This window comes from Hyla sarda, chromosome 4 (genome assembly GCF_029499605.1).
Source record: "Hyla sarda isolate aHylSar1 chromosome 4, aHylSar1.hap1, whole genome shotgun sequence".
NCBI classification, from domain to species: Eukaryota; Metazoa; Chordata; class Amphibia; order Anura; family Hylidae; genus Hyla; species Hyla sarda.
In genome coordinates, this window is record NC_079192.1 from 244,511,475 (window position 1) to 244,799,832 (window position 288,358).

The window sequence follows — 288,358 nt, forward strand, 5'->3', positions numbered from 1 at the left end:
CAGCACCATTACACTATCGTGTTACAATGTCTCAAAATTCACCATCTGAGACAAGGTATGGACTATTCGGACTTGATAGCCATTTCAACTGAAGCCAAGGAAGAACTTCTACGGTGGATTTCTCACCTAGAGTCTTGGTATGGCAAGACCATTTTTCATTACACTCCGGACATTATCATAGAGTCGGATGCCAGCCTATTAGGCTGGGGAGCTCGATGTGGGACACTTTCCACAGGAGGAAAATGGTCAGAGAACAAAGCCAACCTTCATATCAATTGTCTGGAACTATTAGCAGGTTCCTTTGCCCTGAAGAGCTTCGCAAAATACAGATCTCACTGCTGTATTTTTCTTCGAATGGACAATATCTCAGCGGTCTAGTACATCAACCGCTTGGGAGGTACAGCTTCCAAAACTTTATCAGAAATTGCGAAAGATTTCTGGCATTTCTGCTTGGAAAAGAATATTATTTTGAAAGCAGAATACTTACCTGGTTTAGCCAATTCCATCGCAGATTGGAATTCTCGCTTCCTTACAGACTCCAGCGACTGGAGACTGAATTCCTCATTTTTCTCTTCCATCAATTCCATATGGGGACCTCTTTATATGGACCTTTTCGCTTCCTGCTTGAACAACCAACTACCTCTATTCTTCAGCTGGAGACTGGACTCGGAAGCTTTAGGAATAGACGCCTTTCTTCAACTATGGCCACAAAAAATCCTCTACGCTTTCCCTCCATTTGCAATAATTCCGAGAGTATTATCTCAGGTGACAACTCAACGGTCGACCATGGTATTGCTTACCCCATGGTGGCCATCCCAGACTTGGTTTCCCCAAGCACTCAGATTATCCATGGATATTCCAAAGATCCTACCTGTATACCCTCAGCCCTTGATCCTATCCGGCTCTCTATCACTCATCACCTGGATGATCACAGGCAATCCCCTCTTGATTGCGAACTTTCACAATCAACTAAGGACATCCTCTCAGATTCATGGGCTCCAGGTACCCATAAAGCTTACAGATCAGCCTGGAGACTTTGGGTTCATTGGTGCTCTCAACGATCTTTGGATCCCGTTCGAGCATCTATCTCCCATATCCTAAATTTTCTTCTTTTGATTCAGGCAAAGCTTACAGAACTATTAATTTGTATCGCTCTGCCATTTCTGCAGAACACAAACTCATCAACTCTCTTCCAATTGGTAAGCACCCTCTTATATGTAGATTATTGAAAGGAATTCGATTCAAAAGACCTCCTTGTCCTAAATATGAATCTACCTGGGACATTTCTCTCATTCTCAATCTTTTTTCTTCTTGGGAAGGTAATGATCTTCTTCCCTTAAAATTACTTTCGATCAAACTTACGGTTCTTCTTTGCCTCATCTCTATAAAGAGAGTTTCAGACGTCAAGGCTCTAGATATCTCAAACAGATCCTTTTCTCCCCACGGGATTCATTTTTCAATTTCTCGTCGTACAAAAACCAATATCCACTCGGTCTTCTATCCCTCCTTCATTAGCCATCCCAAACTTTGTGTGGTTAGATGTCTAAAATCTTATAAACATAAAACATCTTCTCTTCGTAACCATTCTTTCTCACAATTACTCATCTCTAATTATAAACCCCATCTTCCAGTTACGTCAGCTACCTTAGCGAGATGGGTCAGGATAGGCATGAATATGGCTGGAAACGATACCACCAAAACCATTCAAAAAGGAGGATCTCTCTTTGATCTTCTTAAAGCAGCCAACTGGTCATCCGAACATACATTTAAAACATTTTACTTCAAACCAGACTATTCTATAATGTCTCCATGTCTATTCTATAATGTATAATTTATTACTTATGTTTTTTATAGCTTTAAACTTGCAAATATTGGGAGCCTCCTGTTGGACATAAAATTGAAGATTTTCCTAGTTTTAATGACGGAAAATATAGATTTTATTAACGACAGGAGGCAAGCAATATCCCTCCCTTATTACGATTTATCAAATTTATATTTTTCAGCATACTGATGATCTTCATCCCACATCCATGAACTACTCTTCAAAGGAATTCCTTCTCCTAACTGTTCTTGATGATTCCATGTTCCAATTCAAGATCCTCGTTTTCATCTAAGGGACTTCAGTTTATAGACTGTTCATTTTTCTTCCTGAAATTCTGGACTTTGGTTTATTTTATTTTGTTTATTACTTTGTCGCATCTCAGAAAGAGGGAGGGGCTTAACCTGTTTGGCTATTTATCACCTGTACTAAGAGTATGATTAGTGCACCTGTGACTACCTGTCATGTTTCGTTACACCTAAATTTTCTTCTCTACAAACTTTTAGTAACTGTTTCGCTACTATGTGAGTTCAGTAAAGAAAGATAATGCAAATATTGCTCGCCTCCTGTCGTTAATAAAATCTATATTTTCCGTCATTAAAACTAGGAAAATCTTCAATTTACAAGCAACTCAGAACTACATAGATACACCCCAAGGTGGCTTAACAGTATTGTTGTGGCTTTTAGGGCTCTTAGACAGCGCAATACATTTTTGGACTATAGGTAAAGTACAGGTTTGAGCAGAACTAGTTCAGGCAGAACCAGGCCTTTTTGGCAGGGTTTGACGAATTAGCAGGACCAAACTAATTATGATACTTGTGCTCTAAATAGCAGAAAACAGTTCCTATACTGCCTTGCAGGAAATGAATAGGAGGATGAAACACATCCCCACTTGGTTGTTACTCTATTAGGAAAGTATCTTAGAACTTCTTTGTACTGCGTATGGTGAAAGTATACACTTCCCTGAGTGCTATATTACCGTTATACTGGATAGCTGCTAGTGATATTGATATGGGGAATTGTGTACATCTGATTCAATTATTTCATAGTTATCTTAGAACCACTTCAGTCTCCATACCATTAATAAACTGGAAAAGACTTTAGAAACAATATTCTTTGAATCAATGTGCAAAGTGATATCAAGTGTAGATTTTATTAAGGAAGGTTATGTACAGAATGGTCTTTGTCTGAATAGGGCCGCCTAATTTTATCAACACTTCCTGCAAATTAGCAATGCTATAGTGTTCTTTTTTAGATGACATTGATTTAGGGAAATAATTAGGTTTCTTCTTTCAACTATATTTTAGGAAGGCTCAATAATAATTTGCTAACAGCTTGAGAGATGCTCAAATCTTATGGTGAAATAGAATATTTTGTTATGAAAAACAGAAAAGAAATCATTCAAACTATGTCAATTTTTCTATTTGACTGGCGACAGAAGTATGCATGAAGCATGTTATTGTCATTCACTTTTATATTAATATTATCACATGGGTCAGGAGGTTCCGACCAACAAAAGAAGGTAATAGCTTTTACTGTGGCTTTAGTATCAAATAGCCAGAAAGGTCTTTTTACCAAAATAAAAACACACACAAAAAAATAAAATAAAATAAAGAAATATATATATATATATATAAAAAAAAAATAAAAAAAATATATATATATATATATATATATATATATATAGCAGGTTTCTTGCACATGATACTAAAAAGCCCTTTTCTTCTACCACTCAAGTAATTTGCTTCTTTGGTGTTTTGAGCCATGTTTTGAATTACAAAATGTAATTTTCACTAGGAAAATGGTAAAAACTTGTCATTATTTATTAATCTTTAAAATTCCCAATAAACAGTATGCAACTAATATGGTTGGGCTGATTTTTTTCTCAGTAATATTAAGTCATTTCAGTACAATTAAAGCAGACATAGCTATATGGATTCCTGCTATAGCAGTTGCCCCTCAATCTTGGTAACTGAGGAGGCTTAAAATCTCCTCTGCCACATACTAAGACATTACTATTATAAATGGTATAAATTTGGTGGGGGTTCCTTACAGATTTTCTATGGACCTAGAAACTCCAAATTATATCTCTGGGCAGAGGAAACAAAGTGTTTCAGTTCAGTGACCACTCTGTTAGGTATGTTTGCACAGGCATAAAACACACTCTTTTGGACATGGGAAGCACCAAGTGTCCAAAATAGCTCAGCTTCTTTGCCCAAAACCTTGTTCCTATTGACTTCAGTGGGAGTGGGAAAAAAACATTGAAAAGAAGTGACATGTCAATGGGAGCTTCAGAGCTTGGCCCCTGGTACTAATGACTAATCCCCATGTGCTTGCATTTTTATGCCCTGTTGCCCTTGGCAATATTAGGGCATCCTCTGAGACAGTCAGGCATGCTCAGTTCAACTACAAATTGCCCCTTTGTCTCAGTCTAGAGGGTTGTGGGAAAGTGTAAAAGTGCAGGTCACAGTTCAGAGAGGAAACCAGGAAGTGGTCAGATCCATGGGGGGGGGGGGGGGGGGGGTAGGGAGACAGAGGTCCCCTACAGTGTGCCTCAGATGTGCCTGCTCGGAGCAGCAATCTGCCGCTATGAGCAGAACACTGTGATGTGCGAGTTGCTGCTTGCATGCGCAGTATACTTTCACACATTGTGGCTGCTCTTGGCTTAGCTCAGGGAGCAGGGGGAGCGGCCGAGATGTGTGCTAGTAAGCCATGCATGCACGCGGCAACATGCACATCGCAGCAGTGTGTCTGGCCACAGCAGGCTTCAGTGGTCCCCCAGCAGGCTTCAGTTATGCCATGCCTGCTGGGAAACATCCACTTTCTCCTGCTTGGAGATTGCACTATGTGAGCAAGAATAAAGGTATGATACACAGCTTTTTCAAGCTCTCCATTTTTTAAGGGTGGGAGGGGTATTAGGAGTAGTTAGGGAACATAGCCTGAGTTAGTATAGAAAAGTTTGTTTGGTGACAGGTACTTTTTTAACCTCTTAAGGACCCAGGACGTACGGGGACGTCATCGCACCCTGGGCTTTAAGGACCCAGGACGTCCCCGTACGTCCTGGCGTTTTCCGATCCCTGCCGTGCGCCGGGCAGAGATCGGAACGGCATGTCTGCTGATATCCTTCAGCAGGCATGCCGTGCAAATGCCGAGGGGGGGGGGGTCCCGGGACCCCCGCATGTCGGCGATCGCCGGAGATCGCTTGCGAAATCACGCAAGCGATCTTCGGCGATTCGGGTCATTCGGGTCACTTGTGACCCGATGACCTGGAAATAAATGGTGATCGGCGGTGTACAATTACACCGCCAATCACCTGCAGTTGCTGGGGAGCGGTGACAATACTGTCACCGCCCCAGCAACGCTGCTATTGGCCGGCGATCGTCCGGCCAATAGCAGAGCAGCAGAGGAGGGGTTAACGGTCCCTTCCCGCTGCTGGACCCGCGGGTGCAGCAGCAGGAAGATCCCCCCTCAGAGCTCCGGAGCCCCTCAGAAGCTGTAGAATAGGGAAAGCTGAGTGCAGGGACAGGTAGAAGCAAATAAGTAACACAGTGTAATAAAAGTTAAAAAAAAAGTTAAAAAAAGTTTTAAAAAAAGTAACCCCCCCCCCGACCCCCTAATAGGTCCCCAAGGGTCCTATTAGGGTCTGATCCCGGACCCCGGGTCCTATTAGGGGTTCAGGGAGCTGCGTGTGCCACCCCCTTTTTTATTTTGGCCGCAGCTTTTTTTTATTTTTTATTTAAAAAAATCCCCCCCCCTGACCCCCTAATAGGTCCCCCAGGGTCCTATTAGGGTCTGATCCCTTACCCCGGGTCCTATTAGGGGTTCAGGGAGCTGCGTGCGCCACCCCATTTTTTTTTTTGGCCACAGCTTTTTTTTTATATTACTGTTATTACACTTTTTACACCAAGCACCACACAGTTCATACTTCCCTGCCCCACCCCCGCACACCCCCCCACCACTGACCCCCCCCTCCCGCCAACGTAGAAAAAAGGCGATGGACTGCTGGGCATTTTCGGTAGCGGAGGCTTACGCTTTTTTAGCCTCCGACTCCGAATCTGCCAGTGAGGACGTTGAAGATCCAACTTTATTGTGTTCTTCATCGCCCTCCTCATCATCAAGTAGTGATGATGAGTCCCCTGTACGGCTGCGGAGACGCCGCCAGGCGAGGCCACGCACCCCCCATGAGAGTGACCCAGTGGACGACACTAGTACGAGTGGCAATGCCGCTCGTAATAGGAGTCCGGCCCCCCAGACAAGTGCAGCGGAGCCCCCTTCTGCTGACCCTGTCTGGAGCCCCCAGAGGATTATCAGCCACGGATTCCTGAGTATGTTGGCGACTCAGGAATCTGGATTGACACGGCTGGCTTCACTGATATGGACTTTTTAAAGTTTTTTTTCAGTGACAGCCTGGTCAATCTAATGGTGGAGCAAACGAACTTGTACGCCCAGCAGTTCATTGCCCACCACCCCGATTCCTTTTTGGCCAGGTCCAATGAATGGCGCGCCATTGATGCAGCGGAAATGAGGACATTTTGGGGCCTCACGCTGCATATGGGCCTGGACAAAAAACCAAGTGTCCGTCATTACTGGAGCGGGGACTTCCTATACCAGACCCCGCTTTACAGTATGGCGATGACACGGAAGCGGTACGAGGCGATTCGGAAATGCCTGCATTACGCAGATAATGAGGCATGTCCGCCCCGAGGTGATCCCACCCATGACCGGCTTTACAAAGTGAGGCCGGTCATCGATCACTTTGGGGCCAAATTTTTGGAGGCCTACGTACCGCTCAGGGACCTCTCGGTAGATGAGTCTCTCATCAGTTTTAAGGGGAGACTCATCTTCCGCCAGTATATTCCCTCAAAGCGGGCGCGGTATGGCGTGGGCTTATCTGGGCAACATAATGCGTATGGCTTCAGGGAGTATCACACTTCCATGGAGCCCAAAATTTTCCCTTTTCATTAGAATTTTCCATAATTTGACCAATACACCAAGTACAGAGTACATTCCAAAATATAACCCCCATAAATCACTAAATTGCCCCAAAAAAACTGAAAAAAAAAAAACCTGATAAGACCTCTGGGGGTATTTTTCAAAAATGGGTCATAGGTCACTGAGTCACTATCATCGGGGACTTTTTATGTTGCCTCAAATGCGCAGCGCTCTCTCTCCACCTGAGCGGGGTGCGCATTTGAGGCAACAGGTTAGGGATGGCCACACACATCCCATTCCCAGAATGATGACTCAGAGCATAGGGTTTGGGGCGGGCATATTTTTTTTAGTTTTGGCTATGCTCTGGGTCATCATTCTGGGAACATATCCTGTTTTATTATTTTATGATTTATAGTTTTCTGGCCCACTGTACCCCATATTACGGGCCTCTGTACCCCACCTGTCTACCCTAGTTACAGCCCGTTGTCCCCCATAGTGTTCCCCTATTTTAGGGCTCAGTGCTCCCCCCCCTATTAATGCTCCTTGAGGGGGGATCCCACATCCTGGCTGCTATAATAAGCTCAAGGCCCCTGACTGACTTCCCACTCCAAGACCTGGTGTGCACCCGCTTAGCAAAAATCATAAAAAATTAAGGTATGTCCTTATTCCAAAGAAATGTATTTACAAATTTTGGGGTGTTTTTTCTGCTATTAACCCTTGTAAAAATGTAAAATTTGGGGGAAAACCCACATTTTAGTGAAATTTTTATTTTTTTAGTTTACATATGCAAAAGTCGTGAAACCCCTGTGGGGTATTAAGGCTTACTTTACCCCTTGTTACGTTCCTCAAGGGGTCTAGTTTCCAAAATGTGATGCCATGTGGTTTTTTTTTTGCTGTCCTGGCACCATAGGGGATTCCCAAATGCGACATGTCCCCCCCATTTCAGCAAAGTTTGCAAATGTGACTCCTTCTCTTCTGAGCATTGTGGCACTCCTGCAGTGCACTTGACATCCACTTATGGGGTACCTCCATACTCAGAAGAGATGGGGTTACAAATTTTGGGGGGTATTTACTGCTATTAACCCTTGCAAAAATGTGAAATTTGGGGGGAAACACACATTTTAGTGAAAAAAAAATAAAAAAAATTTACATATGGAAAAGTCGTGAAACCCCTGTGGGGTATAAAGGCTCACTTAATTCCTTGTTACATTCCTCGAGGGGTCTAGTTTCCAAAATGGTATGCCGTGGGGGGTTATTTTGCTGTTCTGGCACCATAGGGGCTTCCTAAATGCAATATGCCCCCGAAAAACCATTTCAGAAAAACGTACTCTCCAAAATCCCCTTGTCGCTCCTTCGCTTCTGAGCCCTCTACTGCGCCCGCCGAACACTTTACATAGACATATGAGGTATGTGCTTACTCGAGAGAAATTGGGCTACAAATACAAGTATAAATTTTCTCCTTTTACCCCTTGTAAAAATTCAAAAATTGGGTCTACAAGAACATGCGAGTGTAAAAAATGAAGATTGTGAATTTTCTCCTTCACTTTCCTGCTATTCCTGTGAAACACCTAAAGGGTTAAAATGCTGACTGAATGTCATTTTGAATACTTTGGGGGGTGTAGTTTTTATAATGGGGTCATTTGTGGGGCATTTCTAAGATGAAGACCCTTCAAATCCACTTCAAACCTGAATTGGTCCCTGAAAAATTGTGATTTTGGAAATTTTGTGAAAAATTGGAAAATTGCTGCTGAACTTTGAAGCCCTCTGGTGTCTTCCAAAAGTAAAAACTCGTCAATTTTATTATGCAAATATAAAGTAGACATATTGTATATGTGAATAAAAAAAATACTATTTGGAATATCCATTTGCCTTACAAGCAGAGAGCTTCAAAGTTAGAAAAATGCAAAATTTTCAAATTTTTCATCAAATTTTGGGATTTTTCACCAAGAAAGGATGCAAGTTACCAAAAATTTTTACCATTAAGTTAAAGTAGAATATGTAACGAAAAAACAATCTCGGAATCAGATTGATAACTAAAAGCATTCCAGAGTTATTAATGTTTAAAGTGACAGTGGTCAGATGTGCAAAAAATGGCCGGGTCCTGAGGTGTAAAATGGCTGGGTCCTTAAGGGGTTAAAGCGATAATTAGGTGCCAAACTTTTGCCGCACTTAGGCCACATCTCTGATCAAGACCATATACCCCTTTTACCAACACAACTCCTCTTTGCATTAAAACTTATTACAATTGGGGTGCAAGTCAACTTAGACAGTTTATTGATGCAAATGGCAATAGTAAATTTGGGCTATTCTGTTTGGCCAGTTCTTTACATTTCCAGTCTTGAGATCACTTGTTTGTCAAACATACAAGCCATAAGATATAGCAGAATCAATTAGAATCTTCAGTCTGAATGCACATATTTCTAGGTGTGATTCCTAGATTAAAGTTCCCCATTCGAGAGCCCTACATGTTATTTGTTGCTCCATTTCCTGGTATGTTTAAAATCCCATTGCTTAGTCTACTGTACTCTTGATGAAGCTTTAATCGTCTGACATATGGTGCTACATTATGGCCAGTTTCAATTAAAAAGAATCTCTAGTACCCTGCTGGGTCGCCTATAGCCTGGATACAAGATGAGATATGTTTAGGCATGGAAGAATACAGGTTCCTTTAGGCATCCTGCAGCGCATTTGCCCACAGATTTTGCATCTTGGCCTGTGGATCCTGTACAAATGGACTGGCAAACGGGCAGATTAAGTATGTGTTGCAATCTGGCAGAGTCTTTCAGGAAAAACTTGCTGTGAGTGGGTAATCATTATCTTGCTGAAAAAAATGCCAGCTGGGAGCCCTGCAATGAGAGGTAATATCTGTGGGCAAAGGATGTCCATGTCCTGTCCATCACTGAGCTGTTAGTTTCCCTTGTATCATTAATACGGGGGACTGACTGTCCTATGTGATGGCTCCTCAGATCAGCACACCAACAATTAGGGCAATATTTTGCTCCACAGCAAAGGCAGAATTAAACCGCTTACCATGAAGCCTCCATACTTAAGGGTATTGTCACATGTCCTGTATTTTGGTGCATATTTACTGCATATTTTCCTACCCATTGAAGTCAATGGGTAGAAAAATAAGCTGCATCAAATACACAGCAAAATACGCCAAGTGTCACACTACCCTAAATCTGACTGTCTTCAGATCTCAAACAAAATCTGGATTTTTTGCTTAAGACAATGCAGTTCCAGCCCGTAGCAGTCCAAGTTTCTTATTCATTACACCACTGCAAACAAAGGCCATGGTGTCTGGCGGTTTATGGCAGGACACATTATGGGTGCCATGACACAAAATTTCCTTCTTCTAAGGGACTAATAATGGTCTGAGCAGAGAAAGGGTTTAATAAAGGTGCCGCATGTTTCTTGAAGGCAGAAAAGAAAACTGTGTGAGCTGCTTGTGCTAGATGGTTGGTTAAATGATCCTCTCTACTGGTGGTCTATCTAGGTTGTCCAAGCTTGTTTTCTATGAGTGTATGACCTCATGTACCCACTGCTCCCAACACTTCCTATCAGCTTGGTCTGAACTTGCTTCTCTCTGTCCAATAAGGCTTCCCCCTTAAAAGGGCTCTCCACCATAAGGTGATTTTAGTACGTACCTGGCAGACAGTAATGGACATGCTTAGGAAGGATCTGCGCTTGTCTTGGGCTAAATGGCTATGCTGTGAGATTACCATAACACTGTGGCTAGCTTTCTGTGAACTTGTATTTCCTGTTTTCTGTTTTCTTGTTTGCCTACAAATCCCATGATACCATTTTCCTCCTTCACACATATCAGCTACCCCACCCATTGAATCTAAATGAGCTGCAGACATGTGGTCTTCAATCAGGATGCCTACAGCTGTTGCATTAGTTGCAGATTGATCCCTCCACCCATTGAAGCAGACAGGCTCCCTGTCATCAGCTGACTAGTGAGTCTGGTCTCGACCGCATTGCTAGCTGGGAAAAATTCAGAGACAGCAGTCATTTGTATGCTGTTAAAAATAAATATTGGGGTGAAAATCACATAAGAATTGCGAGAAAACCGTCACACACAGGTAAAAACACTATATTATGAACTACACTAACTTTACAGCCCCTGTAGCATAGTCAAATAAAAAAAATTCCCGGAATACCCTATTAAAGTCTGTGAACTAAGCAAAATGTCATCGAGTGCCAAGAGGTACACTACCTAAAAGTAGCCTCTAATATCCTTTTTTATAGGGCAGCAGAAGAAACACTTTTACGCCCTCGTGTGGCAAGATCCATTGTCTAAAGCAGAATATTTTTCTACCTGGGTGCATTATTTTTTTTTGTTATTTTTTTTTGTTCTATATCCAAAAACAATAACATCAAGGTTTCTCATAAGCAGTTATCATATTGATTTTATAGCCCAAATGAACGATTTGGGAGACTCAGTGTGTGATATTAATGGAAGTTCAGTCTATTGGCATCCCTAAGTATGTGAGATATCTGGGAAATTAGATAATAAATCATTAACTTAATTAAAGTTAAAAAAAAAAAACAATGAATATAGTTTAATACTAAAATAAGGTAGAAAATGGGCACCTGGGTATAATTGGATACAGTAATCCTGCGCCCTAAGTTTTGGTTGTGTGTTTACTATGGTTGTAAACTGCTATTGCGTGCTTTCACATGTAAGACATGATTTCTTATTGCTCTCTAAGGGAATAGCCATAGAAAGGTGACACATCAGGTTACATTTACAATTTAGAACAGCCCAGTCCTGATAGCACACCAGGTCTGTCTGACTCATCAAGGACTTCAAACAAGGCAGTGTAAAGACAAGCACAAGTCAATGTCACAAGTTCAATGTTACAATCTGTTTCTGATCTTCAGCAAAACAGCCTGAAATCCTAACATTTCCATTATTTCCACCACCATGCTTTACAGTTGATATAAGTCTGAAAGCTGTGATAGCCTGGGGATTCAGGACACTTGTCCTGGATCCCCAGGCTAACAGTGCTTTAAGCTGTATGTGTGGCTCACGTGCCTACAGCTGAAAGCCTCCTCTCAGTTTGAGTTGCATCTGCAGCCTACACTGAGAGGAGACGTGACCTCTGCCCTGCTGCGCAGAGAAGGTGTCAATGACATCACTTATCGGTGCCTGCACTTTGGAGGAAGAATGTGCCTGGCAGTAGTGCAGTGGAGATCACTGCGTGCTACAGGTGACTATCTGTTTTTGTTTTTTACTTTTTTTTCTTTCAACGTGGCGCAAAGGGGGGGGGGGGGCTGGTCTATCTACCGACTTGGCTAACTATATAGTAGCAGTAACGGCAGGCGATGGGCCTGTTGCCCAGCCAGGCCCTCGCACCACTTCCAATGGACCGGTCAGTCAGTCCGTCCTTGCCTGTATGCCCTCATCATCATTGAAGTCAATCACTTGCTGAGGCTAGTCATTGGCTGCAGTGTTCACACAAACATGTGACTTTATCAAGTCGAACTAGGAGAGGTAGTATTTGCGAATACTAAGATACCATTTAAAATGGTTAGAAGCTTATCTAATGACAAATGGCATTAATGATTACAAATTATTTAGCTGTAATTTAGTTACATGTACCTGGTATGCTATATGGCATAATAACATGCATGTATGCATAATGTCATGGGTTTGCGGTGCAGTTTTGTTGCATTTTTTAAATGTGAAAATACATTATTTATAGTAATATTAATTGCATCTCAAAACAAGGCAATTCATTTTAAAAAGTGCATGTAAACCCGGCCTAAGTAATGTTGCAACTAAATAATATAGGCAAAGATCTTTTTGTTCTGTTGTGCAGCAGTGATCCATATTTTCTTTTTTATGTTTACTTTTACAATTCTGTAGCTTGTTTTTTCTGTGCACATTTTGAATAATAAACAAGATGTTCATAGAATACAGGTGAAACTGCTAGTCATTCACATTTACTATTCTAAAAAACAGAGCAATAATGCAATATACTGTTCTTGTGATGCTTATAATGATATGTAAGATTCTTTATACCTTTTTATTGTGACCTGAGTGTACATAAGAAGCCTCTAGCCGTGTGAAGCTTACTTGTTTTCTAACAAACTTGCCGCCACTGATGGGGCTCAATAAAGACCTTGACTGGGATCATTCTTTACTTCCTTAAACAACAGCTGCGCTTTAGTCCAAAGACTTGTGACTCCAAGCTTTCACCAAGATGACTTTGATCCAGCTGAAGAATACTGACAATATAATTAACGTAATGTGAGTAATGTAGCTGCTCCTGCCAAACATTGTTAAACAGTATTGGAGACCATCATGCGGAACACTGAAGAGCTGAATCACTGAAGCCAAAGTGATAAAAGGTCAATGTAACAAATAAGATGTTTTTATCAGGAAGCTTATGAGGAGGCACATTGCTACTGGACAAGTGAATGGAATTATTGACAAGATCAATATTTTACAAGATCTTTTTCTAGTCAAGTTAGTTATTAGGTAAAATGGAAGACATTTCTGACACTCTAAATTTATATGTGCTCGGGGCTCCACACGTGCTTGAGTCTGCAACATTGCATAGATACCTGTAAGAAAGCCTTAAACTTAGCAAAGCGGTCAGAGGTGGGCCATGAACTGCGTCCGAGGGCATGCCTATAGAGGGCATATCCTATAATAATAAAATAACGGAGGGTTGGGAGGGTTCAGCAAAAACGTCACGTATGCCTCGCCTGTATGGAGCAGGGGTATTATATGCTAACGCCCCTCTCATGATTCCTATATGCCCCACCTACAGATGCAGGGGGCATGAAATACTCACACCCCTTGCACAAATACAGCCCTAATAGGCTTAAAACTTGTGCTTAGGGCTCCCCATGTGCTTGAGTCCGCAACTTTGCATACATACCTGTAAGAAAACCTTAAACTTTGCAAAGTGGTTAGAGGTGTGCCATGAACCGCATCTGAGGGTACGCCTATAGAAGGATGAATAACAAAAATTGATAACTAACATAAATGAACACTCAATGACAAGCATCACATACACTATACTAGACTCTACCTTGTGTCACAGAAAGAGTTGCATTTGCTAACTATCAACCACTCGAGGCTGTGCCTGAACCTGACAAGCTGTGGTAGTTTCTCCCACTCTGAGAGAATGACCTGATACTGAAAGCAGGAACAGGCTGACATCCTAACTGATACACTGCCTTTGACAGCACTACAAAAGGGGACACCAACAGATGCTTGTCAGGCATACCATAGTGCTACCCAAGTCCCTGTTATTTAAGAGGCAAAATAAACTGTCAGATAAATGCAATGCAAGAAGCTGACTACATGACAGACTTTTGGTGACAATGACCTTGCAGGCCATATTACCTGTGACCAAAACAAGACTCATGTATGTACCTTACCTGAAGACTTAGACTGCATCGTCAGTCATACCTAAACTACTGACATTGTGACCCAACTGAACTAGGGAGTGATAATCCACTGCAGGTGACAGGTTGCTGCATAATCAACAAGCCTGCAAGCGTGACAGGTCTTAGCGAAACCAATGTGCCTGTAGACGTGACAGGTCTTAGCGAATCAACGTGCCTATAGATGTGACTTGTCTTAGCGAACCAATGTGCCTATAAACAACACAGGTCTTAGCAAACCCTCGTACCTGTAGACATGACAGGTCTTTGTGGAACCATAGTGCCTGTAGATGTGACAGGTTTCTGTGCAACCATCGTGCCTGTAGACATGACAGGTCTTGGCATAACCATCGTGCCTGTAAAGGAGGCAGACATAAACTGGAATACCACCACATATCTCTCACAAAGCTATTGCTCCAAGATGTGACAGAACAATAACACTGCAGAGCACCCCCCTGACAAACGTGGCAGGCATGACAGGAAAACAACATGTTTGCTTGAATATTTGTCAACAAAACAATGCAAACACCCTGCAGGCATAGCATGTGTGTGCTTTAAAATGATATGTGCCTTAATATGATTGTGCTTGGTTGTATACATAGACTGTCATGAACATATACACGGTATAATTGCTATGACCGTATACATGAAGAAAGCTATGAAAGCGAGAAACATGTGTGCAACCATAACTAAAAGAATCCCCCCTTACAGATGTGACAAGCAATATAGCTGCTATGCAATTATGCACCGTATGAAAGCCGTGACGTGTATAATAATTGTATGTATGGTAAAGCTATTTTTTTTATACATACACTAAATACTGAACATATTTGCAGATTAATTCAATGATGTACCAACACTGCTACCTCTTGAAACTGAACACACCCTATGTTGTCCTAACTGCTATATGATATGTACAAAGTATATGCACTAACATGCTTGGGGACCAAGCATGAATAAATACTACTAACGTATGCATGCTAACAATGGTAAAACTATTGCATATACAGTTAAGGCGCTGTGAACGTATGTACAGTATGAAAGGGTGTAAAGCTATGTATGTAAGATATGAATGCTATACGCGTGTGCAGTATAACAGCAATATAAAGTAAAATGCTACAAAGTACAGTAAAATCAATGTACAGCAAATGTTATGAATGAATGGTAACTACAAGCGTAGGTACAATATAAATGATACATGCGCATGTACAATACAAATGATACAAGCGCATGCACAATATAAATGATACAAGCGCATGTACAATATAAACTGTGCAAGCGTATGTACAGTATAACTGCTACTAGAATATGTACAGCACAAATGCTACGAGTGTATGTACAGTATAAATGCTACAAACGTATATGGTATAAATGCTACAAGTGTATAGTATCAAAGCTACGAGCGTATGTATAGTATAAATGCTACGTGTATATATACAGTATAACTGCTACGAGTGTACAGTATAAAGCTGAGGGTATGTACAATATAAATGCTATGATTGTACAGTATAAAGATATGAGCATATGTACGTTACAAATGCTACAAGCGTATGTACAGTATAAATGCTACGAGTGTACAGTATAAAAGCTGCGAGCGTATGTACAGTATAAATGCTACGAGTGTACAGTATAAAAGCTATGAGCGTATGTATAGTATAAATGCTACGAGCGTATTACAGTACCTTGCTACGATCGTATGTACAATATGAATGCTACGAGCATATGTACAGTAAATGCCATGAGTGCCTGAACAGCTCACAATGGCCATACAGCAAGTTTTTCTTTATGAATCTCTACACGTAAGCACAGAAATAGAGGTATGCACAGAACCAAAATATACAGCATAGGGCAATCCATATATGCACAAACAAAAGGAATACACAAACTGGTATAAGATGTGCACAAAAGAAGGGAATACCCCATAAAGCTACACACAGACTTAATAAGCAAAACGAACACTAAACATGTCTGCACAAAAATGCTCTGGATGTGCGTATGCAACACCTCTATACCCACTGTAGTATGCGACCGACCAGGAACACCTATCGCATAGCCTCACAACAGTAACTAAAACCCCTGCCGGTACAAACATACTAGTGCACTGTGTCAAGCTGAAGCACTTGTGACTTTTTTTTAAACATGCAGTATAAATGCTATGAAATGAGGTACAGTACAAATGCTAAGAGCGTATGTACAATCCAAATGTTATCAGCGTATGTGTCGTATAAAAACTATGCACGTATATGCAGAATAATACTATGCGCATACGTACAGTATAAACACTATGAGTGTATGTGTAGTATAAACGCTATGGATGTACATGCAGAATAAAAGCTAACAGCAATGTGCAATGTAAACGCTTATGGAAGTAAATGCAGAACTAATGCTAAGCGTACGTACAGAATAAATGCTATGAGTGTATGTACAGTATGAACGCTACCAACGTAGAAGCAGAATAAATGCTACGAATGTATGGGCAGAACAAAAGCTACGAGCATGTGTGCAGTAAATGCTATGAGCGTATTTACAGTATAAATGCTATGAACGTATGTGCAGTATAAAAGCTATGAGCGTATATGCAGTATAAATGCTATGAGCGTATGAGCAGTATAATGCTATAATCGTATGTGTGGTATAAATGCTATGAGCAGTATAACACCATGAGCGTATGTGTGGTACAAATACTATGAGCGTATATGTGGTACAAATGCTATAAACGTATATGCATTATGAATGCTATAAACATATATGCATTATAAATGCTATAAGCGTTTGTGCAGTATGAATGCTATAAGCATATGTGCAGAAATACTACGAGCGCTAACACTATGAGTGCATGTGTGGTATTTACACTATGAGCGCATGTGCGGTATTTACACTATGAGCGCATGTGCGGTATTAACACTATGAGCGCATGTGCGGTATTAACACTATGAGCACATGTGCGGTATAAACACTATGAGCGCTTGTGCAGTATAAATGATATGAGCGTATACATGGTACAACTGCTACAAACGTATATGCAGTTTCAATGCTATGAACATATGCTCTTTCTTTTATATGTACTATGCACGTGTACATGATAACTCTACTAACATATGCAAGAAAATAAAAGCTATGAACGTATGCATCAATATTATGAAGGAGTGTATAAAATGAATGCTACGAACATAAGCACAGTACAAGCCATGACTGTATGCATGGTGCAAACAGTACTAAAGAGTGAATAAAGCTATAAAAGTGACTCAATTACGGACAGGCAGGACCATACTACTAAGAAAAGAGGTTCTGCAGCAGCATAAGTATGCATTACAGGAACACTATACCCAGGTTAATAAGTGCCCCCATGGGTAAAGTTGAGTGGCCTATGCATTTCTATAAATGAATCTATATCCGTGTCATCAACCTTCCATTAAAAAGTTTGCTCACTATTCCTGGCACACACCTCAGGATATGTATAAAGATCTTGATTGTGTGCCTTAATATACACATTATCAACATGAGCTAATAGTAGTGAAAGGGGCAACTGATAAGAGAACGTCCCCAACTCCTTTAATGTAGCATATGTTCATTTGCTGCAATTACCACAGTTCTGCCTAGTCAATACACCTACAGCACCTTCCACCAATTCAAGCCGGAGCACTATGTCTCCAGCGGAAGCCCCTGTGACCCGGAGTGAGAAACGGCCAGATCACGTGATACCCACCGGAAATGACAGAAGCCACAATGACCGCCGTGGCCCGGGGCGAAGCACCTTCACCAGCTCACCAACTCACAGAGCAAGGGCAATAGGGGTACATACACCAAACACAACCTATCTTCCACCATGACCATTGCATTCTGGCTCCTGAACCCGTCAGTGCTGCGGGCAGATCCAGCCTGCAGCAGCGCATCCCCCAACCTCATCATACGGGTGGTGGGCGGCCAAGCATCCCCCATGAAGCAGCCAGCAGGCTACAAGGGATGCCGAACCTGCGCCACATAACCTGGACTTACGAAACAGTGAGGCTCCGGTAGCTTCAGCGGCTGCCAGAGATCCGAAAGTGGCGGGAGATTCAAATGCCGGCTATTGCCAACAAAAACGTCACGTACGCCTTGCCTGTATGGAGCAGGGGCCTTGTATGCTAACGCCCTTCCCATGATTCCTATATGCCCTACCTACAGATGCAGGGGCATGAAATACTCACGCTCCTCGCACAAAGCCTACTGTATATGGTGGTATGCTTGTCTCTAATATATGCATTTCTATCCTTCATTGTGTATCAAATAAAATTAATATTGTAGAAAATGGTGTCACCCCATACCAACCTCCCCCCCCCAAAGTAAGTTTTTAGCCTGTTGTGACAGACGCCACTGGTGTAGAGCATTGTGAAAAATTCCAGTATAATAATCAAATATACCAATTGTTACAGAATGGGAAAGCGCTGAAGAAGTTTTCACCATTTAAAACTACAGCTCCCAGAATTACTTAAAGTGGTACTCCACTGGAAAACATTTTCTTTTAAATCAACTGGTAACAGAAGAAAGTTAAACAGATTTGGAAATGACTTCTATTTAAAAATCTTAATCCTTCCAGTATTTATCAGCTGCTGTATGTTCCACAGGAAGTTCTTTTCTTTTTGAATTTCCTTTTTAGTCTGACCACAGTGCTTTCAGCTGACACCTCTGTCCATGTCAGGCAGAGCAGGAGAGGTTTTCTTTGGGGATTTGCTCCTACTATGGACAGCTCCTAAAATGGACAGAGGTGTCAGCAGAGAGCACTGTGGTCAGACAGAAAGGAAATTCAAAAAGAAAAGAACTTCCTGTGGAGCATCCAGCAGCTGATAAGTACTGAAAGGTTAAAGATTTTTATATAGACGTAATTTACAAATCTGTTTTAACTTTCTGGCACCAGTTGAGTAAAAAAAATATGTTTTCCAGCAGAGTACCCCTTTAAGCAGTGGTAAGGTTATGCTGGGAGTTGTAGTTTCACTCATAGCTGTAGAACTTGCAAGTGACTACAGCTCTGATAGGACATAATGAGGAGAATACACAATAATATCAGTGACTACTTAAGGTGACGTCTTCTCTATAGACTTCCCTTATCTAATTCAGATGGAACAAACCACCATGATTTCATCCAGCTAAATCTTCTCTCTGCAGAATGTGACGCCCAGACGGCTCCTCACTATGTCAGCGGATTCTGATCCTCTATATGAAAACAATTATTATTGGAAACCTGCCAGACACTGCATTCTCTAAATATACTACCATACACTGCACTCTTTCAATATAAACCTTCCACACACCCTACCCTCTGAATATAAATCTGCCACATACTGTACATTCTAAATATAATACCGTCACACACCGTACCCTCTGAATATAATACTGCCACACACTGTACCCACTTAATATAATACTACCACACACTGTACCCTCTGAATATAATACTACCACACACTGTACCCACTTAATATAATACTACCACACACTGTACCCTCTGAATATAAATCTGCCACATACTGTACCTTCTAAATATAATACTGTTACGCACCATATCCCCTGGATACAATACTACCACACACTGTACATTCTGAATATAATACTGCCACACACTTTACCCACTGAATATAATACTATGACACATTGTACACTCTGAATATAATACTACCACACACTGTACATTCTGAATATAATACTACCACAGACTGTACCCACTGAATATAATACTATGACACATTGTACCCTCTTAATATAATACTACCACACACTATACATTCTGAATATAATACTACCACACACTATATATTCTGAATATAATACTACCACACACTGTACATTCTGAATATAAACCTGCCACACACCATACCCTCTAAATACAATACAACTATACACTGCGCTCTCTGAATATATACCCACCACACACTGTACCCTCTGGATATACTACAACACTCTGCGCTCTCTGAATGTAACCTTGCCATACAGTGAACCCTCTAAATACAATACCACAACAGCAATAGCACCCCTCATTGTCCATTAGTTGATGCTAAGGGGGGGGGGATTGGTGGTGCTGGGGGGGGGATAATGCTGGTGGATGATGATGGTGCTACTGGCCCCCCCTGGCAGTAGCACTCCCATCATTCATTGGCAAGATCATCCCATCTACCAGCAGGATCTGCTGATGGAAGGGCTACTGCTGGGGTGGGGGTGGGGTGTTGCTGGTAGAGGATGAGGGTGCTGGGGGGGGGGAGCATTAGGTAGGCAGCAGTTCCCCCACATTTGGTAGCAGTTTGCCCATATTAGGTAGCATAGTTTCCCCACATTATGTAGCAGTTTCCCCACATAAGGTAGCAGGTTCCCCACATTAGGTAGCAGGCCCCCCACATTAGGTAGCAGGTCCCCCACATAAGTTCGCTCCATGCACCAGGGGGTGCTGCAGGAGAGTTCTCAGGGGTTTCCAGGGGCAGGATCCCCGTGATCTTATCCCCTTTGGATTGGGAATAAGATGTCTATGGAAGGAGTTAGCAAAGATCCAGGCATATTGTGGCATACAAGGAGAGCAAATGGGGATGTGCATCAATTTATACCCAAACTAAGAATAAAAGAGCTCACCATAGTGAGATGTGATTCTTTCACATCCTTCTTGCCTCCATGCATTCAACTCCAGGGCTGATATCATGATCTCTAGGCTGTTCACACATTTTTTAGAAGGGTTTTTCCCATAAAGGTGAACAGGTTTAAACTGATGCATAATGTTAAATGAAACATATTTCAAATGTACAAACATTTCTAAAAAAGTACTATTTAAGTCATATTTACTTACTGATCCCCTGTTCACTGGCCTTATTTTAATAACCTGTTGTTCTGTTATGTCCACTTTATTGTCACACATGCTTGGTTAAACTGGTCGAAGTTTTGGAAGTTGGTCTAAATTTTGCATGGTAGAAAACTGGCATGCAAGCCTTGATAAATTCTCTCCATTGTACTCCATTACATTATGTATGTGGTATGCATCTGATTTTAACAACTTTGCATAGTGGAAAAAACTCTTTAAATCCAACCCTACATTGCCGAGGTTATGCAGTTGGACCTGGCAGCACTCTCAGCTTTTCATTAATTGCGCCCTTATCATCTAGATTCTCAGGCGTGGCGGGATCTTGGCATCTGTTGTTTCTTCATTGATATCTCTGAGACTTTAGTCTGTTGATTTTGTTGTATTTAGTGCTTGTTATTTCTAAAGGTTCTACATAAAATGAGTTTGAATGCTGATGTATTTGTACCTCAGCCTAAAGTTCATTTCTATGCTTATGTTACATACCACTTGTATTGCTTTATATTGGAAATCACATCCAGTTGCTGAGCTCTTCCGCTAATAGTAAGATTTGTCTATAAAGATGTATAACATACATAAGTTTAGTCTACAAGTTTTTAATGTATGTGACTGAAATGGTCAGGTGCCCTTATTTTAAGGGGCAGGCCCGTCGCTACAGGACAGGCAAACCAAGCAGTTGCTTGGGGCCCCGAGCTGGCCCGGGGCCCCGAGCAGAGATGGTGCTTGCTGTCCTCTTGCCCCTATCCCGGTTCGGCAGCTCGCCCCGAGCTGCTTTAGTCTCGGCCTCCCGCTCCTATTTTTGTGCCCGCCCCAGCTTACCTGTAGACAACAGCCTGTAGTTGCCAGGAAGTGAACTCAGAAGGATGTCCCCGCCCCCAGTGCCGAACAGCTACGCGGTGACGCTCACGTCACGATCCCAGAATTCAAGGGCTGGTGTTACTACGTACTGATGCTGGCCCTAGAGCGTGATGTGCGCGGTGCACGTAACAACAGTGCAAGCAAGGTTCTGCCTTGATTCAGCCCCTCCCGGGGGGGGGGGGGGGGGTCTAATGATAATCTAGGGGTACTACAACCTGCCTACTGGGTTTGGGGGGAGGGGGTTAATCTGGGGGTACTACCTTCCTACTGGGGGGGGGTTAAATTGGAGGTACTACCTGTCTACTGGGGGGGATAATCTGGGGCCCCCAGATTAACCCCCCCAGTAGGCAGGTAGTACCCCAAAATTACCCCCTCCCCCAGTAGGTAGACAGTACCCCCGGATTAACTCCCTCCCAGGGTATTGGGGGTACTACCTGCATACTGGGAGGAGGATGGGGTTAATCTAGGGGTACTACCTTCCTACTGGGGGGAGGGGGTTGATCGGGGGGTACTACCTGCATACTGGGATGGGGAAGGGGGTTAATTGGGGTACTACATGCCTACTGGGGGAGGGGGTTAATCTGGGGGTAATACTTGCCTACTGGGGGAGGGGGGTTTATCTGGGGGCACTACCTGCCTACTGGGGGGAGGGGGTTAATGCTGATGCTGGCCCTAGAGTGTGATGTGCGCGGTGCACGTAACAACAGTGCAAGCAAGGTTCTGCCTTGATTCAGCCCCTCCCAGGGGGGTGGGGTCTAATGATAATCTAGGGGTACTACAACCTGCCTACTGGGTTTGGAGGGAGGGGGTTAATCTGGGGGTACTACCTTCCTACTGGGGGGGGGGGTTAAATTGGAGGTACTACCTGTCTACTGGGGGGATAATCTGGGTCCCCCAGATAACCCCCCCCCCCAGTAGGAAGGTAGTACCCCCAAATTAACCCCCTCCCCCCAGTAGGTAGACAGTACCCCCAGATTAACTCCCTCCCAGGGTATTGGGGGTACTACCTGCATACTGGGGGGAGGATGGGGTTAATCTAGGGTTACTACCTTCCTACTGGGGGGAGGGGGTTGATCTGGGGCTACTACATGCCTACTGGAGGGGAGGGGGTTAATCTGGGGGTACTACCTGCATACTGGGGGGGTTAATTGGGGGTACTACATGCATATTGGGGGGAGGGTGTTAATCTGGGGGTACTCCCTGCATACTGGGGGGAGGGGGTTTATCTGGGGGTACTACCTGCTTACTGGGGAGGGTCTAATATGGGACTACTACCTGCCTACTGCGGGGAGGGAGAGGGTAATCTGGGGCTACTACCTGCCTACTGGGGGGGGGGAAGGGGGTAATCTGGGGGTATTACCTGCCTACTGGGGTCTAATCTGGGGGCACTACCTGTCTACTGGGAGGGGGGGTTAATATGGGGGGAGAATGTGACATGGGGGAAGATGAGACAGGGGTAGGGATGGGAAGGGGAGAATGTGACATGGGTGGTGGATATAAAATGGGGGAATAGATGTAAAATGGGGGGGAGATTGGACATGAAATGGGAGGATTTCACTATTTGTTTATAATATGGAAATTGCAATATTTAGGTGCATAATTGCAATCTCACAGTTTTTCCATATCGTGCAGCCCTACTAGCTATGTACCTGGCTACCTAACTACCTACATCAGTGTTTCTCAACCAGGGTGCAAAACTATGACTTCCCGCATGCGGGACCCAGAGGTCATCTGGGTGCTGTAGTTTTGCAACAGCTGGAGGCACCATGGTTGGGGAATGGTGATCTACCTACATACCTGGCTACCTGCCCTTTTGCTGAGTGGGACACCAAGGGGGGCATTATTACAGGCCTATAGATGAGGAGATTGTGTAGTGTTAACGAAAGCACTGGAAGAATGCAGTCTAAGATGTTTGTTCTGCAGGTGAAGAGAGATTAAGTTTTGTCTGGAAGAAGACATCATGGCAGTCTGAGTCGGACGGGGAAGAAAAGGAAAGAGGACGACGCTGATCAGAAAAGACATGAACTGTGAGTTCCTTCATGTAGCTCTAATCACTTATATAGGGTATATATCCTGTGTACAGCTTGTATCTACCTCTATATATATAGTTTTGTATATAATCACTTATATGGCTTATATCCTGTGTACAGCTGGTATCTACCTCCTTTTTTATTCATATAAAGTGTGGGTGAACTTAAACTGTATGGCTATGCTGTGGTTCCTGTAGGCTTTGCGTGCGTAAGGTGTGGAGGGGGGCCCTCCATGTCTATTTTGCTTGGGGCCCCCAAATTCCTTCAAAGGCCCTAAGGGGTGACCACAAACAGGAGAGGTAGAATCTTTACTATACTTTTCCATTTCCTATATTATTCATCATTTGGCTTAGAAAATTGCATTAAAAACGACACCAAAACCACCTGTGTGAAAGCATCTTACATTAGTTTAGTTTGTTAAAATGAAATAGCACATGGCTGCCGACCTTGTGCATAATGCATATCTTCTAGTGCTTTCAGAAATAGTTAACCTTCCATATTTGTCTCACTTCTCTTACTGATCACAAGTAGGGAATGTATGACAGTTTTTAAAGCTTTTTATTATTTAAAGTAAGACGTGGATACAAAAGGAATAGGCCACATAAAGGAAGGATGTATTCTTCTCTATCCTGCTGGATCCACTTTTGGCTTTGGCTAAAAAAAAAATTAAAAACTGCCACAAAAATCTTTGTGTAAAACCCTCTCTTACAGCAGTGCAAAATGTCTATGGTTAACTTTTGTGTCTGAAAAGACAGAGATTTAATGAAAATATAAAAGATATAAAATCGGCAGTTGCTGTCTCATGTAGACTGAGGTGTGTGCACTAATATCCCGAAACAAATGCAAAATTCGCCATATGGCTTTTTTGGGGGGAAAAAACGCTGCGACCAGATGTTAGCTGGTAGTCCGGGAAATATAAAATACAGGGTGGGCCATTTATATGGATACACCTTAATAAAATGGGAATGGTTGGTGATATTAACTTCCTGTTTGTGGCACATTAGTATATGTGAGGGGGGAAACTTTTCAAGATGGGTGGTGACCATGGTGGCCATTTTGAAGTCGGCCATTTTGAATCCAACTTTAGTTTTTTCAATAGGAAGAGGGTCATGTGACACATCAAACTTATTGGGAATTGCAAAAGAAAAACAATGATGTGCTTGGTTTTAACGTAACTTTATTCTTTCATGAGTTATTTACAAGTTACTGACCACTTATAAAATGTGTTCAATGTGCTGCCCATTGTGTTGGATTGTCAATGGAACCCTCTTCTCCCACTCTTCACACACTGATAGCAACACTGCAGGAGAAATGCTAGCACAGGCTTCCAGTATCCGTAGTTTCAGGTGCTGCACATCTCGTATCTTCACAGCACAGACAATTGCCTTTAGATGACCCCAAAGATAAAAGTCTAAGGGGTCAGATTGGGAGACCTTGGGGGCCATTCAACTGGCCCACGATGACCAATCCACTTTCCAGGAAACTGTTCATCTAGGAATGCACGGACCTGACACCCATAATGTGGTGGTGCACCATCTTGTCAGGTGTCAGGTCCGAGCATTCCTAGATGAGCAGTTTCCTGGAAAGTGGATTGGTCGTCGTGGGTCAGTTGAAAGCCCCCCAAGGTCTCCCGATCTGACCCCTTAGACTTTTATCTTTGGGGTCATCTGAAGGCAATTGTCCATGCTGTGAAGATACGAGATGTGCAGCACCTGAAACTACGGATACTGGAAGCCTATGCTAGCATTTCTCCTGCGGTGTTGCTATCAGTGTGTGAAGAGTGGGAGAAGAGGGTTGCATTGACAATCCAAAACAATGGGCAGCACATTTAACACATTTTATAAGTGGTCAGAAACTTGTAAATAACTCATGAAAGAATAAAGTTACGTTAAAATCAAGCACATCATTGTTTTTCTTGTGAAATTCCCAATAAGTTTGATGTGTCACATGACCCTCTTCCTATGGAAAAAAAAGTTGGATTCAAAATGGCCAACTTCAAAATGTCCGCCATGGTCACCACCCATCTTAATAAGTTTCCCCCCTCCCATATCCTATTGTGCCACAAACAGGAAGTTAATATCACCAACCATTCCCATTTTATTAAGGTGTATCCATATAAATGGCCCACCCTGTTCTTAACCCAACTGGCATTTTTTTTTCTTTGATGTTTTAACAATGTGAGTTGTAGTAATGCAGCAGGGCTGGGATAGATTTGCTGTAAGGGCATGCGGGGAGTTGTAGTCCTGTGGTGCGGGCAGGAAATGTGCGGGTGGGTTACAATAAATGAACTAACTTACTTCCGTGTATCCTGTGGACTACGACGATGACCAGTGTTTTCTTTTGTTTGTTTTTTGTTTAATGTTAATAAAATGGTTAACGAGGGCTGTTTTTTTTTATTATTTTTTATTTACTTTACAGGCTTAGTAGTGGAAGCGGTCTTATAGGCAGAATCCATTACTAAGCCAGGGCTTAGCGTTATCACCAAAACCAGCTAGCGCTAACCCCCAATTATTACCCCAGTACCCACCGTCACAGTGGTACCGGGAAGAGCCGGTACCAACAAGCACGGAGCATCAAATATGGCACTCCTGGGCCTAGGTGGTAACACGCTGGCGTTATTTAGGCTGGGGAGGGCCAGTTACAATAGTCCTTGCCCACCCTGGTAATGTCAGGCTGTTGTTGCAACCCTATGCGTTTTAGTTTTTCTTAAATAATGACTTAATAACATAAAAACGTATAGGGTTCCCTGTATTTTTATTCTCAGCCAGATACCAACTAAACAGCAACAGCCTAACGTTACCAGGGTGGGCGAGGACCATTGTTACCAGCCCTCTCCAGCCTAAAAAATGCCAGCCTGTTAGTGCCTAGGCCCAGGAGCGCCATTTTGAAGCTCCAGGCCTGTTGGTACCATCTCTTCCCAACACCCGTGGCAGTGGGTACCGGGTAATAATTATGGGTGTACTAGCTGTTTTTGGGGCTAAGTAATGGACTACGGCTTAGTAATGGACTCCGTCTATAAGACAGCTTCCACTACTGAGCCTGTAAAGTAAACCAATAAAAAAAATTTATTCCAAAAAACTCTCCCCCACAAGCCCTCATTACAAAATGTTGTTAATATTAAACAAACAAAAAAAGCCGCTGGTCATCGTAGTCCACCAAAACTGAAGTAGCCCACAGGATAGACGGATCTGAAATGAAAAAAATAAAAATAAAAAAATAAAAATGGGTTAGTACATTTAGGGGGAAAAAAAAGTGGTAAAAAATGTAATAAACACATATACTGTAAATTATTTTTTTTTTTTGCTCATGTGTGCTAAGAAAATCGTTATCCAAAGTGATTTAATTCGTTTTTGCTTATGTGAGCCAAATTTATAATAAATGTCACACAAAACAAAACAAAAAAAAAGTGCATACAGAATTCGCTTTCCAAAGCAAACAATAATAAATGTCCCCTTATGACTTTTTTCAGGGAATCTTGTTGTTTAACATATGTGTTTTTTCCTCCGATTCTTCAAATGATGAATGAATCACTAGACTTATAATAATTAATACTCCAAATACAAAAACACCAAGACTAAGGGGGAGATTTATTAAAGCATGTGCAGAAGAAAAGTTGACCAGTTGCCCATAGCAACCAATCAGAGCGCTTTTTTTATTTTTCAGAGGCCTTTAAAAAAATTTAAGAATCGATCTGATTGGTTGCTATGGGCAACTGGTCCACTTTTCCTCTGTACAGGTTTTGTGATGGAAAGCAGTGAATGCCATGTTTCTCCCCAGGGGTCTCATAATGGTGGCGTGGTCTGCCGCTATGGTTGTTACTCTCCAGAGTAGAACCTAGCAGGTACAATAGCTTTGTGCCACTATTTTACTAAGCAGTAAATGTGAATTAGACATATTGCCAGCAGGTAGGTTTCATCTGAGAACTTTAATAACATGAAAACATCACATGTATTCCACAATATTGTAACCATTGCACATTGAAGTAATATTGTACATTGCCTTAAAAATAAACATTTATTATAAAAATATAAAACTTTAACTGTCATACTTTAAATCAACAAATCCAGTTACATCCGACACCAAATAATCTGTACAACATTAAACAATTCCAAAGGAAGAAGCATTTAGTTTAGTTACTGTGTAAAGGTATTAAACAAATGTGCTGCTCCAGTGTTCACAATTACTAATATTCTACAATCATGAAATCTTGATATGATATACAACTATAAACTCTTCATCTTACATGGTGCAATCTTTTTTTTCGGTTGTGGGTGCTTTTGAGAAATGTTTATGTAGTAACAGGGCGAATCCTTGTCCATGCTGGACTCCAGCAGCTATTTTGGTAGCTGTAATATTTAGTATCAGCAGGATGCCCTTGTTTAAATAGAAGGGAACTGTATGGCTGAAATCCAGTGATTTGTGACATAATACAAAAGCAAAAAAACATATAATTAACCTTATATTTATTGTATATGTATCATTTACATCAGTTTACCACTCCCCTCAACCTGCAAGTGTAATTTGTGCAATACACTTCCAAATCACAACAAGACTTTAAAAGAGACCTACCACAAGAAATGTATAGAGCCATTTAGTGTACATTTAAAAGGAGAATTTTAAATATACTGAGATATGACAACTTGAAGTTTCATACCCAGATCATTTTATGGTTTCTGTCAGGTGCAGTGTTGACATGGAGACCTTGTGTGGGTTAAGAATTACTATCTACATCAATACCTACAGCCTACCTGGCTTAAAGGAGTACTCCGCCCCTAGACATCTTATCCCCTATCCTTTGGATAGGGGATAAGATGTCTGATCGCGGGGGTCCCACAGCTGGGAACCCCTGTGATCTCTCCTGCAGCACCCCCTGTCATCTGGTGCACATAGCAAGCTTCGTTCCCTGCCTGATGACAGGTGGGTGCTGCAGGCCCCTGTATCGCCAGTCATCAGGCAGGGAGCAAAGGTCGCTCTGTGCACCAGATGACAGGTGGGTGCTGCAGGAGAGATTGTGGGGATTCCCAGCGGCAGGCCACCACGATCAGACATCTTATCCCCTATCCTTTGTATAAGGAATAAGATGTCTAGGGGCAGAGTACCCCTTTAAATAGTTGCCAATACACATGTCATGGCCAACATAATTCTGTGATTCATCCATGCCTATTTTTCTCTTGACTGTTGGCAAATATGACATGTATGAAGGTGTGAACTAAAAAGAGACATGTAGGCACCAGTGTCTCTAAGGGTTGTAGTACACAGCCCGATGCCTACCCGATAGGAGCACTAGTCTTCTCAGTATCGGACAGGCAGTGCGATTACTAGATCATCTGTGTGGTCCTTTGCTGCAATCAGCCATTGATCCCACATCTCCTAATAGGCTAGGATTCCACTGAGGTATTTGTCTTGCGTTTTTTTAGTCTTAAAAACACCAGAAAAACTACCAGGAAAACTGCCACTGATTTTCCCTGCGTTATGGTGTTTTTTCTAGCATTTTTTCAGGCATTTTTGCCTTTGAGTGGAAATTGCATTTTTGTCCCTTTTGGCATTTTTCTTCAAAATTTGGTGGGTACCAAAAAAAAAAAAAAAAAAAAATAAAGGATGTAGTAGGGATGGAAAAAATTGTATTAAACGACATTTTTAATACATTTTTAAACAGGGATCAATTTATGTGGACGGGCAGGGAACTAAAAATGTAGCTGACAATAATAAAAAAGTAGAAAGGGGCCAATTAAATGTAAAAATAATATATTTTTTATAATTAATTTTGTACATTTTTTATTGGTAATGTATTTGAATAATGTGTTTAATAAAGTGTGTGTGTTTCACTTATTTCTTAATTTTTTTAGTTTTTAGGTATTACTACTACTCCCAGCATGGTACAGACTGTTCCATGATGGGAGTAGTAGTACCTGTACTAATAGACAGATCGCCCCGGGTGTCACTCCTGACACCCAATGCAATCGTCCAATCTATTGCAGAGATGCGGAGCGGATCTATACAGCGCTTGCATCTCTGCTCTGAACTCCGGACGGCCAGTTATGTGAATAGAATTGTGTGTGAGTGAGGTGAATTCTATTCATATCACTGGCCGGCCGGAGTATAGTGCAGAGATGCGAGCGCTGTATAGAGCTGCTCCGCATCTCTGCAATAGATAGGACGATCACATAAGGTGTCAGGAGTGACGCCTGCTGTGATCTGTCCTTAACTGCAGGTACTACTACTCCCAACAGGGAGCTCACTCTGCTCCATGCTGGGAGCTGTAGTACCTGCATTAATAGATGGCAGTGAGTGTCACTTCTGGCACCTGTTGCGATCTGTATATTAATGCAGGTACTACAGCTCCCAGCAGGGAGCAGAGTGTTGGGAGTAGTAGTACCTGCAGTTAAGGACAGATCACAGCAGGTGTCACTCCTGACACCCTATGCAATCGTCCTATCTATTACAGAGATGCAAAATCGTGGACAAATTTTGTCCGCATTTTTCACATTAATGTGCTCTATGTAAGTCTATGGGAAAGTGGTTGTCTGTGTACACAATATGTTTTTTTACAGCAGCATAAATAAGAGACATGGCTGTAAAAAAGGCGTCCGTATTTTACACATATAGGGGGAGATTAATCCAAACCTGTGTAGAGGAAGAGTGGTGCAGTTGCACATAGCAACCAATCAGATTGTTTCTTTCATTTTTCAGAGGCTCTTTAGAAATGAAAGAAGTGAACTGATTGCATGCTATGGGTAACTGCACCACTCTTCCTCTACACAGGTTTTGATAAATCTTCCCCATTGTGTGCCCAGACAACCACTTTCCCAAAGACTTACCTTGAGCACACGAATGTTATAAATGTAAAATGTTTGTCTGCAATTTTGTGGATGCATTTTTACAAACGAAACATGCCTGAAAAAACACTGTATGAACATAGGCTTAGGATTCTAAGTGAAAGCAATCGTATCTCAACAGATTTTAAAAGCTGGTTTTCCTAGTTTTATACATTATACACTTCGCATGTCTTCTAGCAGATCTCTTTTAGTATACGCTTGCCCTACTTTGGTTTCTTCCTAATTGCCAGAGAATTTTAACTCTACTCTCCATTGACATTTTTATTTATTGACTACCAAAAGTTTGGCATTAAACAGGAATTTTACTATGGCATTACACACATTGAGTCATGACTACTGTCCCTGACATATAATCTTGGTCCAGTATGGGTTTTCATAACATCATAGGACAAAATGAATCATCTTCTGGTGTGCCACTGAGATCACTTCCAAATGGTATCCTGTTCCACCACCTATTCAGTTGATATGCCTTTTGCTTCTTTCTTTGCCTTCCAAGTTTCCACTATGGCATTTTCATGTATTTCCTCTGTTCTCTTGAAGTGTTGCATTTTCCAGATACTTGCTTAAAACTATAGCAATCTGATTCAGTCTTCTTCCGCTATATGTGTTTATTATCCACAACTTTCTTCAGTGATTGTGGATATCGACCCACATATTAAGGTAGCAGTTTTTGCTTAGATAAAAGTGCTAGACATACACAAAAAAACAAAAAAATAAAAAAAAAACTCACAATGACAAGAACAGCCATAGAGCATATTGTCCTCTTTGACTCGATGGGCCATTTTCTATGTATTGTGTTGAATATATGGTAATTAAAGATAAAACAAAGAAAAACATGTAAAAAATGTTGCTTATCTTGTACCATCCTCCGGACATCAGTCTGTAGTTGTCATTATTAATAAAGTTCTGCTTCTAGTGCAATAAAACAAAACTGAGCTCAGCGCCACTAGCGCTGACAAACACATTGAAGAAGAACATGAACAAATATTTTGTTTCTAGTTGAAAATCTATCCTAAGAGATTCAGTTATAAGTCACTTAAAAAAATGGAAGGATCACGTATCAAGGTTAAAATCTGTGTTTTCTTCTGTGGGTAATAGAGAAGGGTAGGGAGCAGAACATTTTATGTTGACGTATGTAGTGTTGATAAGCACATAATGCTCCCCAATGAATGTTGAAAAGATGGAAGAAATTCTTGAGACCAGTTCAGAAAATGTTGGACGTAGCTCTGGTTTTGGATGCCAACATTTCAACATAACATCAAACCTGTTTCAGAAAAGAAAACCATATTGTTTATAGGATCTGAAGACATTCTTACTCAGCTATCTGCTATTTTCTGTGTCTGGAAAGATCATGAAATCAACATATACTTCAACATTTATTATGTCTTACACAGAGTTGTCCATTCATTACATTACCACAGAGCATTAAAGAATTGGTTCCCAACCAGATAACCTGGTTAAATTATTATTGGATTTCTCCAAGATAAGCATTGTAGCTGACATATCTACCAGTGTCATACCACAAGTGTTTATCTTCTTACTACACAGAGGACCTCAAATATAGACGGCAAAAAAGGAATATTCCCAGAATATAAATTTTTAAAACATCCTCGCTCGGGAAACATATGACAGATTGCCACTCAAGTACAATTTACATTGTATCCAGCAATTTATGGTCTATATATATTTATGACCATAAAACACAGATATGGATAGTCAATAAATATAGTCCTAGTAATAAAAATACTAACAAACAATATGCAATATTTTTGACTAGAGATGACTGAATCTACTTAGACTTGTTTTGTATTTGTATAATCAAATATTATATCAACCTTTCCTGTTATTATACTATACCCGTTTAATAATCAAATGTTATATCAACATATACTCTTCTGTGGAATATATCACCAACAGGTAACATAAAAATCAATCTATTTACTTATATATGTCACCAGAAATAATATACACAAATTAATCCAAAAATTACTTTATAAATCCAAAATTACACAAAAATTCACAAAAGATAATAACTACAAAAAACAAGGACAAAAAAATCCCCTATCCCATAAAAAGCATAAACCCCAGAATAGACATGCAAGGAACCCCAAAGCCAAATAATAAGATATACTATTGGGTAATAGACCGATTATCTGGTTATAGATTCTGGTTATATATATTGGTCTATTACCCAATAGCATATCTTATTATTTGGCTTTGGGGTTCCTTGCATGTCTATTCTGGGGTTTATGCTTTTTATGGGATAGGGGATTTTTTGTCCTTGTCTTTTTGTAATAATTTTTTGTGTGTAATCTTTTGTGAATTTTTGTGTAATTTTGGATTACTAAAGTTATTTTTGGATTAATTTGTTTATATTATTTCTGGTGACACATGTAGGTGTCACGATTCGGCTGGCAGGAGGTGGATCCTCTGTGCCAGAGAGGGATAGGCGTGGACCGTGCTAGTGGACCGGTTCTAAGTTGCTACTGGTATTCACCAGAGCCCGCCGCAAAGCGGGATGGTCTTGCAGCGGCGGTAGCAACCAGGTCGTATCCACTAGCAACGGCTCAACCTCTCTGACTGCTGAAGATAGGCGCGGTACAAGGGAGTAGACAAGAGCAAGGTCGGACGTAGCAGAAGGTCAGGGCAGGCAGCAAGGATCGTAGTCAGGGGCAACGGCAGGAGGTCTGGAACACAGGCTAGGAACACACAAGGAAACGCTTTCACTGGCACAATGGCAACAAGATCCGGCGAGGGAGTGCACAGGTGAACACACTAATTAAGCCAACTGCGCCAATCAGTGGCGCAGTGGCCCTTTAAATCGCAGAGACCCGGCGCGCGCGCCCTAAGGAGCGGGGCCGCGCGCGCCGGGACAGGACCGACGGAGAGCGAGTCAGGTACGGGAGCCGGGGTGCGCATCGCGAGCGGGCGCCACCGGCATCGCGAATCGCATCCCGGCTGGGAGAGGTATCGCAGCACACCCGGTCAGCAGATCTGACCGGGGCGCTGCAATTGCGAGGATGTTGCGAGCGCTCCGGGGAGGAGCGGGGACCCGGAGCGCTCGGCGTAACAGTAGGCAAATAGTTTTGTATTTGTTTCCCAAGTCAGAAGTGCCCAGATTGCCCTGCAATTGCCTATTCGAAGTATGAACAGGAGCAGGGATTCCTGTCAAAGGCAGGAGTCCCCGCTCCTGTACAGTACAGAATGCATGGCCTAGCAAATGTGTTGAGTGGAAGCTGCAATCTATACAGCATTACTACTTCGTGGCCTCTAAGGCCCGGTTCATACTACAGATTTTCCAGAATTCCTTTTTAAAAGTCTGCTCAGAAATGGGATTCCTCAGCACAGTGTACACAACAGAATTTCCATGGCTGAGCTCTTTAATGTGGAAATTTGCTGAAGAATGATCTTGTTCATTCTTTTGTTGGAAACTGCGCAGAATCAATTGCTGTCCATGGTGAGTCAGTTGATGCCTGCCAATTGTGTAGTATGAACATAGCCTTAGTGTGAACATAGCCTTAGAAGAGCAGGGACGAAACAAATCCTACATGAATCAAAAATGTTAGCATAATCGAATTAATTAATTCATGCATCTCTATTTTTGACACAGAAGGTGTAGTATTTTTCATTATAAAATAGTTATACAGTAGTAATATTCATATAAGTATATACGAATTAAGGCTAATTCATTAGCCTGCATTTGTGGGAGGGGCAGGGATTCCCTATAAGAACCCGCGGCGTTACCTGTTCCTGACGCCGCGGGTTCGTCACGTCCCACCCAACCCTCCCTCAATATCATTCTCACTCCATGACTATCATTACACATCAGGGTATGCCCTCTATTTTTCCGGTGTACTCCTACGCGGAAATATATCGCACAACTGTAACTGCCTAGTTAGGTTACAGGATTTAGCAAGAATAGGAGTTTAGTTAGAGGTCAGTTAGGTAGGCTCGCTATACGAATGAGCACCGACCACAAACAACATATAAACATTGAACTTAAATACATTAAATACAACAATACAGCACAAGACGATTCTGAAACTTACAGTGCATCAGGGCAGTATTCAGGCTGTAGAAGTCTCCTTCCTTGTAGTAAATATATAGTTATATCGAAAGAGTTTACATCCGCATAGGGTGGCGCCCCCCTGGTCATTAATTCCCACAGCAGTATGCCAAATGACCACTACAAAAAGTGTAAAAAATAACATTAGTTCTACAAAAAGAATGATTTTGATGTTGTCTTTCTGGAATATGATGGTAACATAAGACTTGACAAGTCCCATATTTATTATTTGATGACCAGATGTTTAATGACAATCTCTTCCTGGGTTAAAAAGTCAGCATTATGTCATTTGTAACAACAGTATAAATACCTCTGTTCTACAGGATTATTTACCACAAACTTACAAATAAAATGTATTCATGAGGTCATTAAAACACTAAGGGCTTCTTCACCTGGCTGAGCAGCTGCACATACATATATCAGCATATACACATGTGAGTAATGGACGTGAACTCCTGTCATAATAGGAGGATATAGAATCCGGCTTCCCAGGATGAATAATTATATTGTTTTTCATGCTATTCAGTGAAACACTATGACATATCATTGCTTAAATAAATTAAGTGATTAAATAAATTTGAGCAGTTTAAACAGGTACGCCACCGTGCAGGAGATCATGAGGAGTGACGGACTCCCTGCCATCAGACACTTACTTCTATTTAAACCGGAGTACCCCTTTAATGTGACCAGTGGATTTCTGAAGTTGCATCTTGGCTGTATTCACAATGGAGCTGAGCTTCAGTACCTGGTCCACTTACTTGTAAAGAGGAGCTACTGTGTGTGGATGAACAATGAATTGACCACAGAGCTCACTGAAGTGCTTATATTGCTTATATTGAACACCCTTATATTGCTGGCCGTAGGGTTTGATGCCAGTGCAATAATACATTGATAACTTTTCCTAATTATTTGTCATCAATGTTTTTTCCACAGAAAACTCCTTCAATGCTTACTGTGCTATGTTAAGACAATAGAGTACCTGGGCCATGATGCATTTGTTAGGGCCCTTTTTAGATGGGTCAATGGGAGACAGAGAACATATTTCACATCAGCGTTCATTTGCTGAACCTCGACAAGGCCCAATCAATTGTGCGGTTAGGCTGCACAAATGATCACTACAGCCCATTATATACATCACTGCAGCCCATTATATACATCACTGCAGCCCATTATATACATATGGCTACACAAAAGATGTGATCAACAGATGAACGAGCAAAGAAACATTTGTTCATTCATCAGCTGATCAATGATACTTTTGCACAAGATTTTTAACTCTAAATCACTCTAAATCACATAAAAAGCTGCAATGTTACATGGGTGACTCAAAGCAACTGAGTAAATGAGCACTGCCATTTGCAAATATTTTTTTATATAATGTAGATAATATGATTATATGTATTTTTGTAGTATACATTGGTTAAAAAGTGTGTACATTTTTGGGTGAAATAATGCTGTCCCTGCATCTACTGGCTGTGTGTCTATGTGAGGAGACCAAATACTGAAAGTGATGACGGACAAGCTGGGCTCTGTACACTGAGGACAAGCAGGGCTCTGTACACTGAGGACAAGCAGGGCTCTGTACATTGAGGACAAGCAGGGCTCTGTACATTGAGGACAAGCAGGGATCTGTGCACTAAGGACAAGCGGGCTCTGTACACGGAGGACAAGCAGGGCTCTGTACACTGAGGGCAAGCAAGGCTCTGTACATTGAGGACAAGCAGGGCTCTATGCCGTGAAGACAAGCGGGGCTCGGTGCACTGAGGACAAGCAGGGTTCTGTGCACTGAGGACAAGCAGGGCTCTGTGCAGTGAGGATAAGCAGGGCTCTGTACACTGAGGACAAGCCGGGCTCTGTACACTGAGGACAAGCAGGGCTCTGTACACTGAGGACAAGCAGTGCTCTGTACACTGAGGACAAGCAGGACTCTGTCCACTGTGGACAAGCAGGGCTCTATACACTGAGGACAAGCAGGGATCTGTACATTGAGGACAAGCACGGCTCTGTACACTGAGGGGAAGCAGGGCTCTGTACACTGAAGACAAGCAGGCCTCTGTACACTGAGGGCAAGCAGGGCTCTGTACACTGAGGACAAGCAGAGCTCTGTACTAGGAGGACAAGCAGGGCTCTGTACACTGAGGACAAGCAGGGCTCTGTACACTGAGGAGAAGCAGAGCTCTGTACTAGGAGGACAAGCAGGGCTCTGTACACTGAGGACAAGCAAAGCTCTGTACACTGAGGACAAGCAGGGCTCTGTACACTGAGGAAAAGCAGGGCTCTGTACACTGAGGACAAGCAGGGCTCTGTACACTGAGGACAAGCAGAGCTCTGTGCACTGAGGACCAGCAGGGCTCTGTACACTGAGGACAAGCAGGGCTCTGTACACTGAGGACAAGCAGGGCTCTGTACATTGAGGACAAGCAGGGCTCTGTACATTGAGGACAAGCAGGGATCTGTGCACTAAGGACAAGCGGGGCTCTGTACACGGAGGACAAGCAGGGCTCTGTACATTGAGGACAAGCAGGGCTCTATGCCGTGAAGACAAGCGGGGCTCGGTGCACTGAGGACAAGCAGGGTTCTGTGTACTGAGGACAAGCAGGGCTCTGTACACTGAGGACAAGCAGGGCTCTGTACACTGAGGACAAGCAGTGCTCTGTACACTGAGGACAAGCAGGACTCTGTCCACTGTGGACAAGCAGGGCTCTATACACTGAGGACAAGCAGGGATCTGTACATTGAGGACAAGCATGGCTCTGTACACTGAGGAGAAGCAGGGTTCTGTACACTGAGGACAAGCAGGGCTCTGTACACTGAGGACAAGCAGGGCTCTGTACACTGAGGAGAAGCAGAGCTCTGTACTAGGAGGACAAGCAGGGCTCTGTACACTGAGGACAAGCAAAGCTCTGTACTAGGAGGACAAGCCGGGCTCTGTACACTGAGGACAAGCAGGGCTCTGCACACTGAGGACAAGCAGAGCTCTGTACACTGAGGACAAGCAGAGCTCTGTGCACTGAGGACCAGCAGGGCTCTGTACACTGAGGACAAGCAGGGTTCTGTGCACTGAGAACAAGCAGGGCTCTGTAAACTGAGGACAAGCAGGGCTCTGTACACTGAGGGCAAGCAAGGCTCTGTACATTGAGGACAAGCAGGGCTCGGTGCAGTGAGGACAAGGGGGGCTCTGTGCACTGAGGCCAAGCAGGGCTCTGTGCACTGAGGACAAGCAGGGCTCTGTACACTGAGGACAAGCAGGGCTCTGTGCACTGAGGACAAGCAGGGCTCTGTGAAATGAGGACAAGCAGGGCTCTGTGCACTGAGGACAAGCAGGGCTCTGTGCACTGAGGACAAGCAGGGCTCTGTGCAGTGAGGATAAGCAGGGCTCTGTACACTGAGGACAAGCAGGGTCTGAACACTGAGGACAAGCAGGGCTCTGTGCACTGAGAACAAGCAGGGCTCTGTACACTGAGGACAAGCAGGGCTCTGTACACTGAGGACAAGCAGGGCTCTGTACACTGCGGACAAGCAGGGCTCTGTACACTGAGGAGAAGCAAGGCTCTGTGCAGTGCGGCTCTGACATGCTCTCGACTCACACAGCAGGGTGATTGACAAGCCAGAAGCCTGCACAGAGCCCTGCTTGTCCTTAATGTACAGAGCCCTGCTTGTCCTGCCCTCACTTCCTGTATTTGGTCTCCTTACACACAGGCAATAGCTGCTGGACAAGACAGCATTTTTTTACTCAAAAACAGACACATTTTTTAACCGATGTATATTACAAATATACCCTTTACCTTTTCTTGACACAAAAGCTGAATTAAAATGATCAAAAACATAATTGAAACAGTAATGAATTAAAAAAATAATAATTACCACATCAGATTTTGTAGTAAATTTTTGGGTCTGCAGGCTTTCCAGGGCCATCCATTTCACTGGTAGTTTGGCTCCAGTTTTGTTGTGAACACTGTAGTATTCTTTATCATAAACATCCCTGGCAAGACCGAAGTCTGCTACCTTGACCGTGAACGTCTCATCCAGCCTACAGGAAAACATTAAATGAAGAACTGAACAATCCTGTTCTACTTCAAAATTTGTCAAATTTGTCAATTGAGGCATCTGGCATATATAAAGTCAGTTTGTAGGGGTTTTCCGGGCAAATATATTATTGCTGGATATGCCTCCCAGTACAGTAAAACAATAAGAGCTGAAAATACTTACAAGCTCCACTTCAATAGGTTTAATATGGTGTTTTCTGGTTTTGTAATGCTCAAAAGTTAGAGTTTAATTCCTCAATGTTTTTAAGCCTAAAAAAGTGGCACATTTTAACACAAGCCTAATTTTGTGCAGAAATTTTCGAATTTTTTAGAAAGTGGGATGGCTTTAGCCTCCCGTGGCTTGACAAATTTACTATAATTCACTCCAGAAGACTGGCCTAAATTATAAAAGAAATCTACTTCAGCTCCTAAGACCATGTTTACATGACAAAATTTACTACCGGATTCCACTTGGAAATTCAATCTGTTTCCAATGGAATTTTGTTGCGACGTGCACACAGCAGAATTTTAAACATCTTTAGGGTACGTTCACACATATAGGATCCTGCGCAGATTTGATGCGCAGGATTTGTAACTGCCGATTAGAAGCAGTGCTCAGTCGTCTAGTTTACAATGAAATCTGCTGCAGAAAATGTATAAACTTACTCTTAAATAGGAAACATCTGCTGCTATATTCTCGTTTCTGGCAGAAATAATTATTTCTGCAAAATGCGCTCGGAGATGCAATGCCCTCTATTTAGACCGCACATTTCTGAGGGATCCTAGTGTTGGTATAATGAGAAAAACTGTGTCCCTGTAGCCAAATGTGGCTCATGCACTGATTGGCTGAGGCACGCACACCCTCTGCACACTGGAAGGTACACACGGGGATACAGTTTTCGCTCCTTTGTGTCCTCCTCCCCGAGTGGGGATGGAGAAAACTTGTGTCCCGCTGTCATGTAATAAAGAAAACTGTGTGTGTGCACGAGTCACATTTGGCTACAGGAATAAATTTGGTGCACCTTACTCCAGAACAGATTAGCTGAAGGTTGAAGTGCAATATGCAACAAGTAAATTTGTCCCCATACAGTCCAATACTCCAACATTATTAAGATATTTGTTTGCAATATGGGAACATTAAATAATTAAGCTGCATCTGCCAAAAAGTTACTGAAGGCTTGCTCTGATACATCAGTCTGGAGTCCAAGCTGTTAGGCTCATAAAGCAGTGCCTAGATCAGTGTTTCCCTACCTAACAATGAGCCTCCTGCAGTTGCAAAACTATCATGCTGGGAGTTGTAGTTTTGCAGCAGCTGGAAGCACACTGGTTAGAAAACACTGGCCTAGATTGTATACACTTGTATCTGCTGCCTCTGAAAGTAAATATGTATTCTTATTCACTGACAACAAGCATAAAACACTGAAGATGGTAGGAAGCTATAATATATTAAAAAGTTGTTTTAAATGGTGATTAAACTTTATTTACACACTAAGAAACCATTTTATTAATGTATTAAAAACCGTTTTACTGTATTTAGTAACAAAATATCAAAACAATACCCTGAGCCCTCCACAAATAAACAGATTGTTCATAATTAGAATGTTTTGCTTAACTTAACTTAAAATGCTATTATTGCTTCAGATCAGACAGGATGAAACCTTAAAGGAGAACTACGGGATTGAAAAATGTATCCCCTATCCTAAGGATAGGGGATAAGTTTCAGATCGCGTGGGGTCTGACCGCTGGGGCCCCCCGCGATCTCCCGTACGGGGCCCCGGCTCTCTGGTTAGAGAGGGCGTGTTGACCACAGCACAAATCAGTGGCCGACACGCCCCCTTCATACACTGCTATGGGAGAGCCGGAAATTGCCAAAGGCAGCGCTTTGGCTCTCCCATAGCAGTGTATGGAGGGCACGTGTCAGCCACCGCCTCGTGCGGTGGTCGACACGCGCTCTCTATGCAGAGAGCCGCGGCCCCGTACGGGAGATCGTGGGGGGCCCCTTAGGATAGGGGATGAAATTTTCAATCCCGTAGTTCTCCTTTAATATGTGTATTATCTTCTAGCATCACTGTGTTTAGGGTAACAAAAATTAAAAATATTTATCACAGGAAATGGATTTATAATTTAGTATGAAGCAGGGAACATCATAAACATAAGTTTTTATGATAAAAGCACATGGTGAGCACATCTGATGGGAAAACGATATTTCTCTTTCCGGTGATAAATTTAAGAATTGCTTTCGTGTGGAATGTCTTAAAAAAAAATTATGCTACACGCATGGTTATGGAGGATAAGGGCACCTATATATCTGAAACCTATGACTCCAAGATGGTTTAAAATTTTGTAGGTTTTGTTCACAAATGAAGGTCAACAAAGATGATCAAAATTGATGATTTTTTTTCTTATACGTACGACCAGCTTAAAGGGGTACTCCGGTCCTAAGACATCTTATCCCCTATCCCCGATCACGGGTGGCCCGCCGCTGGGGACCCCTGCAATCTCTCATGCAGCACCCACTTGTGTGAGTGGCACGCAGCACTGGAGGCTCCGAGTCTGAAGCCTCACGACCATGGGGCCAGAGTATCGTGATGTCACGATTCTGCCCCATGTGACATCACGCCCCGCCCCCTCAATGCAAGCCTGTGGGAGGGGGCATGATGGCTGTCAGTGATTGGGACCATGCCCTCAGTACTAAAAGTATACAGGCTAAATGGGACATTTTTAAGAGCAACCTAAATAAATCTTGTGAACGACATATACCCAATGGAAACAAACGTGTCGGAAATAGGAGAAGACCAATGTGGTTAACAAAAACAGTTAGGAATGCGCTAAAGGATAAGAGGAAAGCATTTGGACTACTAAAACAAAGTAGTGGGGAGTCCTTAAAAATTATAAAGAGAATAATACATTCTGCAAATAAGAAATAAAATTAGCAAAAATTGAAACAGAGAGAAGGATTGTCATAGAGAGTAAAAAGAACCCCAAAATATTATTTACCTACATAAATAATTAAAAAAAAAAAAAAAAAAATGAGAATGTTGGCACCCTGAAAAATAATCTGGGCATAATGGTAGAGGAAGATGAGGAAAAGGCCAATCTACTAAATGCCTTCTTCTTTACTGTATTCAAACAGGAAAATGCAATGACAGATGACATGAGTATGGATAATGTAAATTCTACTAATAATCTCACCTGTTTAACTCAACAAGAAGTGCAGTGCCACCTAAACAACATTAAAACGCACAAATCACCAGGCCTGGATGGAATCCATGCCATAGTTTTTAAGTAGTTTATTAAGTACTGTGTTAGACAGACCCTTATAGTTTATTAAGCGCCATGTTAGACAGACCTTATTCATTTTAATTAAAGATTCTATTATGACAGGGATCCTGGGAACTATAGGCCTGTAAGTTAAACATCTGTTGTGGGTAAGATTTTTGAGGGTTTTCTGCGAGATGCTATTCAGGGGTATCTAAATGAAAATTACATAATAATAAAGTAACAACATGGGTTTATGCAGGATCGGTCCTATCAGACTAATCTGATTAGCTTTTATGAGGAGGTCAGTTATAGATTGGACCAAGGTGAAGCTGTGGATGTTGTATATCTGGACTTTTCTTAGGCATTTGATACTGTGCCGCATAAAAGGTTAGTACATAAAATAAGGAAACTAGGACTAGGGGAGGATATATGCAGATGGGTTAGAAATAGGCTTAGTGATAGGAAACAGAGGGTGGTGATCAATGGAACTTACTCTATGTATATAAACACCCCTGAGGAAGTTGCTGACGGGCAACGGAACGCGTGGGGTCTCTAGGGGGGCACCTGCCGTACTACTCCTCCATCTATTGTCCTCCACTGCTAGTCCCCTTTGCTATATATGAAGGATACTCAGGTTGTATACAAATTATCAGTGTTGTGGGGACAGGACTGTATTGATTTAACATTCTTGTTACATGATAGGCTCGGTCGTGGGAGGAACCCGAGAGGTCGTGGGAACCCGAGGATAACATCCTCGACAAAGACCTCATTCACAAGTTCTCGGGTTTCAAAAAGAGGGGGAGACCCAAGGGGGGGGGGGGGTACTGTTACGCCGAGCGCTCCGGTTCCCCGCTCCACCCCAGAGCGCTCGCAGCGTTTACCTGCTCGCAGCGCCCCGGTCAGACCCGCTGACCGGGAGCGCTGCGCTAGTGTCTCTAGCGGGGATGCGACCCGCGATGCGGGACGCGCCCGCTCGCGGTTCGCATCCCAGCCTGCTTACCCGACCTGTTCCCCGTTTGTCCAGTCCCGGCGCGCGCGGCCCCTCTCCCTAGGGTGCACGCGCGCCGGCTCTCTGCGATTTAACCCCTTAAGGACGCAGGACGTAAATGTACGTCCTGGTGAGGTGGTACTTAACGCACCAGGACGTACATTTACGTCCTAAGCATAACCGCGGGCATCGGAGCGATGCCCGTGTCATGCGCGGCTGATCCCGGCTGCTGATCGCAGCCAGGGACCCGCCGGCAATGGCCGACGCCCGCGATCTCGCGGGCGTCCGCCATTAACCCCTCAGGTGCCGGGATCAATACAGATCCCGGCATCTGCGGGAGTTCGCGATTAAAATGAACGATCGGATCGCCCGCAGCGCTGCTGCGGGGATCCGATCATTCATAACGCCGCACGGAGGTCCCCTCACCTTCCTCCATGCGGCTCCCGGCGTCTCCTGCTCTGGTCTGTGATCGAGCAGACCAGAGCAGGAGATGACCGATGATACTGATCTGTTCTATGTCCTATACATAGAACAGATCAGTATTAGCAATCATGGTATTGCTATGAATAGTCCCCTATGGGGACTATTCAAGTGTAAAAAAAAATGTAAAAAAATGTAAAAGTAAAAGTAAAAAAAAAGTGAAAAATCCCCTCCCCCAATAAAAAAGTAAAACGTCCGTTTTTTCCTATTTTACCCCCAAAAAGCGTAAAAAACATTTTTTATAGACATATTTGGTATCGCCGCGTGCGTAAATGTCCGAACTATTAAAATAAAATGTTAATGATCCCGTACGGTGAACGGCGTGAACGAAAAAAATTTTTTTAAGTCCAAAATTCCTACTTTTTTAATACATTTTATTTAAAAAAAAATTATAAAAAATGTATTAAAAGTTTTTTATATGCAAATGTGGTATCAAAAAAAAGTACAGATCATGGCGCAAAAAATGAGCCCCCATACCGCCGCTTATATGGAAAAATAAAAAAGTTATAGGTCATCAAAATAAAGGGATTATAAACGTACTAATTTGGTTAAAAAGTTTGTGATTTTTTTTAAGCGCAACAATAATATAAAAATATATAATAATGGGTATCATTTTAATCGTATTGACCCTCAGAATAAAGAACACACGTCATTTTTACCATAAATTGTACGGCGTGAAAACGAAACCTTCCAAAATTAGCAAAATTGCGTTTTTCGTTTTAATTTCCCCACAAAAATAGTGTTTTTTGGTTGCGCCATACATTTTATGATATAATGAGTGATGTCATTACAAAGGACAACTGGTCGCGCAAAAAACAAGCCCTCATACTAGTCTGTGGATGAAAATATAAAAGAGTTATGATTTTTAGAAGGCGAGGAGGAAAAAATGAAAACGTAAAAATTAAATTGTCTGAGTCCTTAAGGCCAAAATGGGCTGAGTCCTTAAGGGGTTAAAGGGCCAGTGCGCCGCTGATTGGCGCCTGGCCCAAATTAGTAACTTCACCTGTGCACTGGTCTATATTACCTCACTTCCCCTTCCCTGTATTGCCGGATCTTGTTGCCATTTTGCCAGTGAAAGCTTTCCTTGTATGTCCCAAGCCAGTGTTCCAGACCTCCTGCCGTTGCCCCTGACTACGATCCTTGCTGCCTGCCCTGACCTTCTGCTACGTCCGACCTTTCTCTTGCCTAATCCCTTGTACCGCACCTATCTCAGCCGTCAGTCGGGGTTGAGTCGCTATCGGGTGGAACGACCTGGGGGTTACCTGCCGCAGCAAGTCCATCCCGCTTTGCGGCAGGCACTGGTGAATACCAGTAACCCCTTAGACTCCGTTCCCCTGGTACGGCCCACGTCATCACCCCACTGACACAGAGGATCCACCACCAGTATCCTCACAGTACCCGGATCCTGACAGGCGTTAGATGGCAGAAAAATAATTTTGCTCAGAAAAGAAAAAGAACATAGAAAGCTATATAAAATGGGTATCGCCATAATCGTACTGACCCACAAAATAGATATAACATCACTTTTACCGCACAGTGTACACCATAAAAAAATAAAATAAAAAACGCCAGAAATTTTCATGTTTTTCACAATATTTTTAAGTTTTTCACAAAAAATGCTTCATGTGTCAACAAAAATGCACCAGTTATATAAAGTACAATATGTCACGAAAAAACAATCTCAGAATCGCTCCGCTCAGAAAAAGCGTTCTAAAGTTAATACCATTTAAAGATATACATTTTAGAGAAAAAGAGCCTGGTCATAGAGGTAAAAAATGGGTCGGTCCTTAAGGGTTTAAGGTCTATCCATAGATTTTCAATTATGTTGAGGTCAGGAGATTGTGAAGGCCATGGCAAAACCTTCAGTTTACGCCTCTTGATGTAATCCCCCGTGGATTTCGAGGTGTGTTTAGGATCATTATCCATTTGTAGAAGCCATCCTCTCTTTAACTTCAGCTTTTTCACAGATGGCATCCAGTTAGCATCCAAAATTTGCTGAAATTTTATTGAATCAATTTTTCCTTCTACTCGTGAGATGTTCCCTGTGCCACTGGCTGCAATACAACCCCAAAGCATGATTGATCCACCCACAAGCTTAACAGTTGGACAGAGTTTTTTTCATTAAATTCTGTTCCCCTTCTTCTCCAAACGTACCTTTGCTCATTCCGGCCAAAAATTTCAATTTTAACCTCATCGGTCCACAAAACTTGTTTCCAAAATGCATAAGGCTTGTCTATATGTTAATTTGCAAAGTTCAAACACTGATTTTTGTGGTGAGGACGTAGAAGAGGTTTTATTCTGATGACTCTTTCATGAAGACCATATTTGTACAAGTATCTCTTTATAGTGTAATAGTGTATCACAACTCCAGTGTCTGCCCGATCTTTCTGGAGGGATTGTGCAGTCAAATGTGGGTTTTGCATTGTTTTTCTCACAATCCTGCGAGCTGTTCTGTCTGATATTTTTCTTGGTCTTCCAGATCTTGCTTTAACTTCCACTGTTCCTGATGACTTAATGTCTTAATTACATTCCGAACAGAGGATATTGACATCTGAAAATGTTTTGCTATCTTCTTATAGCTTTCTCGAGCTTTGTGAGCGTCAACTATTTTCAGTTTCAGATTTCTAGACAATTGCTTAGAAGAACCCATGGTGCTGATTGTTGGGGCAAGGGCAGATGAGTCTGGGCATTTAAAACCTGTGAGATTGACATCACCTGGTCTTCCCAGGGTGCCCAAACTTTTGCAGATGCCATTTTTTGTTTTCTGTTATTTTGAAAGTGTAGATGATGGAAATAAAATTTAACTTTTGTTGACATATTATAAGAATGTCTAATCTGTAATTTGATGCCTTTTGGAGATTTTTTCCATCTTTCCTTGGCTTCTTTATGCACATTAATACAAATTTTACCTGGAGTGCCCAAACTTTTGATCCCCACTGTCCATCAGCACTGTGGTCCTTCAAAGCCCATGCTGACACTGGCACCTCCTTCATCAGCTGACAGCCAGGGAAATCACCATCCCTTCTGCCCCATGCCAGGGCAAGAGAGCATACCACAGTCTAGCATCTTATAATGAGTATTCATGTTGCTTAGTGCATGTAACACACCAAAAAACATAGTATTTACATCACATATTTATTACATCACACAGCATATGTTGTACGTATATCTGTCTCACAAATTGCAGTCAGGTGCCCCACGGGTGCTGTTCTCCTACACCATGGTCTCTTCAGACAGGTCTCAGAGAGATTAAATTGAAGTCTGTACAATGTGTCTGTTCTTGCATCACACATGGACTCTTTGACGCTCCTTATTTTTTTATTTATGCTATTTAGTTCTTCTTACTCTATGCTCAGGGAGGAGACCTCTGGTCCACAAGTGGCTTCAGCCACATGCTGACTCACTTCCTGCTACAACTAAGCCATCTATTGGCAATGGTTAATACTGCAGTACAATCTTTTTGCATAGGCTTACATTCAAAGTGGAGCATAGTACAATACAGTATATACAGCACTCTTGTTTTTCTGAAAAATTTATAGAACAGAATTACATAGGACTGCATATTAAACTGCTATATAATAATTAGCACAATACTTTTAAAAAATTGTCCGTCAACTAGTGTAGAAACTATATTGCTGTTATATTGAATGTCTAGTTAGAAACATATTCTTTCAGCCCACTGTAAAAGCAATGTAACATTTCTAATGTATTGTACTCTACAATATAGATTATGTTACACTGCTGGAGCATAGACTTCTCCCATTTGCCCTCTGACCTATTCACTTTTCCTTTAATTTACAGCTCTATGGCGTTAAAATCATTATGTCATAGTAAATTTAAATACTTTTTAAGTACAATGACCTGCCTTTAATTAAATGTGGATTTTATTGCTACAAGTTGAAATGAGAAATGACTCAAACATGGCATCAATCATCTGAGAATTACAAATACAGCGATAAAGTAGGGGCCGGCTGGAACTGTGCAGGAAACATTTGTACAAGGACAGACAGGCAATGCAGAATTACCATATCTATACTAGGCATTCTATCTATCTATTTATCTATATCATATCTATCTATCTAGCCTATCTGTCTTTTTCTGTCTGTCTTCATCTTTCATGCCCCAGGACTTGTGAGACATGGGGTGTGAACGCAACTGTGTCAGTAATATTTTATAATGTTATCCTGACTGCCAATTCACCACATTTGATGATTCATAAGGAAGTACATAGCTTTAGCTCTCCTTATGCCAGAAAGGTAAAACTAACACTTTAAACTGCACTATAATTATCTTTAACGCCATATCAACTTCCCAAATTTCCTTTGTAATTTATTTCGCTTGACTGGATATCCTTTTTTTAGGAGACATACACATTTCCTGGAATAAATATTGTCCCATTGGGATTGAAATTGACACACAAAGCTATGTCAGTGGCCTTTGCTATGTCTGTATTAATAAGAATGCATTTTTTTGCCCTTTTTTGTTTTTTTTGTTTTTAAAGCTTAAAATGCATTTGTCATGTCATTTCCCTGACAGCAGAAGTAAAATATACATCTTTCCTATTACAATTGAATTATCTGATTACTATTCCTAATGGTGAGCGCTGTATTGTCTGAAGAGGATTTTTTTGGGTTAGTTTCTTAAAAACTCTCTGCTCTGCATCACCAGATCTTCCCACCACTCCAAAAAGGATCCAGTATCAATGGCTAGCAGTTCCCAGTCCTTGGAGAAAGACACTTCGGTGTATAAACAAAGCTTGTGGAGCGCAACACACAAAGGTGGGCACCTACTACCAAACTCTCACCCTTTACACATTTGGCTATAAAGTCAAAAGCATTAGGCAGTACATTCCTCTGTTTTTATTTCTATATCTGCATTCAGATAATAAGAAGCATTTAATAAAATAATGCTATCATTTTTATGATGTAGACAGTAGGGAACCAAACACTTTAAATTAACCAAAAGGTATATCAAAATGTATACATGTATTTGTACATATTTATACAAATGTGACCGAAAACGACTTTCCTCAAGGGCTCAAAATAGAATAATATTATATAGATAGGGTAGGGGATTTATTATTCACTAAAAGAGCAACTAAAACAACAACCTACAGGTGTGGAAGACCACACAACAAAATGGTGAATATACCCCAGTTAGAAGTAACTTATGACAAGTATGATCATGTATAAAAATTATTTTATTGAAATATATAGTTTAAAAAATACATATATGTATATCTGAAATCACAGAATCAATTCATAAAAGGTAGTATAAAAATAAAGAATATATATATATATATATATATATATATATATATATATATATATATATAAAAGAATAAAATATAAGGTGGATACTGGGGTGAGAAAGCCTGTATGCCAATAGAATAGGTGAAGAGATAAAAAAGTTCCTTGTTTTTTTTTGGGTTGCATGTTCAGGTCCTTGCCCACTTCATTTGCACAGTAATTTTTTTGCACTTGTTGTAACTCACTTGAGTGTTGTGCTTTACTTATTTTTTTCTGCCTTGGTTATTAATTAATAATTTTATCACATATATTTGTTTGTCCTCACTGGCCATTGCGTGGTATTTAATTCCACAAGTATTGCACATTTTGTTTGCGCATATCCTGCACGACGCCCTTCCCCCCCTTTCTTTCCCTCACCTTGTGCATGCAACCCCTGTAGATATAAATTTATTTATAATCATCAATTTACTTATTTATAACCATTAATTGCAGCTCACTATTAGCATCGTGACTTCCCAAGGAACTTCTTTATCTCTTCACCTATTCTATTGGCATACAGGCTTTCTCACCCCAGTATCCACCTTATATTTTATTCTTTTATATATATATATATATATATATATATATATATATATATTCTTCATTTTTATACTACCTTTTATGAATTGATTCTGTGATTTCAGATATACATATATGTATTTTTTAAACTATATATTTCAATAAAATCATTTTTATACATGATCATACTTGTCATAAGTTACTTCTAACTGGGGTATATTCACCATTTTGTTGTGTGGTCTTCCACACCTGTAGGTTGTCATATTTATACAAACTTAAAAGCATATACAAAATGCTTGCAGCTAGGATATATGAACAAATGTACTATTTTAGTTTCAATGGGGCAATAAATATAAACTTTATGGACAAAAAACGGTTTTGCCCATAACAACCAATCACAGTTCAGCATTAATATCTTAATGAGAAGAAAATGCAACCTGAGCTGTGATTGGTTGTTATGAGCAAAACCAGACAGTTTTTGTCTGTAGAGTTTTTATTCATAACCCCTAGTTGCTTCCAATAAACTAGAGGATTCTATGTAAGATTGTCCCTAAAAACGTAATAACCTGGGTCGCTCATACTTCAAGGATATAGTAATACCATACACTCTAATGTTCATCTGCTTGAGTGTCAAGAGAAGTCTTATTGTTCCCAGAATCCGCCCGAAATCTTATGGTGCCAAGGCCGTCTCTCAATCAGCTTAATGCTGTATATCTCACTTATCCCATCTAAGTCTTTGAGGCTTTTTAGGTTCCTTTAAGCTAGCCTATGGGAATTATTAGCAGCTGTTATCTTTACTAGGTATGAACCATGTTATGTACAACACTTTAATTGCTAACAGTCAGAAGTGCTATAGAAATATTGTACCGTATTCTATGTCTGTCACACAGCACAGTGATAGGAGTCTGAGGTGTCTCACTAGCAATGTGTATTGCTTATCATATCTTGCAGTCACCGACTGTCAGAAATGAGTGAAACTACAGTACAAAATGCCACAACTAAACTACAGCATTAACATTCATTCTATCTAGAAAAAGAAGTTTAGATTTTAAGTGTTTTTATAAAAAGAAAAGAACTTGCACTGCTTTCACTGTAGGTAGTGACTGTGCATTGGTTCAGTCCACAGTTAGCTAAGAAACAGTTGGGGCCGTTCATTGGATCGGTCCATTATTGGATTGGTCAAATATTGTATTGCGTTTCTTTATCTGTACTAGTCACTTCCACGGTTGTCTTTACAATGTAAGGACCTATAAATATGGGTGGGATTTGTGCAGTGGGATTGCCAGTTCTAGTCTAAAGTATGTAGAAATCCCTTAGTTTTACAGAATAATATGCACACAGCAACAAACAGTGGTAAGGGCACTAATAGGATGAAGTCTTCCTCCACCTATGGACAAGTGAGGACTAGTGTTGCTCGCGAATATTCGCAATGCAAATTTTATTCGCGAATATCGCATATTCGCGAATTAGCAAATATTCGCGAATATAGCACTATATATTCGCAATTACGATTTTTTTTTTTTACAGTAGACATCACAGTGATCATCCCTCTCTGCTTCCAGCTTGTGTGGTATAAAGAAGGCTCTAATACTACTGTGTGAGACTGGCGTACGAATTTTCGCATATGTGAACATTTGCATATGCTAATTTTCTTTATGCAAATTTTAGCATATGCATATCCATTCCGTGTATGCTAATTTTTGCATATGAAAATAAAACGCGAATATTACGAATATGCGAATTTAGCGAATATATGACGAATATTCGTCCATATATTTGCGAAATATCGCAAATTCGAATATGGCCTATGCCGCTCAACACTAGTGAGGACAACGCCCTTAAATACCAGACATCAACATTGATTTACAATGTATAAAAAAAACATGTTTTTCTTCCCAACTGCCACTTATTAAACATGTAAAAAAAACTTGGACAACAAATGTCTTCAGTCACTGAGGAAAGTATTTGCTAAATATAAGCCTTATTATTTTACTTACATACAATTCCTTGCTGCAAGGTCTCTGTGTACAAATTTTTTGCTTGCTAAATATTCCATCCCTTTTGCAACTTGTAGACCAAATCCTATGAGATCTTTCACTGTTGGGTTCTAAATGAAAACAGGGAATATATTAATATATGCATGAACATAGGATAAACTATAAATATTTATATGTAACACTTGTTCCGTTTCTTCTCAATGAAATATTCAATATGTTTAGCCTTTTCTGTTTGTTCACTTTTATCCATGAGCTGTGTTGGGCATTGTAGCTCTCCTCTATTCTCTAATGTTATTATTCTAAATGCTCTCCTTAGTCAATATCCCTGTGTATGACTTTGTTAACATTATATTTTATAATACTATACTCGACACGCAATAAACTGAATACAGACTGCTATAACTAGCAGCCTGTAGTCTGTTTACAGATGTCTTAAAAAGCCAAATATATGCATGGACAGTACACAGATATTTCTAGTGATATTTTTTATACCTATTCCTGTAACCATGACAAGGGGACATCTAGAGGAAAGAAGGTTTCACCATCATCACAGACAGAGATTCTTTACTGTAAGAGCAGTGAGACTATGGAACTCTCTGCCACATGATGTTGTGATGTCTGAATCAATAAACACGTTCAAGGGGTGTGTGGATGCTTTTCTGGAAAAATATAATATAGCACGTTATGGGTACTAGATTCATGGGGGATAGAACGTTGATTCAGGGATTTAATTTGATCGCCATACTGGGGTCCGGAAGGAATTATTCCTCTATCATGGGGCATTTGGCACCAGCCTCATGCGTGGCTTCCACTGGATCAACACAGTAGGGTTCTAGGTTGGACTTGATGGACTCTTGTCTTTTTTCAACCTTACAAACTATGTAACTATGTAAGAACATTAGATTTTCCCTGGGTATTGCGGCATACACAAAGAACTATACAGTATTAGAAAATTGTTTACACTGTTGACTCTTTAAACCAACTCCATATAATGTATAGTTGTCCATATTGTAAGCTCTGACCCTATATCCTTGTTTATTTATCATTTCAAGAGAAATAGGTTTAGACAGTGTCTGCAGGGCTGGCAAGGTACGGCCTGATGCATCATTTTGTGAATGTGCCCATGCATCGTGCTTCATTGCTTTAGTGCATGTGGTATATCAGGTCATCCAGCATGATACAACATTGTTGATATTAAACCATAATAGTTAGAAAATAGAAATTCAAGTCATATACATGATGTTAATGTAATTTTTTTTCTCTTTTTTAATTTTTTTGCAGTAAAAAAAATATATCTAGGAGGAGCTACCCATTTATAAAGACTTCCATCTCTATCTGTGTCTCTGTGTGATAAATTCTTTATGTACTTACATGGGATTCATTTCGGATAAAGTTCCTGAGATCTCCATGCTTCATGAATGGCAGAACTACCAGGGGAGAACCCTCTGTTGGCAGGCAGATGCCCAGCAAGGACAAAACATTTGGATCACTGAAATCTTTCATGATTATGCCTTCTTTGAGAAATTGGGAAACTTCTTCAATGTCTGTAATACCTTAAAGATTTAATGAAGACACAAGGCACATAGGTGACATAAATGAATAGTGGTAGTATGAAGAGAAGTATGAAATATGTTATGTCATATGATCACATTGTTTTATTACTGGATTTCTTGAGCTATATCCAATTCAGGGATTTTCAGAGTACAAATGTACAAGTCATTAAAGAAATGTTTAAAACTGATAAAGGAAGAGCGTAGAAGTTACCCCTAGCAACCAATGAGGATGTTACTTTTATTGGCCTAAATAATGAGGTCTAAAATCTGATTGTATGCAATTGGTAAATTGCCTATTTCCCTTCGCAACAATTTTTCAGATTTTGGTGATCTGTTCTGGGGATAGGCCTTTAGTTTAGTAGTCTTTGAAACTTCTTTAAGGTGAGTAATAAACCTAATAGTAGATTTACTGGAAACATTTATTTACATATGTTGGGCAACCTAAAAAAATGTATTGGGCAGAAATCATAAATTATTGTGTAAACAGGGAAAAACTATTGTGTAATTCTCATCCTCCCACTATGTTATAATTGCTTTCAGGTACAAGCTACTTTTCTATGCCAGATGTTTAGTTTATATACACTTAAAAAGGGAATAAATAGGTGTTATATTGTTGATCAGTTGAGTGGTCTCCAAGCCAATCCTCAAGGCCGATCAACAGTTACCCCATTAAAATAAAACAGGGGGAAATGTCTAATCTTGAACTGTTGGTTGGCCTAGCGGACTGGGTTGGGGACCTCTTGTTCAGTTCCTCCATTGCTCTGTGCTACTTTTACATTTTCAGGTTTTGGTGGTAAAACACAACTGAGGGTCATGATTCCACTTGTAGTGATTTTGTGCAGATTTTATTAATCCATATTGTAAAAATTACCACTGTGCTTGTCATACATAATAGATGTATATTTTATGATTAGTTGCAAAGGTTCAGGCTAGTGCTGTTTATCAGGTTGTGTGTGGAAGTAGCTATACATTAAACCAGGCACAAGGATAGCGCCTGCAGACTGGGATGCATAGTGGTGGGGTTTTTCTGGTCTCAGTATTTCACCTTTTGACAACATATTTGTGAATAACATATTCTTTCATTATGTGTCTATAGTTTTTTTTTATCTGCTGGGTTTCAATGCATACATTTTTTTTCATTTTAGATTCTATTTAATTCAACAATCAAGTTCCTATAATAGACTTTATCAGTGTATAATCAAGGCAAAAACCACAGTGGATCAGCATATATAATAGTAATTGACACTTTTTCCACAGATATTTTTCAATGCTGATAGTACATACAGACTTAACAGGCATATATATTTTTGTCACACTTACGGTTTAGAGATTTCACTGCGCAATGCAATTTCTTCCCACCAGTATCTAAAAGGGTACCGTGATACACACATCCAAAGTGTCCTAAAACGCAACCAACATCTAGGTATTACATTCCCCAACAAGGCCAGTATTAGTTTTTAATATCTTCACATTATACAAATAACTGTGTACAAATTCTATACATATAAATACGTGTATTGAATAATACTTTGAATAAATTCTTACCTCTTCCTATTACTTTATTGAAGTGCACTATAAGACGGTCCACCCCAATAACCATGTGCTCTATTTCTTTCACAAGATCTGCACTTAGGGCACTTAAATCAATATGGACATATGTCTGTAACAACGGGCTGGCAATGTCTGAATCTCCACTTGACAATATTGGGGATAAGTCTCTATGAGGATACTGAGCTGTTCGGCATGAGCCACCATGAGAAGAATTTGGAAACTGATCTAAAATATAGAAAGAGAAAGAAAAACTGATTGTAGCCCCTTACAAGCTTGATACTTGATATCTTTTTCTTAAGCTATAAAAAATGGTTAAAAAAATGTAAATAGGGTTATAAAAAGGTATAAAATGCCCTTTTCTATTTAACTCATAACATTATTCTTAGAGCTATAATAAGTTAATATAATTTACATATTACATTTAATAGAAACTACAGGTGATAGATTAAATGATGTGTGTTCAGCTTTAAGATCAAGGTTCAGTAACTATGAAACCAAGGAAATGCCAGGAGGTGATTCATATCCTGCAGTCTTAAGAATGAGAATAGCAATCTTCATCTTATCAGGAATGCAGAGAAGCAGATAGAGAAATATAGAAGAGGAAAGAAGAAATATATTGTTTATCCGATGGTCAGATTAAAATCAAATAGAAAACAGAATGTGGAACTCAGGAGTCCTTTTGCTGCACTGCAAGTGAGACCAGTGCAAACCTCATTCGACTTCAGGGGAATAAACTGACTTATACAACTTTACTACAAACTGAGAGAAATGAGGACTTCAAACCCAGCAATTTACCTTTGCAATAAGATTGTGATTTTTTTCCATTAAAGGGGTTCTATCTATCTATCTATCCATTTATCTCCTATATATCTATCTATCTATCTATCTATCTCCTATCTATCCATTTATCTCCTATCTATCTTTCTCCTATCTATCTATCTCCTATCTATCCATTTATCTCCTATCTATCTATCTCCCTATCTATCTATCTATCTATCTATCTATCTATCTATCTATCTATCTATCTAATCTATATATCATCTATCTATCTATCTAATCTATATATCATCTATCTATCTATCTATCTAATCTATATATCATCTATCTATCTATCTAATCTATATATCATCTATCTATAAATCTATCTATATATATCCAAGGAGAGCAGCACAACCTCAGGAGTATTCTGTAATAGGTGCACGATATGCAGGTGCCTGGGTTTGGGCTCCACTTGTAGTAGTAATCCAGAAAGTAGCAGCACACAAAAAATGGGATAAAAAAAGGTGTATTTTATTCCATTATTCCAGTGCAAAAATCAGGAGAGCAACATTTCTGCAGCCTCTCACCTCCATTATCAAGCCCCTTGGGGCTTGATAATGGCGGCGAGAGGCCGCAGAAACGTTGCTCTCCTGATTTTTGCACTGGAATAATGGAATAAAATACACCTTTTTTATCACATTTTTTGTGTGCTGCTACTTTCTGGATTACTATCTATCTATCTATCTATCTATCTATCTATCTATCTATCTATCTGTCTGTCTGTCTATCAAACATGCCAAGAAATCTGCAGCACACAAGTCCAATAGGTGAAAAAATGAAAAAGTGCTTTATTCCATTTCCAGTGTTACAAGAATCAGGCTATGTTTCAGCAGCCCCATGCCACCTTTTTTTGGCATGAATGATGACGCTTGAAAATGGCGACATGGGGCTGTTGAAACATAGCCCGATCCTTCTAACACTGGAAATCGAATAAAGCACTTTTTCATTTTTTCATTTATTGGACTTGTGTGCTGCGGATTTCTTGGCATTTTGTATTGAATCTGAGCCCTTCACCAAGACTCATCTGTCTGAAAGCACCACTGCTTTTCCTGAAAGGATTTATGTCGCTGTGCTGTTCTTCTGGTGGGTATCTATTTACCTATCCATCCTTGTTATACATGTCTGTCTTTATAGATGTTACAACCTCTGGAAAAAATAGTCAAGATCAAAAAAATCCTGCTCTGGCATTTCTGGTGACAAAATATTTTTGAGATAAGGACCTCACTAATAATACAATAAACACTTGTTCCCACTTTCAACTGACAGAACAACTTTGCATCTTGGAAGACCAATTTTTAAAATTTCCACCGTAAACTTTCAAATTCAGATTCAAACTTTTTTCTGCCAATGACATAGAGTTGATATTTCTTTTCTCTATCTCTCCTAGATTTACAGTGGGAAACGATAACTTCATCATCAAAAAAACTATTTTCTATTGCTGGAAAAAGAAAAAATGTTGGAACAACACCGGGCAAAAATCCCAGCATTTTCTCTTTGGTCAACGCAGATTGGTGATCCATTCTTGAATATTACTTTTCTCCAGTCGTCCACTCAGCCCCCTGTAACATTGTTTTTTCTGTTTAGGTGGAGTCTGCTGACACCTCTGTCCATGTCAGAAACTGTCTAGAGCAGGAACAAATCCCAGGTTGTGGTGCTAGCAATCTGTCAGCATTGTTCCATTTCCTAATGTTAAATAAGTAAGCAGGCCTGTGTACATAGCAAAAATTTTTACAGTGGTCACTCATAACACAATATTCATTGGTTCCAGAATGACCATTGTATGTTGAATATATTTTATCTGCAGACCAAAACTCTATGAAAAACGAATAAGTAGTTCTGAAGTCCCAAAATGTCATTCCAAAAGAGAAAATGATCATAATAAAAGAATAACCAGCTTACCCTGACTCAGGTAAAGAGCATGTACTATGCTGTAGGGAGGTGCTACTGGACAGCCAATCATGCATGCATGCACTTCAGTAGTACAGGGGTTTTACCAGTTAAATGCCAACTGATTGGTAGATAAAACTACTAAAAATTACAGCAGCATCCCATCGGGTAATAACGTTCTGGCATTTAGTAAAGTTCTAACAGTGTGTTGTTCACCCTGTAGAGTTGTGTAAAAGACACAACTAGTTATAATCGCATCCCAACTATCGAAAGGTGGTACTGCCTTCCCAGTGTTGGCTCAGCAAAAATCACAATGAAAAAGATATGTGCTAGTATCGAAACACGCCTGTAAACCATGCCATCCACCACATTGAGAAAGATACGTGCAATTATCGTCACGCATCTGTGTTTGGCTGAATAAATGTTTTTCTTATACTTTCATCCAAAATTTCTTTGGGATTTTATACAGTGGGTAGCACCCTATACAACCAGCCTTTACATCTGATTGGTAGAATCATCAAGCCATTCACGAGTGCACCCTATACAACCAGCCTTTACATCTAATTGGTAGAATCATCAAGCCATTCACGAGTCGGAGATCCAGACTGCAACATTGTATGTTGGCTATGGTCATTGTATGTTGAAAATATTAGAACCTGCGGCCATTGTACCTTGAGAAACCACTGTACATTTTTCTGTATTTACTTTTGCGAAACAAAAATCTGAAAAAAAATGCTAAAAAATATTCTCCATTCAGGTCTCCCACTTCCAAATACACAAACAGAAAAAATTGGGAAGCTTTTCCTTAAAACTTTACTCTTATTATTCCTATTAAAAGACTTGATACTAAACTACAAAAAACTATAAAATTGATATTCCACTTTTTGACCGCCACCAGTGTATCTTGTATAGGCCTCTTTCACACTACCGTTGTCACGCGGTAGTGTGACAGCCATTGGGGCCGCCGGGCAGAATAGCAGGAGAAAAAAATACTGCTTGCACCGTCTTTTTTCTCCTGCTACTCAGCCGCGCCCGATGGACGCCATTGACTATAATTGGGTCCATTGGACCTGCTGTTGCCCGTTGTGCCCCATCAAAATGACGGCCGTCAAACTAAAAAAAAACACTTAACGGCTGTTCTCGACGGGGGCACAAAGAAAGTCTCTAATAGATGTACTTTCTGCCACAAATATGAAAGTCTCTTAGGAGTTATTAACATCCCCATGCACTGTATCAAAAAACGCAGTTCTTACTATTAACTCTGTCCTTACTGCATGTAAATCCAAAACAGCTGACATATTCCTTATTAGCAGTTACAAAGGATCACATTTTCTGTATCCATATACAGAAGGAGACGGCATACACAATCCTTATTGAGTACCCAGAATGGGGAAATTTATTAATATGTGTCTGTGTGCAGCCACTCCACAGTCTGTTTTTTTTTTTAGCTGTGTTTTCGGCTTGCGTGTGTCAAATTTATCAAAATGGTGCACAGGCTTTGATAAATTTTGCACACATGAAAAGTCACCTCAGAACTTGCTGTAGGATGTAACTTTTCTTTCTCTCTTTTCTCTAAGACATGGCAGAGGTGGTATGAATTAGCATTTTTTTTTTTTACATTTGTGCATTATTTTTGGGCCTTTATTAAAAAGATGCAGTTAATAAATCTCATCCACTGCATAGTCAAGAATGAAGCACTGCATCTCACAGTCACTTTTGTCAAAATTGCCTAACTTCTGCCAAGTTGCACCAAATTTCAGCCAATAAAATTTCAGGAAGGCAATGATAAATCTCCCCCAATGACTTCGCTCCTTTACTCTTGGTACAAATGTGTCTACTTGCGGTTTTTGCAACTGTTCATGTGAATATAACCACTTGCGATTTTTGTAACCAAGGTGCTTACTGGACTCACAGCCTGGAAAGTCTCATGTAATCTGGAGACTCTGACCAATGTCCTATTTGTTTTTTTTTTTATATTATTGTCCATACACTTACCGCCTGATTAATCATAAGCTGACCACAGTAATCAGGTCTGTGGTGTCTTGACAAGTTCCATAGATGTAACACAAAATAATTGTTTATTATGCCTGCCAGACACTTCCAACAGCATACTCTGTCCGAGCCTATGCTGTCCCTTGTAGGTTTATGGCCCCCGAAGTCATTAGTATATAATTACAGGAAATCATGACAAGAAACACAACAAGTATGTAGAACAAGTGTTCTCAGATAACTAATAAAGGATCCCTACCTTCTGGAAATGTAGACCGGTAGTCCACAGATTCACTGGATACCATTTCAGTTGTAGGACTTACACTCCTTGCACTCACAAGTCTATCTAAATGAGGTGTATGTACCCTGCCATCAAATAGGACTCGCTCACTGCCTATATCTGTAAAGAAATATAGTTAGAATGTGGGATGTAGGCCCTCGCAATAAACAGAAGACTCCAAAGTAACTGAAGAACAAACTCTTTTCTTACCTTTGCGCTGTTTTTTCTTTCTTACACATATGAAAATCCCTAGTACAATCGATAGCAGCAAGAGACAGGACACAATCCCAGTAACAATTCCTGTGTAATTGTGGTTTGGTTGGATTTTTACCTTCCCAATGACAATGGAGGAGGCTTCCTGCAGGAGCTACAATTAGAAAAGTATATCAAAAGTAATTAAAAAGTAATTCAAAAGTAATTCAGCATATACTTATCTCTCTGCCAAAAAAAAATCTTCAAGGGCAGGGTCAGGACAAGATGCCTGATTGTGGGGGTCCTGCCGCTGGGGACCCCGCAATCTTCCATGCAGCATCCCGCTTTCACCAGCTTCCAGAGCGAACATCGCTCCCGGTCTGATGAATCATGGTCACAGGACCAGAGTATTGCTCCAGAGGCTGATGACAGCGGGTTGCTGTATGAAAGATTGCGGGGTTCCATGCAGCGGGACCCCCGCGATCAGGCATCTTATTCCCTATCCTTTGTATAGGGGATAAGATGTCTTAGGGCCGGAGTACCCCTTTAACGGCTGCTATTGTAAGTTGTAAATGTTCACTACACTGAATGCCTAGTGAGGGGGGTCTAAACAGTCAGAAGTGCACCTGCCTAGAGCAGCTTCTTCAGATAATTACGACGACGCTCTACACGCGCTACAAGTGATAGAAGATTGTAATTCACAGCAGGCGTGCAGATCAATTATTCATGATTTACCATAAAAGACATTTGGAAATTTCAATCAACGGCAGCCAAACAACTGCTATACAAATACTGTAGAGCAAAATGATTATAAGGTGAGAACACGCTGACCTTCAGTAATAATATATACACAAATGTAGGAAGACAAACTCCATGGACAAATCGGAACAGGTCATACCTCTATTTTCAGCTCACTGTTGCTTCTGATCAAGTCACTAGAAACAGCACAAGAGACAAAATCTGATTTGGATTGAATAATTTCGCAGCTCTTGTTACCCACTTTCAGCACTTCTCCTCTTACTGCGTCAGAATCAATATTATCTCCCTGAAACAGAATGATAAGCACCATTATAGAAAACAATAATTCATTGAGTTCGCCTTCAAAGTTCTCTTGACTATATTTTGGCATGGGTCAAAGCTTTACTAAATATTTTATGTGATGATTGGGAAGATGGTAGATTTGGTAGGATTGAGCCGTAAAACAGAGGAGCAACTACTGACGCAGCTGTACTGAACCAGGCACTGTGCAGGAAATTAAACTTTATTTGTACTTTTAATACATCAGTAGTCAGGAACATAAGGTTAAAGGTCTACCATTGATATGTCATTGTTTCTCCATGCTCTTGTCTACTATATGGGTACCTCATGCTCTGATATGTTTGAATTTCTTTATGGGAATTGGAAATTTGTTCTGCTTCCTTGTTCTATTGTTTATATTGTTGGCAAAAGTTCAATAAAAACTTCAGGTGGAAAAAGAACTTCAATTTATGTTGCCAAACACTTCGATGGCAAAATCTTTAAAGGGTACCTCTCATCAAATAAACTTTTGATATATTTTAGATTAATGAATGTTGAATAACTTTCCAATAGCATGTTAATGAAAAATATGCTTCTTTCTATTGTATTTTTCCCAATCAGTCCTGTCAGCAAGCATTTCTGACTCATGCTGGAGTCCTAAACACTAAGAGCTGCCAGCCTGCTTTGTTCACAGCCAAACAGGCTGTGAACAAAGCAGGCTGGCAGCTCTGAGTGTTCTCCTTTGTGAACAAAGCAGACTGGCAGCTCGTATTGTTTAGGACTCCAGCATGAGTCTGAAATGCTTGCTGCCAGGACTGGTAGGGAGACCCCTAGTGGTCATTTCTTCAAAGTGGAAAATTAAATAGAAAGAAGCATATTTTTTAATAACATGCAATTGTGAAGTTATTCTGCATACATTAATCTATAATATATCAAAAGTTTTTTTGATGATAGGTACCCTTTAATGATCAGGAGTTTAGCTATAAGGGGTGCAGAGGTAACAGCTGCACCCAGGCCCTGGTGTCATAAGGGGTCTCAAAAATGTTTTTCTTCTAGTGTTTTAAATAGTGTATGATAGCCAGAAGTAACTTTTTCGGTCAAATGTGCTACAGTGGAATAGGACCAGATTGGCTAGCTTTTACCGCTCACTTGTGTCAAAAAAAACTTGGCCACAGTCAAGGAAGGCTTTCTTTACACCTACCATGCAAATGCAACCATAAGAGATAGACTATTCAATAGCTCAACCTCACACTGGCATCCTCACTTAGGACACAGTTGATAACAAAAATCCCAAAATGTCCATGCAAATAGGAACAACAATGCTGTCACCATGCTGAAATATAGGCAATGTGTTCCAAAATCACAACATAGTGAATGGTACCAACTGCACTCTGGAAGTAAACAGTCAACATGGACAAGCACCTATAGTCTACTGAAATACTATAAAGTTGTTGGCTTTAATATCCAATAGTACAGTGCTTAAGAGTTACAAAAATATAGACATAAAGGACATAAAAATGTGCAAAAACAGTTAGGGCCACTTCAAAATTCAGCTTGGAAATTTAGGGTCACACATTACTGACAATGGATTGCAAGCTATGGAGACTGGAATTTAACTGGACAAAGATTCCGCAGTGTGCATGGACCCTTACTATCATGACATTATTTTTACTCCACGGCCCATACACAGAAAGATGTTAATTACAAAAAGCAGGTCTGGGGAGTATTTATTTTAACAAAGTTTTGGAGACAATTTGGAGATGGAGAAGGAAATGGATGTTTGTAAATAAGATAACTTTTATCATCCGACTGTCATCCTATCAGTGTAGGGTAATTGGAAGCATGCTCCCCAATGAGGGCAATAAAACCCCAAAAATTTGTTTAACTGCAAAAACCCAAGACATCACAAATACCCTGTTTTTTTTAATTTCTGGGTCACTTTTGAATGGAAACAACCCACCAGACCTACCTTATTGGAGACACTCTTGACCCAGCATCTACTCATCACAATTTATCTGTTGTCAAAACTCCTCACATCCTAGGGCTACATTCACATGCTGGAATGTACGCATGGAGAATCTTTGTGCGGACACTCCGGACACTGTGGGGTGCCGGCATATTCCGGTGCCAGGACTGGAATGCGCTGTCTATGGCATTTTCAGCTGGAAACATCTGGCACGGAAATTTCACCGTGTGTGCAGCAGAATCCTGTTGAATTCAATGGGACTCTGCTGCAGCGCAATCTCGGTGATCTGGCATGGAAATTCCGCCATGTGAACCTGGCCTTATGCTGGCCCATTTTTCCTTCTGTACATTTAAATGCTTCTAAACATCAACTGACTGTTTAACTTCTAGCCTAATATATCCCACCCCTTGATGGGTGCCATTGTAACAAGATAACTAATGTTACCCATTTCACCTGTAAGTGGATTTAATGTTATGGCTGATTGGTGACACAGATAAACAATTTAGTTGACATTTATACTGTAAATAAATAATAATACTAATAAACTGTAAAGTTTACCTTAATTTCTAGGATATTTCCCATTGAAATCACCAAAGGTTTATCTAATGATTTAAATATAGGATTATGTACAAAAATAAATTCAAAGGTAGTAGATATGGCTCCATCGAAAACGAAATGAGCTTGGGTTACAATTGGTGGCTTCAGGCTTAGTCCTTTCAAGGATGGGGTTGAAGAGCAGGTTAGCTCAGATGATGATCTATGGACACAGGTCTAGAAAAAAAGGAAAAAAGTAAAAAAAAATACAAGGCTTGCACAATATTCAAAGAACTCATTGAGACAACCCCTTTTTCTGTCGTAATTATTACAATAAAGAATGGTAGCACAACTAAAGACACCCCTTCATTTGATAATACATAGAACGATGTCTGGGGTTCACAAGCAAGTGGTTTTCTTAACCATGTTTTAATGGTAATTTCCAAGGAAACCTGTAACAAAAACATTCCCATTTAGTCTTCCAAAAAGCACATTGTACATTGTTGCTGCCAGTGACAACTCATTCTTGTACGGCACCTAATACTATTGCTGACGTCTTCCCTTACCACAAAGAAACCATAAATCACAATAAGTATCTAAACTGGAAAGATACTTCCAGATGAGACGCTTTTATAACTTCGTTGTGATGACTTTATTAGTGTCAAAGTTTACTTCACGTTGATTACAGACTTCGCAGCAGCTTATTCACAGGGAACCCCTCGCAGTGTCTGACATCATACGGTTAATGCATAACTAATCACTCAACCACACACAGGGTGACAACAATTAATTGCCAACCAGTGGGATCCTCATCTTGTGCACATCTAAACAGTAGAACATTTCAGCCTTATTGTCTTTTAGGGATTATTTCTATTATATAGTTACATCGTACAGTTAAAAAGAAGACACATGTCCCTCAAGTTCAAGCAAGAAGGGGAATAGATGGCTCAAGGGAAGGGGAATGGGTTTTGCTGTGACCAGTTCCTCAGGTAGACTGTTCCACATATTCATAGGAGGAGATTTTTTCAAAACCTGCGCAAAGGAAAAGTTGCCCATAGCAACCAATCAGATTGCTTCTTTTATTTTTAAAAGGGCCAGTGCCAAATCAAAGAAGCAATCTGACTGGTTGCTATGGGCAACTGGGCAAGTTTTCCTCTGCACAAGTTTTGATAAATCTCCCCCATAGTTCTTGGTAAATAGGGCTTGTTGTCTCTGGAGACTAAACCTTTTTTTTTCACCAGGCGGAGGGAGTGCCCCCTTGTTTTTTTTAACTGAAACACCTTTTCCCCTAATGGTTTGTATGGCCCATTTATATACTGAACCCCAAGTTGTTGGGTCCCTGAAGCTTTTGCCTGATCTGTCAGCCCTGATTGATTGATCTTTCCCTGTTTAGGTATAGGGAGAGGTCTATCAATCAAGGCTGGTGGGGCAGAAACCACCGGGTGCCACCCCAATGTCATGTGTTGGCCAGCATGAAAGTGATAAAAGGTTAATGTTAATGAACAGATGTTAATATCCTTTCATACTCCTTCCATCTTACCACAAACAATGTCATTTAAGGTTTGAATATATGCATGTTATTCTCTTTTGCTGTCCACAGTAAATTGGTCATTTACTTACTGCCCGGAAAATACACTACTTTTTTTTGCTTCACATCGACCTGTGACATAACAACTCTTCCTGCACAAGTGACATTCCATATACTAAACTATGAACCCCAAATACTAGCTCTGGTATATTTTCAAGGCAGTAAGTATATTAGTATTTTTTTGTGAAGAGAGAAGGAAAACAATTGAAGGGGTACTCCACTGCCCCAGCGTTTGGAACTAAATGTTTTGAATGCTGGGGCAGTGGAGTACCCCTTTTAAACCACAACTGTGTTTAAATAGCATTGTTCTTATAAGTAATGAATCTTTTTTTTTTTTTTTTTTTACTCAAAGCAAGAACAAGAAGTAAATGGCATATAAAAAATTGAAAAAAGTGACGCGAGGCCGGCAGTATTTGGTGTGGATCCCTTGGGATGCAAATGGTTAGGCAGCAGACAGTAGATGAGGTCAAATGATAAGCTAGGTTTATGGTAACTGAATCAGGAAATAATATACCTACACAAAGTAGTGGAACAAAATATTACTGTGCATAGGGAAAAATCTGGCAATCAGTTACAGGTGGGGAGCCTGCATGATCAATACACTGGACTCCTAGTTTATAGTGCTTAACACTGCCATAAATTACCTGTAGGTCTCAAACAAAAATTCACATACTGTATATGACATACCACCCGTGTGTTCTTGCTATGTCATGCTGCTTTCAGAGAGACTATAACTGTGCTGACAGGTTTTCTTTATGTTCTTTCTAGCTGAGTACCCGGCGTTGCCCGGTTTTTCCTTCCCTGTTGTGGAGGAAAATCGACAGAGGAAGCTTTTGACTTCATATCCCATCCTCATATATTGTTGTCATATCCCAACCCCATATCCCCACCTCCTATCCCATCCTCCTATCTCAACCTCCTATCTCGACCTCCTTTCCCATCCTCCTATCCCGTCCTCATATCCCGTCCTCCTATCCTGTCCTCCTATCCCCTCCTCCTATCCCGTCCTCCTATCTCAACCTCCTATCCCGACCTCCTATCTCGTCCTCCTATCCCGTCCTCCTATCTCGACCTCCTATACCGACCTCCTATCCTGTCCTCCTTTCCTGTCCTCCTATCTTGACCTCCTATCTCGACCTCCTTTCCCATCCTCCTATCCCGTCCTCATATCCCGTCCTCCTATCCTGTCCTCCTATCCCCTCCTCCTATCCCGTCCTCCTATCTCGACCTCCTATCCCGACCTCCTATCCCGTCCTCCTATCCCGTCCTCCTATCTCGACCTCCTGTCCCGACCTCCTATCCTGTCCTCCTTTCCTGTCCTCCTATCTTGACCTCCTATCTCGACCTCCTATCCCATCCTCAAATTCCGTCATCATATCCCGTCCTCCTATCTCGACCTCCTATCTCGACCTCCTATCTCGACCTCCTATCTCGACCTCCTATCCCGACCTCCTATCCCATCCTCCTTTCCCTTCCTCATATCTTGACCTCCTATCTCGACCTCTTATCCCGACCTTCTATCCCGTCCTCATATCTTGTCCTCCTATCTCGTCCTCCTATCTCGACCTCCTATCTCGACCTCCTATCCTGACCCGTAATATGTGTACCAGGTATTGAAATATCTCCAGCCATACGGAAGTTATGTGGGAACATACATTTCCCATTGATTTGCATGAGACTTTAAACAAAAACCCCGACCCTCACAAATGGGGGTAGTTAAGGGTTAAATTAACTATCCTATATTTTAAGTTGAAATATAAGTAACATGTGACCAAATATTATCGAAATATCTCAAGCCGTTTGGAAGTTATGCAGTAACATGTATTTCCCATAGACTTGTATGGGACTTTAAACAAAAACCCCGACCCTGGCAAATGGGGGTGGGTAAGGGTTAAATTACCTATCCTATGTTTGTTGTTGACATAAAAGTAACATGTGTGCCAAGTTTAATGTTCATATCTTTAGCTGTTTGGATGTGATGCTGGAACATACACACATACACACACACATACATATACACATACATACACACATACATACACACACACATACATACACACACACAAAAATTGGTCGGCATTTATCATTGTGAAGCATTTTTCTACACCTTTTTTGTGTGTGCTGGAAATGTGTAGGAGCACCACATTTATTAAACGGTCACAGGGCATTTGATAAAATTTGTGCAGGTCACATTTTCTGAAATTTCTCTCTTCACATACACCAAAAAGCTCAGCTAAGTCTGGGCTGGTGTAGTTTTAGAGACTTTTCAGTGGCTTTGCGCCTTTTTTGCGCCTTTTCACAAAAAGGCGCAGTTCATAAAAACCTTCTATATCATGTGTATTGCCAAAATCAGTGGATTACAACTCAAAATCACCAGAAATGTGTAAACCAAAAGGTGCAAAAAAGGCGCAAATACACACTGCTTGCGCCTTTTGTAGACACAAAAAACAGTCTAAAGACAATGATAAATGTCAGCCATTGAGTTTTATATACATAGATTATAAGCAAGTATACAGTCGGAAAGAGTTAATATGAAATTAGTTGACTTTCCACTTGAGTTACCAGAATGAGTCAGATGTATAATACAACATAATATAAAACTGTGGCTCACACATTGTAAACTGCCAATAAAAGGTGCAGTAGCTGCCATCAAGCGGGGAAGGTTTCAAAGAAAGATTTAGTCATATATATGAACTCTACCCACAGGACATCCATAAAGGAAGTGCAGCATGGGAGGTGTATTCTTTGGAAATAACCTGACACCTTGAGGCTTACAGCCAACTTAAGGTGTCTGTTAAAACATCAAAAGTTTCGACATGTGTGGTGAATTACATTATTGAAATGTGCACCCTTTCTTCTAATTGTACCTTGTACTTTAACTGTCTCAAGTTTTAATAAAAACAGAGGAAAAAAGAAATTCAATCCATATGTATCAAAAAAAGAACAAACTAAGAATAAAAAAATTAATCTAGCTGAAATAGAAACACATTAAAGAGATGCTCCGCCCCTAGACATCTTATTCCCTATCCAAAGGATAGGGAATAAGATGTCTGATTTCGGGGGTCCCGCCGCTGGGGACCCCCGCGATCTCGGCTGCGGCACCCCAGACATCCGGTGCATGGAGCGAATTTTGCTCCGTGCTGGATGACTGGTGATGCGGGCCGGAGGCTCGTGACGTCATGGTCACGCCCCGCTCGTGCCATCACAGTCACGCCCCCTCAATGCCAGTCTATGGGAGGGGGAGGGGCGTCCATTATGCTCCCTCCCTAGACTTGCATTGAGGGGGTGTGGCCGTGAAGTCATGAGAGGGCGTGGCCGTGACGTCACAAGCCTCCAGCGCTGCACCCAACGCTCTAAACGAATGCCGGGTGCAGCAGTGATAGGGGATAAAATGTCTAGGGGCGGAGTACCCCTTTAAGACTGCAAGTCTGCAACTTTCTTTCTTGTAGGCAGGAATTCTTGCAGACAGTCTCTGTTCATACATACGTCCTATTAGAACACATGGACATCGTGGAGGAGGCAAAGAGGGACTCTTATTTTACATGGTAGTCCATGCACTTTAATGTATCCTAAATAGATTGTGCTTTGTGATAGTTGCCATTAGCATCCTGCAGTGGTAGCAGCTGACTGCAGGTGTTTATACCTGTTTGGTTAAGTGTTACACTTTCGAAAGATTGCTTTTTACAGTATATATGTTAAACTGAACTTTGAAAGAAAATAAATGTCATTGCTAAACCAGGTTGTAATGTCCCAGTACAGGACATGGTCCTGTACTACCCTTAGGCCCTGTCAGGTTGAGACCCTCAGTAACCTGGGTGCTCCCCTGCATGGTCTCCCCCTGTTGTTTCAAGAATGTTGTGTATATCACTTTAATACCTAGACAGTATCCTAATGTACAGGTAGTACAAAGGACCTGTGGGAGGTCTCAAGGACCTGTGTAAGTCTGTCACATGTTATGTTATGCAGTCACATGATTTGTTGTCACATGTTCTCCCAGAGAGCACCAGCTTAACCTATGACCTGCAGCTTGACCAATGGGCTTTAGTCCAGTCCCGTACTATATAAAGGGGCGGCCATTATAACTCTCACTCTCTTCTCTTAGCTCTTAGCTTATGTTACCTTACTGAGCACAGCAAACACCAGAGATCTCAGTGTAAGTGATCAGCATCTGGAAGACCCCAAAAGCTACAGTCATTCCAGTAAATCTCAAGTTTATGTCTGTTGTAACCGAAACTAGTCAAGTCCTGCATATAGTCAAGTCAAGTCCAATCTCGAGTCAAAGTAATTACAAGTATATTGGTCCAGCAAGCTGCGAGGTCCTTCTGGGTCCTGGTCACCTCTCTGGGAATCTGGCCTTAGCTGTGAAGATAATTCCATCTGTCTTATACTCAGTAAAGCCTCCGTTTGACCATAACTGGTTGTGGACTTTCATTTCACTACTAGCAACTGGGACAGCGGAGGAACCAGGCGTGTGGTGTTCCAGAACCCTAAAACCAGACTGGCGTCACGGACACTAGGGTTTAACAACAATCTGATTGTTATACAAGGGGTTAATACAATCTGATCCCACCACTCACACCACTACACCCGTGGTCCCGCCATACACCCGTGGGTCACCACAAGGTTTACTAAAACCATATTGTAACTTCATCATATTTATTGATAACTGTTAAATAATAATAACTCAAATGAATTTCCTGCTTCTAAGACAAATGATATCCGCCTCATGAAATATGATGACGTTAGACAGAATGGAACTTAATCAATCACCACTATCAACTATTTTACACAATTCAAATATTTAAAATAGTGGCTGGCTGACCGATATTCCTGCTGCTTCCTAATTCATATTCTGCTAGTGGCTATAGTGAATTACAAGCCCCTCTTCTAATATTCATTACATGTGAAATTATTTAAAAGGCAAACAGCTCTATGAGGAATTTTATTTATGTTTGTAGCCAAAGACATTATAAAAAATGTATAAAGCTAATTAATAGATGGAGTTTTCTAGATATACGTATGGCTTTGTCCCTTGTCATCCTCCAAGGTATTTTCTTTGTAGGACTTTGAGTTCAGTACTTAAATGGGCACTGTCAGATACAAAAACTTTTCATATGTTGTAAAGCATGCAAAACCAATAGGTTTTGCAATTGCTTTCATATTTTATTTTTCAGTATTTCATACTGAAAAAGGCAGTCAAACAACTGCCCCCCTGCCTGCTTGGAAACATACTAGTCCTGCTGTGTCCATGCATCATCACCTACGTCATGGACACACTTCCTTGATTGACAGCTGTGAGTGCAGGGCTGGAGAAAAAATCCTCCCACTGTCAGCTTGTGTCCCGCTACCGTCAGTGAGGACAAGCTGGGAGTTGTAGTTTTGCTAGTGCTAGGGGAGATTTAAACGGACAGCATATTCAGGGAGGGGGCGGAGACCTGTTGTGAGGCCACGCCCCCTCCCTTTGAGAGGAATTCCCGACTAGTGAGCTATATTAAAAGTGTAATAAAAAAAAAATAAAGGTGCTAGACACATAAAAATTTCATGTACATGATCAGGATTAGGTACTGAGTGATATATTAAAAAAAATATTTTTTGTTTGATCTGATGGGTATACTTTAACAGTGTTTAAACGGCTTTGCTGCTGTTTTCCAAAAAAGCCAATGCCCTTTAGGCTGGCTCTTTATGTTGGATCATCTAGGCTGGGAATTATGTTTGTACTAAGGAAAATCAAATCCCATTATATAGGCTAGGTTTCCGCACAGATTTTTTCTGGCTTTTTTTTTTTTTTGGGGGGGGGGGGGGGGGGACTGCAACTGCAGTTTTTTCAGCCAAAGTCAGAAGTGGATCCATTAGGAAGAAGTATAAGTCATTCCTTAATATTTTTCATTTGTTTTGAATGCACTTCTGGCTTTCGCTCAAAAACCCCAGGAAAAAACCTGCGTGGAAACCTAGCCTTACTGACTTAAATGGTACTTTCCTTGTTAAGCTGTCAGCTTGAACTGGGCATACACAACAGACAAGTGTCTAATCACTGGATGACCATCTAATGTGTATAGGAGTAAGGGACAGGAGCATTATATTTCAACTGCTAGATCCTTTTTTTTTATTGGAAGAAAGTTTTCTAGAAGTGAATTTCTCCTCTTTCCCCATTTAGAACACATGTACACTTGACTGAGCCAAGTGGACATGTGTGTGGGGGAATATGGAGGTTGGGAAAGATTGTGTGTGGGGAATCAAGATAAATAGCTGTCAGTTGAATGAACATTAGGCCAATAGTTATCTCATGTGTATGTTTAGGTTTAAACAACTAAAGAACACGTCTGGCATCAAATAAAGACAATTAAATACACCAATAAAGTGTATGTACTAATAAGCAATATTAACCAAATATATTGTCTTGTAGAAATGATATGTGTAGAAGTCAAACATGAGTCACTGTTCATAAATATCTCACAGTAATACACGCAATAAATTCCAAAAGAAATTCAAGCTCACCACACCTGCTCAACCATTGGTAATCCCCTCCTCGGAGCACAACCAGCTTGAGCAAGCCAGATCCAGAATCCAAAAGATGATGTCGGCTCATGTGAAAAAAGTCCAAAATTATTGTTTATTGTACAAAAACAACAAAACAAACAAAAAAGCCCGCAACCCAAAGTGGGTCACTAACGCGTTTTGAACTTGGCATCCTTAATCATAGACACTTAATCAAGACTATGATAAAGACCATTAAGTTTGAAACACATTAGTCCCCCACTCTGAGTTGCTGTGCTTGTATTATTTTTTGTATGCTTCAATAAATTATAATTTTGGACTGTTTCCACATGTGTCAGCATCATCTTTTGGATCTCATAGTAATGTTTAGATTTTTTTTTTTGTTTGCTAATAATATCTATCTAAATTAACTGGGAAGAAATGAAACACAGACAATTACATCAGTGATTATTTATATTGGGCATTTTATTGCAAATGTTTCAGTTATATTACCTATTTACCCTAATAAATGCATTTAGAGATGCATCTCCAGATGTGCAAAATTAAATGGTTTGTCCAGCAAAAAAAAATTTTTTATCCCCAATTTCTGAGGTCGCCCACCCCCTGTGAACTCCAGAATGGGCCTCTGTTTTCAGAGTGAGCATGTGCTGTAGACTGTGGGCGCTCCATTTATTTGTATGGGAAGATCAAAGTTACCTGAGTACAGCAATCTGGCCCCAATCTGGAGGTTGCAGAAGATTCCAGCAGTCAAATAGTCTAACCCTAGCAAACAGATACCGTACTTATCCCATATTTTTCTAAGACATTTCCTCTGGACAACCCCTTTAAGGTCCATTAATATAATTATTTCTAAACAATAGATAGGAAAACACAGAATTAACTTTGGGCTATGATAACACAGGCAACTTTCATTTGTACATTTGTAAAAAAGTGTGTCTGCAAAATTGCATCCGCCTTTTTTTAATATTAAAGGGGTACTTCCCAAGAAAACATTTTTGTTAATCCAACTGGTGCCAGAAAGTTAAACAGATTTGTAAATTACTTCTATTAAAAAATCTTAACCCTTCCAGTACTTATCAGCTGCTGTATTTTCCAGAGGAAGTTCTTTTCTTTTTGAATTTCCTTTCTGTCTGACCAATTTTAGGAACTGTCCAGAACAGGATAGGTTTCCTATGGGGATGTGCTCCTACTCTGGGCAGTTCCTAAAATGGACAGAGGTGTCAGCAGAGAGCACTGTGGTCAGACAGAAAGGAAATTCAAAAAGAAAAGAACTTCCTTCGGGAAATAGAGCAGCTGATAAATACTGGAAGGGTTAAGATTTTAAAATAGAAGTAATTTGCAAATCTGTTTATTAAAAAATAAAAGTTTTCCAGGGGAGTACCCCTTTAACCCCTTTAGCCTTCATGACTGAGTCAATTTTTTCAAATCTGACATGTGTCTCTTTAATTTTAAGTGGTAATAACTTTGAACAGCTTTTACCTGGCAAAGTGATTCAGAGAATGCTTTTTCGAGACATATTGTACTTTATATTAGCGGTAAAATTTTTTGGATACATGAAGCGATTTTTGTGAAAAACTCTAAAATATTGTGAAAAATTGGAAAAATTTTCATTTCTCTATCTTTGAAACTCTCTACTTCTAAGAGAAATAGTAATGCCAAATAAATGTAGTTATTAATTCACATCCAAAACATGTCTACTTTATGCTGGCATCATTTGTTAAACATTCTTTAACTTTTTTACGACATTAGAAGGCTTATATTATTATGAGCATTTTTTTTTAATTTTCTACAAAAGTTCAAAATCACATTTTTTGGGGGGAACAATAAAATTTTTAATATATATGTGTGTATATATATATATATATATATATATATATATATACACACATATATATATGTATATATACATGTATATATACACGTGTGTATAGATATGTATACAGTGACCCCTCGACCTACGATGCCATCGCATGTTGAAGGCAACATCAACATACAATGCTTTTTTATGTCGGGGCCATCACATAAATGGCTATCCGGCAGCGCTGACTGCTTCAGCTGCCGCCGGATAGCCATTTACGGAGCCCCGTGAGCTCCGGTGATGGTCACTCACCTGTCCTCGGGGCTCCGGAGCGTCCTCTTCGGGATCCTCTGCATCGTTGGCGCTCTCCATCGACATCATCACGGCGACGGAGAGCGCGGTTGCTGGGGAAGCAGAGGCCTTGCCTGAGCGTCAGGGACACCTCGGGGACGCGGCGACAGCAATGGACGGCGACATCCCGGGCAGCGGTGACGAGCGGTGACAGTCCGGAGCGGCGGGGACAGGTGAGTACAACTTTCTCTAACAGTGGTCTACAACCTGCGGACCTCCAGATGTTGCAAAACTACAAAACCCAGCATGCTGGGTGTTGTAGTTTTGCAACATCTGGAGGTCCGCAGGTTATAGACCACTGTCCTATACTTTACATTGCACGGATCCCTCAACATACGATGGTTTCAACAAACGATGGTCCGTTTGGAACGGATTACCATTGTATGTTGAAGGACCACTGTATATATATATATATATATATATATATATATATATTTATTTATCTATTTATTTATTTAATTTTTTTTTTTTTTTTTACTTCTGTACAACAGCTGCCCCGAGTGTCTAGTGCACAAAACATGCAGTAACAGGTTTAGGACACTAGTGGGAGCTGTTGTACAACAAAACAGCTCTTTTACAAAAAAATAAAATAAAAGTGAAAGAGAAACTAAAGCATGCCAGCGGGCACAGCGTTGGCAGCTCGGGACGGGTAAGAGACACTGGGGGAAGGGGGACAGGTAAATGGATACTGGGGTCTCCTGGCAGAGCAGTGTGTGTGTCCCGATCCCCGCGATCGGGACACACACACTGCACTGCTCAGGATTTTTCTGTGCGAAACGCTGCCATCAGCTAGTCAGATTTGATTAGCTGATAGGAGTGATCGCTGTGAGGGGGGGAAGGGAAGAAACCCCCTAGGTCCTGAGGCAAGATGGCTGGCAATCAGTGATAGCCACCATCTTACCAGGCACTGCAAGATGCTGCGAGTAGCGGCCAGTATCTACATGATGTACATGTACGTCATAGGTCGTAGGTTCCTGGTCATGACTTTCATGTATGTCATGGGTCAGGAAGGGGTTAATGTGCCCTATATAAGTCTATAAGAAAGTGGTTGTCTGTTTACACAATATGTAAAAAATGTGGCCATATTTTTTTTATACAAATTGTGTGCACAGGCAACCACTTTCTTATAGACTTACATAGGGCACATTAATGGGGACACATTTTATTATAAATGAAATATGCCTAAATAAACACTGTATGATCCTATCTGTACTTAGCATTACTGTAATGATGACAAAAGACAATGTCATTGGATAGTTCTAAGGCACGTTTGTTTTTTCCCAGCACAGAGGTTAGAGAGAGTAAGATTATAAATATATATGTATATTTTGCAAATAGTGTTAGTATAAAGGGTTATTTGTCATCGCTGAATTTTCTGAAATAATTGTGGTCTTAATGTATGCAGAAACCGTAAGATCAATATTTCTAAAGAACTTCCAAATCAGACTATTGTTCAAAGAAAGATCATTTTCTTCTAGTTAGTGGGCTTCAAGCCCTTTGCTGACACCAAGAAAAGGGTCACATGTTCCTTGAACTGTGACTGCCTCAAATATTCTGTCATCCTTCTTTTTTATTGTATTATTGGTGAATTCATTGCTCCTAGTTATCAGCTTGAAGAGTAGTGATGCCCTTTAAATTAATAATGGTGGTATATGTAAGGCTCTTTGAGGCTGTTCTATAGAAGTGGATCATGAGTGTAGACCACCCATTTTACCCGGCAGGTCAGTGGAGAAGAAGCTCTTATGGAATGATACAATCTAATAACGCTCTTTAGAAGTGATGCAATATGACTGATTGGTCGGGGCAGGAAAATCTCATTTGCGATGACCTTGCTGTTATGTGATTTGACATGACATTTTAAGCTCCAAATTGGTTTTAGCAATTGAAGAATACGGTGGTTTTAGTTTTCAAGAAATATTGGATTGCAGAACAATGAGGAAATGCTGTAATTTAATCTACTGGCTACTCAATTAGAACTCAGCCCACAAAGCAGCACCTTTGGTTATGATTCAATTAAGTGTCTTTTAATGGGAAAAACTGAATTCCCCCTCTACTGTGTGCATTTGTTATAGGAGAAAACTGAATATTATCTGTTTGTCAATTCCCAAAGACCTCAAAAAGGTCTGGAGAATTACGTTCCCATGAATCTCTGGAATTGTAACATTGCCAAGCTACACAAAAGGTGCAACCAGGCCAAGTGCTGTTCATTTTGTCTTCCATAGGTAATAAATAATGCTATTCATTTGTGTGAGACTGTTTCCTCTAGTAGGACAGGAAGAAAGAGAATAGTAGTACAAGGGACTAAGATAGTACAAGGGACTAAGATAGAATTCTCGTTGTAGTACTGAGCTGTCTTATTCAGAGAAGGCCTCTGTATGTGGAATAGGGATGTATGTTTAGGCTCCCATAGTGTTACAGACTGACCATCAACAATGTAACATCTAATTATACTGTAGAATAAATTGTTTTACTGCTCTAGTCTTCAGTTAACAGGAACTTCATAAATAGGGTTACCAACCATCTGGAATTTCATTTTTATTTATATTTTAAAGAGGATCTGTCAGCTCGATGGACATGCCAGTTTTTGTATATAATTGTATTCCCCATTAAATCATTTTGGAGCATCTTTTGTTAGAACTCTGTGTTGTGCTGTTCCTCTGTTATTCCTCCAAGAAATGTATGAATTCTTTGACAACTAGCGCTGCGGAATCTGTAGGCGCCATATAAATAAATAAAAAACTAGGCGTTATTGGGGTGTGTGTCCCTAGATTGTGACACAGTCCAATCAAAGCTGACATACTATTCAGGGACACAGCCCTTTGACAAGGAAAACAATAACTGCTAGTTGTCATTGATTTATACATTAACCCCTTAAGGACTCAGCATATTTTCACCTTAAGGACTCAAAACAATCTTCGTTTTTGCACTTTCGCTTTTTCCTCCTCACCTTCTAAAAATCACAATGCATAAAATTTTGCACTGACAGACCCATATAAGGGCTTGAGTTTTGCGTCATCAATTGTACTTTGTAATGACCTTACATATTTTGTAAGATAATCTGCGGCAAAAAAAATTATTTGTGGGGTGAAATAAGAAAAAGAAAAAACGCCATTTTGCAACTTTTTAGGGCTTCCGTCCGTTTGAAAAAAAAAGTGCACTTTTCGCTAAAAATGAGACATTATCTTTATTCTGTGGGTCCATACAGTTACAGGGATACCCACTTTATGCAGGTTTTATTTATTTCACTACTTAAAAAAAAAAATAACTACATGAACCCTAATGAGTATGTTTAAAATTGGCATGTTCTGACCCCTATAACTTTTTTTATTTTTCCGCGTACGGGGCTATGTGATGGCTAATTTTTTGTGCCATGGTCTGAAATTTTTTGCGGTACCATTTTTTTTAATGGGACTTTTTGATCCCTTTTAATTAATATTTTTATGCTACATGAAGTGACCAAAAATTCACAATTTGGGATTTTGGTATTTTCTTTACGTGTATACCATTGACCGTACAGCTTAGCTAAGCTTATATTTTAATAGTTTGGACAATTACGCATGCGGCGATATCACATATGATTTTTTTTTATTACATTATTCTATTAAAAAAATAGGAAAAGCAGGGTAATTAATACTTTTATAGGGGGGGGAGGGGGCTTATTCACACGCATTCTCTTTTTTTTTTTTTTTTACCACTATTTACTTTTGTCTTTAGCCCCCATAGGGAGCTATACCATGCAATCTTAAGGTTGCATACACTGATCACTGCTATGCCATAGCATATCATTGATCAGTGTTGTCAGCGCTTTGCTGCTCCAACCTGTTGGTAGGCATGGAGCAGTAGATTGCCAAATCGGACGACCAGGAGGCAGGTGAGGACCCTCCAGTCGTCCAGCAAGCTAATCAGGACATCACGATTCTGTCGCAATAGTCCTGATAAGCTCCACTGAGCTGCCGGGATAGTTTTACTTTCACTTTAGATGCCATGGTTCCCATTTCCAGTTTTTGTGGAGTAAGCCATGATTCGATTTCTTGATGAATGACTTGTAGCAGTTCCTCCCCTGTGTGACTCCGTTCTCCAAGGCAAACCATGTGAAGACCACATGACACTGCCGTGCCCTGCACACATGGTATGCTGGAGGGGCACTGAGACTTGTCCGTGCAGTGGAGGCTGAGGACACAGTGGAAGATGAGGAGGCGGAGTTACATACTGTCACAGGACCAATGGCCTGAGAGCATGGAGGCGGAAACGACGTGACCTGTCCAAAGTTGCTGTTGTGGATGTGCAGGAACCACATGCACCCAGTGGGCCGTAAAGGACATGTATTGTCCCTGACCATAGATACAGCTCCACATGTCGGCGCTGCCGTGCACTTTGGTACACACTGTCAGGCTCAAGAACTGGCCCACCTTCTGTTCCACAAAATTGTGCAGGGCTGGTACTGACTTCTTCGTAAAGAAATGACGGCTTGGGACGCTCCACCTCGGCTCGACACAAGCCATCAGTTCTCTGAAAGGTGCAAAGTCCCCCACTTGAAAAGGGAGGGACTGCTGCACCAGCAACTTGGACAGGAGCACATTCAGCTATTGTGTCGTTGGATGAGTGGGTGCATACTGTTGTCTCTTGGACATGGCTTCGCTGATGGATTGCTGACTGACTGCTTCGAAGTAGGAGGAGCAGGTGCGACAGAAGATGGGTATAACACACAGCTCCCTTTGGCTGAGGTGGTGGAGCTTTGGCTGGCTGAAACAGGGAGTGATGTGCCACTGGGTGATGCAGCAGGCTGGACCACCACATGGGAGACACGGTTCTCCCAGGCTGCTTTATGGTGATGCTGCATATGTTGACACAGGGCCGTGGTGCTAACATAGGGACCCTGGCCACGCTTCACCTTATGCCGACATATCTTGCATGTGGCCAGGTTAACATCCTCCGGATGCTTGATGAAAACTGACACACCGCTGAGTAGGTGATTTTCCACCAGCAGTCCACACTGATTGACTGCTAGTGCCGCCGACTCCAGGAACCCCTGTTCCACTACCTCCCGGGAAGGTAGGCTGCAGGTGGTTTACCTTGGGCACATCTGGCTCCAGACTTTCCACTTCTGCCACCATGCTGACTGCCAACCATGCTACCACCTAGCTGGCTCAGCTGTAGATGTAGATGTACTTATGTGGTATGCATTTATGAGGGAAGGACAATGAGCTCCATTATGCTTAAAACAGTATTTGTCTACAACACCAGCAGGTGTGTACCTTTGGCTAGCCCCTTTCACAGTATCTAGGCCCTTAAGACTTTAACAAGAACAAAATGTTACACCACTTAGATGTATGCACAGGTTACACTTAATAAAGGACAATATACTTTTAGGCTCTGTTCACCCTAACTGGATGGCTACTATTAGCTTTTCAGTTATTGTACACACCAGTGCTGCAGAACACGGTCGCTGTGTACTACACCCAAAATTGCATTTTCTCTCTCAATCTCACTCCCTTCCCTATCAGTGCTTCTAGGCTGAATTCGGGCTTGAGGTGAATCGCTGTTATAAAAAAGCTTTTCTGTGCAACAATCTGCTCTCTGTCCCTCTCTGCAATAGAACGCTGATGTGTCTGGGAGGTGAATCTTTGCTTTAAAAATGCTTTCCTGTGCAACACATACTGCTCTCTGCATCTCCGCAAGATGGCTGCCGATTATATATGGCTGTGACTTCACAGGGGTAACTGGCTCCTGATAGACTGAATGCTGCATGTGATTCAGGGTCATCCCGCCGACCCTTGTTCCCGCCTTCTTAGGATTCCTTGCCACATGTCCTCACATGTGGATCTGCCATTTTAGATGCCCTGGAGCCTGGACTGCACTAAATGGAGTTTAATGAAGCGATTCACGCGATTGAATCGCAGCGATAATCGCATTTGTTGCAAATCGATTTTTTCCTGAAATTCGTAAGGAATTCGGATTCGTCAGATTCGATTCGCTTATCCCTAATAGTCACTGGAGTCATATAATTTCTGTAAAAATAACTGTTTTTCATTGCAATAAAGTTGTGCCATGCAAATAAAAAAACTTCATATTAAGTTATTTTATCATGGAAAAAAGATAGCCCAAAAGGGTAGGACAGTGAGACAATGTTCAACAGAAACTCTATAAGTTGCTATAAGAACACAAAAAGCCTTGCACTATCTTACTGGGATGAGGTGCAAATCCTTGGCTGACTCTGAGCTTTTTCCATGTTCTGTTTAGTCTTGCATCAGGCTGCTTTCTTTTTTCCATATCACATTATTTTTAGGCCAATTACGTTTCTATCATATTTCTGGTAAGCAAGTGTGCTTTTCCTGTCGCTAAAGAAAGGGATAATGTTTTCCTTGAATGTAGGAACTACGACTGAAAATTCTTCATGTGATTTAAAGGGGGTTGTCTGGCAAAAAAATTACAAAATAAAAAAACATGTAGAGGCTGCCCAAAGGAAAAAAAAAAACCTAAATATTACTATACTTATTAAAGGACAACTGCAGCGAAAAACCCTTTTCCCCTATCCACAGGATAGGGGATAAGTGTCTGATCGCGGGGGGTATGACAGCTGGGGCCCCCGTGATCTCCCGAACGGGGCCCAGGCATTGCTGCGCTGTGCGCGGGCTAATGCGCATATCGTCAAGCTCACTGAGCTCCACAGGCAAGCCCCCTCTCCATACAGCTCTATGGGAGAGGAACGGAGGCACAGCAGCTGATAAATACTGGAAGATTTGAGATTTTTTAAATAGAAGTAATTTCTAATCTGTATTATTGTCTGGCACCCATTGATGTGAATTTTCTCCAGAGTGCCCCTTTAGCATTTGATTATCATAAGTAAGCTTAGCCACATCAGAAATCACAAATGATTGGGCTTCTGGAATAAACACTTTTATTTTACTATTCAAACCTGTTTATAACAAAGATACATAAGATGTAAAATAATAACCTGAGCTTGTCAGTTCTTGTTCACACCAAACAATGTACTGTATGTCTAAATCTACAGCATATTACTTTATACAGCAATCTCCAAGTGTACCACAACACATTAACAAGATATTGATGTACTGTCTACAAGCTAAGCACCTATATGTTCTACTAAGAATTTTGGATTTACAGTAATACAAAAAGAGATTCCAAATATATGCTTGATATGCATCTACAGATATTGAATGAACAAACAATGCTTACCATATTGTACTGTATGTGCAGGTTGGATAGCTGGATCACCATTTGGGAAGAAGCTGCTACATTCAGGTTCATTCCATGTGCGATTATTGTGCTTCCTCCACTGTGGATGAATTTAAATGTCATGTCAAAAATACAAGAACACTGGTACTAGACATCTTATACCCTATACAGTGGCTGGACCCCAAGATCTCCTGCCCGTCACCCCAGTAATCTGCACGCACAGAGCAATCTCCGCTCCATGTCAGATTACTGTCAACCATAGCCTCCATATATCTATATTTGAGGTCCAGAGATACACAAACACTGTATCTCCGTCTCTCCTATAGACATGAATGGAGGAGGCGTGTTGACCACGGCCACACTGAAGCTTAGCACAGCCGGCAGGGTGGTGGTCAGGAGATTGCGGGGGTCCCAGAGGTCGGGTCTCGGCTGATCAAACATCTTATCCCCTATCCTGTGGATAGGGGGTAAAATGTCTAGTACCGGAGTTCCCCTTTAACAATGCATAAATCAAGAATACATAGATAGAGTCAACAGCAATACTATGATGAGAAAACCAGCAGTTAACATTTCCATGCAAATAGTTTCAATACCATTCCAGAGAGGGGTATGTGGCTACCAAAATATGTGTTGCATTCAACATCTAATTTATTACTTCTATCTAAAACAAAAGCTTCACTGAAGTATGACAGGCATCCTTATCATGCACAGTGATATGCCTTAATCTTCATTGTTTCCAGACATCCTAGGCACATAGCTACACAACAGACTCATCTCATTTCTATCAAAATACCACAGAACTAATAAGGAAGGAATCTGCTAATACCAAAAGTCTCAAACGTCTGGAATGGTGTACCTATTACCTCCCTCGAAATTCCTGCCAATCTGCAAACCTGCCGCCCACCCTTCATATCTAGAGATATTGATTATGTCTAGATGTAATGACAGCTGCAATATATCCACTCAGGTTAATCTACTGCACAGTGAATTATATAAGAAAGATCTCCTGTCAATACAATTATTCCAAACTATGGATGATAAAATGGTGAACTGTAGACAGTATATCCTAGAAATGTTCACTGTTCACAGCTCTGGTAGGATGCAAGAAGTGAATGGGTAAACATTTACGATATGTATCCATTTTACTTTACTTCCCCACAAAAATAGTAGAGCAGGATATTTAAAAATTGTCTAGTTTTAACTTAGACTAGGTAATCTAGAATTGCGCCAGATTTTTAACAGTGTATCAGACTGTTTCAATATCTGCCGCATCTTACCACTGTCTACTCTTAGTCTGTGCCACCTTCTAGGTTGTACTATTCCATTGCAAATAGGTTTTCTACAGCTCTTTGATGTACCGTATATACTCGAGTATAAGCCGACCAAAATATAAGCCGAGGCCCCTAATTTCCCCCCCAAAAACCCAGGAAAAGTTATTGACTCGACTATAAGCCTTGGGTGGGAAATACATCATCCCCCCATGTTATCATCCTCCCTGTCATCATCCAGACCCCCGTCATTAACTGGCCGTGGGGAGGGTTAGTCGTTAGTCATTCTGGGCTGTCCATTTTCACCAGAAGGCCCTCTTCTCCACTCCGGGCCGGCCCCAGACTAGAGACATTGCCTTGATGACGATGCACAGGGACGTTCATGCGCAGGGTCTGCTGCACACGGACGTCCCTGTGCATCATCGTCAAGGCAACATCACTAGGCTGGGGCCGGCCCGGAGCGGAGAAGAGGTCCTCCCGGTGAAAATGGACAGCCCGGAACGAATAACCCTCCCCACTGGACGGTCCCTGCAGCATAGATGGCCCAGACCAGCTCACTCTTCCTTCCACCCAGGGGAGGTGAGTAGAAAACTAAAGGGGGGGTCTAGATGATGACGAAGGCCGCAGTGGTCTTCAACCTGCGGACCTCCAGATGTTTCAAAACTACAACTCCCAGCATGCCCGGACAGCCGATGGCTGTCCGGGCATGCTGGGAGTTGTAGTTTTGCAACATCTAGAGGTCCGCAGGTTGAAGACCACTGAGAAGGCAGGCAGGTGGAGAGTTCACTCGAGTATAAGCCGAGGGGGGCGTTTTCAGCACGAAAAATCGCGCTGAAAAACTCGGCTTATACTCGAGTATATATGGTATGTCTTTTTTTTAAACAGCCGCAGAACAAGAATTTTTTTTTATATCTTAACATAAGATAAGCAATATATGTTGCAGAATTATGAACACAGAAAGTCTGACATGTTTCCAGCTCTCAGAAAACATTACCTGAGAAAAGACTTGGTCGGGTATATCTTAGAAATGGTCGGATCATCTCTATATGTAAATACCGTCTTTGTCTCACGACGAGCATTGTCAATTTTCAGCATAACATGATAGGAGTTACTTTTTTTTCTTGGGGTATAGCACTCAATGGCGGTATTGGATACACTGGAAGATATGTGAGAAAATACATTACAATAACCTTAGTAATAACAAATAGGAAAGGTGAAAATAAAACGATCAAAAGTGAATGCTAAAAAATAGATGATGGAGAAATGCAGTTAAAAGTATAACTGTCATTTCAGAAAACTGATAGGTCATAGACACATGCCAAAAGTTTTCATTCGTTGAGGACCTCCACCAATCACCAGAATGAAAGGGAAGAAGCGCTTGTTTCAGCTGATGCTGTATACAGGCTCAGTAAACTTTCTATAATGCCAATACACAGCAGTGCGGAGACAGCAGGGAGAAACATCATTCAAATTCCCCATTCATTCTAGCTATCAGTAGGGGAAATGTTATTAAGGTTATAAAATGCATTACATATAACATTACAGCCAGTAACATAACTACAGGAGTGCATGCGTGACATAGACAACTGGCTATGGTGCCTATGGAATCCAAAGTACTCTTTTCCACATAAGAGAACATATATAGAATTCAGCAGTGCAGAGCTATCATTTCTTATAATGGTGGATCCAACGTGAAGCTGGGACACACTGCATTAATACAGTGTGAACACAGCCCATCTTGCCTACATAGGATTTAATGTGATGTAAAGCTAGTGCAGGCAAGAGTTCTTAAAGGGGTACTCCGGTGGCCAATGTGTTTTTTCAGTTTCTATTTACCCTTGCAGGTGAGTTTTCTTCTTATTTCTGGTCTCGTGCTTGCTCTTTGTTTGTCTTTCTTTTCCTTTCTTTGCACAAGTGTGTCCATGTAGTGTAGCATCTATTTCCGTTTTGCCTTTGCTTCAGAAACTACAGTTCCCAGCATGCCTTGTAGCCTGTCTCCTCTTTCAGTGCCCTGTCCAGCTTGTTTTGCGTTGCCTCCCAGCCCTGTTTGTGGGCATTTTTTTTCTCTCTCCCCTTTAACACTCCCTTTCCCCGCCCTGCTTATTATTATAGTCCTCCCACCCTCACTGTCAGCTTCTCACCCCACAGTCCCCACATTAGGGAATGAATGCATTTCCTGCCACAGCGTGCTGTCCCCACAATGTAACACGCGGGCGCTGCTCTGCTTCCTGCCACCCCCCACCCCGCCGGCTCCTTACATGGCAGTGCGCTAAGCCTATCACCGGCCGAGGCGGGACATCGCTGTGGCCGGTGATTCGCTGACGGCTCTGTGACAGCATGAGGATCGCAGCAGAGGACAGCAAAGCCGTTACCTGTAGCAACGGGGGAACGTAGGAAGGTAAGTCAAAGTTTATTTTGTTTATTTTTGCAGCCCCGGGCACAGGAATATGTCACATTCATTATTACAGATCAGAAGCCCTGTGCCCGCACTCACAATTCATTCATTCCCCGATGTGGGAAGAATGTACGGCGCTCCTATGGCTCACAGTTAACCCTTACAGAGACATTGCTTGGGAGGGGTGGGGATATTATCAGGAAGCTGAGCAGCGCCCGCGGGTCACATATGACTAGTTTCCTGACGTGGGGACAGTGCTGCGGCTGGCAATTCATTCCCTGATGTGGGGATTGCCATGGGGGGAATCATGATAGTGCTGCGGCTGACATGTTACTAATTCCCCCGCCATGGGGATCGTGTGCTTGAGGGTGGAATCATGATAGCCGATTCCCCCCTAGGACGCATGGTCCCCATGGCGGGGAAGGGGTTACATGTGAGTCACAGCGCTGATACAGGGTATTCAAGCCGGGCGCAGGGCAGGCTGACAGCGGGAGGAGACATCCATCCTACCTCAACAATTCAATGAATATTCATTATAGGGGTGTGGAAAAGGGGCGAAACCATTGTAGAAGAAAAAAAACAGCAACGCCTGCAGCTCTGACGTCTTGTCCACAACAGTGAACAAACATGGCCGCAGGTGTGGACGACAGTCAAAAGCAACCAGAAAAACTACTGAACTTCCTTCATAAAAAAGAGGTCAGTAAAAAACAGATATGCTGTGGACAGATGTATTACATGTGAATTACAAAAGTGCTAAACTCACTACAAGCACGCTAGATAACCATAAAACTGTGGTACCGGAGTACCCCTTTAAGCTGGTCATTCATGATAGATATCAGTTTGTCATGCTAATGTCCGATAATCTAATGTGTATAGGGCCTTCTAACTGGGAAATACAAAAGTAGACAGGGGAGCTCCCTCGTGCAGAACCTCAAAACAAATTGCCAAAATATATTAGGCTATTGATCAGGAAACTAACTCACCTTGGGGGTTGTGCAAACAAAAAGCACAACACTCTCAGAAGGCAAAATCAAAAAACCATCGGCTGCAGCGGCTTCCCATGCTAGTGGGTGTATTGGGTAGCAAACAGAAGACCGAGAAAGGAAGCTATAATCGCAATGCCGAACCATCGACAACGGGTAACTTCAAGGTAGCGTGAAATAATTTTATTACATGCAACACGTTTCAAGGCTGTTCCAGCTTTTTCATCAGGCATGATACAAACAAATAAAGGAACCTCTAAATATACAGACAATGACCCTAAGAACATACCTCCTACCGGAATTGACATCCCGCTAAATTCTAAAGTGCATTAGTTCAAATGAATATCATATGTATATGTCATAATATATCTTAAATATACATATAAAAAGACTTACTCTGTTTTCTCTAACATCTCATTCAAACCTTCAGGAGACAATGTCCATGATTTACTAAGAGTGGAGTGTAGTTTTCTTTTTGGGTTTAAATTCTCAAAAAAAAAAAAAAAAATTCCCACGGTATTTACTAATGTTTCCCTACATTTTGCTTTTTTTTTTTACACATGCTCTGATCTTTCAGGTTTTCTCAATTCAAATCCACTTTCTTCACAAGTCAAATTATCCCAATGCCCAGGCACCACTAAGTCTCCCATTAAGCGAAAATCGCTGGTAACCAAAGCATGGAAGGTCTCTATAAAACTGCCCTTATAGGTTGTCTGTTTTGTCTGTGTTGTCGGTGGATATCACTTAATAGTTCCTCTACAATTACATCTTTTTCCACAGGTGAGACCTTTCATTTAAAAGAAGCCAACAACTGTTCTTCCTCGTACGTGATCTATTTACATGTTAGTGCAATATTCCATATGTTGGACATGCTATTCAAACATTGTGTGCAAGGATGAACAAGCATCGACATAATATATTTATTTTATGTTACATAGTTTATCCAGGCATAACTCCTTAGTTCATGTTGGAAATAGTGATGGTATCTCTGTGCAAAATATTGAGTCTATTCCTGAGCATCGTTTTCAGAAGCTGGTAAACAGATAATAAAAGCCGGTAAATTCTGCATGTAATAAAAATATTTCACGCTACCTTAAAGTTACACGTGGTCGATGGTTCGGCAGCGCGATTGAAGCTTCCTTTCTTGGTCTTCTGTTTGCTATTCTAACTGGGAAAGGATTGGACATGTTGGATTTCAACTCGAACGATCCTCTGGGGATGCAGGAGAATGCCACTGCCAAAGTGGTCTAACAGTGGCTTATTCCTATCTCTCCATTGAAATAAATAGGTTCACCCAGCCTAGAGTACATGTATATAGGGGAGCACGGAGAGATAGATTCAGCTGAATGACTTATGCTTCTCCTTTCTGCTTGATCCACTTCTGACTTTGGCCCAAAAACAGATTAAAAACTGCCAAAAAAAGCTGAGCGTGGCTAATTTTAATAATATTTACCTCCTGATGGTACAGATGTCATCACCAATATACACCTTTCTGTCTGTTCCGCTGTTCAAGTAATGTCCTTTCAAGGTAAGTAGCGTTCCTCCTGACTGTGGTCCATAGCTTGGTGTAATGCTTTCTATCAAAGGATTCTAATAAAAACAAATAATAAAAGAAAATATATGTGACATCACCTAAAAAATAAATGCCACGTAAGCCTTCAAATTCAATATAAGTCATGCTTACCACAAAAGAGAAAGTGTTAAAATTGGCAGCCTTCCTTCCATTTGACACACTGCTGCTTATATTAAATCCGGCAGTAACTTCTTGGCCTAATTTGCAGACCAGCCTGAAAAATACAATACAATACTGGGTTCAATACACAGAGTTTATCGGTAGCATCAGAAAATATACCGTGGTAGAGCGAGACCAGAAACCATAAAGGAGAAAAAGTGCATAAAAATCCCACCGTCTACACTGTTATTATGATAATATGTTTATTATCTGGTCGCTCCCTGTATTTTCTTAGCTTATTCAAATTCTTTATATTGTGTATGGGTTACCATAGTTTGGTACTGAATACTGTGAGACAAGGAATATTTCATCTAATAGATTGCTCTTTCCAATGACACATACATACATTTTATCAGTCGCATGAGAACAGATAAAACCTTGCCTGTCCAGTAAATGGCTATTGTGGAATTCCTACATATATCACTGTATATATATAATTGTGTGAATAGCACAGAAGGGTGAAGCATATAACCGGCAAAAGTCAACTTAAAGTAGATGTGTTGCCTCAAATTGTTTTTATTACTGGTTAGAGCCGGGTACAGAATAATTTCCTTTCTAATAGGTTTCTATTTGCTGATTATTATTTCTTATTATTTTGTGCTATTATTTAGTTATATGCATTACAGTAAGTTCCATGGACATAGACTCAATGAACATTTTCAGACCCAATTCTTTGTATGGGACAAGTTTGTAAGCATGCTCTGTGACCTCTGTGACTTGTACAAAAGTAACTCTAGAGGGGAGGGAGGCTGAGCTCCTATTGTCTTCTCTATCTACTGGTGTCAACTTTTACTGTAATACTGTACAACTCACTTTCCAGCAATCTCCTCCTTATCACAGACATAACAGGAAGTCTCAGTTTAGTATTAGGGTTAATGGTCAGAATTACAAGTTTTCTGGATTATTTCTGAATATAGACCGTAAAATGGGAAATTAGAAAAAACATCACAATAAATTCTTAAGAAATGAATAATAATTATAATAAGTAATATAATTATTAATAAATTGATTTAAACAATAGGTCATTATCTCATGACACATTCTATTTAAAGACTTTAGTAAAAGGATGTAAATTCACAATGATAAGGGGATGACCACTTTAATCTTGTATATAACAAAAGCAATTGAAATATGCACACTACAAATATACTAACAAATATATTTTGTACTATAATATATTACTGTACATAATATACATGTATATTATTCTACAACATCAATTTGGAACATATGTTATATGTGATTTTTTTAAATCATACAAAAAAGTCTTACTTGTTTTGTTTGCTGTTTTTTCCATCTATTTTGCAAACACTCTTTCCAATAAGGACTGAAGCTTGCTTAAACCCAAAATTATCCTTTTTGAAAACCAGGTCCCATCCACATATAGTTAAGGGGGTGCCACCATCTATTGGAGCAGCTACTGGAAAGATCTAGAAAATGAACATGACCATATATAAGCCATAAAAATATGTGAGGGTAAGAACATAGGTGCATAGGACTATCCTCATATGTATTATTGAGATATGTACTATGAACACATTGTAATATATGGAGTGGGAATAAAATACTGATGCATCTGTAGATTTATTCGTATTGGATCTGTATAGTATCAGGATTTCATATGTATTGTAGACATTTTGGTATTGTAGACCCATTGGTATTAGGGTATGCAGAATAACTTTACGATTGCATGTTATTAAAAAATATGCTTCTTTCTATTTAATTTTCCACTTTGAAGAAATGACCACTAGGGGTCTCCCTACCAGTCCTGGCAGCAAGCATTTCAGACTCATGCTGGAGTCCTAAACACTACGAGCTGCCAGTCTGCTTTATTCACAAAGGAGAACACTCAGAGCTGCCAGCCTGCTTTGTTCACAGCCTGTTTGGCTGTGAACAAAGCAGGCTGGCAGCTCTGAGTGTTTAGGACTCCAGCATGAGTCAGAAATGCTTGCTGACAGGACTGATTGGGAAAAATACAATAGAAAGAAGCATATTTTTCATTAACATGCTATTGGAAAGTTATTCAACATTCATTAATCTAAAATATATCAAAAGTTTATTTGATGAGAGGTACCCTTTAAGAGTGTAACCATACAGAAAGAAGTAATACTAATGATATACTGATGTAGTACAGATGATCTTAGATATGTATTACAGGTGTTTACCAATATGGGTATGTATTAAAGGCCTAAGGTCAGTTTTACATGCCAGTATATTAGTCTGTATTCTGCTTTTGCAGTATTTATAAGCAAGAATTAGGAATGTAACAATTACCCACTTGCTTTGCTTTACAATCACTAATGTAAAATACTGACCAAAATACTGAGAAGTGCATATATAGATTTTATAGAAAAAAAATCATATTTCAGTGCAGCAAACATATTACATGTATTTGCATTTATGATACGTTACTATTGATGTCTGCAACCTGAAAGGACATAAGGGAACAATGAATAGCATGGAAGGAAGTCCTAAATGTGTTCTTCTTAATCAAGTATATATATAGGAAAAAAAACATATTCTGATTTCTGTGCACACACTCTGCATGGTCATTCTTCCTCTGGACTTTGTTTACCTCCTATTCTTTCAGTAATAGAAATAGTGAAATACGCCAAGCTGTGCTGTGACAATTATTAGAGGAAGGGCTTTTTCTATATTGTAAATTGTGTTAAAATTACAACAATGGTGGGAAAAATACAAACATGTGTAGATGATTTTACAAAAGCTGTGCCAATAAAAGGCATTATAGGGTATTTACATGGCATTTATATTGTTCTGTTACAAGTGACTTCTAAACAAAGTATAAAAAAATTACTGAAATGTATAATGTCAAGACAAGTTGTTCCAAAATTATTAGAAACAACTTAAACCACCCATTATAAGTAAAATATTAACCCTTGTACCTGTATCTTGTACTAATCCTAACTTATGACCTGCATTATATCCTAGAGCTCCGTGTTCTGCTGGTTACTTACTGAAAACTACAAACTTGCACTGCAACATTTTGAAAGAGTTAATTTTTCTTTCTTGTGTGTAGGCGCTTAACAGACAGAATTCTGTATTGTTGGGGATGAGAATGGGCTGAAACATACTTCCATATGAGTACTAGAAAGTAAAGCCATGCAAACATTACAGCAGCTCACTGTAAGTGCTAATATATATGTAAAATGGCAATATTTTATGTAAAATTAAGTGCTAAGGTATATGTAAAATGTCAATATTTTATATTGCAGTTCTACAATTAACTAAAAATTAGGCTGTGTTACAGAGTATTTGATGAAATACACTATAGATATGCCCAGAGGCGTAACTTAGACATAGCTTCTGGGCCCTGATGCAGCATCTGCAACAAAGCCCCATGTGCCATTTATAATACTGGTTTCTTAAGGGGCAGATGTGCCTTGGGGCCCCCTTAGGCACCATGTCCTTGGTGGATCTGCTACCTCTGCACCCCCTATAATTACACCTTTGGATATGCCTATCCAGGGCTACCACAGCACTAAGCCTACAAATTCTGGGCATGTAGGATCCAGCTATTCCCTGCTTAAAGCCAACCCTTTTATTTTTATTTTTTTTATAAATATATGGGGAGATTTAGCAAAACCTGTGCAAAGGAAAAGTTGCCCAGTTGCCCATAGCAACCAATCAGATCGCTTCTTTCAAGAAGCGATCTGATTGGTTGCTATGGGCAACTGGTCAACTTTTCCTTTGCACATGTTTTGATAAATCTCCCCCATAAAATCTAAATATTTATATAAATATATAATATATGAAGTATTTTCTAAAGGAGTTGATGTTACATCGATCACAACAGTCCCTTTACATTCTCCGGTTATATAATATAGGTATTGAATATGTTAGATGTATTTGGTTGGCTGCATCAAGACAGCAGATGTCCTCTTTCCCATTTGCCAGGTCCCATTTACATACCTGGTTGACTCTAGTTATACATATTTTACTTTGCTTTTTATGAACTCAATAGTGGTTTATAACATTACTTTCTCTATTTATAAAAAAGGTCAGAGGTTTCTCTCTTTTTGCCATTTTACCTGTCATATTTATTAGAACTGTGTACCCGCCATCTGATCTCACACATATCCCCCACTGACAACACCTTGTGGACATCTGTATGTAGCTTTGTATTTAAAGCGGATCTGTCAGCCTAATATGCTGCTGCCCAATGTAAGGACATGATATTACATCTACAGGGCACATGTATCCACCTTTTCCAGCCCACCGGAGCACCTGAAAGCTGAACTAATTTATGCAGGAGAAGTCATCAACTGCCGAGCCGAGAAGTTCGTGACGAATCGAATTTACTGTGAGTTCGCTCATCTCTAATTAAAAGTTAAGTTTTAAATACACTCCCTCTTCTTTTTGGTACCACTTTATTTGAAAAAAATTAAATAGTTTTCCACCAGAGTACACCTTTAAGTCTGGCCAAATTACTTACTATATAGTGTTCCAATTGCCTAGAAATTATGTATACAGTCGTAGGTTACTGTCATCCTGGAATTTTCCTGGAAACCAGAGCACTTTGACAGAATTAATTTAATAGCCGATCTGTTAGATTTGGTTTCAGCCAAGGTTCCTATAGTTTTAGTCATCTCTGAATACAGAGGACTCATAGTTATAAGTTTGATGTATTCATGAGGAGATGACCTCTCCTGTATTGGATATGGTATTTTTCAGCAGATTTCTGTTCTACAGGCATCATTTCTAGTTTGCAGTTCTCCCAGAGCTGGTGGGCGGAGCTCCTCCCCCCTTCATAGACTTGTATTGCTTGTCTTACAAACACAAGGCAAAGATGAGCTGATTTTCAGAGTTGATTTTAACAACAACAAATGGGGGGGGGGAGTTGGATAACAGGAGAAAGACGCATTTTTATCTAATAAGATATATTACAAACTTTTTTATATTTGCTTGTTCTACTGATTTATGCAAAGTTTTTTCAAATGACAGTGCCAATATAACTAAAGAGTACTTAAATGATAATGCTTCAGATTTTTGGCCTATTTTTCAGCCATGACCCAAAATGATGTGTGTGAACACAGCCAAAGACTGCATAACTAGCACTTCACTGATATATCCATATTGTTTGAAGAGTTTCAGATTTCATGTCAATTTGTAGCTTTAGTCCACTGCGAAAATCCGAACACACTCTAAAGGGCGGCCTGTAGTCTATTGTTGGGCACACTATTATCAGATTTCTCACTTTCCAATAACATAACATATGCCGGTAAATTTCTCACCTTGGAAAAGTCAAAAGAAGGCATGTAAGTATGGCATATTTATCAGTGTATTGTAAATAAGAAACTGGAGTTAAAGGGTTAACTGTGGTTCCATATTTATCCAGCATCTAAAATTACCTACAAATTAATTTCTCTTGATGTGGATATAGAAGAATAGCATGGGCTGTCTACATAGTCTGGCATTTGAAAGAGGGTTCAGTTTACAATATGGCAGGGACTACAAAATAAAATCTAGGTCACAAGACAAGTCCAGTTATAAACTATAGGGAAAAGCGGGGCTCTTGTGCAGCAGTCAGAAGTTTACTAACAACTTTATGCCCACAGTAACTTATTGGAGTCCCACTGTAACTTTCCTAACCTGTGAGCCACTGAAGTGGCTCCAATCTAAGCATACTTGTCATAGTGTAGGGGCATATTTAAACGCATAATAGCAACCTCCTAAACACCAACGCATGGGAATAATGGGCGCTTCCACAATCCAGTAAAGTTGATGAAAAATCTATTTAAAACATACAACACATTTTTGGGCTGTTCTGGCCTCTTCCTCAGATATGATGCAAATATATCTTTATATGTATGGCCTGCTTTAGAAAGAAATGTGTCAAAAATTAAACATATATGACAGTAGTAGCAAACATAGAGGTAGAGCATAGAGGTAGAGCAGTAGCAAACATAGAGGTGACCCCACAGAAAAGAAAATAGACCCTATCATGGTGCCGGTCTTTGCCCCCCATACCCTTTCCCTAACTCTTAGGCTGGGTTTACACAAGCAAGATATAGACATATTTTCAGTTCTGGCCTGACAGCAGGTCTCATCAGACCCCCAGCCAGACAGGGGCTTGTGGCTATAAAAAGCATCCATATTATTCGAGAGTCAATCCGGCCATAATCTCTACTTGTTAACAATATAGTAACCCTGGAGAGCAAAGAGGGTGAGACCAACCATGAGTATTCTCCCTCTCACTAGGGCCCAATAGCAATGCCATAATTGGTCTCGCTAATATGTACACTCTTGGGGGCAGAGCTTGTGCTTGCTTTTGGGCAGTCTACAGGATGTTTTTATTATGGACCCTGCAATATTCACTACCAATTAGATGAGTTGTTAAGATTCAGAAAAACACGTCTGCATCCCAGTTTCACTCACTTCAATGGTGCTTAGCTGCAGTCATGAACAAACCGTTCTAAAAATCATTATAGATGACATAATAATATAGTGAAGTGTAAGTGACTCACAATGTAAGTTATGCAATATTTATCAAAACCTGTGCAAAGGTAAAGTTGACCAGTTGCCCATAGCAAACAATCAGAAAGCTTCTTTTATTTTTAAAAAGGCCTCTGAAAAAAGAAAGACGCAATGTGACTGGTTGCTATGGGCAACTGGTCAACTTTTCCTCTGCACAGGTTTTAATAAATCTCCAAGTTTCCCAGCACTTTCATTCATGAAAGGACTTAATCTTAGAAACAAATAAGAGAAGTAAAATCTTTCCATCGTCTCTGTGTGACAGATGTGTTTATAGAAGCAGTCCGGCTAATGACTTGGCATTTCAGATGATTTGTCTAGTTGCATTATTCATTCTCACCATATTTAAAAATGGATCTAATTGAAGACATTAAAATGAATAAAAATGATAGAAAACTGTAAATAAGCTGAAGGACTAAAACATGGTGATAAGTTGTGGAAAATCTAGCTCAATAAACTCCATCTATTTCCAATGTAAAAATGCTTTGAAATATATCACACAAATATTTGATTATTTAAAAAGCAGCTTAATTTGTGTATACTTTATGAGAATATTCGATGCTAATAGACTATGACTATCTAGAAACTAAGCATCATGTCTGGAGGAAACCAGGCACTGCTTATCACCTGCTCAATACTATTCATACAGTTACCGTATATACTCGAGTATAAGCCGACCCGAATATAAGCCGAGGCCCCTAATTTCACCCCAAAAATACAGGAAAAGTTATTGACTCGACTATAAGCCTAGGGTTTGAAATACATCATCCCCCCTGTCAATATCCAGACCCCCGTCATTAACACCCTCATCATCATCACCGTCATCATCCCCCCTTCATCATTTCCGTCTGTCATCATCCCCCCCTTCATCATCCCCCTGTCATCATCCCCCCCTTCATCATCACCGCCTGTCATCATCCCCCTGTCATCATCCCACACCCCCCTTCAACATCCCCGCCTGTCATCATCCCTCTGTCATCATCCCACACCCCCCCTTCAACATCCCCGCCTGTCATCATCCCTCTGTCATCATCCCACACCCCCCCTTCAATATCCCTGCCTGTCATCATCCCTCTGTCATCATCCCACACCCCCCCTTCATCATCACCGCCTGTCAATGTCTTAACAGTGGTCTTTAACCTGCGGACCTCCAGATGTTTCAAAACTACAACTCCCAGCATGCCCGGACAGCCATCGGCATGCTTGGAGTTGTAGTTTTGAAACATCTGGAGGTCCGCAGGTTGAAGACCACTGCGGCCTTCCTCATCATCCAGACCCCCCCCTCCCCCCACCCCCTTTAGTTTTGTACTCACCTCCCCTCGGCGGGTAGGAAGGGTGAGCTGGTCCGGGCCATCTGTGCTGCAGGGACTGTCCGGTGGGGAGGGATAGTCGTTCCGGGCTGTCCATCTTCACCGGGGGGGGGCCCTCTTCTCCGCACTTCGGCCCCGGAATAGTGACGTTGCCTTGACGATGACGCACAGGGATGTACATGCGCAATGTCCCTGTGCGTCGTCCTCAAGGCAACGTCACTATTACGGGGCCGAAGCGCGAAGAAGAGGGCCCCCCCGGTGAAGATGGACAGCCCGGAACGACTATCCCTCCCCACCGGACAGTCCCTGCAGCACAGATGGCCCGGACCAGCTTACCCTTCCTACCTGCCGGGGGGAGTACAAAACTAAAGGGGGAGGGGGGGGGGGGTCTGGATGATGACGAAGGGCGCAGTGGTCTTCAACCTGCGGACCTCCAGATGTTTCAAAACTACAACTCCCAGCATGCCCGGACAGCCGATGGCTGTCCGGGCATGCTGGGAGTTGTAGTTTTGAAACATCTGGAGGGCCGCAGGTTGAAGACTATAAGCTGAGGGGGGTGTTTTCAGCAAGAAAAATCGTGCTGAAAAACTCGGCTTATACTCGAGTATATACAGTAAGCATGGTGGTCGCAGCATAATGCTGTGGGGGTATTTTTCAGCGGCAGAAAAAAATGAGACTGGTCAGGGTTGGGAGAAAGCTAAATAGAGAAAAGTACATAAATATTCTTAATGAAAATGTGATCCAGATTGCTCTGAACTTCAGACTGGGTGGAAGTTTCACTTCCCAGCAAGACAATTGACCCTAAGCACACAGCCAAGTCAACAAAGCAATGGCTTATGGATAACGCTGTGATTGTCCTTAAGTGGCCCAGCCAGAGCCCTGACTTTAAACCAATCAAACATTTCTAGAGACATCTGAAAATGGCTGTTCAATGATGGTCCATGTCCACCCTGACAGAGCTACAGAGGATCTCTAGAGAAGAATAGCAGAAAATCCCCAAATCTAGGTGTGTAAACATTGTGGCATCATCCCCAAGAAGACTGGAGACTGTAATCACTGCCAAAGCTGCTTCAACTAAGTACTGAGCTGATACTGTAGGAGTATCGTCAAGCAAAATGAATCCCCATTCTGGCGTATGTAACTTTAGTATGTTCATCATATTTTTCACCTTGCTCACAACTGGAGAGCAGATTTCTTGAGTCCATTCTTCACTTGAACAATCCTGTTTTGTGGAACAGTGGTCTTTACACCAGCCGCACTTCATATATGCAGGTGTTGAGATGCAATTGCTGCAGGACCTGTGCTGTTCACACCCAAGACCTGTCAATGGAACCTTTATTATCTGCAAAACATATACGTATATAGAATTAAAGCAAATGTATAAATAACTTGTGCAACAAAAATCGTTTGCAATTAGTCTTCTTGTCTACAGTTCTGATTTAGCTGTAAAATAGAATAAATAACCAAATCAGAGTGACAAGCAAGTTGCAGTCGCATGTGACTTGCCGTGAGGTCCATGTTGACAAAGTCACACACCACTTTGTGACCTGCAACATAAAATCCATCAAATTATAATTTTGGATGACTGTTGTGTAACAGTTGTTTATGTAACAACATGACCATATTGACAATCATAAGGGTATGTTCACACTCAGAAAAAATATGGCAGATTTTTATCCATAAACTGCAAACAATAAAGTTGTAAGCAGCTGAAAATATAATATGACTGTATTTTTTCTCTGTGGAAACATGCTCTACGTAATATCGCAATGCAACATTGCAATCTTCAGGTTGTTTATGGATGCAACTGATGAAAACTCCAGTAAATACTTATGGGGTTTGAATGTGTCTAACATACCTATGCTCCAAAATCTACAGCAGTTATCAACAACTAATATGATTGCAGTAAATGTATTTCTGTAAAAATTATTTTTCCCTTAATGTGCGCCATGTTACAGTAAAGAATGGCACCAATGTATGTTATCTCAGATAATATTAAATGTTAAAATAAAGAGTTGTATGTGCAAGCCTGTTATGTCTTCATTGAATTCCTGAGTTGTACAGAGCCCTAATACAGCACCTATAGAAGTCTGTGAGGCTCTACTGCACCTAGATATGCCTCAAATTTAATATAGAGGTATACAGTGTTTTATTTCATTAAAATGGGAAAGTTCCTCATCTGTACAACTGTTTTAAGGCCCTCTTAAGGCCAGACATCGATTTTAAGGGATGCTAACTCCAGCAGGTGGCAGTATAGAGCAGGTTCTTTCCTTTTGGAAATGAGCTACTTTGCATATTCTTTTCCCATGGAGCATTGCACAGCTTGTAATATTTTATAGGCCAGACTGGTGGTCGCCTCAAGGAAACAAACTACTCATCTAGTCATTAGAACAAACAAGATAACATTGCTCCATCAATGGTTTCTCCATAATAGACTTTTCCTCCCTTTCCTCACTAACGAGAATATTCTGCAGAGGGTTAATTCTTTACCACCATCTACAAGTAGTGAGGTCAGGGTATGGTTTAGATATTGACGCTGGGGTTGTTCTTTCTACTGTTTGCCAGTGAAAGGGCCACATTGATTTATACCATTAGTCATTTCAGGGTTATGTTGAGCTCGAGTGACTATGGCCCTATCTGCCACTATGGCTAATGTCCCCTACTGACTATATTCATTGATGCTTCTTTTAATATAATTTAGTTAGGTAAACTCATTCTTTCATTTAGTGCTCAGTAAAAGTTAAATAAATATCTTTCCTTTTCCAGTAGTTGGTGTCCTGGTAAGATAGGAAACAAAGAGCACTGCTTTTAGACTGGGATGAGGATGACATAAGCCTATTTGTTTGGGTTCTGACTTAGTGCCATTGTACAAAAATAAGTGACCTAAAGAATGAAATGATATTAACTATATGAATGCAATATAAGAAAGAACATATCTCTTGAATAAAACATATTGCCCAGACATGTACAGATCAATCACAATGTATTTTATTATTTCCATTACTATGTTTAGCAATGTAAATGATTGATATTAAACTTCTATGTTTTATTTTACTATGTATTGTACAATGATATAAAGCAGCCTCAAGAACCCAGGTTGACTTACCTTCATTCCTGTGCTCACTAAGATATATCCATTATTCTTTGATGTCCCATTGATAACTATTATTGGAGAAACAGGACGGGTATCAAGTGGAATATCAACATGGGGTTGAGCATGAGTAGAACGGGAAACAATAACCTGAAAAACAGAAAAGGGAAACCGGCATAAAATGGTCCTGAAGGCAGGTGCTGTACATTATATGTAGGAAATCGTTTTTGGAGACAACACATTAATGGTCTTATCCCACCTACCCCAAGATCAAATGGTACCCCATATCCACAGGATAGGAGATAAGCTGGGACCCTCACCAGTCCTGACAATGGAATTCAAATGTCACCTTAATGAATGAAACTGCAATGAGCAAGCGTGACCAGCACCCATTTCGGTTCCAAACTTTGCTGAGATGAGCACTTGGTAAAGATCAGCAGCCATACTCCGCTGCCTCTCCATTTGTTCAGAGAACAATTAAAGGGGTACTTCCCTGGAAAACATTTTGTTTTAAATCAACTAGTGCCAGAAAGTTAAACAGATTTGTAAGTTACTTCTATTTAAAAATTGTAATCCTTTCAGTACTTATCTGCTGCTGTATGCTCCACAGGAAGTTCTTTTCTTTTAGAATTTCCTTTCTGTCAGGCCATAGTGCTCTGTGCTGACACCTCTGTCCATTTTAGGAACTGTCCGGAGCAGGCTAGGTTTGCTATGGGGATTAGCTCCTACTCTACACAGTTCCTAAAATGGACAGAGGTGTCAACAGAGAGCATTGTGTTCAGACAGAAAGGAAATTCAAAAAGAAAAGTACTTCCTCTGGAACATACAGCAGCTGATAAGTACTGGAAGGGTGAAGATTTTTAAATTTACAAATCTGTTTAACTTTCTGGCACCAGTTGATTAAAAAGAAAAATGTTTTCCAGTGGAGCATCCCTTTTAAAGGGGTACTCTGCCCCTAGCATCTTATCCCCTATCCAACGTTCTCTGTAGTACAGCAGCTGATAAGTACTGGAAGGATTAAAATTATTATATGGAAGTAATTTACAAATCTTTGTAACTTTCTGGTACCAGTTGATTTAAAAACATTTGCTTTCCACTGGAGTACCCCTTTAAAGAACACTGCCATTACACAAAGTGCTTGACTATTGAAATTGTATGAGCTACCAAGGTAAAGGGACTTGTTGGTGCCCTCCCAGCATCCAGCACTGAAAGGCATGACCTGTCATCCTCTAACACTGAGGCTTCCGGTGTAAAGGATAGCATATAAGTCTACTTTTCAAAATGTTGTATCCGTGCATGTGGGGATCATGGTGTCTATTACTGTCTCTGTAGTTTTAGGAATAGAGAAATATATATTAAACTTTATTAAGATCAATTCTAATCTGCAATTCCTAAACAGAAGGCAAAGAACTGGTCCATAGTTGTTAGACAAGCTTTATTGTTTCCACAAATTGTTTCATTGTGTACAGAAGAGCTGTCATTATGTCTAGAATTCTGTGATGCTTCTTATTAGAGATGAGCAAATTTTAGAAAAAGTCTATTTGGCCGATTCGACGAATTTTCCGAATAAATTCGGTTCGGTCAGAACTCATTTGCAGCAAATCTTTATTAAAAAACGGCTATTTCTGGCCTACAGAGAGCCTCAATAGGGTGTAGAACACTTTGCCTTGCTGTAACACGCATAGGGTGTGTGCTGGGTTAGTGAAATAAAACTGTTACTCAGTATGACATGCAGATTAGAGGAATCGCTATTAGAATAACTGTCGCAGAGCGGCACAATGAAAGATCCTGGAGGTGGCATCAGTATGAGGAGACCACATAGTGCCTGAATGACACAGCGCGGAGGTGGCGGCAGCATAAGGAGACCATATAGTGGCTGAATGACACAGCCTGGAGTTGGTGGCAGCATGAGGAGACCATATAGTGGCTGAATGACAAAGCCTGGAGTTGGTGGCAGCATGAGGAGAGCATATAGTGGCTAAATGACACAGCCTGGAGTTGGCGGCAGCATGAGGAGACCATAGGAAACCATATAATGGCTGAATGACACAGCCTGTAGTTGGCGGCAACATGATGAAACCATATAATGGCTGAATGACACAGCCTGGAGTATGGTGCATTGTAACCGGTGAGGGTAAAAATTTCCCCTGTAAGGCCCTACTCTCGCATTATTAATGCCCTTCTTGGCAAGTGTTACTGTTACTGTTCCTGTGTGGGGTTGCCCTTTTTAAGACGAGTAACACTTTCCTCAAAAAGGTGGAAGGGAACAACGTATTGTCCATTGTAGCAGGTGGGGGGAAAAAATTCCCCTTTAGGCCCTACTCTCGCTTTATTAATTCCCTTCTTGGCAAGTGTTGCTTGCCCTAAAAAGGCGTCCCTACACAGGAAGCTCTCCCTATTTCCACCGAAATACCCTGTGAAATGGAATTTTGTAGGTGAAAATAGGGAGAGGTTCCTGTGTGGGGCCGCTTTTTTTAGGGCGAGTAACACTTGCCAAGAAGGGAATTAATAATGCAAGAGTAGGGCCTTACAGGGGAAGTTTTTACCCCCACTGGTTACAATGGACCACACGTTGTTCCCTTCCACCTTTTAGAAGTCTTTGCATCACATCAATACTTGGTGGTGTAGGTGGCACATGGGGTTTTTGCACACCTTTACTTTTGTTTGATTTAAAAAAAATTTTGGGTACATATATTTTATCCTAAGAAAAGTAAAGTTTTAGCTAATGTATATCCTCAATACTTACTTGTGAGGACTGTCTGTAACTGGGGAGCCGCACCTTAAATATGTTTTGCACTATCCATATTTGTGAAGTGTTGGTGTGGCACCATGGTCAATCTACTCTGATGCATCGGGCATTGGTGGGTGGAAATCCTGGCTGATCCATGCCTGATTCATCTTCCCAAAGGTCAGTCTCTCCACATTTTTTCAAGGACAGAAGAGTTCTCCTTGGGGTTACTATGACCCCCGCCGCACTAAACACCCGCTCTGATGGCACACTACTGGCCATGCAGGACAGCTTTCCCAGGGCAAACTCTGCTAATTGAAGCCACAAATCAAGTTTGGCTGCCAAGAAGTCCAGCGAATCTTAAGGTGTGTTGCCATGGTCATGTCAAGGTATGCCACCACCTGCTGGTTCAGGTCCTGCTCCAGGTCTACCTGCTGATGAGTTGCTTCACTATGCGGGTGAAGAAAGCTACTCATCAGCGACTGTAGACTCGGGCTGCTGCTGATGGAGCTGGTACTGCTCCTGCCAACTTAACCAACCCCTCCCCAGCAGCCATGGCAGTAGAAGGTGAGCGCAGAGGGCCTCCTGAGTTTGACCTGCGAGAGGATGGACAATGGCACAGATAGACATCGTCCAACTGACTACGTAGGATGTCTCTGTAGTAGGTCAGTTTTTCCTCCCTCTCAGTGGGTGTAAAAAAGGCCCCCATTTTGTGCCGGTAGTGAAGGTCCAATAAGGTGGAGAGCCAGAAGTCATCCTGCTGCCGAATGGTGACAATTTGGTGGTCACTATGCAAGCAAATTTGTGCAAGTGACTTGGAGGGACTCCCTGCCTCCATCTCCACTGCATACTGCCACGATGTGTCTGGGTCCTCTGTCTCGCCTTACTCATAACCCTCTAGCTCATGTAGCTGCTCCTCCTCTCCTGTCAGATAACTAGAAAAACCGCCCATCTCGCAAAACCTAAAATGTGCTCCACTGTGCCCCTCCTCCTCCACCACTAGTTCATCCCCCACAGGTGGTACACCCCTTAGATGTGCGTATGTGGTATGCACTTATGAGAGGAGGACAATGCGCTCCGGTACGCTTAAAACAGTATTTGTCTACAACACCAGCAGGTGTGTACTTTTGCTTGGCCTTTCACAGTATCTAGGCCCTTAAGACTTTAACAGGAACAAAATGGTCCACCACTTAGATGTATGCACAGGTTACACTTAATAGAGGACAATATGCTTATAGTGCTCTGCTAACCCTAACTGGCTGGCTACTATTAGCTTTTCAGTTGTTGTACACACCAGTGCTGCACCACACAGTCACTGTGTACTACACGCAAAATTGCACTTTCTCTCTCAATCTCACTCTCTTCCCTATCAGTGCTTCTAGGCTGGATTTGGGCTTGAGGTGAATCGCTGCTGTAAAAAAGCTTTTCCGTGCAACACATTGCTCTCTGTCCCTCTCTACAATAAAACGCTGATGTGACTGGGAGGTGAATCGCTGCTGCAAAAAATGCTTTTCTGTGCAACACACTCTGCTGTCTGTCCCTCTCTTTCTGTAATAGAACGCTGATGTGACTGGTTGCAAGATGGCTGTGGATTATATAGGGCTGTGACATCACAGGGGTGGCTGGCTGCTGCATGTGATTCAGGGTCATCCCGCCAACCCTTGTTCCCGCCTTCCCAGGTCCTCACATGTGGATCTGCCATTTTGGATGCCCTGGAGCCTGGACCACACTAAATGGAGTTTAATAAAGCGATTCGTGCTTGAATCATGGTGATATTCGCATTCGTTACAAATCGAATTTTTCCTGAAATTCGTTACGAATTCGGATTCATCAGATTCGATTAGCTCATCCCTACTCCTCATGCTTCATGCTCTGATTCTCGCAGATAATGAACAAAACCCCTACTTTCTAATAAGTGACCCAATCCTCAGGCTGACAAGTTCATTATGGAATAAATACTGACATGCCTTTCACATTTCTGCCGAAATATCTAATTACCTTGCTGACATTCTTTAACAGTGGAGAAGTGATATTAACTGGCAACGCAACTCAGTTTTACGCTTTCCAGAAAAATAGCCATTGTAAAATACCTGATTCACTTTGCACCCAACAGCTGTACTCCTACCACTCTTTCCCAGCCACAGCCTGGAACCTAACAATGTGAGTGGCTCAAACAGCTGCAACTTTTCAGAAAAAAAAACTAGTATGGAAAGCTTTTCACCAAGTCCCAGCATAGGAAGGAAGTGAAATTGTTTCTCTTTTCCTCTTTCTACTTGGCAGCTGCCTCAAGAACTATATTACCCGTCTGCTTTGTCATATTCACACTGTCTAATAAAAAGCTGCAAGTGAGCAGGAGACAAGCCCTAACACTTGTTTAGCCAAAACATCAAGTCAATACGCTTCTATTAACAACTTCAGCTTTTCACTAGAAACATCTGTCGTAGTTTAGAAATAATGAATTTTTTGTCATCTGTACCTTGGTAAAATCACTCTACACAGTATTTCATTTGTAGCCAAATGTGCTCCCCTCAAAGCTACTTTAACCAGTATATTATCTTATGTATTAAATAAGTTCATTAATAAAAAGTCATAAACCTATACAAAATAATCGATTTGCTCTTTTTCTGATAACTATTTACTTTTTATTATAAAAATTTTCCCTTGGCAGATTTTTTATTTATTTATTTAACATTAATAATATTCATTAATTTAATTATTAATTAATTTATTTATTTAACAATATTCTTTCTAGAAATGGCAGAAATCTCCAAAAAGAAGAAATGAGAGGATGGCACTCACCAAACCTTGAAGAATTCAAACTTTATTTGCTCTATTTAAAAATGAAGCAGGTTCAGAAAAGGTGCAGACAGGAGTCATTCAATTGACAGCTGTTTCGAGTCAAGCGTGAAACATTCGTCGTCACTTTAATGGTTCCTGTCTGCACCATTGCCCACCCTGCTCCAGTTTAAGTTCAGTACACTGAACAATAAACTAAAATCTTGAATTGTAATTTCTTACTCTGAATGGTATTATTTAGAGAAGCCATTATAGCTGCAAATGTCCAAAATCATTGTTTTCTCAACAATAACATTTTTGGTAAAGGACCTAATAAATAACTACACCTATAATAATATAGGTTTCCCTAAACCAAAGGGAAACATCATTCAATCTATTACTTTGGCTAATACAATGTGTGAAAGTGCACAGGCTAATACTATGTGCAAAGATGGTCGCTCTGTGCAAAATCCATTAGGGACAAGTTACATGTTGGACCAATGTCTACAAGAACTAAGCTGTGGCATGACTTGCATATTTTAACGGTCCTTCTGTAGGTGGCAAAAACATTTCTAATAGGTTGGTAGAAACATTACAACCATAAAAGATTTGCATCAGATTGAAAGTAGGAAGCTGCTCAACATTACGTTACTTGTGTATCTTTTGCTTATGAATTTCTTTGAAGTAAATAGTTGTGACTTCATATTTTTGTTAGCAAATAGTAAAGCTTTAAAAAGCATCGACAACATTGGAATGTGATGACTAATGTAAGTTCTCTAAGTGTGAATTGGAAGACTGATGCTTAGATAAACTCTTATCTACATTTTGACTGATGTTGCCCGTCAACGATGTCTCACAGAAAAGCTACTGATCCTCTAGTGGAATGAAAGAGATGTAATCTCTGTACAGCGGAAAATCATTGTACTGTTCCACATGTAGTTTATGTCAAATTGCTACTTTTTTGAGAACATAGTATATTTAGTAAAGCAACTACAACTCCTTCTAGTCTGATCCCAAAGAAGAGTTACTTTAGCATAAATTGTTTAACAATAAACACTATGATGTATAACACTGGCTGCATCACAGTTTGTTGCATTTAGGAATATAAGGCTCCTGTGACCAGTACTGGAAAGTGAATCAATGGAAGAAGATGGTCCAGTCTGATGAAATCTATTTTACAACATAGGCCTGACCAGGGGACCAAGAGATGGCACCAGGATGTACTATGGGAAAAACACAAGCTGTGTGAGGCAGTGTGATGGTCTGATCAATGTCCTGCTGAGAAAACATGGGTCCTGACATGCAGACGTGTACAACCTAGCGAAAGATCATTGCAGACCAAGTGCACTCCTTTATGCCAATAGCATATTCTACTGACAGTGGTCACTTGCGGCATAATATTGTGCTCTGCCACAATGCAAAAAAATGTACAGGAAAGGATTGGGGAACATGACAAAATATTACAGTTGTTGACTTTTCCTCCAACACTGATCCATGAAGGTTCCATCTCACAACCCCATTGATGTAAAATATGGCCAACCAGCCATCTCCAGTCTATTTGAAGTCGGCGTAGATGGTCTAGTGTTGGAAGCAGCCAGTCATGTTAGACAATTTGCATAACTCACATTAACATTATTCTGGTACTGAAGTCTTGAAGCCATAAATCAAAGAACTTTGGTGGTTTTGTAAAGTCTATGGCCCACATTTATCAAACTGTGTGAGAGAAAAAATCGAGGAATTTTCCTACAGCAACCAATCACAGCTCAGCTAACGAGCTCTGGTAAAGTGAAAGCTGAACTGTGATTGGTTGTTGTGGGGAAATCACTCAATTTATTCTCTCACACAGTATGATAAATCTGGGCCTATGCCTCTATGGTTTAGAGACCCAAACAATATTAGGATTTTATGTTATAGTTGATCAGTGTATATAAAAAACTAAGCATGTTTCAAATGGTATAATTATGAAATCAGTTTACCTGTATGAAACGTCCCTCCGATGTGCCTAGATTGGCAATGGTAAGATCCCCTTGTATGAAAACAGAAATGGATGTCAGTAACACGTTGTTAAACTGGCCCATTAATAAATCAAGGCGCTGGATTGGCAAGGTAACTTCAAACCTATTCTCTTCAATTGGTGATGAACACTGGGAGACATTCTTCAAATAAGCCTAAAAAACAAATGTACAAATAAAAGAATAAAGGTTACAGTTAGCTCATCTTGGCCTTGTTTGTGAACAGGGCCGACTTTAGCCGTGACCCCTCCATACAGAGAGGAATGCCAACATTTCATCATTATAAAAAGTGTCCTTCTAGTGCCACACCTGCACATGTTGTTTGTATATGCAATTGACCACATTAAAACACACAATTAAACCAAAGTTAAAGAAATCAGTACACTTCACTTCATGTTTTAACTATTTGGTATATATGTTTGAATACTATCAGGCATTCTGCCATATACCACAGTACACCATAGCCATAGGCTTTAATAAACCAAACATAGTATACTTGGGGCTACTTTGGTATGTTTGGTCCCCATACATATTATTAAAAAGTCATGGGACTGGCTTCCTATGTGTATTGAGACCTCCTGACTCTCCACTGACAGATGATTTAGGGTGAGAGAAGAGTTGGACATGTGAGATTTCAATTGCCTGACACTTTTGTAATCAAACAAAAAAGTGGCTGCCGAAGGAATTTGGTAGCAGCTTACCCCTCCTTTTACCATTGAGAACACACAAATGTTTGGCCAGTCAAGTCAAAAATTCATGTGTATGGGATAGGAGAGATAGCTGTCAGCTGAACAAAAGTTTGTCTGACAGTTATTGATCGTTTCTGGGCACCTGAATACCAGAATGATTTTTATTTGCTTTTTATCTTCATATACAATGTATAATGCTAGGCTTCTCTTTTTTAAAATGAAGACTTGGGGTTCTGGGGGGAAATGTTCTTTTCACTTTTTCAACTATGTGACTATACATTTAAGGCTATGTTCACATATTGTATTTCAGGTTGTACATGTAGCTGTAAAAAAAAAAGACTGTTTTTTTTTTTTTTTTTTTTTAAAGCAAAGTTGTGAAAATTATTGTTGTTTTTTTCAAATGTTTACAACTATTTTATGGCAGTTTTACAGTCAGATTTTGTTATGTCGGCTGTTATTTCTTTTTTACGGCTGCAAATAATGAACATGCTCCTTACTTTAACAGCTGTCTGGAATCACGGTTGCTTTATATGCATTGTGTGCACTGATCACCACCTTTCTATAGACTTTAATATGATAAATTTTTAGCAAAAATACTTCATTTTTTATTTTCGATATTACAGCTATATTTTTGTAACAAATAGGGCTCATTTTACAATGTGTGAACATAGCCTAAATCTTAGAATTGATATAATTGCTATAGAGTAGGGTGACTCAGTATCTCCCCTTTTATCAGATCATTAGAGCTCCTGTATTTAGCATTGCTAAAAATAAGTAAAGCTCGGTAACAGCGCTTCTGTGATACATTTGATTCTATTTTCAGGTGTTTAATATAATTTTATGTTTGCACCTCAAATAAACTCCTCTAATGTCTTCCCTTATTCATCATAAGTTTCATCCTCATGTAGTCTAGACAGTTCATTTAAATTCTGTAGCAGTGTATTGTACTTCAGAATTCTTCTCCCTCTTAACTGCACTGAAAATTCAATAGGAATCTATTAATTGGTAATGCGGTTAATATTGATGATTGCCTTTCATTTCAGACAGATGATACTGGCCATGTATAGAAGTCCCCATGAGAACACACATCAATGAAACAGTCTGAAGCTTGTACTTTGCTATTTTTTTTTTGGGAAGTACATTGCTGATTTCTAGGCTATTCTATTATTTTCCATAAGACAGGAAATATTGGGATAAATATTTATATGTATCATACATTATGTTTTATTAGTTTTATATGTAAGAATGTTAGTTTTATGGCTCAGTCTATACACTAGATGACACACTATCTCTTGAACCCTAGATCGGCAGAACAATAAAGTTTTTCCATTCCATTCCCCTTTGAAGTTCCATTTTCATAAAAGGGACCTTTCTAAATGAAGTTGGCTAAGTGATCAAGTTATACCCACAGGTTCAGTAATACATTTCTTCTTCAGCATGTTGGGAGCTTCAGATATGTAGTGGCTCTACATTCTGCCTCACAGATGGGGCATATGAGCCTGAGACCCCCACTATAAAATACATGTCTAAATAAGAAAACCCCTTTATGTTTCTTTTAGATAATTACATGTCATCTGAAAAGTCAGTTTACTATTCAGATGTGACCCCCAAAAATGGAATTATTCATTAGGCAGCATTTATTTCATTTGGAAATGGGTTCATTGGTTTGCACATTACTGCAAAGAATCACTAAAGGCGATCCAGCCCTTCATGTGCCTCGGTATGGGATAGATCTGCCTAATATATTGAAATGTTCAGTTTTGTAGATACTAATTTGATTAGCAAAATGAAGCTTTATTGACTTGACAAATATAATATGTATATGAGTTTGTCCTATAACCAGGAAGTGACATGTGAGATATAGTTTTGTTTAAAACAACAAACATTTGCTATGACCTAACACAATGTTCAATGTGAGCTCAGCCTAACTGGGCATCCCCCGAACACTGCACGGGTGCCTAATGGTAAATACATCCCTGTTAATATCCCTAATGGATAATCTTGCTTATACCAGACCCAGTTCATATTTTCTTATTGTCCAAAGGGTCAAATGATCATGAATTTTTTAATTCAACAATCAAACAATTTTCTTGTCTATGGATTCCTGGGAATAAAGGCTATAGATAGCCCCCACCTTAAGAACTATTTACATGTGGTGATTACAGGCCACTTATTGCCTCGTGCAAAAGACCACACATAAGCAAACAAATAAGCACACACTCCGACCACTGGGATCGTGCAGCCCTAAAAGTCAATGTAAGCCAGCTGCACATCTCCCTATGTGTGGCCAACAATGACATAAGTAAAGGGCCCCACAAACTATTCAGTGGTTGTTTTCATAGCCCAACCTGCACAATAAATGAGTCATGTTAAAGGCTACTTTATTGAGCATCGACTAGATCGGCCTCTTTTTGGGAAGCTACTTGCCATAAAATTCTGGATTCCACAGAAAGTATAAACATGGGGACCGATGCAGGTCTGTGCAGGTCCATCAAAGCGCCAATTGATATGGGCTGTGCCTGTGGCATATGGAATTTCTCCAGGCTGAAATTCCATTGTTTGCATGGACGCTAACAGTAAATGGAAGCTTGGTTTTAATTGGTATTACGAGCAAGTAAGTACTGAATGACAGCAAATCTACGTTGGTAGGTGGTAGGATAGTACTTCATGACTAAATGTAAAGTCAACTGTAATGTTTAGTAAAAGAGAAATAATGGTCTGAGATCCTAGTGCTACAGTATATGAAACACTTTGACTGGCCATTCTAATAGCCATGTTGCTATCATTGTACCCAATTTCCAAAGCCAGCACCATAAAACAAGTTTAACAAAGAAAAACAATTCTGAATGTCAATAGCTCTGGCATAAGCATTTTTGGCTGTGATGGTCAGGTGTCCACATACTTGTACTATGTATAATGTATATTCTTGCTCTTCAGCTGTAGCTATTAGAATGCAGCATGCTCAGAAATTTATGAAAAACCATTAAAAATAAACTGACATGTATGAGAGGGAAAAATCATATACTGGCTGCTATAATAAAAACACGAATAACAATCCAAAAGACACCCTGGGTGAACCTGGCTCAGACCCATTACAGGCTGTATGTAGGAAGGGCTGTTGTCATAGCCATTACATCACATAACCACTCGGTAACACATTGCAGGTAATTGATTGGCGGATTAGTGGAGCACACATAATGAATTAAAAGGTAATTCTGCCGCAGTTTAAAATAATAAATGCTGAATCAGTCGCTAATCTAATAAACGTCTGCACCATTCATCTTACTGAAGGTGGAATAGATCACATTACCATTCTAATGCTCTGACAGCACTGTCTATCTCTTTCCTTATTCACTTATTGCAAGGCATTTGGTTTACTTTTGCATTAATCTGCATTGCCCTAGAGCAGCCTAGCGTCCCTGCCTCACTTTCCTGGAGTTTTTGCTTGATGCACTGATACATCAACAATAAAATGTCAGTGTATACTGAAATACTCTATTAACATTTCTAATATAAATGTGGTTATTAATTGAAAAAAAATCATTTAAGTGTTTTATTTGTTGTATATCAATTTTTTGCCTATTATCCTCAATCTCTTCAGCAGAATGACCAAAATATTTTTTGTATGAAAAATATACATAAACAGTTGGTCTTCCCATTATAACATTGGTGATGATTCTATCTATCCATCTATTTATCTCATATCTATCTATGTCTCTATCTATCTCATATCTATCTATCTATCTATTTTTCTATCTTTCTCATATCTATCTATCTAGCAAAAAATAACGGAAGAGTAGCATAACCAAAAATAGAAAATAGTAGGTGCAAGCAGCTAGTTGGCCCTGGTTAAAGGCCCAAATCCAGTTAGAGTAACAAGAGATGGCCGCAGCACTCAAAAAATTGTGAAAACATTTAAGTTGCATTATTCCATATCACAAATACAAGCGATGCTCTTGTATTTGTAATATAGAATAAAGCCACTTATAGTTTTTCAAAATTTTTTGAGTGCTGCGGCCATCTCTTGTTACTCTATCAATCTATCCATCCAAGTGGAGATTGTAGAAAAGTGGGCAGCACAGCTGTTTCTTTATTGTATCTATCCATCCATCTATTTGTCTCATATCTATCTATTTAGAGATGGGTGAGTGTTTGACCTCGTGGCATGTTCCCCTGATTACTTTTAATGTCCACACACCTGTACACTAATTGTCACTTACACATGTTGCGATATATGTCAGATTGTATATACTGTACAGCACTGATTACACTGCCTTGTTAAAAATATGCATTTTCTTTATGTATCATTATGTTCCTTTTTCACGCAATTGTCACAGTATCCATTGTATTGCATGTTTTTTCTTTATTGAGCACAATCACCTTTTGATATTGTACCCCATATAAATATGGGAGGAGTGTGTCACTTGCTTATGCTTGAAAAAGACCGTGGTGACGGTCGAAACGTTGTATCTTACCCTGAGGTAATAAACCTATTTTGATCACTATTGGAGTGCTGCGGGACACTTTATTCTACTATCTATTTAACAAATTTTTTTTTTGTATTTTTTTTTTTTTTTTACAGTACACATAACAGTGATCATCCCTCTCTGCTTCCAGCTTGTGTGGTGTAAAGAAGGCTCTAATACTACTGTGTGAAACTGGTGTGCGAATTTGCGCATATGCGAAAATTAGCATATGCAAATTTTCGCATATGCGAATTTTAGTTTGAACTGATTTTTGTATATGCTAATTTTCGCATATGCGAATTTTTGCATATGCGAAAATAAAATGCAAATATTCGCGGATATATGACGAAAATTCGTCCATATATTCGCGAATATTCGCGAATTCGAATATGGCCTATGCCGCTCAACACTAACTACCAGTCATTCCTTGCCTGTGCAAGTTCTTGTAACTGACCTAGCAACCTCTGTACTCATATTGTTTATTCTGGTTTTGTGTCTTTTGGCTCGGCTTTTGATTACCCTTTGACACTGTTATTTTACTTTGCTTCCTCTTGGCTTGGACTCGGCTTGTTGACTGCGTATTTGTGTGTGCGCACGCATGTTTATTTATTAGTTTTTGTGCCTCCAGCTGTTCCTGACCTTTGTCAGTTTTTTGTAGTTCATTGTTTTGACTACTGACTTCCATCACTTATATAGGAAGGGACTGGCAGCGTGGTTGTGGACCTGCTTCCTAGGGCAGGTAGGCAAGTGGGCAGGGACAGAGGGAGTGGGCAAGTTCAGGGCTGCACTCTATCCCTGCCCAACATGACAGCTCAATCCTGTTTTTGTGGCTTTTCTGATGAGGCCTGGTCTTGCTGCCCATCACATCCTGCAGTATATGAAAGGTTAGGGCTGGGGATCAGGCAGCTTTTTAAATAACACTTTTTTAACCCAGCCTGGCCACTTTTAAAAAGATGAACTACATGCTGGAATACCCCTTCAACAGCTAAAATACCTCTGTAATGTTTGTAGTGCAAACACAGGAACCCAGTGCTACAATTATGTTTACTAATAATTTACAAACAGTTATTTTATAAACAGGATGGTTATTGTGTATTATCTAGCAATCTATAACAGTGGTGAAGACACCCATGATAAGGGGGCATCCCCCTAGTGTAAGAGGATTATTAAGTCTAAGTCTAGTCTATAACACTGTTTTATGAACACTATAGATTTAGCTTGAGTTGACTAAATACAAATGACAGCCCCTGATACATGTAAATGAATTGGATGTCAAATATTATTTCCATCATTTTATTGATAAAATATGGAGTATGTGTTATTAGGTAGGGGGTCAACATCTGCTTTCTAATCTTGTCTACAACAATGAAACATTACTGTGTGCAATGAAATCCAGACCCTTCTTTTTTTCCACTTTCTGCTTTATTTTGACTACGTTTTATATTACTGTTGTCAGATCACTGTGATCGGTGTGAAGTCTTTTTTATTATGCAGCTGTGTTATTACTTTTAATTTAGTCAAAATTACTAGACCAAATGATGTGTGTGATTTAGCCGATAAGGTTCCCAAGGAAGCATTTGTCTTAGTTTAGTTTATTTTAGTTTATTGGAAAAGCTTAGAGGAAGATAAATCTATATGAGCTATTGTGTTTTTTTTTCATATAGAACATTGCAATTGTATGCTTCAATTAGACTGCACAACAAAGCTAATGCTATTCATATATCATCTTTTTATTAAAGAATAAACATAAAGTGGTTTATACTTGGTTGTTACCGATTTTTCAATAGCTGATTTTTTTTCTCCTTTTTAGAAATAAAAACATCCAATATGCAGCTAATGTGACAGGATTCTTTTTCTTATAATGAATGGTCCCTATTATCAGATAATTTAGTGAAGAAAATGACATTTTGGGTGTGTTCCCAGACACTGCTTGGAATTCTAAATGTTCTATCCTTCCGATGCTTATTGTGAAATTTACATCTTTTGGGGTTTACATAATCTTTTTTGTGTATTCTAATCTGTAACATTCTCAGTTCCATAGATAACCAGAATAGAAGCAAACTGATTTGTAAGATTCACTTGTAGCACCCCCTTTTTCCACAATTCTAATTCGGGTCTTGGTACTCTGTTGGCCACAGGACTTTGATGTGAGAAGTTCTACAAGGCTCCATTACATAACAAGAAGGTTTTAAAATAGAAGGATGGGTTCGCACATAATATTTGGTCAGTTTATTTAATTTACCCGCATCACATGAGAAACCTTGGCGTGGTGTGCGGGCTCAGGTATGTCCTTCATATAAGGATATACTGGCTAATGTCTCATTTTTACATCAGTTTTGAGGATTAGCTAATATCATTGTATATATTTACCCCAGGATTGAAACCCCACTCTGGTCCATAGGTGGGGGTCCTCTACCCCATTGTATGAGTGCACAATTGCACTTGGGGTTGAGCACCTGTTATCACCTTGAGACTACATTGTTTTGTTTTTTCAGTTTATTTAACCCTTATTTTAACTTCTTCCCAAACCATGACGTATACTTATGACAGGGGACAAGTGAGGGATTATGGAGTCAAGCCTGCGCTATATCTTGTGGGCGACAGCTGCTATTTGCAGCCGACACACGCTGTAATGACTAACATCGGAGATGTAAATGTTGTTCATTTAACTGTTTAACTGTTCCCGAAACTGTGCACTCTGGCCAGGAAAGAGTTGAACATCATTGTAATTAAGTAATTGAACCCAATAACAGGTCTACCGGTCTGCAAGGTGTAGAATTTTTAACTCTTTTGTTTCCAGAGCACATAGAGGAAACAGTGGCAATCACAGCATCTAAACTGTCTGGACATACGTCATGGGTAGTTTAGTGGACTTTTCGACACCTAAACTTATGTCTGTTGGTTGTCTTAGCAGCTTAAGGCTTCATCTAGGCTCAGAGTCTGCCATGACTGATCTGCTAATACAGTCTACTTCAGGCAGGCTGTTCCAGCCGAGTGCCAATAGCATAGATCAATTCAATGCATAAGCATTGCATTGATCTATGTAAGCAAATGATTGCTTATAAATGTCCACCAGGGGCATTTAAACGTTAAAATGTCAATGTGAAAAATGTAAACAAAACAAAAAAAAAATTTTACGGACCCATACTTAATTATCCATACTATTATTATCACATTCCTGATCATGCATAGTCAAGAGCATAAACACAAACAATTACTAAACAACACAATTGCTGATTTTTAGTTGCATGACGTCAGAGTACGTGGAATAAAAAGTGACCAAAAAAACCATCTTTGCAAAAGTGATCAAGATTAAAAATGTGCCTGTTACGTTATGCGCTCGAGCAGCACACGCTTGCCGTGAGCGCATGGTCCCCTTACCTGCTGCTGCCGACGGGGCTGGGACTTGCATCGAGGGACGTGCCTGCATGCAAGCCCCATTCCGTCACTCACCGGGTGTTTTTCCTGCCCCCGTCTCTGCCTCTCTGCTCCGGCTCATGTGTCCTCGTCCCCTAGGGCGCGCGTGCCGGAGCTTTAAGATTTAAAGGGCCAGTGAGCTCATTAGTGTAATTCACCTGTGGCTCATTGATGAATTCCTCCACCCTCCTCACTTCCCTGCCGGATCTTTGTTGCCTTGTGCCGGAGAGAAAGCATGCCTGAGAGTTGCCTTGTCTTGTATCTGATCCTTTGCTCTGTGACCTGACCTTGCTCTTCTGCCGCCTGCCTACTGACCTCCTGCTACGTCCTGAGTATGCTACTGTGCCGCTTGCCTTGACCTTCTACTATCCTGACTATGAGCTGCCTTATGCCTCCTGTGCCTTGCATCTCCTCAGCTGTGCCAGGGGTAGCGACCTGGGTGCCGCCTGCCGCAGCAAGTCCATCTTGCTTTGTGGCAGGCTCTGGTGAAAACCAGCGGCACCTTAGACTCTGTTCCTTGCTACGGTCCGAGTCATCTGGCACACAGATCCAACGTGAGTGTTAAAGTGCCCTCACACAGCTCAGTAGGACACATATAGCATGTCAGTTTGACCATATGATGAACTCATTACTGCCCTACAAAACTGCACAATTGTCTTTTTTTTTACATTTTGTCTTACAAATAGTGCAAATGAAATTCCAACGGTTGGAAAATGGATAAAGCTCAGTTAGGGCAGTATTTTTAGCATAGATACCATCACAATTTTTCTCTGTCAGTTCAAAATGAGCTCTAAAATGAAGACCAAATACCAGACAAAATACTATCCAAATTTTTTTTTAATGGTAAAATGGCATTTCTGCCCACAGCAACTAACAACACTAACCCCCATTATTGGGTGTTCTGGGCAATGAGATACACTTATTGATACATTCTGAAAATGCCTGTATTTTGTACTTACTTTTCTATATGCAACATATGAATGATGCTCTTACCCTCCATGATTACATTACTGTAAAGAGGCTTTATGTGCACTGTACATATGCATTGTAGTTTGCTAAGTAATCTATTTTAAAGCTTCTGTATATGTGTGTATTGAGTAGGTGACATATGGGAAACACAATTTCTAAGGGATCCATGTTAGCTGCAGCCATGGATCAAGTGATTCCTTGACATGCATTACTTTTTGCTTATCACATTTTTTTTTGCCTTACATGTGATTGATAATAATTGTGATCTCCTTTTCCTTCCTTTTGTATGTCCATGATACATAGCATGCATCATGTCACGTTACATGTCAGCTGTAGGGCTGTCTGTCATCTTGTGAAAATTGCTGGCTGTCTAAAACAATCACTAAAACTCCAATGCCAAAACGTATCTGTTTTCATTCATAATAAGTTCAAGTGTCATTAATGTTTCTTTTAAGTTATTTTATACAATTATTCCAGAAGTGTAAAGCAGTTATACATAGCCAATCATTGGGGTTTTATTAGATAAACATGATTCATGTATGTTTCTCATCTTTAAGATCATAATGTCAGAAATTATGTCATTATATAATATGATAAATTTCCAAATGTCTTGACTTAAGGCATAAGACGTATGTTCCATGTGTATGTCACAGAGTGTATTATAGTATAATGGTCTTAAAGCTAACAGGCTTGACAGTATTTTGATTTACTCATCGTTTTCAGCTTGAAAACACATGGAACGCATTTACTTTCACTGATGTAATTTCAGTGCAGGATACTATGGGACATAACCTTACTATGACCTTGTGTATCTGTGATCATTCTAGCCACATCTTGGTTAACATACCAAAGCCAATAAAGGCTATTTCCAATATTAACAAAGGCATTTATGATGTAATGACAAATCTTATAAGGGTTGAGTTATGAGAGTCAAGTTTTCTTCAATTACTATTCCTGATCATATGGTGTTTAAAGGGCAGCTAGCAGTTTTACGTATACTTATAGAACTCTGCTACTCGCCCTTTAACACCTATTTAAATAGCGCACAAGTTTTTTGCAGATCTCATCCATAGACCATTAAACATGACTTCTGTCATAATATTGTAACCAATTCTGGTTTACTTAAATACACTAGGAATTTACAGGCAACAATATAAACAACAGGCACAATGTGGGTTAGAAAGATCATGCATAAAACAAGTATATTATGTGCTCATACTGTACTACCGGCTATATGAAGGGCCTCTCAGACTGAATGGTTGAGGCTAGGGTACAACACTAGATCTCATTTCCCTATAATCTTATTATATTTATTTTACAACATGAAAGAAGTGAAGTGGTTAATACAAAGGGACTAGAGATGAGCGAATAAAAGCTGACAAACCCAAATGAACTTCATGAAATATTCGATTCACAAAGAATGCGAATATAGCCGAGATTCTATTGCGCAAATTGCTTCATTAAACTCCATTTACTGCAGTCCAGGCTCCAGGGCATCTAAAACAGCGGATCCACATGTCAGTACATGGTGCAAGGAACGCTGGGAAGGCAAAGCGGGAAGGGAAGTAGGCGGGATGACACTGAATCACATGCAGGATGCAACCTATCAGCAGCCAGTCACCCCTGTGATGTCACAGCTCTATATATTCGGCAGCCATTTTGCGGCTCGTCATATCATTCATTACACTGCATACAGATAGGAAGGACATCGCTGTGTGTGTGTTACACAGAAAAGCTTATTCCAGCAGCGTTTCACCTCTTAGTCACATCAGCGTTCTGGTGGACAGAGAGCAGTGATTTTTTTTCACTGAAAAGGATTTTTACTGCAGCCATAAACCTCCCAGTTACTTTCTTCAGCATTGTATTACAGAGAGGGGCAAAGAGCTGTGTGTTGCCTCCTACATTTCAACAAGCTGCCTCAACTTCATAAAACTTAGCAGAAGAGGCGGGAAGAATTTTTCAGCACAATTCTGTGTCTTTGTTCCACAACAAATCATCTGCTGGTTATACTAGTCTGTAGACGGTATAATACCCAACAATCTATTCCTAATAGTCTTTGACAGAGTAAAATTTTGTGTTTAGTAAACAGTTTTTTTGTGATGCAGCACTGTTGTGTTCTGCTGGTGTTGTGCAAAAATACTTTTTTTAAGCATACTGTACCGCATTTTTCTGCCCTCATAAGTGCATAACTGCATACCACATACGGACATCTAAGTAGCGTACTATTTTGTACCTGTTTATCTGTCAAGGGTCTACATACTGTGAAAGGACAGCCAAAAGTAATCACCAGCTGGTGTATTATTCCAATACGTTTATTAAGCATACTGTAGCGCATTTTTCTGCCCTCATAAGTGCATACCACATTCCTTCATCTATGTAGTGTAATATTTTGTACCTGTTAATCTGTCAAGGGCCTACATACTGTGAAAGGACAGCCAACCCAACAGCCATGATTGATCAGTTCACTCGGTCATCCACTTCATCCCAAGTGACATCCGACAGTCGGTGGGTTCCTCAGACTCAACCCTCACTTGGCATGGCTCTCATGCTGCTGCTGTCACCTCCAGGCTCTGTCATTGTGCTGCTATATGGTCTCCTCATGCTGATGCTGCCACCTCCAGGCTTTCTCAATGTGCTGCTCTATGGTCTCCTCAAGCTAATGCTATCTCCTCCACGCTTTGTCATTTTGCCACCATATGGTCTCCTCATGCTGATGCTACCACCTCCAAGCTCTGTCATTGTGCTGCCATATGGTCTCCTCATGCTGATGCTGCCACCTCCAAACTCTCTAATTGTGCTGCTCTATGGTCTCCTCATGCTGATGCTGCCACCTCCAGGCTCTCACATTGTGCTGCTCTATGGTCTCCTCATGCTGATGCTACCACCTCCATGCTCTGTCATTGTGCCACCATATGGTCTCCTCATGTTGATGCTGCCACCTCCAGGCTCTCTAATTGTGCTGCTCTATGGTGTCCTCATGCTGATGCTACCACCTCCAGGCTCTCTCATTGTGCTGTCATGGATACTGCAAAACATAATTAAGGTGCTGGTCCCCAGTTTCAGAAATTCCTCTGCATTAGTTTCACTTTCAGGGCTCCTGATGCTTCTGCTGCCACCTCCAGGCTGTCTAATTCAGCCATTATATGGTATCCTCATGCTTCAGCCACCTCCAGGCTGTGCCATTCAGCCACTATATGGGAGTTGTAGTTTTGCAACATCTGGAGGTCCGCAGGTTGAAGACCACTGAGAAGGGATTGACAGGTGGAGACCCGAGTATAAGCCGAGGGGGGCGTTTTCAGCACGAAAAATCGTGCTGAAAAACTCGGCTTATACTCGAATATATACGGTAAGTGCTTTAAGAACCCTGCTATATGTAAACATGTATAAACTTTTTGCAAAACCCCTGACTACTAAGTACATTTATATTTAAAATGCACAGTGACCAGCAATATAATGTGGACATTGAGGATTTACTGTTTTTGTGAACAAGACTGCACATGTATTATGGCAGCTGATAGATCTCTTTTACTTAAGTCTGTAAATGACCATTAAATCCCCTATTTAAAAATATATTGCTGCAGAACAGTAAAATCCTTGACATGAAGTAGATATAGTAAGGTAAAAAAATTCCTCATTTTGCATGGATTGTCATTAATATGATGAATTAACTCATACTAATCCAGACCCGATGTGCACATCATAATGAAGAAACAAGAGATTTAGATAACAAATAGCAGGGTTTTCACTTACTGTATAACTGCTGCCACATTGTAACTGTGGAACATTTAACATTAAAATGTTATGTTTTGGGGATAAGATGTCTAGGGTGGGAGTACCCCTTTAAATGGGCACTCTCATTGAAACAAATTTTTGCTATTGCACTCCTAAAGGTAAATAAAAAATCTTTCTAAAGTTTTCTATGTTTTATTTGTGTTTAAAAATCTGCAACTAGGTGACTCCCTACTTGTCCAGAGCACATTTCCCCCATCTCTTGAACAGACTTTGGACTCCTGCTGGCCTGGCAGAAGTGCAAAATCTGGAAATGCAGTTTGGAGGGCTGAGGAGGGTGTATACAGCCTTAGCCAATCATAGCTCTGAACTGCTCTGGGCCGTGTGTAGCAGAGTGAGGGAGGAAATTCTCCTCTGTATGGCTTCAGATGATGTCACGCCTGCTGGGTAACGCCCCTCCCAGTCTGTGAATCTGACTAAGACTGAGCAAAAAATACAGAGCAATATCAAGGTAGAACACTAAAAAATAATAAAATAAAAGGCAGGGTGTAGTTTATCATGATGGGGACAGTGAACTGAGAGGATTTTAAATTTAACAAGATCATGGCAGGTACTCTTTAAATGTTTAAACTACCAATACCTTGTCTAGATAATATAGCAAACGCAACAGTGTCTGCAGAAAACAGTTTTATGGACTAAAATGTGAAAACTGAACTTCGGGCAAAATTTGAAATCTGTTTTAGAGACACTTATTCAGGACATTAAAGGGGTTATCCAGTATTAGAAAACGCTGCTTCTTTTTTTGCAAATACAGCACCAGTCCTGTCCACAGGTTATGGATTGCAACTCCATTGAAGTGAATGGGACGCTACAGTACTACCCCCATTCAGTTGACAGAAGTAGTGCTGTTTTTGAAAAAAAAGCACCATTTTTCTAAAACTGATTAACCCCTTAAGGACCAAGCCCATTTTGGCCTTAAGGACCGGGTTAATTTTATTTTAGCGTTATAGTTTTTTACTCCTTGCCTTATAAAATCCATAACTCTTTTATATATTCATCCACAGACCCATATGAGGGCTTGTTTTTTGCGTGACCAATTGATACCCATGTTTACATACTTTCCTATCATTGTACTGCTTTTATCTGAAACTTTTTTTTTTAACAAAACAGTATGTTTAAAATTGCCCTATTTTGACCACCTATAAATTTTGCCCGAAGTTCAGTTTTCACATTTTAGTCCATAAAACTGTTTTCTGCAGACACTGTTGCGTTTGCTATATTATCTAGACAAGGTATTGGTAGTTTAAACATTTAAAGAGTACCTGCCATGATCTTGTTAAATTTAAAATCCTCCCAGTTCACTGTCCCCATCATGATAAACTACACCCTGCCTTTTATTTTATTATTTTTTAGTGTTCTACCTTGATATTGCTCTGTATTTTTTGCTCAGTCTTAGTCAGATTCACAGCAGCTGTATGAGGCCTTTTTTATTTTTTTGCGCCATGACCTGTGTATATGTGACTATTTGATCGCTTTTCATTAATGTTTTTTGTGATCATTAAAGGGTACCTCTCATCAAATAAACTTTTGATATATTTTAGATTAATAAATGTTGAATAACTTTCCGATAGCATGTTAATGAAAAAGATGCTTCTTTCTATTGTATTTTTCCCGATCAGTCCTGTCAGCAAGCATTTCTGACTCATTCTGGAGTCCTAAACACTCAGAGCTGCCAGCCTGCTTTGTTCACAGCCAAACAGGCTGTGAACAAAGCAGGCTTGCAGCTCTGAGTGTTCTCCTTTGTGAACAAAGCAGACTGGCAGCTCGTAGTGTTTAGGACTCCAGCATGAGTCTGAAATGCTTGCTGCCAGGACTGGTAGGGAGACCCCTAGTGGTCATTTCTTCAAAGTGGAAATTTAAATAGAAAGAAGCATATTTTTTAATAACATGCAATTGTAAAGTTATTCTGCATACATTAATCTATAATATATCAAAAGTTTTTTTGATGAGAGGTACCCTTTAACATTATATTTTGATAGATTGGACATTTACGCATGCGGCGATGCCAAATATGTTTAATAATTATATACTTTTACACTTTTGTGAAAATTTTATTGGGGGAAGGTTTTTTTTCCCCTTTTTTTACTTTTATTATTAGATTGCTAATACTGTTCAGTGCTATGCATAGGTATAGCTGCTAGAAGGCAGATCAGAGCAGAAGACCCCGGGAGAGCGGCGAAGGCAGGTGAGGGGACCTCCGTCCGACATCTTGGCTGATCTGATCCCTGCAGCCATGCCGTGGGCGATCAGATCAGCCATTACAATCACCGCACTGCCGCAGATGTCATGATCTGTATCGATTATGACATCTGAGGGGTTAATGGCAGACATTATAGCATCTGGGACCTGCCGTGCATGGCGCTAGCATCGCTTCGGTGCTTGGGTCATGTACAGAACATAAATGTACGTCCTGGTGCGCAAAGTACCAGCACATCAGGACGTACATTTATATCCATGGTCGTTAAGGGATTAAAGAAGCACTCCCAGGATTTTTATTTTTTTTACTCATACAGTGCAACATAAACTATCATTAGAGAATAATGTTAAGGTTCCTGTGTATACCTTCTTCTTACCTGTTTTAGCTCATGTGGCAGCCATGGGTTTTGCTCTATACTGGTTTGCAATACCATCACTAAAATTAATTTCTAATGCTGCCTACATTTCCTATGAATCCTTTGTCTTTGCAGAGAGAGCAGGTGTGAAATTGCATCACTGGTCATCAATTAGGCAGCAGGTGCTGGAGTTCCTCCAGATGAACTCATTAGACTCAGAAGTGAGTTGGGGTCAGTTCACATGATGTGCAATTTTGATGCATTTTTTTTTAAATACAAAATGCTATTTTTATAGAAATATTACCTGAGGCGAATGTAATGTGACATTTAATCACACATTAAATTTTTACTGTATCTTTTACACTTTTTTACTGTATTTTGGCTGTTTTTCTGCAATATTGCTGCCATATTGCTACACATTTTACCGTGATATGTACAATTGCAGGAAAATAGTACAGTTCTCATCACGATTTTGGGAAAGTCATGGCAAAAACAAAAAAAAAAAATTACAAAAAAGCAATGTGTAAACACACATGTTGATGTCATAGAAATAGCAGCAGCAGTATACATATAGCACTAGGAGGGGTCTGTGATCAGCTCTGGTAAGTTATGATTTTATCCTGTAGTTCACAAGAGGTCAGCTGACCCAGGACTGACCACCTCCTCTGACACATTATGCCATGTAACTTTCTGTGAGGCAGACTGGTGATCACATGATGCAGCTACAGTAATTAAACGAATGGATGCAGCTGTGCAGGAGAAAAACAAACAGCGCTGTATGACTAGTGATGGTGAGTGTGCATAATATGGACACCCCCCCCCCCACCAAAAAAAAAGAAAGAAAACAAATCTGCAGTGCTTCTTTAAGTGAAAACAGACTAGCAAGGGTGTGTTAACATTTCTGAATTTGAGACATTTCTGTGACTGAAAATTTGTTCTAAACATCTGAATGGGATTATTTCTATTTTACAAACCTAACATAACCCTTAAGGACTCCGGGTTTTTCCGTTTTTGCATTTTCATTTTTTCCTCATCACCTTCTAAAAATCATAACGCTTTAAATTTTGCACATAAAATTCCATATGAGGGCTTATTGTTTGCACCACCAATTCTACTTTGCAGTGACATTAGTCATTTTACCAAAAAATCCACAGTGAAATGGCAAAAAAATTCATTATGCGACAAAATTGAAGAAGAAATGTCATTTTGTAACTTTTGGGGGCTTCCGTTTTTAGGCAGTGCATTTTTCGGTAAAAATGACACCTTATCTTTATTCTGTAGGTCCATACGGTTACCCTACTTATATATATATATATATATATATATATATATATATATATATATATACGGATATTGTCGTACTTCGGAAAAAAAATCATAACTACATGCAGGAAAATGTATACGTTAAAAATTCTCATCTTCTAACCCCTATAACCTTCTTATTTTTCCGCGTACTGGCCGTTATGAGGACTAATTTTTTGCGCCGTGTTCTGAAGTTTTTATCGGTACCATTTTTGTATTGATCGGACATTTTGATCGCTTTTTATTCATTTTTTGATGATATAAAAAGTGACCAAAAATATGCTATTTTGGACTTTGGAATTTTTTTGCGTGTACGCCATTGACCATGCGGTTTAATTAATGATATCTTTTTTATAGTTCGGACATTTCCGCACGCGGCGATACCACATATGTTTATTTTTATTTTTATTTACACAGTTTGTTTTTTTTATGGGAAAAGGGGGGGTGATTCAAACTTTTATTAGGGAAGGAGTTAAATGACCTTTGTTAACTTTTTTTCCACTTTTCTTTGCAGTGTTATAGCTCCCATAGGGACCTATAACACTGCACACACTAATCTTTTACTCTGATCCCTGCAAAGCCATAGCTTTGCATGGATCAGCGAGATAGGGGCTCGATTGCTCAGGCCTGTAGCTCAGGCTTGGAGCAATCAAACGTCAATCGGACATGACGGAGCAGGGTAAGGGGGTCTCCGCTCACATCCTAGCTGATCGGGACATCGCGATTTTATCGTGATGTACTGATCAGCCCTACTGAGCTGCCTGGAAGCATTTACTTTCACTTTTAGACGCGGCGGTCAACTTTGATCGGCGCGTCTAAAGGGTTAATAGTGCGCGGCACAACGATCGGTGCTGCACGCTATAAGCACAGGGTCCCGGCTATCATTAGCAGCCGGGACCGACCCCGTGTGATGCGGTGTGACCCTGTTTTAAACACCGGGACCGGGTGTGGGCGTACAGGTACGCCCTACATCCTGAAGGAGTTAAGTGATAGGATAGTCACAGATACGTCTAAAACAAGTCTACGCATAGACATGTATAGGCAGAACCTGCCAAATTCTGAGAGACTGGACGAAAGTATAATGTAAATACAAAGAACGAGCAGAGGCCGCACTCACCATTTAGGTCTTTATAGCAGTCCAGCAATAGTAGCGGTGGCTACAGGCGGGGGAGCAAGGTGGAGAGCGGGATGACCCGGAACAGCTTGTTCCGGGTCATCCCGCTCACCACCTTGCTCCCCCGCCTGTAGCCTCCGCTACTATTGCCAGACTGCAATAAAGACCTGAATGGTGAGTACAGCCTCTGCTCGTTCTTTGTATTTGCATTGTGCTATCTGTTTGGCTACGCACCTCCGCTACAGGCTGTCTGTGGGTCTCGTCCCATGTGTTGCTTCACGCTACAACAGTTGCTTAGTTCCGTATGTGCCAGCGCTTTGTCCTCTTCTTGCTGTTTGCTTGAAAATCTAATGTGTATGGTGTTTCCCACCTCTTCCCCAACAGATTATTAGAAGATAGGTATCGGGCATATTGAATTTCAACTGTTGGATTTCCTTTCGTTCTGAGAGCGATATGCTGCCAGCAGAGAAGTACAGAATACAACAAAAAATGGTGCTGGTTCAGAGCATATGAAATAGTGTATGAATGTGCACCCTTATGTGTTAGCTGTCATCAGACTAAGCTGTGGACTCTTGGCAGGTAATGGTTGACCACTGGATATATTATCTGTTAATCCACTTAAAGAGAACAGTTTGTTTAAGGATGAATTATTTTTAAGCCTTCAAAGAGTTTTAGTCATCAGGTTAGTCATTACAGTTATTATTTAGCCACCGGACTGTTGTAAGAGAAGGAACTGAAACCTGATTATTAAATGTGTTACTGAAGGGGAGACACAAAGTTGGCACAATAACCACATTATTACCTTTAATAAAATTATTTGCCAGTTCTCATGTGCAGCCAGAAAACTACAAAGAGGCTAAACTGATGTGACATATGACACGCTTGAAAAAGGGAAAGGCAATTTAAGGGGTTAATCCGAGATGTGCACTGGTGTCATTGTGTGCCTCTCAGACATGTCCTATCAACATGTAAAGAGTCTCCGAGAGGGCAGCAGCTGCTGACCAGGCACAGTGTGATACCATAGGGTTTTTTAATTGTGTTTTATTCTGTTGTGCTCCATAAATGAGTTTTATCTGGTACATACTGTATAACAATGATTTTCTGCTGGGCGGATATATCTCTATGAATTATAATGACACCATTGGTGTGGCTGCTGACCTCAGGACCTGAATGATATCATAAGCGCTTCTATCAAAGCGCAGGATGCCCTTAGTGGTGACCTCTCTACTAGTCCTTATCAGAGATCTAGAGCTCTGCTATTTTATGTATTGTTCTTCAACTTTTCTATTGTACGTACATTTTACAGTTTAACAAACAGCATCATGGTGACTGCAGTGATTCACCAAAACTCTTTTCAATACAAAGCCCGGGTCCTACACTTGTAATAAACACTAGTTCAAAGTTGGACGATGATCTAATGTGTATGGGATGGCCCATCAGTTCCTTTATATCAGTGGAAAGAGGAATTGGCTATGCAGCAAGCCTCCCCTACTGGACATGTGTGCCCTGAGATGTAATGCCGTACATTGTATCATTTGCATTGTTTAGCCACACTTATTTCTGTTAAGTTATATCATAGCAAAAGAGAGCTATTTGCATTTTCTTAATAACTCGGGTCAGCTACTCCAGTTCCAAAGAGTCCTGGGTCCTGACAGTCTCTACCAGGAAGTACAGACTGGCAGGGGAAGCAATGGAAAGGGAGTGGCAGGGGAACCTGAATCAGTGAGGTGACACTTTTTTTTACTATATGCTGTACCATCAGTCTAAGCTGATACTTTTTAATGTTAACAGCTGGACAACCCCTTTAAATATTCTGAGAAAAATTTTAACCAGCCCAACTTTTAGACGAGTAAGGACCTTTTCTTTTGCTGATGTTGCTAACATCACTAAAACATTTATTATCCAATTTAAGGCCCTGTCCTATAACAGTTTAAAGTCCCAACAAAACTTTCCTGTTGCTTGGATGTCCAGGTTCTTTCACAAGGAATGCATTGATAACAACAAACAGAGTAGTCACTGTGAACACTTCTCCCCGTCACTCCCTGTTCTTCACTGTAACACTTTATCTCATCTTAAACACACAAAGAAGATCAGAGGGAAGAAGAAGAGTATTTCATTTTAAATGGACTATAAACTGGCAATATTTTGGGTTTATTCGGCTTCAGTGGGACTGACATTGTAATATTGGATTGATCCTATCTTTTGGGAGGCAAGATCACTAGTAACATCATTCAGAATGCAATAGCGAACCTAATAACTAACAGGGGAGTCTCATTTCTCAAACAAAATGTAAAGTTTAAAAGTTCAAATTAAACATAAATAAGCGGTATCCTTAACACAATATCTGCGCTGACCCACACGCCGCCATAGTTTATTTTGTAATATGATGAATATGGATCATTTACATGTTATAAATATTTACCCTCAGGCTCATTCAGTTCACATTATGGGAAGAGGTTACAGTCAAAACAAAATAAAGAAAGGGTATGGCAAAAAAGAAAATACCAAAATATAACAGGCTAGCTTGATCATATAATAAAACTTGCACCAAAATGAGTAAATACATTTAGACTCATGAATTAATTTCTGATTATACACAAATGAAGGTTATATGAAAAATAGGTAGCGATGAGATTTGTTCTTATTATGTAAAGGTATTCTGCAGTATTGGTTCTGCTAATGTTTTAATACGAATCAGGTCTTCTAAATCATATAAAAAATGTAATAAATCCCATATGAGCATTTAAAAATTACTCCACAAATAAAATAAGTTATTGTTATTGACAATTAATTCATCTTGTAAATTGCTCTACGACTTAGACAAACTAACCATACAAATAAGCAATAATAGAGCAATGGTATTTCAGTTTCTGTTCACAAATGTCGCAATAGTAATGCATGATAAGCCCCATAATGTGGTTTATGTGTCTTTTATGATTATACATTGCTTTGATAATGTAAAGAAAAACCAGCATTATTACCTTTAATATGCTAAATGTTTTCTACACAGTTCAAGTACATGCCATTGAGATACATTATATAATAAAGTACAATAGGGGAGAATATAATACTTACTTTTTGGGTGCATGCTTGGTAGTTGTCTCTTCCATAGAAATGCTCCAGACACTGGCTGTTTTTTTCTGCACCATTGTCAAAAAAGTCATTAATCATGTTTATAGACATTGCACACAGAGCAGATCTGTTTGATGCTTCAGCAGAGTCGGTATTACTCTGAGCAAATACAGCATATAGGATATCTTCCGTTTCATTGAAACCCAACTCTTTTGCCAAGGTCTTACCCGCCTTACTTACATACGCAGCCTGTAAAATATTGAAATACTCTCGGTCTGCCAATCTCTTTCTGCGTTTTTCTGTATAAATACAAACTATAGGCATCTCAATATATGACCGCAGCTCTGGATCTGAAGAACAGAATCTAACAATTCTAGTGTGGTAGGCTGGAGACATCAGGGACTCTCTTTGTACTGTCAAAAAGTAAATAAAATTTCCACTTTCAAATGTATGGATGTATCGGATGGGATATAAATCTCTGAACTGAGGGAGTACATCCAAATAGGAATGATCCGTGAAGAACTCAAAGCCATCTTGTGTTTCTTTCTGTCTCCTGACTGACAAGGAATGAAAATTGGATTGTGACTTAGATAAAGTATTTCCTACATAAAATTTGACAAATCTGTCCTTTACTGTAACTAGAATTTTGCTTCCCAGCTCACTGACAACACAGTCTGGACAGGCACCTGTGAAGTTTGTAACTGGAGTAGAGTATAGGCAATGGACATCACTTGTTATGTCCCAAGGCTTCTCAGGGTCCAGCATGTGTCGTTGACATGTTCCTTGGTTTACACTTCCACAACTGATAAGCTGATCATCATAGAAGTCTTCGAAAAGCAGAGCCATGTTGACATTGTCTTTAAAGGTGCCATTTGATGAAGGTATCTCATTCAGGCATCCTTCACATGGTGACGCACAGTTTCCATGAAGTAGTACAGGACCAGTTTTGTACTCAGATACCTTAGTGAGGTTTTCATTGAGAACATAAATCTTATTTACAGCTCCCACATATACAAAGCCTTTGTGCTGGAGAAAATTTTGTACTGGCGTGTCAGCGGTGAAGGACAGAAAGTTGTATTTTAGATCCAGATTCATCTCTGACATCTGAGCCGCATCCTCACATTGTTCCAGGCTGGTTTGCACTAATCCAAAGATGAATATTAGTACTGAGGTAGCATGGACATTTCTTAGCATCTTGGAGCAAAGTACCTGCAGAAAGAAGAACAATGGTTAAATAAAATGTCAACAGAAAACAACAAAAACCATGAGCAAATGTCTAGATGGCTCAAAGAGGACAAATCATTATATGAACATAGGTATTCCTAAGTTTTAACGCAGTAATAAACTTGGCATTAACTCAATCTTAAACAATAATAGCCTGTGTCTTATGTGGTTTGGGATCTAATTTTATCCCCTCATTATTAGGTTTACAGAGCTCCCACTTTTCTTTTATCCTGAATTACTATAGTGTGGTTTGATGTGGCTCAGACTGATGACCAATGTGACATTTCATACTCTATTAGGAGCTGAGCTGTGGCTTCACACAAGCGTGAGTGCCGCAAACATAGTTTGAGTCATACATCATGTTGTTCTAGTGATACTACATTAAAGTCCTTGAGTAAAAATTAATCACACTATGGAAGAGGAAAGTCAGATGTTGTTTGCAAGGACAATTGTGAAGAAAAACACATATTCATAGCTCCATAATCCACCCCCACTCTTCCAATGAAAAAAACCTACAGACAGTATATTGTTTGGGAGAGAAAACTTGAGTTCAAGTTGGGTCATACAGTAACTACAAGTCTTTTAACAAAGGTTTTTTTTTTTAGAATAGGTGATAACATTAATATAATACGTTTTTTAAACTTTGCACTTTACATTTGATGATTTTTACATCTATATATCTTATATAGGTGTATTTAGGGCCAGGCTCACAGTGTTGAAATCTGTATAGGGTATATGAGCTCAGAAAAAAAGGGGCTAACAGTGCCACTCTTTGTCCATGGGCTGTGTCTGGTATTGCAGATATCTTTACCCCTTTAAATGGCTATTGCTATTACAAAAAAGATGCTAGAATACAGCATCATTTTCTGGTCAGTTGGGGTGCTCCATTGAGGACACCCATGATTCTAATAAATGCCTGGCAAATAACATTGAACTAATATTAAGACAGTAGAAAAAAGATGAGACGGCACTTCTGAAAGTCATGTCATGCAAAATTCATAGGGAATATCCCAAGCGGGGAGTAGTCACATCCGGAGAACAGGGGTGCAAGATGTATAAGAAAGGAAGACATCTGTATAGAATTCGCGGAGAACAATTTCACATCTGCACTCACCTGTATAAAACTTCACTTTATTTCAACATCTTCATAAAACAGAAGCCGGCCTGGTGGGATCGGGAAATTGAGCGCAACAGCCGAAGCTGTGCGGGCGGGCGGCAAACAGCTGGTTTCGCGGCAAAAACCGCTTCCTCTGGCCAGAGGAAGCGGTTTTTGCTGCGAAACCAGCTGTTTGCCACCCACCCGCACAGCTTCGGCTGTTGCGCCCCATTTCCCGATCCTACCAGGTCGGCAAATTCTAACATTGAACTAATGTTGCACTAGTAGAATGCCTATGCCTGACTAGAGAAGTCCTGACAGAACAGCAATTTCCTCACCAATCCCTCTAAGAATCCCTCAGAAGTTGATTTATAGCAGCCTGTCATCTATATGTGATTTACAGACAATAGGCTGCCATGGGCTGAGAAATGTGCCCAGTCCAGGATATGACTACTGTAATATATTTATTGCCACATTAGTAGTTCCAATAATACCACTATATAATGACAATGCTATTTAAACAATTCCCTAATATATTAGCTCAGGTTTTCTATGGTTGCTTTTTTCCCATGCCAGCTTGATGCAGTTTTTTCTATGCAATTTTGAAGCCCAAACTAAAAATGGATATTAAAACAAACAATAAATAAATAATAAATTATAGAATTTTTTATAAAATAAGGTTTCTGATATACTCTGTCCTCATCTGGGAGACGTTGCATAAACTACATGTTTACATGAACATTCTTTTTGGAAACTAGTGTGGTTAAAGGGGTACTCCGGTGCTTACACATCTTATCCCCTATCCAAAGGGGGACCCCCGGGATCTTGCACGCGGCACCCCGTTTGTAATGCAAGCCTACGGGAGGGGGCGTGACAGCTATCACGCCTCCTCCCGTAGGCTTGCATTAAGGGGCGGAGCGTGACGTCACACGGGGGCGGAGGCGTGACGTCACACGCCACTGGCCGTGTGGTCGACGGTAATCAGACCCGGAGCGAACACGCTCCGGGGACTGATTATAAACGGGGTGCCGTGTGCAAGATCACGGGGGTCCCCAGCCGTGGGACCCCGGCGATCAGGCATCTTATCCCCTATCCTTTGGATAGGGGATAAGATGTGTAAGCACCGGAGTACCCCTTTAAAGTCAAAAGAGCTTTCACTTTTGCAGTGGTATCGGATTTATCAGGAGCAACAATTTACAATCGTCACAAGACTTAAGTTTTTTGCAGAATCCCAGATTACACTTTAAAACTTGCTTTGATCTTAGCTCTTTAGCTAGCAATGAAGAACATGTACCTTTTTCATAAATTTGTGGAAAGGACACTATTAGATGGCTTATTTAGGTAAAGGTAATGCGCCAAAGTTTAGTGCAACATTTTGGCTCATGGTATTGTAGGCCATACTCTTTTCCCACCCATTTCATACTCCTTGCCAAGTTAGGTAAATGTTTCATTCTTATGTTCTACATGTGCATTTTGTTAGCATGTAGCACAAGGTGAGCATAAAGTAAGAGGCATATACGAAAGCATAGTAGGAATAGCGCCCTTGGTGTAACCTTATCAGCGGTGTGACATAAAGCTAACAGTAATGTGATAAATGATATCAGTGTTTACTACAAGTGACTAATGTCACACACTGGTCACCATTCATTGTTGGCAATGGTGCCTGGGAATTCAGGTGTAAATTGTATGCCGACTCTCACCAGATATCTATATTTCTATAACCTTAGATCTAAAAACATCAGCTAAACTTCTAATAAAAAAACCTTAATCTTATCATTCTGCACAGGCCATGGTGTTTTCATGCTAGTCTTATTTATTAGCACTGAAAGGTAAGAAGTGATGTTTTCTGCCCCTTTGACAAACAGGTCCTGGGGCTACAAAGCCTGTGGTTCTGATGTAGCTAAACACATTGTAACCTGAAGAACACAGTGTCACTTTCCTCCCAGGGCCATCCAACATCAGTCCACAGAATAGAGAAGAAGATCTGTCTCTTTGATGATCTGCACCAATTTCTCATCATTTTTATCCTCCTGAACTTTCCCAGGACAGGCTAAAAAACTGGATTCCTTGTGAAACTGATCTAGTGTGAACAGGTGTTTCATAGTCCCAGTAAAGGCCGATATTCCCTCCCATTACCTTTCAAGCCTGCTCATAGTTTATAAGGGGGAGAAAGATGAAGAGCAAAAAGGTTACAGGTCACATATACATCAGGGGTAGTGAATAGCTGTCATCCAGGGTGGAAAAGAGCGCTAGTACATCCCAGTACATCTTATATTACAGTTTACAATATATTTACACTTTAATTAGGGCTTTGGCTTAAATATTACATTTTACATTGCGGTTACTGTGTAATACGGTGTTAAAGGGGTTATCCAGGATAAAACTTTTTTTTATATATATCGACTGGCTCCAGAAAGTTTAACAGATTTGTAAATCACTTCTATTAAAATATCTTAATCCTTTCAGTACTTATGAGCTGATGAAGTTGAGTTGTTCTTTTCTGTCTAAGTGCTCTCTGATGACACCTTTCTCGGGAACCGCCCAGTTTAGAAGCAAATCCCCATAGCAAACCTCTTCTACTCTGTGCAGTTCTTGAGACAAGCAAAGATGTCAGCAGAGAGCACTGTTGCCAGACAGAAAAGAACAACTCAACTTCAGCAGCTTATAATTATTGAAGGGATTAAGATTTATTAATAGAAGTAATTTACAAATCTATTTAACTTTCTGGAGCCAGTTGATTGATATATATATATATATATATATATATATAAATAAAATAGAGGAACAAAGGAGTGGGCATGGTGAAATCTAAAATCCTTATTTCTGCCAACATCTGCCATTAAGGACAGTCATTAGACCATTATACTCATAAAAAAGTTTCCTGCCTAATTCAAGGGAAGAATACAATGTTTTGCCACAGAGTGCAATATGGGTCTGTACTGTGGACCTGTTGTGCGGTCCATGCAGTCTTGAAGATGACTATGCCTTGCATATGCTATGTGCTTGAGAGTTATTGTTAGATTGTTAGCTATAAAGTGTATAGAAAACTAAAAGGGGTTATCCAGGAAAAAACTTTTCTTTTTTATATATCAACTGCCTCCAGAAAGTTAAACAGATTTGTAAATTACTTCTGTTAAAAAATCTTAATCCTTTTAGTACTTATGAGCTGCTGAGGTTGAGTTGTTATTTTCTGTCTAAGTGCTCTCTGATGACGTGTCTCGGGAACCGCCCAGTTTAGAAGCAAATCCTCATAGTAAATCTCTTCTACTCTGTGCAGTTCCCAAGACAAGCAGAGATGTCAGCAGAGAGCACCGTTGCCAGACAGAAAACAACAACTCAACTTCAGCAGCTGATAATTATTGAAAGGATTAAGATTTTTTAATAGAAGTCATTTACAAATCTGTTTAACTTTCTGGAGCCAGTTTAAAAAAAAATGTTTTTTCCTGGAATACCCCTTTAAGTGTGTGGTTTAATCATTGCTCAGTAAAGCTGGTAGCTTCTTACAAGATCTGTTTGAATATTATACAAATGTATTTAACAACTAAGCTGGCAAATATTACTGCCAGTGTATTAAATACCTTTCCCTCAGCTTCAAAGCAATTTCTCTACCCGTGCTGTATGCCAAGCTTTTTGCTTTTATTGGTTTTACACTAACCAGTTCCAATGTCAGTTGTGCTCCATATTTGCTATCCAAAGTTCCTGTAACTGGATGTCCTTGTTTACTTAGCAGACTACTGTGTAGATAGAAGTTAGCTTGTGGGGAACTTAGAGATTAAAGGGGATTTGACAATAAAGGATTTTTTTCGCTTTCAATGCTTCTGTATTTCTCGCCACATGTTACAGATACGGTTTTGTTATTATTGGAATGCATTTCTTTTGCTGTATGGTCGGAATCCCCTTTCTTTACTCTTGTAAGTTAGGAGATCCTGGTGTCATAACAGCCATCATTTTTCTTTTTGACAAATCAGTTACGTAATAGTGATAAATAGAATATACCATTCCGTAATAAATAAATAGTTATTAATACATATTATGAAATGATATCACACTATATAATTGCCATGGTAAGAAGATGGTTTTACAGCTTCATGTAAACATAATTTATTGGGTTGACTGTCTTCTATAACATTAACCCATTAAAACCAACACATAAGGCATAAAAGGCATTATTTCTTAAAACTGCAAGGGTTAATTGACTGTAATATTATAGTTCCTAATATTGTTCTGTCCAACCAGTTCCTCTGATTCTGACTTAAAGGGGTACTAATTTTTTTTTTTTAATCAACTGGTATCAGAAAGTTAAACAGATTTGTAAATTACTTCTATTTAAAAATCTTATTCCTTCCAGTACTTTTCATCTGCTGTGTTCAAGAGAGGAAGTTCTTTTCTTTTTTTATTTCTTTTCTTTCTGACCACAGTGCTCTCTGCTGACACCTCTGTCCATTTCAGGAACTGTCCTGTCCAGAGCAGAATGGGTTTGCTATGGGGATTTGCTTCTGCTCTGGACATGGACAGAGGTGTCAGCAGAGAGCACTGTGGTCAGATGCAAAAGAAGTTCAAAAAGAAAAGAACTTCCTCTGCAGCATACAGCAGCAGATAAGTACTGAAAGGATTACAATTTTTAAATAGAAGTAATTTACAAAACTTTCTTGCACCAGTTGATTTAAAGTAAATAGTTTTTCACCGGAGTACCCCTTTAAATCTCCTGGTTCCTTGTCTCCTGGACTCTTCTTGCTTTGCTTTTGATACTATGTCTTTATTGAAGAACTACTCTTGGTACTGACTCCTGGCTATTCCTGAATACTCTCTTTGTCTTGTCTTTCGAAGAAAACACCTAGCACTTGAAGTACTTTTTCTGATTTCGACTTCTGGCTCCTGACCTGCTCCACCACTCCTGACTCTTAGATATCATGTCTGGATCCTGAACTGCTCTCTTAGTGATGAACCATGGCACCACTTCTGACCATGTTTTTATGCTGTGGCCACATTCTTGTGCTATGACAATGATTCTTTGCTGTGACGGCGCTGCCGCAATGTTGTTGGTGTGAATTCTCCTGGTTCCAGCTTCTGCTTTGTTCCTGATATTTATACTTTCTTGCCTTTCTCATCCTGGTCCATGCTCCATGTCTGATTTCTTTGGTGCTGATCCTTGCTCCATGTCTGATTTCTTTGGTGCTGATCCTTGCTCCATGTCTGATTTCTTTGGTGCTGATCCTTGCTCCATGTCTGATTTCTTTGGTGCTGATCCTTGCTCCATGTCTGATTTCTTTGGTGCTGATCCTTGCTCCATGTCTGATTTCTTTGGTGCTGATCCTTGCTCCATGTCTGATTTCTCTGGTGCTGATCCTTGCTCCATGTCTGATTTCTTTGGTGCTGCTCCTTGCTCCATGTCTGGATTTCTCCCTAAATGGCATCAGATTGCTGACTAGTGACTTTTCTGGGAATGGTGACCTGGGAATTACCCTGCAGAAAAGTCTATACTCTCTTTTTGAAGGTGTTAAAGGGGTTGTCCAGTGAAAACTATCTTATCTCAGGATAGGGGATAAGTAGCTGATCACAGGGGTTCCCCACTGGGATCCCTGCAATCTCCTGAATGGGGCCCCAGCTCTCAGTGAGAATGAATGCTATAAATAGCACGCACTCCATTCATTTGAATGGGAGCGCCAGAGATGCATGAGGGCTGTACTTGGGCATCTCTGGCACTCCCATATAAATTAATAGAGCATGTGCCTTCTACAGCATGTGCTCTCACTGAGATAGGAGATAAAATAGTTTTAACTGGACAGGGCATGTGGATTCCCTTTGATTTCACACAACTACCTGTAGTCTAAAGATCCACTTGTCAAAAAACTATTTCAGAGGTAGTAAAACTTAAAGGACCTATAAGCTGTTTCATGTTAATCTAAACTATGTGTAGCATGAAACAGGCATATGTGCCCTCACTACAATGCATTATGGCTTACTCTAAAATACTGCAGCATTTTACAGAAATCCTAGTTTAAAAAAGGTGAAAGAGGTGGCTTCCAACCCCACTAGGCTGTACAGGTCTCTCCCTATGTGTGTAGAAGGGCCCAGAATTTCAGAATATATTGCATTGAGGGTGCCGATGCCAATTGTGCTAATTGTGGTTCGGGCAGCATTACACAGGTGACAGATTTTTCCCTTTTCTCTATCATTCCATGCAGGTATAATGGACTTTTTCCTTGACAGAAGAGCCATATTTTTCAGCATATTAAAATAACTGCTTCTTATGATATATCATCTGTAAGACCTTGGTACTAGTCCAGTTGTCAGAAAAGTCTTCATATATATTGACAAATGGCCAAATTTACCCCCAGTGGTCTAAAGCACCTACCATAGCATATGACATCAGTCTTGTATTACTATTGCTTCATGGCTCTATTTGGCATACTTGTTACCTGGCTGCTGTTTTTTTCAATTACTGAAGAAAATAAATATAAATCATCTTTCCTACTTGTTAAGGAGCGTGAATAAAAGCTTGGCAGATCATTAACATCTCCAATAATCAGCAAAGAGGCAATGTAATCCATCACTGTAATGCGCTCATTGAAATTCCTTTACTCTCCATTGTGTTGTATGCATCAGTCAGTCTTCTCAATTGATCTAAAGTAAAGCTAGGATGAAATGTTTTATGAGCTTACAAAACACCAAGCTCATTTATATTCTAATGAATATCACATTTTACCTACTTTTAACAGCTTGGAAATTGAAACAACTTTTCCTGGGTTAATTGAACTTTGCATGTATTATCAGGCGGAGAGCGTCAACAAATAGGTAACATATTAATAATGGCTCACAACTGCTTTACATCAGCAGATCCATCTGGCACAGCCTCGCTGCAAGCCATGGCTCATTTATACAAGTTTTTACAGGTGCCTCTCATATATTGCCTTTAGAAAATGCAGGTGTTACTGTAAACACAATATGGTATATTAATAATAAAACATTTGTATACCGAGGGTGCTCTTACACTGAACAGTTTGGCTGTGCAGGTTTGTAGTCAAAACCAGGTGTGGATCATAAACAATTAGACAATATAAAGAACAGATGCTACTTCTATTTTTGATTTATTCCAGTCCTGGTATGGAAAGAATTAAACAAAAATAAGAATAGTAGAAGCAGCACCTGTTCTTTATTATATCTAATTCATTATAATCCACACTTACTGCAACAAAACTGCACTGTATATGAGCACCCTAATAACTGCATTTGCTAATAAATTATGTGTAATTAGAATTATAAGGCCTCTTGCACACAGCTCTGTGACCAGGCTTCTTTGGGAGCTGTTGTACAGGTAGAAGCACTGCTTCAAGAAGAAAAAAGCTCTGTACAGCTGAAGAAGTGGGCCGCCATTTTTTGGTTTAATTAGACACAAAAATCAGAAGCCATGTAGACGTACAGTACAGGTCTCATGCACTACTATGACTACAAATAGAGCTAAAATACAGCCGGGTAAATAAGCCTTAGTGCTGATAGATCACTTGAAAAGAAATGTGATTTGAGTCCTAAATATATCTTATGGCCCAATCTCATATGTGAGCACTTGTTTACAGAACCTATTTCAAGCCCCAAGCTAAATAGTGATTGTTTTTCACTGTAGTATCTTTTCTTTTCTAGAGACACTTTCCCGTCACACTGAATGGCAAGAGCAATCTATAGGTACCATATAAGCAGCTCAGATGGAGTCAGCAGGCCAAAAAGCATTTTAGAAGTGAATGACTCTCTCTACCAACCAACTCAGAATGCCTTTAAAGGAACTTGTCAGCTATGTTATATTACCCTTGGTAAGGACATTACATAGGGACAGACACACTCTTTCCAGTGGTCTGTCCCTTATGCTGATTAATGGTGCAGATTTGGAAAACCTACACCTGGTAGCTGACAGTATGCAGCCTGAAAAGAGGCACCAGTGCTGCTACCCTGCCCACTCACCAAGACAGGTTCCCCCTATGTTCATTGTATTCAGAAGAAAATTAATTTATGTACAATCCCTTTACTGATCTTTAAAGCAGCACTCCTCGGAATATTTAGTAAATTGTTACATTGGTCATTCCCTTTCCAGAGGCTTAATTTTCAAGAAAGGAGCCCCGTCGGTTAGGCTGTTACACCACGTGACTGCATATTGGACTGTAACAGGGAATTAATGCTGCAGTTATTTACCATATACAGATTACTTTTGGGAAAAGACTAAAAACTCCCTAGAGTGCCGCTTTAAAGGAACTCTGCCAGCTGTATCAGAGCTGCAGACACTGTTGAATAGCTGTTAGGGTATCAAAGCAAACTGCTCTTTTCCTGGAGCGCATGGTGGTAGCTAGGGATGAGTGAATCGAATCTGACAAATCCAAATTCGTTACGAATTTCAGGAAAAATTTGATTCGTAATAAATGCGAATATCGCCGCAATTCGATCGTGCAAATCCCTTCATTAGCCACTTAAGGACCTAGGGCATATGGATACGCCTTGAGGTCCTGGTACTTAAGGACCCAGGGCGTATCCATACGCCCGTGGGAATTTCGGTCCCCACCGCGCGCCGGGCGGGGACCGGGCCGGGGTGACTGCTCATATCAATCAGCAGGCACCCCGCGCAAATGCCCAGGGGGGTCATCAGACCCCCCCGTCGGCGATCGGCGCAAATCGCAAGTGAATTCACACTTGCGATTTGCGCCGATTCCGGGTCATACGGGTCTATGGTGACCTGGAATATAAGGGGGATCGCGGTTGTCTAAGACACCCACGATCCCCCTGTAGGCATAGGAGTGAGGTGGCAGGGGTGCCACCCCTCCTATCCCTGCTATTGGTCTGCTATTGATCGTCAGAGGCGACGACCAATAGCAGACCGGGGACGGGGGGGTTAACTTTCGTTTTCCCCATCCTGCCCACCCACAATAGGCGGGGCAGAACGGGGAACCGAAGGGGACCAGGCACCGACGTCCACTTACCGATCTTAGGCTGCGGCGATGGTGATCGGCGGGCGGCGTGACGTGCGTCAGAAGAGGACGGCTCCCGGGATCCTACAGAAGCCGGTAAGTTGATCTGGAGGGCTACAGTCTGAGACTGTGGTCTCTAAACTGTAGCCCTCCAGATGTTGCAAAACTAAAACTCCCAGCATGCCCAGACAGCTGTTTGGGCATGCTGGAATATGTAGTTTTGCAACAGCTGGAGGGCTGCAGTATGAGACCACTATACAGTGGTCTCTAAACTATATCCCTCCAGATCTTGCAAAACTACAACTCCTAGCATGCCCACATAGCTGTTTGTTGTCTGGGCATGCTGGGAGTTGTAGTTTTGCAACATCTGGAAGTCCACAGTTTGGAGATCACTGTGCACTGGTCTAAAAACTGTAGCTCTCCAGATGTTGCAAAACTGCAATTCTCAGCATGCCCAGAAAGCAAACAGCTGTCTCGGCATGCTGGGAGTTGTAGTTGGGTACCTTCAGTTGTTGCATAACTACATCTCCCAGCATGCCCTTCGGTGATTAGTACATGCTGGGAGTTGTAGTTTTGCAACAGCTGGAGGCACACTGGTTGGAAAATACTGAGTTAGGTAACAGAACCTAACTGAAGGTTTTCCAACCCGTGTGCCTCCAGCTGTTGCAAAAGTACAACTCCCAGCATGCACGGTCTGTCAGCACATGCTGGGAGTTGTAGTTTTGAAACAGCTGGAGGTTTGCCCCCCCCCCCCCCCCATGTGAATGTACAGGGTACATTCACGCGGACAGGTTTACAGTAAATTTATTGCTTCAAGTTTGGGCTGTGGCAAATATTTCGCCGCAGCGCATACTCCTAGCGGGAAATTCACCGTAAAGCGCCAGTGCAAATGTACCTTAAAAACCCTACACTACACTAACACATAATAAAGGGTAAAACACTTCATATACACCCCCTTACACTGTCCCCCCCCCCCCAATAAAAATTAAAGACGTCTTGTATGGCAGTGTTTCCAAAACGGAGCCTCCAGCTGTGGCAAAACAACAACTTCCAGCATTTCTGGACAGCCACTGACTGTCCAGGCATGCTGGGAGTTTAGCAACAGCTGGAGGTACCCTGTTTGGGAATCACTGGTGTAGAATACCCCTATGTCCACCCCTATGCAATCCCTAATTTAGTCCTCAAATGCGCATGGCGCTCTCTCACTTCGGAGCCCCGCAGTATTTCAAGGAAACAGTTTAGGGCCACATATGTGGTATCGTCGTACTCAGGAGAAATTGCACTACAAATTTTGGGGGTCTTTTTTTCCTTTTACCGCTTGTGAAATGGAAAAGTTGGGGGCTACACCAGCTTGTTAGTGTAAAAAAATAAAAAATTTTACATTTACATACTTTTTATTTCCACAAGCGGTAAAAGGAAAAAACGACCCCCAAAATTTGTAACAAAATTTCTCCTGAGTACGGAAATACCCCAGATGTGGGCGTAAAATGCTCTGGGGACGCACAACAAGGCTCAGGAATGAGAGCGCACCATGTACATTTGAGGCCTAAATTGGTGATTTACACATATGAGGTATTTCCCTATTCAAGAGAAATTGGGTTACAAATTTTGGGGGCTTTTTCTCCTATTACCACTTGTAAAAATTCTAAAACTGGGTCTACAAGAACATGGGAGTGTACACACTTACTGAATGTCATTTTGAATACTTTGAGGGGTGCAGTTTTTATAATGGGGTCATTTGTGGGGTATTTCTAATATGAAGACCCTTCAAATCCACTTCAAAACTGAACTGGTCCCTGAAAAATTCCGATTTTGAAAATTTTGTGAAAAATTTGAAAATTCGGCTGAACTTTGAAGCCCTCTGATGTCTTCCAAAAGTAAAAACATGTAAACTTTATGATGCAAACATAAAGTAGACATATTGTATATGTGAATCAATGTATAATTTATTTGGAATATCCATTTTCCTTATAAGCAGAGAGCTTCAAAGTTAAAAAAATTCAACATTTTCAATTTTTTCATCAAATTTTGGAATTTTTCACCAAGAAATGATGCAAGTATCAACAAAATTTTACCACTAACATAAAGTAGAATATGTCACGAAAAAACAATCTCGGAATCAAAATGAAAGGTAAAAGCATCCCAGAGTTATTAATGCTTGAAGTGACAGTGGTCAGATGTTCAAAAAATGGCCGGGTCCTTAAGGTATATTTGGGCTGGGTCCTTAAGGGGTTAAACTCCATTTAGTGCGGTCCAGGCACAAGGGTATCTAAAATGGCGGATCCACATGTGAGGACATGGGGCAAGGGACGTTGGGAAGGTGGGAACAAAGGTCGGCAAGATGACCCTGAATCATATGCAGCATGCAGCCTATCAGCAGCTAGCCACCCCTGTGATGTCACAGCCCTATATAATCGGCAGCCATCTTGTGGTCAGTCACATCAGTGTTCTATTACAGAGAGAGAGGGACAGACAGCAGTGTGTGTTGCACAGTGAAGCATTTTTTCCAACGCGATTCACCTCCCAGTCACATCAGCGTTCTATTACAGAGAGAGAGGGACAGACAGCAGTGTGTGTTGCACAGTGAAGCATTTTTTCCAGCAGCGATTCACCTCCCAGTCACATCAGCGTTCTATTGCAGAGAGGGACAGAGAGCAATGTGTTGCACAGAAAAGCTTTTTTAAAGCAGTGATTCACCTCAAGTCCAAATCCAGCCTAGAAGCACTGATAGTGAAGGGAGTGAGATTGAGAGAGAAGGTTACATTTTGGGTGTAGTACACAGCATCTGTGTGCTGCAGCACTAGTGTGTACACCAACTGAAAAGCTAATAGTAGCCAGCCAGTTAGGGTGAGTGGAGCACTAAAAGCATATTATCCTCTTTTAAGTGTAACCTGTGCATACATCTAAGTGGTGTACCATTTTGTTCCTGTTAAAGTCTTAAAGGTCTAGATACTGTGAAAGGCCAGCCAAAAGTATACACCTGCTGGTGTTGTATACATCTTCTGTTTTAGGCGTACTGGAGCACATTGTCCTTCCCACATAAGTGCATACCACATACGTACATTTAAGTGGTGTACCATTTTGTTCCTGTTAAAGTCTTAAGGGCCTAGATACTGTGAAAGGCCAGGCAAAAGTACACACCTGCTGGTGTTGTAGACAAATAGTGTATTAAGTATACTGGAGCGCATTGTCCTCCCCTCATAAGTGCATACCACATACGTACATCTAAGTGGTTATTATTTTGTTCCTGTTAAAGTCAAGGGCCTAGATACTGTGAAAGGCCAGCCAAAAGTACACACCTGCTGGTGTTATGGACAAATACTGTTTTAAGCATACTGGAGCACATTGTCCTCCCCTCATAAGTGCATACCACATACGTACATCTAAGTGGCATACCATTTTGTTCCTGTTGAAGTCTTAAGGGCCTACATACTGTGAAAGCCAGCCAAAAGTACACACCTGCTGGGGTTGTAGACTAATACTGTTTTAAGCGTAATGGAGCATATTGTACTCCCCTCATATACGCACTGAGAATGTCAGGCAGAGAAGTGCCAGGACGTGCACAGAGGAGTGGCAGAGGGCAAAATTCATCAGGCAGAGGTCACAGAAGACTAGGGGGCGAGTGGCAGTGGGAGTCACAGCGAGAGGTCTGATTTCCCTGTATCAGCTAGCGGTCGGGTCTCGACCAGCAACCCATCTGCAGTCATCGACTGGTTAACACGGTCATCCACTTCATCACAAGTGACATCTGACACCCCCAATCAACAGTCGGTGGGTTCCTCAGACACAACCCTCAGTTGGCATGGCCCGTGAGCAGTCCCTGTCCTCCCATTGTGTCTGTCCTATGTTGTTCCCTCCCCCACAGAAGTATCTTATGCTGTGGGTTCATCTCCACAGTTGAGGACAGTCAGCAGCTACTGCCCAGCCAAGAAGTGGAGGAGACATCTGCCGCTTCCTCTGCTAGGCGAGCAAGTAAGGATGAGGAGAGTGGCGTAGGAGGTGGTGTTGCGAGCGTTCGGGCTACTTAAGCAGACACTGTTGAGGAACCTGAGGAGGACATCGGTGACGTCTGGAGCCGAACGTGCCAGAGGTAGACCACCTGCTTCGTGGCAGCCTACCTTCCCGAAGGTAGTGGAACTGGGGTTCCTGGAGTCGGCGGCATTAGCAGTCAATCAGTGTGGACTAGACTTGTGCACTAGAAAAATTTTCGTTTAATTTCGTTTCGTTTTTTCGTTTTGGAAAAAAATTTCAGTTCGGCAATATTTTCGGTTTAGATTTTTCGGATACATTCGGTATTCGGGTATTCGGGTTGTTTTTTTCCGGATACATTCGGTATTCGGGTACATTTGGTAAATCTTTTTAGTCTTTTTTTGGACTTTAGCGATCCTAATAAATTATGGAGATATCTTTTTTATTAAAATTTCGCAGGGTATCACAAAAAAATCATAATAAAAAAGATACAGTGGTGATGGAAAAAATTGTATCTAACGAACTGTATCTTTTTTATTATGAAATGTTTATTAATTTTTAAACAGGGATCAATTTATGTGAGCGGGTAAAGCACTAAAAATGTAGCCGACAATAATGAAAATGTAGTGTGTGCGTGTTTTTCACTTTTTTTTAAAACATTTTTTAGGTAGTACTACTACTCCCAGCATGGACCACACTCTTCCATGATGGGAGTAGTAGTTACCTGTACTAATTGACAGATCGCAGGGGTCCCTTGCGATCCTCTTGTATAATGTATAGATGCAGCGGCAGCTCTTCTATGGTCCCCTGCACTCACGTATATATACACATATTCATATTTCCCGCAGAGCTGTGATTGGCCAGATGGTTCCAGCCAATCACAGCTCTCTGTGAGAAATAGGAATATGTGTATATATACGGCTGTGCAGGGGACCATAGAAGAGCAGCCACCGCATTCATACATTATACTGGAGGATCGCAGCGGCTGTCAGGAGTGATACCCGCAGTGATCTTCCCTTTACTACAAGTACTACTACTCCCAACATGGAGTACACTCTGCTCCATGCTGGGAGCTGTAGTACCTGTATTAATAGACAGATCGCAGTGGGTGTGAGAAGTTACACTCGCTGCCATATGTCTATTAATGCAGGTACTACAGCTCCCAACATGGAGCAGAGTGTGCTCCATGTTGGGAGTATTAGTACCTGCAGTAAGGGACAGATCCCAGGGATGTCACTCCTCCTGACACCCCCTGCGATCCTCCTGATGTGAATGTCGGGATCAGCTGTTCTCAGGGCTACAGAGCCGGGAGAACAGCTGACGCTGAGCCGTAGGTATACATGGTATATCTACTGCCCAGCAAGAACTTACAGTGAGCCTGCAATGTGTATACAGTATACACATTGCTGGCTCACTTAACCCCTTGCTGAGCTGTGCGCTATGCGCAAGCCCAGCAAGGGAAGAGTTAACTTACACTGCTGGACAGTGTAGGTTAACCCTTTGGGCGGTATACACTATATACAGCTATCTATAGATAGCTGTATACAGTGTATACACAAGACAAAGTCCAGCTTACTTCCCTCGAGTCCCGGGCCGGGTTCGTGTAGCTCCGCACCCTAGTGATGACGTCATTAGGGGGGCGGAGCTACAGAAGGGAACAAGGCTAGTTAATCTGAAGCTCTGTTCACATTGTACGTTTTGTATAATGTGAACAGACCCTTCTGGCAGTGTCTACCCAGACAGGGAGACTCCAGCTGTTGCTAAACTACAACTCTCAGCATGCCCAGACAGCCAAAGGCTGTCTGGGCATGCTGGGAGTTGTAGTTTTGCACCAATTGGTGGCTCCCTGTTTGGGTAGACATTGCATCATGGGTGCTCTCCCCAGCGGACAGCGCCAAAAATGTCATAACCAATTTTTTGTGTTTTTTTTTCTTCTCTTTTCAGATCCGTGTATGCAGAGGATTACTGCGGATTCGATGGATTACGACGGATTATTTATTTTTTCCTTTAATAAAATGGTTAACGAGGGCTGTGGGGGAGTGTTTTTTTAAATAAAATAATTTTTCCAATGTGTTGTGTTTTTTTTTTTTTTTATTGAATTTTTAGGGTTAGTAGCGGAAGCTGTCTTATTGACGGAATCCATTACTAGGCCAGGGCTTAGTGCTAGCCCCAAAAACAGCTAGCGCTAACCCCCAATTATTACCCCGGTACCCACCGCCACAGGGGTGCCGGGAAGAGCCGGTACCAACAGGCCCGGAGCATCAAAAATGGCGCTCCTGGACCTAGGCGGTAACAGGCTGGCGTTATTTAGGCTGGGGAGGGCCAGTAACAATGGTCCTCGCCCACCCTGGTAACGTCAGGCTGTTGCTGTTTGGTTGGTATTGTGCTGAGAATGAAAATACGGGGAACCCTATGCGTTTTTTTTTTTTTATTTAAATAAAAAAAAAATAAAAAAAAACGCATAGGGTTCCCCGTATTTTCATTCTCAGCACAATACCAACCAAACAGCAACAGCCTGACGTTACCAGGGTGGGCGAGGACCATTGTTACTGGCCCTACCCAGCCTAAATAACGCCAGCCTGTTACCGCCTAGGCCCAGGAGCGCCATTTTGACGCTCCGGGCCTGTTGGTACCGGCTCTTCCCGGCACCCCTGTGGCGGTGGGTATCGGGGTAATAATTGGGGGTTAGCGCTAGCTGTTTTTGGGGCTAGCACTAAGCCCTGGCCTAGTAATGGATTCCGTCAATAAGACAGCTTCCACTACTAACCCTGAAAATTCAATAAAAAAAAAAAAAAACACAACACATTGGAAAAATTATTTTATTTAAAAAAACACTCCCCCACAGCCCTCGTTAACCATTTTATTAAAGGAAAAAATAAATAATCCGCCGTAATCCATCGAATCCGCAGTAATCCTCTGCATACACGGATCTGAAACGAGAAGAAAAAAACACAAAAAATTGGTTATGACATTTTTGGCGCTGTCCGCTGGGGAGAGCACCCATGATGCAATGTCTACCGAAACAGGGAGCCACCAATTGGTGCAAAACTACAACTCCCAGCATGCCCAGACAGCCATTGGCTGTCTGGGCATGCTGGGAGTTGTAGTTTAGCAACAGCTGGAGTCTCCCTGTCTGGGTAGACACTGCCAGGAGGGTCTGTTCACATTATACAAAACGTACAATGTGAACAGAGCTTCAGATTAACTAGCCTTGTTCCCTTCTGTAGCTCCGCCCCCCTAATGACGTCATCACTAGGGGGCGGAGCTACACGAACCCGGCCCGGGACTCGAGGGAAGTAAGCTGGACTTCGTCTTGTGTATACACTGTATACAGCTATCTATAGATAGCTGTATATAGTGTATACCGCCCAAAGGGTTAACCTACACTGTCCAGCAGTGTAAGTTAACTCTTCCCTTGCTGGGCTTGCGCATAGCGCACAGCTCAGCAAGGGGTTAAGTGAGCCAGCAATGTGTATACTGTATACACATTGCAGGCTCACTGTAAGTTCTTGCTGGGCAGTAGATATACCATGTATACCTACGGCTCAGCGTCAGCTGTTCTCCCGGCTCTGTAGCCCTGAGAACAGCTGATCCCGACATTCACATAAGGACGATGGCAGCGGGTGTCAGGAGAAGGGACATCCCTGTGATCTGTCCCTTACTGCAGGTACTAATACTCCCAACATGGAGCACACTCTGCTCCATGCTGGGAGCTGTATTACCTGCATTAATAGACATATGGCAGCGAGTGTAACTTCTGACACCCACTGCGATCTGTCTATTAATACAGGTACTACAGCTCCCAGCATGGAGCAGAGTGTACTCCATGTTGGGAGTAGTAGTACTTGTAGTAAAGGGAAGATCACTGCGGGTATCACTCCTGACAGCCGCTGCGATCCTCCAGTATAATGTATGAATGCGGTGGCTGCTCTTCTATGGTCCCCTGCACAGCCGTATATATACACATATTCCTATTTCTCACAGAGAGCTGTGATTGGCTGGAACCATCTGGCCAATCACAGCTCTGTGGGAAATATGAATATGTGTATATATACGTGAGTGCAGGGGACCATAGAAGAGCTGCCGCTGCATCTATACATTATACAAGAGGATCGCAAGGGACCCCTGCGATCTGTCAATTAGTACAGGTAACTACTACTTCCATCATGGAAGAGTGTGTTCCATGCTGGGAGTAGTAGTACTACCTAAAAAATGTTTTTAAAAAAAAAGTGAAAAACACGCACACACTACATTTTTACTATTGTCGGCTACATTTTTAGTGCTTTACCCGCTCACATAAATTGATCCCTGTTTAAAAATGAATAAACATTTCATAATAAAAATGATACATTTCATTAGATACAATTTTTTCCATCACCACTGTATCTTTTTTATTATGATTTTTTTATGATACCCTACGAAATTTTAATAAAAAAGGTATCTCCATAATTTTTTAGGATCGCTAAAGTCCAAAAAAAGAATAAAAAGATTTACCGAATGTACCCGAATACCGAATGTATCCGAAAAATCAAACTATCTGTATCCTTTTTATTATCTTTGTTATCAGAACGAATTCTTCACATTCGTTTACGGATAACGAATGCATTAGTTATTTACAGCATATGGTCGAATGTATTCGTTACTTTGCTATTCGTATTATCGTGACTATTCGGGAATGTTCAAAATATGTTTTCGTGCATTCGGATCGGTCCGAATGCACGAAAACGGTAAAATTCGTTAATTTAGACATTCGTGCCGAACCGAATTGCACATGTCTAGTGTGGACTGTTGGTGGGAAAATCAGCTACAAGGCCGTGTGGCAGTTATTCATCAAGCATCCGGAGGATGTTAACTTGGCCACATGCAAGATGTGTCGGCAGAAGATGAAGCGTGGCCAGGGTTTCAATGTTGGCACCATGGCCCTGCGTCAACATATGCAGCGTCACCATAAAACGGCCTGGGAAAACAGTGGCTCCGATGTGGTGGTCCAGCTTGCTGCATCACTCAGTGGCATGCCGCTCCCTGTTTCAGCCAGCCAAGATTACACCACCTCAGCCGAAGGGAGCTGTGTGTCATACTAATTTTCTATCACTCCTACTTCGAGTCAGTCATTCCGCCAGCAATCCATCAGCAAAGCCAATTTCCAAGAGACAACAGTATGCGCCCACACTTCCAACGGCGAAGAAACTGAATGTGCTCTAGTGATGAGCGGCATGGTCCATATTCGAATTCGCGATATTTCGCAAATATATAGACGAATATTCATCCTATATTCGCGAATTTCGTTACATTCACATTTTCGCATATGTGAATATTCTCATATTCGCGTATTTGAGGTAGAAAACAGTGAGGGGTTGGGCACCTTTACTATAGGTTGCTAGGGATGTTGTTGATAACCTCTGACAAGTGTATTTGCATCATTCTAATTGGCCCACAAGTGAAAAGAAGGAATATGCGAATATTCACATATGCGAAAATACGCATATGCGAATATGCGAAAAATGGCAGTATTTGCAGGTGGAAATACACTTGTCAAGAAGGGAATTAATAATGCGAGAGTAGGGCCTTACAGGGGAAGTTTTTACCCCCCCACCGGTGCAATGAACCATACGTTGTTCCATTCCACCTTTTATAGGTTTGTTCATCACATCAATATTTGGTGGTGTAGGTGTCACATGGTGTTTTTTGCACATCTTTCCTTTTGTTTGATTTAAAAAAAAATTTGGGTACATATATTTTATCCTAAAATATTATTATAAGTTAAGTGTTACGTAATGCATATCCTCAATACTTACCTGTGCACACTAACACTTTTAGAAAAGAGACCATTTTCTTCTACCCACCTGCCTCAGCTACTATTCTGAGCCTGCCGCCCCACTGATGCAAAACATCTGATGCTACGTTCTCCTTTTTTCACCCACCTTCACCACCGGGTACTGGTATTGCCACCCACCGCCCCAATATGTCACCGGGTCACCTTCAGGACTCCTGATGTTGCTGATGCCAGGCTGTCTCATACTGTCACCATATGTTTTCCTCATGTTGATGCCACCTCCAGGCTGTCTCATTCAGCCACTATATGGTCTGATCTTGCTACCGCCAACTCCAGGCTGTGTCATTTAGCCACTATTTGGTCTCCTCATGCTACCGCTAACTCCAGGCTGTGTCATTCAGTCACTATATGGTCTCCTCATGCTGCCACCAACTCCAGGCTGTGTCATTCAGCCACTATATGGTCTCCTCATGCTACCGCTAACTCCAGGCTGTGTCTTTCAGCCCCTATATGGTCTCCTCATGCTGCCACCAACTCCAGGCTGTGTCATACAGCCACTATATGGTCTCCTCATGCTGCCACCAACTCTAGGCTGTGTCATTCAGCCACTATATGGTCTCCTAAGGCAAAGTTTCTACACCCCTATTGAGGATCTCTGTAGGCCAGAAATAGCCATTTTTAATACAGATTCGCCGCAAATAGATTTGGACGAAACCGATTTTGGGGGGAAAATTCGACAAATCAGACGAATCAAATTTTTTATAAATTCGCTCATCTCTAGTAGTAGCCAAACTTATAAAATTACCTTTCTATTTCTCATCCAAGTGTCAAGGAGGTAGAGCCAAACTGCTTAAGTGCCACAGCCTTGCACTCTTCCTCACTTCGCCTTGCCTTCCAATCCTTCCTTGACTGACATACAGTGCTCTGTACATAAGTCACGGAGTCGCTGGGAGATGAGGGTGAGTGAGGAGATGAGAAAAACTGTGCCACTTGTGCAAACCCCAATGCGCAATCATAAATCTTGGACCATATTTACGTGTGTATATTGGACTAAACAGGAACATCTAAGCAAAGTGAACCAGAAATATGCCTTCAAGACTTCATGGGAGTTATGCTCAACAAAGGACACGCTTCAATTATGCCCACTTTGGGAAATGTAAATGGATCATACAAGTGAAGCTTACTCTCTGTCAAATAAAGCAAGTATCTATTTAATAAGATTGAATTTGGGTAGAATAATATTGTGTCTGCGTGTAAGAGAAAGCAACAGGGGGTACATTATGTCTACCAGAGCTCAAACTAGAAAGGATCTGATTCAATATGACTTGTCAAGCTGGTAGCAACAATGTCTCATAGGAGACAGCAGCACAACATATCTGCATAAGAAAATCCCCTGCTGTTTCCTTTCATATCATCACAAGCGGCTCTGCTGCATAAAATGAATTTTAATAAATGTCGTCCATTGTGAGATGTGGCCAGATTTCTAAATGTATCAGTACAGGTCAAAAACCTGAGGCAGAATTGATGGGAACGACATATCTGCAGAATTTCCAGGCATCACAGCAAGATGATGTTGACATTAATATGACACAGAGAGCAAGCCTAGAACAGAAAAAAACTGCTGAAGAAGACACATTTATGCTGATATTATGTGCTGTTGAAAGGACAAATGAAAAGTACCGTAATAGCTTGGCCATAACGTTCTGCTTCATTTCAGTCATAGCAAGGGCCGGTAGTCGGGGGTCCAAGACGCTAGCTAAGGCCGGGCTAAATCTGTCAATTACTATGTGCATTGTATACTGGTTTTACATGGCAAATGGCTGCTGGGGGTTCATAAGCCATGGCGGTCATAAACATGTATAGAGTGTTTGGTTTAGGGGATCAAGGAGTATAATTTATAAATTTCATGTTTACATTTTAAACACTATTTTGTCTGCTTTTTTCAATGGGACCTTAATTCATGTAAGATCTCTTCTGAGCAGTTACATTATAATGTGATTTTATTTGGGAACAGTGACCCCCCCGACCTACGATGGCCCCGACATACGATCATTTCAACATACGATGGCCTCTCAGAGGCAGCATCAACATACGATGCTTTTTTATGTCAGGGTCATCGCATAAACGGATATCCGGCAGCGCAGTCTGATTCAGCTGCTGCAGGATAGCCGTTTACGGTGCCCCGTGTGGTCCGCTGACGATCACTTACCTGTCCTCGGGGCTCCGGCGCGTCCTCTTCGGGATCCTCTACATCGTTGGCGCTCTTTATCGTCATCATCACGTTGCTGCGCACGTTGTCCCGTCATCCAATAAGAGCGGCATGCGTAGCGACGTGATGGCGGCGACGGAGAGCGAAGATGCCGGGGAAGCAGAGGCCTTGCCGGAGCGTCGGGGACACCCCAGGGACGCGCGACACGATGGAGGGCGACATCCAGGGCAGCGGTGATGAGCGGTGACGGTCCGGAGCGGCGGGGACAAGTGAGTACAACTTTCTCTACCAGTGGTCTTCAACCTGCGGACCTCCAGATGTTGCAAAACTACATGCTGGGTGTTGTAGTTTTGCAACATCTGGAGGTCCGCAGGTTGTAGACTGCTGTCCTATATTTAACATTGCATGGATCCCTCAACATACGATGGTTTCAACAAACGATGGTCCATTTGGAACGGATTACCATCGTATGTTGAGGGACCTCTGTATATGGACTGTTATTTAAGTGATCTATGGCACTATTATGTAGGGACTGTTTAGCACTACTGGGTAATAACTACAAAAATGTAGACAAAAAAACACAATAAAATAAAACAAAACAAAAACAAAAAAATCTACATTCTTTGACATTCCATCTTTATATTCACAGCAGAGAGTCATTTGTTTTATAAGTAGAGTATGCTACACAACAAAACAGAACTAGCGGTTACTGCACATGGAGATGTGTTACAATAACTACACTTATTTATGTTTAGTACCTTGGAATGATTGTTTATTAATGTTTTCAAATAAAAGGTACATTTTCTCCAATAAACTATTGATACTTTTTATTACGCCATAATAAGAATTTTAGTTTTCTACATACCGTATATACTCGAGTATAAGCCGACCCGAATATAAGCCGAGGCCCCTAATTTCACCCCAAAATCCCAGGAAAAGTTATTGACTCAAGTATAATCCTAGGGTGGGAAATACATCATCCCCCCCTGTCATCATCCAGACCCCCATCATTAACATCCTCATCATTATCACCCTGTCATCATCCAGACCCTCATCATCATCACCTGTCATCATCCCCTTGTCATCATCCCCTTGTCATCATCCCACACCCCTCCTTCATCATCCCCTTGTCATCATCCCCACCCCCCTTCATCATCCCCTTGTCATCTTCCCCACCCCCCTTCATCATCCCCTTGTCATCATCCCACCCCCCCTTCATCATCCCCTTGTCATCATCCCACACCCCCCCCCTTCATCATCCCCTTGTCATCATCCCACACCCCCCCCCTTCATTATCCTCTTGTCATCATCCTCTTGTGAACTATCCGCCCTCAGTGGTCTTCAATCTGCGAACCTCCAGAGGTTTCAAAACTACAACTCCCAGCAAGCCCGGGCAGCCATCGGCTGTTTTGAAACCTCTGGAGGTCCGCAGGTTGAATACCACTGCGGCCTTCGACATCATCCAGCCCCCTCTCACCCCCTTTAGTTCTGTACAGTACTCGCCTCCGCTCGGCGCTGGTCCGGTGCTGCAGGACTGTCCGGTGAGGAGGTCGTCCGGTGGGATAGTGGTTCCGGGCTGCTATCTTCACCGGGGGCGCCTCTTCTCCGCGCTTCGGGCCCAGAATAGAGGCGTTGCCTTGACGATGACGCAGCAGGACGTTGGTAATGAACGTACCTCTGCGTCGTCGTCAAGGCAACGTGACTATTCTGGGGCCGGGCCCGAAGCGCTTAGAAGTGGCCTCCCCGGTGAAGATAGCAGCCCGGAACCACTATCCCACCGGACGACCTCCTCACCGGACAGTCCTGCAGCACCGGACCAGTGGCGAGCGGAGGCGAGTACTGTACAGAACTAAAGGGGGTGAGAGGGGGCTGGATGATGTCGAAGGCCGCAGTGGTCTTCAACCTGCGGACCTCCAGAGGTTTCAAAACTACAACTCTCAGCAAGCCCGGACAGCCGATGGCTGCCCGGGCTTGCTGGAAGTTGTAGTTTTGAAACCTCTGGAGGTCCGCAGGTTGAAGACCACTGCGGGTGGAGAGTTCACTCGAGTATAAAAATCGTGCTGAAAAACTCGGCTTATACTCGAGTATATACGGGTAGATGGGATTTACCAGCCAAAACTTATACCTTAGTTATTCCAGCACATGTGTAAGCCTGTTAGAAGGATTGTTCTGTTTCACAAACCTTTGATCTCTAGGATAAGGTTATAATCCACAGTGGCTTTGATTTATCAATCTGTCTGAGACAGAAACTGGAGTGATTTTCCCAAGCAACCAATCACAGCTCATGTTTTATATCTTATGGAGCTTGGTAAAATGAAAGCTTAGCCGTGATTGGTTGCTTGGGAAAATCACTCCAGTTTCTGTCTCAGACAGATTGATAAATAAGGGCCAGTGTGTTTACTTGTCACAGGACAGAAAGCAGGCAGCAGTGGTGTACATAGGATTCCATTCGTTAAAGGGGTATTCCAGGCCAAAACTTTTTTATATATCAACTGGCTCTGGAAAGTTAAACAGATTTGTAAATTACTTCTATTAAAAAATATTAATCCTTCCAATAGTTATTAGCTTCTGAAGTTGAGTTGTTGCTTTCTGTCTAACTGCTCTCTGATGACTCATGTCCCGGGAGCTGTGCAGTTCCTATGGGGATATTCTCCCATCATGCACAGCTCCCGGGACGTGACATCATCATTGAGCAGTTAGACAGAAAACCTCAGAAGCTAATAACTATTGGAAGGATTAAGATTTTTTAATAGAAGTAATTTACAAATCTGTTTAACTTTCCGGAGCCAGTTGATATATATAAAAAAAGGTTTTGCCTGGAATACCCCTTTATGACTTGTGTTTCCAGTCTAGAAAAACACAAGTTGTTGATGTGAATGACACCAAATTTATTAAAAGGAACACGACTCTTAATAAGACGCATGCATAGTTGAACGTGAGATGGGCCAGCGACAGGAAGGAGCCCGTGTCTCTGTCCTATCACTGCAGCGGGGAGCTTCCTGTGTATGCAGCATCTATATGATACTGCTGTTACGCCTAGCGCTCCGGGTCCCCGCTCCTCCCCGGAGCGCTCACGGCGTCTTTCTCCCTGCAGCTCCCCGGTCAGTCCCGCTGACCGGGAGCGCTGCACTGTCATGGCCGTTGGGGATGCGATTCGCACAGCGGGACGCGCCCGCTCGCGGATCGCATCCCAGGTCACTTACCCGTTCCCGTCCCCTGCTGTCATGTGCTGGCGCGCGCGGCTCCGCTCTCTAGGGCGCGCGCGCGCCAGCTCCCTGAGACTTAAAGGGCCAGTGCACCAATGATTGGTGCCTGGCCCAATTAGCTTAATTGGCTTCCACCTGCTCCCTGGCTATATCTGGTCTCCTCCCTTGCACTCCCTTGCCGGATCTTGTTGCCCTTGTGCCTAGTGAAAGCGTTTTGTGTGTCTAAAGCCTGTGTACCAGAACTTCTGCTATCCACCCTGACTACGAACCTTGCCGCCTGCCCCCGACCTTCTGCTACGTCCGACCTTGCTTCTGTCTACTCCCTTGTACCTCGCCTATCTTCAGCAGTCAGAGAGGTGAGCCGTTGCTAGTGGATACGACCTGGTCACTACCGCCGCAGCAAGACCATCCCACTTTGCGGCGGGCTCTGGTGAAAACCAGTAGTGACTTAGAACCGGTCCACTAGCGCGGTCCTCGCCAATCCCTCTCTGGCACAGAGGATCCACTACCTGCCAGCCGGCATCGTGACAGTAGATCCGGCCATGGATCCCGCTGAGGTTCCCCTGCCAGTTGCCTCTGATATCACCACGGTGGTCGCCCAGCAAGCCCGACAGATCGCCCATCTAACCCACCAGCTGTCGGAAGTGTCCACCATTGTGCACCAACTTCAGTCGCAACTTCATCAGCAATCATCTCCTCTGCCAGCTCCTGCACCTCCTCCGCAGCGAGTGGCCACTCCTAGCCTCCGCCTGTCCTTGCCGGACAAATTTAATGGGGACTCTAAGTTTTGCCGTGGCTTTCTTTCGCAATGTTCCCTGCACTTGGAGATGATGTCGGACCAGTTTCCTACTGAAAGGTCTAAGGTGGCTTTCGTAGTCAGCCTTCTGTCTGGAAAAGCCCTGTCATGGGCCACACCGCTCTGGGACCGCAATGACCCCGTCACTGCCTCTGTACACTCCTTCTTCTCGGAAATTCGAAGTGTCTTTGAGGAACCTGCCCGAGCCTCTTCTGCTGAGACTGCCCTGCTGAACCTGGTCCAGGGTAATTCTTCCGTTGGCGAGTACGCCATACAATTCCGTACTCTTGCTTCTGAACTATCCTGGAATAATGAGGCCCTCTGCGCGACCTTTAAAAAAGGCCTATCCAGCAACATTAAAGATGTTCTGGCCGCACGAGAAACTCCTGCTAACCTGCATGAACTCATTCATCTAGCCACTCGCATTGACATGCGTTTTTCTGAGAGGCATCAAGAGCTCCGCCAGGAAAAAGACTTAGATCTCTGGACACCTCTCCCACAGTCTCCATTGCAATCTGCGCCTAGGCCTCCCGCCGAGGAGGCCATGCAAGTGGATCGGTCTCGCCTGACCCTGGAAGAGAGGAATCGCCGTAAGGAAGAGAATCTTTGTCTGTACTGTGCCAGTACCGAACATTTTTTGGTGGATTGCCCTATCCGTCCTCCACGTCTGGGAAACGCACGCTCGCACCCAGCTCTCGTGGGTGTGGCGTCTCTTGATGCTAAGTCGGCTTCTCCACGTCTCACGGTGCCTGTACGGATTTCTACTTCAGCCAGCTCTTCCCTCTCAGCCGTGGCCTGCCTGGACTCTGGTGCCTCTGGGAATTTTATTCGGGAGTCCTTGGTGAATAAATTCCGCATTCCGGTGACCCGTCTTGTCAAGCCACTCCACATTTCCGCGGTCAACGGAGCCAGGTTGGATTGCACCGTGCGTTACCGCACGGAGCCCCTCCTAATGTGCATCGGACCTCATCACGAGAAAATTGAATTTTTGGTCCTTCCCAATTGCACTTCCGAAATTCTCCTTGGACTACCCTGGCTTCAACACCATTCCCCAACCCTGGATTGGTCCACTGGGGAGATCAAGAGTTGGGGTCCCTCTTGTTCCAAGGACTGCCTTCAACCGGTTCCCAGTACTCCCTGCCGTGACCCTGTGGTTCCTCCTGTATCCGGTCTCCCTAAGGTCGTTAGGGACTCTGCCTGCCACAGGAAATGCCTCTCCCCCCTCCCAGTCCCATCAGGCAAGCCTCTGTGTCCCCTCATGGCTCCCGTCCTTGTGTCTCCCTGCCCCGTGCCAAGCTTCACCCTCTGCCCTCCCTCCCCATTCCTACTCCTGCTGTACTGCCTGCCATTGAGGAAACCATCCATTCCTTCCCGGTGTCCTCATCCCAGGGGAGGCAGTCACCGGACAAAAAAAAGGGGAGACCTAAGGGGGGGGGTACTGTTACGCCTAGCGCTCCGGGTCCCCGCTCCTCCCCGGAGCGCTCACGGCGTCTTTCTCCCTGCAGCTCCCCGGTCAGTCCCGCTGACCGGGAGCGCTGCACTGTCATGGCCGTTGGGGATGCGATTCGCACAGCGGGACGCGCCCGCTCGCGAATCGCATCCCAGGTCACTTACCCGTTCCCGTCCCCTGCTGTCATGTGCTGGCGCGCGCGGCTCCGCTCTCTAGGGCGCGCGCGCGCCAGCTCCCTGAGACTTAAAGGGCCAGTGCACCAATGATTGGTGCCTGGCCCAATTAGCTTAATTGGCTTCCACCTGCTCCCTGGCTATATCTGGTCTCCTCCCTTGCACTCCCTTGCCGGATCTTGTTGCCCTTGTGCCTAGTGAAAGCGTTTTGTGTGTCTAAAGCCTGTGTACCAGAACTTCTGCTATCCACCCTGACTACGAACCTTGCCGCCTGCCCCCGACCTTCTGCTACGTCCGACCTTGCTTCTGTCTACTCCCTTGTACCTCGCCTATCTTCAGCAGTCAGAGAGGTGAGCCGTTGCTAGTGGATACGACCTGGTCACTACCGCCGCAGCAAGACCATCCCGCTTTGCGGCGGGCTCTGGTGAAAACCAGTAGTGACTTAGAACCGGTCCACTAGCGCGGTCCTCGCCAATCCCTCTCTGGCACAGAGGATCCACTACCTGCCAGCCGGCATCGTGACAACTGCCCACGTGGGAAGCTCATAGAGAAGAGGAGTCACAGGGAGTAGAGGGCCCAGAGCTGCAGGAAAACATTGGAGACGTGAGGGGCATACAGTTTGGGGGATGTGCAACCTTTTATTGTAAAAGGAGCAAAGAAGGGGCCTTCTAGTGTAAAGAGGGCACAGAGGGGACCGTCCACTGTAAAGGGGGCAGAGAGGGGGCCTTTTAATGGAGAAGGGGCCTTATTTTGTAGAGGGGACACAGAGGGGGCCTTTTCCTGTCAAGGGGACCTAAATACCATATAGGGGCATTGTGGGGACCCTAGCTACCATATGGGGTCACTGTTACTGTGGCAAATCACATGGAGAGTTGTAATTGTGCTGGAGAAGGAAGCCTAAAATGTTTGTCTGGAAGATTCTGTGGAGACAAGTTTTTCAGGAAGAACTCTTTATAGTGGCCTGGGTCAGATGGAGAAGGAAAAGTAAATGACTATGATCAGAGAATACGTCACCTGTCAGTCACTGGATGTAACTGTAAGCACTAGCGTACAGCTGATATCTACCACTATATGATCACTGTTTGTGGAAATATTAGTCTTTGCTTAGTGGATTTAGTTTAGTAACTGTACAGCAGTAGTAGTTATTAGTCAGTGGTAATGGTGGTGGTAATGGTAGGGCAGTATTATTTTTCTCTTGGCCACTGGTAACTCACAAAACTGTCCAGGACTTCACTTCTGTCCTGCACTCATCTCGGAAACCTTTTTATAGTGGTGGCCATCTTGGCTGAGCTGTTTTTAACAGAAGGATCCATGGACCGAAACACAATGAACATCAACAGACCCTATTTTTTGTATGGAAAAGGTTTGTGAGCATGCTCTGTGACCTGTGCAGATGTCATTCTACTGGTGTCACCTTTCTCTGTAATGCTGTACAGATCACTTTCCAGCAGTTTCCTCCTTATCATCAGCGATAGAACGGAAGTCTCGGCTTAGGTTTAGTCTTAGTGGTGAAAATGAAAACATCACCAATAATTCTAAGTAAAATATGTTTTACGTAAAAACTGTCATACCCCATCATTTGAAATTTTTTGTAGACTTGGTTTACAACACAAAACAGAATTAACTGAATTATAAGAATTGGGTCTAGTACAATATGTACTGAAAGAAAACATATCTACATACCACAAAGTGAACATTTATCAAAATCACTGCAGCCCACCTTCCAACATATCTTATACATAAAAGCTAGTTCAACAAACAGTCAAGGCAGCAAATCTGGTCACCTTAATAGCTGGAATCTACTGCATTTTGTTCCTATAATCAGGGGTGTAGCTATAGGGGATGTAAAGGTAGCAGTCACACCGGGTCCCTGGTGCCCAAGGTCACACAGCACATCTGCCCCATAAGAGACCAGCATTATAAATGGCACATGGGGCCCTGTTGCAGATTTTGCTTTGGGCTCAGAAGCTACAAGTTATGTCTCTTTTTATGCAGAATACAAGCTATTGTAAACATGTTTCAGAAAGCTTCTCATGGTAACCTGTTCCCCTTACAATGAAATACATATTAGGGAATAGCTGTGTCCATTGATTTCTAAACTATATTATATTAGTGTTAGGCCCTCCTTACATCATGTACACAATAAACATGTCCATGGTGTCCATTGTCATATAATGGTCAAAAGAGTGTCCTCATGACCTCTGTCCAGCCAGTCATCCCAAAAGTAAGTTTGAAATAAAGTAGTAGTACCTCACAATACTTTCTAAGAAACTTTCCATTCAAAGGTTACCTTGTTACCCTATGGGTGACAGATGACAAAGTTATGGCATCTGTTACAGGTGAAATCCAGGCTTGAGCAACAGACGGCCGATAACACTGATCATTGCCGTGCTAATCTACGGCAATGATCTGTGTATGAGATCGGTATGTGCAGTGTAATAGCCACTAGGGGTGGCTATAACACAACAAAAAAAAAGTGTAAAAAAAAAGTTAATAAAGATCATTTAACCCCTTCCCTAATAAAAGTAAGAATCACCCCCCTTTTCCCATTTAAAAAAAAAACTGTGTTAATAAAAATAAACATATGTGGTATCATCTCGTGCGTAAATGTCCGAACTATAAAAAAAAAACATTAATTAAACCGCACGGTCAATGGCGTACGCGCAAAAAAATTCAAAAGTCCAAAATAGTGCATTTTTGGTCACTTTATATTTTTATAATATAAAGCGATCAAAAAGGCCAATCAATACAAAAATGGTACAGATAAAAACCTCAGATTACGGCACAAAAAATGAGCCCTCATACCATCCTGTATGCGGAAAAATAAGAAAGTTATAGGAGTCAGAAAATGACAATTTTAAACGTATACATTTTCATGCATGTAGTTATGATTTTTTTCTGAAGTAATACAAAATCAAACCTATATAAGTAGGTAAGTATTTTAATCATATGGACCTACAGAATAAAGAGAAGCTGTCATTTTTATGGAAAAGGCACTGCGTAGAAACGGAAGCTCCCAAAATTTACAAAATGGCGTTTTTCTTAAAGTTTGTCGCACAATGATTTTTTTTTTACCATTTTGCTGTCGATTTTTTGGTAAAATGACTGGTGTCATTACAAAGTAGAATTGGTGGCACAAACAATAAGCTATCATATGGATTTTTAGGTGCAAAATTGGAAGAATTATAGTTTTTTAGAGGTAAGGAGGAAAAAACGAAAGTGCAAAAACGGTAAAACCCTGAGTCCTTAAAGGGTTAAGGTATGATTTGACAACAATAAACAAATATATGAATGGATAGTACATAGATCTTTCTAGTGATCTTTTTGTATCTAGGCCTGTATTCATAAAAAAGGGGATATCCCCTAAAGTAAAAAAGGTTTCACCAACACCAGAAATGGGAATTCTTTACTGTGTGGTGAGCCACAGGGGAGTGAAGTGAGGTGTATGGGACAGGTATTGTAGCCCAGAGGCAGGTGTTGTTAACCCCTTTATGTTCGTGACCCCAGGGCGTGGTTTTAACCGAGAACCACCCGAACGGTGGTAGCGCTAGTCCTAATTTAGGCAGGGCAAATAATAAAATAACAGTCCAAGGCCAGGTTAGGGTTAGCGGAGGTGACCAGTAACACAAGTGACCTCGCAGCTTGCTGGGACTTGCAGTGACTATGACAGACTTTAGCACAGCCACGCTGACTATAATAGACTTGAATTGACTGAAGATAGTGACAGGAGACAGAGATGTCTTGACTTACTGACTTGTGGCTGTAATTTAGGCTTGAGGCCTCCAGATGTGCTGGACACTGTCTCTGAGACATCTAGACTGGACTTGACCTCAGCAGAAAGTGTGATAGAAGAGAGTGATTGTAATACCTCCCCCTCTTATAAAGGGGTCTGAGCAAGGAGCCCATAGGCTAGCTGCAGGTCATCTGGTCACCTGGTGCTCTCTGGTTAACAAAACATGTGACTTAACATTTGACAACCATTGTCATGTGACTAATAACCATGTGACCATATCAAAGGTCCTTTAAATTTAATGTGCAGCTAATTACAATATGGGGGAACACTGCCGGTGAGCCCTGAGGATGTACAGGGACTCAAGCTGATAGGACTGTGGGATGATATCCTGTACTGGGACATCACAACTGTAAGGGCAGTGATACTATAGAATGTGCTGACACATGATATTGTGATTTTTTTAAATCTTCAAAGGGGCCTTGATGCCTTCCTTAACCTCTTCAGGACATAGGGCGTATGGATACGCCCTGCATGCCGAGTCCTTAAGGACCGAGGGCGTATCCATACGCCCGTGGGAATTCCGGCCCCCACCGCTAGCCGGTTGGGGACCGGAGCCGGATGCCTGCTGAAATCGTTCAGCAGGCATCCCGGCATATCGCCCAGGGGGGTCATTATGTCCCCCCATGTCGGCGATCGCCGCAGATCGCTGGACAATTCAGTCCAGCGATCTGCGGCGATTCCGGGTCAATCGGGTCTCCAGTGACCCGGTGACCCGGAATTACTGGCTGTTCGGGGCCGTCTCTGACGGCCCCGAACAGCCAGAGCCTGCAGGGGTGAGGTGGCACTGGTGCCACCTCACGATCGCCCTGATTCGTCGGCCGGATTACCGGCCGACCAATCAGGGCGCCTGCTGCGGGTGTCACTCCCGCACCCGCTCCGCCCCTCTTCCGGAGGACGTGAGCGGGTGCGGGACGTGCACCCCGGGTGCTGGGGACCCCGATCCCCGGCGCCCCTGTTGGGATCGGGGCCCCAGGAGCAGCTGCGGCGGCGGAGACGACGAGGGACTGACCTGTGCGGCGAGGATCGTTGGAGGTGAGTGACAGCCTCCTGCTGTTGCTTAGCAACAGATCCCAGCATGCAAAAAGGGCATGCTGGGAGCTGTAGTTATGCAACAGCAGGAGGCAGACCACCACAACTCCCAGCATTCCCTTATGGGCATGCTGGGACTTATGGTTTTGCAACAGCTGGAGGCACATTCTTTCTATGGGAAAGTGTACCTTCAGCTGTTGTATAACTACAACTCCCAGCTTGCACAAACAGCTAAAGTGCATGCTGGGAGTTGTAGTGGTGCATCTGCTGGTTGCATAACTACAACTTCCAGCATGCCCGTTGGCTGTCGGTGACTGCTGAGAGTTGTAGTTTTGCAACAGCTGAAGGCACACTGGTTGTGAAACTCAGAGTTTTTTTTTACCTAACTCAGTGTTTCACGACCGGTGTGCCTCCAGCTGTTGCAAACTACAACTCTCAGCAGTCACCGTACACCATGCACCGTACATGCTGGGAGTTGTAGTTTTGCAACAGCTGGAGGCACACTGGTTGTGAAACACTGAGTTAGGTCACAAACTCAGTGATACATAACCAGTGTGCCTACAGCTGTTGCAAAACTGCAACTCTCAGCAGTCACCGGCAGCCAACGGGCATGCTGGGAGTTGTAGTTATGCAACAGCTGGATGTCCCCCCCAATGTGAACGTACAGGGTACACTCACATGGGCGGAGGATTACAGTAAGTATCTGGCTGCAAATTTGAGCTGCCGCAAACTTTCTGCTGCAGCTCAAATTGCCAGCGAGAAACTACTGTGAACCCTCCGCCCGTGTGACTGTACCCTAAAAACACTACACTACACCAACACAAAAAATAAAATAAAAAGTAAAAAACACTACATATACACATACCCCTACACAGCCCCCCTCCCCTCCCCAATAAAAATGAAAAACGTCTGGTACGCCACTGTTTCCAGAACGGAGCCTCCAGCTGTTGCAAAACAACTCCCAGTATTGTCGGACAGCCGTTGACTGTCCAGGCATGCTGGGAGTTTTGCAACATCTGGAGGCACCCTGTTTGGGAATCACTGGCGTAGAATACCCCTATGTCCACCCCTATGCAATCCCTAATTTAGGCCTCAAATGCGCATGGCGCTCTCACTTTGGAGCCCTGTCGTATTTCAAGGCAACAGTTTAGGGCCACATATGGGGTATCGCCGTACTCGGGAGAAATTGTGTTACAAATTTTGGGGGGTATTTTCTGCTTTTACCCTTTTTAAAAATGTAAAATTTTTGGGAAAACAAGCATTTTAGGTAAAAATTTTTTTTTTTTTTTTACATATGCAAAAGTCGTGAAACACCTGTGGGGTATAAAGGTTCACTTAACCCCTTGTTACGTTCCCCGAGGGGTCTAGTTTCCAAAATGGTATGCCATGTGGGGGGTTTTTTGCTGTCCTGGCACCATAGGGGCTTCCTAAATGCGGCATGCCCCCAGAGAAAAATTTGCGTTCAAAAAGCCAAATGTGACTCCTTCTCTTCCGAGACCTGTAGTGCGCCAGCAGAGCACTTTTCACCCCCATATGGGGTGTTTTCTGAATCGGGAGAAATTGGGCTTCAAATTTTTAGGGGTATTTTCTGCTATTACCCTTTTTAAAAATAAAAAATTTTTGGGAAAACAAGCATTTTAGGTAAAAAATTTTTTTTTTTTTTTACATTTGCAAAAGTCGTGAAACACCTGTGGGGTGTTAAGGTTCACTTTATCCCATGTTACATTCCCCGAGGGGTCTAGTTTCCAAAATGGTATGCCATGTGGTTTTTTTTTGCTGTTCTGGCACCATAAGGGCTTCCTAAAGGTAACATGCCCCCAAAAACCATTTCAGAAAAACGTACTCTCCAAAATCCCCTTGTCGCTCCTTCCCTTCTGAGCCCTCCACTGCGCCCGCCGAACACTTTACATAGACATATGAGGTATGTGCTTACTCGAGAGAAATTGGGCTACAAATACAAGTAAAAATTTTGTCCTTTTACCCCTTGTAAAAATTCAAAAATTGGGTCTGCAAGAACATGTGAGTGTAAAAAATGAAGATTGTGAATTTTCTCCTTCACTTTGCTTCTATTCCTGTGAAACACCTAAAGGGTTAAAACGCTGACTGAATGTCATTTTGAATACTTTTGGGGGTGTAGTTTTTATAATGGGGTCATTTATGGGGTATTTCTAATATGAAGACCCTTCAAATCCACTTCAAACCTGAACTGGTCCCTGAAAAATACTGAGTTTGAAAATTTTGTGAAAAATCGGAAAATTGCTGCTGACCGTTGAAGCCCTCTGGTGTCTTCCAAAAGTAAAAACACGTAAATTTTATGATGCAAACATAAAGTAGACATATTGTATATGTGAACCAAAAAAAATGTATTCGTAATATCCATTTTCCTTACAAGCAGAGAGCTTCAAAGTTAGAAAAATGCAAAATTTTCAAATTTTTCATCAAATTTACGGATTTTTCACCAAGAAATGATGCAAGTATCGACAAAAATTTACCACTATGTTAAAGTAGAATATGTCACGAAAAAACAATCTCGGAATCAGAATGATAACTAAAAGCATTCCAGAGTTATTAATGTTTAAAGTGACAGTGGTCAGATGTGCAAAAAACGCTCCGGTCCTTAAGGCCAAAATGGGCTCCGTCCTGAAGGGGTTAAAAATATATAAGCTATGGTTACTTCATTTTTGGAGGAGAGACGTTGATCCAGGAATCTATTCTATTGCCATATTAAAAAAATTATGAGAAAGTTATTTGTACCATCTGTATCAGTTATAATACACAATGAACTCCGTAAAAAATAAAAAATAAAAATAAAGAAAAATGCTAGAAATGCTTTTAAAAAAAGTTATTGTTCTTGTTCTTACAACTTGCTGTAATAAACATGAAAAAAGAAAAGCAATGAGTAGGAATCCTGCATTTACATTCTATACACCATGGGAATAAATCTGGTCTGGAATAAATTCATACAGATAAGAATAAGATACAAAACAGCTGTCTGAGATACTAGACTAACATTTATAACTCTAGACAACAAACTAAAATAAAGTCCATATAAATAACCCATTCTCTATCCCTTTATAGCTCTAACATAATATACTATGCATACAAGGCTGCATTATCTACCAGTCAGCTCACTAGTGCACGGTGTGCAAGACAAAATAAGAGGTGCTCGCCTCCTAATGAGTTTAGCACATCACTGTCTGTCTATGTGCCGCAAACTGACGTATGCGCCACTATCATTTATTTCTAGATTTCCATTATAATTTATACTCATTTCTGGCATAAATTATGGTACATCAGTTGTGCCACGAGAGCCCCCCCCCCCCCCCCCCATACTAAAGCCAACTTTTACATATAAATTAGTGACAACAGTGCAAAAGTCATGCCCCAAAATGTGTGACTTTTAGCTGAAAAAGTGGCAGGAGGCAAATATTAACTCCCCTTCCCCCAAGTATAGGTAAATTAACATAAACAAGAAAGTTGCAACAGCACTCTAGGTCAAAAAATTGAGGCTCTTAGCACACTTTTTGATCAAATTAACATATTTAACATATATATACAGTGGTCCCTCAAGTTACAATACTAATTGGTTCTGGGACGACCATTGTATGTTGAAACCATTGTATGTTGAGACCATAACTCTATGGAAACCTGGTAATTGGTTCTAAAGGCACAAAAATGTCATCCAAAAATAGGAAAAAGTGAGGATTAAAGAAAAATAAGTAGATAACTAATAAAGATATAGCAAGTCCTTACATATAAAAGTAAGAAAGAGCTGCTGGAAGCTGTAAATCACTGTCTATGTCAGTGTTTCCCAAGCAGGGTGCCCCCAGCGGTTGCAAAACTACAACTCCCAGCATGCCCGGACAGCCTTTGGCTGTCCGGGCATGCTGGGAGTTGTAGTTTTGCAACCGCTGGGGGCACCCTGCTTGGGAAGCACTGGTCTATGTAGAGGACAGGAGCTTCTTCGGGGTCCTGTACAGTACACGCAATGTCCTTAAAAAATAACATGGAGCCGCCCTCACCTGGTGTCCAAAGGAGAAGCTACTCCTGGCCCAAAGAGTAGTACAGAACATGTAATACCTCCCTGTACAGTAGGGGGCGCTACCAGACATCAGTCAGTGCATACGCTTCAGTAATACAGGAGTTTTACCAGTGAATTCCCATTCTGATTGGTCAGTTCATTGACACGTTTCACAGATCTGGACTGTCCATAACATTGTATGTTGAGTCTGGTTTCAACTTACAATGATCCAGAAAAGACCATTGTATGTTGAAACTATTGTATGTTGAGGCCATTGTAAGTTGAGGGATCACTGTAATATTGTCTGTTCAGTTTCTGCTCTGTGGAGGCATTTGTATGTAAGATCTTATTAAAACATGATCCATTTATAACTGAAATATCTAAGAGACATTTTGAAAGACATGTCCTAAGCAATGATGACTTCTTAGAAGGTAGTGACAACCACTATTTCTTGCAAACGAAATTGCAACAATCATGTACTGTATAGTAACAAAACATGCAGTGCCATACAGCATCACGAGGTAAATAATGTTGCACAGCATCTAGGTGATGAGTCTTTAAAACAACCAGATAACTAGTACTAGATAGCTTTTTAGATAGCTTTTTATACCGCCCAGATAAAGTCTGAAGAGCATCCAGATAAATATATACACATCGTACAGCTAAATAGTGTATACTACATCAAAGTAGTGTCAACATCATTATGAAAATGACCATCTTCCCTTATTGGGTACACTTGTTAGAAGTGAAATTTTGCAAAGAAAGCTTTCAAAGAAACAGATAAAAATTATAAACAATTACTTGGCTTGAGAGCTCAACTCATTACTCTGTATATATCAGTTTTATCCTGAATTTTAGGATGAAAGTGCGTTAAACCTACTTTAAGTTTTTTCTTAATCCACTTGGGAAAGATGGAGTCAAGAGGCTGTGTGCATGCAGTGTCCTTCAAGTTTAAGTGGAATTACTAGAACCTCAGGGTGAGAGCTCTTTATAGAGGTTTCCAGAAATTACAGATAACCTTTTTAATGCTCAGATTCAATTATATGTTTATTCGGTATAAGGATTGGTTTGTACACTGGAAGGTTTCGCTTTCAGGATTGTATGTGTGATAACAAGGCAGACATTTTTAGGGTGATGTTGAATGACCATTGGTCTTGGTAGCGAAAGGGATAAGGAGAATAGACTATATTAGGGATTATCTTTTCTATTTTGTAATGAATTCCTTTCACTAATGTAGAATAGGAAATTCCTAGATAATATATGAATATAACATTTAATGGAATCAAGTATAAAGGCATTATTGATACCATCAAGTAATTAGATTAATATTTAATCCAAAACAGAGCTAATATAAAATATCCATAAAAAGCAAAGTATAGTTCCCTGGGGAATCAGTTTTATGCCCCTAAATGAAATGATGTAACATTAATATTTAGGCATAATATGACATGGAGTTGCAAGATCCCTCTATCTTCATTACTTGAATCAGTAATGAAGAAAATCCTTCACAAAACAAATGTAATTATTTCAGATATATTATATTCATTAAAAATGAGAAAATGTCAGATGGAGCTTTTGTCCTTTAAAAGCATTTGAGGAAATGAGAGAATAACCCCTAGTTTTAGAACCCCATGCTAGGGTGTTTAGGTGTTTAAAGGGGGCTCTCAGATCTCCTACTTTCTAGGGGAAACTTTAGGGGGGCCCACTATTCCATATGATAGGACAATTTCCATAAATGATGTATGATATTTGGGGGCCCTGCTACATGAGTCCTGTCACAAATGGACTAAAAAGCATCAAGTTACATAAAATGTGCACTTGGTTGAATGACATTATGAAAAAATGATGTATTGTGTTGGAAACATTCCTGTGATATATGGAAATTGACCAAAAGTACAGTCATGGCTGTAAATGTTGGCACCCCTGAAATTTTTCAAGAAAATTAAGTATTTCTCATAGAAAAGGATTTCAGTAACACATGTTTTGCTATACACATATAATTCCCTTTGTGTGTATTGGGACTAAACAAAAAAAAAAAAAAAAAAAAGGGACGCAAAAAAGCTAATTGGACATAATGTCACACCAAACTCCAAAAATTTGCTAGACAAAATTATTGGCACCCTTAAATTAATATTTGGTTGCACACCTTTTTGAAAAAATAACTGAAATCAGTCACTTCCTATAACCATCAATAAGCTTCTTACACCTCTCAGCCGAATTGTTGGACCACTCTTCCTTTGCAAACTGCTGCAGGTCTCTCTTACTGGAAGGGTGCCTTTTCCCAACAGCAATTTTAAGATTTCTCCACAGGTGTTCAATGGGATTTAGATCTGGACTCATTGCTGGCCACTTCAGAACTCTCCAGTGCTTTGTTACCATGCATTTCTGGGTGTTTTTTTTAACGTATGTTTGGGGTCATTGGGGGAGATTTATCAAAACCTGTCCAGAGGAAAAGTTGCTCAGTTGCCTATAGCAACCAATCATCTCACTTCTTTCATTTTTAACAAGGCCTCTGCAAAATGAAAGAAGCAATCTGATTGGTTGCTATGGGCAACTGGGCAACTTTTCCTTTGCACAGGTTTTGATAAATCTCCCACATTGTCCTGCTGGAAGACCCAAGATCTCGGATGCAAAATCCGCTTTTTAACACTGGGCTGTACAGTGCAACCCAAAATTTGTTGGTAATCCTCAGATTTCATGATGCCTTGCACACATTCAATTCACCCAGTGTCAGAGGCAGCAAAACAACCCCAAAGCATCATTGAACCTCCACCATATTTCACTATAGGTACTGTGTCCTTTTCTTTGTAGGCCTCATTCTGTTTTTGGTAAACAGTAGAATGATGTGCTTTACCAAAAAGCTCTACTCAAGTTCATTTTGACAAAATGTAATCTTTCTTTTTTATGTCTCTGTGTCAGCAGTGGGGTCCTCCTGGGTCTCCTGACATAGCGTTTCATTTCATTTAAATGTCGACGGATAGTTTGCGCTGACACTGATGCTCCCTGAGCCTGCAGGACAGCTTGAATATCTTTGGAACTGGTTTGGGGCTGCTTATCCACCATCCGGACTATTCTGCATTGACACCTTTCATAAATTTTTCTCTTCTGTCCCCACTGAGAGAGATTAGCTACAGTGCCATGGGTTGCAAACTTCTTGATAATGTTGCGCACTGTGGACAAAGGCACATCTAGATCTCTGGAGATGGACTTGTAACCTTTAGATATTTTTCCACAAGTTTGGTTCTAAAGTCCTCAGACAATTCTCCTCCTCTTTCTGTTGTCCATGCTTAGTGTGGCACACACAGACACACAATGCCAAGACTAAGTGAACTTCTCTCCTTTTTATCTGCTTTCAGGTGTGATTTTTATATTGCACACCTGTTGCTTTCCCCCAGGTGAGTTTAAATGAGCATCACATGCTTGAAACAATCTCATTTTTCCACAATTTTTAAGGAGTGGCAATAATTTTGTCTAGCCCATTTTTGGAGTTTGGTATGACATTATGTAAATTTAGTTTTTTTCCTCCCTTTTTTGGCTTAGTTCCAATACACACAATAGGAATAAACATGCGTATTGCAAAACGTGTTACTGCAATCCCTTTCTGTGAGAAATACTTAATTTTCTAGAAAAATTTCAGGGGTTCCAACATTTAAAGGGGTACTCCGCCCCTAGACATCTTATCCCCTATCCAAAGGATAGGGGATAAGATGTCAGATCACTGGGGTCCCGCTGCTGGGGACCCCCGGGATTGCCGCTGCGGTACTGCCCTATCATTACTGCACAGACCGAGTTCGCTCTGTGCGTAATGACGGGCGATACAGGGGACAGAGCAGCGTGACGTCATAGCTCCGCCCCATGTGACATCACGGCCCGCCCCTTAATGCAAGTGTATGGCGGGGGCGTGCTGTGCCCTCCCATAGACTTGTATTGAGGGGCAGGCCATGACGTCACAAGGGGCGGAGCCGTGACGTAACGATGCTCCGGCTCCTGTATTGCCCATCATTATGTGCAGAGCGAACTCGGTCTGTGCAGTAATGATAGCGCGGTGCCGCAGTGGCGATCCCGGTGGTCCCCAGCAGTGGGACCCACACGATCTGACATCTTATCCCCTATCCTTTGGATAGGGGATAAGATGTCTAGGAGCGGAGTACCCCTTTAAGGCTATGACTGTATGTAATATAGCTATTTACAACTCTTACAACAAAGATAACATTTTATGCATCATACACTCAATCCGAGCTATGTTAAACTACTGCAATGTGGTACCTGAGTCGGGGTATATGACCCATGAGGCCCTAATAGGGAGCAGCATTCTGGCACATGTAATGTAAATTTTTTCCTCCAATTTGGGAGAAATACCACTATTTCACATTCTACCCCTTGAAACAATAGAGACCACCTTTGTATTCATGGGTAAATCTCAAGAATTGGAGGAGGGGTTAAATTGTTTTGTTACATCTTATCCATCTCATCTATGGATGAGGAAAATGTTGTCCATGTAAACAAACATTCCTTTGTCTAAGCTGCAGATGTGGTCCGGCATAGAATCGTTTAAAATGACCGGACATTAGACATTAATAACATGAATGTATTGTATTAACAATGTAACATGTGGTATAATTATAGGTGGATTTATAATCAAGTAATCAACATAATGGTTATATATAGGGCATAGTATTAGAAAGCAACTAAAATTGAAAACAAACAAAACAAAATAAACATAGATCTATTTACTATTCCTAGATGAATAACAGACACAACAGACCTATGGGAGGAAGCAGTAAACTGAATTACCTCATACTCACTATCCCATCTCTAGGAAGACAAAAACCTGGGGAGCTGCATGATACTGACCATTTATCAGTATTTTGTATTTAAAACAGGAAAATGTAACAATAACGTAAACAAAAACATAAATAAAAGTACTAAACTCAACAAGTTAAAAAAGGCACGGTTAACATCACTTTCAGAGGTTATGTTTCACAAATATACTGGGAAATGCTCCCATCATATATGTCAAATGTATTCTTAGGGGTCTGTTTCTAAGACTAAGGCCAAAAGGGTCATTTTGGCCTTTGTCAGATCAGTAGAAACCGGAATGATTTTCCTTACACATTATAGGAAAGTGCAACAAACTGCAGTTCCTTATAAAATAAGCCACCCCATAAAAAAACATATTGCACGTTGAACAATGAAATATGTTGGAGCTTTCCATCAGAGTTGGATATTTTTGTCAGGATACGTTCCCGACATACCTTCAATGATTGGCTTAAATGCAGTGTGCACCACGCCTTAGAATCACTACTTATTGTAACCATTATTCTGGAGAAGCATATGGAATAACATACAAGTTAGGCTAAGTACATGAAAAACTCTCAGCATATAAGTCAAATATATCCTTTGGGCTCCAATCACCTTATGGAGGCCAACATAATGCCCCTTTGGCCTTTATTGGGGTAATACAAGCAGACAGCAGTTCCCTAGACAGAGGGCCACCACATGAAAGGATACCACACAGTATCCTTCTTTATTTACAGTAGCATTCAATAGGAGCTGTATCTCACTGTCAGATGTATAGGTCGTAGCATACATGTCTGTGAAAGGTTTTAACAGATAGCAAGTACCATATACTGTATTTACTTTGTGTGTAGAAGAGAGTGTAGACGGCACCACTAGTATAGGGTATAATGGGGGTTAACGTCAGAGCCAGAATGGGCTATCAGCGTAGCAGACAGAGAAACCCTTCTTTGGCAGCCATATGGTGGTGCTGGGATATAAAGCAAAAAAAAAAAGCCTAAAATATATGCAGTATACTAGATAATAAAAGACATCCGCACTCACCGCTGGATACGGGACTCGATGCTCCTATTTGGAGAAAGCCGTTGGACCGGGCTGTAGAAGTGCGTGGGCGCTCAGAGGCTTTCACCGGTAATTTTGCGGGGAAGAAGTGCATGGCGTGCAATATTACCGGTGATAGCCTCTGAGCGCCCACGCACTTCTACAGCCCCGGTCCGCTGGCTTTCTCCAAATAGGGGAATCGAGTCCTGTATCCAGCGGTGAGTGCGGATGTCTTTTATTGTCTAGTATACTGCATGTATTTACTTTGTATTGAGATATGTCTATTTATCAATCTATCTATTGTCTATCTAACATTTAACTCTATCTATTGATCTATCATTAGCTCTATCATTTAAATCTATGTGTCTATCTGAAAATGTTGGCACCCCTGAAATGTTTCTAGAAAATGAAGTATTTCTCACAGAAAAGGATTGCAGTAACACATGTTTTGCTATACACATGTTTATTCTATTTGTGTGTATTGGAACTAAACAAAAAAAGGGAGGAAAAAAGCAAATTGGACATAATGTCACACCAAACTCCAAAAATGCTCTGGACACAATTATTGGCACCCTTAACTTAATATTTGGTTGCACACCCTTCGGAAAAAATAACTGAAATCAGTCGCTTCCTATAACCATCAATAAGCTTCTTACACCTCTCAGCCGGAATGTTGAACCACTCTTCCTCTGCAAACTGCTCCAGGTCTCTCTCATTAGAAGGCGCCTTTTCCCAACAGCAATTTTAAGATCTCTCCACAGGTGTTCAATGGGATTTAGATCTGGACTCATTGCTGGCCACTTCAGAACTCTCCAGCACTTTGTTGCCATCCATTTCTGGGTGCTTTTTGACGTATGTTTGGGGTCATTGTCCTGCTGGAAGACCCAAGATCTCAGATACAAACCCAGCTTTCTGACACTGGGCTGTACAGTGTGACCCAAAATCCGTTGGTAATCCTCAGATTTCAGGATGCCTTGCACACATTCAAGGCACCCAGTGCCAGAGGCAGCAAAACAACCCCAAACATCATTGAACCTCCACCATATTTCACTGTAGGTACTGTGTTCTTTTCTTTGTAGGCCTAATTCCGTTTTCGGTAAACAGTAGAATGATGTGATTTACCAAAAAGCTCTATCTTGGTCTCATCTTTCCTCTAGTCGTTTTCCCAGAAGGATTTTGGCTTACTCAAGTTCATTTTGGCAAAATGTGGTCTTGCTTTTTTATGTCTCTGTGTCAGCAGTGGGGTCCTCCTGGGTCTCCTGCCATAGCATTTAATTAAATTAAAATGTTGATGGATAGTTCGCGCTGACACTGATGCTCCCTGAGCCTGCAGGACAACTTGAATATCTTTGGAACTTGTTTGGGGCTGCTTATCCACCATCCAGACTATCCTGCATTGACACTTTTCATCAATTTTTCTCTTCCGTTCATGCCCAGGGAGATTAGCTACAGTGCCATAGGTTTGCAAACTTCTTGATAATGTTGCGCACTGTGGACAAAGTCAAATCTAGATCTCTGGAAATGGACTTGTAACCTTGAGATTGTTGATATTTTTCCACAATTTTGGTTCTCAAGTCCTCAGACAGTTCTCTTCTCCTCTTTCTGTTATCCATGCTTAGTGTGGCACACACAGACAAACAATGCAAAGACTAAGTGAACTTCTCTCCTTTTTCTTATCTGCTTTCAGATGGGATTTTTATATTGCCCCCAACTGTTACTTGCCCCAGGTAAGTTTAAAGGAGCATCACATGCTAAAACAATCTTATTTTTCGCGAATTTGGAAAGGGTACCAATAATTTTGTCCTGCCCATTTTCTGTCCAATTAGCTTTTTTTTCCTCCCTTTTTTTGGTTTAGTTCCAATACACACAAAGGGAATAAACATGTGTATAGCAAAACATGTGTTACTGCAATTCTTTTCTGTGAGTCATGTATGGCCATGACTGTAACTATCTTTTAACTGTACCTATCATCCATCTACCCTTTATATCATTTAACACTATTATCTATCTATCTATTTATCTATCTATCCACCTACCAACCTATCTACCTGTTTACTCTCTCTCTCTCTCTCTCTCACTATCTATCTATCTATCTATCTATCTATCATCAATCTAACATATATTTATCATCTATACATCTAATCTATCTACAGTTTCTATCTTTCATCTATCTACAGTATCTATCTATATATCTATCTATCTATCTATCTATCATTTATCTATTTGTCTTTTTCCCCTCTCTCTCTCTCATATCTATCTATCTACAGTATCTATCTATCTATCTATCTACAGTATCTATCTATCTATCTATCTATCTATCTATCTATCTATCTCTCATCTACCTATTTATCTCTTTCCTCTCTCATATCTATCTATCTATCTGTCTTTCTATCTATCTCATATATATCCATCTATTTATCTATCTCTTTTCTCTCTCATATCTATCTATGTATCTCATATCTATCTATCTATCTATGTCATATCTATCTCATATCTATCTATCTAATATCTATCTATCTCATATCTGTCTATCTATCTTATATCTATCTATCTATCTCATATCTATCTATCTCATATCTATCTATCTATCTTATATCTATCTATTACATATATATCTATCTTATATCTATCTATCTATCTCATAATCTATGTATCTCATATCTATCTATCTATCTATCTATCTATCTAATATCTATCTATCTATAAATCTCTCTCTCTCCTATCTATCTATCTATCTATCTATCTATCTATCTATCTATCTATCTATCTATCTATCTATCTATCATTTACCAATATTTCGAAACATTGCCCAAGGTCTTGCCCCCCCCCCGCAGCAGCCTGTTTGCTCTCACATTCGGCGTCTGTTCACACTACACCCGGCTCAGCCCACACTGCCCCAGAGCCCTGGCACCATCACCAACCCCGTCACACTCCAATCCCAGGAAATCACCGCAATTACTTAAATACTCCAAATAATCCTCTCTATTGCCATATCAAAAATTAACTCTAAAATCGCCAAGCCTGCCACCTCTTCCGCTGCCCATCCATGCGGAAAGAACTATGCCAGCTGGTAGTAGTTGCCATATCAATAATCCTTAGGAGAAAGTTTCACACATTCACCATGTTCATTCCCAAGAAAAACTTTGAAGCCCACTGCTGTGCCCCCTTGCCCTCCCCTCTGACCCCCCATAGACCAGTCACCAGGAGCTGTATGTGCTGTATATACTCCAACTAGGCACATGTGGATTTTAGGAACCCCTGGCAGCTAGAGATAACGGTGACATGTAGTAAGTCACTATGCAGGGTCTGTTCTCTTACCTGGTGCCAGCTGTGTAGTGAAGAACAGGTTAGGGCACAGGACCCCTCAGAAGCATCCACATGTGTAAGGTGCTGTGTTCACACGTCTTTCCCAGAGAGAGGAACACTGAGCGGAATGTGCTGCCCACATGAGCTCCTGTTCAGTGAGTCAGTCTGCTCAGGAATCTGTAGTGCAGGATCCAGCCAGGAGAGGGAGGGGGCTGCACATGAGCCACTGAGGACTGCTCACTCCTCCAGAGGGGAGACCAGTCCTGAAGAGGTGTGAGCTCACTGACTCAAGACACTAACAGGCATGACACTCTTATTTCACATCCAGACTCAGTGTTCTCCAAGCAGTGTGCCTCCAGCTGTTGCAAAACTACAACTCCCAGCATGCCCGGACAGCCTTCGGCTGTCCGGGCATGCTGGGAGTTGTAGTTTTGCAACAGCTGGAGGCACACTGTTTAAAAAAAACACTACTATAAGTCTTTGTTAAAATCTGGTCCCCAGGTTGTGGTCTTAGAAAACCTGAATAGCAATGTTGTGTATACACACTTATCATTCTGGATAGAAAGCTCTCTAGACACATCGTTTATACCCTATCCATTTTAATAGAATTTAAAGGGGTATTCCAGGCAAAAAAATCTTATCCCCTATCAAAAGGATAGGGGATAAGATGTCTGATCGCAGCAGACCGCGTTCTATGCGTAGCTGAAGTTTCGGAAACCTCCGGGCTTCCGAGACGGGGACGTGACGTCACGCCACGCCCCCTCCATGTCTATGGGAGGGGGCGTTGCAGCCGTTACGCCCCCTCCCATAGAAATGAATGGAGGGGGCACGGTGTGACGTCCCCGTCTCGGAAGCCCGGAGGTTTCCGAAACTTCAGAAGCAGCTACGCATAGAATGGGGGCTGCTGCAGGGAGATCACGGGGGGTCACAGCGGCGGGCCCCCCGCGATCAGACATCTTATCCCCTATCCTTTCAATAGGGGATAAGATGGTTTTGCCCGGAATACCCCTTTAAGTATACTTCAAGCTCAGTTAGGCCCCTTTCACGGCCGTCAAAGTCTCTCTTTTTTTCTTCTGACTTTGAAGGGGTACTCCAATGGAATTTTTTTTTTTTTAATCAACTGGTGCTAGAAACTTAAACAGATTTGTAAATGACTTCTATTTAAAAATCTTAATCATTCCAGTACTTATCAGCTGCTGTATGCTCCAAAAAAAAGTTGTGTAGTTCTTTCCAGCCTGACCACAGTGCTCTTTGTTGACACCTCTGTCCGTGTCAGGAACTGTCCAGAGCAGGAACAAATTTCCATAATAAACCTCTCCTGCTCCGGACAGTTCCTGACATGGACAGAGATGTCAGCAGGGAGCACTGTGGTCAGATAGAAAAGAACTTTACAACTTCCTCTGGAGCATACAGCAGCTGATAAGTACCGGAATGATTAAGATTTTGAAACAGAAGTAATTTACAAATCTGTTTAACTTTTTGGCACCAGTTGATTGGAAAAGATTTGTTTTCCACCGGCCATTCTTGTGACGGGTAGCAATGGGCAACAACGGGTCCTGGCGGCTTCCATTTACTATTATGGGGGCTGACGGGCGCCGTTATGAATAGTGGGAGAAAAAGCAGCAATTTTTCTCCCGATGGCCGTCACACTGCCGTGTACTAACAGTAGTGTGAAAAAAGCCTTATCCAGTCACTTGTGTTATATATATATATATATATATATATATATATATATATATATATATGTCTTTATTGACTTTGAACTTGACTCAATTGTTTGGATAGTGATACATGACTGTATTGACTTTCAATAAAAAAATATTTTGAATGATATATTTGGAACAGTAAACACCTGTTTTCCCCCAACCTGCAGCTCTGCCGCTGTAGCAAACTACAATTCCCAATGACCGTGAAAGGTTGTCCAGGTATGATAGGAGTTGTAGTTTTGCAACAGGGGGATTGGAGCCACAGGTTAAGGAACACTGCTCTACAATAATGCTAAGAAAAAAGTCATCCAGTTCTGCCATCCTTAGCAGGCAGTCAGCTATTTTCTGGCTTGTTAACACGAAGCTAATGGTTTAATAGGTTACAGGTTAATAGGTATTACATTATATTGTTAATGAATAACTTCAGTGTAACTCCAAAGGAAGTTGGTAAAGTCCTATTTACCGGCTGGAGAATTGTTGCAGCATGTGTGTACTACTTACAGTATAGTGTGCATATGCAGTTTTTATGGAATCTGTTGATTGGAATTTATTTTAAAGGGAAACTTAAATGAAAAAAAAACAAGAAAATGCATGTGACCTTGTCTTCATTTTAGAATTTTTATTTATCATTTTTGGTATTGTTACAAGAATGCTGAAAGAATATAGCAGGATTATAGTTATGAGTTTACTGTATTTATAGAGTAAGCACTACCCCTGCCTCTCCCCCCCCCCTCCTCCCCTGCAAACTGTCAGAACAGTGACTGACAGATGGATATGCATGCTGCGCATATACACAGCCAGGGGCATAGTTATAGAGGTAGCAGTCGCACTAGGGCCCTGGTGCCTAAGGGGGCCCCAAAGCACATCTTCCCCATAAGAGACCAGTATTATAACTGGCATATAGGGCCCTGTTGCAGATTTTGCATCGGGGCCTAGAAGCTACAAGCTGCGCCTCTGCACACAGCAGTCTGTAAGTTAGTGTCTCTGTGTGTGTGTGTGTGTGTGTGTGTGTGGGGGGGTCCCAGTTTGAATTCAGCCTTCTAACTAAGAGTCCACAGTATTCTTTTAGTGCCCTTATTAGCCAAACTTCACACATGTTTTGGTGCCATCTTGGTTACGAGGATTATGGCTCTGTACCTGTAATATGCTGCCCTATACAAGGGAAGAACAAAGAAAGGGTCCAGTATTACTGTTTAATGATATTCTGTACACAATGACATTTCTCTATGATGATACGCAGCTTTTATTTGGCCCATGCATTCAAACTTAGTGTTTGTCATATGTCTGGACTTCACAGTGTGCATGGTATATATATTCTTCTGTTATCCAGTCTTCGGTATTTTCTGTGCTTACTGGGTAATTTGTAGTCCGAGTTTATTATTTTTGATACCATTGCTCAGGTGTTGGCTATTTACCAATTTATTTATAATGAGTAACCTACGTTCCATGAAATTCCCATGATTAGGGACATCCACTAACTTTGAAAACACGTTGGGAGGGGGTTGCTGTTTGAATCTACCTGTGCTCTTACGAAAGGTGAAAAAGAAGAAATTTACCATATTGCTTTCTTTGTTCTTCTGTTTCCAAGATGAAGTCTTGATCTGTGCGGAGTTGAAAACCCGAGACGAGCAGTGAGCTGTATTTGCTCTGTTACATTTTGCAGCATATTCATTGGCTGATGCTGTCATTCTCGCCACTGGGGAGACATTGCTTGTGTAATTGGTTGTGCAATGGAATTCTATTAGTTTTCTGTCTTTTCTTTAGTGCTGGATTATTTTCCTGGACTCCCCAAAAAATGCCATTAAATGAACACCAGATTTTCTTTTGATGGTTTATGGGGAGTATTTCTCTTTTCTTTCTCATTCAAGGGGTACCCTATTTATTCAATATGCCCGGGCTGCCGCCACTTAAATAATAAACTTCAACTTACGTTTCACCGCTCCCCCGGTGCCGCTTACATTGGTCTTCTCTCCTCCAGCCCTGATCTTCTTTCTGGTTTTGGGCCCCAACATGTCACACTATGGCTCCAATCACTGGCTGCAGCGATACCCCGCCTCAACCGGTAATACGCTGAGCGTCAGTGTCATGTAATGGGTTCGGACACCACAAAGAAGTCTGCGTCTGGTCTTGTTACAGGACACTGCCGCTCAGCGTATCACCTGGTGAAGTGGGACATTGCTGAGCACAGTGTGACTTGTCGGGTCCCAAAACCAGGATGAAGACTGGGGGAGCGGTGGGAGGTAAGTTAGAGTTTATTATTTTAATGGTGGCAGCGCAGGCATATAGGATAAATAAAACATTTGACAGAAGTACCATGTTAAGCCTTTTTCTTTTCTTTTTACCACTCTTAAAGGGGCTGTCTAGGGATGATTTTTTATCAGCCCTGGGTGCTGCAAAAATAAAATATACAGCATACCTACTGCCCTGATTCATTACCACTGCCATTCTAATAGCTTCTGGTGATGTCGGCTTCCTTCTGCTTCTGATGACTTTCTAAACCTGCAGGGGCTGCCTTCTCTGCCAGTAGGGACCTACCCCAGCAAGTGATTGGCAGAGCAGGCAGTTCCTGTAGGGTTGGCATGTCAGCAGAAGTAGGAAGAAGCGGGAACACTGTGGACGGGTGCTGTTGGAATGGCAGTAGGTCATGACTTTTTGCAGCACCAGATGATCCCTGGATAATCTTTTTTTCTGCCTGAACCATTTTATCTTTTTAGTTTGCTTTTCTCTCTTGGTATGTTGTGCTTTATTCTGGAATTTATGATTATTGCTTACCTGATATTTCTCTAAAGGGTACCTCTCATCAAATAAACTTTTGATATATTTTAGATTAATGAATGTTGAATAACTTTCCAATAGCATGTTAATGAAAAATATGCTTCTTTCTATTGTATTTTTCCCGATCAGTCCTGTCAGCAAGCATTTCTGACTCATGCTGGAGTCCTAAACACTCAGAGCTGCCAGCCTGCTTTGTTCACAGCCAAACAGACTGTGGACAAAGCAGGCTGGCAGCTCTGAGTGTTCTCCTTTGTGAACAAAGCAGACTGGCAGCTTGTAGTGTTTAGGACTCCAGCATGAGTCTTAAATGCTTGCTGCCAGGACTGGTAGGGAGACCCCTAGTGGTCATTTCTTCAAAGTGGAAAATTAAATAGAAAGAAGCATATTTTTTAATAACATGCAATTGTAAAGTTATTCTGCATACATTAATCTATAATATATCAAAACGTTTTTTTGATGAGAGGTACCCTTTAAATAACTCTAAATATAAATAAGATAAGATCTTGCTGTATGCTGTATTTGCTGTAATTGTTCATATGACAAACACTGTAGCTCAGATCCAGTACCGTGCCACTACAGGGTGTGCCATGCTCTTAATGACCAGAATCCCCAGCAGGGTGACACTATGCCACCAACTATCTTTTGTCACTCAGGGCCAACAACACCCCTGAGGAAGTTGCCGACGGGCAACGGAACGCGTGGGGTCTTTAGGGGGGCACTTGCCTGGTAACACCTCCATTAACCGTCCTGTGTCACTTCACCACTACTTGCTACATGAGAATACAGGTTGTATATGGGCTGTTGTGATGAATTTAGTGTTATGCGGTAGCTTATTTGTATGACATAGTGACGATATTGATGTACTGTAATAGGCAGGTGCCCTGGGTGGGGTTCCTTTGTTGAGGGAGCTCACCCTGTTTTGTGCTTTGGCTGCTTTAGGCCTGTTTTAAATGTTTTTAAGAACCTTGTCTGTCTTTTTGATTCATGTATTAATAAAGAGTACTTTTTTTGATATTTATGGGTGTTCGCTGTTTTGCGTGTTTCTTTTTCTTTCTGGATCAGGGCCAACAATGGCTGACAGTAAAAAAGCAATGTTGTTTTGTTTATAATATGTATTACATATGGCTTGATTCTTTGTTCAACATTTTCGGTTCTTGCAGCTTCTGCTTCCTGATTCAGTGTGGTCAATGAGGAATTATTCATTTACACACTTATATAAAATGAATGTTCCTTGTGTGACCCCCATCAAACACAAATATATTTATTATATTGCATTTTAATAATTTCAAGCTGTGGTCGAGCATTACTGAGCTCATCTGTTACTTGCAGGATTTATATGGGAAGATTATGAGGTGGTTCTATGTATTACATACACCGTCTGCAGTATAACAGGTTAAGGTCACTAGAACATTAACAGATAACGTGACCCTCTTTACATGTGGAAGGCAGGCGACCCCCAGGAGGTTGTGCAGTTATACTTACCCTCACATTAGATAAGGACATCTGATGGACTCCCACAGAACCTATTTATTTTCACCTGACAGCTGCAAGTGTTTTCTTCACATTAGGTGATTCTTGTCTAAAGACAGTTTAGTCATTAGAGGTCATAAATCTGTCACTTGTGTTGTTATCCTTTTTTTATTTTTTTTTGCACTTGCTCACTCTGAAAAATGCTCTTATCACACACACCATTTATAAACACCTAAAAGTAAAAAAAAAATGGGCAATTTCTGTAAGTCTGTATATTATGGTACTGATGCTTCAGCAGGTGTTTTACCGATATTTTCTGTTCTTGTAAAAATAGCGCAATTTATCATAATTGCGATGCAGATTGTTGTAAACTAATTTAAAACCACGTGTGGAGACGGCCTCAACCATATATATTCAGAGATCCAATCAATCAGTTTTTTGTGAACTATTCCCTAACTCACATTGAGGAAATAGAGCTGGTCAGCTGTCAGCAATACATTCCTAGCAGCTGCCATCTTGGTTCCATCTACAAAATTTGCAAAAGTATGGGGAACATACTATTGTGGGGAGAATATACTGTTGTTTGCTGAGTGTCCAACATGCCGAATACATTGTACGTTGTTTTTTCCCCTGAAAAACTAATTTGGGCTTAGTTACTGTAAAAGGCCAGCTAAAGCTACACCCTTGTTTCTGTAGCCTTATATAGTTATAAGCTGAGCGTATTGTAAGTGTAAACTGTAGGTACACCTACGTGGTGTACGTTTTTTTCCTGAAAAACTAATTTGGGCCTAGTTACTGTGAATGGCCAGCCAAAGCTACCCACTTGTTTCTGTAGCCTATACAGTTTGTAGTGGAGCACATAGTGCTCTTCTCATAAGTTTAATCTGTACGTAAATCTGTGTGGTGTCCTTTATATATTTTCCTGTTAAACAAATGTTGGCCTAGTTACTGTGAAAGGCCAGCCAAAGCTACACACTTGTTTTTGTAGCCTTATACAGTTTGTAGTGGAGTGTATTGTCCAGCTCTCATAAGTGTAAACTGTACGTACACTACGTGGTGTCCATTACATATTTTCCAGTTAAACTAATTTGGGCCTAGTTACTTGAAAGGCCAGACAAAGCTACACACTTGTTTCTGTAGTCTAATACAGTTTTAAGCGTAGTGGAGTGCATTGTCCTCCTCTCAAAAGTGTAACATATACCCACTCGGCTAGTGTATAAGTATGTCAGGCAGAAAAGTGCCAGGACGTGCACAGAGGAGTGGCAGAGGCCTAAATTCATCAGGCGCAGGCAGAGGTCGCAGCGAGAGGTCTGAGCTCCCGGTGTCAGCTAGCAGTCGTGTCTAGACTATATGGTCTCCTCATGCTGATGCTACCACCTCCAGGCTCTCTCATTGAGCTGCCATGGATACTGCAAAACATAATTAAGGTGCTGGACCCCAGTTAGAGAAATTCCTCCACATTAGACCACAAGTAAGTATTGAGGATATGCATTAGCTAAAACTTAACTTTTCTTAGGATAAAATATATGGACCCCAAATTTTTTTGAAACCTAACAAAAGGAAAGGTGTGCAAAAAACACCATGTGCCACCTACACCACCAAGTATTGTTGCGATTCAAAGACCTCTAAAAGGTGGAAGGGAACAATGTATGGTCCATTGTAACAGGTGGGGGTAAAAACTTCCCCGTGTAAGGCCCTACTCTCGCATTATTAATTCCCTTCTTGGCAAGTGTTACTCATCCTAAAAAAAACTCTCCCTATTTCCAACTAAAAACCCTGGAAAATGGCAGTCTTTTTAGGTGGAAATACGGAGAGGTTCCTGTGTGGGGCTGTCCTATTTAGGTTGAGTAACACTTGCCAATAAGGGAATTAATAGTGCGAGAATAGGGCCTTACAGGGGAAGATTTTACCCCCACCTGTTACAATGGACCATACGTGTCCCCTTCCACCTTTTAAAGGTCTTTGCATCACATCAATACTTGGTGATGTAGGTGGCACACAGTGTTTTTTTTACACACCTTTCCTTTTGTTCAATAAAAAAAAAAAAATTGGGTACACATATTTTATCCTTAGAATATCATTAAAAGTTGTTTTACGTAATGCATATCCTCATTACTTACTTGTGCACACTAACACTTTTACAAAAGAGACCGTTTTCTTCTGCCTACCTGCCTCAGCTACTATTCTGATCCTCTCACCTGCCTGATGCCAGATATCTGATGCCAAGTTCTAATTCTTTCACCCACCTTCGTCACCAGGTACTGGTATTGCCACCCACCACCCCCCTCTGTCACCGGATCACTTTCTGGACTGCTGATGCCACCTCCAGCTGCCACCATATGTTCTCCTCATGCTGATGCCAGCACCAGGCTGTCTCATTCTGCCATCATATGTTCTGCTCATGCCAGATCCAGGCTGTCTCATTCTGCCACCATATGTTCTCCTCATGCTGATGCCAGCTCCAGGCTGTCTCATTCTGCCACCATATGTTCTCCTCATGCTTCTGCCACCTCCAGGCTGTCTCATTCAGCCACTGTATGGTCTCCTCATGCGGCCGCCACCTCCAGGCTGTGTCATTCAGCCACTATATGGTCTCCTTATGCTGCCGCCACCTCCAGGCTGTGTCATTCAGCCAATATATGGTCTCCTCTTGCTTTTGCCAACTCCAGGCTGTGTCATTCTGCCATATTATGGTCTCCTCATGCTTCTGCCACCTCCAGGCTGTGTCACTGTGCCACCATGTGGTCTGCTCATGCTGCTGGCACATTAATTAAAACTTTTTAGGTTTATCTATTTAAAATCCTCAATTTAAATGTTAAAGAATATCTTTAATATTTTCATTTGTGAGGCCCTATGGTCTCGTCAGGCTGTTGCCAACTCCAAGCTGTGTTAATCAGCCACTATTTGGTCTCCTCTTGCTGCCGCCAACTAAAGGCTGTGTCATTCTGCCATATTATGATTCTTCCATATTATGGTCTCCTCATACTGCTGCCATCTCCAGGCTGTGTCACTGTGCCGCCATGTGGTCTCCTCATGCTGCTGGCACATTAAATAAAACTTTTTAGGTTCATCTATTTGAAATCTTCAATTTAAATGTAAAAAAATATCTTTAATATTTTCAGTTTTGAGGCCATATGGTCTCGTCAGGCTGTTGCCACCTCCAGGCTGGGTCATTCACCCATTATATGGTCTCCTCATGCTGCCGCCACCTCTATGCTGTGTTATTCACCCACTACATGGTCTCCCAATGCTTCCGCCACCTCCACGCTGTGTCATTCAGCCACTATATGGTCTCCTCATGCTGCCACCACCTCCATGCTGTGTCATTCTACCACCATGTGGTCTCCTCATACCGATGTCACCTCCCGGCTGTGTCATTGTACCGCTCTGCAACAGTGCAACAGTGATTCTAATAGCGACGCCTGTAATCTGCATGTCATTCTTAAAGAGTACCTATCATCAACTAAGCTGTCCCTAATCCCTCCCCCAATCTGTCCCTGACTCTCGCTGACTCTATCCCTGTCTATATTTTTACCCAAAACCCCATTTAAATACCTTTTTTAGATCCCCTGTGGCTGCTCAGGAAGGGGGCGTGGCCCGGCAGGGTTTACATCATCTGAAGCCTGTCAGTCCGCACTTCTGCCCTTCTCCCTCTTCAACATCAGAGTGTAACAATAGATCTCCCCGGCAAGCTGAGTGAGCGCAGCAGCATTGCAGGACTTGTACGCTCAGCAGTCCCAAAGCAGTGATTCATTTTCCTGTTGTAGCGCGGCAGCACGTCGGGACTGATGTGCTCTCTGTCCCGACATGCTACTATGGGACAATGAATGACTGCTTCGGGACACAGAGTGCACAAGACCCGATCCTCTTCTGTGCTGCCCTGTGCTACACTGACATTTGGCCAGATGAAGCGGCTGGCCATGTCAGGAGCGCTCGTGCTGCAGGCACAGCGCTCGCTCCTGTCTGTCTGATTGACAGGCAGGGAGCTGCGCTGTGCTCTTCAGTGTCCAGCTTCACTGAGATTTCGGACTCATCCTGCCAGGCCGGCATGAGTCCAAACTCTATGCGCTGGGACATGTAGGGAGACCCCTAGTGGTAATTTTTTTTAAAGTAAAAAAAATATATATATATAAAGATACATTTTTGTTAATCACATGTAATTAGAAAGTTGTTTCTAATACATTGATTAACAAAATATAACAAGTTTTTTTTGGCGACAGGTACGCTTTAATAACAGTCTTATTTCACCAACACAGCACACTCCCTATGAGTGGTACGACAAGGCAAAGTGTTCTACACCTCTATTGAGGCTCTCTGTAGCCCAGAAATAGCCATTTTTAATAGCGATTCACTGCAAATAAATTCAGAGTGAACCAAATTTTTTTTTTTTATTCGGCGAATCGTCCGAATCAAATTTTTCAATAATTCGCTCATCTCTAATTGCTGTGCATCACTTTTGCAGTGGAGACTAAGGGCCCTATTAGAGGTGAAGATTGGCGACCAGACTAACATTGCATATGTGGTAGGCCTGACAATTAGCCAACGGATAAGCAAATGTTAGTTTGTTGACTGATCTGGTCAAAAATTCATTAGCCGTTGGCCCCACATATAATAGGGGATGTGTGTCCGATGGCCAACTTTAGCAAAAGGCCACCTAAACATGCCAGCTAACATTTGTGCAACACTCTCTAGAGTTCTGTACTTTACCTACACAGTACAGTGGAGAGTTATAGTAAACATGTATTAATATGCTGCTGTTCGCTCTGTACTGTATTCCTACTCACAGGTATAGCAAGTTAATAAAAACCTCTGTTGGCTGCTATGCAGCAGTTGTCATCGCTAGAGCTGCCTTAGGCTTTAACGTTCCTGAAGGGCTACTATCAGTAACTATTCACTGAACATATGTGAACCATGAAGAACATAACATCTATGCAATAAAAAAAAATGTAAACAGTCATTGCTGTAGGCAGTTCTGTTAATCCGTGATATAAGAACACACAGTTCAAGAAATTGACAATGAGGAAATAAAATTAATAACAATACAGTAGTCCCTCAAGTTACAATATTAATTGGTTCCAGGATGACCATTGTATGTTGAAACTATTGTATGTTGAGGCCATAACTCTATGGAAACCTGGTAATTGGTTCTGAAGCCACCAAAATGTCATCCAAAAATAGGAGAAAGTGAGGATTAAAAGATAAGTAGATAACTAATATAGATCGAGCAAATCCTTACATATAAAAGTAAGAGAGATCTGCTGGGAGCTGTAATCACTGTCTATGTCAGTGTTTCCCAACCAGGGTGCCTCCAGTTGTTGCAAAACTACAACTCCCAGCATGCCCGGACAGCCAAAGGCTGTCCGGGCATGCTGGGAGTTGTAGTTTTGCAACAGCTGGAGGCACCCTCTTTGGGAAACACTGGTCTATGTAGAGGAAAGAAGCTTCTTCAGGGTCCTGTACAGTACACACAGTGTCCTAAAAAAAAAAAAAAAAAAAAAGGAACATGGAGCCGTCCTCACCTGATGCCCAAAGGAGAAGCTATCCCTGGTACAGGTAAAGAGTACAGAACATGTAGTACCTCCCTGTGCTGTAGGGGGCACTACCAGACACCAGTCAGCGCCTGCACTTTAGGAATACAGGGGTTTTACCAGTGAAATGTCCATTCTGATTGGTCGGTTCTTCCAGCCAATGACACGTTTCGCAGATTCCATAGCATTGTATGTTGAGTCTGGTTTCAAGTTACAATGGTCCAGAAAAGACCATTGTATGTTGAAACTATTGTATGTTGAGGCCATTGTAAGTTGAGGGATCTCTGTATATTAATCCTAATCATCAAGCGTAACAACAACAATAATGTCCAGGTAATTACGAATCTCTACGATATGCATTAAAATGCAGGTTGTAGTAAATGATATAAAACAACAGGTGTCACACAAAAGTTCCCTTTTCAGAATGTTTATATGATGACAGCTGCAGAATAATGGATGACCTTCACAGACTACAGATTTCCTGTTTGGAACTTCAATAAAATGTCCACATGGCTACAGATAATATATACAGTATCTCACATGCACAGCACACCCCTCACATATTTGTAACTATTTTTTTAATATTTTTATTTTGTGACAACACTGAATAAATGATACTCAATGATACAATGTAAAGTAGTGAGTGCACAGCCTGAATAAGGCTGGGTTCACACCACGTTTTTCAAATACGGTAACGTAATACGGTTTTCCGCCAGAAAACATATACGACCGTATCCGAAACCGTATGCATAGAGAATGCATTGTAAACCGTATTCCAAATGTTGTGTACGGCTGCATCCGTTTTGCCTCGGATACGGTTTTGCCGATTTTTCAACCGTAGGCAAAAACGCTGTCGACCACGTTTTTGCCTCCGGTTGGAAAACTGTATGCGAACCGTATGCGGTTCTTTTAACATTGTTGTCTATGAGAACCGTACACAGAATTTCAGAATACAGTTGCACGCGGTTTTTCTAATCCGTTTTTGGAGTTGACACATGCGCAGAAGGAATTTCAATAGAACAATAGTAACTTTATTAAATTGCTGGAAAACTAATTCCAACAAAATAGCAAAACCGTTGGCAAAAACGGATGCAAACGGATAGAACCGTACGGGGAAAAACCGTATACGTTTTAATTTGGAGTCATACGGTTGTATACGGTTGCATACGGTTTTTGCCATACGTTTTTTAGCGGAAAACCGTATACGGTAACCGTATTTGAAAAACGTGGTGTGAACCCAGCCTAACAGTGTTTAATGGTGTGTCCCCTCAAAATAACTCAGCACACAGCCATTCATTTCTATACCTTGGCAACAGAAGCGAGTACACCCCAGAGTGGAAATGTCCAAATGAGACCCAATAAGCCATTTTTTCTCCCTGATGTCATGTGACTTGTTAGTGTTACAACTTCTCAAATGTGAATTGGGAGCAGGTGTCCTAAATTTAGTGTTATCGCTCTCACACTCTATAATACTGGTCACAGTTCAACATGGCATCTCATGACAAAGAACTTTCTGAGGATCTGAAAATAACAATTGTTGCTCTACCTAAAGATGGCCGAGGCTATAAGAAGATTACCATGACCATAAAACTGAGCTGCAGCATGGGTTTCCACACAGGGATTTCAATGGACAGTTTACAATTAGAACAGACCTCAGTCGACCAGAAAAGTTTAATGCATGTGCTCATCATCATATTCAGACGTTGTCTTTGGGAAATAGGCATATGCGTGCTGCCAGCATTACTGCAGAGGTTGAAGGGCTGGGGGGGGGGGGGGGGGGTCAGCCTGTCAGTGCTTGGACCATACATCGCACACTGCATCAAATTGGTCTGCATGGCTGTCATCCCAAGAGGAAGCCTCTTCTATAGATGATGCACAAGAAAGCCTGCTAACAGTTTGCTAAAGACATGCCGACTAAGGACATGGATAACTGGAACCATGTCCTGTCGTCCAATTAGACCAAGATAAACTTTTTTGGTTCAGACGGTGTTAACCAGATAAGGAGGACAAAGACAAGTGTCATGATCTTGAGCTGCATGAGTGCTGCTGGCACTGAGGAGCTACAGTTCATTGAGGGAGCCATGAATGCCAACATGTACTGTGACATACTGAAGGACAGCATGATCCCCTCCCTTTAGAGACTGTGATGCAGTATTCCAACTCCAAGAGGACCCACGCCTTGTTAAAGAAGAGGAGAGTAAATGACGGACTGGTCAAGCACGTCTCCAGACCTAAGCCTTCTTGAGCATTTGTGGAGCATCCCCAAAAGGAAGGTGAGGGAGTGCAAGATCTCTAAAATCCGCAAGTTCTGTCATGTCGCCATGGAGGTGCGGAAGAGGAAGCTCTTATAAACTCCATGCCCAAGAGGCTTAAGGCAGTGCTGGAAAATAATGGTGGCCATGCAAAATATTTACACGTTGGGCCCAATTTGGACATTTCCACTTGGGGTGTACTCATTTTTAATGCTAAGGTTTAGACATTAAGGACTGTGTGTTGTTATTTTGAGAGGACACAATATTAAAGGGGAACTCCGGTGGCAAAAACATGTTTTCAAATCAACTGGTACCAGAAAGTTAAAAAGATTTGTAAATGACTTCTATTTAAAATTTTTAATCCTTCCAGTACTTATCAGCTGCTGTACACTACTGATATACAGTGCTACAGAGAAATTTGTGAAGTTCTTTCCAGTCTGACATGTCAGGAACTGTCCAGAGAAGGAGAGGTTTTCTATGTGGATTTGCTTCTAATCTTGACAGTTCCTGAAAGAGGTGTCAGCAGAGAGCACTGTTGTCAGACTGGAAAGAACTCATTTCTCTGTAGTATACAGCAACTGATGAGTACTGGAAGGCTTTATATTTTGAAATAGAAGTAATTTACAAATTTGTTTAACTTTCCAGCACCTTTGTTTTCCACTTGTTTCCACCGGAGTTCCCCTTTAAACACTGTTATACAGGCTGTGCACTCACTACTTTACATTGTAGGCAAAAGTCATTTTTTTCAGTGTTGTCACATGAAAAGGTATAATAAAATATTTACACAAATGTGAGGGGTGGACTCACTGAATATTATACTGTATTTAACCCCTTAAGGACCAAGCCTATTTTCACCTTAAGGACAGAGCATTTTTTGCACATCTAATCACTTTAACCACTTAAGGACTCAGCGTTTTTCCTTTTTTGCATTTTCATTTTTTCCTCATCACCTTCTAAAAATCATAACGCTTTCAATTTTGCACATAAAATTCCATATGATGGCTTATATTTTGCGCCACCAATTCTACTTTGCAGTGACATTAGTTATTTTACCTGAAAATCCACGGCGAAACGGATAAAAAAAATTATTCATTGTGCGACAAAATTGAAGTAAAAATGTAATTTTGTAACTTTTGGGGGCTTCCGTTTCTACGTAGTGCATTTTTCCGTAAAAATGACACCTTATCATTATTCTGTAGGTCCATAAGATTAAAATGATACCCTACTTATATAGGTTGGATATTGTCGTACTTCGGAAAAAAATCATAACTACATGCAGAAAAATGTATACATTTAAAATAGTCATCTTCTGACCCCCTATAACTTTTTTATTTTTCCGCATATGGGGCAGTATGAAGGCTTATTTTTTGCGTCGTGTTCTGAAGTTTTTATCGGTACAATTTTTGCATTGATTGGACTTTTTGATCGCTCTTTATTCATTTTTTTATGATATAAAAAGTGAGCAAAAATACGCTATTTTGGACTTTGATTTTTTTTTGCGCGTACGCCATTGACCATGCAGTTTAAGTAATTATATATTTTTATAGTTCGGACATTTACGCATGCGGCGAAACCACATATGTTTATTTTTATTTACACAGTTTTTTTTATGGGAAAAGGGGGATGATTCAAACTTTTATTAGGGAAGGGTTAAATGACCTTTGTTAACTTTTTTTTTCCTTTTTTTTTTGCAGTGTTATAGCTCCCATAGGGACCTATAACACTGCACACACTGATCTCTTATATTGATCCCTGCAAAGCCATAGCTTTGCATGGATCAGCGAGAAGAAAAAGTATTTGTCCCCGTATTCCCCATTGTGAAATACTTGTCATGCTGAATAGCGCATGATTTTTTTTTTTATATTACTGATTCCGTATGGGAAATTATGCAGTTTTCCTTATATAAGCTTGAATGTTTGTTTATGCCCAATATTTCAAATGATACATAACAGGTGTTGGGCTCGGTAAGGGCTCGTTCACACAGCAGCCTGCTCCCGTCAAAAAATGCCCGTTATGCAACCAGTTTACTAATTTTGCAAACGGGTTGCAAAGGGCTGTAAACGGATCCCATTGATCTCAATGGGACTTTTTTACAGTCCTTTATCACCCGTTTGCACCCGTTCTGTTTGTAACCCGTTATTTTTTATGGCCAAAAGACGCTCCATGCAGAATTTTTTTGGCCGTCAAAATTATTGGGTGAAAAACGGGTCTTTTTAATTTAACATTGAAGTCTATGGCAAACGGATGAACCTTTAATGTCCTCCGTTTGCCCCAGGTTTATACTAACCGTTATTTCTTCTGAGCTGGCTCAGAAGAGGTGAAATCAGCAGACTCCTGCAGTGCTGAGGGACTACTACTACTCCCATCATGAAACAGACTTGTTTCCTTGATGGTAGTAGTAGTTCCCTGGCTGCGGGTGGCTGGGGAGACTACATTAGTGCTTGTACTACTACCCCCATCATGGAACAGACTTTGTTCCATGATGGGGGTTTTAGTACAGGGGCTGAGGGATTGATCATATCGGGTCTCACTTCTGAGATCCAATGCGATCAGAAGTTATTAATCCTGTGTTTTAACTTTCATTTTTAAATCCCCCTCGGGGAGCCCTGAATGGCTGGTACAAAGGAGCCATTCAGGGCTCTCAGCGGTGTTTTTTAAATGAACATTGTGATTGCCAGCGGGGGCCATATCTATGTTAAAACGCAGTGGGGGGCAAGATTTATAGCACTGCAGGGGGGGGGGGGGCAGACAAATAGCCTATATACCTAGCCCCCAAGCGCATTTATAAAATGCCCCCCCGCAGTTCATTTATAAAGACATACCCCCCGCCAGTGCAATATATATATATATATATATATATATATATATATATATACACCCCCCCCGGCGCATTTGTTATAATATGCCACTACAGCACTATATGTGAAAAGTATATCTATCAGCAGTGCATAGTGCCAGCAGCTGGCCAGCCCGATGTTGCTGATAGATATACTTTTCATACATAGCGCTGTGGCGGCATATGTATATAGATGTGCTGGGGGGGGGGCAGATAACGCTATATTTCTGCCTCCTCCAGCGCATCTATATACATATGCCGCCGCAGCGCTATGTATGAAAAGTATATCTATCAGCAGCATCAGGCCGCCGGCTGCTGACACTATGTGCTGCTGATAGAAATACTTTTCACATATAGCTCTGTGGTGGTATATTATGACAAATGTGCCGGCGGGGGGTTACATAGTTACATAGTTACATAGTTAGTACGGTCGAAAAAAAACATATGTCCATCAAGTTCAACAAGGGAATTAAGGGGTAGGGGTGTGGCGCGATATTGGGGAAGGGATGGGATTTTATATTTCTTCATAAGCATTAATGTTATTTTGTTCCATAAATGTATCTAATCCTGTTTTAAAGCTGTTAATTGTTCCTGCTGTGACCAGTTCCTGAGGTAGACCGTTCCATAAATTCACAGTCCTCACGGTAAAGAAGGCGTGTCGCCCCTTGAGACTAAACTTTTTCTTCTCCAGACGGAGGGAGTGCCCCCTCGTCCTTTGGGGGGGGGTTTAACCTGGAACAGTTTTTCTCCATATTTTTTGTATGGCCCATTAATATACTTATATACGTTTATCATATCCCCCCTTAAACGTCTCTTCTCAAGACTAAACAATTGTAACTCCTTTAATCGCTCCTCATAGCTAAGATGTTCCATGCCCCATATTAGTTTAGTCGCGCGTCTCTGCACCCTTTCCAACTCCGCAGTGTCCCTTTTATGGACAGGTGCCCAAAACTGAACAGCATATTCCAGGTGAGGCCGTACCAATGCTTTATAAAGGGGGAGTATTATGTCCCTGTCCCTTGAGTCCATGCCTCTTTTGATACATGACAATATCCTGCCGGCTTTGGAAGCAGCAGCCTGACATTGCATGCTATTCTGTAGTCTGTGATCTACAAGTACACCCAGATCCTTCTCTACCAGTGACTCTGCCAGTTTAATCCCCCCTAAGACATACGACGCATGCAGGTTATTAGTACCCAGATGCATAACTTTACATTTATCCACATTGAACCTCATTTGCCAAGTGGATGCCCAGACACTTAGTCTATCCAAGTCATCTTGTAACTTATGCACATCCTCTATAGACTGTACCGTGCTACAAAGCTTGGTGTCATCTGCAAAGATAGAAACAGAGCTGTTAATACCATCCTCTATATCATTAATAAATAAATTAAACAACAGCGGGCGCAGTACAGAACCTTGGGGTACACCACTAACAACCGGGGACCAACCAGAGTACGAATCATTGACCACCACTCTCTGGGTACGATCCATGAGCCAGTGTTCAATCCAGTTACAAACTAAAATTTCCAAACCCAAAGACCTTAACTTACCTGTCAGACGTCTATGAGGGACAGTATGAAACGCTTTAGCAAAATCCAGAAACACTATATCCACAGCCATTCCTCTGTCAAGGCTTCTACTCACCTCTTCATAAAAGCAAATTAGATTGGTTTGACAACTTCTATCCTTAGTAAACCCATGCTGGCTATCACTTATTGTTACGCCGAGCGCTCCGGGTCCCCGCTCCTCCCCGGAGCGCTCGCTACACTCCTCTCACTGCAGCGCTCCGGTCGGTTCCACGGACCCGGGGCGCTGCGATACCGCCTCTGGCCGGGATGCGATTCGCGATGCGGGTAGCGCCCGCTCGCGATGCGCACCCCGGCTCCCGTACCTGACTCGCTCTCCGTCAGTTCTGTCCCGGCGCGCGCGGCCCCGCTCCCTAGGGCGCGCGCGCGCCGGGTCTTTGCGATTTAAAGGGCCACTGCGCCGCTGATTGGCGCAGTGGTTCCAATTAGTCTTTACACCTGTGCACTTCCCTATATCACCTCACTTCCCCTTCACTCCCTCGCCGGATCTTGTTGCCTTAGTGCCAGTGAAAGCGTTTCCTTGTGTGTTCCTAGCCTGTGTTCCAGACCTCCTGCCGTTGCCCCTGACTACGATCCTTGCTGCCTGCCCCGACCTTCTGCTACGTCCGACCTTGCTTCTGTCTACTCCCTTGTACCGCGCCTATCTTCAGCAGCCAGAGAGGTTGAGCCGTTGCTAGGGGATACGACCTGGTCACTACCGCCGCAGCAAGACCATCCCGCTTTGCGGCGGGCTCTGGTGAAAACCAGTAGTGACTTAGAACCGATCCTCTAGCACGGTCCACGCCAATCCCTCTCTGGCACAGAGGATCCACTACCTGCCAGCCGGCATCGTGACAGTAGATCCGGCCATGGATCCCGCTGAAGTTCCTCTGCCAGTTGTCGCTGACCTCACCACGGTGGTCGCCCAGCAGTCACAACAGATAGCGCAACAAGGCCAACAGCTGTCTCAACTGACTGTTATGCTACAACAGTTACTACCACAGCTCCAGCAATCATCTCCTCCGCCAGCTCCTGCACCGCCTCCGCAGCGAGTGGCCGCTTCTGGACTACGACTATCCTTGCCGGATAAATTTGATGGGGACTCTAAGTTTTGCCGTGGCTTCCTTTCCCAATGTTCATTACACTTGGAGATGATGTCGGACCAGTTCCCCACTGAAAGGTCTAAGGTGGCTTTCGTAGTCAGCCTGCTGTCTGGAAAAGCCCTGGCTTGGGCCACACCACTCTGGGACCGCAATGACCCCGTCACTGCCTCTGTACACTCCTTCTTCTCGGAAATTCGAGGTGTCTTTGAGGAACCTGCCCGAGCCTCTTCTGCTGAGACTGCCCTGTTGAACCTGGTCCAGGGTAATTCTTCCGTTGGCGAGTATGCCGTACAATTCCGTACTCTTGCTTCTGAATTATCCTGGAACAATGAGGCCCTCTGCGCGACCTTTAAAAAAGGCCTATCCAGCAACATTAAAGATGTTCTGGCCGCACGAGAAATGCCTGCTAATCTTCATGAACTTATTCACCTAGCCACTCGCATTGACATGCGTTTTTCCGAAAGGCGTCAGGAGCTCCGCCAAGATATGGACTCTGTTCGCACGAGGCGTTTCTTCTCCTCGGCTCCTCTCTCCTCTGGTTCCCTGCAATCTGTTCCTGTGCCTCCCGCCGTGGAGGCTATGCAGGTCGACCGGTCTCGCCTGACATCTCAAGAGAGGACACGACGCCGCATGGAGAACCTCTGCCTGTACTGTGCTAGTACCGAACACTTCCTGAGGGATTGTCCTATCCGCCCTCCCCGCCTGGAAAGACGTACGCTGACTCCGCACAAAGGTGAGACAATCCTTGATGTCTACTCTGCTTCTCCACGTCTTACTGTGCCTGTGCGGATGTCTGCCTCTGCCTTCTCCTTCTCTTCTGTGGCCTTCTTGGACTCTGGATCTGCAGGAAATTTTATTTTGGCCTCTCTCGTCAACAGGTTCAACATCCCGGTGACCAGTCTCACCAGACCCCTTTACATCAATTGTATAAACAATGAAAGATTGGACTGTTCCATACGTTTCCGCACGGAGCCCCTTCTAATGAGCATCGGATCTCATCACGAGAGGATTGAACTTTTGGTCCTCCCCAATTGCACCTCGGAAATTCTCCTTGGACTTCCCTGGCTTCAACTTCATTCCCCAACCCTGGATTGGTCCACTGGGGAGATCAAGAGTTGGGGGCCCTCTTGTTCCAAGGAATGTCTAAAACCGGTTCCCAGTAACCCTTGCCGTGACTCTGTGCTTTCTCCAGTAACCGGTCTCCCTAAGGCCTATATGGACTTCGCGGATGTTTTCTGCAAAAAACAAGCGGAGACTCTACCTCCTCACAGGCCTTATGATTGTCCTATCGACCTCCTCCCGGGCACTACTCCACCCCGGGGCAGAATTTATCCTCTCTCTGCCCCAGAGACTCTTGCCATGTCTGAATACGTCCAGGAGAATCTAAAAAAGGGCTTTATCCGTAAATCCTCCTCTCCTGCCGGAGCCGGATTTTTCTTTGTGTCCAAAAAAGATGGCTCTCTACGTCCTTGCATTGACTACCGCGGACTTAATAAAATCACGGTTAAGAACCGCTACCCCTTACCCCTCATCTCTGAACTCTTTGATCGCCTCCAAGGTGCCCACATCTTTACTAAATTGGACTTAAGAGGCGCCTATAACCTCATCCGCATCAGAGAGGGGGATGAGTGGAAAACAGCATTTAACACCAGAGATGGACACTTTGAGTATCTGGTCATGCCCTTTGGCCTGTGCAACGCCCCTGCTGTCTTCCAAGACTTTGTTAATGAAATTTTTCGTGATCTGTTATACTCCTGTGTTGTTGTATATCTTGATGATATCCTAATTTTTTCGGCCAATCTAGAAGAACACCGCCAGCATGTCCGTATGGTTCTTCAGAGACTTCGTGACAATCAACTCTATGCTAAAATTGAGAAATGTCTGTTTGAATGCCAATCTCTTCCTTTTCTAGGATACTTGGTCTCTGGCCAGGGACTACAAATGGACCCAGATAAACTCTCTGCCGTCTTAGATTGGCCACGCCCCTCCGGACTCCGTGCCATCCAACGTTTTTTGGGGTTCGCCAATTATTACAGGCAATTTATTCCACATTTTTCTACCATTGTGGCTCCTATTGTGGCTTTAACCAAAAAAAATGCCGATCCCAAGTCTTGGCCTCCTCAAGCGGAAGACGCCTTTAAACGACTCAAGTCTGCCTTCTCTTCGGCTCCCGTGCTCTCCAGACCTGACCCATCTAAACCCTTCCTATTGGAGGTTGATGCCTCCTCAGTGGGAGCTGGAGCTGTCCTTCTGCAAAAAAACTCTTCCGGGCATGCTGTTACTTGTGGTTTTTTTTCTAGGACCTTCTCTCCGGCGGAGAGGAACTACTCCATCGGGGATCGAGAGCTTCTAGCCATTAAATTAGCACTTGAGGAATGGAGGCATCTGCTGGAGGGATCAAGATTCCCAGTTATTATTTACACCGATCACAAGAACCTCTCCTACCTCCAGTCTGCCCAACGGCTGAATCCTCGTCAGGCCAGGTGGTCTCTGTTCTTTGCCCGATTTAATTTTGAAATTCACTTCCGGCCTGCTGATAAGAACATTAGGGCCGATGCTCTCTCTCGTTCCTCAGATGCTTCTGAAATTGAACTCTCACCTCAACACATCATTCCTCCTGACTGCCTGATTTCCACTTCTCTAGCCTCCATCAGGCAAACTCCTCCAGGAAAGACCTTTGTTTCTCCACGCCAACGCCTCGGAATCCTCAAATGGGGTCACTCCTCCCATCTCGCAGGTCATGCGGGCATCAAGAAATCTGTGCAACTCATCTCTCGCTTCTATTGGTGGCCGACTCTAGAGACTGATGTGGTGGACTTTGTGCGAGCCTGCACTATCTGTGCCCGGGATAAGACTCCTCGCCAGAAGCCCGCTGGTTTTCTTCTTCCTCTGCCTGTCCCCGAACAACCTTGGTCTCTGATTGGTATGGATTTTATTACTGACTTACCCCCATCCCATGGCAACACTGTTATTTGGGTGGTCGTTGATCGATTCTCCAAAATGGCACATTTCATCCCTCTTCCTGGTCTTCCTTCAGCGCCTCAGTTGGCTAAACAATTTTTTGTACACATTTTTCGTCTTCACGGGTTGCCTACGCAGATCGTCTCGGATAGAGGCGTCCAATTTGTGTCTAAATTCTGGAGGGCTCTCTGTAAACAACTCAAGATTAAATTAAATTTTTCTTCTGCATACCATCCTCAATCCAATGGACAAGTAGAAAGAATTAACCAGATCTTGGGTGACTATTTACGACATTTTGTTTCCTCCCGCCAGGATGACTGGGCAGATCTTCTACCTTGGGCCGAATTCTCGTATAATTTCAGAATCTCTGAATCTTCCTCCAAATCCCCGTTTTTCGTGGTGTACGGCCGTCACCCTCTTCCCCCCCTCCCTACCCCCTTGCCCTCTGGTCTGCCCGCTGTGGATGAAATTTCTCGTGATCTTTCCATCATATGGAGAGAGACCCAAAATTCTCTCTTACAGGCTTCTTCACGCATGAAGAGATTCGCGGATAAGAAAAGAAGAGCTCCTCCCATTTTTTCCCCTGGAGACAAGGTATGGCTCTCCGCCAAATATGTCCGCTTCCGTGTCCCTAGCTATAAGTTGGGACCACGCTATCTTGGTCCTTTCAAGATTTTGCGCCAGATTAATCCTGTCTCTTACAAACTTCTTCTTCCTCCTTCTCTTCGTATTCCTAATGCCTTTCATGTTTCTCTTCTTAAACCACTTATCATTAACCGTTTCTCTCCCAAATCTGTTCCCCCCACTCCTGTCTCCGGCTCCTCGGACATCTTCTCCGTCAAAGAAATTTTAGCATCTAAAAAGGTCAGAGGGAAAACCTTCTTTTTAGTGGATTGGGAGGGTTATGGTCCAGAAGAGAGGTCCTGGGAACCTGAGGACAATATCCTGGACAAAAGTCTGGTCCTCAGGTTCTCAGGCTCCAAGAAGAGGGGGAGACCCAAGGGGGGGGGTACTGTTACGCCGAGCGCTCCGGGTCCCCGCTCCTCCCCGGAGCGCTCGCTACACTCCTCTCACTGCAGCGCTCCGGTCGGTTCCACGGACCCGGGGCGCTGCGATACCGCCTCTGGCCGGGATGCGATTCGCGATGCGGGTAGCGCCCGCTCGCGATGCGCACCCCGGCTCCCGTACCTGACTCGCTCTCCGTCAGTTCTGTCCCGGCGCGCGCGGCCCCGCTCCCTAGGGCGCGCGCGCGCCGGGTCTTTGCGATTTAAAGGGCCACTGCGCCGCTGATTGGCGCAGTGGTTCCAATTAGTCTTTACACCTGTGCACTTCCCTATATCACCTCACTTCCCCTTCACTCCCTCGCCGGATCTTGTTGCCTTAGTGCCAGTGAAAGCGTTTCCTTGTGTGTTCCTAGCCTGTGTTCCAGACCTCCTGCCGTTGCCCCTGACTACGATCCTTGCTGCCTGCCCCGACCTTCTGCTACGTCCGACCTTGCTTCTGTCTACTCCCTTGTACCGCGCCTATCTTCAGCAGCCAGAGAGGTTGAGCCGTTGCTAGGGGATACGACCTGGTCACTACCGCCGCAGCAAGACCATCCCGCTTTGCGGCGGGCTCTGGTGAAAACCAGTAGTGACTTAGAACCGATCCTCTAGCACGGTCCACGCCAATCCCTCTCTGGCACAGAGGATCCACTACCTGCCAGCCGGCATCGTGACACTTATAATACTATTATCCCCTGTGTATTCCTGTATGTAATCCCTTATAAGTCCTTCAAACAATTTACCCACAAGGCACGTTAAACTTATCGGTCTATAGTTTCCTGGGGAAGACCTAGAGCCCTTTTTGAAGATTGGCACCACATTCGCCTTGCGCCAGTCCCTTGGCACAATACCAGACACCAGAGAATCTCTAAATATCATGAACAGGGGTACAGATATTACTGAACTTACCTCTCTAAGAACTTTTGGGTGTAGTCCATCCGGCCCTGGGGATTTGCTTACATTTATATCACTTAACTTACCTTGTACCATCTCTACATTAAGCCAGTTCAGTACATTACATGATGTGTTACCAGCACTGACCTGGCCAATGTCAGCTCCTTCTTCCATAGTATATACAGAACTAAAGAACCCATTCAGTAGCTCCGCTTTCTCTTGATCGCCCGTGACAACCTCCCCATTATCATTATTAAGGGGTCCTACATGCTCTGTCCTTGTTTTTTTTTGCATTTATATATCTAAAAAAATATTTAGGATTAGTTTTGCTTTCTTTGGCCACCTGTCTCTCGTTTTGAATTTTTGCTGTTTTTATTACATTTTTACAGATTTTATTAAGCTCCTTGTACTGTTTAAATGTTATAGCTGACCCATCAGATTTGTATTTTTTGAAGGCTATTTTTTTGTTGTTTATTGCTCTAATATCTTTATTACTGTGCTGCGGGGGGGATATTATAAATGCGCTGGGGGGCTAGATATATAGGCTATATGTCTGCCCCCCCCCTGCAGCGCTATATATCTTGCGCTTTTAATATACAGGGTGGGCCATTTATATGGATACACCTTAATAAAATGGGAATGGTTGGTGATATTAACTTCCTGTTTGTGGCAAATTAGTATATGTGAGGGGGGAAACTTTTCAAGATGGGTGGTGACCATGACGGCCATTTTGAAGTCGGCCATTTTGAATCCAACTTTAGTTTTTTCAATAGGAAGATGGTCATGTTACACATCAAACTTATTGGAAATTTCACAAGAAAAACAATGATGTGCTTGGTTTTAACGTAACTTTATTCTTTCATGAGTTATTTACAAGTTTCTGACCACTTATAAAATGAGTTCAATGTGCTTCCCATTGTGTTGGATTATCAATGCAACCCTCTTCTCCCACTCTTCACACACAGATAGCAACACCGCAGGAGAAATGCTAGCACAGGCTTCCAGTATCCATAGTTTCAGGTGCTGCACATCTGGTGTCTTCACAGCATAGACAATTGCCTTCAAATGACCCGAAAGATAAAAGTCTAAGGGGGTCCGATCGGGAGACCTTGGGGGCAATTCCACTGGCCCATGACCACCAATCCACTCTCCAGGAAACTGTTCATCTAGGAATGCTCGGACCTGACACCCATAATGTGGTGGTGCACCATCTTGCTGGAAAAACTCAGGGAACGTGCCAGCTTCAGTGCATAAAGAGGGAAACACATCATCATGTAGCAATTTCACATATCCATTGGCCTTGAGGTTTCCATTGATGAAGAATGGCCCCACTATCTTTGTACCCCATATACCACACCCTACCATCAATTTTTGTGTTCCTACAGTCTTGGAGGGATCTATCCAATGTGGGTTAGTGTCAGACCAAGAGCAGTGGTTTTGTTGTTAACTTCACCATTGACATAAAAGTTTGCCTCATCACTGAACAAAATCTTCTGCGCAAACTGAGGGTCCTGTTCCAATTTTTTTTTTGCCATTCTGCAGCATCTGAAACTACAGATACTGGAAGCCTTTGCTAGCATTTCTCCTCCAGTGTTGCTATCAGTGTGTGAAGAGTGGGAGAAGAGGGTTGCATTGACAATCCAACACAATGGGAAGCACATTGAACACATTTTATAAGTGGTCAGAAACATGTAAATAACTCATGAAAGAATAAAGTTACATTAAAACCAAGCACATCATTGTTTGTCTTGTGAAATTCCCAATAAGTTTGATGTGTCACATGACTCTCTTCCTATTGAAAAAACTAAAGTTGGATTCAAAATGGCCGCCATGGTCACCACCTATCTTGAAAAGTTTCCCCCCTCACATACACTAATGTTCCACAAACAGGAAGTTAATATCACCAACCATTCCCATTTTATTAAGGTGTATCCATATAAATGGCCCACCCTGTAGATATGGCCCACGCTGCCACTCACAATGTTCATGTTAAAAACCCCGCTGAGAGCCCTGAATGGCTCCTCGTCACCGGCCATTCAAGGCTCCCCGCAGGGGATTTAAAAATGAAAGTTAAAACACACGATACATCGCAGGGTTGCAGATCATGCCACCATCTCCCCTGCTTAATAACTTCTGATCGCATCGGGTTTCAGGGGTAAAACCCGGTGTGATCAATCCCACAACCCCTGTACTACAACCCCCATTATGGAACAGACTCTCTTCCATGATGGGGGGTAGTAGTACAAGCACTATTGTAGTCTCTCCAGCCACCCGCACACTCCCACAGCCAGGGAATTGCTACTCCCATCATGGAAACAAGTCTGTTCCATGATGGGAGTAGTAGTCCTGGCTGCAGGAGTCTGTAGGTGGCTGACTTTTCATACAATCGGATGAAAAACTGATGCAAAATGTCATCCGTTTGCATCAGTTTGCATCCATTAGTAGTATGGTCTGTTTAAGAGGCAGGGACGGGAGAAAAACGGGACGGAAGCAAACGGCTGTGTGAACCTAGCCTAAGACAGTTTGCAATGGGGCCCAGGAGCTAAAAGTTATTGTCTCTGCCTAGACTAATCCTGCATTGTCAACCATGTCAGCTGTCATTTGGCTACTTTTCTGTTATCTCGTCATCCGATTGGTCCTCCGCTTCCACCTTGTAAAATAACTCAACTTTTTTGGTCACTGCGATGAAATGTACTTGCATGAATCTGTGCATAAGATCTTGTATTAGCAGACATGTTTTAGCACATCATGGAATACTTTATTCTTAATCTATAACAGCCGAAGGCTGTCCAGGCATGCCGGGAGTTGTAGTTTTGCAACAGCTGAAGGCACACTGGTTGGGAAACACTGATCTATAACATATAAGGCCATGTTCGCACACTGTACAAAAGTTAATTTTTAGCCATTTATGGCTGAAAAAAATGACCAATTGTACAGTGTGTGAACTTGTCCTAAAATGATAATTGCTCTAGATTTTTTTTAAAATTAATAATAAAAATTACTATTGTAGCTCCTGTTCATCATGATGCTATTTATTAAATCTGTAGAATAAGATTTTAGTGTCATATGTAATGTCTCTCTATGGAGACAATGTTACAGCTTTGATACTTGATACCATTTTATGGTGCTATGATTTGTGATTGACTTTACACTTTGACCTCTAGTATTGTATATGCCCTGAACCGCCTAAGAACTAATCTTACTATCTACAAAGTAACACTGCTATGGTGACCCCGGGTGATGAAGAAAATACAATAAAAGAAGGACGTGAAGTAAAAATCACTGGAAAATAAAGGAATTCGGAGAAGATACGGATAGGACAGAGAAAGGACGGGTGTATAGATTAATATAGGTTTGGTCACTGTGTTGAGATTCCCTAGAGATATTAGGCTGAACTGTATAGCACAGCCCTGAGATACTGAGGTAGAAACATCTTTTATTAAGAATAAGCCTCAGGTTGGGAATCCAAGTGGGTTGTTTTCTGTAATAACAGTGGATTCTTCAATAAAACCGACACTTAACCCTTTACCTACTAGAAGAACTGCTCTGCACTGTGGTGGCCCAATATACACGTGTTAGTTATTTTATGCTGAAGTTCAAATAATAGAACACAAACAAGTAAAGTACTTTAGGTGATGTACGATTCATTATATATCAATAAATCTCTTCATTTCTGTTTTATGCTTTTTGGGAGTCATTATCTCCATTGTTCACATTGCGGGATGCAACATGAAAAAGGGAGATAATCACTCCCAAAATGCATTATTGTGTAGTTTCTTCCTTCATTCCCATTTTATTCTTTTATTTGTGTTTTTATTTTATTTATTTTTCAATAAATTTTGCTTTTTAAATAATTTATCCAGAAGTCGGCTGAATTTCTCCTTGAGCAGTGCCTACAGCAGTGTCTTTTTCTGTCTCCTCTTGCACTTGATTCACAAGTTCCCTGCCAGATAGCCAGCAGCTCCTCCGTTGACGTTACTCCCACTTGTAGGGGTGATACACTTATACTCAAGCATGCCACCAAGTAAGAGTCCAACTGAAGGTCCCTCATAGGATTCCATGAGGCACCATACCTTTATTTTCTCTCCATTGTCTCTTGCATTTTCAATGTGACACGTTCCCTTTAAGAGGGGTTTTACACTATTGAAATTCAGTTATGATTAAAGGGGTTATCCAGCTTTGTATAATACTGATCAGCTTAATAAAGTTGCTCATACCCACATACCGTATATACTCGAATATAAGTATAATATAAGATTTTTCGTGCTGAAAACACCCCCCTCGGCTTATACTCGAGTGAACTCTCCGCCCTTAGTGATCTTCCACCTGCGGACCTCCAGATGTTTCAAAACTACAACTCCCAGCATGCCCAGTCAGCCATCAGCTGGATGATGATGAAGGCCACAGTGGTCTTCAACCTGCGGACCTCCAGATGTTTCAAAACTACAACTCAAAGAATGCCCGGACAGCCATCGGCTGTCCGGGCATGCTGGGAGTTGTAGTTTTGAAACATCTGGAGGTCCACAGGTTGAAAACCACTGTCATTGACAGGCGGTGATGATGAAGGGGAGGGGGGGTGGGTGGGATGATGACTGATGGTGATGATGAAGGGGGGGATGTGGGATGATGACAGGGGGATGATGACAGGTGGTGATGATGAAGGGGGATGATGACAGGGTGATGATGATGAGGGTGTTAATGATGGGGTTCTGGATGATGACAGGGGGGATGATGTATTTCCCACCCTAGGCTTATAGTCCAGTCAATAACTTTTCCTGGGTTTTTGGGGTGAAATTAGGAGCCTCGGCTTATATTCGGGTCGGCTTATACTCGAGTATGTACGGTATTCACACTTTTAGTAGTGGACTAGAAGGGTACTGCATTACTTTTCACTGGCACCACAAAAAGTATGGCAATGCACGTACGAGCACGGTAAACAATGAAGAAGCTACATAGCTCATGAAAATTCCAAGACCCCCCAGACAGTGGATCAGCAGGGGTGCAGGGTTCTGTGCAGGCTCCTGGCTTGTCAACCAAGCTGCTGTATGAGCCAGGGGCATATCACAGAGCCTCAATGCACAGAACCCTGCTTGTCCTCAGTGCACAGAGCCCTGCTTGTCCTCAGTCCACAGTGCCCTGCTTGTCCTCAGTGTACAGAGCCCTGCTTGTCCTCAGTGTACAGAGCCCTACTTGTCCTCACTGCACAGAGCCCTGCTTGTCCTCAGTGTACAGAGCCCTACTTGTCCTCAGTGTACAGAGCCCTGCTTGTCCACAGTGTACAGAGCCCTACTTGTCCTCAGTGTACAGAGCCATGCTTGTCCTCACTGCACAGAGCCCTGCTTGTCCTCAGTGTACAGAGCCCTGTTTGTCCTCAGTGTACAGGGCCCTGCTTGCCCTCACTGAACAGAGCCCTGCTTGTCCTCAGTGTACAGAGCCCTGCTTGTCCTCAGTGTACAGAGCCCTGCTTGTCCTCACTGCACAGAGCCCTGCTTGTCCTCAGTGTACAGAGCCCTGCTTGTCCTGACTGCACAGAGCCATGTTTGTCCTCAGTGTACAGAGCCCTGCTTGTCCTCAGTGTACAGAGCCCTGCTTGCCCTCAGTGTACAGAGCCCTGCTTGTCCTCAGTGCACAGAGCCCTGCTTGTCCTTAGTGTACAGAGCCCTGCTTGTCCTCAGTGTACAGAGCCCTGCTTGTCTTCAGTGTACAGAGCCCTGCTTGTCATCAGTGTACAGAGCCCTACTTGTCCTCAGTGTACAGAGCCCTGCTTGTCCTCAGTGTACAGAGCCCTGCTTGCCCTCACTGAACAGAGCCCTGCTTGTCCTCAGTGTACAGAGCCCTGCTTGTCCTCATTGTACAGAACCCTGCTTGTCCTCAGTGTACAGAGCCCTGCTTGTCCTCAGTGTACAGAGCCCTGCTTGTCCTCAGTGCACAGAGCCCTGCTTGTCCTCAGTGTACAGAGTCCTGCTTGTCCTCAGTGTACAGAGCCCTGCTTGTCTTCAGTGTACAGAGACCTGCTTGTCCTCAGTGTACAGAGCCCTGCTTGTCCTTAGTGTACAGAGCCCTGCTTGTCCTCAGTGTACAGAGCCTTGCTTGTCCTCAGTGTACAGAGCCCTGCATGTCCTCAGTGTACAGAGCCCTGCTTGTCCTCACTGCACAAAGCCCTGCTTGTCCTCAGTGTACAGAGTCCTGCTTGTCCTCAGTGCACAGAGCCCTGCTTGTCCTCAGTGCACAGAGTCCTGCTTGTCCTTGGGGCATGTTATAGAGCCTCAGTGTACAGAGCCCTGCTTGTCCTTACTGCACAGAGCCCTGCTTGCCCACCCACACCTGTATTTTGTCTTTGCACAGAGACACACAGGCAATAGCTGAATGGACAATATAGCATTTTTTCATCCAAATATATAATTTTTTCACCCACATTTGTTAACCAATGTATATTACAATTATAGTATCTACATTATGTAAATAGTTTGTGCAAATGACAGGTACACTTTAATGTACACAGTATAAAAGATTTAAAAAATACCAGAAAAAAATGCATGCTACATAAAAAAGATAGAAGTTCTGTGTGGCTTAAATGGGCACTGTCATTAAAACTAAGTTTTGCTATTGCACTCCTTATGATTAAAAAAAAAAAATCTTTCTAATGTACTTTGTTTAAAAAAAATGTGAAGTTTTCTATGTTTTATTTGTGTTTAAAAAAAGCTGCCACAAGGTGTCTCCCTACTTGTCCAGAGCACATTTACCCCATCTCCTGCTGGCCTGGCAGAAGTCCAAAAGCAGGAAATGCTGAGGGGGTTGTGAGCAGCCTTATCCAATTGGAGCTCATCTCACACACTGAACTGCTCTGGGCTCGGTGTAGCAGAGTGAGGGAGGAAGTTCTCCCCTGTATGGCTTCAGATGATGTCACAGCCTTCTGGGTAATGTCCCTTCCCAATCTGTGAATCTGATTCAGACTGAGCAGTAAATACAGAGCAATATCAAGGTAGAAAACTAACAATGAATAAAAATAAATACAGTGAACTGGGAGGATTATAAAATTTAACAAGATCTTGAGAGGTACTCTTTATCAAAAGATGGCACTGCAGTTTATTTATTTTAATAAATGATATAGCACTTGCAAATACCATACCTCTGTACAGAGATTGTCTTCACCTGCACCTGTCCCTATTCCTATTGGGGCTCATAATCGAAATTTCAAATGTTTTTTGGAGTGTGGGAAGTAAATTAGGTTATCTAGACAGAACTCTCTCAAACATGGGGAGGAGATTCAGAACCAGAATACAGTGCCAGCTAGACCATGAAAATAAAAATACAATTCAAGTTTATCCATAAAATATATATCTCATATTTTAAACAGGTTTGAGATATTGTATGTTTGTTAACTAAGATAATGATTCCTGGGTCTGTGTTCCTATGTCTGTGTTTTTCTGAGAATGTAGCTCTATTATTGCCTTACCATTATTCAGAATTTTAACATCTTTTTTAGAAGCTGAAATATTATACAGATATATAAAAATATCAATTTCCTTGAAGAAAGCCTGCTGGGTTTTAAGATAATGAAAATGTTGTGTTTATCAAAGAAACACAGAAAAACTTACACAACAGATTATAATATGAAAAAGTACAACATATCTTCAGATCAACTGGCAACAATACTCAATGCCTTAGCCGTGATTTAAAAAAAATACAGTAAAATGGGGTGTGTTGTAAGGGAAATTAAACTTTCTAATATTTCAAAGGAGTTTTATGAATTTTCAAAATATGTCTGAATGGAAAAATAATAACACTTTTTATGCACATCTTTTATCGCCTCCTGATCACTTTAACACAGAAATAATGTAAATATGAACAGACTTATTGTGCATGTTCACACTGAAGATTTTATGCCGCAGATATTCTGCAAGTGATCTGCATCATGTGAAACTGATACTAGAACTGATCCCATACTTTTGAATGGAACACTTCATATCCATCCAACGTCTCATAACCGGATGGTTGGACACGCCGGAGAGCACTGGACAGGGGAACACAGCTTGCTGCGTTCCCCTTTCCCGCGTGCAGAAACAATGGATGTCAGTTGCCATACAACTGATGACAACTTTCATCAGTTGTGGCATCAGTTGTGCCCAGATCTGGGATGAGTTCACCTATGCCGGATGCCGGACATATGTGAACCCAGCCTAACTCCTGTTGAATCCAGATCCCTGACCCCAGTTTAGGGATCACTGTGCAGGGTTGTACCACATTTATCTAATAAAACAGTTGAACTAAGTCTTACTCTTGCATAGATGGTATATATATTGTGCTAATGTAGTATAGTGTGGGTGTATAGTGTATGTGCAGGGATGCCCGTGTGCAGTGCATTGATGGCTGTGTGCAGTGCTGTTTTTGTGTGTTATAAATAAAGGGGTCTGAATTTATTCATAAGTTTGGGGGATCTGCTCTGGGGTGTGAATTAATTTAAGGGTCTAATCTGGGTTCTGAATTTACTTATGGGTCTTGTATAAGTTCTTAATTGATTTCCTGTCCAGGTTGGGGCCTGAATTAACTTTGGGGCCTGGCCTATTATATTTATTTAATGGTTTGGTTTGATATCTCTTTTAGTTTTGGAGTTTGGTTCTTGTGTTTAGGTGTCTGGTTTGAAGTATGAATTAATTACAAAGTCTGGTCTTTAGTCTGAATTTCTGAACTCCGTACCCAACCAATCACTGGCTGAGGCTGGGCACTGCCTCTTTTTATTCTCAATATAGGCCATCAATCGCTGATTGGCATGGTGCCAACATCCAAAACCCCTGCTGATCAGCTGTTTGCTGCCTGTGCTACACAGTGTATTGGAAAAAGCAGTTGGCTTTGTCCGCTGTGTAGTGGTAGTGCTGCACTACTTGAATGACAGCTGAGCTGCAGCAACCAGGCCCAGACACTAAGCAGTGAACACAGCCAACTGGTTCTGGCCCTGTTCACTAAGTAGTGCGGGTGCCAACGGATGATCAGCTATGGGAGCCGACTTTTGACAGCCTGCCATTCAGCAAATGATAGCCTGACCATTAACTTGAGCATTTACCAGGCCAACTGATGCCTATATAGTCTAAGATTCAGCTCTTGTTTTTTTTGCAATGCCCCTTAACACTGGATGGTCTGAACTTGGGATGAATTTGCTAGGATGTCCACTCCTGGCAATATTGTCAGCCATCTTTAATGTTTTCCACTAGTGAATATTCTTTCTTACTGTAGAACAGGGGTCTCAAACTCCTGGCCCGCAAAAGTTTGGGGCCCACACCAGGTATATGTAATTTGTATTGCCCGACGCCCGGGATATGCGCCGGGCAGGTAACTTCTTCAGGCATTTAGCCCTGCTTCGGGCAAGCAGCGCTAAATGCCAGAAGGCTTCACTTACCATGCCCTCCTCCGCGTCTCTGGTTGGATGGCCGGCCTGAGTCTGATGAGGGACGTCGCGCATGTGACGTCCCTCCGCAGACCTGCACAGGAGGACGTCAGTGACGTCACTCGTCAGGCCGCCGCCAGAGAGGAGAAGCGCAGGACAGGTAAGTGTGTGTATGTGTGTGTCCATGTGTGGGTGTCTGTCTGTGTGTATCTGGGGGGGGGGGGGGGGGTTGCGGGGGAACATCAATGCTACCTAATGTGGGGAACCTGCTTCTACCTAATGTGAGGAACCAGCTACTACCTAATGTGGGGAACCTGCTACTACCTAATGTGTGGAACCTGCTACTACCTAATGTGGAGAACCTGCTGCCTACCTAATGTGGGGAACCTGCTGCCTACCTAATTTGGGGAACCCCCAGAAGTAGCACCCCCATCATTCGTCAGCTCATACTATTACCACAGGGGGTAGGGGGAATGGGGGGGGGGGTTTGCTGGTGGATGATGGGGGTGCTACTGCTGGTGGGGGATGTTGCTGATGGATGATGAGGGGCGCATGATGGGGCATTATATGGGAGGGGTGTATGATGGGGGCATTATATGTGAGGGGCGCATGATGGGGGCATTATATGTGAGGGGTGCATGCGGCCCAGCCTCACCCAGCTGCTACCTCCAGTGGCCCCCGGATAATTGAGTTTGAGACCCCTGCTGTAGAATGATAGACTTCAAGTTGTTTGGAAAAGTTCTTATAACAATACCCAGATTGATGGAGAGCAGCAATTGCTTCTCTAAGATGATTGCTGATGTCTTTCCTCTTTGGCAATGTGGTACCACATGCCTAAATGTTCCAGACCAGCAAAATGACAGACCTTCTGCTTTTATAGAGGTGGTCACATTTGTGCATGATCAATTAATCAAGGGTATTTGATAACAGAACCTAGCTACTACGTACCCTCTTAATTCCTATGGAAGCATTAAAGGGGTACTCCGGGGAACTAAACCCATAGCCCATCCTTTCCCTCTCACCAACCTTTGTATTAATCTAAATATCATTCATTAGCTATATACCCTCTTTCAGCTGTCACTTACAGGCAGGAAATGAGAGAAAAATGTAATTCTCAAATCCACCTTGTCTTGGTGTAAACCCCTCACTGAGACTAGCCCCCACCCTTCAGGACAACACCACCTGATTTCTGTTTGGTCTAAAACCCTGGCTGTGCAGCCATACCTCCCCACCCCTCCCCTCCCTGTGTGAGAGCTTGTGAGCTATGAGAGAAAAGCAGTGAAGATTCATAGTAACAACTGAGTGCATAGCTGCTGTTTTTCTGCTGAATAGCTAATCACTGGCTTCTGCTATTCAGAGCACAGCATGATTTATTGCTGGAGGAAGGATAGTCTGAAAGAAAAGACAAATACAGTCCGTGTGAGCTGCAGAGTAAGCATGCACACAGATAGTGAAAGCAGTTGGCTGGCATCTGTTACACAGAGCTACACTGACTTCTGGGAGTTGTTGTCTGTGCTGCAAACAAGTAAACATTATTTAAGAGACATCAGGGGCCAAAGGAGCTGCCAAAACCACACGAATAACTACAGGGGACACAGAACAGGTATTGTGGTGGCTTTGGGGCATTTTTATTTTTATTATCTTCCCTGGAGATAAGTGCTTCTGCATTTTTGACTAATTATGTTAAATAAATAATAACATGGTGTCATTTTTTTTTTATGTGTTGTTGTTCAGCTTAGGTCTATTCACCTATTTTAAGACCTTTAAAACCATCTTTTTTTTAGTCCTGATAAGTAAAACCATAGACTTTCTTTTTTTAATTTCTGTATTTTTATGGATCTGTGTTGTACTTAATAAAATCAATGAACAAGTGGTTTTTATCCTATTGTGTTTTTGTCAACTGGCATTTATCCCCTGTGTGCAGCATTATAGTTTAGTGTACTAGAAAGGAAGTCAACTATTAGAAGTGAAAAAGAGACACTTGTCTAATACGAATGTCTAAGATAAGGAACCTCTTTACGTAGAGTAACAAACCCGCTGATAATTATTGATTCTTCAACTGTATGTAGTCATTGTATTGTCCCAGAGAAAGATCATTTAGTGAAGACTGAAAGAAACATTAGGGAATAGAGAACGACCAGTGTAGTCATGCAGCGTATGTTATTGACTATCAATATCCAACAACATTACAAATACATTATATTAGTCATAAACTCAATTCTATAATTCACTTGCATGTTGTTATGGGTTGCATCATCTTTTCTAATTATATATGACAATCATATTACTTTATATTTGTTTAATTTTATTCATGGAAGGAAAACATGATCATTATATATCTAGAAATGAATGGAATAGTTTTTATTTAAAGTTTATTGAACATGTCTGGCAATTTCTAGTCACAATGTAATATCTGGTGTGCAGTCATTACAATGTGTTTAAATACATAGACCGAGTCTATAGGACATTACTCTGCACAGACACAAGAAAGATGTTTAATTGTATATTCTTCCTGTAAACAAAATAGAATATATATATTGTAGAGAAGCAATAGTGCGGATGACATTGAATGGCCAATTCAGAAAATCCATCTTGTAGCTTTTGAATATGGAAGGACCCAGAGTTCTTCTTCAGCTATAGCTCACAATTCAGGCAACTTGAAATATTTTATTAACTTGTGCACTTTAAATATGAATTAATAACATTGTAATTCTTTTGTAAAATGTGTCTAACCCAACTGCTAAATAATGTTCATCTGTCTATGACTATTTGCCACATGGTTTGTCACATGGTAAGAGTTTACTAATAATCTTTTATGTTGTCCACAGTTGTTGAATGTACACCCAGGGTTGAGTTGTCCTCTTGATTGCTGGGCTATCCTCTAGACCCCCAGGCTCTGACACAATAATGGTCCCACAAAGGTCCAGAAAAAGATAACTTCATTTAGAGCTGACTTTGTAGACAATCACTCGCCACTATGGTTTATATCTTATGGGTTAATTCACAAATATCTTATTAGATGTCTGTGATTATATGTCCTGCTGGTACAATTGAAGTATAACAGTACAGAACCTGCTTCCATTGAAGCGTTAAGTCAGAAGGTTGCAGAAATGTGTTGTCTTTGCATTATGCTTTCTGAAGCTTTGTACATTTATATACCCTGTGCAATGTGTTACTTAACTTTACTGCAGTCTAATGGTGAAACTGTAAAACTCTTTTAAGACAGGTACTGTAGGCTTTAATCAGCCCATCCACTTAAATAGAATAACTTTCTAGAACCTAATGGTGAATTCTCTCTAGCTTAGCCTCCCTCAGAGTGACCAGTTCAGTATGGTGTATCCAGATCCAGAGTGTAGTGTTCTGTACACCACTTATGCTGTGCAGAGGTCAGAGTAGTGAAGTGAGAAGAAGGTATGTTCTGCCTTTTCTTTTAAATGGAAACTGTCTTTAAAACTCATTTTTGCTATTCCACTCCATATGGTTATTAACTTTTTTTCTAATATACTTTATAAAAAAAAAAAAAAGAAGTTTTCTATGTTTTATTTGTGTTTAAAAAAACTGCCACTAGGTGACTCCCTACAGAGGACATTTCCCCTATCTCTTGCACAGACTTTGAACTCCTGTTGGCCTGGCAGAAGTCCAAAATCAGGAAATGCAGTAGGAATCATTAGGGGGGGGGGGGGGGGGTGTGCAGCCTAAGCCAATCATAGCTCATCTCACACTGAACTGCTCTGGGCTGTGTGTAGCAGAGTGAGGGAGGAAGTTCTCCCCCGTATGGCTTCAGATGATGTCACGCCTGCTGTGAAACGCCCCTTCCCAGTCTGAGACCGAGCAGAAAATACAGAGCAACATCAAGGTAGAAAGCTAATAAAAATAAAGGCAGGGGGTGATTTATCATGATGGGGCAGTGAACAGGGAGGATTAAAAAAGTTAACAAGAATTGTTTTTTTACCTTGACAGGTATTCTTTAAATTAGGATTATAGCCTGTCTTGTGGATACCCCATAGGAGTGTAGACCAACATTGCTTTTCACCACTATCTCACAGTAGACCAGCATCAACATGCCGCTTCTATATACTACGAGCACTAGAAGAATCTCACAGACTCCTACGAAGGAAATACCTTTCCTAAGAAACTTTACAGTCCATACTAATTGAACATCCAGCTACTTTGCATGTCTGCCTCTAAGAAGGAGTGAATCTAGTCAGAGAGGAGAAACTTTCACAAGAGCCTCTCTGCTCATCTGGTACCTAGGATAAGCCTCTGGCTGGGGGCTTCCTGACCTACCTGTCATGTCTGCTAGACCTGCATTCTATTAACACTAGAAACGCCAAATTGTATGAGGCTGTATGCCTTACCATACTTTTATACCACATATTGTAGTGAACAAGACCAATTTAAAATAGGGTGACTTCCCCAAAACATTATTCACTATATACTAAGTCAACTACCACAAATCAATATACGCAATAAAATATAAATGTTTTATTAATTTCATTTAAAACCATAACCATAGAACAATCAATAGTATTCATGTACAGAGAGCTAAAATGTGTCTCCAATATATTCCAAAGATTACAGCATAGTAGCTATAGTGATTATCAGCAAGACATGGGAATTGAGACTTGTATAAAACACATAACTAAAGTGCATACAATTGTATAAATATATAGATATGCAGTGCTTCATATAACATCTATCCTACGTGGTGATAGCAACTGCAACCCATATATAAGTGACTAGTGCATGCCAGATAATCTAGCCTGTGATTATAAATGGGTTCCTCCGACCCCAAAGTCACGCTTACCCATGGCTGTAAAGTAGATACCCCAGTTGCCTGGCCCTGAATGCATTCTTACATGTCTTTCTCAAGGGGTAATCATGTCTGTATGCTGACTGTTTTTATATGCCTCATGTGGCTACGCAGCTTCCGGAACACACATAACCTTCGTTCGGCCCGGGGATCCCGCCCCCCGCCCGCATCATCACATCTGGGAGCGTCCATACGTCACCAAGTGACACAGGGCGCTTGCTGAAGAAATCAGTCGCGGACAGCAGGGAGCATCCCTGAGTCCAAAACGGAGTCATGCGCACCAGGGATCCAAGTAGGTAAAAAGATGTTTCCATCCACTATTACAGTCAATCATTGTATATAGGTTTCTATCTCTACTTACATTGTTCACAGTGTCCTCAGACATACAAATGTAACACTCACGTTTCAGAAGACAGGAACCCCGGGGGATGTGGATCCGCTGGATCTGTGGCAGATGACTCTGACCGTACCAGGGAGCGGAGTCTAAGGTGCCGCTGGTTTTCACCAGAGCCCGCCCCAAAGCAGGATGGACTTGCTGCGGCTGGCAACACCCAGGTCGCAACCCCTGGCACAGGTCGACCACACAGGCGACTGAGAAGAAGCGAGGCACAGGAGGGATAAGTCAGCTCGTATTCAGGATAGCAGATGGTCAGGGCAGGTGGCACAGTAGCTCAGTCAGGAATGTAGCAAATGGTCAGTAGGAGGCGGCAAGGAGCAAGGTCAGGTCACAGAGCAAAGGATCAGATACATGGCAAGGAAAAACAGGAATGCTTTCTCTCAGGTTCAAGGCAACTAAGATCCGGCAGGGAAGTAAGGATGGTGGAGGAATTTATCAATGAGCTACAGGTGAATTACACTAATGAGCGCATCTTTAAATCATAAAGCTCCGGCGCGTGCGCCCTAGGGTCGGGGACACACGCGTTGGGGCATGGCGCATCCCGCAATGCGAGTCCCAGCCCCGCCGGGAGCAGCAGGTAATGGGACCATGCGCTCACATCTAGCGTGTGCGGCCGGAGCGCAAAACATAACAACAAATAATCATAGTGATACATAATAAATAAATGAGTGATATATTCAGTGCAATAAACAATAAACAAAAATAACATCCCACTCATGAAAAATTAATATGTATTATATTAATATCCAAAAATACATATATCTACATTTCTCAAAATACACTCCAACTAAGTGTTCATTACCTACAGTGAATATACCATATATGTGCAAACCTGTACAGACATGAATTAATCATTTCATAAAATGACATATGCATTATCAAAAATAAAAAAAAGTGTACTACTTTAACTAATATTCATAAAGTGACCCGTGCATTATCCAGTGTAAATAACTGCTACACTGGCAAATATAAAAATAAGTGTCCAAGCTAGTGTGCTATACTATATCCATATGTCATTGCAAACATCATATTACCTATTATTTTCTTAATTCAGTGGAGTTTAACCCCTTAAGGACTCAGCCCATTTTGGCCTTAAGGACAATTTAATTTTTACGTTTTCATTTTTTCCTCCTCGCCTTCTAAAAATCATAACTCTTTTATATTTTCATCCACAGACTAGTATGAGGGCTTGTTTTTTGCGCGACCAGTTGTCCTTTGTAATGACATCACTCATTATATCATAAAATGTATGGCACAACCAAAAAATACTATTTTTGTGGGGAAATTAAAACGAAAAACGCAATTTTGCAAATTTTGGAAGGTTTCGTTTTCACGCCGTACAATCTATGGTAAAAATGACATGTGTTCTTTATTCTGAGGGTCAATACGATTAAAATGATACCCATTATTACATACTTTTATCTTATTGTTGCGCTTAAAAAAAATCACAAACTTTTTAACCAAATTAGTACATTTATAATCCCTTTATTTTGATGACCTATAACTTTTTTTCCGTATAAGCGGCGGTATGGGGGCTCATTTTTTGCGCCATGATCTGTACTTTTTTTTGATACCACATTTGCATATAAAAAACTTTTAATACATTTTTATAATTTTTTTTTAAAATAAAATGTATTAAAAAAGTAGGAACTTTGGACTTTTTTTTTTTTCGTTCACGCCGTTAACCGTACGGGATCATTAACATTTTATTTTAATAGTTCGGACATTTACGCACGCGGCGATACCAAATATGTCTATAAACGCTTTTTGGGGGTAAAATAGGAAAAAACGGACGTTTTACTTTTTTATTGGGGGAGGGGATTTTTCACTTTTTTTTTTCTTTTACTTTTAAATTTTTTTACATTTTTTTTTACACTTGAATAGTCCCCATAGGGGACTATTCATAGCAATACCATGATTGCTAATACTGATCTGTTCTATGTATAGGACATAGAACAGATCAGTGTTTTCAGTGATCTTCTGTTCTGGTCTGCTCGATCACAGACCAGAGCAGGAGACGCCGGGAGCCGCACAGAGGAAGGAGAGGGGACCTCCGTGCGGCGTTATGAATGATCGGATCCCCGCAGCAGCGCTGCGGGCGATCCGATCATTCATTCAAATCGCGCACTGCCGCAGATGCCGGGATCTGTATTGATCCCGGCACCTGAGGGGTTAATGGCGGATGCCCGCGAGATCGCGGGCGTCGGCCATTGCCGGCGGGTCCCTGGCTGCGATCAGCAGCCGGGATCAGCCGCACATGACACGGGCATCGCTCCGATGCCCGTGGTTATGCTTAGGACGTAAATGTACATCCTGGTGCGTTAAGTACCAGCGCACCAGGACGTACATTTACGTCCTGCGTCCTTAAGGGGTTAAGAGTGTAATCAAGTTATCCCATTTTATTATTTTTATCAAATGGAAACATCTATCTAAAATAAATATCCCAGAGATCACCACACAATTTAATACCGATCTATAGCAAGAGAAATCTATCAAAAATAATCTAAATGTGTCGTTAGAAAAGATAATATATACACTGCTCAAAAAAAATTAAGGGAACACTAAGATAACACATCCTAGATTAGAATGAATGAACTAATTGTATGAAATACTTTAGTCTTTACATAGTTGAATGTGAGGACAACAAAATCATACAAAAATTATCAATGGAAATCAAATTTATCAACCCATGGAGGTCTGGATATGGAGTCACACTCAAAATCAAAGTGGAAACCACACTACAGGCTGATCCAACTTTGATGTAATGTCCTTAGAACAAGTCAAAATGAGGCTCAGTAGTGTGTGTGGCCTCCACGTGCACATATGACCTCCCTAAAATGTCTGGGCATGCTCCTGATGAGGTGGTGGATGGTCTCCTGAGGGATGTTCTCCCAGACCTGGACTAAAGCATCCGCCAACTCCTGGACAGTCCGTGGTGCAACATGGTGTTGGTGGATGGAGCGAGACATGATGTCCCAGATGTGCTCAATCGGATTCAGATCTGGGGAACGGGCGGGCCAGTCCATAGCATCAATGCCTTCCTCTTGCAGGAACTGCTGACACACTCCAGCCACATGAGGTCTAGCATTGTCTTGCATTAGGAGGAACCCAGGGCCATCCGCACCAGCATATGGCCTCACAAGGGGTCTGAGGATCTCATCTCGGTACCTAATGGCAGTCAGGCTACCTCTGGCAAGCACATGGGGGGCTGTGCGTCCCCCCAAAGAAATGCCCCCCCCCCCCACACCATTACTGACCCACCACCAAACCGGTCATGCTGGAGGGTGTTGCAGGCAGCAGAACATTCTCCACACCGTCTCAAGACTCTGTCCCGTCTGTCACGTGCTCATTGTGAACCTGCTTTCATCTGTGAAGAGCACAGGGCACAAGTAGCGAATTTGCCAATCTTGGTTTTCTCTGGCAAATGCCAAATGTCCTGCATGGTGTTGGGCTGTAAACACAACCCCCACCTGTGGATGTCAGAATCTCATAGAGTCTGCTTCTGACCGTTTGAGTGGACACATGCACATTTCTGGCCTGCTGGAGGTCATTTTGCAGGGCTCTGGCAGAGCTCCTCCTTGCACAAAAGAGAAGTTGTAGCGGTCATGCTGCTGGGTTGTTGGCCTCCTCCACATCTCCTGATGTACTGGCCTGTCTCCTGGTAGTGCCTCCATGCTCTGGACACTGCGCTGACAGACACAGCAAACCTTCTTGCCACAGCTCGCATTGATGTGCCATCCTAGATGAGCTGCACTACCTGAGTCACTTGTGTGGGTTGCAGACTCAGTCTCATGCTACCATGAGAGTGAAAGCACCGCCAGCATTCAAAAGTGACCAAAACATCAGCCAGGAAGCATGGGAACTGAGAAATGGTCTGTGGTCACCACCTGCAGAACCACTCCTTTATTGGGGGTGTCTTGCTAATTGCCTACAATTTCCACCTGTTGTCTGTTCCATTTGCACAACAGCATGTGAAATTGATTGTCAATCAGTGTTGCTTCCTTAGTGGGCAGTGTGATTTCACAGAAGTGTGATTGACTTGGAGTTACATTGTGTTGTTTAAGTTTATTTTTATGAGCAGTGTACATATAACCATATACTGTAAACATATACTGTATGCAAATACTGCGTTTCAAAGTTCAGAAGAGCCACACGAGGAATAACTGCCAAGTAGTTTCTCAAAACTCATGCCAGGTTGAGAGGCCATTACTAAAAAGGATAAAAAAAAGAACAAGATTAAAATCTAAGAGGTGGATGGATGCTATAGGAATGCTGCAAAGCCCAACTGTTCATTCAGGCCACTGGGAGCCATCATTCACAATGTTAAAATCCAGCGAAATTCTTTTCATGCCATTAGATTTTTGATATCTCCACCCCTGATTCCATAATGTATTTTTTCTATTCCTGACTCTGAACTCCCTTGACGTCAATCCAATATAAATTCTGTTACATGTACATGTAGCATAATAAATAATATTTCTTTGGCGGATCTTAAACCTTCGGTTTCCCTCTGCCAATCAATACAGACTTTACCATTCTCACAATGTTCGTACATGCTCTGCAATTCCCACATGGGTAACAACCCACCCTTGGGCCTGCAGATTATTTTCTTTTTGGAAAGTGCTCTCTGCTGACATCACGAGCACAGTGCTCTCTGCTGACATCTCTGTCCATTTTAAGAACTGTCCAGAGTAGCATATGTGTACTATTCAGCAGCTAATAAGTACTGGAAGGATTAAGATTTTTTAATAGATGTAATTTACAAATCTGTTTACCTTTCTGGCACAAGTTGATAAAAAAAAAAAAGTTTTCCACCAGAGTACCCCTTTAAACGGATTTAATGGTTTGGGGATGTAATGGCTCTTCACCAATCGGTCCCTTAAATTACACCCTCTCTTTACTGTCATAAGAACCTTATCTGGAATAAAGGGGGAACCAATGGGTCTGATGTAAAGATACCCCAATATTTTTGCATTGCATTCCGCATCATTTGCCATTGGCAATTGTAATTAGATATAAATCCCATTTTATCATCCATACCAGATGTTTTCTTTTTGATTACTAATAATTCTGCCCTAGGTGTCTTAGCTCTGTGATATGCCAAATTCCGTACGCCATACTCTCACTCCCAGAACCGCTGTGTCAATTCTTTCCTTCTCAGCTCAAATGACCTGCATTCTGTATCATTCCTTCGTGCCCAGGCTGCAAAAAGTAAAATAACAAACTGTAACTCACCTTCTGCTGCTCCCCCGATGTGCAAATATCGGCTTTCTAAAATTCCCCATTTCCCATATATACAAAACTTATAATCTTTATTAATTCCTCACAAGAAAAACAAAATGATTAAAAATCCAGTGCTATTCACTCCATTATGAATTCATGTGTGTTATATGGTGCCTGTTCAGGCCACCTAGCACTATTAACTGCAATCACCGTAAGCACCTGCAGTGTGCTATGTGGGCAGTAGTGGTCACTGTATTTAAAATCATTTTTGGATCGCCTTTGGTGATCTATAGGTTTATATGTTGATATTACCCGCCATATATATTGGTCTTCTGTGAATTGAATATCGGCTTTCTGTCTTCTGTGCCCCGTCTTCTTCTGCATCTTGGCGCTCGACATGTCACACTGCGATCAGCTTATTACCGGCCACAGTGATGGCCCACCTTGGTAGGTGATACGCTTAGCACAGTGTCATGTAAGGAGCCTGGGCTCCACCTTCTCCATGCTGCCCGGGCCTGTTACATGACACAGCATATCACCAACCAGGACTGCGGTGCCTTCTATCATGTCTGCTTTAGTAAATACTGGTATCCTCATGAAATAATGATCTATTAAATCTGTTCTTCTGTCATCAGACATCTAAATAAATTTATACCCTAGACCAGGGGTCAGAAACCCCTGGCACGCGTGCCACTCATGGCATGCGGGGTGCTTTAGAGTGGCAGGTAACGAGGAGGAGGGTGCAGGGGAGGGAATGCAGATGACGGGGAGGGTGGATGGGGTTGCATGTGACGGGGAGAAGGGTGCAGGGGAGGGGTGAAGGTGATGGGGAGGGGGGTGATGATTTGGATGTGGAGGAGCACTGGCTACTTCCCTACCTGGCTACTTCCCTTCCTGGCTACCTGCCTTATTAGTTTCCTGGCTACATTTTCACCTACTTAGCCCCTAGCTACCTACCTACATTGCTACTTACCTACATAGCAACCTAATTACAAAGGCGAAGAAAGGTTGCTGAAACATAGCCTTCTTTGTAACACTGTTTGAAATGGAATAAACTCCACCGAATTCTGCACTTTATACTTGAGGTGTGGAGAGCACTTGAAAAGTGCAGAAACTAAGATGTTTGTCCTGCAGATGCTCCAGTGATGGGTTTTGGCTGGAAGAAGTCGTTATGGTGGTCTGACCCAGATGGAGATGTGGTACGCCTCGGGGGGAAGGAAGGGTAGTTGGGGTGTTGTTCTGGATAATAAAGGGCGCTGTTAACCCTTGTCACTCGTGACGCCAGGATGAGGGTTAAATACTGTAATGGTGCTGGGCCTATCACCACCCTTCCCAAGAGCGATAGGTGAATGCGTATTAAATGGATTGTCCACAACCACTGTTTAACAGAAAACTTGTGGGAACTTTTGCTGAAGATTTTCTGTAGCAGGTAATAGCAATAACAGTCCAGTTAACAGAGTCTATTTCTAGTTGAGCAGCGATTGACAGTTGGTTGAGATCAGATAAGCTCAATTTAGCTTTAGGAAGATTCTATTGCATAGATCCGCTGGATTTAAGGGTGCATTTAGGTCCAGTGATCTTGCGGAGAGTAGCGGGGAATTATAGATATCTAACCGCTGTGGTATAGGCCGAGGCCGCAAGGCTTTGGCCTAGTAAATGTACTTGTAAGTTGCGGAGGTCCTATCTCGTTCAGAGTCAGCAACCCAAGAGAGCGATCAATGGCCGCAACTCCCTTATATTGGATTGGTCCAAAACAACCGTCACTCACCGTTACACGGCATTATGGGTGAACATGTGACTTAAGAACCACCTAAGGTCCTTCAACATACCATAGAGTTCTGAGTAACAGGTCACATGACCCGCAGGTCCTGCGATGCTAAACAAGTGAGTAATGAAATATACATATTTACAATGGCAATATTTATAAATATCCACTTACTAATTGGTGACTAGGGGCTAACTAAGAAAGCGGACCCCCACAGTCCTAGGGACTCTGACTTTGGGGACCCCCCACCAAGGCACTGTATGAAATACGGTGCCGGGACACCACAGAGAACAGAAGGAAAGAGAATGACACTGATTGTAAAAGATGTGAATTATGAGTCAGTTAATGTAACTGTATGTATAATATTGAGCAACACAAATGGGGTCTGATTCTGGGGTCTGTGTTATGCAGGGGTCTGATTCTGGGGTCTGTATTATGGTGGGGACTGATTCTGGAGTCTGTATTATGGTGGGGACATTCTGGAGTCTGTATTAAGGTAGGGTCTGATTCTGGGGACTGTATTGGGGTGGAGTCTGATTCTGGGGTCTGTATTATGGTGGGTGGTGATTCTGGGGTCTATATTATGGTGGGGACTGATTCTGGGGTCTGTATTATGGTGGGGACATTCTGGAGTCTGTATTATGGTAGGGTCTGATTCTGGGGACTGTATTGTGGTGGGGTCTGATTCTGGGGTCTGTATTATGGTGGGTGGTGATTCTGGGGTCTATATTATGGTGGGGACTGATTCTGGGGTCTGTATTGCGGTGGGGACTTATTCTGGGGTCTGTATTATACAGGTCTGAGTTAAAATGGTAGTTCTCACTGTAAGGTCCTGCAGGGAACAGCTCACACGGTGGGGTCGGCAATGACAGTATTCACACAGGCAGTTGGTTTCAAACGTCCAAGAGGATGTTTATTTAAGTGATTTTCAGCACAAAGCACAGTGCAAACAAAATCTAAGCCTGTCCGACTCTAACTAAACATCAGGAAACCTCACTATCCTACTGTGGGCCTAATGTTTGGCCCCAAGCAAACTCACAAAAGTGTCCATAGAATAAAGTTCAGACCTGGTGGGTTTTAGCTGCAGTCCTGTTTGTGGCTGTTTTCTCCTCTGTCTCTCCAGCAATCAGCAGCCACTAAACCTCACCCGAGGACACCTTGAAATAGGGAAACCCATAATGGACTAGGGGTGTGGACTGGAGCACTCCCACATCCAACCTGTCCTCCAGTCCAGGAAATCCAGCTCATGAAACTTTACAAGAGAGCAGTAGCAGACTATGCTCTTCTAAAGCAGCATATAACCTTCTGGATTTCCCTTATTGTGCCTGGCTGAGAAAACTAGGCGAAATATACACCCCATCCACTACTTTCCCGTACACTTTACCACAGTCCGTACAATATAACAACAATATATAGGGACAATTCTGAAAAAAAACACCCTGTGACAAGCCACACCCCACAAACTCCACCCACATCAAGCCACACCCATATTCCCGACACACCAAGCAACTTCGAAACAAATTTGGGCACAGCACTACCAAAAAGTTGCCTACCCTTGCCATAGACCCTTGAATAAATTAATATCCCCTACCCCTAAATAAATAATACTCTAGATTCTTGAATAAATTCAAACCTCAGAACCCTCAATAAATTAATATTCTAGACCTCTAAATAAGTTAATTCCCAGACCCCTTAATAAATTAAAACCCCAGACCCCTGAATAAATTCATACCCCAGTTCCCTGAGTAAATTCATACTATTGAATAAATTGATTCCCAAAACCCTTAAATAAATTCATAATCCAGCCCCCTAAAAAAAATTCATACCTCAAACTCCGACCCCTAAAAAAATTCAGGCTCCTAAATAATTTCATACCTCAGACCCAAACTCCTAAAAAAATACAGACCCCAGACCCCTGCATACATTTTTTATATCGGATGCTTAAATAAATTCAGATCCCTGACATTTGATCCCAGACATCTGCCCCATACTGAGAGCTTTTTGGACCATGACTCAAATCTCAAGGCTCAAGACTGGTGACTGCGTTGTGGCCCACAATTTTTAATGCTCTGTGGGGGCATTGCCCTAGATGACGCGTCACGGGCAAACACAGTCACCTGCTATATAAAGATGTTTGGCATCCTCTTGGAGGAGAAGCCTGTCCTGCAAACTAGAGCAGGCAAGCATCATAAAGCAGAGAGGATCCAGAGCAGCATAGCTACCGTGACACCTGTCTGGAGTGTCCCTGTCTGTGTGCAATGTTGTAGCTGATGCAGCTGTGCGTGTTAATTTAACAATGTCGGGCAACTACATTAAGTTCTTCTGGTCACACAGTAATGGTATAACAAATATAGCCATATTAGGGCCGTCAGCAACTCTAACATCAATATATTATAATGAGGCTAAGACTTTTTGGGCAACCCAGTCATTTACAGTTAAAACAACCCATTGGCAATCTGTCTAGTCCAGTATATTGTCTGTCCGGACCTGGCTGTGTGTGCAGACTAGAAATGTGCTCCAGTGCCATAGATCCCACTCCAGTTACAGAACCAAAGCTTTGCAGGCAGTTCTGTGAAACTAAATGTCCCAGCTGGCTCTCAGGATAACATTGCACTTTGCTGCCTGTGACAAGGAACAATGGCAACAATGCAATTTAAATGCAGACATGTTCTGTATAAATAGTGGATGCCCCCCCCCCCCCCCCTGAATTATGGTTGGCCTTAAAAACCCTAGTCTGGCACTGTCTAAACTAATATTAACAGTGAAGTTATATATCTTTATGTTTGCTTCTTAAAGAGTAGCTCCCGCCATCCTATTTATTTTTTTTTGCTAGCCCGTTCCCCCCCCCACTACGGCACTAGCCCGTTCACTCCTCCCCATCCAACCCCCCCCCCCGCCCCGCATACCCCGTTCCCTCATTACACTTGCAGTTACTGCAGAGTCCGGCAGCGGGCGTGCAGGGACAGTGGCGGCAACGAGGCAGCGGCGGCGATGTGCGGGAGGAGTGGCCTCCCAGCCAGTGGCCAGGGAGCCAATGTGCTCGCTCCCGCCTGTCTGATTGACAGGCAGGGAGCGAGTGCAGCCTAACTGAAAAAGGACTGATTGCCACTCCAAAATCTGTCCTTTTTCAGTAGTCGGTTTTTAAATGTAAATTAAACCTTTTTAATGAAAAAAAAAATTATAAAAGTATATTAGAGATATGTTGTAGTACATAAGTACTACAACATATCAAAAAATAAAGTTGGTGACAGTGCCCATTTAAGGTTAGGTTCACACAATGGAATCTCTGTGTAATTCCACTTACAAATTACATTCGGAAATCCTGGTGCGACAGAGACCCATTGCGGTCAATGGGATACCACTGCACAGTGCACATTGCGGAATTTCAGCGGCGGAGTTTCTGCCACTGACATTCAGCTGCCGAAAGAACGACTGAGATCATGGGGAGTGCATCAGAAATACATTGCTTTCTATGGGACAGCGATGTACGTGCAGTCCTAGTGCTGACTAATTCAGTTGACAATGGCTGCACTCGAAATCTCCAGCTGGGGTGGTAGCAGAAGTATTACAGCGTTAAATCTTTTTCACATATCACGCAGACATGTCAAATTTAGACAAGAAACAGGATCTTGTATGCATCGGTATATGCAGAAATCAACTTACCTTTATAATTCTAGATGCAAGAAGCAGAATGTATGAATTAACAGAAATCTATGATATGCAAAGAATTATGAATATAGTCTTCTGTATATTCTATGAACCACCTCTAACCAGTTAGGTAACTCTCAGAAGCCTTCTTATATCTTTATCATAAGAGAGAAGTATTCCACACATATTTATGAAAACCACCACATAGTTATCGATTTACATCATAACTGAGTTCTGAATACATTATACATATGACCATCCAGTAACCATCCATTCATCTGACAAGATGTAGTAAACTTTATTTAATTTATGACTTATTTGATTTTACATAGCTGTTCGTCTACCCAGGAGATTTATGTATATGAATGTGAGGTCTGATTGTTTGATCATTATATTCTCCAAGCTTTCATTTTACTACTCAGTGAACCTGCTTAGAGCTATTCCCCATAACACAGCAGGTAGGAATGAAGTAATACCATGGACCGTAGGGAATAATGTGAACACTATGGACATTAAAAATTTTACAAGGAAAATTATAGCGGAAATAGTTCTGTAGTACTGGTATCTGTAAGTCATTTTGCTATATTCTATGATTTTACCACCTACATTCTGGCAAATATGTAATGCTGCAAAATGGATTTTATTGTGTTGGAGAATAGTATTTAGTTTTTGTAAAAAATATTTGATGTTTTCTTCATAAAGACACATATTTCAATGTGTGCACGATCTATAGGGTGCACCAGTCTTCTGTCTACAGGAGAGCATGCATGTTGTAGTAATGTTGTAATAATGAGACAAAAATGTCCTAATCTATTATAATCTATCTAATAGATTATAGAATTGAGAGGTTTTCTCTTCTTATGTGGTGGTGGCAACTCAGAAAGTCTTCATATAATAACAATGATAGTTTCTCTGATAACCTCTAAAATTCTCAGATCTGATTTGTTCCTAAAAGGGTTACTGTACTTTTCGCTGTATAAGACGCACTTTTTCTTCCCCAAAACTGGTGAATACACCCCTATCGCGGCGGGCCATCAACGGCCGGGACGCGCGGCTAATACAGGACATCACCGATCGCGGTGATGCCCTGTATTAACCCTTCAGACGCGGCGATCAAAGCTGACCGCCGCGTCTGAAGGGAAAGTGACACTAACCCGGCTGTTCAGTCGGGCTGTTCGGGACCGCCGCGATTTCACCGCAGCGGTCCCGAACAGCCCAACTGAATAGCCGGGTTAGTGCTTACAGGACACCAGGAGGGACCTTACCTGCCTCCTCGATGTCTTCTCCGTTCAGGGATCCCCTGTATGGCCGGCGCTCTCCTTCCTCGTCATCACGTAGTCGCGTACGTGCGTCGGCGTGCATAACGACGTGATGGCGGCGACGGAGAGCGAGGATACCCGGCCGGCAGCAGAGACGTTCTGGAGCGACGGGACACGGCGACAGCGATGGAGCGACATCCAGGGCAGCGGTGACGGGTCCGGAGCGGCGGGGACACGTGAGTATTACCTCCTATGCAGTGGTCTTCAATCTGCGGACCTCCAGATGTTGCAAAACTACAACTCCCAGCATGCCCGGACAGCCGTTGGCTGTCCGGGCATGCTGGGAGTTGTAGTTTTGCAACATCTGGAGGTCCGCAGGTTGGAAACCCCTTTTGGGTTCAAAATCTTTATTTTTTTAGATTTTGCACCTATAAATTGGGTGCGTCTTATACCCCGGTGCGTCCTATAGGGCGAAAAATACGGTATTTCAAAAATTCTAAGGGTGCATTCACAACACTATTTGGGTATATGGTCGCCATTTAAATGAGCCGGCTGGAGTCAGATAGGGACTCCCTATCTTATTTTTGCACTGCACGTGGCAGAACACGGTGTTTACTCCAGCAACAAGACCCAGATACGGTGCAAAAATGAGCTTACCGGAGTCACTATCTGTCTCTGGCCGGCTCATTCAAATAAATGGGATGCAGCACAGGTCTGGCAGGGATATAGCAGTGTCCTTTCAATGTGTTTAGGACATATGCCTATTCTCTAATACAGAGCAACTGTCAGTTTGTCGGACCTGACCATCCATGTTTGTATGTTCAGTCATTAAATTGTAGTACGTTTTTGGTGCAGTACTAGTTGCATTTTCCTCCCTATTATGGGTAGGAAAGGGCTGGCATTTATTTGCTTTAAAAAGCTGTATTGGTTGGTTTCAGAAGCTGTACCTATATCAGCTGATTGTAAGGCTGTAATAGTCATGATGAGAACCCTTTCAATGTGCATTTGTATTTAGTGCCACTGAATAAATGAATTGTAATGTTAGTTAGTGGTGTTGCTAAGGGGGGGGGGGGGGGGGTCTAGGGGGCTATAGTTCCAGGTCTGGCCCCCATAGCCCCAGTCTGGCTAAGGCTCCTTTCACACTTCCGTCAGTAGCAAGTCCATTGGGATTTAGCAGGAGAAAAATTTGTGCTTGCGAAGTCTTTTTCTCCTGCTATCTTCCGGCGGAATAATGGCCGCAATAACGGATGTCAGAGAATCCCATTCAAGTGAATGGGATCATCTGTGCCCGTTATGCCTCCCATTGGGCTCCGTCACACTAACTGCCGTTAAAGGCAAAAAAAAATTAAACAAAAAAAGAGAGCCTAAATGGAAGTTGAGGCGGAGCCCAGCGGCAGTGTGAAAGTAGCCTAAGGCTTGCCCGATAATGGGGATCAAGGACACCGACAAATTAACTAGCAAAACCTTTAGCTTAATGATGGTTTGGGAGTCTCTTTGTCACAGCTGTAGGTGAATTATGCAACACAGTCTCTTTGAATAGAAATGATCACAGCACTACCCAGTCTTCAACCATGAGCCTTTATTTTCCAGTGTGAAGTAACATCAAACATCCAGCAGGTGAGGACAAGTTTATAGACAAAAAAACAGCTGTTTTAGATAGTTAACAGACCACCACGTTCTCCTGGCACTGGCAATGCTATGGGTTAGCTGTGCTCTCTACTTCCTCTGTGGATGGACAACCATAGATACATTTATAGGTTTTTCTATTTATAAGTTTAACAAATACTGATTTCACTTGGCTTTAATCAGTATAGATGCACAGGGACCCATAGAGTAAGGAAAGCATAGAATCTAAAATATAGTATTTATTGAAGTCACCTAAAATCCTCTTTACCAACAATCCTTTTAGGATCCTGAGCATAAACTACGAGGGAACCAGTGGTTAAAGCATTTATCACTTTTTTGCTGGTGCCTAGACCATAAATGTGTGCAAAGCTGTGCTAATTGTTAAAGGGGAAGTCTGGGTGTCTGATCATAGAGTTTCCAACTGCTGGGACCCTTCGCGATCTCCTTTAGGTGGGCCTGGCTGTAATGCTGAACTTACCAAACTCCTCAACGCTCTGCCCCCACCTTCAAAGACGAGCAGAAGTAATGGCCCCATCAGTCAATCACCAGGAGATGTACAGGAGTTTGAGGTGGATCCCAGCAGTTGAACCTCAGCAATCAGACATTTATACCCTATACTGAGGATAGGGGATATGTTTAGTTCCCCAGACAATCCCTTTCAGACTCTAACTTTACAGCCAGGGAAGGGTAGAGAGGGAAAAATTCATCGGGGTTGGGGTACTGTAACAACTTTCCCTATTATGGGTGGATAAATTGCCATTATAAGGGTAGCCCTGCTCCAGAACCTCACCCTGCCTATTACACCCTACCACCCCACTTAAACCACCTCTGGGTGTCATGTTGACAGTACAGTTGTTGGACCACTATCACAATACTGTCTATACTACAGCTGATACTTAATAGGCAGTATGTGAGGCAGGTATAGTCACATAACTCCAGATATAACAACAAATATAAATATTATTGTCAAACCAAATACTCATCTGTCCCAATGCATTTCAACCAATACTTTCTCTCAGGGGACTATTTGAACATATATATATATATATATATATATATATATATATATATATATATATATTGCAGGGAGTGGAATAGATTATCACCCAGATCCATAGGGGCCAATGTGCCTGATGGCTGCCCCACTGGTCATGCCAGCTGTAGGATGGTCACAAGCCTGTTTTTTCTGTGACTTGCCCATACAATTAGAAAGCCCATCACAGCCTATGATTAGTGTCTTAGTAGATACTTGTATTCCCTATGAAATGACGATTCTGGAGCATTTGTAAGGGCAACACAGCTAGCGTTATAGATAAGCATGAGGACCAGATTATTGCCAGATTACACAAAACTTCTCTTTAGCTCCCTGCAGGTCTCAGCTGCTCTCCTTTAGCTGTTGTGTCCTTGGCTATTGTCTCAGTCTTCTTGGCTCTATAGATGCTGCTTTCTTTGTAGTCTCTCCTTTCTGGTGTCTTTCTGCAGTCTCTAGAGACTTTCCACTCAGGGGTCTAAGACTCCCTGTCTCTTCCAAATATGTCTTTTTCCTTACTCTCCTTTCTTCACAGCACCAATCCCACCAATCCCAAAGTTGTCTTAGGTCAAAAAGAAATTTTTTTGTTTATTGATATTGTAATCTGACTTATTTCTACATGTTTTTCATTTATAAATTCTGTGTTTTTTTTGTGGGATAACCCTTTTAAGTTTTGTGGTAAACTCATCTTTAGTGCCCTTTACTTGATCAAGTAATGCTAGAGCAAGGGATTGGGAATGACTACTTTTATGTGAATGACAGCACAAACCAAAGACGTGCGTAAAACCACATTTAGCAGTTCCAAGTGTTTAATGCACTCTATTGTGACCACAGTTTCTATGGTCTAGAGGAAATCTAAAGGAAGCAGGTCAGCATCTAGAGAACCTAACTAGTCGAAGAAAAACAAACTCTGATACTACCGGTTACTCATTCGCCTCATTAAATGTGACGCTGCATAAAAACATAGAGTTGCTGAAAACAGTGCTAAACATGTATTCACAGACTGCCCGGCACACTTACGCCTACAACATCATATGCCCTCCCCCCACCTCTCCCAATAATGACAGACAACATTATTCTTTTACTGGGCTGGGTGGTGGACACAGCTCAATTTATTAAATAACAGAATATTAACTCTATAACTGCTGCACTGCAGCAACCTACCTACTTCAGCCGAAGCGGTATTGCCAGCCGCCGGACTCCCGGCGGGCAAAAGTGCCTAGGGCCATCACTTCTCAATTCTCCTCTCCTCAGGCCAGCTGTGACTTGCATATAAAGAAAACTACAATCAGGAACAATAGACAGAAAAACAACTGTCCAAAATAACAAAGTGCAAAAGTAAAAAGTGCCCATGAAGTAATGTATATATATATATATATATATATATATATATATATATATAAATATGAAATATTTCTCTATATATATATATATATATTTTTTTTTTTTTTAAATAACCATCATTCTTTGTAAAATTTTTTTTTTTTTTTTTTTAAAAGGGGTAACAAAGACCATGCACCTCACAACAAAATGCACAGCCGAGAAGAATACAAAGTGACAACAACAAACGTAAAAAACAGGGAGGGAGGGAGGGAAGCTGACTTCTCAGGAGCGCTGGTGAGTACGAAAGGACTAACCAGGGGGTGGAGTGGACCTAAATATATCCTGGGCGTGCCTTAATTCCCCTCCTACTAACCCGGGAAAGCAGGGGGGAGGGGGAACTATCCTGGGCTCTGTGTTAACCCCTACCGTCCCGTGCAGTCAGGGCCACCTATCCCTAAACGGGCAGGTAACCTACAGACTGCCCGGCACACTTACGCCTACAACATCATATGCCCTCCCCCCACCTCTCCCAATAATGACAGACAACATTATTCTTTTACTGGGCTGGGTGGTGGTCACAGCTCAATTTATTAAATAACAGAATATTAACTCTATAACTGCTGCACTGCAGCAACCTACCTACTTCAGCCGAAGCGGTATTGCCAGCCGCCGGACTCCCGGCGGGCAAAAGTGCCTAGGGCCATCACTTCTCAATTCTCCTCTCCTCAGGCCACCGAGGAGCCCGTGTACTCCTACACGGTGCTCCGACCCCCACCAAGCAAAAACAAGGCCTGCTCCAAACCATCTTGTAAGCCCGACAAGAAGATGTCCAAGCCTATATCATTCAAGTGAACCCCATCAGAGATCATAAACCGTCTGTTATCACCTACAAGCTCACGATGACGGACCACCACTCCACCCTTCTGTCGCACAAACCGGGCCATACGAGAATTCACCAAACGTCGTGAACGCTCGATGGCCTCAGCATTGCGAGCACCCTGCCAGGATACTCTAGGCACTATCTCGGACCATACTAAAACTAAATCGGGAAAAAAGCCAGAAAACCGTTCAACATCGGCTTTCATTAAAGTAATCAAATCGGGAACCCGGGAATAACAGAGATCATTCCCACCCGCGTGTACCACCAAAATTACACCAGAACGGACGGTTCTAGCAATGTCCACCACTTCAGTAAGGACCCGTGTCCAACGCATACCTGGGATCCCCCTCCAGTGAGGCTCAACATTGCCGCATCCCAACGATCTCCCACCCGGCCGGCAATCAGCTCTCTGCGCGGCCCGGTGGAAATAAGAGTGGCCCAGGAAATAAACCATCGTCCTTTGCACATCTAAAAAGGAGAAAACAAGTTATAACAACAACTCAGGACGTACATATCGCGCATAACAACCAGAGCGCCAACGGCCAATACGCTGTATCGCATCCACTGATAAACCTGCCCTGGACGCCTCCGTAGCAGCGCCTATCCGAAAAGAGTGCGTACCAAAATCAGCAGCCGGAACACCCAAAAACCGCAAACAACCCTTGAACACTGCCTGAAATTGAAAACGCGTCAAAGGAAAACCATCAGCATGTGTGAAAAATTGGCGGCCAGGAACCCGAACAGCCAAAAACGACGACACCGCCCGCACTGGACAAACCGGACCGTCCACTGCAAGAACCCGCACCCAAGCTCCCTGACCCACCTGATCAGTTTTCGAGCGTCGAATCCGCAGTTGCAAAACCCCATTGGAACACAACACGTCATCCTGTAATAAACCACCGTCCCCGGCTTTTGAAGCCGGAACCAACTCGCCGATGCGCAGCGCGGCAAAAAACATAACACAAAAAGCGGCCGAATACAACTCGGACTCATAGATCGAAGAACAACAACTGCGGGTAGCCGGCAAAAGAGAAGCCAATAACAAAAACGAAACAGGCCTGCGAGCTTCACGCCGCACATGAGTGCGCTGCCAACCCTTCAAGGCCTGCTGAAATAAAAACCGTTTCGAAACATCTTCCCATCCCAACAACTTAAAATAAAAACTTATCCCAGCTAGCCGTCGCCGCGCTACAATTGCGGATACCTGTAAATCACGCAACCACAACACATAATCCACCGTAACCGCTACGCGGTTGTCAACAGAGGTAGCCACCTCCCGCCCCGCCAGCAACGCACACCACTCAGCCCACGCCTTACCATGTCCCGCCCATGTAGATGCCGCCATCGACGATTCCACCAGTGGGATCAGACGTTGCTCGGCAGGGCCCAGACCAATGGGGGGCAAGGGAGCCCTTCCAATGCAGCATCCGGACACATCCTCCGAAAATCCTGAAACTGAAAACGAGAAAGGGAATCAGCAATCACGTTATCAACCCCAGCTACGTGGCGAGCTTTAAACCAAACGTTCAACTCCAAACACCGAAGAACTAAATGTCGGATCAAAGACAAAACCGGAAGGGAGGAAGAGGACAAACCATTTATACAATGAACCACACTCAGATTATCTGTCCAAAAACAAACCCGCTTATTGCTAAATCGTACACCCCACAACTCCACAGCAACTATAATAGGAAACAATTCAAGCAGGGTGAGGTTCCTACACCAACCGTTAGTCTGCCAATCAGGCGGCCACAACTCCGCACACCATTCCCCTTGAAAGAAGGCACCAAAACCCACGGAGCCAGCCGCATCCGTAAACAATTGAAGCTCAGCATTGGACAACTCATCCCCCAACCAACACGTGTGACCATTGTACCTTCTCAAAAATTCTCTCCACATCAAAACATCCGCGCGCATTTGCTTTGAAATGCGAATATGATGAGAAGGGCAGGAAACGCCCTTGGTGGCCAATGACAAGCGCCTAGAAAAAACACGCCCCATGGGCATAACACGGCAAGCAAAAACCAAGTGTCCCAGCAAAACCTGCAATTGGCGCAGCGTCACCTTCCGTACACCACAAAAACTTTCAACCAACAAGAGCAAACTCTCCAATTTCTCCGTTGGTAGTCTAAAAACCATGGCCACAGAATCAATTTCTATACCCAAAAACGAAATAACCGTTGAAGGGCCCTCTGTCTTCTCAGCGGACAAGGGCACCCCAAACTTCAGCATGAAAAAACGAAAAGAATCCAACAAAAAACCACACCTGGGAGACCCAGCCGGGCCAACAAACAAGAAATCATCCAAATAGTGAATAACCGAACGGCTGCCCGTCTCAAAGCGAACAACCCACTCCAAAAATGATCCAAACATTTCAAAATACCGACAAGAAATAGCACAACCCATCGGCAGGCAAACATCATAATAAAAAGCCCCATCCACCCGGCAACCCAGTAAGTGATAGCATTCCGGATGCACTGGCAACAGGCGAAAAGCCGATTCAATGTCAGACTTCGCCATCAACGCCCCCGCCCCAAAACCCCTCACCAGAGCCACAGCCCGGTCAAACGAAACATAAGAAACCGTTGCATCCTCTCTAGAAATGCCATCATTCACTGAGGAACCTTTCGGATACGAAAGGTGGTGAATCAGGCGAAACTTCCCGACCTCTTTCTTCGGGACAACCCCAAGGGGGGAAACCCGCAAATTATCAAAAGGGGGGGACCTAAAAGGTCCTTCAAAACGACCCAAAGAAACCTCCCTACCAATTTTTTCCCGCAGCACCTCAGGGTACTCCCTGGCCGATTTCAAGTTGTCAGGGTAGGAGGAAGAAACCTGACCCAAAATAAAAGGTATAAAGAAACCATAACGAAAACCCTCCAATAAAACCAAAGCGTCCTCCTTATTGGGGTACTGGTCTAACCACGGGCACATCATGTCCACGTTCACCGGGGTCCTTCCCTGCAGCAGCAGAGGGCGCCCGGCCGGTCTGCTTAGCAGCCCGCTGACACCTGACTGCGGCGTGGGACCCCCCGCAGGCAGAACACTCATGCTTGTATTTACACAAGCTGAGGAAACGACAATGTCCCTCGTTAAATAACCAGCAAGCCCCGGGTCGACGCACGGCCGCCGGCCCGGTGGCCCCGGATTGACCAGCGGCTCCCTGCTGAAAGGGCTGCGCCTTCTGCGCCATCATCAAACGCAACCATACGTCGGTCGCCTTAACACCCCAACCAACATCCGGCTGCAGAGACAAGCGGCGTCGAAATTCCTCGTCATACCGCCACCACGCAGAGCCCCCATGAGCCTTATAAGCACTATACACCGAGTCCATGTAAATAAAAAGCTCGGAGCATCGCTCCGGATGCTTTTCGCCCATAATACACCCCAAAACTGCAAACGCTTGCAACCAATTGCCCATGGTCTTCGCCACCTTCGGCCTAGTAGGAAAAGTTTTTTCCGACTGGGGCCTACGCTCCTTGTCAATCGTATGTTGGTCCGCAGACACTAACGACCACAAATCAACATACTGGTTAGACCAAATTTTTTCCTTCACAGCATCATCAACATAAACACCTAAAGGACTAACACCACAAAAAACAGAATCTTTATATACCCCAACCCTAACCGGGGAGGCCTTACGGGCCGCCGCCGGAACCACACGTTCCGCCGGCTTGCTATTAACAAGGCTAGATAAAACAGATTTAAGTGTAGACAACAAAGCAGCCTGACCCTCCCCCTGTCCCCATGCACCTGCAAAATCAAACTCACCGGTCGGCGCAGGAACAACAGGAGGTGGGACCGGATCCGTTGCAGGAACAGGAGCTGGATCAGCAACCGGCACAGGAGCCGGATCAGACACCGCACGGGGCCGACTGCCACCGCGGGAAGCCCGCCTCGGGGACCTTGAATGATGTCTCCGCCCCTCGCGCCTGCGAGAGCGACGCTCCCGACTCCCTGAGCGATACGAGCTGCGACCAGATGATGAAGGAGACCGCCACCGAGACGAGCGGGACCTACGGGAGCGCACTCTACTCCTAGACTCCCTGCGGGAACACCTGCGGTGATGTCTACAGGACCCAACAGATCTGCTCCAACCGGAGCGGCCAGATCCCCGTGAGGACGACCGCGACCGTCTTGGACGGGAACGGCCCTCTGACCTACTAAGTACTCGGTCACGCGGTGGCTGACTGACTTGCCGCATATTATCAATAAAAAGCAAAGGGGAACTAGCTGAGGCATCTAAAGGTGGCAGATCATCAGGTTGGGGCCCCAAATTATCACAAGCATCCTCATAAGGAGGATCAACGCTACTACACCCTAGGACAGGTGGCTGCTGAGGATCCCCAGGCAGTACAGGAGCACCCTGGGGTCTAATGGGAACACGGGCCGTAGCAATTGGGGTATCGGGTATTTCCTCAGCAGAGGAAGAGGCATGAGAGGGAGCAGGGGCACCAGCACCCATAACGGCTGGCAATGCAGGGGTTAACACCGGCCGGGAAACTACAGCAGGCTGCCCTGAATTACCTGAAACTGCCGGGACCTGCAGGGAAGCGCGCGAAGCAGCTGAAGAATTCCCCACAGCTTCCTGTGACACCTGACCCGGAAGGGGCGGAGCTACAGCCCGAGCTGCGGCCACAGCCGCACCAGGGGCCGAAACTACAGCTGAGGAGGCAATGCGGGCAGCAAAGCGCCCCCTCCTACTAGCAGAAGACCTAGGGGGACTGGGGCTCAGACGCGCCGGAGGGCGCGATGCACGGGCGGTTCGTCGCCCCCGTACAGCAGGACCTGCCGGCCGAGATATATTACTAACCGCAGCAGCAGGAAGCCCTAGCCCAGCTAGTAGCTGAGATAAGGCGCCTGGATCAGCCAACACCCGCTCCCGGATAGCATTCCATACAGCCTCGTCAGCCATCTCCGGAGCAAAGCTGACTTCTCAGGAGCGCTGGTGAGTACGAAAGGACTAACCAGGGGGTGGAGTGGACCTAAATATATCCTGGGCGTGCCTTAATTCCCCTCCTACTAACCCGGGAAAGCAGGGGGGAGGGGGAACTATCCTGGGCTCTGTGTTAACCCCTACCGTCCCGTGCAGTCAGGGCCACCTATCCCTAAACGGGCAGGTAACCTACACATCTATTGTAAAGTACCATGTGTCATACCAAGTGGCATCCATCAGGATGCAGGTGGCTCCATTTACTGCAAAACAGCCTAACATGACTGGAAATGTACATAGCCACTATAATGAAGTGAAATGGGTAACTAGTCCAAAACATCTTACACATGTACAGTTGTTGAAAGTGATGGATGAAGAATAATATAATCTGTTTTCTTGTAATTTGCATGAGCCCTGATAATGTCAATGAACACAGTTTTATTTTATGGCTTTTTTTTTTTAAATATTTGTTATATTTAATTATAAAACGATTATATATACATATATATATATATATATATATATCCACAGTATCACCAATTTATTGGAGTGCCGCTTCTTCTTCTATGGATCTTCAAGTTGTGGGATTTTGAGTCACATCCCTAGGAGCAGAGCACCCACGTGGACCCAGAGTCCCTATCACAGTGCCGGTCCCTTCCCTGAAGTTATATATGCATTGTATATATATATATATTACATTAGTATATGTTATTTCATTTGCCAAAGGATTCAATTTTTTCATCATCACATATTGATCTACTCAATACGTGAAGCTCCTGAAGGAGTTTGGCACAAGTATGTAATTCGCTTTATCTGTAATTACAACTACATGCTATTTCATATTGACATGGCACTGTCAGGGAAATATTTACAGCACTGGGACTGGGACTGAATACATACCTTAAGAATAAAACCAAGTATGTCAGAATTTTTTTTTCATGTAGATCTGTTACAAATACACAGAAAATAACCATGCAGAGTTTGTTGCAGATTCACAGTAGATTTCTCTCCTATACACAGAAAGTGGTCAAATCAATCACAAATCCACAACATAATGAACATCTGAGGCTGAAAAACTGTAGGTAAATTTCCCAGCAGTTTTGACCCATGTGAATTCAACCTAAGGGTCCATTCACATGGGCGGATTACCTGCGGAAAATTCTGCTACCATTGACTTCAATGGGTCAGTAGAAAATCCGCAGTAGAGGCAGCTTTGCAGATTTTCCTTCGGACCCATTGAAGTCAATGGTAGCAAAATCCCCTGTAAATGTGCACCCTTAGGCTATGTTCACATGGCAGAATTTCCGTGCAGAATTCCTCAGAAGAATTTAGCTGGAAATTCTGCAGAAACGTACTGCTTATTCACTGGGATTCTGGTGTCCCATTCACACAGCGCAATCGCCGCAGCGGAAATTACACAATCCGCACAAATTTTTCAGAATTACATGGCTGAATCCCATTCAATGCAATAGAGCTTTGAACCTCTGCAGAATTCTGTGTTTTAAGAATTGAAAAATCTGCCTGAATTCCACCAGAATTCCGTAATCCCGCTTCAGGCTTTGCAAACAGGAATTTGAGGGGAATTGCGGAATTCCGCCATGTGAACATAGCATTAGGAGGGAAAGTAAAGGGCCCCATTATCAGAGGTCTGCTAGTTTTCTCTGTCTCCTCAGTTCAGTATTTGTATCCAGATTCTTCTCCAATCATTGTTGTTTTTAAATGTGTTGTTTATTAGAGGGGCTGTTACTAGTAACCCCAGTGGTTCGTTTTTGAGATGAGGCAGGTTTTTGAGTAACATTGCGAGGGCCATATTAGACAGCATGTACCACAATGTAAAGCGCCAATCTTTTTGGTTGATACTTGTTTGTAGAGCCTATTACACAGCTCAGTAATACTGTGGGGAGGGCTGAACATATGATCGCTGGATCATTCATGTGGCCTTTGCTGTAGAAAGCCATCAGTGAGAGAGAGGAGGTGTCACAAATCTGATCTCTTAAAGGGGCTATTTGGGATAGAACTTTTTTTTAACCATCCTGCCCAGAATGCTAGCATTAAAAAAACAACTGGACTTAATCCTGCAGCTCTCCTGAAACCTCTGGAATTCTGCTCCCGGCCTCTTCTGCGGTTTTCTTCCTGGTTCTTGGAGTTGACTCTTCACACTGCAGCTCAGCTAACTGCCAACCACAGTGAGGTTTAGCCTTGGTCAGTGATTGGCTGAGTGGCACTGTGATGTAAGGAACGCCAGCTCCGGTCTTCATCCTGGAGCTGGTTCCCAGTATGTCAGACTGCTGTTCAGCCAATCACTGAGCTGTAGTGTGATGAGTCAACCACAAGGTAGGGTGTTTATAATGACTGAGTGTTTATAATGACTGGGTGTTTATAATGACTGAGTGTTTATAATGACTGAGTGTTTATAATGACTGAGTGTTTATAATGACAGGGTGTTTATAATGACTGAGTGTTTATAATGACTGGGTGTTTATAATGACAGGGTGTTTATAATGACAGGGTGTTTATAATGACAGGGTGTTTATAATGACTGGGTGTTTATAATGACTGAGTGTTTATAATGACTGGGTGTTTATAATGACTGAGTGTTTATAATGACTGAGTGTTTATAATGACTGAGTGTTTATAATGACTGAGTGTTTATAATGACTGGGTGTTTATAATGACTGAGTGTTTATAATGACTGAGTGTTTATAATGACTGAGTGTTTATAATGACAGGGTGTTTATAATGACTGAGTGTTTATAATGACTGAGTGTTTATAATGACTGAGTGTTTATAATGACTGAGTGTTTATAATGACAGGGTGTTTATAATGACTGAGTGTTTATAATGACAGGGTGTTTATAATGACTGAGTGTTTATAATGACTGAGTGTTTATAATGACTGAGTGTTTATAATGACAGGGTGTTTATAATGACTGGGTGTTTATAATGACTGGGTGTTTATAATGACTGAGTGTTTATAATGACAGGGTGTTTATAATGACTGGGTGTTTATAATGACTGGGTGTTTATAATGACTGAGTGTTTATAATGACAGGGTGTTTATAATGACTGGGTGTTTATAATGACTGGGTGTTTATAATGACTGAGTGTTTATAATGACTGGGTGTTTATAATGACTGAGTGTTTATAATGACTGGGTGTTTATAATGACAGGGTGTTTATAATGACAGGGTGTTTATAATGACAGGGTGTTTATAATGACAGGGTGTTTATAGCTTTAGACTAGTGAGTGCAGTAGTGGCCACTGACTTACCCCACAAACTCTATATCAAAGGGCAAAAAGTTCACAGTATGCATTTACATTACGCACATTTTATCAGACAATAGTAAACTAAGTGCTACAATTACAGCCCATGCTAACAATAATGAAAAAAATGTGAATGCATAAATCATACAGATAGTCACATAGGACATAGTCGCTGCAAGGGGGTGAGCTTGAAAAACGTGATAGAAACCATGGACAAAAGTGGCGCTGTATAAAGAAACAAATCTTACATTTTCTAATCTCAGACAATCCCTTTATGTTAAAATATACATACTTCCTGATCCTATGTTTTTGTGTTTATTTTAAGGTAGAAAATAGCTACACAGCTAAATAAACAATTTTCCCAAATGATAAATACACTGCAGAAGACAGCAAAAAAAAAAAAAAAAAATAGACATCACACATGTAAAGAAAGTGGAAAATGTCATACAAATCAAATAATTTTGCTACAGGAGGTTGTAACTTAAAGAAGGTCTAAAAGTACAACCTCTTTGAAATAAGATCAATTATCTTCCTAATCCCCTGAGGAAAAGTTCGCAAGGACTCCTACTAGAAAGACCTAGAAAGTGATACTAAAACCTTCTGACATGGTGGTCGCAAAATGCCCTCTCCATGATCATAACCTTGGACACAATATAAACATATACAAATACATATTGCAGAAGCATGATAAGGCTACTACATACGATACCGTATGATTACTGTACATGCACATGTTTGCACACAGAGAAACATATTAAAACCGCTCATTGTGAAGAGAAAGTTGTGACTCATTTTCCTAATTTAGTGCACACTACTAAACTAATGGAAAAAACGAGAGGGCGGAATAGCATAGTAGACTGCGAGATCCTATAAAAAAATGGATATCATTTTAGCCTATAGAAGAAAGAGGCCACTGAATGACAACCATCACAGACATTCAAACAAATGACCAATGTGCACAATACATCCGCAATAATTTACTTTACTCTTTTCTTTATCATATACAAAAATACCGATTGAGAAAAAACTGATATCCAGCGCTGCTCCCGTATAAAAATTGAATTCTTTCTTCAAAGATATACACCATGGGTACAAAAGACAAGTTAGTCACAGGTGACGTGTTTCAGCCCACCAGAGGGCCTTAGTCATACATATGACTAAGGCCCTCTGGTGGGCTGAAACGCATCACCTGTGACTACCTTGTCTTTTGTACCCATGGTGTATATATCATTTTTTTCTCTATTGCACTTATCTGGGTATGGTCCGTACCAGTCCGTGCGCAGCGGGACATAGGAGGAGAGCTGAGTACTTTCTGCACAGGTTCTAAATATACGGATAGTTCCAAAACTTCAAGCAATGTTTCAAAGAATAATATTCACCCAGGTGTCGTCAAACAGACAACCACATTCACGGCGTATCAGGGTTTTCTTTCTGCTTTCAGCCCCATATGGAATCTTGCAATCCTGGCCGTGTTTCTTTCCATTCACCGTGGACTGAACATGGTAGATCTCACGACGTTTCAGAGGTTACCTCCTCCCTTCTCAAGCCTTTGTACTGGTGGGGGAATAGTTTAGATTGGCGTGTGTCACACCGGTCTTGATAAATCCCTCTCATGTTGTTTCATTCATCAGTATTTCTCAGGTTTACCAAATTTTATTATATGGATTCCACTACATGTATGTACATATTGGGGAGATTTATCCAAACCTGTCCAGAGGATACGTTGCTGAGTTGCCCATAGCAACCAATCAAATTGCTTCTTTCATTTTTGAAAAGCCTCTGAAAAATGAAAGAAGCGATCTGATTGGTTTCAATGGGCAACTCAGCAACGTATCCTCTGGACAGGTTTTGATGAATCTTCCCCATTGCCATTACTTTTGATCGGTCTACTGCATGCAAACAGCCCAGGACAAGTAAGGCTGTCTATACATAGCCTACATTTATAGACGCCAGGTGAAATCAGATGTGGGGATGTCAATATGCCTATTTTTTTGTTCTTCTAGAACAGTGTTCCTTACTCTGTGGCTCTCTAGTTGTTATAAAATTACAATTCCTATAATGCCCTAAAGATGTCCATGGCAACCAGTTTTCTGCCTCTCCCTATTGAAATAAACATTGTGGCAGTGTGGCAAGGAAAGGGTGTATTTCCCTTGCTATCTCTGCAGAATGCTCCACCTGTGGCCTGATTAATGAGGTATCAGGAAGGGAAAGTGTGTGTTTTAAAAGGAAAAGAGACAGAATAGTTGGGGCTCTTCCTAGGAGACAGCATGTGGGCTGTAGGGAAGAGACAGAGGCTGCTGAGGAGTACACAGCCCGAGCTATGAGAGGCTCAAAGAAAGTGATAAGAAATGTGAGTAGAAGGTTGCAGGGGGACATATGTTTAACCGGCTGAGGGAAGCTCAGCGGTTGTTAGTCAGGACAAGCTGATCTGTTTAGTCAGTGACCAGACGGTCTAGGATTTTGTTTTGTTCCTGCTTTTTGTTTATTTCTTACCCTGCAACCTGTCTAATAAAACTGGCAAGGTGCCAGATTTGCATTATAAGCGTTTGTTTGCCGGTTTATTGAGAAGAAACGCATCGTGTAGCGTGGTCAAGGACGATCCCAGAGCTAATCCCCAAGGAGGAATCCTTACAATTGGTGGAGGATGCGGGCATACACGTTGCTAGGAGCAACCAGTGGTCGAGTTGCAGTGAAGTTGTTGCCAAGAGAAAACTACCGTGCATGGTGCAAGGGTGTACTCTTTCTCAGAGAGGAGACAGTGGGACGAGCCCAGCTGTGGAGTACAAGAGCAGGACTGCGCCTGTGGTGAAGTTGTTGCTAGGGGCAACAGATCGCATCAAGCGAGTGGGCGCTCTTTCTCAAGTAAGGAGACAGGTGGACGGGCCACCTGCAGAGTGCAGATTACGTTTTGAGACTGTGTATAAAGGCGTTGCTAGGGGCAACGGAAAATTTTGTTGGCAAGCGGCTGACATTTCGGCAGAGGACTATACTGTGTTTGCAAGGTTTGAAGTGTTGCAAGATGGATGTCCTGATAAGTGCTTTGTTGCAGACGGCTGCAGCGCAAGAGGAAGCAAGCTTTGCAGAGTTTGAAAAGATTGCTATGCATGAGGCATGGCCCAAGACACACTGGGGAAACTTGGTGTTTGGATTTATTGGAGGAGATGCCCAAAAAGTTCATTGTGAACTGGATCCAAAGATATTACGGGACTATGAGAAAGTCAAGACAGAGATCCTGACTCAAGTGGGAGTAAGCCAAGCTGCAAGACTACAGTGTGCACTGCAGCCTAACAGTGATGCTGGGTTTAAGGTTGCAGAGCTACTTAAAGAGCAAGTGGAGCGATGTTCTGCAGCAGAGAAGCTGGTGAGAGGTGTCCAGCACCAGCCCTTAACTGACTGGACGGCAAGAGATTCTGGTAAGACTGTTCCAGGGGTAATGGGGGCCATGTTTAGTGACTATGAGACTGTGCATAAAAATGATGGGACTGTGCATAAAAAGGCTGAGTCGGAGGGTGGTGTTTCCCTAGTTGACTGTGTGAACAGTGTTCAAGGTGGTACCAACCTATGTCCAGTTGCAAAATCATGTGAGGGTGGAGAACCCCTCATGGAGACTGATGGGACTGTTCACACTGTGCAGATCGGATTGAAAAAATCTCGTGAACAGAAAATGTTAAATGCAGGACTGGGAGAAAATGTAACAAAACACACTTTGCCTGAGTTAGGTCCTAGTGCTATGAACTGTCCTGTAAATTTTGAACATTTGCAATCTGATAATGTTTTTGTTGAAAAACTTATGTTGATGTGTTCAGATGTAAAGAGAACTGCTGCCACCTCTGACAGGACAAAAGAAAACCTGTGTGAGCTGGAAATAGAAGGTAAAAAGATGACGGTTTTGTTAGACCCTAGATGTGTAATAAGTCTGGTAAAGTCCAGCAGGAGAAAGCCAGACCCCCCTATAGTGTCTATGCAGGCTGGTATTTGGGGTTATAAAACGGTTAATGTCTGTATTTCTACTCCCTATGGTACTATAGGTCACAAGGTTGCAATAGAGCCCTCCTTGGAGTATGATGTAGTACTGGGGACGGATTTTCAATTTTTTCAGCAATTATGGGAAGACTGTCAGGTGACTAGAGCAGGAACACCTGATAGGCCCACAACACTTGACTTGCACCACACACTAGTGGAGAGTTACTCAGCAGAGGCTGAGGACAGGGAGTGTCAGCAGTTACTAGATGTAGGTCAGATAGGGGTCTGCCAGACTGCTGGGGGAGCTGAAGACCAGACCGTGAGTCAAGTCCAAGAGGATCCAGTGACTCAAGTGACAAGTGTGCCTCTGACTGAAACAGAATCTTCAGTGAAACCAGAAACGGATCAGGTACAGGAACATGGGTTCCATCCGCCAGCTGAAGATGAGCCCAAGGTGGGGCTAGAGTTGCGCGGTCATCTGGAAGAGGTGACTGGAAAAGAAGCTACAGAGATGTCTGTGGATAATGCAGAAGTACTGAAGAGAGTACATGTGGAGCTGGGTGCTGCGCTTACTGTCACAGACAGAGTCCTGAGTGAAGGAGATGTGATGTCTGGACCCGAGGTGGATCGTGACCAGGAAGGTCGAACCACTGGACCAGATGTTGTTGCAGACCCAGGAGCCCTAGACCTTTCTGCTGGGCAGCAGAGAGACAGTGTTGAAGTGAAAGAGAAGTCTGCCAGTGAGCAGAGAGACAGTCCAGAGAGACTGTCCAGGAACTACCCTGAAGCCCAAGTGGCCAAGACCCTTGAAAAGGGGGAGACTACTCCTAAAGGTGGAAAAGAGTCTGAACGAGTTTGCTTGAAGGAAGAGACAGGCCAAGCACAGGTGACTGTCAGAGGACAAGAGAATGTCACAAGGTCCAGCAGCGAGAGTAAGGAGACCGCTGTAAGTAAGAGATCTCGGAAAAAACGCGCTGGTCTTAGTAAAAAAAGGGAGCAGATCCAGAACCTTGAAGAAACCTTACAGATGGTTTCTGCTAAATTGTCTCAAAAGGAAGAAGTAGTTCATCACCTGACAGAGGAGAAAGAAAAAACGCTTGCAGACTTGAATAAAGAGAAGGAAGCAACGCTTCAGCTGCAGAAAGATATGGAGCGCCACAAAAGTGAGTTTGCGGCTCTGCAGGATGAACTGTCCCGCTCCCAGGGTCTTATGACCAGCAAGGAGAGAGAATTGGAGATTCTGGCCAAGCAGATCTCATTCAAGGATGAAGAAGTGAATGTCCTGTGTGGGGCATATCTGGCTCTACAAAGTGATCACAAGGCTAGGTTGGTAGCCATGGAAGAGCTGGAGAAGGAGAAAGTGATAATGGCTCATAAGGTGCAGAGCCTGGAGGCGCAGAACGAAACGCATATTAAGTCTCGCGCAGCTGCCTTGGATGCACTGGGTACTCAGCTCTCTGAACAAGAGGCTCAGCTAAAAGTCTATGAGCAGAAAGTGTCCAAGATGGCGCAACTGAATAAAGACAATGAGCAGATGAGAGAACAACTGCTGTCCCTGATGGATACGGTCAAAAACTTGACAGAATTGCTGGAAAGTGAGAAGAAGAACTCTTCTAAGCTCAAGAGTGAGCAGCAGAAATGTTTAAAGCTGGAAGGGGACATGAAGGTCCTAAAAGAAAGCCGTGACCAAGTTATAGCAGAACTGGCTAACGAGAGGTTAAAAGTGTCTCAGATGGAAATTGAGGCCAAAGCCACAGCCGTCCGTGTAAAAGAAGAAAAACTGCTTGTGAGGCAAAAGCTACTGGAGACAGGGATGCTTTCTCTAAAAAAGGCGGAGTCTGAACAATGGACGCAAGAAACAGTAGAGTCTGAAGACCATGAGAAGAAGCCATATGAAAGGTCCTCTGAAGCTGGTACTGAGGTGAAACCATATGGGAAGTCCTCTGAAGCTGAGACTGAGGTGAAACCATATGGGAAGTCCTCTGAAGCTGCAGAGATATTAACATTGCATGGTGAAAATTCTGAGGCAGAGAAGTTCTCTGAGGTAGAAGTTAAACCAGAGATAACTGCAGAAGCTGCAAGTAAAGTTAGTGACACATCTGAAGGTGCAGGTGAAAAACTGGCTAAAGGAGCCAAGAGTTTTCAGCCTAAAAATGAGCCTGTGAAAGTCGGTGTCCCTAAAGAAAGGGCTAATAAGAAAGCAGAGTCCTTAAAAAGAGGTCACTGTGATAGAAGACTGGGTCGTGGTGGAAACCCTGAGAGGCACTGGATTAGAAAACACTGGAAGAAAGTCCGCAGAAGTAGAATTTGGAGAAGAGTCCGTCTCAAGGAGAAGATGGACAGGTGCATTAAAGGGAAGCCTCCTGAAATTGTGGAGGATGACTTAGAAGACCTGCAAATGGGTGATACAGGCTCGGTTGGCCACCAGCAAAGTTTGTGCAATGGTCATACCAGTGACAGAAGAAGACAATGGCTTAGAGCATCTGCCTTGTCCGCACCTAGTGTCCAGAGCACTGCACAGACCAAGATGAAGAACCTGGTGTTGGAAAGGTGTGACATGAATGGAGCTTTTTACAAGGAATTTGTCAAAGGTGACCAAAAGTCTTGTGCTCGGTGGCTGATGAAAGTGCGAATGAAAGAAGGGTGCACCATTGAAGTGGTGCAGATAAAATCTACTGATGAAGGAAGCCAAGTGCCTCAAAACCTGTTGGACGTAGCTGTTCAAGGAAAAGGAAAGGCAGTTGGACTCTGCCTTTTGAATACAAGTGCTCCTTCCCGGTGGTCTGAGCAGAGGGGGGGGATATGTGGCAGTGTGGCAAGGAAAGGGTGTATTTCCCTTGCTATCTCTGCAGAATGCTCCACCTGTGGCCTGATTAATGAGGTATCAGGAAGGGAAAGTGTGTGTTTTAAAAGGAAAAGAGACAGAATAGTTGGGGCTCTTCCTAGGAGACAGCATGTGGGCTGTAGGGAAGAGACAGAGGCTGCTGAGGAGTACACAGCCCGAGCTATGAGAGGCTCAAAGAAAGTGATAAGAAATGTGAGTAGAAGGTTGCAGGGGGACATATGTTTAACCGGCTGAGGGAAGCTCAGCGGTTGTTAGTCAGGACAAGCTGATCTGTTTAGTCAGTGACCAGACGGTCTAGGATTTTGTTTTGTTCCTGCTTTTTGTTTATTTCTTACCCTGCAACCTGTCTAATAAAACTGGCAAGGTGCCAGATTTGCATTATAAGCGTTTGTTTGCCGGTTTATTGAGAAGAAACGCATCCTGTAGCGTGGTCAAGGACGATCCCAGAGCTAATCCCCAAGGAGGAATCCTTACAATATGCATGCTCATTTTCATGGTGCATGTGTAAGGGAAGGGGAGATGCCGATGGCATCTCCCCTCCCCTTCCCATACACATGCACCATGAGCATGCATGTTTATTTCAACAGGTAGCTTTTGTATGTGTATGCCCAGGGCCGATTCTGCTTATAGGCAAAACAGGCAGCCGCCTAGAGCGCTCTTTTGATGGGGGCACCGCTCTGCTCACTGCAAGGAAGTTTGCAACCAGCCAGCATCTTAAGCACCCAATGGTCATCCAAATCACCCACCCAGCCAGACCCACCATCACGTCCTTGCACCGGCCCTGTGTATGCCATGCCGAACTCTCAGGACATAATAGGGTTAACAGCACACAATAGTGTCTGCGTTCTTGTCGTTGTTGTAGACGTTATTAAGTTTTCTTTCAATAGTATTTGCCTCAATATTTTTTAGGCTAATGTAAATGAATTTCTAAAATCCAATGTGTTGGTTATATGTGAAATGAGGACAGGGTTATACATACATACATAGTTCATAAGGTTGAAAAAAGTCCATCAAGTTCAACCTATATCCCTGATGAGTCCCTACTGAGTTGATCCAGAGGAAGGTAAAAAACCTTCATACTAGAGGTAAAAATTCCTTCCCGACTCCAAATATGGCATCAGAATAAATCCCTGGATCAACGTTCTGTCCCTATAAATCTAGAATCCATAACCAGCGATGATATTATTCTCCAAAAATGCATCCAGGCCCCTTTAACTGCATGCTGAGTATTTCACATAGTCTGTGACATAATCAGCGTGCAGTACTGTCTGCGTAGGTGTTTTATAATGACCGTAGAAAACAATTACACTCAGTATGTTATGGATTCTTTTCTTGGAGAAGCAATAACAATAAAATTCCAGATCCTATTGGAATGCATATTATGAAACCAGAAATACAAGTAAAATCTATAAAGCACATGGGCACAATGATTCTACAAGTCATACACTTGTACACTTAAAAGCCTCATAAACGTGCAAAATAAAGCTATGGCCACACAATGTATTTTAGGGTGTATTTTATTCTATTTTTATACACTGTGTACACAGGCAACCACTTTTCCATAAACTTACTCTATGCTCATTCATTTTGCAAGAACGGACACAAATTTTCCACAATATTACAGATGCATTAAAAAAAAAAAATGCTCATAAAAATATACTGTGTGATGCAGATTTTGGTGTAAATATACATTCCATGCAGAAATGCTCAGATAAGTGGATTCCATGCCCTAAGACTTTAAAGACAATTTAAAAAAAAAATGTATGTACTATTATTTGGTAGTTACTAGTGTTGAGCGCGAATATTTGAATAGCAAATTTTTATCGCGAATATCGGCACTTCGCGATTTTGCGACTATTTAGAATATAGCGAAATATATTCGTTATTAAGAATATTCTTTTTTTTTTCACAGTACACGTCACAATGATGCGTACTGTGTAAATAAAAAGTGATCATCCCTCCCTGCTTCCAACTTGTGGTCCAAAGAAGGCAAATATGCGAACATGCGAAAATTCACGAATATGTGCACTACCAGAGGACACTGATCCCTCCCTTCTTTTAGCTTGTGGGCCAATGAGAAGGATGCAAATACAGTTGTCAGAGGTTAGCAACATCCCTAGCAACCAATAGGAAAGCAGTTAGTTGAAAGATATAATTGCGCAGGCGCATTCTGCGAGTTTCATTGCAAACTTCGCTTGGAAAAAAAAGTTAAGGAATATGCAAAATTCGCGAATATAGGACGAATATTCATCCATATATTTTCAAAATATTGCAAATTTGAATATGGCCTATGCTGCTCATCACTGGTAGTTACATTTAGATTCTTGGGATTTTTTTTATTTCATATATTTGAATCCCCCTTGTTCACAACATTTCCTCTCCTTGGGTCCCAGGGGTCACATATCATCTTAGATCAAGGTCATCTTGCTGTCAGCTCCAAGAATGTTAGATAAGGAAGACTTTACCTTTTCAGCCACTACAATTAATGTTGTCTGCTTTCAATTTATCTATGTAATCCCTATCAATCTGTCTTGGATGCTGTTCACTAAAGTCATTTCCATCTTAAGACATTGGATAGCTGTTCCTTTGTTTTGCTGTCTTAGACAAGTCCTCAGGGTGTCCGTCTACTATTTCCAGTATCTGTAAATCCTCATTACAATTTGTATGTGTCCATAGGTGTTGATTGGAGTAACAGATTATACCATGTATTCCATGTTTTACAGTCTTTTTCTTGCACAAGTCAGATGCAGCAGTCTTGGCATAGGTTATGGATGTACTTTAGGCAATGTCTGTGTATATATATATATATATATATATATATATATATACCGTATTTTTCGCCGTATAAGAAGCACTTTTTCTTCCCCAAAACTGGGGGGGGAAAAGTTGGTGCGTCTTATACGGTGAATACACACCTATCAGGTCGGTCCCTGCGGCCATCAACGGCCGGGACCCGCGGCTAGTACAGAATATCACCGATCGTGGTGATGCCCTGTATTAAACCTTCAGACGCGGCGATCAAAGCTGACACTAACACTAACTAACCCGGCTGCTCAGTGAAATCGCGGCGTCCCGAACAGCTTACAAGACACCGGGAGGGACCTTACCTGCCTCCTCGGTGTCTGCTCCGTGCCGGGATCCCCTGCATGGCGACGGCCTCCTTCTACGTCATCACGTCGTCACGCACGCCATTCCGTCATCCAATAGGAGCGGCGTGCGTAGCAACGTGATGACGGCGACATGATGACGGCGACGGAGAGCGTGGATCCCGGGGAAGAAGACACCCAGAGCGTCGGGGACACCCCGGGGACACGGCAACAGCGATGTAGCAACATCCAGGGCAGCGGTGACGGGTCCGGAGCGGCGGGGACACGTGAGTACTACCTCCTATCCAGTGGTCTTCAACCTGCGGACCTCCAGATATTGCAAAAATACAATTCCCAGCATGCCCGGACAGCCAACGGCTGTCCGGGCATGCTGGGAGTTGTAGTCTTGCAACATCTGTAGGTCTGCAGGTTGAAGACCCCTTTTGGGTAAATATACGTCCTGCGTCGGCTGCCGCGATATGAAGCGGGATCGCGCCACGATCCCGCATCATATCGCGTGGGTCCCGGCGCTATTAACCCTTTAGAAGCGGCGGTCAAAGCTGACCGCCGCTTCTAAAGTGAAACTGAAAGTATCCCGGCTGCTCAGTCGGGCTGTTCGGGACCGCCGCGGTGAAATCGCGGCGTCCCGAACAGCTGATCGGACACCGGGAGGGCTCTTACCTGCCTCCTCGGTGTCCGATCGACGAATGACTGCTCCGTGCCTGAGATCAAGGCAGGAGCAGTCAAGCGCCGATAATGCTGATCACAGGCGTGTTAATACACGCCTGTGATCAGGATGAAAGATCAGTATGTGCAGTGTTATAGGTCCCTATGGGACCTATAACACTGCAAAAAAAAAGTAAAAAAAAAGTGTTAATAAAGGTCATTTACCCCCTTCCCTAATGAAAGTTTGAATCACCCCCCTTTTCCCATAAAAAAAATAAAACAGTGTAAAAAAAAATAAAAATAAACGTATGTGGTATCGCCGCGTGCGTAAATGTCCGAACTATAAAAATATATCATTAATTAAGCCGTACGGTCAATGGCGTACGCTCAAAAAAATTCCAAAGTCCAAAAAAACGTATTTTGGTAACTTTTTATAACATTAAAAAATGAATAAAAAGTGATCAAAAAGTCAGATCAAAACAAAAATCCTATCAATAAAAACTTCAGATCACGGCGCAAAAAATGAGTCCTCACACCTCCCCGTACATGGAAAAATAAAAAAGTTATAGGGGTCAGAAGATGACATTTTTAAACGTAAAAATGTTCCTGCATGTAGTTATGATTTTTTCCAGAAGTGCGACAAAATCAAACCTATATAAGTAGGGTATAATTTTAACCGTATGGACCTACAGAATAATGATAAGGTGTAATTTTATTCGGTATAAAACATTTTTACCGAAATATGCACTGCGTAGAAACGGAAGCCCCCAAAAGTTACAAAATGGCGTTTTTTTTTCGATTTTGTCGCACAATGATTTCTTCCGTTTCGCCGTGCATTTTTGGGTAAAATGACTAATGTCACTGCAAAGTAGAATTGGCGACGCAAAAAATAAGCCATAATATGGATTTTTAGGTGGAAAATTGAAAGGGTTATGATTTTTAAAAGGTAAGGAGGAAAAAACGAAAGTGCAAAAACGGAAAAACCCTGAGTCCTTAAGGGGTTAAAGATCACTGTTGGGTGCAGAATCTTTTTTTCTAGATTTTGCACCTTTAAAATTGGGTGCGTCTTATATGCCGGTGCGTCCTATAGGGCGAAAAATACGGTATATATTGCTTTTACAGTGCAGATTAACCTACTTTTTCATTTTTTCTTAGATACGAAATATGCAGTAATATTCAATTCAATCTTTGGTTTTGATACTAAAAGACATTATGTTAATTCACTTCTTGAAAAAAAACCACACACAGCTATTGGCTTCTGTAGAGGCTTAAAGCTGGTACAGAGCTGCTAGCTGATAATAAATGATTCCTTGGAAGAGGAAAAGAGGTTAAATATATAATTTAGTGCCCATTTTCTTAAGCCATTTAAAGCGGCGGTAGCACATCAGTGTGGGATCTCTGAGTGATTCAGATAGAATAATAGGAACAGACTATCCTGCTGTTTCTATATGTATGTGGAGGTTCATTGGTGATAATAAAAACATTAAGCTATTCTCCTGCAAATGTCTCACTTTATGAGACTATTCATCATAATTATATTTATGATTTTCAAGCTGGTCTAATGACAGTATTATATGTTTTTCCTTTAAATGAAGAAAAGGGCTGTTAATTTAATATCTAATTCCAAAATGATGTAAGGCAATAGCTCTGGCCTCATTCTAGATTTAAAGGGAAAGTACTTAAAGGGGTACTCCGGTGAAAACCTTTTTTCTTTAAAATCAACTGGTGGCAGAAAGTTAAACATATTTGTAAATTACTTCTATTAAAAAATCTTAATCCTTCCTGTACTTATTAGCTGCTGAATACTACAGAGAAAATTCTTTTCTTTTTGGAATGTTCTCTGATGACATCACAAGCACAGTTCTCTCTGCTGATGTTATTATAATAATAATAATGCTTCATTTATTGTTGTCCTTAGTGGGATTTGAACCCAAGTCCCACTGAGCCACCATGCTGCCCTTAGCATACATCTGCTATGCATGGTTGCTAAAATGGACAGAGATGTCAGCAGAGAGCACTGTGCTTGTAATGTCAACAGTGTTCCAAAAAGAAAGGAATTTCCTCTGTAGCATTCAGCAGCTAATAAGTACTGGAAGGATTAAGATTTTTTAATAGAAGTAATTTACAAATATGTTTAACTTTCTGCCACCAGTTGATTTAAAAGAAAAAAGGTTTTCACCAGAGTACCCCTTTAAAGGTACGTTTAGCATTATGCTAGCATTTTTAGAGTTTATGACACAACACTAAACCTTAGTCACAAAAAGGAAAAACGGACCTGTTGTTTTATGCCGGGCCACTCTATTATAATTGTCCCCCTGTACCTGTTCGATTCCAGACTAAAACTTATTATTACTTTGGTTCAAACTCAAATTGGTGTACATTTAAAATATGCAAAACTGTCCCTAGCAGTCAGCACTAACATTGGTTGGGTACAACCAGATCTCTGGTGAATACTGTATGAAGAAGAAAAGTCTCTGAATGATAAAAATTGCCCAACTGTGGATCAGCCCTTTGATTATTTATAAATCATATTATTTATCATTTATTAGGCATCATTTAGTAAATAAGCCATTTTTATAGTATCAGTTTTCCCTACAGAGCACATATTAAAGGGAATCTGTTAGCTCCATTGGAGCCCGATGGATAGCTGTATAAACAGGGGTGAGCCTAGAGTATTTTACAGCCCACCAATATACACCTTATAAAGTAAGAACTCTCAAAAAAATTGTTTGCACAAATATTTATTGTGCAAATTTGCAAACTGTCAACTGAAGTTTTTGGGATCAGCCCTAAATGTTATTAAGGTTTTAGTTTTTTTTAATAATTATAATTGTTCGGAAACATCTTCTGATTTAAGCACAGGCTGGGTTTCCATCACTGCCCTATGAATAACTCTAGATTGCAAGCTCATGGGCACCAACTAATTATATAATGTAATGATTTCATGGTGTGAATGCAGTCTCTCTAACTTTACTCATGTTTTTACTCAAACACAGAAAGTAAATTGTTGCGTTCTGCCGCTGACTGTGCACAGAAACACCAAACCCAGAGACTTAAGTGGACACGTGAGGAGTTGTGCACTTAAAGGTGTACTCCGCCCCCAGACATCTTATCCCCTATCCAAAGGATAGGGGATAAGATGTCAGATCACCGCGGTCCCGTTGCTGGGGACCCCGGGGATCGCCTCTGCGGCACCCCACTGTCATTGCTGCACAGAGCGAGTTCGCTCTGCACATAATGACGGGCAATACAGGGGCCGGAGCATCCCCTGTATCGCCCGTCATTACGCGCAGAGCGAACTCGCTCTGTGCAGCAATGATAGCGGGTTGCCGCGGAGGCGATCCCCGAGGTCCCCAGCAACGGGACCGCGGTGATCTGACATCTTATCTCCTATCCTTTGGATAGGGGATAAGATGTCTAGGGGCGGAGTACCCCTTTAAGCAGCTTGGTTCCCCCTCCTTGACACTACCGGAAAGGTAAAGTTAGCTTTTACACCCTACGGCTAGGTTCACACTACGGAATTTTCGCCTGCAATTCCGCTTTGAAATTGCAGGCAAAAATTCTGCTTACTAAAATGTACAGTGTAGTAAATGGGTTTCCGTTCACAAATTCACACTTTGAAATTTATGAAGCAAAATTTTTGAACGGAAAATCCGCATGGAAATTCTTGCTCATTCTTCAGGCAGAACACATTGTGGTCTATTGGAGACTGCAGTGTCCACACGGCCCTAGCGCAGACTGATTCAGTCGGTCCTGGCCGCGCTCAGAATCTCCGGGGTGAAATTTTCTGCCCGCAGATTCCGCAGTGTGAACCTAGCCTAACAGCTATCCAACACTGTCTTCAGCTCTTAGCAGCAAATAGGGCTGACAGATTCCGTTTAAGGGAAATTGCTTCCTTATCGGAGCCAGATGCTGAAACATGTCCTTTTCTTCCCTAATCTGTTTCTGTTTCTGATTTATTTTTTGTGCATTGTGCATTATTATGGGGGCTGCTGTCTTGCCTGAGCCGTCTTGCGTCCGTTCCTCCCCCAGCTCTCCGAACATTTCCGAAGCTAGAACTGGGGGAGGGCAGAGCAAGGGGAGAGAGAAGTTCACGTCCCCTCCCTCATCTCCCCTCCCTGAGCTCGGCTGGACGCAGATCTCTACGGCACGACCCCCCCCTGAGGACCTAGTTCTCCACGGCACGCCCCCTCCCTCATCTCCCCGAGCTGAGGACGTAGAGCAGTGCTCCCAATGAGCTCTATGTGTAAAGGGGGACATACTGTACTGGCTAAAGGGGGACATTTAGCCTGTACAGTATGTCCCCATTTAGCCCGTGCAGTATGTCCCCCTTTAGCCCGTGCAGTATGTCCCCCTTTAGCCCGTGCAGTATGTCCCCCTTTAGCCCGTGCAGTATGTCCCCCTTTAGCCCGTGCAGTATGTCCCCCTTTAGCCCGTGCAGTATGTCCCCCTTTAGCCTGTACAGTATGTCCCCCTTTACACATAGAGCTCATTGGGAGCACTGCTCTACGTCCTCAGCTCGGGGAGATGAGGGAGGGGACCTGCCGTGGAGATCTATGTCCTCAGGGAGGGGGCGTGTCGTAGAGATCTGTGTCCAGCCGGGCTCAGGGAGGGGAGATGAGGGAGGGGGCGTGAACTTCTCTCTCCCCTTGCTCTGCCCTCCCCCAGTTCTAGCTTCGGAAATGTTCGGAGAGCTGGGGGCGGACGCATAGATCTACAGGGGCGCAAAAAACCACCTCACACCGGGTCTAAGCATTCGGAACATTTTGTTCCAAACGCTGAGCAGCGGAGTACCTCTTTAAGTGAAGTGTGAATCTAGTCTAAATGGTTGTTGTCTGACTTCTACCAATTCTACTATATTGATGATGTAATATCTAATCTTTTCCAAATATTTATGATAGCTACAAAGTGGTAAATAAGTATGTTTGACTAATAACAATTACTGCACAAAAGCGGATAAACAGTGAATAACTGTAATTCCCCTATACTGTCCTTTATACAGTCATCTAACATACTGATATACTGAATAAAACAAAGAGATCATGCTACAGTTCTTAGACACCTGGAAATAGGGGCACGGTGCCAAATCTCCGCACACTGAGCTACCTATAGTATTTTACGTCCAGTACTAAAAACAGTTTCATCTTCCATCTAAAGCAATCATATTTATGTCTTGCCAATGAGAATGGCTGCATAACTCGTGATACATTGCATTGTAAATACTCAACTTACAGATCATAGAGTCTGGTCCTTTATCCCGTACGCTACCATGTACTGCAGACAGAGATCCTATTAGGCAAGGCTTACACGTAAATAGCGATTTCTCTACATTATTGATAGACTATGCCACAGCTGTGCTATGTGAGAGGAACGTGTGGCTCATAGGCTTCTTTTATTAAAAAGTGTGACTTGTTCTGTGTACTCAGGGTTAACTCTTCTACCATGATATTGTTGTGTTTGAATAATGTAACCATGTAATATTTACCTGAGGCTTTGTGAAGTGCCGGCTGCAGTTATTCATCTGACATCTCGCCTCTGGGACTTTTGTAGTTGTTTCATTCTTTCAGCGCTAAATAGAGTCTAGTCATGCACAAATGGTTATACAATATAGGTTAGACCTATACAACAAAATAAATGATCATTACGCTATGGCAGCCTCTTTGTGTGCGATGTGTAATGTTCTAATGGGTTTTAGCCTTGGGTTTTCATAAATATTTACTAGACAAGTCGGTTACTGGCAAAAGGCGAGCAGCTGGGACATTATGAAATATAGGGCTAAATGTGCAAAAAATAAACTGAAGCTCTTTTAGTTTCTGCATTAATAATATAAATATAAGAATCAATACGTACGTTCCATATATTTATAGGGAGAGGATTAGCAATGTATTTGTCATAGTTATTGGCTCCTGGGGAGCAGGCGGTCCCAACAATCCAGTTTGGCTTGCTCATGATTTTTGGTTAAAAAGCCAGGGCAGTGAACTGGATCTTTCCTGTAGAAAAGCCATTTTAACAGGTATCAGTATGCATCTTACTTTAAAAGAATCCTGTTTACTTAAAGGCGTATTCCAGGATTTTTTTTTATTTGGCTATGCTACAGGGGCTGTAAAGTTAGTGTAGTTCATAATATAGTGTCTTTACCTGTGTGTGACAGTTTTCTCACAATTCTTCTGTGATTTTCACCCCAATATTTATTTTTACCAGCATAAAAAATGACTGTTGTCTCAGATTTTTCCCAGGTTGCAATGCGGCCAAGACCTGACTCACTAGTCAGCTGATGACAGGGAGCCTGTCTGCTTCAATGGGTGGAGGGATCAATCTGCAATTAATGCAACAGCTTTAGGCACCCTGATTGAAAACCATAGGTCTTTGAATGGATGCAGCTCATTTATGTTTCAATAGGTGAGAGGGAGGAAAATGGAATTATGGGATTTGTAGGCAAAAAAGAAAAGTCAAACAGGAAATACCAGTTCACAAAAAGCTACCCTCAGTATTATGGTAATCTCACAACATAGCCATTTATCCCCAACACAAGCGCAGATCCTTCCTGAGCATGTCCATTACTGTCTGGCAGGTATGTACTAAAATGACCTTGTGGTGGATAACCCCTTTAATTGTCGGTGGTGTGTTCCACAAACTGTAACAATTCTGGTCATTATCTAAGGCAGGTCATCCATCATATGAGGTACTCAGTGCCCTCCAGTCCCCAACCTGTGGATCATCATTAGGAAGCCTCAGAACAACACTGGTGTAAAAACTTTAAGAGGTTTTCCAGGTTTTAATAACTTTTCACTATGGTGCTTGTGGTGGGCAAGTTAGGTTTTAAGTACTTTACTTGCCTTATATGTATGGGGGTCCACCCATTTTTTATGCTGTCCAGAGTAGTATAGGTTTGCTATGATGTTTTTCTCCTGCTCTGGACAGTTCCTGAAACGGGCATCAGGTGTCAGCAGAGAGCACCGTGAACAAGACAAAAAAGAAATTAAAAAAGAAAAGAATTTCCTCTGTAGCATACAACTGCTAAAAGGTACGGGATGGATAAAGATTTTTTATTAGAAGTAATTTACAAATCTTTCTGGCACCAGTTGATTTAAAAAAAAATATATATATATTTTCCACTGAAGTACTCCTTTAACACTTAATTTGGCATCACAGACACAATAGTGAAAAGTTAATTAAACATGGATAACCCCATTCATGGGAACCTAAAGTCCTAAAAAACTACTGATGTCATAGCAACACTCTCTGAGTAGAGACTGACAACTGACAACCCCCAGTGTTCAACATGTCACTATAACATGTTTTTCCATATTCTTTAAGGTCTGATTAAAAAAGAAAAGTGTTTACACAAAGGTTGTCATATGAAGAATAAGTGACCGGCCAAGCCAAGACCAACCTTTGTTAGACCATCATTTAAGATGTTTCTATAAATTGTACTTGCAAAATATTAGAAATGTTGGGATAATCTTGTGACCCAAATACTAAATTGACTTTTCCCAAATAAAATGATCAGTCCTTTTCAACAGTTTTATTGCAAAAGGGGGAGGTTAATTGTAAATATTTGACATTTTAGGTTCATATTAGGTCCACACACTTTTAATAACATCTCAAAGAGCTTATATAAATCTAGAAAGGCAATAACATGAAAGCACACTAATAAAAAATACCACCTGAAAACAATCTGCATGTGTGTTCAATTCCAGCTCATAAAAGTTACACACAGCTAAAGGCCTGATAACTAATAGAAGGAACTAATAAGACAGACACAAGGGAATATCCCAGCCCTGCACATTTTCTCTGCAACTAGGGATATTGGGGGAGATTTATCACTGAGTTGTTTTCGATTTCATTTTTCAAGTCACTTTTGTGTCTCATGATGTGCGATAAAAAATGTGCAAGTCCACAACATAAAACATAACTTCACAACACCATTTCTCAAGTTGGAAAGCCGGCTTCTAGAGCAGCACTGAGGGTGGTCTATGTTTGCGGGTTTTCTTAATCATTTTGTTGTAATTTTCCATATTCCAAATGATAAATTAATGACCTCTGCATTTAAAGAGGCCTACAAAGTTATCTTTTCAGAAAACACTTATATTGTAATTAAAAAAGAAAAAACACATAAAACAACACGCAAAACCAACATCACTCAAAAGAAAAACATGCAACATAAACCACTAACAAGTATAAAAAGATTCATAAATCTCTCCAACTTTACTTCTGCACTATTTATGAGGACATGGGCCAACAATCCTAAGCTTGCACTAAGAAAAGAAAAAAAGGAAGAAAATTCTGTTAAATGGTTAGTTATTTATTCCCATTAGATTAATGATGATGCTTCACTTGTACTGCAAAATGACCACAATGTATTGATGCAAATGATAGCAGATAAGTTGCTGATCGTGGGGGGTCTGACTGCTGGGATCCATCCGCAATCTCCTGTATGAAGCCTAGGCTCACACTTCAGCATGTAGGGTCCGCTGCATGTCGACAGTGCGCTCTGGTACCCACCTTCAGGGACACACTGGTGCTGAACATGGCCAAATACCGGCCATTATGGGAAGCACTCTTGTTTTTTTTCCTCCCATATCATGCATTGCTCACTCACCATCACTAGTCGAATTGGGCCACATTCCAGCACAGCTACATCTATATGTTTCATTGCTCTAGCTTGGTCATGGATCACCAGTTTGAATCACAGTAGGTCAGCTGACATCATTACCTGCAAGCAGCTTACAGCTTTCAATTTTTTTTTTTTGGAGGGGGTGCACACTGGGGCCAGGACAAAAGTAGGGGGGGGGGGGGGGCGCAATTATAACAATGCTACATTTAAATGATGTGGGTGCAAATGATCTTTGAGCTGTGGGCAGTTTGGGGGGAGCTTGACCCTGACACTCTCATTGACTTCAAAGGCAGCCTCACCATATGGTCATGTGGAAAAGGAGTGACATTTCCTCTTTTTTCTGTGCAGTTCCCTGTCAAATATTACCATAGGTAAGACCATTTCCCATGATAGACACATAAATCATATATGGTGAGATTCATCAAAGTCGACCAGTTGCCCATAGCAATGAATCAGATTGCTTCTTTCATTTTTTCATTTTCTTTCAGATATAAAAAAAAGCAATTTGATTGGTTGCTATGGGTAACTGGTCAATCTGATAATTCTCCCCCATTGTCACCAAAAAACATTGGTATATAGGGAGGAATATGATCACCATACATTACATTATTAGCATACTGTTACTGACCAAATCTTGTGACCAATATTACCAGTAGTACCTGTATACAGGGAGGAATATTATCACCATACATATTACCATCATACTGTTACTGACCAAATCCTGTATACGGTGAACAATATTACCAGTGTGCAAGGAGGTAGTATTCCCCATACAGTGACCATATAGTTGTAGATATCAGCTCTACACAATGTCTGTATACCATTTAAGGGATTACATACAGTTACAGGTGACTTGCAGGTGATGTGTTCTCTGATCGCAGTTTCTCTGATCGCAGTTGCTCACTTTCCTTTTTCTACTCCATCCGGCCCAGACCGCCATGACAATTTCTTTCAGCCACAATTTTTCTCCACAGAACCTGCAAGATAAACATTATAGACTCTGAAGTTTTCCAACACCTTTAGAGCTCTATACAGTAATAATAACACCCTTAGTGTCCCACAGTAGAGTGGGTAGATTAGTGGGTTGGGGAAGAGTAGGAAGGTCCCGCCACATTAAGTACATAGGTCACTCTAGTAGGTAGACAGGTCCCTCCATGTGGTTTCCCTTATTACAGACATGCCCCAAATAGGTAGGTGCCACCTGTAGGTAGGTCCCCATGTAGATAGCTGCCCCCTGTAGGTAGATACTCCCTGTAGGCAATACTAGCCTCCTATAAGTAGGGGTTACTCCCTGTAGATAGGTCCCATTGTAGATAGTAGCCCCTCTTTATATAGTTGCAGTCCCATGTTTTAAGTTGAAGCCTCCTGTATATAGTAGTAGCAGCCCCTCTAAGTAAGAGTAGAAGCCCCCTTTAGGTAGTAGTAAAAGCAGCTCTTTTTAGGTAGTAGTAGTAGTAGCAGCAGCCACCTTTAGGCAGTAGTAGTAGCAGTAGGCCCCTTTAAGTTGTAGTAGAAGTAGTAGCCCCCTTTATTAGGCAGTAGTATCAGCAGCCCCCTTTAGGCATTAGAATCGGCAGCCCCCTTTAGGCAGTAGTAGTGACAGCCCCTTTTAGGTAGTAACAGCGGCAGCCTACTTTAGGTAATAGTAGTGGCAGCCCCCAATCGGCAGTAGCAGCATTATCTATAATACATACTCACATCATACATACACACACATCAATCATACATTTACACATCATATATAAATACATACATTTATCATAAATACATATAATACATACATACATCATACATACATATAAACAAACATTATCCATCCATCATGTGCACATCATGCATACACACATAAAACATACATACACACATCATACATGCATACATTGATCATACGTACATGCATACACACACAATATACATACACATCATACATACACACATGCACACATCATACATACACACATGCACACATCATACATACTTATACACTTTTATCATACATCATACATACACACATACTTCATACATACACACATCATACATACATGCATCCAATTTCAAGAATATGTAGAGGGGGTGTCCGGTACCGCTAATACCTATAATAGAGACAGTCCATAGACAGATATAGTTGGCATGTAGCACATGTCACTGTGTGTATCCAATGCGGGAGTTATAAAGGTGCACTTATCCAGAAGTTATGCCGAATAAAGCTTGAATTTTCCTGCAGAGATTCTGGGGAGTGTGTTATCCTTTCTTCTACTTCTGATGTCCATGATTATACTACATACATAATTTCTACATCCATCTATAATACATTAAGCCCCCCCACCCTACTCACCGTCCTAATATGCATCCGAGCCGCGGCTTGCAGCGTGCTGATCCTTTGCAAGGGATGTAGCAGGTCAGCCGCAGTATTACACCAGCCTCCATATGTGTCCCCCAGCCCCAAGCCAGGTAAAGTTGCCAGTTGCCAGGCAGGGTCATGTCAGGAGCAGACGTATAAATGTATAAAGCATTATTTTAGGTAGCATACATAGCACACATTTATTTGATATCACTGTACTGAAGCACAACAAATATAAATAGAAGGGAAGTGAGAAAGTTTCTCCCCAACTAGTATTGGATTTGGAACACACATGGCAGCAAATACTGAAAGTTGACTTTGTTCTTTTTGCTGGATGGAAAACACAACCTTTGCTGTGTATTGATCTAGGCCTGGGATTTTATCATCTAGTGTGGCAAGAACTTTATTTGTTTTATTTATGCTCTGGGACCTGTTAGCATTGAAATTTCCTATAGATGTGGTAATTCAGGAGATGACAGTACATCTTTTCTAGAACATTTCATCACTACTTTGACCTCTGGATTGAAGCATTTTGAATATACATATTATACATCGTATAACCCTTTACCTACTTTATGCCCTCACAACAGAAATGTACTTTGGCATTAGACATTTAGTTGAGTTGAGTCTTGTTGTTTTGGTGGTACAGACAGTTTTGAAGGCAAAAATCACCATTTTCCCTACTTTTGGTGCTGACTCAAACATCTATACAGCTTCTTATTAGGAATGAAGGGGCAGGTGTTTGTTTGCTCCCAACTTCCTTTCCACCCCTTGAAGGAGAAAAGGAAAGAAGGACCATCTGGATTCTTCTTTTGTAGGCTAAGTTTGTAATTTCCCTTGGAAATTGTACAAAATTCTCCTTCGCCATATAGGAATGAGTATAAAACTAACCTGACCACCATGGGCTCCACAGCAGCCCAATGTGCTATCTCAATGGTTCATTTGTTTTAGCATTACCCATGCTGTGTTTGCTGGCTCTCTTTCTGGCTTTTACTATAGCCATGTTGCTCTTCTTATTGTATGAGGATGGATTGGAGGGGAGCAAGAGTGTTTGATGGAAGGTCACAGGAGGATGTTGCAGTAGTCCAAGCGGGTGATAATAGCATGTACCAGTTGAGGAATGAGCAGATTCAAGAAATGTTTTTGAGGTGAAGGTGGCAGGAGGTGGGGAGTGTCTGGATGTGTTGTTTGAAAGACAATCAAAAGTGACCCCAAAGCAACGGACTTGAGAGAGTGAAACCAATGACTCTGATTAATAGATGAGGTGGTTGGGGGGTGGTTGGGGGGTTGGCTATATGGGGAAAAGACAGTTAATTCCTTTTCTCCATGAGTTTTAAAAAGCGAGAGGAGAATAAGTAAGATTTAGCTGACTAGTAGGATGATGAACTAGTGGTCAAAATAAAAACTGCATGATTTAAGGATTATTTTATAACATAGATAATGGAATGGAAAATATAAAGAAAACCCACTTGAAATATTCTCAAAAATATCTGTAAAATAAAAAACTTGATTTATACATTAGCCCATTTTCAGTTAATACATTCCCTTTAGGTTACTCTAATGTTTATTGTGAGACATGCTGTTTTACACATGGAGGCATTATATTGTGACAGTGCTTACCAGGCTAGTGGATTTGTAACTGGAGCTAGCAAAATTTAGGGATTATGACTTCTTTGCTCACTTAACTACTGCACGGAGGAATGAGAGATGAGGATTGGTGGTAAGCAGGAGCCCAGACAAGTAAAGGATCAACAGTAGAAGAGTGGGGTGAGCAGGGCAATGAGCAGGGAATAGGAACAGATGAGCAGTGGGAAACAATGGCCCACTTGGTGATGGTAATGGTGTGATGGTGGCCTGTTTTTATGTAAATCCAGATGCATTAATCAATTAAGAATTTATATTTTGCTCATTGTATTGTTAAAAACAAATTACTATCACACAAGCACAAAAATATCCATTGAAAATGGGAAAATATTCCCATGCAAGAACATAGGGAAAATCAATTCTATGTATAAAATACAGCCATAAACCTCTGCAGATGTGGATGGTTGATTGGTAATAGTATGTTCCTGTGTAAGAGGTGATTAGATTTAGGGAATTGGATTAAGATCACTTCCCTTTAGCTCCCATGGGTATTATTTGTAAGGCCAGGCCTTTATTTTATAAGTAAGTTATGTTTCTGCCACCTATTATTTTTACAAATGAAAAACTGCTGAAATTTGTTGCAAATTAATTTGGTACGGAAATCATGGCCACTTAGTGTTGTATTGCTTTGAAAGGAAAGTGAATCATTCTAGCCATGCAGCGGCATACCTCCCATGAGGGCAAAACACATGGATGCTATTGTAATAACTGGATATAACGCATGTGAACAACTGGTATCTACCCCTATATGAGCCCAGTGTGGGGGCTATATTGGTCCGTGAATGTTCTTATTCAGTAACAGTATAGAGGTTTTATTCAGTCATTATGCTAATGTAGTATGTGGTCATATTATTTATCCCTTGTATAGTGATTATATACAGTAGATTGTGATTATATACAGTAGATTGTGGTATACCGGGTTTTGTCCAGTAACAATATGTTAATAATATTTGCAGCTTATACTGGTACTTTTTGGCTGTATGTCTATTATTTAGAGGTTTATTTTTACACATTATCTTAACTTTTGAAGCTAAGATAATGAGTGAAAGCTTGTTTTAGGAGTGGCAAACTGTAGTTTTAATTGATGTACCGTTTTGGGGTACATACTGTTTTATTACTGTTTATTCCATTTTTAAAAAAAATTTTGTTAAAAGGTGATGTGACATAAAATTCTTCAATTCTGGCATTTTGTATTTTTTGGGGGATATTTACCATGTAAGATATGTAACATGTTTTTATTTGGACTTGTCTTTATAATTTATTTTCCTAATATTGCAAATATGAAATGTAGGGGGGGGGGGGGGGGGGCTTTGACTTTTAACAATTCTATTTCTTTTTTTCTACATTTTGAAAAGAAAGTTGAAACCATTTCTTTCTTTGACCACTAGGGGGCCTGATGGTACAATATTTCTGTATAGTATTGTCTTTCACTGAGATTGCCATCCTATTACATTCCTCTGGTATAAAAAAAAAATAATAACATGGCAGTAACATGGGTATTAACCACTTAACGCCTTGCTATTGCATTGCAGGTGGGGAAAATCATGTGACACGGGGGAAACTTGTCCTCTATCTAACCATCTAGATACTGATGTTGCTATTGACTGTGGCATCTAGGGGATTAAAAGGGTAGAATCATAGATATCACTGATCCTGACCGTTTATGGTGGGTGTCAGCTGTAGATAACAGCCAGCACTTGCAGTGTATGGAGTGGGCTTAGCTTCTGAGGCTGCTCCATACTCCACTTTTTGACATCTCTTTGTGCATGTACAACAAATGTTGGGAAGAGGCTAAGGAAGGGTACCAACTAATACTATTCTTACATAAAATGTTTCAATTTTTTTTAACACTATATAAGCCATTTACCCTGTAGTGGTAAATCAATTTATCTTGTTTTGTCACCACCTCCACCTAAAATATTAAGATATGTTCTGAGGAAGCCTAAATTAATTTTACTGACACTGTATCTTTTACAGTCTGTTTATATATTCATTTATTTTGCTACTAGACGTCTTTTCTTTTGCCAATATTTTTTTTTTTTACCTTTAAATGCAAGCCTTTCTGAAGACACGGTGATGTGACATGCTTTTATGATAGGTTACATTTTGTTTAGATCAATGAATTCCTTGAAATTTGTTATAAAAGAAATATTTTTCCTTCCTAAATGTCAAACTGGCCGCAAAAACATGCATTAGACCTTCACCCTGTCATTTTATACCTAGCAAATTGAACACTGTGTGCCAGTTAGCCCTGACAATGATGAGCAAAGCGTGTCATGACATCACATAGTAACAGCCATTTCATATCTCACCATCATAATTAACTGTTATTGTAGCTGAAAATTGCAGTAGTGGTCACTAGGGATTTATTCCGACAGTGTCTGCTAATAGCAGGATAATGAAATGCCAATAAAAGGAAAGCATTTGGTAGTGACTAGCTTTTATTACTTTCCTTTATTTGTGTTGCCCTAGCTGACCAGGATTGACAATTAGGTAGTTTTAGATTAAAGTAGTAATCCTTTGAAGTGTATGTTGTAGTATTGGCTCAGTTGTTGTGTTGCATTTTTAACCTTGTGAATTGGAGAAATATGGTATAACCACTGCATTCAGGCATTCTGGGTTTTATGTGAAAAATGTAGGTAGCTAATAAAAAAAAAAGTCTGCATGGAAATCCTCAGCAGCAAATATATACTATAGTGTAAGAGTCATATGTGAGGCTATGCTCCCGGAACTCCGCAATTTCGCTCAAATTCTGTTCTGCAAAGCATGCAGCGGAATTTTTGCACCGAATTTCCACTGAATTTCGTGGCGGGATCCCATTGAAATAAGTGGGGCTTTAGTTTCGGCAGAATTCTGAAAAATGTCATCACCATTTAGTGTTCTGAGAATACAGAAATTCTTCCGCAATTCTACCGAAGTTCCACAGAATTCCACAATTCGATTCAGCAATCTTTGCTGAACGGAATTGTGGAATTCTGTGGAACTTTGGCAGAATTGTGGAAGAATGTCTGTAGAATTCTGAGAACACAGGAATTTCGTAGCAATTTCGTGTGCTCTCAGAACACTAAATTGTGATGAAATTTCTCAGAATTCTGCTAATCAGCAAGCTTTGCTTAATGAAATTTCTGCGGAATTGTGAAAATTCTGCAGTGTGAACATACGCTAACTGGGTAAAACAGAGTAAATCGTATACATAGAATAAAGACATATTTTCGCTAACATAGACACAGAAGCGTTCATCCACTACCTGGGACTACTATCCGTTGTGTGCTACAACGTTATTATAAAGAATATTTCTGTATGGAATATAACATTATGTGACATAAGTACATTGACCCATTAGGTGACATTTGATATACGGTAGGTTTTTATCGCAGCATGAGTAGACTAAAGGAGATTGTGCATAAATTCATTGTAAATGGATTTTTATTTTCTAAAATTCTTCGTTACATGCTTGCAATTGGGGAAAAACACATAAAATCAAGACAGTTTTAATATCGTAAAATAAAATTAAGCCAAAGCAGAACAGTAATTTTACAATTTAATGTTTTACCATTAAACATTGAATAAAGCTACAACATGCTCAAGTACTTGGTAAATAGAAATCGGATAGTGCAGCTTTATAGAATTCTGACATACCGGTAAGACACATACTTTTGTATGGCCTTTATAGCTACTTTCCATCATGATTGAAACATTACAGTATTTATTTTAGATCTTGAATCCATTAAGAGTTAAGTTTGAACTTGCATACGTCTATTCTTAAGGTTTAGAGTTTAATATAACATCTTGTTTCCTTCCTTCTTTCCATTGTGTTTTTACTTGACTGGTTCCTGGTTACTTTATCCTGAAGACTTGGTACCTGACTCTTGTTTCTGCTTGTCTGCCTACTATAACTGAACACATAATGTGGAGAAAAGCACACCTTGTAGAAAGTGATTTACTGGGCACACATTTAACATTGGTTTCAATGGTATCTTTCAGGACTCATATAATAGCCCTTACAAAAATTACAATTGATCTCAATATTAACTAGCAGGGAAGATTTGGTTTTAGATCTGTTGGTTTCAAATGCCGATTCGATTTCATATTAAAAGACAGTATAACAATGCATGCTTACATCTTCAACAGTAAAGGAATATTTGTGGAACATTCCTGGTACTTCAAAGAAAACTCTCTCTTTAGTCTATCAATAGCAGGCAATATTGAGACAAATAATTGCTTTGATAATCTATATAATTTATTTGAAATGGTTTCCTGCTCCTGAAACTATTCTCTCATTGCAAGAACTGTCATTTTCATTCTGTTTGGAGCCTATGTGTGCTTAAGAGCACAATGTTGCTTTCTTCCAAAAGAACAGCCAGAAACGTTACTAGAGTCTTGTGTGCACCAGATCAAATGTTGTCAGAGACAGTACTGATAGGGTACTTTAAAAAAAATTAATATATATATAGTGGGGCAAAAAAGTATTTAGTCAGCCACCATTGTTCAAGTCCTCCCACTTAAAAAGATCAGAGAGGCCTGTAATTTTCATCATAAGTATACCTCAACTGTGAGAGACATAATGAGAGAGAAAAAAAACCATAAAATCACATTGTCTGATTTTTAAAGAATTTATTTGAAAATTATGGTGGAAAATAAGTATTTGGTCAATCACAAAAGTTCATCTCAATACTTTGTTATATACCCTTTGTTGGCAATGGTAGAGTTCAAATGTTTTCTGTAAGTCTTCACAAGGTTTTCACACACTGTTGCTGGTATCTTAGCCTATTCCTCCATGCAGATCTCCTCTAGAGCAGTGATGTTTTGGGGCTGTTGCCGGGAAACATGGACTTTCAACTCCTTCCAAAGGTTTTCTATGGGGTTCAGATCTGGAGACTGGATAGGCCACTCCAGGACATAACTGTAGCGGCGCTTCCAACCAGAACATATCCGAATGCAGATGGTAGGTAAGTTTCAATAGTTCCTTTATTGAAGACTAAGTAAAAACAAATAATATAAAATAATAAAACACATAACGACAGGTAAGGCAAGACGTGTTTCGGGAGGGTAATCTCCCTTTCTTAATTGCAAAATAAAAGAGTTGCATTCCATAAGGCTGGCAATCCAGCTATAAATACGAGAATTGGGTACCAAAAATGATGGCTAGAGGAGGATTGATCGTGATGTAATAATTAGCATAATATTGACATAAGGCAAATAGGTATAGGTGTGTATGCTAGGGGATTCTATAACAGGTATGGCAGATTATAATAATAAGAGGATAAAAGTACATATGTTGGCTTGCATACCATCCACCAAAATGTTACCATAGGTAACCACCATTCTAAAAGAAGAATACCACTTACTTATACCAACACGTACGGGAACACGAAGCGCTGCCATCTCATCCTTTTTTCCCCTGCATTCTCCATTCCAGGATCTTGAAATTCTTCTTATGAAGTCACTCCTTTGTTGCCTAGGCGGTGTGTTTGGGATCATTGTCATGCTGAAAGACCCAGCCATATTTCATCTTCAATGCCCTTGCTGATGGAAGGGGGTATTCACTCAAAATCCTCAAAATCTCACAATACATGGCCCCATTCATTCTTTCCTTTACACGGATAAGTCGTTGTGGTCCCTTAGCAGAAAAACAGCCCCCCCCCCATGCTCCACAGTAGGTATGGTGTTATGCAACTCAGCATTCTTTCTCCTTCAAACACGACAAGTTGAGTTTTTACCAAAAAAGTTCTACTTTGGTTTCATCTGACCAGAAGAGGACTCTCCCAATCCTCTTCTGGATCATCAAAATGCTCTCTAGCAAACTTCAGATGGGCCCGGACATGTACTGACTTAAAGGGTAGCTCCCACCATCACTTTTTTTCTTTTCTGTCCCTGCCTATTACCCATCTATCCCTAACCCCCTCCCTGCCTTTAATTTTTTTTTTTTACATATTAAAAATGCTTTTTTGTCTGCCTGGTAGTGTGCTCACTACCAGGCAGACTTCCCCAGCAGGCACCACGTCACTGATACCTGCTGGGGACGGCACTTCCGCCCGTAGTTCAGCTATACAGGGTGCCTCCAGCTTTTTCCCCACTGCAACTCCCAGCTTGCCCTGACATCTATTGGCTGTCAGGGCATGCTGGGAGTTGTAGTGGGGAAACAACTGGAGGCACCCTGTATAGGTGAACACCGGAGCACATCACCCGCCGTGCAGCCCGCAAACCCCCCCGCCCCCGGCCCGTCGCACCACTCAACTCACTCCCCCTCCCTCTTAGTTCACCCAGAGTACCCCCTCCACAGCGCGCAGCCCGCAGCCCGCAACCCCCCCCCCCCCCCGGCGCTCCGCTCAACCCACTCCCCCTCAGTTCACCTATACAGTGTCCCTCCAGGCTTCCCCACTAAAACTCCCAGGGCATGCTGGGAGTTGTAGTGGGGGAACTGGAGGCATACTGTATAGGTGAACAGTATACATAATACAGTGAACATAATACTTTACCTTGTCCCCGAGCCTGCGCGCGTCTTCTTCCTTCAAAGCGCTCGCTCCCGCCTGTCTGATTGACAGGCGGGAGCGAGCACAGGAGTGATTGAATTTCGACTCGTTGCCAGGCTTCAACGAGTCGAAATTCAGTGGTGACGTCACTGCTGAATGCATTCGGCCACTAGGAGGGCGACCCCTAGTGGCCGAATTTAAAAGTGATTTTAAACTGTTTTAAAATCACTTTTTTTTATTAAAGTATATTAGAGATATGTTGTAGTACTGAAGTACTACAACATATCAATTTTTTGTTTTCATGACAGTGCCCATTTAAGCAAGGGGACACGTCTGGCACTGCATGATTTGAGTCCCTGGCAGTGTAGTGTGTTACTGATGGTAGCCTTTGTTACTTTGGTCCCAGCTCTCTGCAGGTCCTTCACTAGGTCCCCCCATGTGCTTCTGGGATTTTTGCTCACCGTTCTTGTGATCATTTTGACACCACGGGGTGAGATCTTGCGTGGAGCCCCAAATCGAGGGAAATAACAGAAAGTCACACATAATGGTGAAATCTTGCGGAAATATAGCAATCCCTGACTGCTATTCCTGTCTCAAAGTAAATATTGGTACAAAATAATATAGCCGCACCATATGCTAAAACTTCTAGGCATAGACCAATAATCTCCTCCATACAGCTACATAGGCTCTGCAGACCATATAAAGGATTACAGTGCAGTTCCATCCAGTGACCCACAGATTCCATCCAGTGATTCCCTCTTACAGTTAATCACTGGTGACTTGAAGATGTTAACTTTTCCTTTTTGACCCGGGCCATTATAAAGACTTCTCCTGGCCATAACTCATCTCTGCGAAATCTGCCGGACAAAAAATTTAGGCCCCTTGCTTCTGAACTCTCCTCACTTCTAAACAAACTCCCCAACTCTATTGCCCTACACAGTAATGGTGTCCACTTTGTTCCCCCATATAGTAGTTAGACCCCTCTGTGTTCCCACATGGTCATTAGGCCCCACACTATGCCCTTATACAGTAGTGAGGTCCCACATACAGTAGTTAGTTTCCTATATAGTAGTAAGGCCACCCATATAGTAATATCTGTATAGGAGAACTTAGTCTGGCACTTCAAGTCTGGAGCAATAGACTCGTTTAAAGAGTACCTTTAATCAATGCTTACTGAACACATTTTAAATTGGTTGTCATTAAAAAGTTTGCTTCTTTTTGCAGTTTAAAAAAGGGACCACTAGGGTCTTCCTAGCAGTCTTGCCCACAAGCCTTTTATATAGATTTCAGACTCATGCTGGCCTGTCGCATGACTCCAAAATCTCACTGCAGGCTGGTCATGTGACAAGCTCAGCGCAGCTCCCTACCTGTCAATCAGAGAGGTAGGAGCGAGCACGGTGCTCGTACAACAGCAGAGCGCGATCCTGACTCTGCCGGCCCTGAGTCAGTGAGAAATCCCATAGAGCTCTCCATAAGCAGATACAGGAAGAAGAGCGGAAGACCAATTGTGTTTGCGTGTTTGCGTTTTAAAGAAACACACACACACACACAAAGTTAATAGCTGTGTTCACTCAGGGATCTCGGAAAAGTGTCCCAAATCTTCAAACAGGCCCTCATTCACATGCAGGCCCAGCCACGGTAGCATCATCTGTAACTGCAATCATTATGTCCCTGGGAACAGCTATTACTCTGTGAATTTTAGCAGGTGCTTTTGTGTCTGAAAATATACTTGTTTCTATGCACTGTAAGAGATTCAGCTCTTGTTGCACTATGTGATGACCCTCTAAGCTTGACAGATAGATTTCTCTGCAGGAAGCGATACATTTTACTCAGCTTAAAGGGAACAGTAGTGATTAGTATCCTAGTGTTCCATACACCTAGTCTTATTATGGACCCCTGTAGTACATATAGTTATAATAGGGCATGCATAGTCTGCTATTGTGTTGTCAGCAGGATATGGAGGTATTTTTCCTTAGCATTCAGTCAATAAAGTAAACAAAGGTGTAGCGGTAATGCTTATTAGTGTATAGGAGGTAGTGCTTGCTAATAATAAATGATGACACGGTGAGTCCGCCAATTATTATATTAAATTTAACCTTAGACAACATGGAAGTCTCTGATTCATTGTGTAAAAGTAGTGAGGTGTATGCTTTCTGACTCATACTAGACAAGAATGTGGCATGTAAGTACAGAAGCTGCCACAGCCTGAGGTCATCCTCAGTGCACAAGGCTTATACTGCAGCCGCCCCCCGGCCATTCACTACCTCTAATTAGTACTGGGTTTCATTACCAAATAGCTGTTTTGCCTATTAACAGATACTGACAAATGATGTTTAATTCCCATCAGGACGAGATGAAACAACATTAATATCTTTACACCCGGGAAGTGTAATAATGACAAGAAATTAAGAAGTAGGTCATTCATTCATCAGAGGAAAAGCAGTCACCTCCCAAATATGACAATAACCAAAATTATTTCTTGAATATTTGGCTCATTACTCACTAGTGTTGCTCGCGAATATTCGCAATTCGAATTTTATTCGCGAATATCGCATATTCGCGAATTCGGGAATATTCGCGAATATAGCACTATATATTCGCAATTACGAATATTCATAATTTTTTTTTCTTCACAGTACACATCACAGTGATCACCCCTCTCTGCTTCCAGCTTGTGTGGTGTAAAGAAGGCTCTAATACTACTGTGTGAGACTGGCGTACGAATTTTCGCATATGCGAATATTTGCCTATGCTAATTTTCTCATATACAAATTTTTTGCTTATGCAAATTTTCGCATATGCGAATTTTCACATATGCAGGAATAAACGCGAATAGTACGAATATGCGAATTTAGCGAATATATGATGAATATTTGTCCATATATTCGCGAAATATCGCGAATTCGAAAATATGGCCTATGCCGCTCAACACTATTACTCACGACATTGAGATTGCACTTTGAGAAGTTGAGCCTGGCAGTATATGTTCAGGTTTAGTATCCCTCTGCTAATAATGCTGCTTAATGTATCTGTTAAACAGATACAAATCATAGTTTATGGTACTGGAATTATAAAAATATAGACGCTGCATGGACAGAAGATATAAAAGGATCAGCTGTAATAACGGGTGCTTTAAATCAAGAGAATAGGGCTCTATAGCATAGACATTTAAAATATGGCATGTTGTATCATATAGTACGTATCATAGATGGAAGGAGGTTGGAAGCAGTGGGGTGAACCTCCGCAATGTCCAGTCTTTCTACCTACGTATCCCTATCTGGACCGCATCCCTAGTCCAGTGAAATGGCAATGTTTATGCCTCTCCTGTTTTAGTATACAGATGACTGAATAGCATAGACATAGCAGGTCCCAGCATAATTCAGTAATGTTATCCGCTCCTAAAGGATGTTTTGGAGGAGATAATAACCAGAAGAAGGTGAGTATGTGGAGGAGGGGGCTTTGCAATGTGTGTGGTCTGGCACAGTACATGGAGATATGGAGCTTAGGCTTTGTGTGAAAGGACTTTAGGCTTGTAATGCGTATGGGGACATATAGGTGGCATGTATCTCACATTTTACTACAGGGTTGTGATTGGCGCAGTACAAGCGTTACACTTGGACAACATTGTATGCAGAAATCATGCTGCTATCTTTGAATATAAGACCACCACTGTATATACTTTTTTATTCATTGTGGCTGGCACTGTTATGCCAGTGTATTTTTCCTCTCTCAGTTATAAAACTACATAGGTAATTGTAGGTTTTCTACACGCCCCTTCCTTCCTTGCTTCTAATCCTTCAGTACATAAGTAAATCTTCCCAAATTTGATTCCCTCCTGACTCTTGCCTAATTGCACATATGGTTAAAATAACATTTCTCATCGGAAATGCATGCTCAGCTGTTCACTATTCCCAGAGCAATCCTTTCAGTCTTGTGTGTCTAACGGGAATGATTATTTATAGAGTAGGCAATGTTATGTAACAGAATAAAAATGACCACTTGTCAAATAAGCTAATCCCTACACTTCATTATGGTGGGAGTTTGCTTTGATGCCTATACTTGGGATTTGGTTGAACAACAGGGTATATCTTCTTGTCCTAACGAAAAGCATGATTTTAGATGGCAGATACAAATTTAGTGTGGCAACTGTTTTAAAATGGTTGGAGTTCCTATAGATTCAATTCTAATACTTTTATTGGCCTGCTTATAAGTATTAAAATAAAATAATGTTGTGGGAGGAGACTCCCCCAAAGTCTTTACTAAACGAAGACTGAGCCAGCCAAATGATTCACCTATACCCTAGGGGATAAATATCAAGGAAAATAAGAATAATTGTCTTAGTGCTGTAATTCTCCTAGGACATGGGGTAAATGTGCAAAATTAAAAATTCGAAATTATGATACAATTAGTCGGTCAACCCAAAAACAAAATAGTAAAGAACTAGAGGATCATAATTCTATTTTTCATCTCAGTTCCACTTAACTGAAATGACTTAATAAAGGCCTAGAATTTGCCCCAAATAGACCATCAGCATATAAAAATATGTCCACAGATTTTGTTGGGAGAAAACACTGACCATTAAAACAGAAAAATTGCTTCCCTTTACATCAGGGGAAGCGGAGGCTATTCAGAGAACTGCAATATGATCTAGCAATCCCTATTGGACCTGCAGATAAAGGGGGAGGGAAAGTCATCATGGATAAAAAGTAATATAACAACAAGTGTACATACAGATTATCTAATACTAAAACATAGAAAAATATTCCTACCATGAGTTCAAATTCATCTTAGAGATCCAAAGATGAATCCCACTGTGCTATTTCATCCCCAGGATTCATAAGAATCAGACAGACCCTCCCGGTCGACCAATCATGTCCAGAATAAGTTTACTAACGGCAAATCTGTCACAAAGATCTGTTCTAGTTTTGGTCCAAAGGGTTAAACTTTTTAGGTTCTTGTGTTGCTGTGGATACATCCTGACCTTACCGTGGTTCTATCACTGATACCTTGTCTTTTAGATACCTTGTGTGACTGCTTTCTGCATTCCTCTTGATTACCAGGTATTTTGTGACCCCTGGCTTTTGTCTTAGGATATTCTATCTGGTTTTCCTCTTTGCTCCCATTTGCCCTCTTGGTTTCCGATTTGGCTTGTTTTACCCCTTAATGACCCAGGGCCTATGGGTATGCCCTGGCTCCTTGGTACTTTAGGACACAGGGCGTACTTGTACGCCCGTGGGAATTTTGGTCCCCGCCGCGCACCAGACGGGGACTGAACCAGGATGCCTGCTGAAATCACTCAGCAGTGACCCCGTGCAAACCCCTGGGGGGTCCTGAGACCCTCCCATGTCGGCGATTGCTGCAAATCGCCCGTCAATTCAGACCAGCGATTTGCAGCGATTCTGGGTCAATCGGGTCTCTGGTGAGTGGCAGGATACAGCAGGTGAGGCCTGTTCACCTCCTGCTGTTGCTTAGCAACAACTCTCAGCATGCAAAGCCAAATGGCATGCTGGGAGTTGTAGTTTTGCAACAGCTGGAGTTCCAACTACAACTCCCAGCATGCCCTTTGGTAGTCTGTGCATCCTGGGGGTTGTAGTTATGCAACATCTGGAGGCACATTTTTTCTATGAAAAAGTGTGCATCCAGCTGTTGCACAATTACAACTCCCAGCATGCACAGACTACCAAAGGGCATACTGGGAGTTGTAGCAGTGTTGCAAAACTACAACTCTCACCATGTCCTTCGACTGTCAATGCATGCTGAATGTTGCAGTTTTGCAACAGCTGGAGACACATTGGTTGTGAAACAGAGTTTGTGTCCTAACTCAATCTTTTGCAACAAGTGTGCCTCCAGCTGTTGCAAAAATACAACTCCCAGTATGCACTGAGAGACTGTACATGCTGGGAGTTCTAGTTTTGCAACAGCTGGAGGCACACTGGTTGCGAAACACTGAGTTAAGTAACAAACTCTCAGTGTTGCGCAACCAATGTGCATCCAGCTGTTGCATAACTACAATTCCCAGCATGTATGGTCTGTCAGTGCATGCTGGGAGGTGTAGTTTTGCAAAAGCTGGAGGTTTGCCCCCCTCTCCATGTCAATGTACCGGGTACATTCACATGGGCAGGTTTACAGCAAGTTTTCTGCTGCAAGTTTGTGGCAAATTTTCCACCTCAGCTCAAAGTCCCAGTGAGAAACTCACTGTAAACCCCCACTCATGTGAATGTACCCTAAAAACATTACAATACACTACAATACACAAAATAAAAATTAAAACACTACATATATACCCCCTTACACAGTCTCCCCCCCCCCCCCCAATAAAAAAAAACATCTTGTAGTGCAAGGTTTCAAAAACGGAGCCTCCAGCTCCTGAAGAACAACAACTCTCAGTATTGCCGGACAGCCACTGACTGTCAAGGCATGCTGGGAGTTTTGCAACATCTGGAGACACCCTGTTTGGAAAACACTGCACATGGCGCTCTCTCGCTTTGGAGCCCAGTCGTATTTCAAGGCAAGAGTTTAGTGACACATTTGGAGTATTTCCGTACTCAGGAGAAATTGCGATACAATTTTTGGGGGGCTTTTTCTCCTTTTACCCCTTATGAAAAGGTAAAGTTGGGGTCTACACCAGCATGTTAGCGTACATTTTCACAAGCGGTAAAAGGAAAAAAAGACCCCCAAAATGTGTAATGCAATTTCTCCTGTGTATGGAACTACCCCATATGTGGGTGTAAAGTGATCTGCGGGCGCAAAACATGGCTCAGAAGTGAGAGCGCACCATGTACAGTTGAGGCCTAAATTGGTGATTTGCACAGGGGTGGCTGATTTTACAGTGGTTCTGACATAAATGCAAAACAATAAATACCCACATGTGCCCCCATTTTGGAGACTACACCCCTCACGGAATGTAACAAGTTTCTGGCACCACAGGGGGCTTTGTAAACGCAAATGGCCCCCGACTTCTATTCCAACCAAATTTTCTCTCCAAAAGCTCAGTGGCGCTCCTTCTCTTCTGAGCATTGTAGTTTGCCTGCATAACACTTTGCATCCACATATGGGGTATTTCCATACTCAGAAGAAATGGGATTACACATTTTGGGAGACTTTTTCTCCTATTACCTCTTGTGAAAATGAGAAATTTGGGGTAACACCTGCATTTTAGTGAAAAAAATAAAATTTTTCATTTTCATGTCCAACTTTAGAGGAAATTTGTCAAACACTTGTGGGGTGTTAAGGCTCACTGTACCTCTTGTTAGGTTCCTTGAGGGGTGTATTTTCCAAAATAGTATGCCATGTTTTTTTTTTTTTTTTTGCTGTTCTGGCACCATAGGGGCTTCCTAAATGCGACATGCCCCCCCCCCCCCCCCCCCCAAAAAAAAAAACAAAAACATTTTAGCAAAATTTGCTTTCCAAAAGCCAAATGGGACTTCTTCTCTTCTGAGCACTGCAGTGCACTTGACATCCACACATGGGGTATTTCCATACTCAGAAGAGATGGGGTTACATATTTTGGGGGACATTTTCTCCTATTATCCATTGTAAAAATGTCAAATTTGGGGGAAAACCAACATTTTTGTGAAAAAAAAATTTAATTTACACATCCTGTTTTTAAAAAAAGTTGTCAAACACCTGTGGGGTGTAAAGGCTCACTGTACCCCTTGTTATGTTCCTTGAGGGGTACAGTTTTCAAAATAGTATGCCATGTTTTTTGTGCTGTTCTGGCACCAAAGGGAATTCCTAAATGTGACATGCCCCCCAAATACCATTTCAGAAAAACTCACTGTCCAAAATCCCATTGTCGCTCCTTCCCTTCTGAGCCCTCTATTGAGCCTGCCTAACACTTTACATACACATATTAGGTATTTCCTTACTTAAGAGAAATTGGGTTACAAATTTTGGGGCGCTTTTTCTTCTATTACCCCTTGTAAAATTTCAAAAACTGGGTCTACAAGATTTTGGATTTTTTCTTTCACTTTGCTGCTATTCCTGTGAAACACCTAAAGGGTTAACACACTTTCTGAATGTCATTTTGAATACTTTGAGGGGTGCAGTTTTTATTATGTTATATATATGTTATAGTTTTTATTAAAGCGGTATTTCTATTTTGAAGGCCCTTCAAATCTACTTAAAAACTGAACTGGTCCCTGAAAAATTCCGATTTTGAAAATTTTGTGAAAAATTGGAAAATTGCTGCTGAACTTTGAAGCCCTCTGATGTCTTCCAAAAGTAAAAACATGTCAACTTTATGATTAAAATATAAGTTAGACATTTTGTATATGTGAATCAATATATAATGTATTTGTTATGTCTATTTTCCTTATAAACAGAGAGTATAAAAGTCAAAAAAATTCTAACTGTTCACATTTTTCATCAAATCTTAGAATTTTTACCAAGATGATGCAAGTATCGACAAAACTTTACCACTGACATAAAGTAGAATATGTCATGAAAAAACAGTCTCGGAATAAGTATGAAAAGTAAAAGCATCCCAGAGTAATTAATGCTTAAAGTGACAGTGGTCAGATGTGCAAAAAATGCCCGGGTCCTGAAGGTGAAAATGGGCTGGGTCCTTAAGGGGTTAAAAACCTGTGCAATACTGTGTGTTTGTTTGTCTCCCCTGAGTATTGTATAGTGTGTATTTTTTATCTTTTTTATTCCTGACAATTCCCTGACCTGTGACTGAGTTTTCTGAGTTTGTTTCTTTGTTATTTTGATAGCAGCAGAAGAAACAAAAACAGAACTTGTTCCAAGCGCCAGATCCCTTGAGGTAGTCAGTCTAACAGGGTAGACCAATTTCAATAAAAGATAACATTTATTCCAAGCATAAATCAACGCGTTTCAGACCCAAAACGGCCCTTCATCAGGACAGCATTCTTTCGGGTCTGAAATGGGTCATTCATTCGGCCCGTTTCGGGTCTAAAATGTCCTCCCTGGATTCGTTGTGTGCTGATTTGGGTCTTTTGTATGCAGGACCGCTTACGTTAAAACAAGGAGGCAGACCTGTGGAGGAATATTGCAGTGATTTTAGTTAGTGACATCCAAATGGAACACACTGGCTTTGATTTGCTAGTTTAGATTGGGCATTTCTGGCACCTCAAAGGACATGCTGGTTACTTACCCCTCTCCTGACACCCTTGACAAAGCTATGAAATCATCTGTGCCATTAGATAGACATCCACGTGAATGCAGGCAAGAGTGTTGTTCTTCTATCTCTCCTTTTCTGCCTGCCTCTTCTCTTGTTTCTAATCACCAACCTGTGCCTGAGGAAGAAGCCATGCAGCTAGGTTTCATGTTAACCTCAGAGAAGTGCATGATATGTCACCTTCTCAATGGACTGTGATTTTACTGTGGAGAAGACCCTCACTTCATCAAATCTTGCGTCCACTTGGACGCACAAGTATGTCTTGCTTCCCAAAATGTACGGCACTACATAGATTAACTAAGCGCACAGCACCGCACATTTATCACCCAGGGGGGCTGGTCAATTCTGACCGGCGAATCACAGCTTTTCCGTGCCAATCGGGTCTCTTGTGATCCAGCTGCCCAGAAAAAAGGTTGATTGGTACTGTCCGAGACAGCAATAATCACCCTTCCCCAGCAGGAGTGAGGTGGCAGGGGTGCCACCTCATGATCGCCCTGGTTGGTCAGCCTGGACAGACCGACCAACCAGGGCTCCTGCTGGGAGGGGTTACTGATGGCCCCTGCTCTGCCCCTAGTCAGAAGGGTGAGAGTGGGTGCCTGTCAATGTGGTGGGAAACCCAATCGGCAGTGGTGGCAGTGGGGGCATCCTGGCATTGGCGGGATCGGGCATGGCAGCGGGACCCAGCAGAGGCAGCAGCAGGAGGTAAGGCCTGTGTACCTACTGCTATTACATAAGTACAACTCTCAGCATGCACTGCCAAAGCTCATTCTGATAGTTGTAGTTATGCAACAGATGGAGGCACACAACTACAACTCCCAGTATGTCCTTTGGCTGTCTGCACATGCTAGGAGTTGTAGTTATGCAACAGCTAGTGTCACTTTTTTCCTCTGCCTGTTGCATAACTACAACTCCCAGCATGCACACACAGCCAAAGGGCATGCTGGGAGCTATAGTTGTGTGGCTTCAGCTGTTGCATAGCTACAAAGTTATGAAACTGCTGGAGGCACACTTTTTGAATGAAAACAGTACCTCCAGCTTATGCATAATTACAACTCCTAGAATGCACAGATAGTCAAGGCATGATTGGCGTTGTAGTTATGCAACAGCTGGAGGCACGCAACTAAAACTCCCAGCATGCCCTTAGCTGTCCATGCATGCTGGAAGTTGTAGTTATGTACTAGCTAGTGGCCCTTTTATCCTCTGGCTGTTGCATAACTACAACTTCCAGCAGGCACCAAGATCTAAAGGACATGATGGGAGTTATAACTGTGTGCCTCCAGCTGTTGCATAACTACAACTCCCTGCATGCCCTTCGGCTGTCCATGTATTCTTGGAGTTGTAGTTATGCAACACAGCTAGAGCACCCAGGGGGTTTACAGTAAGTTTCTCGCTCAGAGTTTCAGTTGCAGAAAATCTGCCGTGGCTCAAACTTGTAGCGGGAAATTTGTTGTAAACCCGACCGTGTGTACTTACTGTAAAAACACAGCACTACACTACAGTTCACATAAACAAAATAAATAGTAAAACACTACATATACACAAACTCTTTCAAAGTTACCCCCCCCCCCCCATAAAAACAGCTTAGGGCCACACATGGGGTATTTCCATACTTGGGAGAAGTTTAATTACAAATTTTGGGGGCTTTTGCTCCCTTTACCCCTTATGAAAAAAATTATTGGGGTCTGCACCAGCATTTTAGTGTAGAAAAAATTTCTTTTTACACTAACATGCTGGTGTTGTGCCATACTTTTAATTTTCACAAGAAGTAAAAGGAGAAAAAGACCCCCAAAATTTGTGACGCAATTTCTCCTAAGTATGGATATACCCCATATGTGGACATAAAGTGCTCTGCGGGCACACAACATGGCTCAGAAGTGCGAGAGCACCATGTAGATTTGAGGCCTAAATTGGTGATTTGCACGGGGGGTGGCTGATACGGTCTGACATAAACACAAAAAAATACACCCACATGTGACCTCATTTTGGAAACTGCAACTCTCAAGGAATGTAATAAAGGGTACAGTGAGCATTGTACATTGTACAGTGTGAAAAGGAAAATTTAAAGGGTACCTCTCATCAAAAAAACTTTTGATATATTATAGATTAATGTATGCAGAATAACTTCACAATTGCATGTTATTAAAAAAATATGCTTCTTTCTATTTCATTTTCCACTTTGAAGAAATGACCACTAGGGGTCTCCCTACCAGTCCTGGCAGCAAGCATTTCAGACTCATGCTGGAGTCCTAAACACTACGAGCTGCCAGTCTGCTTTGTTCTTAAAGGAGAACACTCAGAGCTGCCAGCCTGCTTTGTTCACAGACTGTTTGGCTGTGAACAAAGCAGGCTGGCAGCTCTGAGTGTTTAGGACTCCAGCATGAGAAGGAAATGCTTGCTGACAGGACTGATCGGGAAAAATACAATAGAAAGAAGCATATTTTTCATTAACATGCTATTGGAAAGTTATTCAACATTCATTAATCTAAAATATATCAAAAGTTTATTTGATGAGAGGTACCCTTTAAATGGTCATTGAACAGTGGTCCTTGAAAATTATGAGAAATGGTGCTTGAACAGTGGTCTGTGAAAATGAAAAATTAAGTAGTCTGTGAAAAATGTCTAACATGAAGGCACCTCAAATCTACTTTAAACTGAACTAGTCCCTGAAAAATACAGATTTAGAAATTTTCATGAAAATTTGTAAAGTTGCTGTTAAACTCTGAAGCCCTCTAATGTCTTCAAAAAGTAAAAGCCTGTCTATTTTATTATGCCAACATAAAGTAGACATATTGTATATGTGAATCAATATGGCATTTATTTGGCATGACCATTTTTCTTACAAGCAGAGCATTTCAAATTAGAAAAATTATAATTTTGGAATTTGTAACAAAGAAATGTTGCAAGTATCAATGAATATTTACCACTATCTTAAAGTACAATATGTCATGAATAAACACTTTCAAAATCGGAATGATAAGTGAAAGCAACTTAGAGTTATTAATGCATAAAGTGACACAGGCCAGGTTTGAAAACTTTGGCTGTGTCCTCAAAGGGGTATTCCAGTGAAAAACTTTTATGTATATATATATAAATATATATATATATATATATTATATATATATATATATATATATATATATATATATATATATACTGACTCCAGAAAGATAAAAAGATTTGTAAATTACTTCTATTAAAAAAATCTTAATCCTTCCAGTACTTATCAGCTGCTGAAGTTGAGTTGTTATTTTCTGTCTGACAACAGTGCTCTCTGCTGACACCTCTGACTGTCTCAGGAACTGTCCAGAGTAGGAGCAAATCCCCATAGCAAACCTCTCCTTCTCTGGACAGTTCCTTAGACAGACAGAGGTGTCAGCAGAGAGCACTCAACTTCAGCAGTTGTTAAGATTTTTTTTAATAGAAGTTTCGAAGAAGTTTAGAAGGTCCGAATAGTTAAACTTTTTAGGTTCTTGCTTAGCTTTGTTGCTGTGGTTATACCCTGACCTATCTGTGGTTCTGTCTCTGTCTCTGTTCCGCTGCCTTCACTGGCTAGTGAAACCGTGTTTCTGAAGCTAGCATCTAGGGAGGAGCGAATCGAATCCGAATTTGTTACGAATTTCAGGGAAAATTTGATTTGCAACGAATGCGAATATCGCCGCGATTCTACTGCGCAAATCGCTTCATTAAACTCCCTTTAGTGCAGTCCAGGCTCCAGGGCATCTAAAATGGTGGATCCACATGTGAGAACATGGGACCAGGAATCCTGGGAAGGCGAGAACAAGGGTCGGCGGGAGGACCCTGAATCGCATGCAGCCTATCAGCAGAAAACCTGCTGATCGGCAGCCATCTTGCGGTCACTCACATCAGCGTTCTATTACAGAGAGAGAGGGACAGACAGCAGTGAGTGTTGCACAGAAAAGCTTTTTTTACAGCAGCGATTAACCTCAAGCCCAAATCCAGCCTAGAAGCACTGATAGGGAAGAGAGTGAGATTGAGAGAGAAAGTGCAATTTTGGGTGTGGTACACAGCAACTGTGTGCTGCAGCACTGGTGTGTACAACAACTGATAAGCTAATAGTAGCCATCCAGTTAGGGTGAGCAGAGCACTAAAAGCATATTGTCCTCTATTAAGGGTAACCTGTGCATACATCCAAGTGGTTGTTCCTGTTAAAGTCTTAAGGGCCTAGATACTGTGAAAGGCCAGCCAAAAGTACACATCTGCTGGTGTTGTAGACAAATACTGTTTTAAGCATACTGGAGCGCATTGTCTTCCCCTCATAAGTGCATACCACATTTGTACATCTAAGGGGTGTACCATTTTGTTCCTGTTAAAGTCTTAAGGGCCTAGATACTGTGAAAGGCCAGGCAAAAGTACACACCTGATGGTGTTGTAGATAAATACTGTTTTAACTGTACTGGAGCACATTGTCCTCCCCTCATAAGTGCATACCACATATGTACATCTAAGTGGTGTACCATTTTGTTCCTGTTAAAGTCTTAAAGGCCTTGATAATGTGAAAGGTCAGCCAAAAGTACACACCTGCTGGTGTTGTAGACAAACACTGTTTTCTAAGCATACTGGAGCGCACTGTCCTCCCCTCATAAGTGCATACCACCTATGTACATCTAGGTGGTGTACTATTTTTTTCCCTGTTAATGTCTTAAGGGCCTAGATACTGTGAAAGGCCAAGCAAACGTACACACCTGCTGGTGTTGTAGACAAATACTGTTTTAAGCATACTGGAGCGCATTGTCCTCCCCTCATAAGTGCATACCGTATACGTACATCTAAGTGGTGTACCATTTTGTTCCTGTTAAAGTCTTAAGGGCCTAGATACTGTGAAAGGCCAGCCAAAAGTACACACCTACTGGTGTTGTAGATAAATAAGTTTTTTAAGCGTACTGGAGCACATTGTCCTCCCCTCATAAGTGCATACCATATACGTGCATCTAAGTGGTGTACCATTTTGTTCCTGTTAAAGTCTTAAGGGCCTAGATACTGTGAAAGGCCAGCGAAAAGTACACACCTGCTGGTGTTGTAGACAAACACTGTTTTTAAGCATACTTGAGCGCATTGTCTTCTCTTCATATATGCATACCACATACGTACATCTAAGTGGTGTACCAATTTGTCCCTGTTAAAGTCTTAAGGGCCTAGATACTGTGAAAGGCAAGGCAAAAGTACACACATGCTGGTGTTGTAGACAAATATTGTTTTAAGCGTACTGGAGCGGATTGTCCTCCCCTCATAAGTGCATACCACATACGTACATCTAAGTGGTCTACCATTTTGTCCTGTTAACCTGTTAATGTCTTAAGGGCCTAGATACTGTGAAAGGCCAGGCAAAAGTACACACCTGCTGGTGTTGTAGACACTGGAGCGCATTATCCTCCCCTTATAAGTGCATACCACATATGTACATCTAATTGGTGTACAATTTTGTTCCCGTTAAAGTCATAAGGGCCTAGATACTGTGAAAGGCCAGTCAGAAGTACACACCTGCTGGTGTTGTAGACAAATACTGTTTTTAAGCATACTGGAGCGCATAAGTGCATATAACACACGTACATCTAAGTGGTGTACCATTTTGTTCCTGTTAAAGTCTTAAGGGCCTCTATACTGTGAAAGGCCAGCCAAAAGTACACACCTGCTGGTGTTGTAGACAAATACTGTTTTAAGCATAGTGGAGCGTATTGTAGTCCCCTCATGTACGCACTAAGTATGTCAGGAAGGATGTACACAGAGGAGTTGCAGAGGCCTTAATTCATCAGGCAGAGTTCGCAGCAGACTAGGGGCGAGTGGCAGCAGGAGTCGCAGGGAGAGGCCTGAGCTCCCGGTATAAGCAAGCAGTCGTGTCACGACCGATAACACACCGTCTGTCATCAATTGGTTAACATGGTCATCCACTCAATCACAAGTGACATCTGACACCCCCAGTCAACAGTTGGTGGGTTCCTCAGACACAACCCTCAGTTGTACAATACAGAAATTTAGGTGCACTACTGTGGTAGATGTATACAATGACATTGGCTATCCCTCAACACTGATGTTAAAATTGAGACATTCGCCAGTGTATCCTTATATGAAGGACACACCACAACCCTCAGTTGGCATGGGCCAGGAGCAGTCCCTGTGCTCCCATTGCCTCTGCCCTTTGCTGTTCCCTTCCCCACAGAAGTATCTTATGCTGTGGGTTCAGCTTAACTATTTAGCGAGGATGATCTACTAGTCAGCAGTCAGCAGCTACTGCCCAGCCAAGAAGTGGAGGAGTCATACACCGCTTCCTCTGCTATGCGTGCAAAAAGTGATGAATAGAGTGGTGTGGGAGGTAGTGTTGCAAGCATTCAGGCTCCTGAACCAGACACTGTTGAGGAACCTGAGGAGGACATCAGTGACAACTCGATGATGATGCAGCCGATTGCACTTGGGAGCCGGGTGCAGAAGGGGCTTCATCATCATCAGGAGAAGAGGGTTGCAGGTTGCTCGTAAGGCAGCAGCTCAGCCAGCAAGGTGGTAACATGGTTGGCAGTCAGCATGGTGGCAGAAGTGGAAAGTCCAGAGCCAAATGTGCCCGGGGTAGACCACCTGCTTTGCGGCAGCCTACCTCCCGAGAGGTAGTGGAACAGGGGTTACTGGAGTCGGCGACAGGAGCAATCAATCAGTGCGGACTGCTGGTGGGAAAATCAGCTACTTGGCGGTGTGGCAGTTTTTCATCAAGCATCCAAAGGATGCACCACGGCCCTGCGTCAACATATACAGCGTCATAATAAAGCAGCCTGAGAGAACTCTGGCTCTGATGTGGTGGTCCAGCCTGCTGCATCACCCAGTGGCACGTCGCTCCCTGTTTCAGCCAGTCAAGGCTTCACTGACTCAACCAAAGGGAGCTGTGTGTCATACCATCTTCTGTCGCTCCAGATGCTCCTGCTCCTCCTACTTCGAGTCAGTCATTCCGGCAGCAATCCATCGGCGAAGCCATGTCCAAGAGACAACAGTATACCAACGGCGCAGAAGCTGAATGTGCTCCTGTCCCAGTTGCTGGTGCTGCAGTCCCTCCCTTTTCAAGTGGTGGACTCTGCACCTTTCAGAGAACTGATGGCTTGTCCCGAGCCGAGGTGGAGAGTCCCAAGGCGTAATTTCTTTGCAAAGAAGGCAGTACCAGCCAAGCACAATTTTGTGGAACAGAAGGTGGGCCAGTCCTTGATCCTGTCAGTGTGTACCAAAGTGCCTGGCAGCGCCGACGTGTGGAGGTGTAACTACGGTCAGGGACAATACATATACTTTACGGCACACTGGGTGAATGTGGTTCCTGCACAGCCACAACAGCAACTTGGACAGGTCATGCCGCTTCCGCCTCCATGCTCTCAGGCCTTTAGTCCATTGACAGTGTGCAACTCCATCTCCTCATCCTCCACCATGTCCTCAGCCTCCACTGCACGGACAAGTCTCAGTGCCCCTCCAGCATACCATGTGTGCAGGTCACGCTGTTCTTCACATGGTTTGCCTTGGCAAACAGAGTCACACAGGGGAGGTACTGCTAAAAGCCTTCATCAAGAAATCGAATCATGGCTTATATCAGGAAAACTGGCAATGGGAACCAAGGTGACCGACAACGGGAAAAACATCTTGTCTGCGCTGCGACAAGGAAGCCTGAGGCATGTGCTCTGCATGGCACACGTGTTCAATCTGGTTGTCAAGCGGTTCTTGAAGTGTTCCCCCATCTGCAAGACATCCTAACAATGGGAAGGAAACTTTGCATGCCCTTCAGCCACTCGTACACCGCAAAGCACAACCTCCTTAAGCTGCGGCGTTATAACGGTTATAAAGCCATCACCGATTTCTTGATGATCCAAGCGGATAGGGGGACTCCCCTGTGTAACTTCAATGTCAACCAGTAGCAGCTCATACGTGACACCTGCCGTTTGCTCAGGCCCTTTGAGGAAGCCACCTTATTAGTCAGTCGCAAGAATGACGGGATGAACAACGTCATTCCACTGCTTCATTTACTACAACACGTGTTGGAAACTGATGGCTTTTCAGGGCACTGGTGAAGTGGTGCCTACATCTCACGGCCACATGATCTGGAGGAGGAGGAGGGGCACAGTGGAGCACATATTAGGTTTCACGAGATGTGCGGTTTTTCTAGTTATCTGACAGGATAAGAGGAGCAGGAACAGCCAGAGGAGCTAGAGGGTTATGAAGAAGGCGAGACAGAGGACCCAGACACACCATGGCATTATGCAGTAGAGATTGAGGCAGGGAATCCCTCCGAGTCACTTGCACAAATGGGACGATGTATGCTCACTTGCTTGGGTAGTGACCGCCAAATTGTCACCATTCAGCAGCGGGATGACTTCTGGCTCTCCACCTTATTGGACCCTTGCTACCGGCACAAAATGGGGGCCATTTTTACACCCACTTAGAGGGAGGACAAACTGACCTACTAAAGAGACATCCTATGTAGTCAGTTGGCCGATACCTATCTGTGCCATCATTCATCCTCTCACAGGTCTGACTCAGGGGCCCTCTGCGCTCACCTTCCACTGCCATGGCTGCTGGGGAGGGGTGGGGTGGCAGGAGCAGTACCAGCTCCATCAGCAGAAGCCTGAGTCTACACTCGCTGATGAGTAGCTTTCTTCACCAGCATAGTGAAGCAACTCATAAGCAGCAGGTAGACCTGGAGCAGGACCTGAACCAGCTTGTAGCATACCTTGACATGACCATGCCAACACACCTTAAAGATTCGCTGGACTTCTGGGCAGCTAAACTTGATTTGTGGCCGCAACTAGCATTGTTTGCCCTGGAAAAGCTGTCCTGGCCAGCCAGTAGTGTGCCATCAGAGTGGGTGTTTAGTGCGGTGGGGGCCATAGTAACCCCAGGGAGAACTCAACTATCCATGAAAAATGTGGATCAGCAGGGATTTCCACCCACCAATGCCTGATGCATCAGAGTGGATTGACCATGGTGCCACACCAACACTTCACAAAAATGGATAGTGCCAAACATATGTAAGGTGCTGCTCCCCAGTTACAGACATTCCTCCGCATCAGACCAGAAGTAAGTATTGAGGATATGAATTAGCTAAAACTTAACTTTTCTTAGGATAAAATATATGTACTCAAAAAGTTTTAAAAATGTTTTTATTTAATAATTAAATTATGGGATTTTATTGGGACATACATGAGATGTCTCTCTGATGCTGTATTCTTCTCTATCATATATATATATATATATATATATATATATACAGTGACCCCTCGACCTACGATTGCCCCGACATACGATAATTTCAACATACAATGGCCTCTCTCCCGTCATCCAATAGGAGCGGCATGCGTAGCGACGTGATGGCGACGACGGAGGGCGCGGATGCCGGGGAAGCAGAGGCCTTGCCGGAGCGTCGGGGACGCGGCGACAGCGATGGACAGCGACATCCCAGGCAGCGGTGACGAGCGGTGATTTAACCCTTACCCACCCCCATTTGCCAGGGGCGGGTTTATGTTTAAAGTCTCATACAAGTCAATGGGAAATATATGTTACTGAATAACTTCCAAACGGCTGGAGATATTTCGATAATACTTGGTCACATGTTACTTATATGTCCACTTAAAATATAGGATAGTTAATTTAACCCTTAACTACCCCCATTTGTGAGGTTCAGGTTTTTTGTTTAAAGTCCCATGCTAATCAATGGGAAATGTATGTTCCCACATAACTTCTGTACGGCTGGCGATATTTCAATACCTGATACACATATTACGGGTCGGGATAGGAGATCGACATACGAGGTCGACATAGGAGGTCGGGTTATGAGGACGGGTTATGAGGAAGGGATATGAGGAAGGGATAGGAGGTTGGGATAGGAGGACGGGATAGGAGGTCGAGATAGGAGGTCAAGATAGGAGGTCGAGATAGGAGGTCGAGATAGGAGGTCGGGATAGGAGGTCGGGATAGGAGGTCAAGATAGGAGGTCGAGATAGGAGGTCGGGATAGGAGGTCTGGATATAAGGACGGGATAGGAGGTTGGGGTAGATGGACGGGATAGGAGGTTGGGATAGGAGGTCGAGATAGGAGGTCAACATAGGAGGTCGAGATAGGAGGTCGAGATAGGAGGTCGGGATAGGAGGTCGGGATAGGAGGTCAAGATAGGAGGTCGAGATAGGAGGTCGGGATAGGAGGTCTGGATAGGAGGACGGGATAGGAGGTTGGGGTAGATGGACGGGATAGGAGGTCGGGATATGAGGTCGGGATAGGAGATCGGGATAGGAGGTCGACATAGGATGACGTGATAGGAGGTTGTGATAGGAGGTCGGGATAGGAGGTCGGGATAGGAGATCGGGATAGGAGGTCGAGATAGGAGGTCAGGATAGGAGGTCAGGATAGGAGGTCGAGATAGGAGGACGGGATAGGAGGTTGGGATAGGAGGTCGAGATAGAAGGTCGAGATAGGAAGACGGAATATGAGGACGGGATAGACGGTCAGGATAGGAGGTCAGGATAGGAGGTCGGGATATGAGGCTGGAGATATTTCGATAATACTTGGTCACATGTTACTTATATGTCCACTTAAAATATAGGATAGTTAATTTAACCCTTAACTACCCGCATTTGTGTGTCGGGGCATTTGTTTGAAGTTCCATGCAAATCAATGGGAAATGTATGTTCCCACCTAACTTTCGTTCGGCTTGAGGTATTTCAATACCTGGTACACATATTACGGGTCGGGAGAGTAGGTTGGGATAGGAGGTCGGGATAGGAGGTTGGGATAGAAGGACGGGATAGGAGGAAGGGATAGGAGGTCAGGATAGGAGGTCGGGATAGGAGGTCTGGATTGGAGGTCGAGGTAGGAGCTTGAGATAGGAGGTCGTGATAGGAGGTCGTGACAGGAGGTCGAGATAGGAGAACAAGATAGGAGGACGGGATAGGAGGTAGGGATAGGAGGTCGGGATTGGAGGTCGGGATAGGAGGTCGAGATAGGAAGTCAGGATAGGAGGTCGAGATAGGAGGACAGCATAGGAGGTTGGGATAGGAGGACGGGATAGGAGGTTGGGACAGAAGGATGGGATATGAGGTTGAGATATGATGACGGGATAGGAGGTCGGGATAGGAGGTCGGGATATGAGGACGGGATATGGGGTTCGGATATGACAACAATATATGAGGACAGGATATGAAGTCAAAAGCTTCCTCCATTGTTTATTTTCCTCCCCAACAAGGATTAGTGAGGAAACATGGGCAACGTCGGGTATTAAGCTAGTATATATATAAAACTTCATTTAAGTATAGTATCTTTAGCAATTTTAATTATTCTAATTTCCTCATTTATGGGAAATTAAAAAAAAGAAGAGCGCCGTAATCTAGTCCAGTATTCTTTGTTCTTTCTCTTTTTAATCATGCTACTGTATGTGATTTCCGTGATGTCAATTACCTTTATTGTCTGTTATTTACTACCTGCGATTAGTTTATCAAGCTGTAAAAGGTAATAGGCATATGCTATTTTTATAATTATTTTGTGTTTTTTATATTCTAATATTGATTCTTATATTATTAGTTGCATAGTATGTCACCATGTTTTATTAGCTGCATAGTATGTTACCACTTTTATTCCGAATTTTGTTATTGACAGTATGTCTGTGAGACATCACTAAGATCACCCGGAACCATTTTACTTTCATGTTTTTAATGCTTTGCTATTTTGTACCTTGTATTGCCTGATGAAGAGCCCCGTCTGGGCTAGAAACGCTATTTGTGCGTAGCAACTTTTACTCAATAAACCAGTTATTCTACCTCATGTGTATATCATTTGGAGAAGCGCCTAAGGAGAAATCACGGTTTTACTACTGTGTGCTGTCTACTGTAATCTAGTAAAAACATAGTAATCTCCCCATTATACCTCTAGTAGTAGACCATGGGTATCATTTTAATCGTATTACATAGTAACATAGTAACATAGTTTAAAAGCTTGAAAAAAGATCAGAGTCCATCAAGTTCAACCTATAACCCTAATGAGTCCCTACTGAGTTGATCCAGAGGAAGGCAAATAAAACCCTCATACTAGAGGTAAAAATTCCTTCCCGACTCCAAATATGGCAGTCAGAATAAATCCCTGGATCAACGTTCTGTGCCTATAAATCTAGTATACATAACCAGCAATGTTTTTACTCTCCAAAAATGCATCCTGACCCCTTTTGAACTCTTTTACAGAGTTCACCATGACGACCTCCTCAGGCAGAGAATTCCGTAGTCTCACTGCTCTTACAGTAAAGAATCCCTGTCTGTGTTGGTGTAGAAACCTTCTTTCCTCTAAACGTAGAGGATGCCCCCTTGTTATAGATGCAGTCCTGGGTATAAATAGATCATGGGAGAGATCTCTGTACTGTCCCC

The 288,358-nt window shown here is 42.0% G+C and overlaps 2 protein-coding genes across 2 annotated transcripts; both read right to left on the reverse strand.

The window, feature by feature from the left end:
- Window positions 1-30,614: 30,614 nt before the first annotated feature.
- Window positions 30,615-173,662, reverse strand: MET (MET proto-oncogene, receptor tyrosine kinase). The gene is made up of 21 exons (XM_056573853.1): window positions 173,537-173,662; window positions 126,697-127,902; window positions 105,288-105,479; window positions 97,824-97,958; window positions 95,886-96,059; window positions 88,188-88,345; window positions 86,868-86,970; window positions 86,637-86,773; window positions 82,800-82,961; window positions 80,538-80,637; window positions 63,133-63,345; window positions 60,490-60,636; window positions 59,610-59,766; window positions 59,379-59,519; window positions 54,419-54,649; window positions 54,194-54,274; window positions 52,692-52,873; window positions 51,321-51,430; window positions 38,627-38,792; window positions 34,746-34,882; window positions 30,615-31,960 (listed from the first exon to the last, which is right to left on the reverse strand). Exons 2-21 carry the CDS (start codon window positions 127,885-127,887, stop codon window positions 31,750-31,752), a joined length of 4,128 nt encoding a protein of 1,375 aa, XP_056429828.1. The 5' UTR covers window positions 127,888-127,902; window positions 173,537-173,662; the 3' UTR covers window positions 30,615-31,749.
- A 54,248-nt stretch (window positions 173,663-227,910) lies between these two features.
- LOC130367447 (zinc finger CCCH domain-containing protein 18-like) lies at window positions 227,911-233,471 on the reverse strand. Its single transcript, XM_056569869.1, has 4 exons — window positions 232,778-233,471; window positions 230,324-230,461; window positions 229,343-229,474; window positions 227,911-228,068 (listed from the first exon to the last, which is right to left on the reverse strand). The coding sequence occupies exons 1-4, from the start codon at window positions 233,469-233,471 to the stop codon at window positions 227,968-227,970; spliced, it is 1,065 nt and encodes a 354-aa protein (XP_056425844.1). The 3' UTR covers window positions 227,911-227,967.
- Window positions 233,472-288,358: the final 54,887 nt, after the last annotated feature.

Excerpts from the sequence above, each read along its gene's own strand:
- MET (XM_056573853.1), bottom strand. The coding sequence starts at position 127,887 with ATGCTAAGAAATGTCCATGCTACCTCAGTACTAATATTCATCTTTGGA. Across the intron at positions 97,959-105,287 it reads CGGAGGGACGTTTCATACAG|GTTATTGTTTCCCGTTCTAC; the intron begins GTAAACTGATTT and ends TCTGTTTTTCAG. Across the intron at positions 59,520-59,609 it reads AAAGAAAAAACAGCGCAAAG|ATATAGGCAGTGAGCGAGTC; the intron begins GTAAGAAAAGAG and ends ATTTCTTTACAG.
- LOC130367447 (XM_056569869.1), bottom strand. The coding sequence starts at position 233,471 with ATGGGTGCTGGTGCCCCTGCTCCCTCTCATGCCTCTTCCTCTGCTGAG. Across the intron at positions 229,475-230,323 it reads ATCTACATGGGCGGGACATG|ATGTGCAAAGGACGATGGTT; the intron begins GTAAGGCGTGGG and ends TCTCCTTTTTAG. Across the intron at positions 228,069-229,342 it reads TCACTGGAGGGGGATCCCAG|TCACAGCTGGCCTGAGGAGA; the intron begins GTATGCGTTGGA and ends TTTATATGCAAG.